This window comes from Eublepharis macularius, chromosome 6 (assembly GCF_028583425.1).
Source record: "Eublepharis macularius isolate TG4126 chromosome 6, MPM_Emac_v1.0, whole genome shotgun sequence".
NCBI classification, from domain to species: domain Eukaryota; kingdom Metazoa; phylum Chordata; class Lepidosauria; order Squamata; family Eublepharidae; genus Eublepharis; species Eublepharis macularius.
The window spans coordinates 112,351,470-112,611,584 of record NC_072795.1 but is presented as its reverse complement, the minus strand read 5'-3'; the positions used below and the strand labels follow the sequence as shown (position 1 = coordinate 112,611,584).

At 43.9% G+C, this 260,115-nt stretch overlaps 1 protein-coding gene across 1 annotated transcript; it reads right to left on the bottom strand.

Annotated features, from left to right (window-relative positions):
• Positions 1-17,637: 17,637 nt before the first annotated feature.
• Positions 17,638-224,194, bottom strand: UNC5B (unc-5 netrin receptor B). The gene is made up of 17 exons (XM_054983049.1): positions 223,876-224,194; positions 78,275-78,496; positions 59,338-59,481; positions 53,280-53,383; positions 48,246-48,426; positions 47,201-47,368; positions 43,940-44,104; positions 37,828-37,860; positions 34,934-35,128; positions 32,743-33,132; positions 30,749-30,836; positions 28,607-28,775; positions 27,030-27,263; positions 23,383-23,532; positions 22,385-22,549; positions 19,812-19,990; positions 17,638-17,871 (listed from the first exon to the last, which is right to left on the bottom strand). Exons 1-17 carry the CDS (start codon positions 223,964-223,966, stop codon positions 17,706-17,708), a joined length of 2,844 nt encoding a protein of 947 aa, XP_054839024.1. The 5' UTR covers positions 223,967-224,194; the 3' UTR covers positions 17,638-17,705.
• Between the last annotated feature and the right edge of the window lie 35,921 nt (positions 224,195-260,115).

Here is a 260,115-nt window from a genome sequence, read left to right as displayed (position 1 = left end):
CATTGATTTCAGTAGACTGAAGAATACTTAATACTGCATAGCATGAGAATGCATATATGTGAAGCATGGAGAAAATTTCTTCTGCATCATTTCCTTGAGACAGTCTGCTGTTAAAGCCACAGGGAGCTAGTAACCCTAGCAATGTCACCGAAGTGTTCTCCATTGAGAGGGAATACATCGGAGAGAAGTGTAGAACGGTGATTTCTAAAACTATCAGCATTTTCATTTGAATAAACCTATTGCCACAAGTACGTTACCACCACCCAGTCATGAGTATATGTATGTCTATATATGCCCAGCAGGTAAAAATGTGTTGTTGTTTAGATTAATTTATACTCTTCATTTCTAGCCCACACTGATGTACAAGATAATTTCTATCATTACCAAATAAAACAAAAACAGTAGGTAAATTAACACATTACAATACATCATATCAAAAAAGCCATAGCATCAGATAGCTAGCCAGCCATCTATCTACAGCAGTAGTGGTGGTGGAGAGTGCCCTCAAGTCATAGCTGATTTATGGTAATCCCTGGTGGGCTTTTCATGGCAAGAGACTAGCAGAGTTAGTTTGCCATTGCCTTCCTCCACAACCCTGTCTTTGTTGGAGGGCTCCCATCCAGTTACTAACCAAGACCAACCCTGCTTAGCTTCTGATCTCTGATGAAATCAGGCTCACCTAGGCTACCCAGGTCAGATGGTAAAATAGTGTAAATAAATATTGTTTGGAAGAAAGTAATTTATCCTTTATAGCAGAGTTACATCTAGTACTTTTTAGCCATTTAGGATAGATCTCAATGTTTCTCCTCCAGAGCTAATAAAATAACCCAATAAACTGTAAATTATTTTGTTTTTCATCAGGCAGGCAAAGAAGAACCTCTGGAAGTCCCTGAAACAAAGTACAAAGTGGAGTTATGCCTAAATCTAGGATACATACGAGCAAAGCAGTTTTCAACAGCATGGCCAAGTTAGGCCACAGAAGCACCCGAGGAAGAGATCATTCAGCCTAGCCTAGATGATGAACCATTGGCTTGGAAAGACGTGCTTGATATTTCTGAGCTGCTGTGGTTGATCATGTCAGAAAAGCCACTGTCGAAAAAGTGCCTCAGATCAGATTAACACAGGAGACTGTGACAGCCAGCCAGGGTAAACAATACAATTAGAGTTGGTGACGGAAAAACCTGCTTTAGCTGAAGACGTTCTGGTCCATCAAGTAAATATTACCCATTAAAAACTGCTTAGAAAGCCAAAAACTGGATGTATTCAATCAGTAACTCAGATTTGCTTGGTGGCCCGTAACAGCTTTTGTAAGCTTTTATACACATGTAATATGATTTTTCACTGCTATTTTTTTTGGTTTTCCCTGTGCCCTTTCCGTTAGCCAGATATGTCTTTCTATGGAGTTCAATTCATTTTGGACTATGTCTTGTCTGACAAAGATGCTTCTGGGTTTATCTCTCAACAGTCTGTAGTTATCATGATGCTATAAGTTTTCTCAGGGACACCATTTAGGAAGAATCAGGGGAGGGGAGCATTCCAGACACACATTCCACAGTAAGTGCTTCAAAATACTGGGGCGGGGAGGGGGGGTGGGGGGATTGGCAATATAATCTTGAATGCATACAAGAGCAGTTACTTCAACCTTGCCCCCTTCCTGAACTCTCTGAAAATGCAGTCCTAGGCATATGTATGGTGAAGGCAGGGGCAGTGGAGTGAGGAAGCAGTGGAGTGGTAGATTTGGGGGTCGGGGGCTGGGACCTCTGTCTTCTCTATATCCACTGCCTTGGCCCTCTCACTGCCACCCTACCACTGTCCCCCTCTACTGCGCAGGCTTCCACCATGCAGGCACAGCAAGTGATGTTCCATTCCTCCTCACTAGAGTTGCCAGGTCCCCATACCCTCCCAGTGGGAGGGGGGAGACCTAGCTCTTACCTCCCTCTTTTGGAAACTTCTGTACTCTTTACTCGTGCGCGCTGTGCACGTACAGTCCCGTAGATACACTGTGTCGTCACTTCCGGTGACGTCACCATGCAGGTGCAAGGGATGCGCCTGCTTCACAGCAGGCCAATTTGGGCCTCAAACAGGCCCAATTCGGCCTGTTTGGGGCCCAAATTGGCCCACCGCAAAGAGCAGGAGTGCTGCTGGGGCGGTGCAATGATGTCAGTGATGTCATTGTGCTGCCCTGGGAGCGTGCTTGGGAGGCCCGTTCCTGCGCGTTCCTCCCTTGCCAGCCAGGTAAGTGGAGGTGGGGGGCAGAGAGTGAAAGCAGGGAATCCGCTGCCCCCACCAGGGGAATGGGCTCCCTACTCACTCCTCTAGACATCTTTAAAGACACTCTGGCAAGCTACATGTGCCCAAGGCAGCTTCCCAAAGTCTTGCAAGAGGGCTTCCTGTGCTCTCCGAAGAATTGCACAAGAGTTTGTGAAAGCTCTGTGGGTTGTGACCATGAGAGGCAGGCAGCAGCCTTTCTTCAGCCACCAATGGATACGCTTATCTATGTGGTACTATCCTTGGAGACCATTCACAAGGTTTACTTGGTGCATAAGGATAGTAACCTCTGGGTATCTGCAACAACATCATCTGCACTGGCTTCCTTTAACCTTGCAGTGTGATTCAAGGTCTCCGTTTTGGTCCATGGAGTGCTAAAAAGCTTGAACCTGACATGTGAGAGACTGCCTCCTTCCTGGTGCCCAAGGACTTCCGTTTACTGCCGAGTCAAAACCCACAGTTACATGAATCCAGTTTACTGTGAGGAGAGGAAGATATGCAAATACCACCTATTATGCAAATAGAATTTGGTTATTTGATCTAATAAATCAATCAGACTTAATTTATTAGAGATCATTCATCAAAAACAGACGTCTCTCTCCTCTTCCTGCTACATTAGACGCTATTCCTACTTGGCAAAGAGATCGTAGTAGAAATGTAAAGGGAAGGTGAGAGATGAGGATTGTGAGATATCTGAGATCACTCAGGTGGGGCTTGAGGCCAAAGGGAAGGGACAGCCTTGGATCTGTGAAAAACTTCCACAACTTTGCAGCTCTCCCCACTCCTCTCTAAACGGCACACGTGTTGTGGGGACTAGTCATATGAAGAGCGGACCTTGGCAACATTCAGCAGAGCAGATACTACTTTTTTCTACAGGGAATGGGTTTCCTTAATCTCCGGCCACATTCCATCTGGAAAGTGGATGTTTTGTTTTTGCTTGGGCTGCATTTCTTCATAAACCCAATTCAAGAAGGGTGAGGGGCTGAGGGGAAACAACAGTTCATCTTCTTCTTACTAAAGCTCTGAGGGGCTTCTACTCTGGTGGTTTAACACTCCTGTGCACCTGAAGGAGTGAGCTTTGATTCATAACAGTTTATGCTGGAATAAATGCTAGTATGCTGTATTCATGTTTAAGTTTGTAGAAATGTTAAAGGAACTTAACACTCACCTTATGCAGGCCTTTGCAAGTGACATATAGTCACCTTTTGGGCATATGAAGTTGCTTTATACCCTCTCACTGTTCCTTTAACACTCTTCAGTGAACATAACGGCTGGTTCTTTAACACATGACCGAGCCTCACTATTGCTCCATCTTGCTCCCTGTGGTCTGTATTCTAACTGGCAGCAGCACTCCAGGTGCTCAGAGAACTTTTCTGCTACCAGTGATTCTTAAGTGAAGATACCAGGATTGAACCTGGGGCCTCTGGTGCATGAAACATATGCTATGCTATTGAGTCATCCCCCCCCCCCCCACGGTACGTGCATGTAGGCAGAAAACATGTCATTTTTGTATCAAAATGGATAACATGCTGTGTGGAATTTGCAGAACTCCTGATGTTTTGTGTGCAAAATAAATATCAGACTTGTTTTTTCACCCCGACCCCCAATCCCCACATCCCTGCTTGTTCTGCTCCCTGTCTTTGTAAGATCTGTAGCATTTTCCTGGATGAAAGCAAGGGTGGAGTACCCTTGCTGCAGCTTATGTCAAAAGCCTCAGCCATTATTAGACATGCCCAGAATCTGCGATTTCCCTTTTGACCTTACAAGCCGAATCCAAAGGAAAAGAAGCCATCAATATATCTTGAGGCAGCTTAATGTCCGGAATGTGTGGACTACTTGCTGTCTGATGGGACCCCACGCTTTAGCTTTTTGCTAAGATTAACTCCCCTTACCCTTAACACTTCCCAATACTAATGCACTGGCATGATATCTAGTGCCCTGCCATAGGCCGATCGTGGGGACCACATAGACACTAATGAATTCCATCACATGCTTTGGCACTGCCATTATTGGTCCACAGCTGCTTATATCTGAGGACTCTGTAATTGTAGCGAACGGCCTCTGGAGGCTATACTAGCATCCTTTGCCTGTGTTCACACATGTGCTATTTGTACAGATGTTACCCCATACTCTGACTTTATATTGTAGCACTATTTTGTTTCCTGAGGAAAAATAGCTGCTGTATTGACAGGTGCAGGATAGAATTCATCAATTGTCAGTGCAATCCTAAGGGAAGTTACTCCAGTCCGGCAAAATTACTTCATTGGACTTACTGGGCTTAGACTGGAGTAACTTTGCTTAGCATTGCACTCTGAAAGCCCCTAAGGATAGCAGTTGCCAAACCAGCATGACAGACCAGAATTATTTTTCCTACCACCAAGCAACAGAAGACATCCTTCAAACCTGTTTCCAGGAAGAAGATTCAGTCTCCCTAACAGAAAACTTTAATATCTTTTCATGTAAGTTAATTGCATTTGACAGTGTTTCTTTTGCTGTGGCTAATTAGCAAAACTTACTGTAAGCTGTGCAAGAGAATCCTTTCTCGTTGCTGTAGGGCAGGCTACTATTGTAAGCTATGTCACATCGTATCTAATATTAGTCAAAGCATTAGATAACTGCTTAATATAATATGGATTTAATAATGTGGCTTTTGATCAAACAACAAATGATGGAATCTGTCCCATTGGCTCTACCTGATCAAATTTTGGATAAGGGTAGAAGTGCAATGCTGCCACCTAATGGAGCATTCCTGGAATGGCAAGCAGGGGATCCAAATTTTTAGCATTCTGTGAATAGTGCTACAAGAAGCACTACAGTATGTGATCTGATGACATGCCATTCACTTTGGCAGCAGTAGCAAGAAAACAGAATACAAATGTTTTAAAATTCCAGAGAAGTACACATGTTAGCCTGTTGCAATCAAAACAATAGAATCTTATGTAGACTAACAAATTTATTGTGGCATAAGCTTTTGTGAGACAGTGCCCACTTCTGTAGATTATCAAGTGTTAACCTTAGTCAGCAAGTGTGCATACGCACACTCACATACAGAAAGAATAAGGAAGAAGCTATTACAAAATGAAGTAATCAAAAGATTACATTAATATGCAGAACACACCTGAAAATGAGATCCATTCAAGAGTCCACTATTTTGGATTGTGTTTTTGTGTGAGATCTGCATAGTAAAGTATTGTATCTGTTTTTTGATTGACTGGCTTTCTGTCCTCATTTCTACTAACTTCTCCTCTTTGCAGTTGTGCACCTGAAGATGAAGGGGTGGGTGGGGTAAAAACATCCATCAGATCCAAGAGAGCTCCAGCTTAAGACACAGTAAATGTGTTACTTTTTAAAGGTTTTGTGACATCCTGCTATGTTTAAAAATATTAACAATAGAATTCTTAACAAGAGAGGGAGAATAATAATTAGAAAGGGGCTTCAAAAGTAGTCCAGGAAAAATTATTGAGTTTTTTGCAAACCATTTAATGTGTTGAAAAAGTCTCTCTTTTAGAGCGATTTTTCAGAATTTGTTGTGAAAATATTCAGATTCATTTACAGTGCCCTCAGTGATGTCACTGTTTACTGCATGATCCTTGATTGGCTAGAAACAGCAATGTGACTAACCTGGGCAGGAAGCAGCAGCAGAAGTGGAAAACGGCACCGAAGCCGTAGCATCCAAAGAAAATAATGCCCAGGAAATTTGAATATTCACAAAATCTAGATGACTCGGGAAAATTTCTACCCTACTAAAATAGCTAGTTTCTACTTGGCCGTTTTTTTAGAACAATTTTTAACATTTAATACAGGTTAGAAGAAACAAATGCATGTGTTTGCTTTTAAGAAGGCCCCCACTATCCCAAGGAAGAACTACAGCAACCCAACAGGCCACTTCAATATGAAACTAATTGTGGCTTCTGCATACTCTTTGTTCAGCTGATTCCTATTTGACCAAATCCTCCACCCCATTTTCCACAGCTGCTGCCATGCTCCTGGACCTCCGGTGTTCGAGTCCTTCCGCTCATCCATCACCGCCAAACTGCAATTAAAGTCCTCAGACCTTGCATCTTCTTTTGTTGCAGGGAGTCTCCTTCCCAAGTGGAGCCAATGAATGAGTCACTCACTTTTTATTTTAAAGTTTTTATTAGACTAGGAAATATAATTTATTGCATAAAAATTAATTTGTTACAATAGGAATGCTAAACCTTATTTACAGTTCTTAGTTTACAGAATAAACAGGTGTGTATTTAGAGGATGCTTCCAGACAAAAATCCTCTGGACGTATAAATATGGAAACAGAACGGAGAGTACAAGAATGAAGAACGCCCTTCACGTGTGAAAGGAACAGTGGCTTTGCTTTCACCAAAATGAAAGCCTACCTGCCTGCCCAGGTCAACAAACTTGGTGTGATCACAGAGTGTCCCCTTGAAAGACAAGGGGTGGAATGAGAAAGGCAGGCACATCCCTTGCTCATGGGAGAAATATGCGTGCAAAGCAATAGGCTCCCTGCTTGGTCAGCACACGTTCTTCTGGAATGAGAGGCAAAGAGAAGGAGTGGCACCCTCCCTGATCAGAGAAGCAAATACCCATTCCCTGCCTGCACTACACTTGTTTACCTAATCTGTTATACTGAGTTTGCTCTCTCACACACTAACTCACACACACTCACATACAAGCCCGTTCTAGTTCTGAAAACTGAGACACACACATGTGAATTTGCACATTCAGTACCAAATGCACACATACACAGTGAGTGGAGATTGAGGCAGACACCCGGCCATCCTCTAACAGGGCACCCCTAGGGTTGCTTCTCACCTTTCATTGTGCTCCCTGAATTTTCATGGCAGGCCTGTACAAATTATCAGCATGAACTGAATTAATTATATATACAACTGTCTTTCCTACTTTCATCTATTTATATTTATTTATTTACTTATACCCCACTTTCTCCCCCAACGGTTACTCAAAGCAGCTTACAACATCATTCTCCCCCTCCTCCATTTTTATCTTCACAACAAACCACCCTGTGAGGAGGGCTAGACTGAAAGTGACTGGCCCAAGATTGGCCCAGCACATTTCATGCCAGAGTGGGGACTTGAACCTGGGTCTCCCAAATCCTAGTCCAACACACGCGTGTCTCTCAACTTCCTCTGTCCCACCCAACTGGATGTTCATGTTGACCCACATGAGATACACAACAAGCAATGGCCAGAACTTAACAGGTCCTATTATATCATTGACTATTCATAAATATAAATAAAAGGGTATGCTCATATGAGTTTGTCTCTGGATTACTGCCATTTGTGCCATTTATTGTGGTATTTGTGGAAGTCAGTTCAGACATTCATAGATCCACATAGCCATGACCCCAAATCCTTTGCACAATATAACATGAGAAGCAACCTTGGAAAAGGGAGAAAGAGAGAGAGAGATTCACACTCTTTAGGACACAGTTCCTGGAATCTAAATGCAAAACATTTAAAATAAATACCAAATATATCACTATACTTCTACAAAAGGGGACAATTTCCATTTACTCAACATTAAAAACCTTAAGCATCTACTTATCCTAACATGATTCTGTAACCAATGCACTAGTGCAAGCAGAGAATAAATCATCCTGAATTGCTTGAAAATATCAAGTGAAGGACTGAAGCCTTCTTTTAAGTACTCATCAGTTCTTAACACCATTTCCTTGCCTCTTTTCAAATCATACATTTTTAATAAATGAAATCTATAAAGAAATTTTAAAAGTTAGAATTCTCTGCTATGGTGAAGTTGAATTTCTCCTATTTTTGAGAAGTTTAATGCTTTTGTATTTTCAACCTTCCCGGAAGTTAGGCATATATATATAAAGAATTCCAAAGAGATCAAATGCTAGAGGAAGGAAGGAAATGCCAGCCATCCTGCCCAAATACCTTGTGGTTAAAACAGCTACAGTATCTATCTTTGCAAGAGACTTTTTCAAAACTGCCACACAGGAGACACATGTTCTAATAACTTCAGTCTAAAAACCAGTTGTGTGATTTTTAAAAAACATTTGGTTGAAAAAATCTGGATATTTATCCAGGTCCATATATTGCATATGAAGATCCCTGACATTTGTCAAGTGAAAAAAGATAAAATATGACCCATTGATAGGTGTACATAATATACAAACTCCAGAGAGATAAAAACCTTGTTTCAAACAGGTCAGTCCTTCAACATTGGCTGCTTCCACACACGTTGGATAATCCACTTTCAATACTCTTTAGTGAACATTTGAAACTGATTTTCCATGTGTAGAACAAAAAATCCACTTCCAAAGGATTGCGGAAGTGCATTGAAAGTGCATTATTCAATGTGTGTGGAAATGGCCTATGTGTCAGAGAGACTCAGAAACCCACTGGCTTTAAAATTCAAATTTCTGAAGAGGAACATCGTTAAAAAAATACTGACTTTCTGTCTCTTCATTGTATTTGACCTCCATAATCTTAAGAAGCAAGAGCTGCTACAGGAAGGTTACTTCAGTATAAACACACAATGTGAATGGTGAGATTCTCCTTTTTCAGAAGTCACTAACTACACATATTTATAACCATTCCAGAACAATACCCATTTGCCTGAGCGATAAAACGAGCAAAGAAAATTTACCATGAGAAAACAGGCCTGATCATTTGCAGCACTGAACAGCAACCACCACAAATTTGCTTTTATCCCTTCCATCTAAGACATCTAAGCTCCAAGGCCTAAAAATGTCATCTTGAATTTAGAGCCCAGACTTAATCTTTGATATGCGTTGCTGCTATAAAGTGACATCTATACAATCTCTCCCTTGCTCTCAAATAACTATCAAACATCACCTACAAACAGTTGTCACTTCCCACGTTTCAGTATAAAATATTTGTTGTTATTCTAGGAAGATGAGGTGGCAACAGCTTCTAAAACCCTCCTGGGTCAAAGGTCAAGTAGGCAAAAGTTTATATCCTGAGGAAATACTGGCTACCAAGCTTTCATGTGAAGCCATGTTCTGTCATATCTGAACTCCCTGAGAGACAGAGAGTGTCCTTTTACTGTTTACCTCAGCACCCCTCTTTGCCCAAGAATATGCTGGAGTTTAGGGGGTGAGGTAATGGTGCAAAGCATGCCAAATTGTGCCCAGCATTCAAAGTACGGTTGCCAGCTCCAAGTTGGGAAATTCCTGGAGATTTGGGGTGGGGGGGGTGGAAGCTGAGGAGCATGGAGTTGAGGGAAGAGAGGGACCTCAGTGGGGTAAAATGCTATGAAGACCACCCTGCAAAGCAGCTGTTTCTTGCAGGGGAAACTGATGTTTGTTGTCTGAACATGAGCTGTAAACCAAGGAGATAGCCAGGTTCCACCTGGAGGTTGGCAACCTTAGCTCAAAGTTATTGCCTACAACAAAGTCATGAGAACAGCAGAACAATGGTACCAGAAATACGAGGCCACTGTTCTTGGTGCCACACTCTGCTTACAAAAGGAAACAATCCTTCAAGAGGTAGTGGTTATAAGAAAATACCCTGCAACTACACAGCACTCACCCTGAAGGGGAATGGGTAACCAAAGGCTAATGCACTCCACATTATTTGGGGGAGAAAACCACTACACACAGTAATTCAGGTGCATTTGCACTAGAATTTAACTGCAGGCAGTTTTCGACTACTGTACAGTTTATATTCCCTAGTGGTACTTCTGTCCTACATCTCATTTAGTTTCATCAGGAATATCCAAAAAACACAATGACTGACAAGGGGTGCAACTACACCCATTGTTTTAAAAAACCGAGGGCCACATTCCCTCCCTAGGTCCTGGAATTAACCCACAAGCACTCTGCAGTTTCAGCTTTTAGCACATGCTCCTCGAAGAACCCAGACTGACAACACCACCATAAACAGAGTTATATCCTTCTAAAACCATCAACTTCAGTGGACTTAGAAAACAAAACGGTGACTACTTAAGATGGTACTGTGAGTTCTCAAGGGCATGCAAATAGTTAGAAAGTGGCATGTATCCTAGCACTCTCTCAAGCAAAATTTGAAGCTCTCCTCTAACCTAAATTCTTCCTCCAATGAAGAATGTAGGACCTATGCCAGCAACTGTGGCTTGCATGGTGGATCTTCCGAGGAGGAAATACCTTCAGCTGCATTTCTACTTCCACCGGAAATGGTGTCAGTACACACTTAATAAAGAAGTGCACCATCAGGCCTAATTGCCATTCATATAAAACATTATTTCAATCTGGGGCTATTGAAACATTTCCCCCCTTTCCAGTAAACAATCACATATGAAAGAGTTATTTGCATGGATGCTTTTTATTCAAAATTATTTCCATTATGTAATTTACTTCTCTAATATAGAAAAGAAAAATTGGAAGGCACTGCAATGCTTTAATAGTCATCTTAATAGAGAGAATCCTGCAACAAGCTAATATAAATAACACACAAACACAAAATATTGGTGGTAGATTTACAAGCATTTTTGAACATGGTAGTATTATACTACATCTAAACTCTCTGTGGTCCCTAGCCTTTCAGTTAATGTTGTTTGGTAGGGTTTGTCTTGGCAATCAAAATTATGCAAAAAAAATGAAGAACTTAGGGCTGAACTAGATGAGAAAAGCCTTAGAGTTACACGTCATTACTTACACGTCATTACAGGCAGTTACAGCTGTGCAGGGCCCTCAAGTCATATTGTTAACCCTTCGATTCCTGCATGTTTTCCCTAATCAGAGCACTCCCCCCCCCCCCACTGTTATATAGCCCAGGCTAGTCAGATTTCCTCAGCTCTTGGAAACTGAGCAGGGTCAGCCATGGCTGTAGCGCAGTGATTCAGCTGCAAATCATCACTCTGCTGGTTCCAATCCCACTATTGCCATGAGCTCAGTAGGTGGCCTTGGGTAAGGCACTCCTCAGCCCCAGATCCCCAGCTGTATTGTGGGAATAGTAATAACACTAACTTGTTCGCTGCTTTAATAATAACAACAACAATTGAATGGGAGACCACCAAGGAGGTCTAGGGTCACTACACAGAGGCAGACAACAGCAAACCACCTCCAAACGTCTCTTCCCTTGAAAATCCTATGGGGTTGCCATAAGTTGCCTGTGACTTAATGGCCCTTTCCACCACTAAAGAGCTGTGTGAGAAGCCTGGTTTCAATTTGAGAAAGCACTTTGGCATGCAAGGTGAACCCCCCTCCCCCTCTATCCTCCCCTGCATTGTTCCAATCCACATTTCCTTAAAAGACTGACAGCGATTCATCATGATCTCTATGCCTAGTTTGAGATACTCCTGACTGGCAGCCAAAACATTTCTGCAAGACTTTTTGCTTGGTTGCTGCTCCTCCATTCTACAATTTCACTAATAACTTTCCCAAGCTTTATTTCTCCCAAACAATTCCACATACTAGGGATATTTATTGTGCAATCCTAAATATTCACTGTTGATCACCTAAAATCAATGGGGCATGCTAATGCTTTTAAAAGTTAAATTGAAAGCCAGTTTTGAAATATTCAAATTGCGTTCAACATTTCAACAAGTCTCAGAGCATTATAGCTCGTTCTGCAGTGGAATTTGCAAAATCTTTCGATTTAGCATCACCTGTGAATTTTATTTACTTTTCAACTGCAAATTGTTAATCAAGCTGTTAAATAAAAACGCATCTAACATGGACCCCCATGGTTCTATGCGAAGTAAATTTCTCAATTTATCTACTGCTGTTAAAGATCCAAGAATAAATATTATCATGTAGGTAATGGTGGAGTGTGTTCCAGAAGAAAATCGAAGCTGTTGATTCAGAAGTTTGGCATACAAAACCAACTGAATCACAGTTCTGTGTTTCTGTCTTACAGATCTGAGTGAAATTTAGACCTTCCGAATGTTATGGGATGAATCCTATGCAACACCAGCAGAAAGTACAAGTGGGGTCAAATCTTTCCCAGCTTTTCCTTCCTCAAGAGCACCGAAAAGGTAATGCTGGGGGATACACATGGACTAAAACCCATGGAAAATGGGTAGCCGCAGTCTGAAACTCCCCTTGTGCCTCTTACTATCAGCAGAAGGTTTCTTGTGCCAGCAGAAGGAAGTTATACGGCACAGCTCTGTCTCGTTTGTGCTCTATATGCTCCAGACACTGATCCAGAGCTCTGCATAAAGCTCTTGCCCGATTCATTTCCACAGAGACTGCAGGTGGCCACGGGCACAAGAATGCACACAAGCTATTCCAGCCTGCACTGAAAAGAAGGGAGTAAATCTTGCGGGTGTAGGGAAGAATGAGATGAATCCAGAACCCCACGAAAATAGGGCTGGCACCATTCCATAATCTCGTGCACAAGTTTTGCACAGTGTTATAAAATGTTAGTCCTATAGCAATTCTCATGCTTCTACTTCCACAGAGCAAGGCTGCATTTAGCTTCACATTTCTTGCCCAAAATTAGAGATATAAAACAGCACTTTTCAAGAGTAGAAGACATCTTCTGCTCCTGGACAGGTACCTTTGCTTCTAAGCCTGGATTTATACTATGGAACTTCCAAACCTGAAAAGTCTCTCTAAATAAGGGGGTCTGTTGTTTGACTTTGAGAAGTAATTATGATTGGGGAGTGGGGGGGGAGAGTCTCAAATCTTAATTTGCTCATTTGTCACAGTAAATGCTCCTGTCCACTTTGTTTCTCTCAGTCTGTGGGACTAACACAAGCAACAAAAGAGACAACAGCAATGAATACCACATTGCTAATGTGCCAATATCTGGGAAGGCTGTGTCTAATGTATATATTATAGATAATAATTGCACTTAATAATAATAACTGCCCTTATATACTACTCTACTAGACAAATTAGTGCTCCACTCAGAGTGGTGAATAAAGTCAGTGTTATTATTACACACAATACACAATACAGCTGGGGAGCTGAGGCTGAGAGGAGTGGCTTACCCAAGTCCACCTACTGAGCTCATGGCAGTAGTGGAATTCGAACCAGCAGAGTGCTGATTCACAACCAACCACATAACCACTATGCAACATAGGCCATGAACCAGCATGCCTTTCTAGAAGCTTAGAGGGCTTGCATATTATAACTTTTTTATACATGGTTTTAGTCATTCAGTTCTCTGAATTACGGTCACAAGAAACAGTCCAGAGTAAACTAAGCACACTTAGATCCCAATGAAATCAGTGAAATTGTATTTAACTTTTTCCTTTCTACAGTCTGAGTCAGGGCTTTTTTTCTGGGAAAAGAGGCGGTGGAACTCAGTGGGTTGCCCTCGGAGAAAATGGTCACATGGCTGGTGGCCCCGCCCCCTGATCTCCAGACAGAGGAGAGTTTAGATCGCCCTCCACGCCACATGGCACGGAGGGCAATCGAATCCCCTCTGTCTGGCGATCAGGGGGCGGGGCCACCAGCCATGTGACCATTTTCAAGAGGTTCCGGAACTCCGTTCCACTGCGTTCCTTCTGAAAAAAAGCCCTGGTCCGAGTACATAATTTGGAAACATTTTCATCAATACAGATAATATCACATTTGGTGGCCATGATACAACATTATATTGTTATTCGACTTTTTGGCTCATAAATGTGAGACAGCCCTTGAAAAAGGTGTGATAGCCAGCATTTTGAAACCTAGAGTATAGAACAAAATCTACCAGTGAATTTGGTCCTTTTAAATTTGCACCCCTATTTTTTGATCATTTAGTATTTTTGCCATACATTAATAAACTTATCTGTGAGTTCATGAAGACTACACATCCATGATATAAAAACCGAGGGTTTCATGTTCTAAGGGTATGCCCAATGTGGTGAGCTGAATTTATTTCTATTTTGAATGTGATCTTTGTTCTAGAACTGTTCTCCATGACAGTATCCTGTAAACATTCAGGCTCATGTTAATTTTCTGAGGGGTGTGTGTGCAGGTAAAGGATTGTTCTCCAACCAACATGCTGTCATGCTACTCAGAGATTTAAAAGAGCAGTGTGCTGCTTGAAATGCAGCTACCTGTGAATAGATTTACCCAGGGCTTTTTTTCTGGGAAAAGAGGTGGTGGAACTCGGTGGGTTGCCCTCGGAGAAAATGGTCACATGGCTGGTGGCCCCGCCCCCTGATCTCCAGACAGAGGGGAGGACCATTTTCAAGAGGTGCCGGAACTCCGTTCCCCCGTGTTCCCACTGAAAAAAAGCCCTGGATTTACCCCTGATTAACAGCAGTACGGCCTCACTTAAAATTGCACGTTTGTTAGTTGTACCTACTTGTTGCTAATATGTATCTTGAACAAACTGTCCTTCAAACATCTACCTAGACACTGCAGGAAATTAAGAGCTTATCCAGCGTCCCATCATTACATTTCTGTTGGGAACTAAATTGGGACCATGCAGCAGTGCTGGGGGGGAGGATTTTTTAATCCTTTCATCCGTCTCATTTGCTTGATGTAAGACACTGGGAAAACAACATAAAGCAGAAGACATACCCATCCAGGACTGCATTTCTAACCCAATCTAGGCCACTCTATAGCAGCTATTAAAAGAAATGTAATGTGATGGGAGATCCAATCATGTGTCTCTAATGTTTCATCTAATGTGGCCTGTAGCATGTCTATAAAGAAGTATGAACTTTCCTGCAAAGAAATATAGAAGTAAAGTGCGTATTAGAGGCAGTTAGGATAAGATGTAAATAGCACCATCTGTTTGTGGTATATTTTGGGACATTTCATGAATAAAACAACCAGGTCAGCTATCACTAAGTAACTGTCTATAAAATATGCAAGCATGTCATGTGATCCACCCCACTGTAGCCTTCTTAATTTGCTCATTACTGCAACGATTATTACGGGTAGTTAGATATTCAATACTTTTGAAAATCTGGCTGTGTAATTAGAGAGGTTTAGAAGCCAATTCCAAAGTTCTGTGCTTCAAGAAGCTGAACTCTGTGCAAGGTATATTGCTTGCTACACACAGGTAGGATCAAGTATTATTGACTGCAGTCTATTAAGACCATGTGACCATCAGCGCCTAATATTTCGCTTAAGGTACAGTTCACACGTTAGTTCAAGGTACATGGGGATGAATCGGCAAGCAGCAACCGCTCAGTCTATATACCAGAGAACAAAAATATGCTTATGATCATCCCTTCCCACGTTGCAAAATATATTTTTATAGGGAGACCAGCTTCCATCTCTGATAAAGTAACATGGAATATGGTGGGGGAGGAGGCTTGTTTATAGTTTATCCATCCTTGGTGAACAATAGAATGCTGGAAGAGGAGAGGCATGGCTTTTACAAAATGGATGGATATGTAGAGAACACAATACAGACAATTCTCTTTTTGTATTATATGGACCAGCCTTTAAAGATGTCCCTCATAAATAATCTGGGTGCTCGAACTTCCTTCCTATATCCAAGCGAGAGAAAAAAATCTGCCAGAAGTGGATTTAAATAGCTTTCATTTAAATTACTCTTCTTGTTCAACAATGTAAACTTACCCCTCTGATACATAATCCCATAACCAATAGGTTGGTCTCAGCTAGTAAGTACCTTATGAGGGATCCCTCTAACTTGTAATACCAACAACTGCAACATCAGCTTTTTAACGGAGCTTATCCCTACATTCCTACATGCATTACAACAGAATGTAACAGAAAAGGCTTCCTGAATAGCTCAGCTTGCCCCTAGCCACTCAGGGAACAGGATTACAGAAACAGATAACATTTTAAAGCTTTGATTGCCTTCTTCCAATATGGATACACTCAGGGCTTTTTTTCAGCTGGAAAGCGGTGGAACGGAGTTCTGGAACCTTTTGAAAATGGACACATGGCTGGTGGCCCTGCCCCCTGATCTCCAGACAGAGGGGAGTTGAGATTTCCCTCTGTGCCGCTCCAGTGGTGCGGAGGGCAATCTAAACTCCCCTCTGCCTGGAGATCAGGGGGCGGGGCCACCAGCCATGTGACCATTTTCGCCCTGGATACACTGAGGGATACACTCAAATGTTTTCAAGGTTAAGACCACAATCCAGAGAACTAAATGCTTAATGTCAAGTGAGAATTTCTGAACTGCACTTCCTCGGGCTTTTTGTAGCAAGCAACTTTGAAAGTCATGGAAATTTCAAAAGCAGTTGCAGCTCAGCACGAGGAGCGCTATTGACTCTCCTCCCACTGAACAACCATGCTCAAACCTCCTGCTGAATGTGTATAAATGTTTGGACGTGACCAAAGGTGCTGACTTGTTTATGGCCAGAACCTTTTATTTCTGTATAAGCTTGATGGTTCTTTTCTAAACTTCTAACACACACACGCGCACAGAGACAAACACGCACCCCAAATGACAGACCTGGTGTATACCAAAACAATAAGGTTGTAAAAAGCAATGGTGGCTCTAACCGGAACTGAAACAAGATCAGGAAAAAATATCAGTGGATATTTGGTCAGATACATGTGGATTCCACAAAGGGTCTGGAAACAGTGCAAAGTATTTGTATTGCTCTTTCAAGAAAACTCCAAGAGGCTCCCCCTTAGCTCATTCCCTGGAACAGGGTAGTTCTTCTATTAATGAATTGTGGGGTATACCTGCCCCCATCCCCCGAATCATTCTACTACCGTCAGAAAGTAATATTTGCAAACAGAATGTGACAGCATTTGCCCTTTTCAACCTGTATGTGGCTCTACTCCCACCACTGTTCCTACCTCAACAGGCTCCACAGGTTAGTTTTGCTTAATTTTCTCTAAATGGTTTTTCCCCTCTTGTTCTCTCATACACACATGCACTCACTCACATCTCTCTCTCTCTCTCTCTCTCTGAGTGCCCTGGTATCCTTTCTCTCACAGACATTAAGGATTCCTAACTTTTTATTTTAAAAAAGGACACATCCAAAGATCTGGATAATAAATTACTTGCGTTTCCTAAGAAACTGTTTTCCTTTTTTTCCCTTTTCTTTTTTTTTTGTCTTAAGCCATTTGAAGCTTTTTGACATGAGTAAGCTAGTCTTTTCTAGATTGTACTTGACTCTTCAAAGCATAAATGCCAGTAAAGAAGAAATAGGAGAACAAGGCAGGAGTGGGGAGAAAGAACAGGAAAATCCCCACAAAGAATCAAAACAAGAGAAAAGAAAATCCCAGCTCAGATTCTAGCAGCCCTCATAGCCACATGATGCAGCAGAAGCTGGTGGGAGGCCACTACTTCCGCCATAGGCTGTGGTCCTAGTGAGCAATGATACATTGCTTTTGTGCCTCATTCCAAAGGCTGTGAGGAGAAGGAGGTTTTTTTTTTTTAACACTTAGACTGTTTGTAAACTGCTCGATGTGGCTCTCTAAGGCTGATTGTGATTTGAGGAAGGAGTGATAGGAGAAGAAAACCCATTTTGATTCTCTCAACGATAAGCACCATCATTTTCTCCATTCAAAAAGGGTTGTTTCCCTCCCTGTGTTGCTCCACCCTCCATTCGGCCATTGCCGGAAGTCTTCTCGAACTGTATCAGCAATCCCCCTCTGTCGCCATGACAACCAGCATCTCACTCTTGCCCATCTCTTCCAAGGCACAGGCCAGAGTATTAAGATCCCCATCATCTTGGTGCTGGGCTTCCCATAAGTCAAGGATCACTCCTGTTGGGCTGGCTTTGGTGGCAAAGAAATTCAGGTAACTGTGCAGGAAACAAAACGAGAGAATTGCTGGTATCTCCTTCAAAATGGTTCTCCCACTGAATTTCTATTATTTCAGGACTGGGGTAGTTGGAAGGAAGGGTACAGTAAAGTACTCACATGACGTTAGAAGGAGAAACAATAATACATAAGAGACTGAGCCACAAACCTGGAAACCCCTGGTCTGAATCTTACCCCTGCCATGAACTCACTAGATAGTCTTTGCCAAGGTGTTGTCCCTTGCCCTACCCCTTTCCCTCCACATGTAATATGGGGATAATAATACTAATCTACTTTACAGGGTTGTTGTAAAAGATTACAAGGAGACTATGTGAATCATTCCGAGCATCTGAAATTCTATACAAATGCTATGTTATTATGATGATAATAACTAAAAATTAGCCTTCTGCCCTTTAGCGATTATTGCACATGGCCAGTGAAGAAAATTATGAATGCCAGAATAGGACCTGAAAAAAACTTAAGGTATTTTATAGTTGCTAGTTCGAAATATTGCTAGTTCGAAATATTATACATAAATTCTTTTTTCCTCCCAGGCACTGGAGCTCAGAAAAAAAATGACCTAGATATTGTTGTATGTCCAGGTAGGTGAGTAAGTGATTGATTCTACCGCTCTTAGATCCAAGGATCTGAGATCTAATAGACTGTAGGTGATTGCCCAAGTAGAAGGCTGGACATAGTCTACTATCACTGCCTTTGAGGATTCCACGGGCTGTCATGTCAGGAAGCCTGTGATCCCTCAGATAAAGAGCAGAATACCTTTCCAGGCCTTCTAGCCTACCCAGTCCAGAAGGAACTGGCCCCATTAGCTGAACTGAGACTTCATCCCTCAATGACCCTGGCAAAATATCTATGTGGAAGCCACTCAACACTTTTATTTGACCCAGTGAAAACTGCTGCTTTAAACAGGATAGGCACATTTAAAGTTGTAGCAGACTTGAATGGACACTCACTGAGACCAGCCTTGACTACTTGGCACAAAATGCCTCTGTTTATTGTTGTTGGAGCAAGGTCTTGGCTTCCCAGCTGGCTTATCCTTAGTGATCCCTGACTGGCTTCTTGTTTTCTTGCTTGGGTTTGACCTATCTTGAGGACCCATGACACCATCCCCTACTCCCACTCTCCATTGAACACTACTGCTGTTTCATCTGTTTTTAGTGGACTCTAGGTATTTAGAAATTGGCAAGGCTTCCCAATGCTTAGTATATAACAAGTTCTACTTTGAGCACCTCTGTTTGAAGAAGCATGTATGAATCAATGTAAGTGCAACTGTGAAATACCTTTTTGAGTCAGTTGTGTTTGGCATCCTTTTACATAATTTTAACAGAGCAGTCTCTTCTCTGGCAGACATTGATTACCAAGTGTGGTTTCGCACACTGTGGAATCCTGGTTTTCACAGCTTATGTTGGATGTTTTATAGCTTTTTTGTGTTGCTTCAGGTTTTTGCATTGATGTTACATTATGTTTTATTTTATAATTAAGCCACCACAAGGATTTTGATCAAAAGGCTGTAGATACTCAAATGCCCTGACCTGGATAGCCCAGACTACCCCACTCTTGTCAGATCTCAGACACTAACCAGGGCTGGCCCTGCACAGTGCTTGGACTGGAGACCATCAAGGAAGTACAAAGTTTCTATGCAGAGCCAGGCAATGGCAAGCTACCTCTGAATGCTCATGCCTTTAAAACCCCTATGGTGTTGCCATAAGTTGGGTGTGACTTGAAGCAAAAAAAACCCCAGATAGATAGATAGATAGATAGATAGATAGATAGATAGATAGATAGATAGATAGACAGACAGACAGACAGACAGACAGACAGACAGACAGACAGACAGACAGATAGATGAGTACACAATTGCCTTTTCAGCTGACATGTTTCCCTTCTACAATGGCTGACTGTAAAACCCTGAAATAAAACCTACCGATCCATGGAAAGTTTCTGAGCAAGAAGTCGCCAGTCGTTTCCTCTGGAGTTGGGGGCATCAAGGCTGTTGCAGATTTTCTGTCGTATAGACAGAGGGATCTTGAAGGCGTATGGCCCCAGCTGAGTTGTCAGGGCACTGCCAGGGTGGGAACACAAGGCATCAAAGGAACTGGAGCTCTAGAAAAACAGAGCGATTTGTGAGTTCATTGACACAATCAGATTTGGGATCTGCTCGAAGTGACATGCCAACGTATCCACTGATCATTGGTCAGTTCATGTAATCAAGTGCTACCTAATGCTTCGTCTATGGAGAGCAGTTCAGCTCAACCAAGTCGTCACAGGGATGCTGCATATGCCACATGAGAAATAAGACCGTATGAGCTGTCCCCATAGAAATTAAAAATGATTTCTAGCCTCCTTCCCTGTGAACCTCCTTCGGGCTCTTTTCGCACCTGAGTCTCAAGTGCCTCTTGCTTCACGGGGTTTGTAATGCAAATATGAATAATACATGAATGTTCATTCATATTACAAATGCCTTCTATTCTGCTTAAGCAATAAACAATAAATACTGTAAAGAGAGACGGATGCACAATTTAAGTTCCATGTGTCAAAAATGGCTTGGTCTCACCTCTCTAATTTCATGTACTTCACTGCAAACCCAGGATCTGCTTGTTTCTGTCCCAAAACATGGGCAGAAATTGCTGAGTTCCTTTGCAAACCAGTCAGTGATAAAAATAAGCACACATGACAGAGATGCTCAGAGAGAAACAGAAAGAACCTGATAGCATTCACTAAAACGCATTAGGCGATGTGGTACGCATGGATGGTTAAAAATAGAAATAGGAAAGAGAAGGGTAAATATCATGCCTTAAAAATAATAACAGTGACTTTCATAACGACATCAAATTCTTTTGCTTCAGTGAAGCCAGGGAGAAACGGCCTTCAAATATTAGCATGCACAGCTGAACAATAGCAGGACTTGAGAGCAGGCATCCTTGGCTGCAAAATTAATCAGTGTGCAAGGCGGAACATTATAGTTTGTTGTGATATTGAGAGGCATTTGGCACAAAAGAATTCTGCAGAATAGAAACTCAAATTCTACACTCAGATTAAATAAGGAAAACAGGCAAACTTGAGTGCAGTTAGTTTCAGGTAGGTGGCCATACTGGTCTGCAACAGAACGGCAGCATTGGAGTTCAGTGGCATTTTGGACACCAACAAGATTTTCAGGATATAAGCTTTCAAGAATCAAAGCTCTCTTCCTCAGATGCTTCTTCTTGGTGCAGTTGTTTACGATGGATTTTGCAAACTTTGTTCTTGCAGGCACTGAGATGGGAGAATGCGAGCAAGGTGGGATAAAAAGCATAAGGGACCATTACAGCCATGGGAAAAGCCAGCATGGTGTAGTGGTTAGAGAGCTGGACTAGAATCTGGGAGACCCATGTCTGAATGCCCACTTTGCCATGGAAACTCATCGGGTGCCTTGGGCCTGTCAAACACACACTCAGCTTACCCTACCTTACAGGGTTGTTGTGGAGATAAAATTCAGGAGAGAAGAATGTTGTGAGCAATTTTCGGTCCCCATTGGGGAGAAAAGAGGGTTGAAATAGCTACAGGGATCAAAAAGAAGCCACTGGCCCTTCTGGCCCAGTGCTCCACTGGGTCTCCCTACTTGGAGCAATCATATCCCACACAGCTGTGAATATACCTCTGTACGCTTCAGAAGTGGAACCTGGCATGATCGTCTGCCCAAATCTGCATGTGTAAAATTTATCCAGCCTGATTATGAGTCACTAAAAAACCCATCTTCATAACCTGCTAAGTGGATTCATTTGCAAAACATAGTAAAAATAATTACTGTCATTGCTATATTGAAAGCAATAAATGTATTGGGAGTGGATAATTTTTAAATAAGCATGCAAGGAATGTTTAACGTAAACAGCAGCATTACTACTAGCCAAGGCTGGTGACGTTACTCTGATAGGCATGAGGAGTGACTTGAGGAGGGGGCTCCATGAAAGAAAGGCACTTTGCACATGCTCCAGGTGCTTTCCAGCTAGACTGCAAGCAACAAATTCCTGAAGAAATTAACGACAATAGGGAGACAGGTTCTAGGACAAAATGCCAACTCCTGATTCTGAGCTCTATATAAAATTATATTGTTTTAAAATATTTTTTTCCGAACAGCCTGCTCACACACAGCTACTAAAAAGAAAGAGGTCTGTGCTGTATGAATCCAGATGGAAAGCAACCTGTGTGATACAGCTGCTTCCACTGGACAGATCCCTGTAGAATACGGCAACAGTGTCAGGAAAATGTTCAAGCAGAGAATAAGAAGAAGAACTGTTGTCAGTAGGAGGGCAGTGAAAATGAATTTGTTGGCCCCGTCTCAAGATTTGGGGTGTGTGAGCCCCAACTCAACATAATCCCCAGAGTCACCCCACTAATATGATGTTTCCAGCCAGTTCAGGCAAACACCTCTGAGAGTAGCCATAACAGAAAATATTCTGCTTTTTCTGCCTTACATCAATGCGCCACTCAAGCTTCCCCAAGCTGCTTCCCTTTGCTCACCTCTCCAAGTGTAACATGTAGCTGAAATATCTGCCCTTCCCCTTCCACTTGCCGGACACAGATCTTGCAGGTCAGTTCTGTGGAAGCTGGGCTGTACCTCTCGAGGGTGAAGGTACAGTGTAGTGCCCGTTGGCTGCCACTCCAGATATGATAGAAAGGGATTTCCTGCGGCAAATTGGGAAAGCTGATGAGTCAGCACAATGGGATCTCAGCAGACTGGTCAAAGGCCTCCAGAAACGAACAGGTGGCTCTTTTGTAATGTGCACCAACAATATAAAACAAGTTCGCTCAAGCATACTTCAGCAGCCATATATTATGGAGCCTACCAACTGGTTGGCAACTCATTTTTGCATGCAGCAAAAGCAGGCGTATTGTGCCTTCATGGCAGATGGATTGTCACAAGATGCGAGGGCATGATCTAACATTTTACTTTTACTCGTTACCATTGCTTAGTTAAATACAAGTGTATGTTTTCATGGTTAGGCCCAGTTTTCATTCTCCCATGAAAAGCACCATCTTAAGATCTCCCCCCTGATAAATCTAAGCAAGACCACACAGTATCTTCCATTCACATGATGACTTGGGTATCAAAATGACATGTACACAGGGTACTAGCACAGATGGGAAAAACCCACGGACACCAAGCTTTTTGATGTAAACCAAGCAACACAAATATGGGTGAGGACAAGGCAACTACATAGCCAGAACTATGATTCATGAGATACATTTCCCTGCAAAGTCAATGACATCTCTCTTGTCTCCCCCAAGATGAACCTGTAACAGGTAAAAACTGGGATTTTTCCTTGTGTGAAGGGCCAAGAAAACTGAATCTCTCTCTCTCTCTCTCTCTCTCTCTCTCTCTCTCTCTCTCTCTCTCTAGTGTATGTAAGTTTTGGAGGTAGAGGGAGTACTTTGAGGCACAACTGGGACGAACAACTGCAATTTTGCTGTGGATCTACTGGGGCCACTCCTCAGCTGCTGGTAACTCTACCACTCACCTGATACTTGGCAAGGAGTTTGCTCCTCCAAAGCGAATGGGGAATATCATGGATGGAGAGGCGCAGATTGTGATAACTGTCTTTAAACAGTAGAGGCTTGGGTTCTTCCAAAAGATAACCACCAAGAGTCCTTTCTAATTCAAGCACTTCCTGTGGGACATGTACAAATAGACAACTGTGAGAACAAAGTGTCTTGAATATGGCTGGAAATATAGGGGAGAAGATGCTAATCTTGTTTAAATGATCACAGAGGCTGCTTCTGCAGGCCTCAGTAATGGCTGACCTGATCTCTCAGCTAAAAACATGAGGATGTGCCAAACAGGGAATCAAGAAATACAAAACAGAACACCCTTGGAGACAGACAAAGAAGTGACAGAAAATTATGTCCTCTAGTAGATTAGAGTCTAACTCATATCAATATAGTTGAGATGCAATCAATATTAGTTGCCAGGTACAAGAAAAACGGCGAGAATGTCCGTTCAAGGACAGAAATGAAGACATAGTTCAAAATATGGGTTGTGTGGGTTGGGGGCCAACAGCACATGGACCTGCATGTGCCTGAAACTATTTCATACTCTGCTTGCAAATTCCCCCAGTATATCTTTCTTCACCATGTATCTAGACAAGATGCTGAGTTAGACAAACCACTAGTGGAACCACTAGTACAACTATTCTGATGACCCTGTGACTCGTTGATGCTATAATACATGTCAACTGACCAAAGAACACTAAAAGTATTACAATGCCCACCCCCAGTTCTACTCAAGTTATATATTTTCCTCCACTGCCCAGGTTTTTCTCTTAACTGTGCTGTGGGATTACAGCATTCAAAGAAACCAGTGAGAATTATTATGCAATTTCTAAAAGAATGTGCAGTGAGCGATTAATCAACCCAGCAACCATTGCAGATTGCACAATGACATCCTGGAAAGTTAATCCCCTCCCTTCTTGAAATTAGCAGTAAAACATAATAAAGAGCCATCAAAGTTTTCTTCCTGATACTTCTGAAATCATATGCTTCAAAAGATAACTTCTACAGTACTCTTGTGGACATTTAGGCTTACAAAGAGTGCCTAGTTATTAACTGCAGACCCAAGGTTAGAAATACTCAAGACAGTCAGATCTGGAAACGTCAGCTTGGCAATGAACACTGGAACTAATCACTCTTTTGGAATAAGGGCAGATGGAGATTTATACTTCATTAAGAATGATGGGTCACTTTCATTAGTCAAGTGTACAACTGATGCTTGGCAATATGTGCACGGCTGTTTAAAGTACTGCATTATTGTTTGATGATTTCTTATAGTTTATGCTGCCATGTTTGCATTTATTGTATTTATTATATTGTTGTGATCCACTTTGAGCCCACTAGCAGGGAAAGCAGAATATAAATAAAATAAAATAAATAATTTGTGGATCGAAAGCAGCCAGGCAGGTACTAGAAACTCTTTACCAACTTGATTAGGAGACAAGGTTGTGTACAGGGGCTTTGGGATAAGCATACATCTGACCAGCACAGGCTGTGACCAACTATCTGGGCCAGCCTGGAGCCACGAGTGGTTCCTCAGTCCCATCATCCAGAGCCACAGCGTGTGTTCGGCAACCCACTGTTTTGCATGGATTCTCAAGAACCGCAAGCACTAATTATTGTTCTGTTGACCTGCTAAGGGCAAAAGGCTGGGCTTCATCAGGCGTGGCTAATCCAAAATCTTTGCCAGGTCTGGGTTGGAAAATTCCTGGGAATTTTTGAGTGTGGAGCCTGGGGAGGGCAGCGTTTTGGGAGGGGAAGGATTTCAGTGAGGTATCATGCCATACAGTCTACCCTCCAAAGCAGCCATTTTTCCCAGGGGAACTAATCTCTGCAGCCTGTATACCAGTTGTAATTCTGGGAGATTTCTAGCCATTACCTGGAGGTTGGCAGCCCTATTTAAACTGCTGGCCAATCACAGGAGCTGATGTTGCATGCCTCTATTTTCCTCTGTGCATGACAAGGCCTCTGAGGGCATGTAGCCTTTGATAGATCATTAGGCTCCATTCCAGCCCGAGGTTAGAGCATTTGTGTTTCAAGCCCCAATGTTCTTGGCACCCGCTAATTGCCTATCTGATGCCCAACCTGGGGCTTTATAACCCCCCAATTTTTATTTTATATGTGGATCATTTACTGTTTTATAGCTTCAATTTCTATAAAGCCACCTCAATAATGTTTTGTTGAGAGGTGGGATATAAATGTTCTAATATGCTGGTTTTCTGCTGGTGGTCATAGCACAGAATTGGGCCACCACCCATCTGAAAAGCTACTGCTCTTTTCAGCTAAGAAAATGTGTAAAGTGAAAGGAGAATCCTATCAGAATATGTTCATTAGTGATAATTAGCAAAGAAGGAAGCAAAAAAGAGTTTAAAAAAGTCCTTTGGCTGTATTTTCAAAACGGCACAGAACACAGCCTTTGCGACACCCTTCTTCTCCCGCCAGGGGAACTCCACCCAGAATGCTAAGTCTGGTCTCTGAGGAACAGCTTAAACATGCTTATTACTGAAACAAAACTCCGGGTCATTTTTCAAGGCATTGCATCAGGCTGTTTTGCTCCTTTCCATGTCGTATCACTTGGGTTGCCACAGCATGGCCTCTTCAGGCAGGAGTAGCTTGAGCTACAGTAGATGTGGCAGCTAGACAAGAAATAATGAATGAAAATGAATACTGTGTGTGTGGGAATTGGTTGCTATCTGCTCTGAGGTATAGCAAGTACTCTGACATCGTCTTGACAGAAACAGAAGTGAGGCAAAAGCTTCTATTAGCTGAAAATCTCTTCCTAGATACATATAGATGCAGATTCCAAAAGTTTAGCTGGTTCGTTCAGGCATATTTGCCATGCATCAATGGGCCGCCATTGAGAATCAATGGTGTCCTGAGGTAAAATCTCCACGCACTGGGTGATCTCAGATCAATTACATTATCTTAGCCTAACCTCACAAGGTTGCTGTGAGGATTAAATGGAGGGATGAATCTCGCATACTGTGCTGTAATAGATGGATAAGAATTTCTACACTATAACAATCACCCTAAACACAATGATCTTCAGAAGAGATGCTTCATCAAGTGTGTGTCAATCAAGTGAGGTTTATATGCACATGTGAACTCACTTTTAGTCTCTTTCAGTATAATAAGAGATTCTTGAAGCACACAGAAGACTAGCAGAGGCATGAACTTTTCTAAGCACAAGTCATCAGATGCATTAATGATTTTACCCACAGTTGACCATCTGAGGACAATGGATGAGAGGATGAAAAATGCCATCTAACATGGAGCCCATTTCAAGAAGGACTTTGTTGTTTTTTTACTGGAAGTATGTCAAATTATCAATTAAAACAGGAGCGGAGCATATTAAGAGCATCTTCCCACACAATCTTTAGATGACTAAGTCAACATTCAGTGTCCATTATGGAAAATTGCTTTTAAGGTTTGAGGATATTTATTTAGACCATGAAGCACATTCTAAAGAGCCATGCTGAGTTATAAACTTACCTTCCAGAGACCAAATGGATGTTTTATAGTGTGATAAAGAGCTTTATCATGCTGAACATAAGATTACAGAAAGAGATGGGCAAGAGAAGCAATATAGAGTCAGAGGTACCAAACAGAGCAACATTACCTTCAAGGCATCTGGTGTCTCATCCAGGCAGTAGACTTTGAGACTGTATTCCAGTGATGTGCAGAGGGTAGGTGCAAAGATGGCAAGTTGGAGTCTCTTGATGGCTGACCTTGAGTAGGATTCCCCCACAAGGACATATGTTCCAAGTTGATCTAACAGTATGTGGCAGCATTTGGGTTCCAACTGGCAATAGCAGGGTGTGTTCAAAGTCTCTTCATCCAAAGTTACGACTTCCTGAAGGAAAAGAAGGGCATGGGGGAAGAGAAAAAATAAAATAAAATAAAAGCTTCCTTCCTGGTACCTATTTCCAACCTGGAGGTTTATCTTCTTCCGATTTCTTAACGCAAGTGCTATTTGTATACTGCAATAAAAACTACAACAATAATTCTACAGCAATCAAATTCTGTGACATGAAAAGCTTAATTCTGCAGCCCTATATAAATTATTCAGATTATCTTCAATTTTTCTAAGCATGAAAATTTCTGATACATTTTTCGGTAACAATATACTAAGAACAGCTGTGTATAGTGTCTAAACTGTGCTCAGCAAACCATTAAGCACATTTTAATGATAAGTTGCACAATTTATTCCACATCTATTAATTCTGGGGAGGGACAACAAACTACATAATAGTTTAAAAATGCCCAACATTTATATAGCTGTTTCAAGTACTCAAAGCACTTTAATCCTGCGGTCCTTACCATCCTGTAAGGTAAATGACCCTGTGTTACTGACGAGGAGCTGAAGCTACTTAAGGAGGCTCATGTCAAGAGGAAATACACTTGATGATTAACATGAGTAGCTCAGTCTCTATACCTGCCCTTAGGATACCCAAAGCCCCCTCCTGATCACTACAGATCTATTAAAGAATTCCCCATAGCTTCTGAGACTTCACAAGATCTTTCCTGCACAGTTTCAAGAATATCTACACAATTATAGAAGCATTTTTAAATGAAAGCTGAGATGCTTAAAAAGTTTAAATCTGTGCCTAACTTCATATATTAGATAACAACTTTTCTGAAACTTTGGAGCATTGTGGCTGATTAAGCAGCATTCCTTTTGGGCAGCACTGAACACCTGCAAAGTTCCATCTATTTTGCATAAATTTGTCCTGGCAGTGTTTCCTGATAGGTAATATTAACAAATGCCAGCACTCCTGCCTCCTTTAACTCCTGTAGGACAAAATTCAGAAGGCATTTTTAAATTGTCTTGTGGGCTCCAGCTAGAATTTTATTATTCCTCGCTTTCATTTCATTAAAAAAAACCCTATTGACCCCATGAATGAATGTACTTGTATGCCCAGGATGCCTTGAAACTAGGAGGCAATTTAAATATTTTTTTTAAAAGTTTTAATCATTATACAGTTTTCACAGGACAGCTCAGAATACTGGGATTTAGAAGATTATTTCATTGCAGGGGATGAACAAGGCAAGAACAGTAAAGCAGCCTTTTTCCTTAAACAATTGACCTGCCCAGTAAAGCGCTAAACAATATACACTGTGTCTTGGCTAATAAAACTGTGTGAGATTTCATTCCTGCATTGTCAGCTTCTCCCCTCTCCATTTATTTCAGTTTACCTCCCAGTTTCCTTGGTGGGATTGCGTTTTTAGCTGCAGCATCCAGTCCGGGGAGCTAATGTCTGCACAGTGTGGGACAGACAGGATGACGGGGTGGCATAAGAGCAGCCCGGTGGGTCCACAGGTCACCATGGGACTCAACATTGTCTGTGTGCCTTCTGAAGGTAAGCTAGAGAGTGCAACAACACACAAGATCAGGTCACTGCAGTGCTGACACCAAGATATCAACTAGAAGAAGAAAACAATTGGAATATGGCATCCATTAGACTGGCCTGGAAAAAAATGGAACCCCTGATCAGTAACTACTTGTCTTGGAAGGCCACATCAAAACAGGTGAGAGTGGGCAATGGCTAGTGCCTCTCCTGATTCTTCCTTGCCAGAGATATACAACTGAGGAATCAAGCAGCATCTATAGAAGGATGGATTTGGCAAAGGGGCCTCTAATTGCCTGCCAGCAACCCTTTCTTCCCAATGTCACTTGGAGAGGCAGTGGGAGAAAATGTTTTAAAAATTATTAGCATCACATCAAATGTGATGGCCCTCATGTCCCGCCCCCATCACATGCCAGCTGGCTAGAAACCCTACTAACTGCTGACCCCTAGATAATTGTTAGCCAAAGACTGGACTCTTGAACAAAATGGTACCTTTGTATTTAACTGGACAACAGTAAGCATTGATAAAGGACTGAATAAATGGTGGCAATCCAAGTCTTGGAAGAAATTCTAATAAACCATTAAGGTTCAAATGTTTCAACCTCCTGTTTGTTAAGAAAGTCCTGGAGTTTGTACAAGTCAGATATGCTGTCATATGCTGCAACCTGCCGTCCAAATGTCTTCCCAGGGATTTGCTTTGATCATCTGCATATTAGCCTGAATATCTGTCTAATCCCTCTATTTATACATCTTTATAATATGGCTCACCCAATTGCATTCCCACTCTAGCGTGCTGCTACACAGAGCTTGGTAAAATTACTTGAATTAGGAGGATATAATAGCCACATTCTTTTTGTATAATGCATTCCTATGACTTTATTGTTCCCATGTTGCACCATTATCTAATACTATTGATTAGAATGTGTAGGCAATTTTTACTAAGGCTGCTCTAGCCAACTTTGGTGATCGACTGCTAACATACCAAGGCTGCAATTGGTGCACTCTTGCTTTGCAGCACATCTTGTGGTCAGTGGGATTTAAGTTTAAGTTCTGTGACTGCCTCTAATAACCTACACTGAGCCTCAGTTTGAATCTCTTCCCTCTTCCTTCCTGTTCACCCCCCTCCCTCTCTCTCTCGTACTCCTTGACCTAGAGGTGTGAGAGTTTAAATTCCTTGCTATAGTTCCTACGAGCTTTGCTGTCTTATCAGACCTCTAGGGCTCACAGGTCTCATTGCCTCAATGATGGGTTGATACTTCTGCCAGACTTGCCCAAGGTTCAGAGGCCTGATGCACCTTTGGTATTGCTCTTTGACTGCCTGGTGCCTCACCCAATGCAGGTATGGTCCTGCCCATCAGCTGTTAGCATTGACCACTTGGAAAACCAGGACGCTGCAATCCTATGCAGAGTTACATCAACATACTTCACTAAGTTAAATGAAACTGGAAGAACTCTGCATAGGACCACACTTTAAGCATCCCAAATAAGTACCTGACTGCAGCCTAAATAAAGTCAGTTAATCAAGTCCAGCTCCCATGATATCCCTCCCTTCTTTTGAAGTCCAGTGAGATTAAAGCAGCCAACCTGTATGCAGGATTGTAGCCCTTGGCTGGAGTAAAAAAGAAATAGCAAAAATGCAGAGCAGGGGCAGAAGCAGAGAAGACACTGAGAGGGATCTAAAGAACCAAACTATGCATTCTGCATGTCCAGACTTGTGTATCTAGAAATAGATGCCCTCTCCCAATGCCAAGACACAAAAGTACTTTAGAAACCAAGGGGATTTCAAAATCAGATTGTGACAACGCATGCATGGGGCTCTAATGTTCAAATGGGGGAAAGGTAAACACCCACCCACACAAGCACACAATGTTCCAAAGCCCCTGACCAGACCTAAAAAACAGTTGTTTTGATCCTGGCTAACTAGGGGAATTACATTTAATTTAACATGGGCTAGAGCAAAAAAGCACAACACATTCCCTGCTTTACTTACAGAGTGTTTTCTGTTTTGTTGATCATGAGGTACATTTCATAGAACTTCCCTTGAGGGATTGCTCCATGAGGCACTAACAAACTCACCCCTGTGCAGAAAAGAAAAGGTTAATGAAATAAAAGGGTGCTTAGAACACCAACATCTCAGGATAAAATATAAGCTTCAATAGTATATCTTCCCCTTATGCTGTTGACAATGTCTCACATTCTCTCTTCCTCTGCCCTCAGTGTTGAGTGGCTGAATATGTTTTACTGCATGAGGCTGTGGGCAACGGGCCAAAAAGAAACTTCAATGGATTTACTCTGCCTGGCTTGCTGCACCCATTAAGCATCAGAGCAAGCTGGTATCTGGCTTTTCATCTATCATCTTTTACGCACATCCAGTTGTTCAAAACTGAAACCATTATACAATTTAATGATAGGCTAACAATTGTTAATGCATTATATGGCGTTTGATGCTTATTTTGTGTCCCCATTCATATTGCAGTTGAGAAAGAAATCCAGACCATCATCTCTCCTGGACTCACTGCCACCACCACTGGGGGACATCCCAGCTGCCATAAGCAGGCGCCTCTTTGGTAGCTGAGACCACCATCTTGCCTGGCAGCAAGGGGGCAGGGCCTTGCAACCCTGCCAGACGACTGGACAGGGTGGGACCCATCAGCCCCTGAAAAGCCACACTAACAACCAAGGATGCAGGCAAAAATCACAAAGGCAGAGAAGGCACAGGGCCACAACAGTGGGGAGAACAAGGCAGAGGATCCCAGGGAATGGATCCAGTGTCCTGCAGGACACTGGAACAAATGACTGTGCCTTGAAAGCCCAGTGGGGTGGGACAAAAAGGGGCAAGCAGCAGGGCCAGGAAGGATGAGGTAGGCACCTCCAGGCTGTGCAGGAAGTCCCTGTGATGAGGAGGAGGGACTAGGTGGAAGCAACCCCCTCCCCTCGCTATTCTGACACCCACCCTGAGGGAGTATCAGGGGAACCTTTGCCAGAAGACTGTGAGGGTCATAGCAGTGCCTCACAGAAGGCACTCCCTAGTGCCCCACCCTACCTATCTATTGGTTTTATTTTCTCCCATCAGTAAAGCCAGGCTGTTGCTACCAGCACCACATCTTTGCTAAGTAAACCCGTGGGACACAGTGCTGAACATCAGCCTACCGGAGATGAGACTAATAATCAGGAACCTTTCTCCAGAGTCTTTCTAACAATTTAAATCATTCCTAGCAACCGCATCCTGGGAGTTCATCTGCGAGAACTTGCTGCGTCATCCTGCCTGAGGTCAGTAGTAGACTGGATAAGAGTGAATAAGTTCAGTCCACATGGGATGGACATGCTTGTGGCAGGTGGCCAGTTGACTAGGGAGACAATGGAGGTGCTTGCCCCTGATGAGGTCATCCCCCACCCCCAGGAGGCAGATTCTTTGGTCGCAGCTCTGTTCTTTCCAAACTGCATCCAATATGGAAAACAGACTTCATAAGTACAATCTTGTCTGCAATAGCTCTATGTGGGGTATGTAGAACACAATTCAGAAATTTCAGTTGATCTAGGAGGCAGTATAAGGTCTAGCCTCATGAAGCACATTACACCTATACCCCAGACTTTTGGAATCCAAAATCTGATTCTAATATGTAATTTTTAATACTGTATATTAACTCTTCTATTTTATTATGCTGTGACCTGTGTTGAGAACCACAGTTGAAAAATGGGCTACACATCTCTAAACTAACAAAAGTCCTACTGGGACCAGCAGAACAAAGACAGGCAAATGGAAAGAAAAATAATATATTGCCATCATGTTTGCAAAAAGCTTGTGCCCTAGCCATGTGACTGTAACAGAGGGGGAAGAGTTTCACCACTCACCACTTTTATATACTTCACTGCGCATGTGCCATTCAAACTCATCTTCTGTGTTTTATATTCAGGGCTCTGAACAAAATTCAGTCGAGAAGCAGCACTCAGAATATGTACAAGCAATCAAAACCTGTTCCTTACCTGTGCCAGGGATGGTAAGCCTTCCTCCCAGGCAGCCAAATGTTCCGGTGGCACTGTTCCCGGGTTCTCGGGGCAAGGTCAGGAGATGTTGAGAGCCCATGGTCTTGTTCCTTAGGTTCATGAAATGGTTATCCCTGAGATTCTCCACTGGGAAGGTGCCCGGGGGCACTGCTCCTAACAGGTCTGCTCCCTCAAGTATCCCTGGTGAGGAGGATGCTGTGGAAGAGTTATACACTTTGATCTTGAGATTAGGGAGTGGATCAAGCAATGGAGAGTTGGTCATTGGGATCTTGTCAGAAGAGTCTTGCAAGGCATACATGGGGCCACGGTACACACCCGCATTGGCTGTTAAGTCAGGCTGCATTGAAGGGTGCAGCAACTGAGGGGTGTCTGGAAGAAAAGATAGGCAATGCTTATTAAATTGTATATCAGTACATGGACATTATGCTGCTAGTAAACAAGTGGGCTCAGGACTTCCCAAAAGGAGAAATGTCGTCTTTAAAAAAAAAAAAAAGCTTACAAGAGGACTAGTGTTTGGATTTCAACTGTAGCAATCTCCGTTTTATAGAGATTTGGAAGAAAATTGTCTGAAGAAAACAGTGATAATAGTCTTACTCCTACTGCGGAACAGTAAGGACAAATAAGGTAAGGCTTTAAAATACATTTGCCATGTTAATCATGTAAACGGGATGCTGTATCTTTTTAAAAACATCATCTGATTTTCTGCACTTACTAGAGTTTACGCCAATACCATACCATATCACAGACATTTTAGCTCAGCAACTAACATGTTAAAATGCCTCTTTTACAACACACTAATGGTCACATAGAGGAAACAGTAGTACATAAGGATAATTCTGTATTTAAACCAATAAAACTACAAATCTGTACTCACTCCAGTAAAATTCTCCACTAAGTAAACAATACTGTCAATGGAACTCTTACTTTTACTTGCATGTGCTTATTCAGTCAAGTGGAAGATCTTGTATCTCAAGAAGAAATTACGGACTTTTGTACCATTAGAAGTATCCTTCTAAAACACTCCCACAAATGGTCAACACAGAGACAAAATAAACATACATGTCGCTTCATTCACTGTAAGCTGATCTACACATTATGCAGAACAAGGCAATAGATGGTGAATTCTGGATTCTGCCATTGCTGGTGAGAATGCTCCTCCCCCCCTTAAAACCCTAATATTCTAAGCCACTATATTAGGAAGAGATCTGCACTGACCTTTTCCTCTGAAATGTTATTATGAATTGCATCCGGGGTGTGTTGGACATATTCAGGGGTCATTTCGTAGAAAAAGAGTTGGAGATATTAGCATATCTCATTAGCATAACTGATTTGCATATGCCACGCCCCTTGACATCACCAGAAGTGTGTCATTAGCAAAACTGATTTGCATGTGTCACACCCCCTGACATCACCTATCCTGACTGTTTTGGACCCAATCCTGGCCATTCAGGGCCGAAATTGGGCCCAAAATGGCAAAAAGGGGCTGGAAATGGCTGAAAAGGGGCCCCAAATGGTCAGGATCGGGCCACTGCTGAGTGGGAGAGTGATCCACCACCCATCACAGGCCCGATCCGTGCCATTTTAGCTCCAATCCAGGCTGAAACAGGCCCAAAATGGCCAAGAGTCAGGTGGGCAGGGCCACCTGACATGTGACCTCTTTGGGGAACTGCCGGAACTGCGTTCCAGCGTGTTCCCCCTCGAAATGAGCCCTGGACATATTCAAAAATGAATTTCCTGCTTGTGATCAGAACTGCTCTAATTCAGAATTCCGCCGTCTCATTCTGTGTAATATGTAGAACAACTTGGTGACATTAGCCAACCCTTTTCAGGCTAAGTGATCTAGCCTGTTCCTCCTAATAATTTCTGTTGTATGACTGCAGTGCAAGTGCTTTCTAATTATTTTCTTATTTGCCTTCACAAGTAATTTGGTTAGTATTCCATTTTATTGATGGAGGACTGAGGCTGAGCACACACAAGGACACCCAATAAGTTCGCAATTAGTAGGGATTTACCGTAGCTCAAGTCCAGCTCTCTTTTCACCGGATTACTGCTGCTTTCAGTTCACACTTTTGGTTCTATTTCTTTATTATAACTTGAGAAGTTGAAAAATACACCGAATGGAAGCACAAAAGCAGCACAACCTTTATAAAAGAGCAGACTAAAACTTTACCATGTCTGGAGGTCTTGAAGTTGACTGGGTGGAAGCCTCCTGTCAGAGCTGCGGAAGAGTCTGTGATGTCAGTATCAAAGTCCCGGCAGCTGCGCCTGTATACAACCACTCCGACAGCCATCAAGATAACGATGAAAACAAAGATGGCAACCACCACACCAGCATATAAGGCCACGTCACTGGTAGCCTCCAGTACTGTGGGAGAGAGGACAAAGGAAAGAGAGGTTAAGAGGGAAAGTTGTTTCTGCTTACAATTTCTCAAGTCAGAAGGATCCAAATTAGGCCAAAATGAATGGCACAAAAAAAGAACCACTTCCTCTTTTTCTGTTAAGATTTGTTGGGGAGGCCATAATGAAACGGCAGATGAAGTTTCAATTAATGTCTTCAAGCTCAGTGGCTTCTCAGATTTCTTTCAAGACCAGCCTGGAAAAAGGTTCCAGAAAGACCTCAAGTTTTTGCTCCATAACATTAATTTCAAAATTAATAATCCTTTCCGTTCCAAGGTTCAAGCAGACAAATCTGCACAAATTGAATCCCGGTTCTGGGGGAGAATCTGGTAATGAAAGCCCTAGGTGTAATCCAGAAAAGGATAATGGTGTTTGGGACCCACTGAAATCAACATTCCAAATATGTGCCTGATTATCACTGGATTGTATTCAGATGTGTGACACCGACAGTATCTCTCTGAGCTAAAGCAGCCATCTCCACCTTCAAGGTATTAAAGTGGCTTCAGTTCAACACTTTCTCCCCTGAAGAATTACTCCCAAATATGGATTTTAAACTCCCTTGCTCCCTGATCTTCTCCCCTACCTTTTTCTCTTTCATTCTTTCTTGCTTTTTTTTCTGTACTATGTCCCAAGTCATAGGTTCATTCTTTCTGAAGGGGAACACAGGTCAGAACTGCGGACATTTTATATTGCAATTCTAGCCTGGATGCAGTCAACATTGTGGGTGGTTCTCTGGAAGTTTTTTCCAAAGAACCACCCACTGCAGGAATGATAAGTGAATTAACAAGCACTAAAGTCATCTCCCCAATCCCCCAAGCATACAGACTGTGCCGCTTTCTATAACAGTGGGAGGATTCCATAGAGATTGTCAAGCCAGATATGGGAACACCCATGTCTGGCTTTCATGATGAACTATTTACTGAAGAAATTTTTTCATCTGATTCCAAGGTGCAGATATGGCAAGAATACTGTTAAGTAGCTCAGGACAGGAGAGTATGTATGTGATTTATAACCCTGTAAGGGGATCCAGATTTTTCTCTGAAGTACATGTCTGTATAAAATTCACTTCAGCACTAATATTATTTATGAACCCATGTCATCAATATGCATGGCACTTTACAGCTTAAGCAAAAGTAGACAGGCTCTTGGCTCCAAGGAGCTTCCAATTTTAAAGTTTGACAGCATGGAGAGAGAGAAAAGGAAGGGGAAAGCTGAGAGAGAAAGGGGTAAGAAGACATTAATGTGGACAGAGAATAGGGCCTAAGGAGCAAAGGGGGGTGGGGGGCATTGAAAGGAGAGAAAAAACTGGCACTACGTGTGTGTGCTGGAGGAAGTTCTATGCATAAGGATTATCACTGGCACCCTGTCACAAGAAACATGTGTGACTGACTAGAACACACACTGATGTGGCAGAAAACCAAACTGCTATTGCTACAAAAAATATTACATGCCAGGGAGCTACAAATGATCAACAAGTTAATAATGGGTGAGAGGAAGAAAATGAAAACGAGAAGGGAAAAACAAGAAGACTTGTTTTGAAGGGAAAATAAAAACATCTCTGTCATTTTGAGATACGAACAAACTCCTGTTTTAGTTCCCACTGGAGTTATTTCATTGGACTCTGTAATGTCAAGAGTGACAGACACAGACAGACTATAGTACGGCAGTACATTAAAAAAACTGAACTGATACAATTTTTTTGCCCTTATTAATCACATCCGTAGTCAGAAATTGTGTATATTTATTAAATAAACAAGCCAAGGCAAAGCAGCAACAAAAATCTAAATGCAAATGTCCTAAAATCTCAACGTTATTTAATTTACTAAAACCATTTTTAAAAGTCAAATTTAAGTTCAAGAAAAAATGTTTGTTAATTAACTCAGTGGTAGAGAAGGCGGCATGGTCTAGCCTGATTTTGTCAGGTCTCATAAGCTAAGCAGGGTCAGCACTTGGATGGGAGACCACCAAGGAAGACGCTGCAGAAGAAGTAATGTGGTAAACCATGTCTGCTTCTCACTTGCCTGGAAAACACCAGTAGGGGTCAGTTGTGACTTCACAGCAATTTACACACATACAATTAACCCAGTGCCAGTTTGTACTTACTGGTCATCATTCAGGAGGGCAGGACCAGGGTTACTTTTCACCAAGCAATTTCATAGAGAACAACATACACATTTTCCTTTCTATCTTTGTAAATAAAAAGGCTACAGACTTTAAAAACAAACAGTAAACATGATGTTGAATTTATCACTGTGGGGGCCAGTTTTCTAGACATCTATCTTACTCTCATGGCTGGCTAAATTCTTTTATTATTAGAACCAGTACCAAACCTGAAACGAAGAATGCATCTTATCAACGGAATCTGAGCCTAGCTGAAATAGAACTTCTTTGAGCCCACCCACCGTTTTTTGCTTTGCCTTTTTTGCTAAGTCAAGAGGTTTAGCGGTGAATTTTACATTGCTTAAGCACTGGCTAAATCCCTTAAGGTTTGCTTCAGTGGCACTCACCGCCTCCAAGACTTCCAGAACTGCAAAGAGATACCCCTAGAGGTAACAGTCCTGCTTCATTTAACCACCAAGAAAGACCAAACACTCAAAACAGGGGAACAAAAACCAAACCTGTAACATAATTACAATGAAAGAAAATGGCTATGAAATGGAAACTTACGGTGACTTTTGGGTTCGCTTACAAATCTTTTATCTGTTAGGAGAAAACAAAGTTAAAAAACAAAGGTTGAAAAATGAGGATGGTGACAATGGTGGTGGTAATTAAAAGAAAACAAATGGCAGATCAACAGCCCTGGCAAACACAGGGAAAAAGAAATGGTGAAAATATAAGCATGATGGAACCATTCACGTAAAAGTCACATGCATGATCAAGCCACGTCCACTAGTAGGTGCCTAATCTTTTCAATCGACAGGAACTCTTTATCTCTACTAACATGTTGAAAAGTTAGAGATGGATAACCTGTGGCGGTTAGGGTTGGCAGTAGATGGTACACCACACTTGTAGGAGGACATGTGGATTGAGAGAGAGCAAATTCTTTGTAATTGTTATGAAAACTCTGCATTTCACTTATACTACTTCTGTGGCCCACTGGCCATATGCGTACCACTGGCTGAGAATCACTGCTTTGCACCTCAAAGACATCTGCACTAATGTATCTGCCCACATTGCCAGCAAAGCTGTATTATCCTAATGGTTTAGGATACTGTGTTGATGTGGCATCCCATTCTACAGACCAATATCAGGTTTGGTCAACTTGTGACCCACCAAGAGAAACCCTGGTAGTTAGCCACAGATGCCAGCTCACTGGGGGCTCTATAAATCTCTTTTTGCAGCTGGACTGGGCTTGCAGAACAATCTCGGTGTTTTCAAGCGGATCCCTGCTGGACTGCATTCAGGTTGCTAGATAATGCTGTGTTGGCTGGTGGCAGAGTGAAGCTGTGGGAGCACACAAGCCAGTGATGTTTCTCTGCTACTTGCCAGTTATAACTGTGCAAGGAAGTGCTCTTTATGCTGTCTCTTGTGATTTGTCATGGTCTCTGCTTTCTACTCCACTTCAGTGTTTTGTTTGCTGAGCATAAATGCAACTTTGGTCAGTGGAGAGGTACGCTTGGCTCTAACTTGACTGGACAGAATGCTGGAACTGCCCCATTTCTCAACCACCCTGCTCCTTCATTACTGGAGCCTTTTAAATATTATTTTCACCATTGTACCTGTGTACCCATTCACCACAGTTGGCTGACCAGCTCCTTCTACAAATTTCCTTTTAGAGAAGAACCTAACCATCTTTCATGATCCTGTCTCAAGGTCCCATCCTTTTTATAGCCAGTTAATGTATTATACAGCTGCAGGGCTGCTGAGGTGCAGTTGAGCACAATCGGCATCATTTTAGGAAAATAAAAAACAAAATGCAAATCTGCAATTCTAGGAAAAAGAAGAATGTATGAATGCAACATATATGAGAGAGAACCATTCCTAAGGTTAATGCTAGTACAGTGCAGGACAAAATGGAACTAAAACATGACGAAGAGTGCTGGACATATTCCAAATATCTGTGGCCATTCAGCTTAAAGAAAAATAAGATTCTCTCACCCTGCTTTCTCATGATGGAAAAATGTCTTAATATTCTTGAGACTTTTCAACCTAACATTGCTTTTAATGGAAGCTTTATTTTATGTCCTCAGTACAAGGCCAAGGGGCTTTTCTGACATTAGGCTGCCAGGAAAGCCAGCGTTCTTAGCTTGTTGCCTGAGGATTTCTCTGAGGGCAGGCTGCACAGAGGTGGCCAAGGGAACACAGAGGTGGCCAAGGGAATATAAGAGGCAACAAGCGTCCAATCTCTTTCATTCTACCTCTTTCCCCTTTCATAGATTTGAACCCACCCCCAGGAGTCACTGGTTTAGAAACAGAAAAGGCAAGGGTAGACCGGTCCTTTTACTTACTGGGCAGTTCCTGGTGTGCTGCTGCCCTGAAGGGCCACTGGGGCCAGAAGCAAACGAAGCCAAGTGGCTCCTGCAGAACAGCCAGTGCCAGCTGCAGGGGCTGCTCGATTCATACCCAGGCCAAGGCAACAAAGGGCTATGGCTAACAGGGTTACTTGGCTATGTGGCTCAGCTTGCCCCAGCATTATTTTAATGTCCCAGTCCGCTTTCGCTAAAAGCACTAGGAAATAATGTTCGGTTCAACCAGAGGCAACTTTAATCTGGCTAACTACTCATCTTCAAGCCACACAACAAGAGCCTCTTTCCAGGCCACCATGCCTTTTGAATTTAATCCTGGAGTGCTGCCTAGATACCTTCCCTTGGGAGAAGGGAACAAGCTGACTGGGTGGCATGTTGTAATTATACAGCCCCTCAAAGGCGCAAACAAAAAAAGATTAATATAGAGAGCTAGAAGCATCTAGTTCATGTTAATTTTCCCCCCAAACCTTCCTCTCAATCCCTGTTGATGGACAGGACTGGCTCCAGCACCGCCTCTCCTGAGAATTAACCAATGAGAGTGGGCAGAATGCTGAGTCAGGGACAGTTAAGTGTCCATTGGAGAGAGTGATTGGAGAGAGAAGGGTCTGAGAAGCTGCTAAGGGAGGCAGCAGAAAGATAACTGACTGTAAATCTGTTCTGATATGTTGTACCCTCCCCTGTTTAACCACAATTTATTGATGAGTTTTAAAGTCATTCACTCCAGTGTTCTATCTTGTAAATAAAATTTCTTTTTTGGTTTTGTTTTAACCCTGGCTGGCTTGAAGTTGTTGGCTGAGGGAAATTATCACACACACAGACCTCAAACACTCCGGTCATATTAAATGAGCCAAGTTTAATCTAAATGGTGGTAGCGTATATAGGGAAAATATCCTCTATGTTCTCTTTCCCCACTAGTTTTGGGCAGCTGCTGTGTGAGGGAAAGTTAATAGAGGGAACGGGCTGCCTGCCTGGTACAGCCTCTGGGAGAGGAAAGGGGACCCTGTGAGGATTTGGGTCAGGGCTCTGTGCCTGCTAAATTGGAGGCTAGAAGGTGGCATGTGGTGTCTGCCCTTCACTGCCTTGGGGAAGCTCTCAAAACTGTGAAGGGAGGTTTAGGGTGGTGGCGGTGTGGAAAAAACGGATCAACACCCCCCCCCCCCTCTAAGTCCCTCACACAAGAGGAGAGGTGATGGCAGGGAGAAGTACACGAAACAACCCTTTCTGTCCTCTCCCAAATATGATAATCTGAGACCCTTTACATCTTGCTGTGCTGTTGCTTGATTTCCTTCTCAGCTTCCCCCCTCCCACACTTTTTTCCTGTTAAGTTTTAACAGCCAGCAGCAGGCTGGCACAGTCTGCTCAATTCTGCCTGCAAACCGTACTTGACCTTGACTGTCATAAAGCCTTAGCTTCCCCCAGCAAAGAGCCTCTCTAGGGCCAGCAGCTATTGATGGGCAAGATGCTTTTTTCTATGCAGGACAGCCTCCTCTTCCTCTGTGTGCCAACATGGATCAACCTGGCGAGTTCCTTTAAATGACATATAAGACAAACACTCAAGACAGGAGCAGGGGCACAAAGTGAGATTACATTACGCTGCATTGGGGCAGGATGGGATTCAGGCAAAAGAAACAGCCAGGAAGATTCCAGGATAGAAAGCAACACCAAAACAGCAGGTGGCAGCACTGATACGATATAGAAAGCTAGGAGAGGAGAGTCAGGTTCCTTCAAAAGCAAGATGCAATAAAGTTTGCCTTTCTGTTTATTTAATCAGTTGCTTGGCATTTGCAAAAGATAGCAGTAATACACCAATTCACCTGTTCTGTTCAGTCTTGCCTATCTGTAGAGAAGAAAAATTAAGTGCCGTGTCAATGTGGAACAGTTATTAGTGTTTAATTGGAATTGGGGAGACCTGGGTGCATTGGACTAGTCGTTCTGCGATGTTATAGAATGCGCAGAGATGTGCAACTGGCATAAACTGAAGATGTCAGTAATGGAATGATGACGAACCACATGCTGAAAAAAATTCATTTGAGCCAAAAGATAGGAAAGACTTTATGCTGTTGGGGGGGGGGAGGATACAGGCAACTGTCTCCAGGCTGTGGAACAATCCACCCGATGTACGTTGTGGGGAGAGTGACTGAATTTCAGAAACTGATTTGAATTAACCCACCAAATACTGGGCTGTGGATGTTTTGTTCCTGAACCCTCAATCTGTTTCACCTGGAAAGCAACAGAGAGACAGACAAAGGCCCTAGTGGCAAAAAGACTGGGGGGGGGGGATGAAGGTTTAAAAGGTCACAAGTGCAGAAGACCATCCAGCAACAGCACTGAGATTTATATTCCCAGGAAGTTCTGCAAGTCCCTGTCACTCTCACCAACATCATAGAAAAGAGGCAGATTCTCAGAAAGCAGGGCTGTGGGTAGGATTCTATTCCCCTGTGGGGACAGGGGATTCCTTGCCTCTAGCCCCTGCCCCCCCCCTGGTCTCCTGGTGGGGGGAAGGAACCTGGGGGGAGGCACTTCTGCATTGCATTGGAGCACATGTGTACTTTGTATGAGGGTAAGGACCTGGTGCCTCCCCTTCCCCAATGCCTGGTTCGGCCCCTGGAGGACCTGGTTGTGGGTGAGCCTTCGGCTGGCGGGCAGGTTCAGAATAGAATCGTTCCGAAGCGCTGCTGCACCCTAGAAAGAACATCTTTCTGCAGCGGGATTGACCATTTGGTTCTGAAGTAAGGGCTCATCACATGGCAGAGTCTGGCTGCAGATTTAACCCCCTACCCATCTCCTGTGTGAGAAGGAGAAAGAATGGAGCATTCCTTAGCGAGTCCTGCGCCTTAAGAGAGATGCAGGGAAGGAGCCATGTAGCGCACAACTTCTAAACCACGATGTGACATGGTTTCTTAATTTGAAAGCCCTACTTCTGAATCTCATGTGTGGGAAGGGGGGGGGCGCACCGTGCTGAAACAAAAGCTCTTCACATGGGTTCAAAGATGCTATCTTGCTTATTAGTGTTTTGCTCTCGGGTTCAGCCTTGGGACTGAAAATAAAAACTTCTGCAGCAACGGAACCTGGATCAAACTACCAAACAGGGGCTCATGCGAAGCATATCATGCTCCATTGGAACAGCACTAAAGGCAGTGGCCATTTCCCCAGAAGCTCCCACACAGTATCAGTATTCACTGGATTTCCCACTTTTCCAGTATTCACTGGAATCCCACACATGAAAGAAAAGCAGTTTAAATTTCAATAGAATATGAGACTTTTCTCATTTCAACACATTTTAACGTACATAGCCCATGTCCTTCATTCTCATACACAGATGACACACTCTTTTAGTGACACCATTCCAATCTCGGTGGGGAGAGAAAGCACCCCACCATCAGACCCTTTGAATGACAGTGTGGAACAGTTCAGGAATAGCTTTGGCTCTTTCTGAACCCTGCAGTTGTGTTCAAATTAAGAACCAGGCCTGGGAAATAAATGCTGATGTTTTATCCACTGTCTCCACATATTTCCAAAATGGTTCTCTTGAATCTTTCCTAATACTAAAGAAGTGCTCAAGAGATCATGCAGAACAGGTGAGTGATTCTTGCCTAGCGAAGAACCTATATATCTTTTAATTAACACAAACCTGGGTATTGTTCTGTCAGCTGTCTTTCAAGTCAACTATTTATCAAGTAGGCATATTGTTGGAACTCATAAAAGACTCACTACAACATCTACAGTTTGATCCTAAGCTTGCTGCTTTAGAAGTAACTCCCGCTGAGTTCAACGGGACGCTCTCAAGCCTGTGTGTGTAAGATGGCAGCCTCAGTTTGTGCTTCTGCCAGACAGGAAAAAAGCACTCCCTCCAAATGCCAATGCTAATGAAAGTCAGAGATATGCACCGTTTCACACATTACAGAGAGGCAAACATTACAGGTCTGCCACTGAGGATAGACTCAGCAAGGAACTGCAGCCAATCACAGCTCTCAAAAAATTGTACCCGTGTGATCTGGATGTCCATAAACATGTGTTTGCCCTTACAGACGGCAGCATCTGAGCTGTACACCCAAAGAACCTGGTATGTTGAAGTAATCACAGCAGGTCTTTAGGCTGATACTTAACTTGGACAGGAGCTAAGAGCTGAAGCTGCACCTCTGTTACAGATAGACTAATAATAGGAGGTTTCTGCCAGATCAATTCCCACCAGAGTTCCTGCAGAAAATGCCTTTTACAGCAAGGTGTCTTGCAGAAAACAACTTTAAGTGTTGACTTTGTGGACACCCCTCCCCTTTCCCTCTTTCCTTTTTTGCCCTGGAACATTAACTCACTTTGCATACAAAGCCCATCGGTGCAGTTTTTGGAATCAAGAAGCATGCCGCTACAGTCTTTGCCTCCGTTTTTGGGAGAGGGGGCTGCACACTCTCGACTCCTCCAGTGGGTGCACTCCGTGCTGCAGGCTGACCACTTGCTCCATTCGGTCCATGCTCCATCTACTGCAAAAGGGCAATCCAACACAAAAAGAGGCAACCAGTTAGAGATCAACCAGCAGAAGGGGCAGACGGAGATGGGAGGGTGGAATGCTGTCAAAATACTAAGTGTTCAAAGGAGCAGAGAGCAGGAGTGCCTTTCTCCCGATGACCTCGTGGCACTTCTGAACCAGACAAACAAATAAAATGATAAAATGATTGTCTGTTAGGGATAGCCCGAAGTATACCTACATATGTATGTGTCGTCAAGTCACAGCTGGCTTTTGGTGACCCAAACAAGTTGCTTTTAAGGCAAGTGAGAAGCTGAGGTGGTTTTGCCAGTGCCTTCCTCTGCAGAGTCTTCCTTGGTGGTCACCCATCCAAGTACCAACCCTGCTTAGCTTCCAGGATCTGACAAGATCGGGCTATACCATGCTGCCTTCCCTTCCACCCAAAGGATAATGGCTGCTTTATTTCAAAATTCCAGAACTTCCACACAAAAGAGAGCATAAAATCTGAATGTAAATTTCCAGGGTCATTTTTCTTCGGACAAAGATTCAGGAAAAAAAATCCAGGAATATTTCTTACATATAAGAGATTGTTTGATGGTTATATTTTATGTACAAAATAAAAGTAGTACGCACTTAAGTATAAACTATACACATTCTAGTGCATAAATTATTTTGTTTACGTTACATCTGTTCTGAAAGAAGAACAGCATACTCAAAACATGTCAAATAGCTTATCATTTTTATTCAAACTCTATTTTCCCACTTTTGTCTTTTTACCTGTTTCTTGGCTCATCGTGTCAGTTGTGTGTGACCCTTCTGGGATCAATTTCATTACACCTCATACACACATGCTGTGCAGCTGTGACTGACTGAAACTTCCCACCCCATGTGCAGACAGCGTACATGTGGGTCTTGTATCATATGTATTACATGTATTTAAATATTTCTATTCTCCTTTCTTTGCCCATAGTAAACTGAAGGTGGTTGTGGTTGTGTAGTACAAGATGTGTAGTGTGTTCTGATGCAGAAATTTTTGTCAGGCCATACATATATATATATATATATATATATATATATATATATATATATATATATATATATATATATATATATATATATATATATATATGTTCTCTCTCTCTCTCTCTCTCTCTCTCTATACATATATATATACATATATATATATATGTATATATACATATATACATATATACATATATATATATATATATATATATATGTTCTCTCCTTAAACCTCAACAACAGCCCTGTAATGCCCTATATATATATATATATATATATATATATATATATATATATATATATATATATATATATATATATATATATATATATATATATATATATATATATATATATATATATATATATGTTCTCTCCTTAAACCTCAACAACAGCCCTGTAATGTAGGTTGCTATGCCTATCCTGATATTGCAAATATGAGGTTGAGGTGAGAAAGTGTGGCTTGCCTAGACCACCTACTGAGTGGCTGAGGTAAGATTTGAACCAGGAACTTCCCAGCTCACACTCTTCGCCTCTATACTATCCCACTTCTCACCATTTAAATGAATTTTTTTCTTGCAACATTATCTCCATTAATTTGAGAATATATGAAATTCAAAACAAATACAAAATGGAAGTGGCTGGAATATTAAACGTATTACAAACCTTGGTTTGTCTCAGTCCCGCCTCCCATCATTATGAGTATGAAATTCTCTTTGAAGTCTTAAAAGAATAACTGGACATACTAAATTTTACTGAAATCTAACCAGCACCCCCACCGCCCATTAACTTTCTTACTATATCTTTTATGGATATTGTGTGTCTAAGTGATGTGATCCACCCTGAGCCTGCTTCTGGGGAGGGCGGAATAGAAGTTTAATAAACTAAAAATAAATAAACAAACAAATAAAATGTATTATTTATCCTATTTTGCTCCTCCAGGCTACAAGTATTAAAAGATTGTTATGTTCCCTAGTTCTTTCTAAGAATACAACTGGGATATTGTTTGTTCTTCCTCTAAATTATGTATATTCCTCTTGGATTGCTATTCAACTGAATTCTCTTTGTAGATTAAATCTTGCATAAACCAGAATGTGGGATGTTTCTTCCCGATAGGTCCATTATATTGTGGCAGTCCTAACACGGAAAAAGGTGCTGTGGTTACAGCAATATTTTGGGAACCTGGAAACTTGGTTTCTAAACCAGGAGTTCCCCCATGGTTTGATGCTGTTTCTTGGCCGTGTCAGATATTCTGATATTCTGGATTAGATACAGTTCTAACCCAACAGATGAAGGCATGACATACTATAGTGCTTCCTGTTTAACTAAATAATGTTAGTCTCTCTCTCTCATTGATAATGTGTTCTCCAGCTTGCTCCAGATAACCTTGGGGGTGGGGGGATAAAACAGAACTGAGTAGTAACAGGATCAGCCTGTATGCTCCAGCTGATTTGCTGTAAGGGTCTGAAATCTAACTTTGCCATATTAGGCCTGGAAAAAGAAGAAGATTGGAGCCTACCTAAGGGTAGCAGATGGCTCAGATGGGTAAGCTCAAGTCTGGGAGAAGGACAGTTAAAAAAAGAGAGTGAGGAGCCTGAGCAGATGTTATCCTTTCAGGTGTCCCAAGAAGGTGCCTAGAGATAGACACAATTCACAACAGCAGGTTTCCATGGGTTAATCAGCACCACAGAAAGGACACAAAAGGGCAGACTGACATGCATGGCCTGAATGAGGGTCAATGAAAAATCTTGGGCCTCATTGAGAAAATGCCTGTGTCTCTTTGGAGAGGTTTTTCTCCAGTGTCAAGGATGCCAAACCCAATGGAATTCCATGATAGCAAACCCCAACCCTTGCATGAAACCACAATGCTCTGTCTACTCGTATTCACAGTTTAAATTCCAGAGCTAGTTCTGCTTCCTCAGAGTAGAAAGGAGGCTTCTTCAAAGTGTGTTTGCCACCTCTCAGCATTCTCCTATCACACTGCATTATGAGCTTCCTCAATAAACTCTTTGGGACTGCTGAACTGGAACATCTCTGTGGTGGTGAAATGCACATAGCATTTGTGTCCATGACCTCAACGGTCACTTACCTGGGCACATAGTGGTGCAGGTAATCTTGTGGAAGGACTGCCCATCACAGACGGAACCACCATTGAGAGGCGCTGGATTGGTGCAGGTTCTGGTGCGCTTCTGCCAGCCACGGCCACAGCGATTGCTACACAGGGACCATTCTGACCATGTAGACCAGCCACCATTCACTGTGGGTAGGGAAGACGATGGAAACATGTATTTCAATTTTAAAATCCAAGGAAAAGTTGGTGAGTGATAAGAGTACACTCAGACCAACCTATTGTCTCTGACTACCTCTAAGAAGTCACCAGTGGCCAGGTTTTTTTTGTTACAGCTCCTCATATGGGACATGCTTAAAACATGTCATGGTGGCGTCACCATGCTCACATGGTAAGGATTTCCACTAGTTGTGCCAGAACTGCGAATTCCTGGTAGATGTTGGGCCCTGGTTTGGAGACTTCAGAACAATCCATGAGGCGAGCAGCTGACGAACACAGCCTAATCCATCCTTGTGGACTTATTTCCATTACTTTTAATAAGGTCGCTGTAACAGAAGAACAGGCTCCCACCTACACAGAAACAAGTTACAGGGAAACCTAGTTTTCATGGAACTGACAGTATATAATCACAAAAAAATTAAGTAAAAACCTGTTCTTGCTGTAGTGGTCCTATGCAGAGGGAGTGAGATTAGGACAAGGATGAAACCAGGAGATGGAGATGCAATTAAGGGAGGTGAGTGGAAAGGCAGGAGCAGCCAATGAGGATGTCCTCCTCACAGATTCTGCAGAAAAAACTCAGGCCTACACTTGAAAGAAAGGGACTTTGGGAGGGATTCTGCAATCTTAGGCATATTTAACAAGGGAATAAATTGCACTAAGTGGGCCTTACTTCTAGGTCAACACACACAGGATCAGGTGGTTGTTTGCATTTTAAAAGGCTGTTTTCAATAGTACGTATCGCATTAATCAACTATTTAATTTAAAATAATAAGTATGTGTTCCATGTCTTCTCTGGGAAAGCGCCACAAAATAAACCCCGAGAACCTGACAATTAAAAATTTAGTACCATAGACAATGACGGTGGCTGTGGTGCTCCGCCGTTTGGCCACAATATTCTTAGCCACACAGGTGTAGTTGGCAGTGTCTGAAAGCCGGGCCTGCTTGATGATGAGGTTGTGGTCGATGGTTATGAGGAAGTTGGTGTCCTGGGAAGTGTCAATCACATCCTCATTTCTCAGCCACTCCACCTGAATAGAGAAAAACAGGGAGAAGAGGAAAGCAGTGGGGAGGGGAGAGCGGGCAGAAGAGTTGGGACACACGGGTAGGAAAACAAGGTAAGAGGTACAGAATACTATCATTGTGAGAAATTATAAAGGGGATATTAGTATTGTTGTCTTGTCTGTTAATAGACATTTTCTCTCTATGTGCATGTACGCACATGTTCATGCGTGTACACACAATCTGCATGTAGTACAAGAAGTTTGATACCTACAAATGGATTAATTTTAAAGTTTTTTAAAAAGCCAAACATTCTTCCAGAAATCACAGGAATTTGTCATTTGGTGCTGAGAACTCTGTTGGCAAAACACAGCACGCGTGAGGATGGCACGTGTGCATTTGCCTACCCCATATAGCAGAAAGCCCCAACGGGTAGTGCTAGCTGTAGACTCGGCATATAGCCAGAGCAGCCAAAACCCAAGAGGTATATGGCTTATGCTAAGTACACACAATTTTCTGGCATGGAAGCAATATCTAAGTAGAAACAAGCCTTATCTCCAAAGTATCCTAAATTTTGAAGCCGTCAATACAGTTGGTAATAAAAATTCATCTAGTTGTCACCCTGGAAGGTCCTAGTAGCATAACACACCTGGACTTTGCTCTTTGTTCAAGAAAAGGCCAGACTTTCTTACCCATAACCTTTCTATTTTTAAATTAGTTCCCATCTGCCATACCAGCTGGATCTAGAATGGCCCATTATTGTTTGCTAGCAAAACAACATGCCCAAGGACCTGACAAGATAATGCATTTATCTGTATCCTGTCCTGGCTTCCTTCAAGGGGCTTAGAACAACTGTGTTTTACCCTGACAATGACCCCGAGGAGTACGGTATGCTCAGAAAGAGCAGCACCTAAGGTCACTCAAGAAGGTCGGCATCAGGCTTGAGCTATACATACAGCAGAGTGAAATGATACAATGGACCACACCTCTTCAGGCTGCAGGTGGAAGAAACAGCATTCTCGAATGCTCCATTTAAAAAACAAACTACCTGCAAGTAGAAAACTAGCACAGCAAGGGATGGCTAGAACATTGCTCTCTGATGTACTAGGGTTTTTTAGTTTTGAGTTTTTTAAATTTTAAAATATTTATTTACTTCATTTATACCTCACCTTTCTCCTCAACGGGGACCCAAAGTGGCTTACATCATTCTCCTGTGCTCCATTTCATCCTCACAACAATCCTGGGAGGTAGGTTAGGCTGGGAATCTGACTGGCCCAAAGTCACCAAGCAAGTTTCTATGGCAGAGCAAGGATTTGAACCTGGGTCTCCCAGATCCTAGTCCAACATTCTAACCACTACACAACACCAGGGAACATTAAAAAATGGTATTATACTGCAGACGCTGTCATACCCAACAAGACCCTGAGTAAGGTTTGTTTGTGCTCTGATGCTCTGTGTATAATTCAAGGCTGAAACTATTTCTTGACTGTAAGGTGAATGTATGCAAGGGAGGGGCTGTCTCTACTGTTCTCTGTATGTTCTCCTACACTCCGCTTGCCTGAGCCTGGGAAGAGGCACTTGCACAACACCCACAACCTTGAGACTTTTCCTACATCGGCTCTGCTTTCTCCCACTTAGATGCTTCCTCTTGAACTTAGCTGACCGTTACCTCAAGGGGGCGGGGTGGGAATTGGGAATTCACCCGCGCTTAGAATCCTATATATGCTTTATGCCTGTAGAGAAACACCATTCCTGTCAAAGATGGAGTAAGAGCTGAAACTGGTAGCTTATCAATAAAGTTCTTTAACTCATGCAGTGAAGTCTTTTGAGAGTTACCTGGCAGATCCTCACAGGAGCCTGAAGTAGTAAAATCTATTCTACAGCTTCCTTCTGCACCACAGATGGACCAGGCCTGCTTGCTCGAGGCAGAAGGCAGCTGCCACTCCCCTGGGCCCAACTGCCCACCTGCCTCGACCTGCCATTAACCTGCAGTCTCCAAGGCTTTTATCCTAAGCCTTGCTTTCATCTGCACTACACCCTTTTCTCTTTCAGGAGAAAATCTTCTGCTGCAGAATGCATTATTGTGGCAGGAGGCACTTCCTCTCACGCAGGACCAATGCCCTTCCGTGAGTCAAAAAGCAGCAAGCACCAGATGAATGCGCTCTGCAGCACGATGGCCATTTTCACACATCTTTAACACTACGCAAAGCTCACAGAATGAGGGCATCTTCATGGCGCAATTTCTGATGTCATCACACCACAAAAACGGAATCGTGACGGGGTGACGTCAGAAATCGCGCCATGAAGACGCCCTCATCCTGTGAGTTTTGTGTGATGTTAAAGACGTGTGAAAACAGCCAATGTACAGAGAGCAGAATAAGCAGAAACAAGGGTTGGGATGCAAGGGCGCTGGATGATGGCGCCACCACTGCAGACACATCCAAGTTGCTTATATGCATCATTCATTGGCCACATAAGCACAGGGACATCAGTAGTTGAGCGTCATAGTCACAGGCACAAAAAGCAGTTGCCGAGGAATATTGTGCCAAGTTGAAGAAATTATGATCTTGGTCCCGCTGTCAGCAGTCACTAGAAAGTGTTCTGCGGTTGCAACATCAGCAGGAAAGAATGGCATGTACCCTACATGCTAGGCAGGAGGAGGTTCAGACTAAGGACTCTTCCTCCAACTTAAGGAAGGCAGGCTTAACACAGCTCCGTGAACTGGTAGGATACCTACCAAAGCCTCCAAGATGGCAGCATACACCTGAACGAGTACCTGAGGATGCAACGCTATAGGCAATAGCATGAAGCCACCATCATGAGCACCACGTCCTCCCCCCTGGAAAAAGCACGCTGCACAGCAAGTCAAGGGACTGCAAAACTTTGGAAATTTGCCGCTTCTGACATTATGTCCCAATCTGCTACCAAAGCAGAAGCCTCACCCTTCCTTGCCATCATTTCTTTGTTTCAAAATGGTTTGCTTCCCTTCTTCTCTTGCCACCCTGTGAGTTACAGCTGGGCACTCAGATCTGAACCTGGGCTTTCTGTGGCCAGACCTAACATTCCAGCTGTCACACTCTTGTCATCCCTCTACACAGAGCTTACTAGGGGGCAGAGAGTGGAGTGGAGGGAGAGAGTGATAGCATCTTGCGCAACAAAGCCCCACCAAACTGGGAAAAGCCCAGGACTGTTCATCTTTCTAAGTTTTAATTGCTCATTTTTCCTCCCTAGAAAACAGTTTATTCTGTGTTTTCCTTTCAGGGGTTAATGGCAGAGAAGCCCATGTGTGAGGGAGGGAAGGCTGGGCTGAACAGGTGTTGAGGTTAAGTACGTTATTAGGTGTCAGAATAACAGATCCGCTGCCTAAAATAAACACTTCTGCTGAATAATGAAAGCAGACGGGCCTCAGTGTGAGCCTATCCATCATGGCCCCGATCCAGCTGTGAGGAGCGACTCGTTTACCGGCTATAAACTGGCAAGCTGTTAAGGTGCCAACTCTTGCAGCTGGAATGTTATAGCAGTTGTTTAGAACAATGGGGCAGATGTGTGTGTGCGAGCGCCAGTGTGCTGGAGAGGTGTGTGTAGTGGAGAAGGCAGGGCTGGGCAGATATTTTGGGAGAAATAATAGCTCCCTGTGATTTATTAATGGACCACAGTGGGAAAAATAGCATCCTCGCCTGCAATTATTCACCTTCATGATATGCCTTCGGGGAAGGCACAGATGCGCCCAGCTGTGGGAGGAAGGCAGGAAGTTTCTAGTTACCAACTGCCAGCAAATTTGGGGAAGAAACAGATCCTAACAACTCAAATCCATAACATAAATCTGCATGTCTGATAAAATAAAATTTTTAAAAAACGCTGGAGAGGTAATATTTCAGGAGGCTTTAAAACATCTATTCCAGCATCTATTCCAGAGAAGAGGCTTACTTAATGAGAGCGTGTCTGAACCACCGTCAGAGGCAAGTTAGAAGCAGCCTGTGATTTATAGTTTCACAAAGTAGGGCAAACCTCCCCTCTGCCAGCCCCCTTCCTCTCGGGAAGGAAAGGAGCTCCATGAAAACCTGAGGGTGGCTTGGAAATAACAACTCCCTGCCCTCCATGCAGCAGGCTATAATCAACCGAAGGTACAGGGATTGGAGAAGGAGAGCCAAGGAGGACCCGGAAGACAAGAATGAGAGCCAATGGGTACAGCTCTTGGATGAGGATCGGGAAGACTGAGGTTACAATCCTCACCCTGCTATGGAGCTTGCATGGGTGACCTTGGGCCAGTCACTCTCACAGGTTGCCAACTCTGGGTTGAGAAATTCCTGGAGTTTTTGGGGGTGGAGCCTGGAAGAGGGCCGGGTTTACGGAAGGAAGGACCTCAGCAGGGTACCATGCCATAGATTCTACCATCCAAAGCAGCCATTTTCTCCAGGGAACTGACCTCTGTGGCCTGGAGATCAGTTGTAATTCCAAGAGATCGTCAACTACCACCTGGAGGTTGGCAACCCCCAAAATGAAGGATGGGAGCAGAATGTATGCCACGCTGGGCAGGATAAAAATATATGAAATAGACAGCTAGACAGATCAATTTGCAGACAAATTTAGAAAAAAGCAGCAGTTTATTTTGTACTAAGATGGACCTACAGTGAATTAAACTGAAGTGAAACAATTTTATGCCCGTACAAAAATGTTCTACCTCACAGAAATCTTGTGAGAATGAGTAAGATTATGGCTGTATAACACTATGCACATGGGGAAATGCTACATATATGATTTTAGAGCAATTATTCCATTATTCTAAACAGCACAGTATTGTCTTGTGGGAACAGTCACTATTTCAGCGACACAGGCACCTTCCAGCTGGTGGCCACAGACGTGGCGGCCCTGCCATGCTTACCTCGGCTGTTGGCACTCCCTCAGGAGGGCGGCACTGCAGAAGCACTTCGTGATCCAGTGGAACCTCTTTCCCTAGGGGTTCCTGGTCAAAGTTCTTCCTCAGGTCTTTTTGGGGGGAGAAAAATGCCGAACGTTAGCTGCGGAGTTGCTTGCAAAGCTCAGATTTAATGGAGCAATCGAAGGGGACCTGGATGTCAGGAATGCTGTCACTGCCAACTTACAAGGTATCCAATGTCCAGATTTTTGTCTTCACAAACCATAAAAGTATTGCCATAATGAATCAGTCTCTGATTCGCATAGCCTGATTCTGTCTAATACAAATGCTCAGGACTAAATTCTGCAGAGGACGACACAGGGAAATTAAGAAAGGCTCCCATGTCACTTTCCTTCCCATTTCTCAGGCACAGGATTCTCTATCATTTTTCTTCTCTAACTCACTAAACACTACATTGTAAACAGAGTTAACTGTGTGCGGCAGCTCTGCAGCAACACAGATAAAAACATCTAATGCAGGATCAGGAGCAGTTTATAGCTTCCTGCACACAGGAGTGATATCAGTGTGTTGACAAGGGAAGCCCGGGATACTCTGGTATTTGAGCAAAACTTTATGGTTAAATTACAGAGTTTTGCCCACATACCAGTGCACTCTTGGCATCCCCTGGTAATGCCCTGGAAACTAGAGGGGTGGCTGAATAATATTTCTAGTGAAGAAGGATGGTGCAATGTCCTGCAAAGGTCTTTACTTCTCAACATTGATTAGCAAATCCAGAATAAATTCTGTGAAAAAGAAAACTTTAACAAATCAATTAAAATTATGCAAAACTACACAAAGAGTTGCTTAATTTGTATAATCTATATTGATTGTGCCTTGAACTGGTAAGGCCAAGCAAATCCAGTCCAGTTAGATATCAGAAGTTAAGCAGGCCCAGCCTTGGTTACTATTATTAGTAGTAGTAGTAGTAGTAGTAGTAGTAGCATTCACCTATGGCCAAAGGCCATTACAATCCAAAAACATAAAAACAGTCCCAAAAACATAAAACAGTCTAACGTAAATAGGTGAATAATATACATAAATATCAACAATGATTCACATATACAAATGTACGGTTATTAATTGGATGGGAAACCTCCAAAGACAGCCAGGGTTGCTGCGCAGAGGCAGGCAATGGCAAACAACCTCAGTTAGGCTATAGATTGGAGGCAACTTGATGGCACAGAACAACAATTTCTTCTCCAGCCCTAAAAATGAAAATAATAACCAAATTCTTGGACCTCTCCTCCTGGCATTAAGGGGGAGGAGAGAGGCCCTCTGAATGTTGTTCTGTTACAGTGTGGAGCACAGCTGCCAGCTCTGGATTGGTAAATTCTTGGGGGCTTAGCAGAGGGGTGGAACACGGGGAAAGCAGGGTTTGGGGATGGGAGGGACCACAGCAGGCATAATGCCATATAGATCACTATTCCAAAGCAGCCATTTTCTCCCGAGGAACTGATCTCTGTTGCCTGGGATATCTTCAGCCACCACCTGGAGGCTGGCAACCCTAGCCTGTGGAGACAGAACAGTGCGGAGATTTCACTGTCTGAGAGGTGTTTGGTCAGTGAAAGGAATCACACACAGTGCCTCACTGCCATTCCCCCTTATTGCTGCAGGTAAACTCCTCCCTACTTTTCTCCATATTTTAACATATTCTATATGAATAATTCCTATAGCACCCTGGAGGAACAGAGCTAGAGGTGGGGCATATGAGGACTGGTGAGAAGGGATAAAATCGAGGCCCACCGGCATGGGACTTGTGGATTAAATTAAGGGACTTCTACCCTGGCCCCAATTATTTGAACAAATGGCCTCCTGCCATAAGGGGGGGGGCATATGTCCCCCCAGATTTTGTATTCATCTGGTAGCTGGCCACCCTGCCCCATGGATTTGTTACTGTTTGACGGTTGAGGCAGACAGGTCATCTAACCGGCCTCCTGCCATTGCTGTCCATTTGCAGTTGGCTACCTGGCCCCACGGGCTCTGTTTCAACGGGTTGTACAATATGTGCGCTGCTGTTTTTAAGTAATCTGAATTATAGATATTTTATCCTTGTTTTATAGTACTATGTTTTATTCTATTATTAGGATATATCTTGTGCTCCACTCTGAGCCCATTGCAGGGAGAGTGGATTATAAATAAAATTTTTAAAAATTAATTAATTAATTAATTAATTTGGTCCCCCTAACCTTGGTAACTCTATTCCCCCAGCCTTCTCTCTCTTCCCCATCTCAGAATCTTTCTCAAAATATTCTGAATTCTGTAGGTCCACATAGAAGATGAATATCTTCACCTATGAGCACGTAAATTAGAGAGGACCTAGAATGAAATACAACTTTTGTGTCACACCAATACAAAACAGAACTAGCTAAATGGCCACATGAGAAAACAAATCCCCACATTCACCAGTAGGTGGCTCTATACACCATAGGAAATGCTGTCAAGCAATTTTGCCAACACTTTCCACAGAAAATAAATGGGGGTCAAAAGAAATTATTTTTGAAAATGATTATGGTGATGACAGTTATGACAATTTGCTATCTTGTTTTATGAGATGGGGTCTACACTGATTAAATCTATCACAGTGTTATCTGTGGGAGCTCAGTATCTTCACTTGCTAATATACCTTGAACAACTAATTATAACATAATGTAAGAATTAAAATGTTTTCTCCACCAGGTACTAGCCCAGTTTACATATGCAGCATTTCTGTTTGGAAGCACGACCTTTAGTCTCAGTGGGAAAGGCAGATTATTAATAACATAAATTTAAAAATTAAACTAGGGGGAGGAATATCAAGCAGAAATCTGTTTCTTAAAATACACACTTTGTAATATGGTATCAAGATAAGGATATCCACAAATGTGCTGGATTATGTAAAGTCTGTTTGCATGATCACAATGGCAGCTCAATTACCTGCTCTATCCTTTGGAGGTAACTTCCTTTTACTTAAGAGTCACAGAAATCTGTTTAACAGAAAATGTACTAACTGATGAAAAAGGTAGTCCCCTCAAGCACTGAGTCATCATTACTGACCCATGGGGGGACGTCACATCACGACATTTTCTTGGCAGACTTTTTGTTACGGGGTGGTTTGCCATTGCCTTCCCCAGTCATCTACACTTTAGCCTCAGGAAACTGGGTACTCATTTTACCAGCCTCGGATGGATGGAAGGCTGAGTCAACCTTGAGCCGGCTGGCTACCGGAACTTGGCTTCTGCCAGGTCGTGAGCAGGTCGTGAGCAGGTCGTGAGCACAGCTCGGGCTGCAGTACTGCAGCTTACCACTGTGCACCACGGGGCTGATGAAACATGAATGTAATATAGTACATCTCATCTGATGAAGAGAGCTGTGCTACAAGTAAGTTGGTTAGTTTTAAACGTGCTACTGGACTCTTTACTATTTTGCAACTACAGACTAACACGGCTAACTCCTCTGGATCTATGAATGTAATATGAAAGCTATAGACACATTCAAGAGTGTAATTTAGGTGACCCACAACCCCTCAGACCATAAACAATGATATATTAAGAACACCTAACAGCGCAGCCTCAGGAAGCTTTCATGGAAATAAGCCCTATCAAGCAGGCTTGAGTTGGATTCCTCTCTGTGTCTCTGGGCAGCTCACTAGTTCAACACACGGGCTCAATTTACATGCCTTCCTTCTCAAGATGTGTTTTCTACCACTGAGACATAGCACTGATCACTAGTTTAAGTGGCCTGCAGATCAGCCAGATTCATAGAAGACACAGCCATCAACCACGGTTAGCCATGTTAGCTAAATGGAATTCATATGCCCAAAGCCAACATACATTTGAGCACCGGATGTTAGGGGGAAACAACAGGGGAAGGCCAGCACATGACAGCCTCTGTGTGAGCTTCCCAGAGGTATCTAGCGGCTTTTACGAGAAACAACACTGAACTAACTGGACCTTGTGTGGCAATTCTTACAGACTTTTCTTAAACATTTCAAGCCTCAGACTGATTTCAGAGCTCAGAATGTCATCCTAAATCAAGTTAACACCCTTCTAATCCACTGAGACCTATGGGCTTAGAAGGGTGCAGACTCTGCTTGGGATGGCGCTGTAGGAATGTTTTGACAAGACATGTAGAAGAACATAGGCTGGAACAAACGGGAGGTGACAAGGATCAGATGTAGGGATGGGGAACTGCTGAACACGAGAGAGAAGTTTTTTAAGGCCAAACTACTGATGACAGGCAGAGTCACTGACTTTCCGCAAATACATATATTTTTTAAAATGAGAAGGAGTCTCAGGAGGTTGCTATCAGGAGTAGAGCAATGGTAGGTTGGAAGAGGATGCTTAACCTTTTCCTTGCCAGCCATGTTTTTACTCAAAATAATTCCAGCATGGGGAGGGCTCTTTTGATTGTGAAAAACTACATGTGGAGGAGAGGGTTAAACTCCCTGCCTCCATGCCACTGCTCCAGTCAAATGCATATTTTCCTTCCAAAGTAATTTTTTATTAAATGTGGACAAGGAGAAAGTTCCATTTCATACCATTCTATATATCTAGTTCCTTAATTTTACTCCCATTCTAGGAATGTGTGATCTATTCGGTCTCCCAGTTTAAAAAACAGCATATGGGAATGCTGAAGAGTGAAAAACATACATGAGACAATAGCTCATTCAGTAGAGTTGGTCTAACCATAGGGAATACTTGCTCTGCACCATCGTTCCATAATTTTGAATATGACAATTTACTGATAATGCTGCCCAAACATTAGTTGTAATTGACTGTTTGTGAACTCCACAGCTAAGGGAAATTGCAGAACTCCAAGCTGAATGTATACTCTGGAATTTTGAGGCATACCTTAGGAGCACTCAAGAATATTAAATTATTTGGCATCAGTGTTGGCAATCAAAGGGAGAGACACTAGAGGCCTGAGAACATCCAACTGTTATTCTAGCTTTCTCCTCCAAAGAGAGAGCTTAATCAATTGATAGGCTGAGGTGGACAGCTGTGTTGGCCCGCAATAGAGCAGCAAGATTCGAGTAGAGTGACACCTTACAGACAAACAAATTCTCCAGGGTATTCGCTTTTGAAAGTCAGAGTTCCTGAAGAAGGGAGCTTTGACTCCTGAAAGCTTATACCCTGGAAATCTTGTTGGTCTTTAAAGATGTCACTGCTCTTCTAACCAATTAATGCATGGTCATAGTTATGTCAAATGGATGTTGAAGTTTTTTATATTACAAAGACAAGTAACTAGAAGTCTCACATCGCTGCCTTAGGAGACAGTAAGAAGCAGCAGTAAGAATGTGGCCAAAACGTTACCTCCCATTTTCTGCTTCAACTCCCCCCCGCCCCCCGCCCCTGAGACAGACGGTACCAGTAAAACAAATTCAAGTTACTGTCACCCTTTCTCAAGAGTGATACACTAAAGCAGGAGGGAAGTAAGATACAGATTTTAGTGTGTAAATATATATAAACATATAACCTTTCCTTATACCGATCATACCACTGATCCACCAGCTCAATAGCATCCTCGTCTTTGATTAACATCAGCTCGCCAGGGCGGAGCAAAATATCTTTACCAACTATTGAAGATCTTTCATCGGAGACGCTGGGGACTGAAACGAGACCTTTCACAGGCAAAGGGTGGCGCTGTGTCACTAAGCCAAGGCCCTCTCTGCCTCCCAGATGGGAGAAGGAGTATTTCATCTGATTATAACCAATCCAAGCAGAGTGACCAATGCCAGTTTTCTTAGATTAGTCACGATTAGACCCCTTTTCATTGACCTTGTTCATGTTCATTTTCAGTAAAAGCTCAATAAGCAATATTTAATATCAAGTTCTTCCTTCCAATAAGGGTATCCCTACCCCGCCCTAATTCCTCACACGCACATGGACAAATACTTCTTATAATGGTGTGCAAATATAAACTGGTTCCAGTGTGGTAATACTTGGTATCCCCCCCCCTCCCCATACGGACCCAAAACCTGGCTGAGTACATGGCATGGATTTTAAAAGGGCCCAAGTGAAAGATGACAAATGTATTAAAGACCTACATGCTATCCGGACATAAGCCCTTCGGCTTTTGGTGGTCCCGGCAGAGCTCCATGCCACACACTGACACCAGTAGTCTTCCAAGCCAAAGAGTTCCTCTACCTGTTGCCGAGAGACTTCGATTTGGACTTCTTTTACAAGGAGCCCTGGAACCACAGAACATAAAACACACAAAAAGAATCGTTATAGGAGTGAGCCAGAGGGCACATAATCCAGCAACTTTCGGGACGTATGAAATGAAGTTTGTTTCAAAGTGAAAAAAACATATCCACAGCAAATGAAAGATTGAAGAAAAATGGTGATGTTGCACAATGGAAACAAAGCCCGACAGTACAGAGCATTCATGGCTTCTCTGTACAGATCCCCCACTGCTATCTAAAGCGAGCGCCTCCCAGTCTAGCTAGTTTGTGTTAACTGAACTTCATTTAATCACAGACTGAGCTCAGCCAAGCAAGTTCCATCCCTCAGGGCATACGGCTCTTGTCTGAACTTGTGCCAGGTCTTTGTGGTGCCACGATGGGGCCACAAAAATAGAGGCACTTATTCTGATGTTCAGCAGAAGAGTCTCCCACAGGCCGGGGGTACAAATACTCTGATCTCCATAGCTGCTTTGGGAAGACATTGTGCAAAGGCATAAAAGCAAGATGAGGACGGGCAACTGGCATGTCTGCCCAAAAGAAGTCACACAGCTTTGTGACATTCCTCAGAAAGAGACACCCTTCCGTTTCATGTTTTCACATCTCTTAAAAAACCATGTCACCTAAGAAGCAGCAGCCCCCAATCTTTGTTTTGACCAAGTAGCATTTGGTTATCAAATTAAAAATTTTAAAAAGAAGAAGAGTGCTATTCCTCGGCCTTTATCAACAGTCCAGCACTCAGAATTCAGCAGATGAAACTTTTATTTGCAGAGACAAATCAATGACAAAAGCTTCATCTAACACATTTCTGCATGTTAGAGGCACAGGTGCAGAATCCAATTCACTGTCCTTCCTACTCTCTGCAAAACAGTTTGACGACCCCTCAGGACACAGAAAATTAACTGGCTTCCACTTCCACAAGTTCCTCAAGATCAGACTGCAGCAAAGAATTAATGGACGGGGTTTAAATGAGAAAATCTTGCTGTATAGAGGATTCCTAGGAAGCACCAACCCACCCTCTACATACAGCCGAGCCGAGTGACAAACAGCACCTCCCCGCTGCTGTCACGTCTCACTCACAGAACACCCATGTTGCTCCCACAACCCCTCGCAAGGAGCAGCGCTAGGCTGAAACCCAAGGAACGAGAGTTTAACCTTGTAATACACTTTCACAGCCACGTCAGCATTCTCTGGTCCTTCCCGCACCCCCCCCCCACACACACTTTCCTGCCTCATATGTGGCCAATGGGTAGTCATGCTTGCTATGAGGTAGGTGGAAGAAGAGTTAGAAAAAAAAAGTCCCAGGGTGGATCAGGTAAAAGCAGCTGCAGCTCCTTTATCTCCCGCTCTAAATTTAGCAGTAGATACTCAGGAATGGAGGCACAGCTCTGGAGTAGGACATATGTTTTGCACAGGGCTTCTTTTCTGGGAAAAGAGGTGGTGGAACTCAGTGGGTTGCCCTCAGAGAAAATGGTCACATGGCTGGTGGCCCCGCCCCCTGATCTCCAGACAGAGGGGAGTTTAGACTGCCCTCCACACCGCTGAGCGGCGCAGAGGGCAATCTAAACTCCCCTCTGTCTGGAGATCAGGGGGCAGGGCCACCAGCCATGTGACCATTTCCAAGAGGTTCCGGAACTCCGTTCCCCCGCGTTCCCCCTGAAAAAAAGCCCTGGTTTTGCATACAGAAGGTCCAAGTTTCAATCCTTGCGATCTTTGGTTTTAAAAGATACCACACAGGGGGCTGGGAATGAATCCTGACCCCTTGGATAACTGCTGCAAATCAAAGAGTGGTGGATTAGCTGGACCAATAGCCCCAAAAGCATCAGGCACATGAAGCTATAGGTCTTTCAAAGTCACTACTATCTACTCTGACCAGCAGCAGTTTTCCAGGCGGAGCTCTTTCACGTCACCTTCCACAGGGCCCTTTTAACTGAAGATGCCAGGGACTGAACCTGGGGCATTTTGCATGCAAACCAGAATGCTCTTCTGCTGAGCCCTGTCTCTCCCCCAACTTCATGTATTCTCCCCTTTCGAACCCAATAGAAAGAGGAATAGGATTCCTGTACCTTTAGCTGGGAATTTCATTAAATACTCAGCCCTCCATGACAAATCAAACCTACAAAAAAATTTCCTCTAAAACATTGAAATTCATGGTGAAATATTACAAAGGCCCTTTCCTCCTTTGCATCTGGTTTTCGCACCCCCCCCCCCACATATGTCAGGTTCAGTGTGTATATGAACTGTACTGACTCCATTTTCTAATGCTTCTAGTGTTTAAGTGCTTTCCCCACAGGTGCACCCGTTCCCAAGCAGACTTCTCACCGGACGAGATTGTTTTGTCTAACACCGTTCCACCCAGGATTGGCCTTGGGAGAGTCCAGCTTCCCAAGACTGAAAGATGTTGTTTTGAGAACTGTGGGGGGAGGCTGGTTCAGCTGGGAACTGTTACTTTGTACCTCATGCTTTGCCCTTCATTGGTAACAATGCTCTTGTACCATCCTGAATCTCCTATTCAGGACAGTGGACTATAATGAACCATTTCTGCAGTAAAGTTTCCTTATTCAAACAATGGACTCTTGTTTGCTTGTAGAGGAGAACCTGTAGGAAGGACATTGTCTAGCCACAGTCTGACATTTTGTTACCAATCATGTCTAAGCCGGGCTCATCGGAATCCAAAGCAGTCCCGAACAGGGATCCTTTGTTTGATCCGTATGCTTCTCCCGGCGATCAACAGTTGCAACCTCAAGGCCCTGCACCAGCAGGGAACGGAGCTTCAACTACCACCCCTCCTCTCATTGATCTCGACAGTGTAGGTGAAAAGCCGACGGCCACCACCCTACCTTTGTTCTCGGTACCCACACCCTCGGAGTGGGGACCCAGACCCCGAGAAACGAGAGAGCGCAGGGCCAGTGGGGTGCTCCATTCGTTACCCATGGATGGGCGCCGAAGCCTAGAAACAGTCCCTGAACTGGACAGTAGCCAACCCTGGCTGTTTTGGAATAGGACGACCGAACAGATAGAATGGGAAACGTCCCGTCGCGGCGTCCTAAGTTGGGATTATTCGGAACTCACTCCGTGGACGGAGCAACCAGAGATTTCCGAGCAAAGTTGGGTACAGATGCAAACCCGTACCCTGGCTGTGGATTCCGGCATTACGGCAGTTACTGGACTGGCCAAAGGAATTCTAGCGGCGAGATCGCAAGACGATCAAGGAGACCCTCCACCTTGGAGGCCGAATACCCCGTTGGCTGCTGCTGCCGGGGATTCCACGACGGACCAACCAGGTCCAAGCAGAATGCAATTGCTAGAAGCTAGGTTAGTCGATATGGAAGAAAGCCTAGCTCATGCTATACATCTACTCTCATTAATGGTGGCGGGAGAGAGACCATCACCCGAAGAGATGGCTATACAAATAGCTACCTTATAAAGCGTTATTTCTAACCCGAGGGAGCCCGCCCCGTTGCAGCCGCAGCCCTTGGACAACCCAGGGACGGGAGGTGAAGGGGATTCCTGCTCCGATAGCCAGTGCCCTGACGATGCCTCAGAATCGGAGGAAGAGGGGGAGCCCTGCCCTGGAGAGACTCTAAAGGAGATCCCTAAGACGGACGAAGACCCGGATCCCGGGGACACTCCAACCGATGTCCCAAGAGGGAACGGAGAAGAGCCAACCCGCCCGACAGAAGCTCCGGTAATACCCCCTCCAACTTCTCCGATAGTCGTCCAACCGGATCAGCTAGAAGAACCTCCAGCTCATCCAAGGGGGGAGACACCACTCCAACCGCCGACAACGACTCCTGTACAACAACCCCCAGGGGGGGATCAACCACTGCAGATCGTACCCCGAGGGCAACTCCCGGGTCCGAGATTACCGACGCCGGGAGGGGCAAGCCCGCGTGGCCCAGCACCGATCAGGCCCTCGCCGCAGCGGCCCCTCCCGCTCCGACCTCAACAAATACCACCACAACAGCCGGTGTTACCACCTCCCGATCAACCGGTAAGGCCTCCCCCTCTTCGACCGCACCGACCCGCGCCCCAGCGGCCAATTCTGGCCCAACCTGTTCGGCCACCCCCAACCCAACCGGTACGGCCGCCGCCAGCTCAACCGGTAATACCTCCGCCAACCCAACCAGTGAGGCCCCCTCCAATACAACCGGCCCCGCATCTGACGCCGCAGCCGGGGGGTCCCGGGCAGCCATTACTGCCGCCGCAACCCTGGCCCCAACTACCCCCACCACCCCAGCAACCTCTTATCACGCCGCAACCCCAATTAAATGCTCCGCTGGACTATTACCCTACACCGCCCCCAAGGCAAGATCTTCCGATGGGCTGGGTGAAACTGGAAGCCACTTTTGACGGAGATCCCTCCAAGTTGGGATTTTTCCTAGTACAAGTGGTACAGTTCTTCAATCGATGGGGACATCTATTCGGAAATGAGGCCAGCCAGATCGAACATCTCGGTTCACGGCTCCAGGGCAAAGCGGCAGACTGGTACGTAGGACTATACAATGTTGGGGCCCCAGAACTCAATACCTTACAAGGGTTGGTGGATGCTATAAGGGCGCAATATGAAGACCCCTTAGAAGAGACCAGAGCCAGAACAGAATTGCAAGCTCTTAAGCAAGGCAGCATGTCGGCAAGAGACTATGTTACAAAATTCCGACAGCTGGCCGCCAAATGCCCTAGGTGTGAGGAATCCACCAAAATAATACTGTTTAAACAAGGGCTAAACCCGAGGCTTCTGGACAGGGCTCTCATGCAAGACAATCCTCCTACGCTGTTAGGATGGATTCAACTAACCTGCGAAGTTGAGAATCGTATATTAGAAGTCCGATTAGTTGAGCAACAACAACAATCAGGACAAAGACGGCCCTTGACTTTGCAGAAGGGAGGACGAGGCGCTGGATATGCTACCCGAGGAGCGAGAGATGCTAGATGGCAACAAGGCTTGTGCTTGCAATGCGGGCAAGCTGGCCACTTTGCAGCACAATGCCCTTACAGGCCTGTGCAAAGACCTCCGCTCCAATTACGGCGTCCAACCCCTGCTCCGTCTCCCACATCGCAACGCCCAACACCAGCTCCCAGATCGGGTAGGGGTCGCGGCACTTCCCAACGAAATGCCCCAGACAGAGGGTTAGAAGCGGAAGAACTCATGGAATATGACCCCACTACCTTAAATGTAGAAGAGAGTCCGGAAAGCCCCCAGTCGGGAAACGAAATGGATCTGTCGTGAAAGGGCCCAAACGGCAGATCCACTCTCGACCCGTCCCAACTAGGGACCGGCCGCACGGGTCCATATTATTCATACCAGTGACTTTGTTAAACCCTGAAAGGAAGATGCACATCCGCGTACAAGCCTTAATTGACTCAGGCTGCTCTAGAGACATCATTGCCCCAGCCCTGGTCAATGGACTAGTATTACCAGTGCGGGAATTACAAAACCCAGTCATTTTCGAACAAATGGATGGCACCAATATGAACCCCGTCACCACGGAAACAATCCCGGTGGTGACGGGCATGGGCCAACACTGGGAAAAAAGATCTTTCGTTATTAGCACCACGGCCAAATACCCGTTAATTCTGGGCAGTAAGTGGCTATGCGATCATAACCCCTATATAAATTGGGCAGAAGGAAGCATCACCTTCAGCCACGCCAACTGCGAAAACCATCAATGGAATCAAAACTGGGGTACCAATCCAATCCACACCGAGAAAGCTCTCCTTACACAGGAAGAAATAAACCAAATACCCGAATATTATTGGTCCTACTTACCGGCTTTCTCTGAAGAAGAAGCCGATACCCTGCCCCCGCACAGATGGACCGATTGTGCAGTGGAAATTTTACCGGGAGCCTCACTACCAAAAGGCCGTCTCTACCCTATGAGTCTTTATGAATGGGAAGAACTTAGAAAATTCATCGACACCAATCTCCAGAGGGGGTTCATCCGTCCAGCCAATAGTCCCCACGCAGCACCAGTACTTTTCGTAAAGAAGAAAGACGGAGGACATCGGCTATGCACGGACTTTAGAGGACTTAATGCTGTGTCAACCAACAATGCCTACCCCATCCCACTCGTCCGAGATCTTCTCAACGTCGTGGCCCAAGGTAAGATCTTTACAAAATTAGATTTGAAAGATGCTTACTTCCATGTTCGTATCAAAGCTGGGGATGAGTGGAAAACCGCGTTTAATACACCCCTCGGACAATATGAATACTTAGTTATGCCTTTTGGATTAACTGGAGCCCCATCTGTATTCATGTCCATGATAAATGAAGTACTGCATGAATTCCTATATAAAGGAGTGGTGGTGTATCTTGATGATGTGTTAATTTATTCAGAATCAGAGGAGGATCATGTACAATTGGTTCAAAAAGTCCTGGCAACCTTAATGAATAACAAACTGCCCATCAAACTGTCTAAATGCGAATTCCATAAGACTGAACTCACTTACCTTGGTTATTGTATATCCCAAGAAGGCTTAAAAATGGATCCAGCCAAAATACGGGCGATCCAAGAATGGCAAACTCCCACTACCTGTAAAGAATTGCAATCTTTCTTGGGATTTGCCAACTTCTATAGGGAATTTATTGCAAATTTCGCACAGATCACGCTTCCCCTAACGGAATTGTTAAAAACCAAGGATAAAGGGGACCAAGCGAAAAAACCCTCCTCCAAATTGCTATGGACACCCGAGTGCCAAACAGCCTTTGAAGGCTTAAAACAGCAATTCGTAACAGAACCCATTCTCTGCCACCCCGATGAAAACTACCCCTTCATAGTGCAGGTCGACGCCAGCGATACTGCAATTGGAGGAGTCTTATTGCAGAAGGGGGAGGACGGGAAGCTTCGGCCTTGTGCATTCCTATCGAGAAAGTTTTCTGATGCGGAAAGAAATTGGAATGTGTGGGAGAAGGAAGCCTTTGCAGTAAAAGCCGCCCTTACGAACTGGCGGCATTGGTTGGAAGGGGCACGCCACCCATTTGAGGTTTGGACAGATCATAAAAATCTAGAGGCCCTCCGAAGCCCTTGCCGATTGAATGCCAAGCAATTGCGGTGGGCAGAATTTTTCTCCAAATTCAATTTCACTTTGAATTACCTCCCGGGCAAAACTAACTTTCTAGCGGACGCCCTATCGCGCATGCCCCAACATAAGAGCAAACGGGAGGAGACTATAGATACAGTCTTCTCACCTACGCAATTGGGAGGCGTGGTAACTACACGCAGCCGCGCAAGCCAACCCCTTCCGCACAGCCAGGAATGGAAATCGAAACTTAAGGCCGAGGTGGAGGAGGAGGGGGATAAGGCGCCCAAATCCAAACTGAAACAATCCCCACAGGGGGATTGGTTATCAGGAAACAGATTTTATGTACCCGACAGTCTGCGAAAAGAGGTCTTACAGCGGTGTCATGATGCCCCCACCGCCGGACACTATGGATACTTGAAAACGTTACACTTAATACAACGGCAGTTCTGGTGGCTGGGCATGCGCAAAGACATTTCCCAATACGTAGCCTCCTGCCCCATTTGCCTCAGCGCCAAAACCCGCAAGGGGAAACCTCCGGGTCTACTACAACCATTGGAAACGCCCAGCAGACCTTGGGAAACGATCTCCATGGACTTTATCACCGATTTACCAGTTTCCAAAGGACATAACTGCATTTTAGTAGTCGTAGATCTGTTTTCCAAACAAGCCCATTTCATTCCATGTACCACTATCCCCACTGCTCGAAAACTGGCAGATCTATTCTTAAAACACATTGTAAAATTACATTCTTTTCCGTCCAAGGTAATTTCGGATCGCGGCGGACAATTCGTTGCCAACTTCTGGCGGGAGCTTTTGCAAATGTTAAATATTGAACAAGGAATCAGTTCAAGCCACCATCCTCAAACCGACGGGCAGTCGGAAAAAACTAATCAAATCTTAGAACAATTCCTTCGTTGCTACATCAACTTCCAACAAGATAACTGGGTGGATCTCCTCCCTCTAGCAGAGTTTTCGTACAACAACAGTGTACATGCTTCTACAGGAGAGGCCCCTTTCAAAATTGTGTATGGGGCCCACTTTAACCCTTTTCCGTTGGACGCTCCCCCTTCCTTCTCCTCAACGTCGCCAGATGTCTCTTCATGGTGGGGGGAGGCTGCCCAACAATGGACTCTCATCAAAAAACACCTCGAGAAAGCCAAACAGGATTACAAAAAGTATGCCGATCGCCACCGTGCGGCCGAATGGGATTTACAACCTGGGGATCATGTTTATATTTCCACCAAGAATTTAAAACTAGCACAAATCAGCCGCAAACTGGCATTAAAGTTCCTTGGACCTTTTCCAGTGCGCAAAGTGATCAACAAAGTGACCGTTGCTGTAAATTTGCCCAAAAATCTGCGCCATGTTCATGATACATTCCACGTCAGTCTGTTGAAGAAGGCTCCATCAGACGATAAATGGCACGTCAAAGCTCCACCCATCCCAACATTGATAGATGACCAAATACACTATGAGGTACAGCAAATTCTGGACTCTAAAATCAAACGCAATCAGCTGTTTTACCTCATCAGATGGAAGGACTTTGACTCTGGGTTCGATGAGTGGGTGAACTCTGTACATGTTCATGCTCCTAGATTAACCAAAGCTTTTCATACTCGCTACCCATCTAAACCTGGGGGGGATTTATTTTAAGGGGGGCAGAATGTCAGGTTCAGTGTGTATATGAACTGTACTGACTCAATTTTCTAATGCTTCTAGTGTTTAAGTGCTTTCCCCACAGGTGCACCCGTTCCCAAGCAGACTTCTCACCGGACGAGATTGTTTTGTCTAACACCGTTCCACCCAGGATTGGCCTTGGGAGAGTCCACCTTCCCAAGACTGAAAGATGTTGTTTTGAGAACTGTGGGGGGAGGCTGGTTCAGCTGGGAACTGTTACTTTGTACCTCATGCTTTGCCCTTCATTGGTAACAATGCTCTTGTACCATCCTGAATCTCCTATTCAGGACAGTGGACTATAATGAACCATTTCTGCAGTAAAGTTTCCTTATTCAAACAATGGACTCTTGTTTGCTTGTAGAGGAGAACCTGTAGGAAGGACATTGTCTAGCCACAGTCTGACATTGGACTATAGGATTCCTGTACCTTTAGCTGGGAATTTCATTAAATACTCAGCCCTCCATGACAAATCAAACCTACAAAAAAATTTCCTCTAAAACATTGAAATTCATGGTGAAATATTACAAAGGCCCTTTCCTCCTTTGCATCTGGTTTTCGCACCCCCCCCCCCCACATACACATACACAGAAGAGGCTTCTTTTTAAAATTCTTTTCCCACTAAGTCTCTTAAACTGCCAGGGAGCTGTGCTTGAACCCAGCTGTGACCCAGAAATCACACAGTCCAGGAGAAACTTGTGTGTGAGAGAAGACTCACTGTCCCTTTAAATAGCGAAGTCTTCAACTGGGCCAGGTTTTCTTCAAACTACAGCACCGCTAAACTACACAGTGCCATTTTAGTAAATTAAAACACACATATACACACACAGGATGGAGTCTTGAAGGTATTTTTATGGCCTGGGGAAAAGATACATTTGTGAGAAAATGTTCAAAGTAAAAATAGGGGTGATAATGGGAAGCATTTTAGTCCCTTAAAATACAAGGATGAAAAGAGGTAGTTTCAGAAAGAAAGCCGCAAATGGAGGGAAGTGAGAATTTTAGACCATATGAAGGGAACAGGGTGGTAGGCTCAGCATTACAGATATTTATGTTAAAAAGGCAACTCCTCAAGTGATAAAAGAGGCTACTTGGGGTCAAATGAACTTCCCCTTGTGGCAGAGCAATCCAGAGCCTCCCAGTGGAGAAAGCTCTGACAGAGCTATTAGCTATGTTCAGCTCTTTCTACCAAAGTGCCGCTATTACTGCGGACGAAGCCTTGGCCCATTATGCCTTCTGTTTTAGCACAACCTTAATCGCTTCTCTGTCACATTAAAAATCACAGTCTTGGTTCAGCAAGGCACATAAGCATGTGTTTTAATCTTATTGCCTTAATATAGTAAAACCTCGCTGCCAATTGTCTACAAATGAAGAGTGGAATGGATAGGGTGGCAGTTAAAGCAACTGTTTCCTTTGCTTTCTCATTATGTCAACTGTGTTTCATTTGAGGAGGAGGAAGCCCGGTGTCTAATGACGGTGCTAAAAGGACTGAGGATGTTTATGCTGTCAATAAAGATGGCGGCAGCTTTAATGAATATGGTGGGTGGAGATGAGTAAGGGATTTGACTCCATTAAATGGCTGCCATTTCAAATTACTTTGTGGGGTCTTGGAAGATGCCATCTGATTAATAAGAACAGGTCCAAAAAATCTGTCTCATTACACTTCAAAGCCACTGTTGAAATTCTAAACTAACAGGAGTGGCCCACCCTACGGAGAAATGGTATGGATAAATGGTATGCCTCTGAACTGTTGATTGATTTTCCAAGTCCTGACCAGTGACTTGCTGTGTGTAGAAACTGTTGGATTACAAACTAATTCTCTTATCTACACTGATCCTGTTAATTCTGTTGCAGTTGCTGCATCTACAGGGTATACATAAACTATGAACTACAAGCCTCAATCAGCTTTATATCGCTGTCCTAACTTTCCCTCAAAGAAGGAACTGTAGCTGCTGAGAATCTTCAGTGATTCCTGCCTCTCCCTTCATTGAACTATAATTTCCCTTAATCACCCAGCTAGAGGAAATGTCTGCTAAATTAGTCACAGTCTGTAGTGTAGTTTAGCCCTGTCCATAATGTGCATTATATTTATCCTGTCCATATAGTGTTCTCATTTTCTTCTCAGACTCAGCTATCAGTTGAGCTCTGATGTGGAGACCAGAAGTTCAATAAGGAATAACCAAGGGGCCAAGGAGAGGGACTGATAGAACAGATTCTCACAGGAGGGAAATAAGGGACGTGCAGGTCAAGACTGAAGTTGGCATGGGAGAGAGGCAAAGAGCAATGCGCTCACCCAGAACATGCAGAGCCAAAGCTCAAACCGAGGACACCACTTGTTTCTTTTGGGACACTGAGTACCTTTTGAACTACAATTGTATTTCAGAAATGATTATTGTGTGTGTGGAGTTCTTTGGGTAGGGTGCCACAGCTTCAGAAAACATCCAGTCAAGAGATAAAAAGTTGTGCGGTTTTTCTGAATACTCCTTGTAGAGGATATTAACCTCCTCTACCCTCCAAGTGTGCGATATCATCACCAAACAACCTCCAAGTCACAAATAGAAAACTAGGACATAAAAACAGCACTTCAGACAGGGCAACTTCACACAGGTATATTAATGATATTTTTTGCACACGCTCAATGAGATCCCTATATCTGATGAGCAGAAGCTGATTCCTTAATATTCGGTTTTATGTTAGCATACATCTTGAACTTCAAGTATCTGCTATCTAAAATCCCAGATTCTCCCATTAGCGCCCCCACCAGCCCATGTTCTGAGTGCCTCCCAATACTTGTAGGTTACCATCTGGTTGTGTGTGTGTGACGCATATAAACAGTGTTGCACTTACCTGTAACTGTTGTTCATCGAGGTCTTCCATGCAGGCGCACACAGGCCTGCGCAAGCACAGGCCTGCTGATTCGGAGGTTTTTAAAGCTGAAAATCCACCAGGGGGCACCCTTGACTTCCACTGCTCATGCACGGCTGCTTCCTACAGAAAACAGCCCCTTGGGAGGCAGGGCGCACCCTGCTACCCTCAGTCCTCTTTTGCCACTGTACTCTCCAGGTAAGTAGAAGAGCATTCATGGGGAAGGAGGGAGGGTATGTGTGCCTGCACGGAAGACCTCGATGAACAACAGTTACAGGTTAAGTGCAACACAGTTTTTCATCCTCGGTCTTCCTGCGCAGTCCCACGTGGGAGTTTAGCAAGCTATTTACCTGGGTGGTGGATCTTGCTTTCCTTTATAGGAAGATTGATTGAAGGGCCGCTGCCCCCACTGCTGCCTCCTTTCTGTCAAGGATGTCCAAGGCATAGTGCTTAATGAAGGTGTCAGCTGGTGACCACGTCGCTGCTCTGCAGATGTCCTGGATCGCAAACCGTCTGAGCAGCGCTGCCGACGACACTTACAACCTGGTAGAGTGAGGATGTACTTCTAGGGGGCAAGGTAAGTTAGCGTTTTCGTGACACAACCTTATCGCCTGTACCACCCATCTTGCTATGGTCTGTGCACTAGCTTTTTTCCCTTGTTAGGTCCAGAAAAGCAGACAAAGAGTTGAAAGTCTACCCTAAAGGTTTTCGTGTGATCCATATAAAACAGAATCACTCTCCTGACATCTAGGGTGTATAAGGCTTATTCTGCCTCATTTGATTGATTGTGAAAGAAGACAGGTAACACAATTTCCTGTGATACATGAAACTTCAATGTGACTTTTGGTAAGAAGTCCAATTTTGTCCTTAATACTATCTTTTCCGGGTAAACTTTCAGAAAGGGCGGTTCAACGCTTAACGATGCTAGTCCACTCCTCCTCGCTGATGTGCTGGCCACTAGCAACCCTGCCTTCATTGACAATAACCTCAAATGACACGTTGCTAATGGTTCAAAGAGTTTTGCTAGGAGTATTGTCAGAACCAACTGAAGTGACCACTGAGGCGCTACTCTTTTGGTGGGTGGAAACATGTTGTTCAAACCCTTCAAAAACATTTTGGACGTGTAATGGGAGAAAACTGTTCCATTATCAACTGGGGCATGAAATGCCGAAATTGCTGCCAGATACACCTTAATTGACAAGTTGGATAAACCTCTGTTTAAGGTCCAGCAAAATCTAGAACAGTGGCTGATGTACAGTCAGTAGGACTTAAGTCTTTGTTCTCTACCCATGTTTTGAATTTTTCCCATTTCAGTCTATACGATTGTCTGGTCGGCAGTCTGGCGTTCAGAATGACCTGCGCTACTCCCTCAGTGAGTTTTTCTCCGGTACTATTAGCTACGCCATCAGTTTGAGTCTTGATATGTCGTGATTAAGGACTCCCCTCCAAAACAGGAGATCCGGCTCCTTGGGTAAGTGATGAAGTTGATTCTTTAATCTCATTAGCCCATGGAACCAGGGTTGTCTGGGCCAGTATGGTGCTATCACAATCACCCTTGTACCATCTGTCTGGATTTTGCTTACTACCCTGGTTAGTAACGAGATCAGTGGGAAAGCGTAGGAAAATGGCCTGACCAGTGAATTTGGAATGCATCTTTTAGAGAGCCACAGCCCTGGCCTCCCCTTGAGCAAAATAAGTTGGCCTTTCGGTTTTCTCTTGATGCAAATAGATCTATGTCCGGGAAACCCCACCTCAGAAATACTGGGTTTATATAAGAATCTTTTATAGACCATTTGTGAGAATCACCGTCCAACCTGCTGGTGCACTCAGGTCGGGTCCGGGAGGCTGGACACCTCAAGCGACATCGATGGTGCTCGACTCCAGGGTGTCTTCAAACCTGATCAGTTCGGATCTGGGACACTGGAAGCCTCGAGGGAGATCGATGGTGCTCAACTCCGAGGTGTCTCTGGGCCCAGTGTACTGGGACGTGGAGTTGAGGAGGGTTTCTGACGCTTCAGCACCAATGGCCTGGACGGATTTTTTTTTGGTCTTTGCCAATGCTCCGCTGCCTCAAGAGCTCTCTGCCACAAAGATGCCTTTAAACAGCCATCTCTTTCTGCTTAGGCTTTGGCAGTAAAGCTCAGGCAGTGTTTGCACAACTGAATATTGTGAGCTTCCCCCAAACACATCAGACAAAGAGAACGCCCATCGGTTTTCGTCTATTTAGCGTTGCATTTTGTGCAGTGCTTAAACATAGCCTTCTCCGACATTTTAATTACTGATCCAAATCCAAGATAAGAAGAAACAACTATATATCTGAAACTGAACAGCTAGAACTTCTTCCAACGGCGGCAAAAGGGGAACTGAGGGTAGCAGGGGGCGCCCCGCTTCCCAAGGGGCTGTTTTCAGCGGAAAGTGGCTGCGCACGTGCAGTAAAAGGCGAAGGCGCCCCCTAGTGGATTTTCAGCTAAAAACCCTCCAAATCGGCAGGTCTGCGCATGTGCAGTCCAATGTGGGACTGCACAGGAAGACTGAAAATGAACAGCATGTTCCAACTAACATGAAACACTTGTTTCCCTCAGTACTAACAGTACACACCTCCACCTCACGCTTTTGCTCCACTGCCTCTCTGAATCACAACCTAACACATCTGTTCCCTTTAGCTGGTGTGACAGTAATAGTTGGGACAGCAAGACTATGTGGCAAGTGGTCTCCTGAGATGGTGAAGCCTCTTGCAAATCCATTTGATATTCATGCTGGCAACTTCTATCCTAATTAAATAATTTAGTCCTTGAAGGCATTTAATATGGACTTTTGCATGAGTTCAGCAGTGCAGCACGGACTTATTTAATGGAAGCTTTAATTATAGTTATATATTCATTTTGGATTTAATTTTTTAAAGAAGAATTGAGCCTATAAATGAAGGAAAGAGAGAGAGAGAAATGGCCTATTGGGAAATAGTTAAGCATCTTGCAGCCATTTCTCACTAATGAAGAATAAAAGAAGCCCAATTCTTTCCACGGTTCATTCTTCAAAAAAATCCAACCGAAAACAGACATCTGCCTTTGATGATCCCTAACTGCAGGATTAACGGGATGGGTATCCTGACAAGAGACCAGATTTGCAATCAATATGTTTTTGAGACAGATTCCAGTTTCTGATCTCCTAACATTCATTGATGTTAGGAGCAAGAAGTTAGGGCAACTGCATGGGTTTGCTTGAAATCTTGTGAACATGGTCAGCTCAAATGGATTTTTAACATGTAATCCAAGTAGAATGTGTGCGTGATTGCTGAATATTCTGTACTTACTCCTCTCCACCCCCCCCCCTCCTCAAACAGTGTATCTAAAGACAAATAACACAATCTATCCTGTCATGGAAACACTCCTCTGAGCGTTCCCCCATCCAAGCGCAACATGTAGACGCGTTAGGCTTGTTGCATGCACCCCTCTCACATTGTGTACTGCCAGACTCCAGGAGTAGTTTCCACAATGCCCAAGTTAGTCAGGCACAGCTCTGTGCTCACAGCTTCAGGCCTGGGAACAAAATCTTTTGTATCTGTTCACAAAGCAGATTCAGAGCCACCCACTGGCCCTGCTACTCACTGTCCTGCTGCTGTCCTTTTATCTCCTTCCTTTATGTCGCTCACTATAGTTGCCATCGCCTCTCTGTTTTTTTCTGATGTCTGCAAGCACGCATAAACACTAACAACCTCATCCACTTCAGTGCACAAAAACAACAGAATTCTTGCAACAGTACTAGTGTATACACAGAAACCAATTTTGTCTTATGTACTCATACTTGCTTGAAATGAAAATTTAAGTGTTGGTCGCAAGAAAGAAGTTAGGGGGTGGAGCAAAAGGAGCAAGTATGACAGGCAGCAGCACCCAACTTGGCACCATTGCCCCTGAATTGAACGTATCTCTGTGTACAGCCCTGCACTGTGTGCACACACTGTGTTTGAACATTCAGTGCCGCTGAGCAGCTGCAATCTCTGCCACAAGACTATTGTTGCTATTCGTTCACAATTTCCAAAAATGATCCAGTGTAGAAAAGATGAATATTTTGATCTATGGCCCATGCAACTTTTCTACACAAGGTTCTTTGCAGACCTGACAAATGCCAGCTGAATGTGGAAGAGGCTGTGTACATGGGCTGAGTGGTAGTGTTGTGTAGTAGTTAGAGCGCTGGACTATGATTTGGGAGACCAGAGTTCGAATCCCCACTCTCCCACAGGAGCTCCCTGTGTGAATGTGTGCCAGTCACACTCTCTCATCCTATCCTACGTCACAGGATTGTTGTTGTGAGAATAAAATGGAGAACAATAATGTAAGCCACTTGAGAGTCCCCATTTGGGAGAAAAGCAAGACATCAATGAAGGAAACTAAGGTAATTCTTTGCAATGTTCAATGCCACTTGACATTTCATGGATCAGTCAAACGAGTGAATCTGTGGCTCGAAAACATAAATTTATGAAACTCTCCCACGCTGGTTCTATCCACAGTAAGTACTTCAACACATGTACATTCACTGCTTATCCATAATGAACTGATCAAGTCTAGATTGTTAATGTGTCATAAGCAGATACATAAAATACTTCAGAAGATTTATCACATGCTATTACATTGCTAAGGAAATCAACGTACGAAGAAGTTTTCTCTACGTTCTCAAGCAATAGGCAAAATGCCCTTAGGTGGAAACCATACGATGAGCAGCCTTCTAATGAGTTCTCCAAGTTAAAATCGACAGCAGTGGTTTTAATGGGCAGATATTTTAAGGTCATTTATAAGTACCTTGCACTGTACTAAATCCCACCCAAGATTATGCCACCCATTTGCCGGCCTTTGCTGTTTGGAAAGTGTCCCTTTCTGTTTTTTATCTATTTCAGTCCAATTCATTTCCAGATGTTGCCTCTCTGTTGTTGATTCTTTTTTGAGAAGGCTTTGCTTATTGAATATGACAAAGAACATAAGAAGATCCCTGCTGAATCACACCAAGGGTCCACCTAGTCCAGCATCTTTTTTTTTACAAAGCTCAGGGCCTGAGACAAACTCCTTCCACCTTCCCCAGTCTTGGGAGACTTCTGGGTATGGTAAGACTTCTCTTGCCAAAGCACCACTGCAGATCTCCTGGGCAGTGGGCCCCACAAAGACTCAGATTTTGTTCAATCCTTCTGAAACTTAGATGCACACTCCTACTAGACACCAAACACTGGAGAGGAATTTAAACGCTTAGATATGACTTATCTAAGAACGGTGAGAAGGATGGTTGCGTCTAGCAGCTGCAGTAGTGGCAGCCTCAGCAGCGGCAGCCTCAGCAACTCCTTCTGCCACTGCTAGCCGCCTAACAGCTTTGGGCTCCCCTCATTGACTCTTTCCCTCCCGTCCTTCTGGCCCTGCTGCTGTTAGCCCGACTACACTTCCCAGGTAAACATGCAGGAACCCGACCCGTGTCAGGTGTCTCATGTAGTTTGGCTCCAAGAATCTCTCTGATAAAAGCCAAAGAAAAATACTCTATGAAGATCTATTCACACAGGCTTCTAACTTCCTTAGTCTGCAGTCTTCTGTAAATTATTTCCTTGGCCCAATATAAGTCAGCCACAGAAGGTTGCTTGAGGATAGCCTTAAAATCCTTGAAAATCCCCTGACAGCCTCTTCAGCATGAATGGAATGTTCAGACTGGGTTCTTTGGGGTCTCCCTATTGCTAACCTTTTGCCCTGGCTAAAATTGACTATGCATTCTTGCTGTTTGTTTTCCTTCTTTGTTTTCTTGCTCTTAGACAGGTTTTTGATTCATGATCCTATAAAGGTTTTTGATCCTATAAACAGTCAGGTCATAACACAATTCCTCCTCAAGTATGTTTGCATTCATCCCACCATCATCAGCTTTATCAGACATGCATGCCGCGATGCACAATATTTGCTATGGCTATTCCTAGAGAAGCAGCAGTGGGAAAAGTACTATTTGCTGCCCAATTATATGCATGCTTATTCAGAAGTAAATAGCACTTATTTCAATTTTCATCCAGACAGTCACATGTGATATACATCTGTTGCTCTGTTGCATTGCTTTTAAACTTTTCTGCCTTCTGAGAACCTTTTCCATATCAGCGTGTGTCTTTTGTTAGAGAAACACAGGCGAAAAGTGTCTTAAATAAAATAAATTGTCTGCCAAGGAACACAGAGGATTCTAGGGAGGGTTCTAGAGTGCACACTCAGTTCAGGCAGGATGCTGCCCAAACCATACCATCAAGCTACTGAGAGCCAAACTACAAGTGACGTCTTACACAGGTTGGACACTAGTCGGCTTCCCTCAAGTTTTGATGGGAAATGTAGGCATCCTGGTCTTGCAGCTGTAATGGAGAGCCAAGCTGTAAAACCAGGGCGCCTACATTTCCCATCAAAACTTGAGGGAAGCCGACTAGTGTCCAACCTGTGTAAGACATCACTTGTAGTTTGGCTCTGAGAGTATATCCTAGAAACACGCAACATTACCCTGTAACTGGAGATTGCAAGAGATGATAATAGCGGACAAACTGCTTGTAGGAGAAGTTTGACCACCATTACTGACCTTCTCAAGGAAGAACTCCACACTGGCTTCTATAGAAATACAGTTCAAAAGCACTGCTTGATAACAACGCTCCTGCTTTGCAAAAACTTCCTTGAGTTCTATATCCAGTCCTCATTGGATACAGGATACTGAGGGATCGATTATGTGGATGTTTGGGAGTGCTGTTCTCTTTAAAAAAACAGACATGTGGGGCCCCAATTCCAAGTAGGGCCACAGCACAAGGGGAGGGGATTTTAAACCTCCCAACCACACTCTTTTCCTGTTATGTAAAGACTCCGAGGAGCAGAGAACAAAGAGCAGATACCTGGGTATATTTCACATCAGGAAAATGACACTGTAGGGAGAAGCTTAAATGCCCTCTTCCTTTGCAGTTCTGGTCAAAATCAGGTATCACCATGCCCGATTTCGTGAGAGGAAAGGTGATTTTCCCAGAGCCTTGAGTGGAAAATGTCCAGCTTGGAGCTTTGTCACTTTTAATTCTTGGCTTAGTGAAACTTGCCTGCCCCCCCACCCCCCTCCCCTGCAGAGAACACGCACTATAGCACATGCTTCAGCGGGAATAAATTGAGGAGTCAGCCCCTAGGTGCAAAATGTCATATTGGAAGCAGATCAAAGAAAGGAAGAGTGGAGATGGGCATAGAAGAAGATGGTCCAATCCACAAATATTTCTCACCTGTAACTTCATCTAAAGTCTCTGTTGTGAGATGATCGTTCTGATTCACCCATTCGCCATTGCATTTGAAGTAGATCTGGGTGGCAGGGTTGGCTCTGCAGGTGAGCTCCACAGGCTTGTTCTTCACTATGTAGGCATCCTGGGGCTCCAGCAAGAAATGGGGGAGAGACTCTGCCGGAGCCGATGGAAAGGACTCTGGCAGCACATCCCCATACTCAACCCCTGGAATGAAAGGACAAGACAAGTGTGAAAAATTTGCTTCGACTGCTTTAAGCAACAGCGCACGAAAGCAAAAACCAGTACCACTGCTTAGCTTAAAAAAAACCCAAGGTTAGCTTGCCAGCAACTAACTTCTGACTCTTTGTTAATTGCAATCTCCTTTGCACAGGCTCCAAACGAACCATCTTTCTCACTTCTGTTTTGCTACTTATAATACATTTCATAGTCACTGGGCAATCTGGGCCTTGGACACAATTTTAAAACAAAATACAATCCAGGAAGCACGCTTCTTGGCATGGCCGTTTCTACAAAACCAGGGAAGGTTCAAGTGCTACTATGCTTGCGTATCCAGAAGTAAATCTCACTTATTTCAGCAGAATGCACTCACAAGCTATAGGTAACAGCAAAGTGCTCAAGAGGCTGAACTGGAAATCTGGAAGTGCCTGGATCAAGTGTTGCCTTTGTTACGAACTCCACCGTCATTCAGTTTCAACCCCTTCATCTGCAACGTGGGGACAGCAATACCTCATGTGGCTGTTATGGTTCTTGAGCTATTGCAGGTGAAATGCTTTGAATGTTCTAATGCACTATGCAAAAGAGAAGCATTATGATTATGCCCAAGTGGGACAGGATTGCAGCATTAGTGTGCTCCAATCACACGGTGGAAATCTTGATTCTCTTCCAATAGGTTAGCAATAGAGCTACAGTTGCATGATAACACTGGAACCAGACGGGCAGGCCTGGGATTCACAGGATATCTAGATCTACGTGCCTCCCTCCTGGCTTTGAGCCCTGGAGAGAAAAGTGAGCTCAGGCTCTTGGGAAAAAGCAACCATATCCTTGAGAGATCTTCACAATCTGGAAGAACATCTGGAGAGGGAAAGGAACACAATTTGTTTTCTTTTGAGGAAGGGTCCAGGGCACATTGTTCTGATGTGGTGGCCCTGAAGGGTGAGGGGGAAAGCCCCCCAAGTAGAATCCAGGACAAAGCAAAGCAAAGCCCCCTCCCCAGTATTTCAGTCAGAGAAAATTCTGCACTAGGCAGCAGCAATTTTGAAGGCGATTACTACACAGATATACCCTTGTCTACCAACTGCACCCAGATTTTCCTTCACTAATCAGAGCAAGGCCATGATAAGCCAGGCATTGTGAGCTATCAAATCACACAGAACTCCATTTGCTGGCAGAGCTAAGGGATGCACTGTGTTCCTATGGTATTTCATCATTCAAGCATGGTGTGCAATCATCCTTCTCGGCACCTGGGTGGGTGTTCCTGAACATGGCAGCGGAAAGAGGGGATGTGGGCACCAAAGTGAAACTTGGGGGCTGAAAATCCTGGTGCACAGATATCAGGCAGAGCACATTTCTCAGCTGTCATCTGAAGGGAGCTCCAAAAATAATGAAACACTTGTGGCTTATGTTGAAGAGGTTGGCTCTTGAGTAATATACAGTATTGGTATTCGCTAGGTGAGCCATGTCCCAATACTGGACCACATCTGAGCCTCAGGTGGGTTGGCAGTGGCAGTGTTGCACCCAGGGCTTTTGTTTTCAGCAGGAACGCGGTGGAACAAAGTTCCAGAACCTCTTGAAAATGGTCACGTGGCTGGTGGCCCCGCCCCCTGATCTCCAGACAGAGGGGAGCTTAGATTACCCTCCACGCCACCGAGCAGCGCGGAGGGCAATCTAAACTCCCCTCTGTCTGGAGATGAGGGGGTGGGGCCACCAGCCACGTGACCATTTTCTCCGAGGGCAACCCACTGAGTTCCACCACCTCTTTTCCCAGAAAAAAAGCCCTGGCTGCACCCATATTATTTGTCGGTATTTGCATTCATTTTTTAAAGTGAGGGGGAAGAGAGAGAAGGAAAAAGCAAGAGAAGAGAATAGCAGAAACAACAAAAAGTGGACACATATCCTAAAAAATTGAAACCACAACTTGACAGGATAAAGGTGGATCCTGAGCCTGAAAAGAGTGAAGACTGCTGAGCTGATATATGGTAGCTGCAAATCACAGACCAGAAGGATCAAACAAAAGCCAAGAGGACACCAGGAAACAGAGGTTGTGCATCAGAAACGTTTCCCTCAGTGGCAACAGGAGAGGACCTGGCAGTACTTTGGCATTCCCAACACTACAGGCAGGAGGAATGCATTGGCTGGATCCAAAGAAAATGCCAAGGGGAAAGCCTGGGATTGAGAATCACAAGGGTCTACCAATTGAGTTCACAGACTCTTTTGGGGCTCTAGGAGAGAGCCAGTTTGGTGTAGTGGTTAAGAGCGACGGGACTCTAATCTGGAGAACTGGGTTTGATTCCCCACTCCTCCATTTGAAGCCAGCTGGGTGACCTTAGGTCAGTTACAGCTCACCCAGAGCTCTCTCAGCCCTACCCACCTCACAGGGTGTTTGTTGTAGGGATAACTATAACACTGAAAACCAATCTGAGTGGGTGTTAAGTTGTCCTGAAGGGTGGTATACAAATCAAATATTATTAGAAAACAGACTCCAAAAAGAGAGAAACAGGAATAGTTCCAAGGAAGCCTTCTGAACAACAATCAGCCTGTGAACAAACACAAACACACACACACACACGGTCAGTCATTTAAAATCCATTTAGGAAAATTGACTTTCCATTTCCACTTTAACACAGCACTAGGGAAAGCAGTAGGACATTTGTCATAATCCATTAACTGCTCTTTTGGAAACAGCAAATTAAACTCCAGGCTAATTTCTCTCTCTCTGTGTTTCGGTCTCTCTGTTTCTCTCATGCTGCCTGGTCTCCTCTCCTCTTTGTGCAGCCGTCCCCTCCCTAATTTCATTTGCAGGTCTGTAATTTTCTCAGCACCCCACCAATTGCACAGAGAAGCGGAGTAATTAAGGCGCTCAATGCCCTCCCGGGGAGCCCTCTTGAGCCACCCCACAGTTTCAGCCCAAAGCAGTTAGCTGAGTACCCAGGAACAGACCAGGAGGGAAACAAGGGGGAAACAGAGTGGGGTGCAGGCAAGATTATGTTTCCATGATGAATGGGCCATTTTGGAGCTAAAATTGGAAATGCTCAAATCCAAAAACTGATTATTAAGAATAAAATGTCCTGTTGTGTAGGTCCCATAGCTCAGCAGAGTTGTGTGTGGTGATTACAAATTGCTCTCTTTGATGGCCTGTTGTCTGGGCTTTGAATAAAAGCTGCTCATACAAAAATAACCTTAGCAGGTGCCCAGGAAAGACAACTTGTGTTCAAGTTTGACAAAAGCCAGAATCATCAGAAATCTCTGAGCCAATTCGCAAGGGCCATTTGGAGATGTGCAAGGCACAGAAAGTTAAAAAAAAATCAAGGAAGCGATAAAATCTATTGTGAATGCTCTGACAGATATGGACATCATGGCTCAACATGCCTAGTTCTGCCATGTTTTGAATATTCTTTCCAGGCTATCGCTAGCACCACGGTAGGGGGAGGGAATTTATAAGGGCTTCAGGGAATGAAAACGATTCTGTGAATCAGTTGTGTTGTTTTAACCTGGAGCATTCAAAGCTAAGTAATAATATACCTTTAGTTTGTTGACTCAGAAAGAACACTAATAAAACTCATTTCGGCATACAGTTCCAGTTTATCTCAGCAGCATCATGCTGTTGGGAAATTCAGATTCGAAGTTTAAAAAGTTGTGGGAATTTGATGCTCAGAGAGACCTATGGAGTCATTTTATCAAGTGTACTAGCCAAGTATGTCTGAATGAGACACACCAAGGTAGGGGAAAATGATGAAATCCCAAAGGCCCATAGCCCAAACTTGGCGCCATTGTCTTCTGCTTTCTCTGATGACCTTTATATCCCCCCCACCAGAGTGACCTCTATATTCTCACTGCATGACACCCCCCCCATATCTAGCAAAGTAGTGTGGCAAATGCTGACTTATACCTCAATCCTGTTTTCCTTTCAAAAATCAGGATGGGATCTGCCTCACTACAGAAGCCTTGTTATAGTAATCTAAATAAACGTTCTGGAAGCTGCTTCCCATAATTATAATTTCCTAATAGCTATATCTGGCAATTTAGGCTTAGTTAAAACAATGAAACAAAATGGCAGCTCAAATGCCCTCTGTTTCAAAGGTCTGGGAAGGGCAAAAAGGGCTGCACCTGGCTTATGCACCCTCAGAGATCCAATGAACACCTGTTTGGGGGAGGGAATCCTAGCGCAACCCCAGAGGTTAGCAACATACCTAAGTCTGTGTACCATCTCCCTGACTGCACTGTAGAAGCACAGATAAAGCACATAAATATTGATTGCTGTAAGCTCCACTTCCCCTTCATCTGCCTGAGAAAAAAGGCATTTATGCTCTATGCCTGAGCTGCAGGCTGTTTTTATGGCTTTGTTTTACAGCTATAATGCCAGGATCATTTATAAAGCAGGTTTGTATATAAAGAATGTAAACATTAGAAATCCATTAGTCTCTTAAAGTGCGTCTGGCAAAGTTTTCCCCCTCCCAGTCACTTCTCCTCCCACCTACCCCCACCCCTTTGATAATCTCCATGTCCTCTTGCCAGGCATGGCTGAGGGGAATTTCAAAAGATTACAAGTACTTAAAGATATATTATCCCTGGCCAGGGTTGTAATGCAGGCCTGAAGCTACCGATTAAGTTTCCTATTACTGTTTGCTTGTCCTGCTATGTGCAGGCTTTTTTTTTAAAAAAAAGTTTTGCTGCTCTTTGTATGTTCACAGTAAGCATTAGATTTAAAACCCAGGACACAGGACTAACTGCACAACACCTGACAAACTGAAATTGCCTCAATCTCTGCCGTGTATGGCACTTCTGGAAGGAGAGCAACATTCATCTTCAGGCTGGTTCATGGCATTATTTTATCATGAGCCTCTAACGCAGAGCACCTGAGCTAGCACAGAAAGGTGTCCCTTAGCTAAAGGAATGTCGCTTATCCCAGCACATGACAGCTCCATAGGACTTAATGGATGCCCCATATTTCAAAATACCTTTGCTCTGTGCGGCATTTCACTGAACAGACTCTGCAGTTTCACAGTTTTAGCAGCTGTATTAGGCCCACAGAACACGGGTGTGAGATGAATCATTAAGTTAGTGGTGCATCAAGGGGTTGCCAACCTCCAGGTGGTGGCTGGAGATAGCTCAGAATTACAACTGATCTCTAGGTCATAGAAATCAGTTCCCCTGGAGAAAATGGCTGTTTGGAGAGTGGACTCTATGGCATTATACTCTGCTGAAGTTCCCCCCTCTCCAAACCCCACCTTTTCCAGGCTCCATCCTCGGATTGCCAACACCAAAGTAGTGGCTGGAGATCTCCTGAAATTATAAAGCTCTCCAGGCAACAGAGATCAGTTCCCCTGGAAAAAATGCCTTCTTTGGGGTTGGACTCTATGGCATAAAACTCTGCTGAGGTCCCTCTTCTTCTAAAACTCGCCTTCCCCAGGCTCCACACTGAAAATCTCCAGGAATTTCGCAGCTTGGAGATGGCACCCCCTAGGTGTTCCTCCCAGGAGCGATGCCATTGCAGGAGTGCTCCTGGGCCCTCCGCGTCAACGTCATTCCTGAAAGTAATGTCATCATGCTGCACCAGGAGCACACACATGCGATGAGAGATGAGAGATGAGTGCTGGGAGAGTAAAGGGAGCTGGCAACCTTATCCACCACATGTACCTATGTCCTCCCACCATGGTCCAAACCGGAGAGTCTCACCTGGGCTGACCCAGAGCTATGAGGCAAAGGCTGACACTGGCAGGGCAAACTAACCTCTGTTGGGATGGAATCTCTCGAGCAGCAATGACAATGTGCTTTTCAAGCCACGCTGCTATTTCTGACACCGGAAGAAGCCACGCCTCATCCACTGGACCCATGGGGATTGTGAATTGTGTTTTTTTTAAATGTCATTTTCATAGTGTTATAGCAACCTAACATTGTAACACAATACATGCCGCAGGTTCTCTGAATTCCTAGCGTTCATTTTAAAAACAGCAAGTCTCTGGCCCCTTCCTTTGCAGAGATAAAGGAAAAGGGCATATCTGTGTAACAGAATGAGCTAGAGATTACATTAAAAAAAAAAAAAATAATAAAGCTGGGAATTCAAAGAATCTGCTGCATGTATTGATATAACACTATGAAAATGATGATTTTAAAAAATGTGGAAAACAAAACCAGGAGGGAGGAAAGGCAGGTGGGAGGAGCGGTTTGATGATGGTGAATGTTCAATCATCGACGAGTGGGTGGGAGTGGGTGGGAGAAACAAAACTGAAAGAAACATTACACATGAGGAAAATATCGACTCACAATTGGCTTCTAGAAAAAGATCAGAAAAATGTGGTCTCAAAAGAACCAGAAAAAATGCGGAAAACCCAAAAAACCCAAAGTGAAAATTATGTGTCAGGGGATAAATAAAAGCAGTTTCAGAACGGACAGAAAAAAACCTGTGGGGAAAAACCTATTGTATGCAATGAAACTTAAAAACAACAACAATAATAATTTTATACTGTATATATAGTAAATTAGGGAAGAAACTAGGGATGCTAGCCTCCCAGTGGGGGCAAGGAATCCCCCGCACCCACCTTTTGTCCCTGGGGCCCACTCACCTGGCCGATGGAGGGGCAGGGGGGAGGCGGGACAGGAGCCACCAGATCATGTGATGAATTGGTACATGGACTCTGGAGTCCCAGATGATGCACTGGAAGCTACAGGGTCTCAGTGGGGCCCAATTTGCCCCAAACACATAACATACAAAAGTATTCTCATGTGTTTCTCTTCTATTCCTTGTAGCTTTAGACCATCTCTCTTATTTTGGAACATGATCTAGCAATACTAGCTTCCTTTTCAGCATCACAGAGATTCAGAGAAGATCCCACTTTGCAAATGTGTGACCCAATTTGTACAAGCATCAGAGGAAAAAAAAACCCTTCAGTCTTCAACTTGGCTTTCAAAGCATGAAGACTTTTTCTGCAGAGCAACTTTGCATCACAGGAGGACAAGCTAGCTCACGCTGCTGCCTCCGTCACTTAATGTGATTGCAAAATGTCATATGAAATAGCCCGCTCAGTTATTTGGCCTTGCAGGAGATGAAGGGGGAAAAGTAGGTGACAGACTGCTCCTCTTTTGCACAAGGCAATAAGCATAGCCTCCCAGGGGTATGTCAAAAGCTCATTATTAATCTAAAAGGAAATCAAGTCATTTTCTTTAGCCAAGTAGACACTCACTGCTTCTCTGATGATTATAATTGAGGCTACATGGTCATCAAAAGTTGTAGGGTGGGGTTTTTTTCTTTTGGAAGGACAAAAATCACAGATGAGTCAGAGCTAATCTGGAGAAAATTGCAAGCTTCTGGGTTTAGCCTAATTATTATTTCTTTACTCCCTTCATCTGCCTGACTTTTTTTAGTGACCACAGGAAAGGAGACCCTGCTCCTGAGGAGGATCTGATATCTAGAATTGCCCCCACTCCTAACCTCCTCCAATAAGGCAGTGGTCGTGTCTATTGACTGTAACACACCATCCATCTTCTAAGATAGTTATGAAGGATCAGCTCACAGGCATCTAGCGTGCGCTTAGCTCTAACTGCAGCTGCTGAACTATCCACCCATTAGAAGTGTGCAGGGGTGCCAACTCTTGACATGAAACATTCTGTGGCCTGCAAAACAGTCTTAATCCCTCAGTCCATCCGAACAACAACCAAGACGTTCGTCAGCATTCTTGTCTTCTGCACCGTCGCTGTCCGTGCCTATGCAAGCGCAAAAACACAGGCAAAGAGGAACAGCCAATTGAGAGGTGCAAGCGGCAGAACTCTAAAGAGGTGCTCTGGTAAATGGAGGCTGGGTATCTCCAGGCTTGCTCAGATGAGACAGATTTTCTAAAGCCATTTCTACTTGGATGCAGATCCTCTGTTTGGAACTGCAATGCTCCTGATCACACCAACAGATGCACTTCGCCATGGATGGGGTATGTAGAGTGATTCTTCTGGATCTCTAACTGGCTTTTGATACCATCATCCATAGTAACCTTCTGGACGGATTGGCAGAGGTGATGACTGATGGCTCTGTTCCTTCCTGTATTATCAGTACCAGAAGGCATTGCCAGGGAGTGTTTATTCCTGCCCATGCAATTCGTATGACAATGTTCCACGAGGCTCTGTTTTATCCTCTATGCTTTCCATACCTGCAGGAACACTGTCCAAAGCTCTGAAGTAAAATATTACCAATATGCAGATAACATCCAATTTCACTTCTCTTTTTTTAACCAAGTCAGACAAGGCAACGGACATTTTGAATTCCTGTCAGGAGATGGCAATAAACAAGGGCCAATAGACTGAAACTCAGTCCTTGGGTGACAGAGCTGCTGTTGGTCAGGGGTTGAGGAGCCTGCTTTTTCTGGGTGGGGTTGTATTCCAGCTGAAAAAGCGTGTTGGCAGTTTGGGGGATGCTATTAGATCCAGAATTTCCAGACTCTGCTATGCAGCCCTCTTTTACTGGAGATGAAGTTGGCTGCTGCAAGAAGCAGGGCCTTTTGGGAGGCAACTCCCCCAACATGTCATGTTTTCCCCTGATGCCCAATCTATTAGTTATTCAATTCAATTCAATTCATTACGGTCATAGGACCAGCAATTACAAATTAACCACCGAAGGTTGAAGTTTAAAATACATTTTAAAACGGAACAGTTACAAGTTATAAAATCAAACTCTACTAGTTTTTAGGAGTCGAGACATTTCTGCTTCCTCGGGCTGGGAATGAGTCAGTGAGTGAAGCCAGTGCAGCTGGCCCTTCAAGTCTTTTCTCAGCTCACAGTACGCCCTTTATTTAAAATATTAGCTGTGAAACTGGCCAGAAGGAATAGCAAGTGGGCTTGCCATTCCTATAGTTCAAAATCTGACCGGTGTTCCCCAGCTCCTAAGCTGACCCATTGCAAGGTGTCTGAAGACGAGAGCTCTGACTCTTGAATGCTTTACACCCTGAAAATCTTGTCGGTCTCTAGGGTGCCATGGACTCAAATTCTGCTGCTCTACTGCTGACCAACATGGCTACCCAGCTAAAACCACTGCAAGGGTGTTGGTGACGGAATGGTTCCTTTGTACGTGGCCCAACTGTTACAGATAAAGCGCAAGAGCTGACAGCTGGAGCAAGAAAAAACGCTTGTGCTTGGCAGGTTATGCAAGCTTAAGTGAACCACAGCAAGAAGGGGGGAAAGATGCTTGTGTGGGGAAGGAGGGAGGGTTGAGGGTTTAAAGGATGACTGAGGGAAAGTATCATGCAGAGCGCATTTATCATAAGTAATCAAAACACCTTTTCAGGCCCCTTCGTTCCCAACCCTTGCTCATTCTAGCCAGCCTGGCCACCCACTGCATGGGAAATCTCTTGTATTCTCTCATTCAGCTGATGCTCTCAGTGGGGGGAGAAATCCATTTATTATTGGAGGAGGGGGCTGAAATGCTCACAAAACCACCTCTTTCACACAAGTTGCACTGCAGGCAAATGGACCAATGGTCTTGGCTTCTCCCAATTTGAGAGAGAGAGAGAGAGACAGAGACGGAAACTCTTGAAGGAGCGTTGCATTTAAAAATAATAAAGCCTAGAGCCAACAAAAGTGAACGCGTTTAGGCAATACAGTTGTTACTCACAAGGAACTACCATTCTGATGTTCTAGCCTCACTACTATCTTGCATCTGTCAGGTATTTTTTTATCTCCCATATTCCCTTTCCTGTCTTTTTAAAGAGATTCACTAGGGAAGCAAGCACCAGAGTTGGGAACAGAAAAGGGCGAGAGGATGGTGAGTGAGCAGAGGGAAAGTACAGGGCTACATCTGCACAGCTACCAAGCCAGAAAGGCTTACCTGCGGCCCTAGAAGACACCTGGTTTGTCTGCATTTTATTTGGTGCGTTTCCCCACCCTTTCTCCAAGGAGCTCAGGGCATCCATAAGACTGCAGCCAAAATCCAGACAGACTGCGGTTTATGGCTGCTGGTGGGCCCTCTTGGGTTTGGCAAGTTTTAAAAAGGGCAGGGCCTTATTCAGAAGCACCTTACCAGGGAGGAAAAAGCCATAAATACTGGAATCTGTAGAAAAGAGATCCTGGGGGAAAGAGGGATGTAAACATAAAATACACTGGTCTCCCCCCCCCCTTTTTCTTACTGGGGCTTCCAGGGTTCCCCCACCCCCAAGCAGGGCTCCTTTATTTTTAATGTCTGTACAACAGACAGAAATTCAGGAGGTGATGCTCTCCACATCTCTGTGCTAGAAGAACTTCCAGGGCAAATCCAAAACAGAGTCACATTTTTGTATGGCCGTTGAAGTCAATGGGCTTTAAGATGGGGGGGGGGGTAACTCTGCTTAGAGTTGCATTGTTCACTTGCTGTTTAAGGTGTGAGTGCTCCACCTGAGAAAGTGAGAATCTCTGGCTTTGTGTCAGTTCTGCTTCGTGCCAGCAAGTTCCTTTATTCTTTTTCTCCTCCCCTCCTTCCTTAAAAAGCAGCACAGAGTAACTCAAAGGATATTGTGAGCAGAAGGCACGAGAGACGAACAGGAACGTCAGTCCAACAACGATATCCACAATGCACATTTCCGAAGTTGTTACATTCAATTAAGTGGAATTTCTCCTGGATAAAATGGATAATAGCAAAAAGGTAATGGAAGTGGAAGAGCCGGTGTGGTGCTGCGATTATTTATTTATTTACCTAGTGCCTTACTCTTGAATATGTTCAAAAGTGATATGCATATTAAATGGAAAATAACGGACATCTGACAAAGCTAGTTATAGCCCCAAAACTTTAAGCGATATTAAATCTGTTTGTCTGAGGTGCCGCAAATCTCCCTTCCCTTTAAGTTGCATGTAATATGGGTTGGCTTTCACTGATCATTTCAGCTGATGTCCTTCCACAATAGACCTCCTACACCCCTTCATACTGTTCCTAGGGATCTCTTAGGCCAGCCAGGTCTGCTGCTTCGGTAGGAGGCCTCCTGCCAGCAGCCTGATGCCCATGCTGCTGCTTGCTAGAGTAGTGGTGGGGGAAATGGGGGCGGGGGGGAGGATTGGGAGTCCTACCAGTGTCTTGATGTCACTTCGGGCAGAACCCCAAAGCGACATCAATGCATTGGGGCAATGCTCTAGCTGAATCTCTATGGTAAAACCATAGGATTTCAGGTGCATGCTAGATCGTCGTCGATGTCACTTTCAGTTTATGACAGAAGTGACATTACAATGACAGGGGAAGCTGGGCAGATAGGTCTCCCCCCTCCCCAACTTTCACTGGCTGCCAGCCTTGCCTCTTTTTCTCATCCTTACCTACCCTTCCACCTTGGGATGACAACCCTATGCCCCTGTACCCTAGAAGCGCTGGGGATTGTAGCTTTGTTGTGCTTTGCTGATGGAAATCCTTCCAGCAGCAGAGATTCTGGGCAGAATCCAAGCCTGTATATTGAAATAATTCTATTGATTTGTCTTGGGAACCTTTAGCGACCCTGCATTTAAATGCATATAAATGCTTTAAATAAAAATAAATCTTTAGGTCCTTACAAAAACCTCAAACAATGTATCTGTTTATGAGGGAGTCCTCTCCTCCATTTTATACTCACAATAGTCTTGTGAGGTGCACTGGACTGAGAAAGAAGGACTAGCATCAGGTGATTCAGAAAGATAACGGCTGAGTTGGGATTTGAATCTAAGTATTTCTAGTGCTACTGGAATGCTCTGTTCACTGTAATATGCTGCCTGTCCCTAAGTTTTATAAAAGAAATTCACACACACACAAACAACTAGAACCCAGTGCTTTTGAGAGACAAACCATAAAACTATCTGAAATGACAAACTAATACATATTTTAGACCACAGAACAAGGGCTACACGCCATTCAGCATGCTTCTGCTTTGACATACAGAGAAAGAAAAATAATGGTCACTTTTTAAAGGTGCACTTTGAGGAGAACCTGCCTCCACATCCTTTACATCTGCCAACACAATTGTATTTTAATGCACTGCAAAAAGCAAAAGAATGTATTTGTAGACTGAACATGCAGCAGGCCCACGCAAGCTGTGACCCACCAACCTGAACCCTCGTTGCCTGCCATTCATCAAATGGAGGTTGTACGGTGTAGAGTGCTGCATTAGGACTGGAGAGATACAGGTTCACATCCCCACTCAACTATGGCTTTGGGCCAATCACTATCTCCTAACCTAACCTCCTTCATAGTGCTGTTGTCAGGATAAAATGGAAGATGAGAGAACCATGTATGTAACCCAGAGTTCTTGGAGTAAGAGTAGGAAAAAACGTTATAGACGTATAGACCACAGCACAACTAGGATCTCCAAATGCCTCACAATTTTACATCCTTCTTGGAATGGGACTTTAGTGGGTCTGGTCACATGGGTGAAGGGCTGGGTCACCACTGGGCAAGCCCTAACTTGAATTTCTTCATTGAATACAGCATCTATTGTTCAGTCATAGGGTGATGACAACAGACAACCCACAAGGGCTTGCAGAAGACAGGAAATTCCATGTGCCCCCCATTCACCACTCATTGTTGGCTCCAACTTCTCCCTCCCCCACATCACGAACACATACACAGCTGGCTCTCCTTTTCTTCACCTCTAGTTCTGGATCCCCTTCTCCCACTTCTTCTCACTTGCTGTTCAGTGGCTTCTGCCTGTGTTTAAAAAACAGTTACTGTTGCTGTATGGCAACCCACAATACTGCACCAAGTCCAACAGTGGCGTATATGTGAGAGAGAGGGAGAAACCTCTATGCATAAGCAAATGTAGTCAGCCTTATTGGAGGGGGGTTAGCACAAAATTGGGGGCGGGTTAAAATTCCCCTGGGATTGCAGAATCTTAAATTGTAGGCTTGCCTGACGTCAATGTGCAGATTAGCCTATTCAGCTGGGGATCAGTGTCAAACTACACATTACAATTTCTAATGAACTGGGTCCTGATTTCCCAGGTCCAGCTCAGTTTTCCTGCCACCACACAATAGTTGCAGGGAAAGGCATTTTAAAATCTGCAGGGGGGCAATTTGGCTCAGGACTGCAGCATGAGGAGCAGGTCTTCTGCTTTGGTGAGAGACCTCCCGCCGCCTGCCAGCCCTTCCCTCTGCTGCTCTGCTGGACAGTAGGGGGGAAACAGTGGGAGGAAATGGGGTGCGAATGATGCCGTAGCATTTGTCCAAAACTCTATTGTTAAAACAGAGTTTGGGATCTATGCTAGAGTGTTACAGGTAATGCAATGGTATCGCTTCCTGGTTGTACCAGAATTGACATCACTGCATTGCCAGCAACTCTGTGACTTCACTGGCAAGCCCCTCCCCTGGTATGGTGGCAACCCTAGTGACATGATGAGAGGCTCGGCCCCCCCCCCACCCCATTTTTCCTGAGCTGAAATGGCCCTGGGGAGGAAGTCAGTTGCCCCATTTTGAAACCACACACAAGCTATCCTGAATATACTGGAGGACTCTGAGCTCTTACAAACATTCAGTATCTCATCAAATTGTCTCAGATGCTCATTAGGATTGCTAACTTTAGCATTGCCTTCTGACACAAACTGTGTATCTTTCAACTGTACAAAAGGTGGAAAAGTTCAGCAGGTGTAGCTTATAATAGTGCTGCAGTCATGATTCATGAGTGAAGTGACACCGACCAATCCTCTTCCTGTCACATCCCTTTAAAGTTATGAAAGAATCAGGCCATGCCAGGCATTGGGTAGCTCAAGCAATATTTTCCTATGCTCCACACAAGTTGTTTCCTTCCTCTAAGATTTAGTGTTCCCTCGTATCCTCTCGCTTCCTTGTTCATTTGAGCAGCTATGAACCACTCAGCTCCCTATAGAGTGCTCCCCCATTGCTGCAGAAACGTAGAACGGCTCCACTCTCGCTCAGCTGAGAATGCTGCTGCACTTGATGTTTTGCGCTTGGCGTTCAGCTTGCGTTTCCTATCACCAGGTCTGTTGTCCAAAATCCTAGCTTTAGTCATCACTTTGCCTCCCCTCTTGCTTAGCATGTGACTTGGATGTCACTTGACTTCCTAACTCCTTTTTTGGGGGGCAGGTTAATGAATCCCATACATGGAGGATGATGTTAAAAAAAAAGTTCTGGAGAATATTTCATAGCCAATGCACAATTAATCCTTATGCGACTACCTCAGACCCTAGATAAACATGTTCCCATTTACCTTTACTTGCATCCAATGAAATTCGAGCAAATGCCTGTGGCTCCTCTTGTAAAAGGTGAGGAAGATCCAGGCTTGCTTGACTTCTCTTTGAGCTGTTTTGCACACAGAGCAAGAGAAGGGTTGCATGTCTTTTCCAACCCAAATTATCCCTTTTCCTTTACGTTTCATAGAATACTTAGGCTACGACTATCACACAAATAATCATGAGGCTTTCTACAGGAGCCTTCTGATGAAGCTTTCAAATTGTAGGTGATAAAAACCCTGATCCAAAATCCATGCAGCCTTGCTGGGTTTTCATGGTTATATATATTCACCATAGAAGTAAAGCAACTTCCTTAGCCAGAAAGCAACTTACTAACAGAAATCAGAAGCCAAAGCATAATATACGGATCATTTCTGACGAGAAGCAAATGTGGAGTCTGGAAGAAGAGGAAAGCTACAGAAGATTTTCTCCCTTGTTTAAACTTGGATTTTCTATTAAATCCTTAATGTAAAACATTCTCCACAATCATAAAAAGGACCCTCTGTAACAAACGGCGGGGAGGGGGAGGCCTTCTTGTCATTGTACTGAAATAAGGCAACACCATGTGTTAGGGTTAATAACTTGAGCTCGCAAGATAATAAACCGTTCCACCAAGTCAAAAGAAATTGTTCCCTCTTCTTGTCTTCCTTCAAGACGAGAACAATGAGTGTCTAACATGAGTAGGGCTTAGTAATGTATGGGACTTAATAATGCACGACTCGGCAGGCACCCTGCGATTGCGCTATTGAGTTCATTTACAGGCATTGCCAGAAACTGGATCCATGTGGCTTCCTATCACCAACTTTGAAAAGCAGTAAAATAATTTAACCTTTCTTTGGTTTTGAAAGAGTGGGCTGGGAAGGAGGGAGGCAACACACACACACACACACACACACACACACACACACACACAAAATAGTAGCAATTTATTCTGTCCCTCTTGTCAAAGACTCCATACGCATATGCACACACAGAGTAGTTATTGAGTGAGGACTAACAGATTACAAAGGTCCTCTGTAGTTGTGAAGTTTTGATTGTTTTGCCCAACACAGTTTTTGATTTGCTAGGACCAGTGGGGTCAGGGCCTCTGTTCTCCTTCGCCTGCCACTGGCCCTATTCAGTGCACTGGACAATTCCCTCAGCAAGGGGTGTTTGGAGGGGGGGAAAAGAGATAAGAGCTTCAGGATTGCTCTAAGAAAAGTGGAGAAAGGCAAAGGAGGGAGGGATGAGAAGCAGGGAGGCAGGGAGTGAGGGAAAGAGAAAATAGCTCAATGGCTTTGCACGTATCAATAGACACTGCCCTGAGCTTTCTGCTACATTTGGCAATTTGGGAGCTTTCTCAGTGGTGACAAAAGGCTGCTGGCTTCTGTAAACAAGCCCCTTCTTGCCTCCCCAACTTGTTCAGTGAACAGCTCTCAAGGACTCCAGTTTGCACACGGAATTCAGCAGGAACGAAGGAGCAGGCTCAGATTCTCTCCTCTACTAGCCATCTTCATACTCCCTCATGCTCTACTGGACAGCAAGCTAAGGTTCCCTTGGAGAGTGGTGCGCTTCAGGAGCACTCACAGTGCCCACACAACCCTTCTAAGTACAAGATGGAGAAACACAGCACTAGACCAGTATTGCACTGCAACAGAACAGGACATGAGATGGAGAAAAATTTCTGTCTCCAGCCTTTTAAGAACCAGTTTATTAAGCCTCAGCTTTGGGAGTGGGTGAAACTAATTAGCACTGAATAAAAGTGAGCACATGTGGGTGAGGCATTCTCAAGTATGGGCTCATCTGCACAGCTCTGTCTGAATTGCCCGGCTAGCAGTCCAGGCTGTAGGCAGAATGCAAAGGATCATGTGGGAGCAGGACATTTATTCATTTCATTACTGTTATTTTATTTATATGTTAAGCCACCTCAAGTCCCCTGCAAGGTAGAAAGGCAGCTAATAAATGTTTTAAATAAAAACAAACAAACGAACCTCCCCCCTCCCACGCCACTACAGAGAGACCTGTTGCAACTTGCCCAGTAAAGGTGAATAGTGGTTAAAAAAAATACTTGGGCCCTCTTCAGCACAAATAATGTACACACTGATTAAGACACATACATGACAGCATGGATCTGCCTTTTACCGAGTCAGGCCATGGGCCTATCAAGGTCACAGGGGTGGTCTTAGCCAGTGGGCAGCTGGGGCAGCTGCCACAGGACACATGCCAGGAGCAGTTCCCAACTACACAAGGTCCTGTCCTCTCACTGGAGAGAGGCAAAGAAGAGACGTCCCTATCCACCACTACTGCTCACATCCACCCCATTTGGGGCTCTTCTGGGGTCCCATCCTGGACTTTTGCCCAAGGCCCTGGATTCACTAATACTGCCCCTGCAAGGTCAATCCTGGTTGCAGCTCAAGCAGAGATCTTTCACATCACCTGCTACAGATGCTGAGGTTTGGAACTGGGATCTTCCACCTGCAAAGCAAATTCTCTACCATGGAGCCACAACCAGTCTCCCAGCTTCCCCAGCAGATTCCAGCTTCCACATCGTAAATTCAAAAACAGTTAATTGAAAATGTTTCAAGGGTAAGGTTGTCTAAGTGTGACAAACTACGAGTCCAGAAGCACCTTAGAGACATATACAGTTATCCAGGTTACAAGGTTTCATGATAAAAGTCCAGATTATAAACTGTTGTGAGTAACAGTTCACTGTGTTAAATGCAAAAATATTTTTTGTTAGTATCTAAGATGCCACTGGACTCATATTATGTTCTGCTACTATAGACTAACATGGCTACCCACCCGAAGTTGTCTCAGTGAGACTACCAGAAGTTAAACGATGGCTCTTCATTCCACAGCATTAGCAACAGAAACCAATCAGGAAAAGAGTGAAAATCAAGTAAAATTCCGAGTTTGCCAAATGAGCATAATTGATACAAACCAGATTTTTTTGGGGTACAGATTATGCTGACATATGACAGCTTTGGGCCTTCCTCTACCACATCGCTAATTTATTTCTATCACATAATCCTAGATTGTTGAAATCTACTCACTTGCTTTTGATTCTTTTAAACTAATATGAGTGACAGAGGTTAGTGTTCCAATGAATTTACTAGGAATAAGTGCTACTACTGATTTTCAGCTCATGACGGAGCACTTAACCATGTTTGACTGAAGAAGCCAACGCTGAACTTTGACATTTCTGGCAATGGCCCATTGGATCATTCCATGACAGTGTATACTGGGCTTCAGCATGCTAAGCACAGTCAGCAAAAAACACATTACACAACCAGCCATGTGTAAGACTCTATTTGGTTTGCCAGAGATGCCTCTATAGTTTTCTCTTTTGATAGCTCCTGGGACTTTCAAAAATCAAACAACACTGTACAAGCACAGATCAGAAACAGAGGAGTGGATCCTGCCACATGTTCTGCTCAACGTCTCCTAATTTCCCTTCTCAATCCCACATAGCTTTTATCCCCATGTACCCTGACATAGCCGTTTTGGTAGTCAAAAGGGGGTTCTTCCTTTCTTTTTTGTTATTAGAAGAGCTGGTAGGATAAAACTTACTGACTTCAGCCTTGTCTCTTGCAAATGACTTTTTTTAGGTCAGATAAATCACCACTTAACAGAATAAGTAGTATTGCAAGGGAGCTGAAAGAAGGAAGGGAAGAGAAGAGTAATTCCCTTTGGCTCAGACTTGAAGCAGGAAAATGGTAAGTGTACAACATATTTGATGGGATGCATATTACACATTTTAATCTGATGCTCTTGATCTGGATTAACCGCAACATCTGTTTCCCAGTGACTCACTCGCAAATTCTGCAGTCAGCTCTCTCTACTTGTAAAAGATTGAAGACTCTGAGCAGTAACAATGGTACACAATCAAAGTGGAAAAATAGTTTTTAAGAAAATCTGACCAAAAATCATATAAAAATAAAGATGTCAACATAACCCCAGGCAAAGAGAACAGGCTTCCCCAGAAAATCTTCCTCTTGCCTGTAGTCCTGTACTTTACGGCAACTGTCTACAAGGAAGCATTAAAATCCTCTCTCCTTCAATTGCTATCCATCAGAATATTAGAGGGATTTATGTGAGCATTAGTGGCCAAAGACCTGCCGTCTACCATCCACTATGCATGCTCTTCCCTTCTCTCATCTGCAGTTTACAAATACTTCACACATATACAGGGAGATGGGTACATTAAGATGAACCTGCACACATAGATGTGTTCTATGAACCCAAACCAGTGTGGCGTAGTGGCTAGACTGACAGACTAGGATCTGGGCAACCTGGGTTCAGTTCTTCACTTTGCCATGGAAGCTTGCCGGGTCTCAGCCTAACCTACCACATAAGGTTGTTGTGAGGAAAAAAACAGAGGCAAGGAACTGCTTTGGGTCCCCATTAGGGAGAAAAGCGGGTTATAAATGAAGTTTTTTTAAAAAAAAGCTAAAGGCAGGGTGGCATGTCACATTGCAAAAAATTAAAAGGACAGCCATGGAAAACAGAAGTTATGTGCCAAGTCCCCACCACCACTTCTGCCTCCCCACCCTCCTACGGCTTCTTGGGGTGGGGGAGGGGCATGTAAACAGACTACCAGCGGAGAAGCAACCCACATTTTATATTCCCCATCTTTTCTGAGCTGACTCATTTCACCACAGGAGAAGGGAAAGTTAGACCCTTCCATTGAGCAAAGACCACTGTGACCAGAACCAGAGAAAGGAAAGGAGACCTGTTGTATTCAGTGGGCAATAGCACTTGGGTTACAGGTTCACATCAACAGCAGCTACACAGGAGCCTTGTTTACATCTTTTTGAGACATGGGTACACACAGTGGCATTAAAGAATCCCAGTAGAAACCAATCCTATCCCGCCCACATATACAGAGAAAAGTTTTCTGTACAACACTCGCTAGGCCTCATCAGCTTGATACTAGTACTGCAAAGATACTGTGTTGAATCCTGCCTAAAAGTTCTGCACATGCAAAGAGGAAGTGGAATTTTTTGCTGCCTCATCCCCAGCAAAGCTCCAACTCTCCCCAAACTATTTCTCAGGAGTCCCCATTCTGCAAGAACAACATTTCAGGGGGCATTTCAGGCTGCAGTGTGGGAAAGGGAAGGAAAGCAACACACTTCCATACATGGAAGTCCTTCTGTAAAAGGAAATTTTAGACAGGATCCAAGCCAGGGAATCCAAAAGGCAGCAGTGATGTCGTGCCAGACCTATGGCCAGATGTGTACTGTCACATCACAAATCATACAAGGGTAACTTTCAAGAAGGTGATTTTAAGAAAATCCAGCTGCAAGTTCTAGACTAATTTTTTATTTACAGAGTGTGAGCAATGCAGGGCCCCAGCAGTGCGACAGTTTATATCTGTTTTGTGCCCATGAGCATTTTTGTGTGTGCTGCCATTTGCTCAATGTCTGTTGAAAGGTAAGCAAGACTTTGCAGTGTCATTTATGCCAAAGGGCCAGTTGAAAGGAGGAAGAAGTCAGACATCAGTAACCAGATGTGCTTTTTATATAAGATTAGACAGATACACAAGGTAGCTATGACTCTTCTTGAAGCAGCCAAAGAACAACGTCACACTGTTCAGTCTCTCTCTCCCCATATCTCTAAAGATGATAGTAAGAACTTACTCTTAAACCCAAATGAAACAACGCACACCAAAGTGTTTAACAGTAGCCTGACAGCCATTTTAGATTAGGAAACTGTGCTTCAAGCAGAAAAGCAGTCAGTGTTGGGAAAAGGAGATGCTTCGCTCTTTTCCTGGTTCTTATTTCCCTGTTCCGATTAATGCCCCACAATGCTGTGACTTCCCCCTCAAACAGGTTTTCAAATGAGACCCACACAGACCAGGGAGGAGAAGGTGATGTCTCCACTACACAATGGACCCATCCCAACTGACACACAACTATTAGTCCGCTCCTGCAACTCCATAACAAAACTTTTCCCAGTGGGGAAAGGACTGATGGGGAAGGTGAATACATAAAAGATCAAGGTAGGTAGCCATGTTGGTCTAGCAGGATTTGAATCCAGTGGCACCTTAGAGACCAGCAAGATGAAGAAGGGATCTCTGACTCTTGAAAGCGGACACCTTGAAAATCTTGTTGGTCTCTAAGGAGCCACTGGACTCAAATCCTGATGGAAAAGATCTGTGATCCTTCCTGGACACTGGATTCAACCCTAGGGTTGCCAACTGGCCAGAAAAAGATAACCTTGGAGGCTGTTATGCAAGATTTAGCAGGTGGCTTGGAGATAAGCATTATCACCTGCTCATTGCTGCAGATCAAACAGCTGCTAAACACCCAGCTACACAAGCAGTTTAAAAGTTGGCAACCGTAGGTCTCACTGTGGGCCTTTGATGCAGCCCATTCCATTGTAAATTTTGCCGTCCAGAATTTAAATTCTCAACCTCCAAGTGGAATGAGGCTGCCATTAGCATAAATTCTAGCTCTAGAACCCTCCCCGCTTAAACGCTGCTGCACCAGATTAGGTTAGAAACTGTGGTTAATTAATGCAGGGCATCCCTCCCTGTTCATCCCTCACCTTCCTCACAGGGGTGTTTTGAAGCTTAATTAATGTTTGTTTAGGGCTTTGAAATCCTCAGATGAAAGGCCTGATAGAATTGCAAAGTGGTGTTGCTATCCCAAGATGTTCCCTGCCCCGTAGGCAACACCCATTATGATGCCATCCTGCTGAGAAGTGGCAGAATGAAGGGGCTCCTGGGAAATTTTCCAAAGCTGAGCCTACAGCTGCTGTTGAGATCTTATTTTTTTCAAGTAGGCAGGGTTTGCCTATATGCATACAACATAATCTATAAAACATTTATGGAATGTTCCCTGTTCATCAGTTCAATTTTTATCATATCCATACTTCAGAACCCCTCAGTGCCAAAAGGATAATGTTAAATTGCCTAAACTGTACCATTAAAGTGTATGTGTGCATATGAGACAGTGCAAGCAGGGCTTTTTTTCAGCAGGAATGCGGTGGAACAGAGTTCCAGCACCTCTTGAAAATGGTCACATGGCTGGTGGCCCCGTCCCCTGTTCTCCAGACAGAGGGGAGTTTAGATTGCCCTCCACGCTAGCAGCGTAGAGGGCAATCTAATCTCCCTTCTGTCTGGAGATCAGGGGGCGGGGCCACCAGCCATGTGACCATTTTCGCCGAGGGTGATTTAAATTTTAAAATTCCCCTTTGTTCCAGCTGACCCAAAGTGACATCATTGTATGGTCCTGGGAGCGTGCACAGACTTTGCGCATGCACATGTGGTACCAGGGGCACTACCTCCCATCAAGAGTTGCCCCCTGTGCTGAAACCAACTGAGTACCACCACCTCTTTTCCCAGAAAAAAAGCCCTGAGCGCAAGTATGCACACTGCTTGTGATTTTTCAAAGACTAATATCTTTGAAGAATGAATGGGCATTTTATATTAGAATGCCTGTCCCTCAGGTCTTTAAGGAGATAGGGTTGTCTGTTTGGGAGGAAATAATGTTGTGAAGCGAGACACATTTTCTTACTAAATTAGGACCCCAAAGGATAGGAAAGGATAGGACAGCTCCATGTTTCTGATGGGTGAGTAAGTACGATTTCCGTGAGCATGCTGGGCAATGCAGCAGCCAGTAGGAAATAATTTTTTTAAAACCACCGTCCGTGACAGAGTGATGTCATTTCCAGGAAAACTCAGAAATGATTTCATGCCTCTTGGAAATTGCCCTAAACTCTATGGTCTAGCAACTCCCCAGAGAGGTGTGATGCCACTTCTGGGTTTTCCTGGAACTGATGTGACACCATCAATGATGCCTGCCTCCCATGCCCACGCCCCACCTGATCTCCCACTGGTTGCCAGGCTGGCCTTGCAATAACAGACCCTTTTGTACGGAGAAAGCTGGTACCTATTTGCTGAGCCTCGCTTGCTGCCCACAGCAATGTTCCCCACATTTCTCATAGCCGAGACTTTTTTTCTGAACTAGAGGAAAGACTTGTTGGTGCTTTTCATTCTTGGACCCAAACAAGTTTAGAGAGTGAAAGAGAAAAAAATATCACCTGTTTATCAGGGCAAGTCACTCTACTCTGAAGGTGCTTCTTCCTTGGAAGGATGTCATACAGAGACAAAACAAAAACAGAGGGGAAATTCTCCTGTATGCACTGTATTGGGGGTGCCATATTTTTCTTTTATGAGTATTGAAAATTTTCCTGAGCTACTTCTCCCCCACCCCCTAAGCATACCAAGTATTGTTATGTCCTGAAAACAGAACATGGACCCAGAGAAGCACCAGAAATGAAGTTAGTAGCTAAGTGCACAGAAAAAAAACCTATGAAACAAAAGCTTTTTTTAAAAAAAGCCTAGAGTAGATCTGTGAGTGGTCTTTTCCTGGGTCTTACTGGAAATGCTCAAACCACACTGCAGCGGCTGGAGAACTACTGGTAGGTCACAAGCTACCTGTTGAAAACCCTTGACCTGTGGGGTTGACTAGTAACGCCCAGTACAGAGAGGCAGCAAATTCACCCTCCTCTGTGCAGGCTGATTGGACAAAGGCAAAAACAGAGGCAACATGGGCTGTCCTCTATGGGTGAATTCTTTGGGCTCACAGGAGTCTTTAATAATTTAATTAGTTTCTCATTACCTATTTGAGGCCCTTGTGAGGCAGGCTAGTGTGCCAAGATGCTCCCCAGATTAGCCAGTCATATTCTCTCCACCTAATCACAGGATTAATGCAAGAATAAAAAGGGGTATCCGACATGCATCTTCCTGAGCTGAGACAGGATGCAAAGCAAATGTGACAAAGATTAAAAAAATAGAACCCAAAGGCTGGCTTCATTTGGATGCTATGAATGGACACAAGAAGAATAAGAGAGGAAGGCTTCAGACCCCTGTGCTTTCTTCCCACTGTCCTCGGGTCTGACCTGGAGAACGTGGTTTCAAAACAAAGTGCGGTTGGCTGTGCCCTCCCTCCCTGTCCACAGCACTGGGATTTGTTCATGAAACTCGACTGCAGTTGCTACTGGAAAACTATGAAAACTCGGAACTTTGCTGAGCCACATCAAAGATTCTGCCAATGCATTCATGATAATGCTTTTTAAAAAGTTAAGTTTATCCCTTGTGATTTGCACAAAAAGATATATTTCATGTAAGGAAGGAACATTTGTGCCACATGCCGCAATATAAGCTTGTTCACACTCGGAACACTCCCAGGATTTCCATTCTCTGCCAAGTGGAGCTAGCTAACATATGAACTGTACTCTCTGTAGCTGTCAGTGGTAGGGTGCAGATTGGCAAGAATCCTTTCAATACACATTGGGGGACCCAATGGAATGCTGCTAGCAGAATAACTCACAGAGCTATTCTTAGTCTCCACATCCAGGGAGTATAAATAATGAGGGGCAGGTTTATTGATCTTCAGAAGAGTGTTGACTGTCAAGAGAAACCTAAAGTGTAACTACATTTCTTGTGCTCTGATTGGAAAAAGGGTGGGTAAGGACGGAAGAAGGAAGCATGAAGATCACATGGCTGCTTTTGAGCTGCTAGTAAGAGAAAAGAACACAGCTGAACTGTGAAGATCCGTCCTTAGAGCAACTAGTAACTACTTTGCTTTAGAACTGAGTCTTCCTTAGCCTTCGGTCCAAATATATATAACGAGAGAGGTATGTGGGTGCTGCCAACCCAAGATCCTCTCAATGTCTCTCCAATAGCACTTGGCTGGAAAAATACATGACGTGATGTCATCACACAAGCATTTCTCTCACTGTGCTGCTTTGGGGGCAACCACTTGCACATGGCGGGAGAGTACTAACACAATGACACCGTGGCACATGTATTACGCAATCATGCACTGTCAGGAATGCAGGTGGGCATTGCCTATGGATCATCCTGCAATATGCAATTGGTCCTCAGCAAGCTTAAAAGGAGAGAATCAAACCTCTTAATGCACAGAGAAGGGAGTCAAAGGTTGAACAAGTAAGCAAGTTTCCAATATATGCAAACAAGAGTGTGTTTGCATTCCTATAGAAGTAACTGGATATTCCTATTTCTTTGATAGCTTGTTTGTAAGAGGATATATAAGACAGAAGGCATGCCCTGTGCAGCATGCACTCTTGGAGAGATCTGTGGTGCATCAGTTTAGTTGGGGTTTTGCTCTAATAAACTTTTCAAATTTTTGCCAACATTTTCTGCCTTGGTTTTCTTGGGTGCTGATCCTACGGGTGAGTTCCCTCTCACATACACTGAAGCACACTGGCACTCCTCTTTTTGTATACCTTAATCTTTGTAAGATAGTTCTGCAAAGTATGATATATTCTGAGAAGGTAAAAACTACAAATGGGATTTGGGTAAGTCCCTGGTTCAGACCTCAAGCGGCCTTAGGTAAGTAAATCACTGCATTCAAATATCCCAAAGAAACCGTGATTTATGACAAGGACAAACCAGTAAGTCCTCAAGCTTGTATGACATTTCCCCCCTTCTATAACTGACACAGAGAAATCAATGGCTCTTTAGTTTAGAACTAACCATAATTAGTTGTAAAGTCCAGATCTGGTGCTTTAACAAACGGCAGTTTGGTTGTTGTGGGTTTTCCGGGCTGTATTGCCATGGTCTTGGCATTGTAGTTCCTGACGTTTCGCCAGCAGCTGTGGCTGGCATCTTCAGAGGTGTAGCACCAAAAGACTTTTGGTGCTACACCTCTGAAGACTTTTGGTGCTACACCTCTGAAGATGCCAGCCACAGCTGCTGGCGAAACGTCAGGAACTACAATGCCAAGACCACGGCAATACAGCCCGGAAAACCCACAACAACCATCGTTCTCCGGCCGTGAAAGCCTTCGACAATACAAATGGCAGTTTGTTTCCTACCTTCAAACCAGGATGCTAAATCAGGATTTATCTGTGGGTTAGAATCCTGGCTTGTAAGAAACAATCAAACTGACGTGATGAAACCACCTGGGACTGTGGTTAGTTCTGAACCCCAAAGCCTTAAATTTTGGCATAATGCTCCAAGCAGAAATGGAGGGGAGAGCAGTGGTGTGAGCACAGCTTGGCTTGTTCACAACATGAACAAACTATGCTTGCTTGTCATGTCAGGACATAGCCAACATCTCTCACTTTCCAACTATAATATGGGGATAATACTACTGACCTACCTTAAGAGCATCTGTAAAAGTTAGTGTGGCACTATGCATGAAGTGCTTTGTACACCTTAAAAAGGACTATATACACAACGTTGCTGATACACATTAAAGCATTTACTGGAAAAGCATATTCAAACATTTATTTTCTGAGTTTTGCCAGCTCCATTTTTGCAAGGGCAGAGGAGAACAGGATGCCATATTCAGTTGCCAGTTTTATCCAAATTAATTTGGACAACCTGGGAGATAATTATTTAAATTATAGCGCACACTAAAATTTTTAAAGAAACTTACTCTGAAAAATGGTTAAAATATGAGTTGCCAGCATCTCCAGTGAAAATATACAAAATGTTCCTACGTCAATGAATTCCCTTCACATTTCCTATTCATTTGGTTTTAAGCAATGCAATAATAACTTCTCTATACAGAATTAATTACTTTGGCTATCATACATTTCAGTGATTTTCTATAGATTTGTCTGTTTGCCTGTGCAAGCTGGAGAAAACTGGCATTCTGGGGTAAAAGTCAAATTCCAGATAGATTTTCATATGAAATGGGTATACAGTATACATTTTAGTGCTAGTCTTTTTCCTCTTAAAAGTGGTGGTGTGACTCCCTTTTTTGGAACTCTTCCTAATGAATGTATCCAGACTAAAATTCGACACAAATTCACAAAGAGCAAATACATGATTTTTTTCTGTGCAAGAAAAGAAGAAGGTGTGAGATTGCAAGAAGACAAGCAAGATTAGAGTTCAGCAGTACATCCCAGACCAACAAGATCTCCAGGGTATAAGCTTTTGAGGCTCAAAGCTTCCTTTGTCCAAAGAGCTTTGACTCTTGAAAGCTTACATCCTGGAAGTCTCCTTGGTCTGCAAGGTGCTACTGGACTCTAATCTTGCTCTTCTACTGAAGACCAACATGGCTACTCATGTGAAATTACCCGAAGATGTTCACTGTATCCCCCCCAAAAAATGACATCACCATTTTTCTGCACGTGAAAAACAGGAAATTAAGATGGAGACCACAAGAACTTGTGAGAGAGGTGAGATTCTTCCCTCTGCCGCTTGCCCTTGCTTCCTCTTCTCTTGGTCTGCTTCCATCAGTTGCTGAGTACAGTGAGACTTACTGCTAGGTAAGCAAGTACAGGGAAATTATGCAAATCAAAGCACGCTCCTCCTCTCGTAGCAGCCAACCCCGCCCTGTCCCTGCTGTGTCCCCCTTGTGCTCCCTACATTTCCTTCTGTTCCCTATCTCTGGTTCCCTTACTGGCCGGCGAGGATCATGCAATGTCACATTTCACCAATCTCAAATGACACTCAAACTTTTGGGGGGCAATGCTTAGGCACATTGCTTTTTTACTTGGGGGAGTGATTTTTAAATTGCTCCTCTAATCCCCCCCCCGCTCAAGTTTACAGATTTTTCTGCAACCCTGGAGGTTCTCCCAGGTTTACAAAAATGTTCCCCATATTCCTGGGTGTATCCACTGTGCAGACTTTTTTATTCATACTGTGGGGCCACTTGGGAATTAGATATATGATGCATGTGTGTTCAAGGAAGGAATGTGGCAGACCCACTGGTTAAGCTCAACTTGTTTGAATCCGATTTTAATGTTCAGGTGGATCCCACAATGTTCTTTCATAGGCTGTTTAAATTCTATCGACCACAGTGGGATTTAAACAGTCAGCTTATATGATCTCTTCCGCAAAACTATTTACTGTATGCAGGTTACAATCACATCCAGTTATTTCTCAAAAATAATCAGCAGTGTAACGCTCTCCAGCAGATGCAAGTAATATTTCTCCACCCAGTGTGACTATGATGCCCTGTGTCTGAGTACGCCACTCATCAGTGTGCATATTGTAATACACAACACAGAATCTACTCCAGCTCACAATGACTTGCCACAACTGTAGTCCTCCAAATTCTAGTTATGCCTGTGGAGACCCAGGTTTAAATCCCCATTCTGACATGGGAGCTCACTGGGTGACTTTAGGCCAGTCATTCTCTCTCAGCCTCATCTACCTCACATGGTTGTTGTTATGAAGATAAAACTGAGAAGGGAGTAATGACATTGTAAGATACTTTGCATTCCCAACTTGGGATAAGAGTGATGTAGAAATGTTTAAAAACAAACCCTCTCTAAGGATTCATAAAGTCACCTTAGAAAAGTAGAGCTCAGAGTTATAGCAGAAGGAGCACGCCTGTCCCTTCTCTGTCCTGTGGTCCCAGCACTGTAGTAATTCATGGACAATGTTGGTTACTTTTTCTGACAGACTTGTGTTTGGAAAGCCTGTGTGGGAGTGGGCACCCTAAACAAGAAAGTCTGCTTTACACAGGTTGGTTGGTGTGCCTGATCTTTCTGATAGCATTCAGCCTGTGAATGGGCAAGACAGCCGAGACAGAGGCTGTTTATGTGTGAGGCGCTTGACCCTGTTCATTGATGACAAGGAGCTGCAAAGGGCTGATGCAAGTTGGAAACAGTCGATGAAACAGAGACACAGAGGATATAATGGGGCCCTGTCAGTTGCCTCCTGGGATGGCTGCTGTTACTTTCTAGCCACTGTTTGCAGTTTGCTGATGTAATCCCTGGTCCTCATTAACTCAGTGCGGGAGTACATTAACCTCTTTTTCTCAAGTGAGGAGTGGGAGGACATGGGGGGGGGGGTTAAACCATGTCTGCTAAAGTAAACAGAGGGGCCTGCATGACAGGAAACAGGAGCATGGTTGGAGTTTTTGTCTGCCAGACAGAACTGCATGTGGGAAACAAATGATAGGCTCCCAGAGGAGGAGAATTAACAAGAGAGAAAGATGCGCAGAAAGGAGATTATGATGAAGGTAATGCTGTTTTCCAAGTCCCACTGAAAGTGCATGAGGCAGAGTTGAAGGAACAGGGCTTATATCTGTCCACCTAAGATATTTATATCACACATGTCACCACAGCACCTGAAATACCTTGATGTATACAAACACACACCCATGCTAATTCTCAATGTGCTCCCAGGGCCTCCATATTTAACAGCTAGACTACAGGGAGGAGTTATGGAGGAAACAGGACTGAGGGCATTTCTAAGGTCAATCTTTAGCTGAAAAGGCTGAAAAAATGTAACAAAAGGGCTGAAAATGTAAAGAAAGTGAAATACTGCTCTGGATCTATGCAAGAAAACATTAGTAAAGCTGTTGGGAAAGAGCTCTGTAAATTTTCTAGTGGCTTTCTATAGAATTAATTAGTTTAGTTACCCTGAGATGAATCTTGATGGTGCTACGTACGTTTCTGCCTGGCCACTGAGAGGGCAAAGGCTGACTGGTTCTACAGATGCCCTACTGGGCCTAGTGGGTAAGTACTGCATGTCTTCATGTTCTGAATATATCAGCCAATAAGCCCTATGAAAGTCTTAAAAGGCAGCAGTTTTTCCAAAGATTGTTTTCTCGATGCCCCCAACTTTCCCTTCTCAAATCTCAAAATGAATTTCCCTGGCCACATAGCAACATTTGTCAGCAGAGAAACAAGTTCTGTGACAAGAAACTGTTTGAAACATAATTTTGGGATGTAGTGTCATTGTTATTTTTTGTTTATGTATAGAGATAGGGTTGTCAGGCCCACATCTAGGAAATTTTCAGAGCGGGGCTGCATTCAACCCAAAAAGTGACATTACTTTCAATTAACACTCTAGGAATCCCCACCCCAAATCTCTATTGTAAAACCACAGAGATTGGAGGGGAGATTCCTAGAGTTTCACCCAAACACAAAGTCACTTCCTAGGTCAAATGCCATTCCCTGCCTCCTTTTCTTCCGGAACACCCATTAGTGACAATGGTAGGTTAGTGCAGTGCTAGGCAAATGCCTGCCAGGCAACTGGCAAATATATACAGAGGTTTTGCGAGGAGGAAACAGGAGGGTTTCAAAGTATTACAAGGTATTTTCAGTTGGTAAACCAGGTAACTGTTACTAAGGGGAGGTTAAAAGGTCATTAAGAAAGGGCTTTCGGGTTCAGAGTAAGTTTTCAGTTAGAGGAAGAGTCTAAAAGTCTGGAATTTAGATAAGTTTAGCTGATTGAACAGAACTATAAGAGGCAGTTGAAAGAGACAAGATGGTTGGAAGGCAAGAGATCTTCAGGAAGAAGTGAAAAGAGCTATGAGCCACAGTCTTCCTAAGAGCTGGACGAGTGACAAGCTGAAGGCGAGGAGCATTCTCCATCAAAGACAAGGCAGGAGAAAGAACACAGATAATGCAGGGAGAGGCTAGAAAATCTGTGGCTGAGCTAATCTGGGGATATGGGAAGAATGCCTCAGCAAAATCAGAGGGAAGAAGACTGCAAGATAGTTTGAGTAAACCAGCAACCAGCATCACTAGTAGGGCTTCTAGCCAGCAGCTGGCACCCAGTGAGAGACTGGGTGGGCAGAGACATGGGGGTGTCTTTGCATCAATGGTGTGATATTGTTTCCGGGCCAAACTTGGAAGTGATGTCATACTGCTCTACAAGTCAGCAGAAACTATCGAGTTTCCCCTGAGTCATAGAACAGCGTGATGTTACTTCAAGGTTTATCCCAGAAATGACATCACACCATTGATGCAATGCCAGTTTGTCTTCATTTTTCCCCATCTGAGAAGTAGCGAGGGTCAGGGGGTTGCTGGTGGGAGATCTCTCACTACAGCAGGGGTGTGGCATACCATCTGACTCTGGAAGCAACAGCAGGAGATCGGCAACCCAAACCATAAGAAAGCTGCCCAGTCAATCAGGACATCACTCTTCATTCATTAGTAAGTATGTGAAGAACTGGCTTGCGCACAGGAGTAGGGAAACCTGGATATGTATTTCCGCAAGAAAAGTGACTATTAGAGCCTTTTCTTAATAAACGGAGAGACACAGTTTTCTTAATAAATGGAGAGAGACAGTTGCACATAAGATATAATTTGCAATTTCTTTAAAAATAAATATCATTTGTTTCCCAATTTAAGATTTAAGCTTTCATTTCCAGATGACATGATCTAAATCCTGGTGAAGGCTATCATCTTTTGGGTCTCGTCAGGTCATCGCCCATTACAGGATTTGATGAATACGCAACTGCATTTTATCAATAGAGGAATTTTTATTTTTATTAATACAGCAATGCACGCTGTGACAAGCATCAAAATATCAATCATGTTGACTCACAAGGGGTCTGTAGCATGATGTGTGAATCCACCACTCAGGGCTGCAATTATCAACAAGGCTTACAATGTAATCCTAAATAGAATTACATCCTTCTAAGGTCACTAAAATCAACGAATTTAGCAGAATGTAACTGTATTTAGGAGGGAGGAACTTTTACTGGACTCCTCTTCCTTCTTAACAACAACATATCTGGCCTGAGAATTCAGAGAATCCCCACTGTACTACTTAGTTGTGATTCCTTTGCAGTCAAAGCTTAGAAAAGAAGACCATAAGCCATTCTTCCCAGAAGGCAGGGTAAGAACGCTTAGACCAGTGGTTTGCAAATTTGGGTTGGCAAGTCTGTGCATGGCAGGTAGGTTGTGCTGGAAGGAAGGAGGTGACCTGGGGTGAACCGGCAGAGGAGACTCAAAGTTTTGCATCTCAAAATGCAAATGAAATATAGCCTCCTGTTCAGTAATGCTATATATTTTCCAATACAAAAAAAGAAAAAGAAAATCTATACTTGTTCAGTGTTCACTGGTGGGAGATTCTTGCATTTTATGCTGGAGAAAGAATAAATAGCATGGAATACATTTGCAAGTGGGTACCGAAAAAAAAGTAAATTTGAAGCTGCTCCCATTTCAAAAAAAGTTTGAGACTGTCTGGTTTTGAGACTTCAGCAATCCTAATCACTTTATTATTATTTATGTAGAATCACTGGTATACATAGCTTTTTATTTATTTAAATATTATATCCTGCCTTTGTCTAAGGACTCGAGGTTGCACAGAAAGCATTAAAACATCAGAATCTAACTTTTATGTAGATTCCAATATCCCCATAACTACCATAGCATCTGCCAATAAAATTATCACTTCTCAACCACTCCAGAAAGCTCTCCAAAATAAGGCACCTTTCTCATGCCAACAAAACTTAAGTAGTAAAGGCATCTTTGGCATCATTCCATAGGAATGGCCCTATCACCAATAATCCACAGCGGCAACATAAGCTAACAAGCAGCTCTTGGCAAAGAGGAGCTTCCAGTGTAAATTTCTACAAATGGAAAAATAAGACGGGGACTTTTAAATAGCTATCCATGGGACAAATTAGAGGATGCATGTAACATGTCTCCAACGTAACTTGCAGTGATATGTGACTTCAGGGAAACTTGTGATATGGGGCTCCATATGTAGTGACCCCCCCCATCACTCGGTGGCTGTTTTGGCTTAGGAAAATGGTGCAGGAGGGAAGGTTGAAACCCCTCCTCCCCCCATGCCATGCTCCTGAGCAAATCCGTGTCCTGGAATGCCTAGGAACGTAAGTCCCCTAAGTCATATGTTACTCCAAGTCGGGCTGGGGATGCCCAACCTGACATGTGTCATATCATCTAGTTTGGTCCTAAGACAGCACCAAAGTTGTGGGGGAGAATACCAGCACATCCAGCATCAACTTCTATGATTTTTAACTATTTCATAAGACAACTTTCCAGACCACCTTATAAAATTCTCCCATTTCCTCATTGCTTATTCAGAAAAATTCTGAAAAGCCCCTGAAAAGCAATAAAATAGCCCATTATCTGAAGTCCATTTGGAAAAGCAAATTTGAAATCACAACAAGCCACGAAACGAGCCATCAGTTAAAAGAATGCATATCTGCAGTTGCTGGAGACGGGTATGTTATTCCAAAGTCTGATAAAACATAATTTATACAACCAGTTGCAAGTTTTACAGCATAATTCCAAGCAGAGTTATACCTGTCTAAGAGCACTGACTTCAGTGGACTCAAAAGTGTGTAACACTGTTTAGGATTGCACTGTTGGAGTGTTAACAAACTACAGACAGGTTTGGTGCAATGTAAAATAATCACCTGCCCACTTCTGCCAATTCAGGTCAAGCGAAGCCTGCAGCACCAGTTGCTCATGCAATCCAATGCACTTTCTGGGAGGATTAATTAAACTTTGCAGAGCACCTTAAGGACTTTTGATAAGAGCCGCTCTACAGCTGCAGGAAATTATTATTATTCTCTTTTCATCTTTTTTTGCATGACCCCCTAAATAGTAAACATGGGAAGAAATCAGTAAGAAGTGATCATAAGGAGTAAGGGGACTGACCGCCAAGTCAGAATATGGAACCGACTGCCAGGCTCCAAACAAGCACAGCAACCTCAGTAAGCTATTTCAGATCCACCGAGATACAACATTCTGTAATTTCACTCCCATCAAATACAAGTATTTTACATTTGGTAAGGAGCAGAGGGAGCCACACAGGAGACTTTGTTCAGAAATGTGGACTTACAGATAAATATATGATAGTGTAAGCCTCAGATACTATTACACGCTCTCTAAAAATATCACTTGTCCTTATCATCAAAGCTAACTCCATTCAATACACTAAAGAATGTTTTCTATTGTAAACACTGCCATAGTTAATTAAAGGATTAAACATGTAGCTCTTTGCCCAAAACGACCTCATTCTTTAGTTAACCATTTAGTTTGTTTCCATCAATTGTTCTCTTATTGAAGTTTTTGGGTGCATTTATGTATGAAAACAAACAAAAAAAGCCTCCCTAACCATAGAAAATGATTCCTTGTCATGGTCCAGCTTTATATCTGCACTAATGCTCTTCTGTGGCTCTTCTAACCAGGATCCTCATCTAAATCAAGGCTTGATAATGTGTTCCCCCAAAAGTTGATAGATTGAGAGGGCACGTGCAAGCTTTTTTTAATTGGTGCCAAATAACAACAAAAAGAAAGAAAAAAGAAAACCAATGCTGGCAAACAAAACCAATGTTGGCAAATCTATATATAAGCTTCTATAAAAGGTTTCCAAATATCGAAAAATAAGTCCATACACAATTGCTGTCTACATGTGATACATTCAAAGGCTGATAATGGTTGTTGTGGATTTTCCAGGCTGATAAATTTATAAGGTTCTCAATCTAACAAATTATGGGAAGTGGGCATTTGTCTTTCCAGAGTTGTAGTATAAGTCTTTTAGTGACTGTAAGGGCTGGAAATGTATTGAGAAGAACAAGCAGGGGACCCACAAGGACTTGCGGAAGGCATCTCATGCCCCACTCCCCCACCATGTCCTCTTTCCCTTTTCTGCCCCCCATAGCCTCTCCCCTTTTCCTGCTTCCTTTTCTCCTTCCCACCTACTTTCGTCTGCTTCCCTGTTTTCACCATTTCCCCTTCCACTCCCTACAGGCAGCCTCTCCCTTATGGCCCAGTTGCGTGGTGCCAACTGAGCCATACCCAGTTGCATGGTGGGGAACCTTTCTAGACCAATGATCTGAGTCAGTATAAGGCAGCTTCATGTGTTCAAGTGCATCCACTTCCCAATCTCTTGAGTGTATATATGCCATCAAGCAACAATCGACTTATAGCAACCCAAGCAAGGGGCTGTCAAGGCAAGTAAGAAGGAGAAGTGGTTTGCCAGTACCTTCCTTTGCAGACTCTTCCCTGATGGTTGCCCATCCAAGTACTGACCCTGCTTAGCTTCCAAGACCTGATCCTGATGTTCAAAGAGCAACTGAGATCAATAAGCTCTGTACATGTTCACACAGAGTTAGTTTCAGTCCAGATAAAACTGGAAGGGCAGTCCCTTCTCGAACATCTGCTGTATTGGCCAGCGCCATTTTTGTCTTGTCTGATTTCAGTGCAATCTTGTTTTCTCCTGTCCACTTGATCCCAGCATCTTGACACTGATTTGGAACACAGCAGCTTGCATCTAAGGCTAATGGAATATAGAGCTAATTGTTGTCAGGATGATGACGCCCAACCCCAAAGCTGCCAGTGGCAACTGGTCATTGCCGTAGAAACCTCAAGCTTGGAGTTCCATTAAAACCTCGGCTTCCCCATAATTCCTTCCCTCTCCTATGTGACTATAAACTAGTCCTGGTTTTTATTGGCAACTCTCTCATGGACAAGGGAAAAAAATCACATAAACCTTCAATGCAGAGATCATCTCCATGTTGGAAAGTATCCATTCCCAACAGTATATAAAAGGCACTGTGGTTGCCATTTCCTGTGGCACATGGAAGTATCTGTGGCTTTTCCAAAGTACTAAATATATGCTGCATTAAATTCCCATGTTACTGAAGGCTCAGGAATAAGAATGCTTTGATAAGTGACTTTGAGATTATGGCCACCCTGCTGTAAAGGAGGTATCATCGTTTCACAGTTCCAAAGAAGTTCTAATGGAATATGGACCCAGCAGAAAACTTCCCTGGAGTTAAGTCTGTATCATATACTTGCACTGAAACATCTAGGATCCATTTGGGTGAGGATCAAGAGAAAGTACACTGTCTTTTAAAAAAACAAACCGTTCCCAGCTTTCGAGGTCTCAAAGAAGCATATCCCTTCCCCTTGCCCTCTCCTCCGTCCTCCTCCTTCCTCCCCACAGCAGACAAATGTTGTAATTACACAGCATTCCTTCCAGGCTCCGGTAATGAGGGGGTGCTTTGAGCCAGTGGTAATTATACAGTTTTAAAATAAGCAGATTCTTCTCCAAGCAAAATTAAAAGTCTGCAGACTGACTCCCTTGCTGTGTACCTTTATTAAACAGGGACTGAGATGCAGAGAAGAAAAGAAAAGGGAAGTCTACAGAAAAAAGGGGGGGGGGACTTTGTCAGCCAAGCAGGGTGGGACCTGGGGCTTAGCAATGCCAGCTTGCAGGGCCGCCTCTGCTATTTTATTGGGCTGAGCTCCCCCCTACCACAGATCTTGCTTAAAGAATGTAACGCTGAGCTAAGCAAAATCTAGATGGATAATAAAAATTGCAGCAGACCTTGGGAGGCTTATCTTACCCACTCCTCTCTTGCAAGAGGCTTTTGTACAAGTAAAAAATTGTCCTAACCCCACAGGGTTTCCTAAAGGAATGCAGCAGGGGGTTGCCAGAAAAGAAGAGAAAATGGTAGGGTCACATAGCCAGAGTCACTAGAAGTACTTCAAGGGGCGTTGCAAACGGGCTTTTCCCAACTCAAATATGTTACGACACAGCTGCTGAATTTTCTTACTTTTCAAACCCAGCAGATTTTTTTTACTACATTTGGGGTCCTTTTACCCCTGATGGACAGTACTCAGTCACAGGTCAAGACTACTAGATACAACGAGCTCCTTCATTTCCCCACAGCACACTTAATGGTTCACACATTGCTTAACATTTTCTAACACTGACTAAGTCCTATCCCATCTTATTCTTAACCTACAAATCAGTTTTAAGATACCAATTGGGCTTTCCACCAGTTCAAGATACAGCTGTACTGACCACTTAGATCAAGGGAGTCCAGCATATGGCCTACAGGCCCCTCCAGGGCTCTTACCCAGCCCAAGAGCCCTGCGAGGCAAAAAAAACCACTCCTGGCCCAGCACCCAGCGGGCACACTCCCACTGGGCACAATGACATCACTTCCTTAAGTGACATCATCACGCCCAGCGACAGGCATGCGGGGCCCCAGTACCTGAATTGATTTGTATCTTTTAAGTCCAACACCACAGTGATTTCACAGCCATTGATCTTCTAATAATTCAAACCACCTTTCCATGTCCATCTGACGCTCTTTGAACAACCAGCGCATCAAGTTGTGTAGGGGTGACTCTTTGTACAACTCTTTGTCAGACAGAGAATACTGTCCCGAGTCTTACTCTCCTGCTTCCGGTGTTACCCCCTGCCTTCATTTAGCCCCCATGCTCTTCTTGGGGAAAGCACTGCTTTCTAAACATCTCATCATGAGCTTGCAGATATTTTAAGTCAAATGCAAGATACCGGGAGGGTACTGAGGTTTCCTGCTACTTTTCCCATGATGCCACTTTTCTGGAACTGACACAGTAGAGTAATTACAGGCAGATGATGGGAACCTGTCTTTTACAAAAGGAGACTGCATACACATTTATATATCTACACGCTCCAAAACTATGTACGAGCTCATTCAGTGGTCTAATGTTAATATTCCAAAGCCACAGGCAGGGGTGGTAGAGCCTCTGCTTTGTATGCAGGGGGTCTCAGGTTCAACCCCTGGCATTTCAAACGGATCACATAGTAGGTGATGTGAAGGACCTCTGCCTGAGACCCTGGGGAGCTGCAGCCAGTTTGAGCAGACTTGATGGGCCGATGGTCCAACCTGGAGGCGGCTTCCTGTGTGCTCATGAATACTTACAGATGTGAAAGCTGAACTCCTTCAGCTGCAGAGTTGGCCCACTGAAATCACTCTCCAATACAAATGGTTTAATGGCTGCGGCCAGAGATTCTGACACTGCAGCAGCAGCAACATTGAACAGCAACAGATAGCCTCATTATTAGCTGCAACTAAAGCTACCATAGCTACTATGTGGAAGAATCCCAAACCTCCTTCAATTACAATTTGGCACAACAAAATTTGGGACTATTTTTTTAATAGAGAAAATAACTTATCAACTTAAGCAGATTCAATTAACCTTCAGTCCAGTTTTTGGGAAGACTGGCTACCAGTTTTGGATTATTTGATCAACCACAATATAAAACCACGCAAACCATATCCAACCGACCCCTTCAGTACCTGAGAAATCGCTTTAATATAAGGAATTCAATTCAAATCATAAGCCGGCAGACACCTTGAGAATGTAATTTCTGTAGAGGGTCTCACCTGTGTAGATATTCAATTGTTGGTTGTATTTAATCAGCTTTTGTTTCTTTTGGTATATTGTATTGTTGAGTTTAAACGTTGTATTTAAAACAAAAAAAAATAAAATAAAAAAGCAACATAGATTAAATTTGGATTCAAATGCATTCTGGGCAATTCTCTGGCTACTTCAGTAGGTGAAAAAAATAACAGTAGCATGTGGAAAATGTCACTGTTGTTATTTATAAACACAGAATGGTCATGCACTCTTGATGTATGTCCTTGTAACGCTTGGTGTACAGTGTCCTCTGCAGCACCTCTGCTGGGATCTGTCCATTTGCCAATGGAAAGGGGAATGCATCCCAGTTGGATTCTCCTGGATTGTCATCAGTTCATAACATCTTGCTAGGTTAGCTGGCATTTATAGCAGGTTTTAAGAGGACAGCCCTCCAATGGCTTTTTTCTTTCCTTATAGATAGGAGTCAAAGGGGGCTGTGGCTCAATGGAAGAGCCTCTGCTTTGCATGCAGAAGGTCCCAGGTTCAATCTCTGACATCTCTAGTTAAGAGGATCAGTTAGGAGGTGATACGAAAAGACCTCTGCCTGAGACACTGGAGAATTGCTATATAGTAAAGAGTCCAGTAGCACCTTTAAGACTAACCAACTTTACAGTAGCATAAGCTTTCGAGAACCACAGTCCTCTTCATCAGATGCATGGAAACTGGCCAGACATATATAGGTGGATTGGCCAGTTTCTCCATACCCTCCCATGCATCTGACGAAGAGAACTGTGGTTCTCGAAAGCTTATGCTACAGTAAAGTTGGTTAGTCTTAAAGATGCTACTGGACTCTTTACTATATTGCTACTACAGACTAACACGGCTAATTCCTCTGGAGAATTGCTGCCACTCTGAGGTGATGATGAGACAGACCTTGATGGACTGATGGTGTGATTCAGTATGAGGCAGCTTCCTGTGTGTTCTCATGTGTTTGACTGGAGAGGCAGAATCAACAGTTCCACAAAGATGCCCTGCCTGTTTCCACACGTCTTAAGACAATGCAATAAAATGGCATGAGACATCCAACAAACAACACAACAAGACAGGGATTATAAAAATTAGAAAGAATGCAAAAAGCTCTCCCAAATATGTAATATATGATATGTCATAAACTATGCAAAAAAGGGAATTACAAAAGTAGAAAACAGAGCAGTAAAAGCAAGGAAATTCATCCAAGCTGAATCGGAGGAAAAGCATTCGTGTTTTTGCTTCACCCTGACTACATGGGTTTTGGCTCTTCACTGTGACTATATCTCCAAAAATAGGCTAAGGGACAGCACAATAAATGGAGGAGAAGCTATAATCTGAGAGACACCGTGAAGCAAAGAAGGCCCTTTACCATGGAGGCAGGGACACCTGGAGTCTATGAACACCGAGACTGTGGATCTATGCATTGCAGCCCCTCAGAGCTGTGATGTCCCTCCAGGTTCCAAGGTGTCCCCATCCATTCAAACAGCTTTCTTCTCCTAGCCAGGAAGGGATACAAAAAATTCTGGGTCAGGGCTCTACGCTGAAGGAAAGACTTTTGGGGTGCTCCTGGAGCTCCCTTTTTATGGAGAAAACAAGCTGGCATTATTGCTAGGAGTGCATTTTCCAGTTTTGATTTTCAAATTTTCTTTTATAAAAGCAGACACTATATGGTCCATATGACTCCTGTAATTAATTTTAAAATCAAGTTCATGCTTAGATGTACTGCAAGGCATTTTGTCTTGTGCTCTTTAAACTATTTTATACTGCTACTTTATTAGGGATGTTTGCTAACATAATAATAAACTCCTACAGTATGTTTTGGTTTGCTTTTCAAGTTTTGCTCACTTGGTCAAAAGAAGTTAAATATCAGTTTATCTCATTTTGTCCATGCAAGCAAGAGATGTAATGAGATTGGTCTGGAAGATGGCAGGCAGAAGGGATAAAAACTGAAAGTTCTCTTATTTTATTCTTTCCCACTGGAGGCCAAGCCTAGAGTCTCCTAATGAAACTGACCTTGTTTTACTTTCCTCCTAGCAGGAAGAATAAACTCTAGCTGTCTGAGAGCCTCTATGTTAATGAACAAGGGTATATTGATTAGGTATCATCCACTGTGCCCTTTCCTCTCACCTTCCTCTACTTCTGCATCAAGCCATTAGCTATCCATCACTCTGGTACCAAAGAACTCCAACTATTCATCTGGCCATTATGGGTGTCAGTCCCACACCTTGATCGCCCAACAGCTTTGATTCTAGACAATTTTCCCATGAAGCTGTTTCCCACTGTGTGTTCATAAAAAGCCATATATGCCTTTAAAGATGGCAACACACACACACAACAGAGAGGCATATCTTATACACTTCTCACTCAGGTCTTCTTCAGTTGTTGGTACTGAGGTATTCAGAGACTACCAACCACACAGAACAAGAGCGCACTCAACCCACAATCCTCAAATATTGCGTGAATGGGGCAAAGCACATATTTACCATGTGTGTGTAGCCTCAGTATGTGTGAATATAAACCTTGAAAAATCCAGAAAGCAACTGGATTAGGAACTACAGTGCCAAGACCACGGCTATACAGCCTGGAAAATCCACAACAACCATCCAGAGAGCAGTTCACATGTACTGAAGCTTAACAAACGTAGTAAATCCATGCCTTGCCCCTGCTCACAAAACATGGTGACCATGTGAACTGAGAGTGTCCTCCTGGGTAGAGAGCACTCCCATTACATACTGTTGGTAGGCACCTGGTACACATGACGGGAATGCTGAAAAAAGCCGACAAAACGAAGAACATGAGCTCATCCTCTTTTAAAGAGAATCACCTGCCTCACCTTATCCTCACATACTAAGTAAAGAAAAGTGGGCTACGAAAGGCTGTCTCATTGGCAGACTTTGAGCCAATAGTTTGCAGTGTTATAAAGTGGTGTATGTCTCCTTTTGAATCTGTTTTTGAATCCTTAAAACTACTGTGTACCTCAGTCAAGATGAAGTCTGAAGAAAGTAGGAGATGAATATTAGTGGGCGCTCAAGGCAGGAGCCCAAGGCCAGAGTGTTTACTAGCAGAGTTGTACAATGCTGGTGTGGTCAAGGCAATGTCTATTCCAGGCTAAAGCACCCGACAAAGAAAGTCTGCACACAGGCAATCCAAACTGCACCAAGAGAAATGGAACGGTTCGCATATTTGCTCGTTTGCATGACTTATTCTTCATTTTCTATTACTTCACATTACTTGACTCTGAGCACTGAAGCCCCACACTGGCCCACTGAACAAGCACTTTAGTTTTCAATTTAGTGGGCCTTGTCCACACACTTTGGAATAAAGCTTCACAACCATATGGCTAGAAACTTTGTTTTTAAATAAAGAAATGAGGTGTTTTTTTTTTTCAGGAAGCTGGTTTTGGTGCCAAAAAACAGATTCAGAGTCCTTTTTTCTGCTCTTGCAGTTTTGCTCAGGTTATGGGGTCTCCCCCATGCCCTGTGATGCTCCTGAAATCTGAGGTACAGTAAACTCACAAGTTCGTATTCCTCCTAAGCTGGCACAACAATGGAGAAGTGCGGGTGCTTTTGATTCCTTTTTCTTCCTCTTACCCACCCAGACACCTTCATTCAAAAAGATATGCTTACGATTGAACGGTGAGTGGCTGAGCATATTCCGACAGCAGTATGGAGTGACCCTGCCAGTCTAGAAGAGATGCTAATTTTCAGGCACATAATGCACATATGCAACTAATGAACATCACACGGGTCTTTTGGCAAGCAGAAAACGTAGGAAGGAGGAAGAAACAGAAGTCTCCATTTCCAAGCTCTTCCAACTCCCGTTTGTATATATCTTGGATGTGCTGGTGGCTCAGATTCTCTCTCTTGGGATTTTGCCCAATGAGGAACTCACTAGATAGATTCAGCTGTTGCAGAAATCTTTGCAGCCAGTGCACACACATTACAACAGCTGCGAGACTCGCTAATGAGCTTGTCCCAGAAACTCCCCAACATGGATGGCACTTGCTGGCACTGAAGTGCCTCCAAGCGTATTCCCAGCACCCATTCCTTAACATCCTAAAATGACACACTAGGTTCTAAGAGGCAGGAGGCTTGGCAGGCAGCCTCTTTACCAAGGCCCTTGAGAGGGAGGTTGGCAGGAATCTGAAGATGACTGCATAGCTCAGAAACCATACAATGGCCTCGCTGCTACCCTTAAAAAATAGCCTTCTTCAGGCTCGAATTGACTTCTCCTTGTCACTTTGTCCTTCTAGGCCTCCAGGTGCCAAGTCAAATTATTATCTATCTAGAGAAAAAAAAAACACATCCACCTCCATCAGCAACTTTAACCTTCACCATGCTCAGGGCTTCCAAACAACATGGAAGAACAATTTTGCTGTCATAAAAGACTCAAGTTTATATCCCCCCCCCCAAAGGTAAGGTAAAGGTGTATATCCCCCCCCAACTGAAAACAAATGATGAAAATATTCCAGATGCGTTCCTTTTTGGCATATGATTCGTAATAGGTAAACATGATTCTTGACAAGAACCAGCATGCTTGATCTACACTGTAAGGGTCTTTCCATGGCCAACCCCAGCTCTGGGGCTCTCCTACCTGTACAACTTTGCAAATGCTGCATTCTGATCATCACATGTGATAACTGCTCAAGTATATATTTTGGTCCTGTGTACCGTAATCTTTATACAGTGGTGTCCAGTGTAGAGAGCTGCAGTGCAGAGAGCCAGTCTGGTGTAGTGGTTAAGAGTGCTGGACTCTAATCTGGAGAACCGGGTTTCATTCCCCACTCCTCCACTTGAAGCCAGCTGGGTGACCTTAGGTCAGTCATAACTTCTAGCTCTCTCAGCCCCACCCACCTCACAGGGTGTTTCGTTGTGGGGATAATAACAACATACTTTGCAAGCCGCTCTGAGTGGGTGTTAAGTCTTCCTGACGGATGGTACATAAATCGAATGTTCTTGTTGTTATGTGCAGGTGGCCACTTATAATGGCTAGAAACCCATACCTTTTAAATAGAGCAACTAGAAGCAGAGTTTACCTTGGGGAAGGGGTAGCACTTTTAGATCTAATACAATTGTCAGTCAATTTGCTTCCCCCATATTAGACCCCTGACTCAAGAAGTGATTCCTTCTCCTCAGCTTCTGATTACATTGCCTGTTTATCCATCAAGGAGATGTTTGTCTCATCCTCCCTCCAAGGCACTCAGTGCAGTGTATAAGGTTCTCCCTCTTCTGTATTATCTTCACAACAAACCTTTTGTGAGGGAGGCTAGAATGAGTGTATGAGTGGCCCAAGATCATCCAGCAAGCTTCTCGGTTTGTGGTGGAGGTGGACCCAGGACTTCAAGGTTCAAGTCTAACACTCTAACCCCTACACCATACTGCCTCTTAGCACCTATTGCCAACAGGCATTTATGAGGTTCCGAAGCCACTGACAAGCCTGCAATGTACTATTTAGAAACCAACGCCATGCGTTATTACTATTCTTTCTTCCTCAGGCTTTATACACAGTCAGGCATGTTGGCTTCACTGCTGTATTTGATTTCTGAAAGAGGCCTTACTGTGTTTGCATTTTTACTGTATTTTAGTGTGGCTGTTTTTACCTTTTGTCATGTACTGACAAGCACTTCAAAGACTTTGGTAGAAAAGACACCCATGTTTATACAGAAGAATCCACCACAAAATGTATGCAACACAGTGCCTATTCATCCAATACTCCCATCAGCCAAGGGCTGAACCTTGGAACCAGGGTGTGCCATGCTCATGCAGGGTTATCATTTTTATGCCAGTATTATTTTTATCTGAAATGATTGTCACACTTTGCTTACGATCAGCTCCATTCAGAATGACATGACTCCACCTGTAAATCAGCACTGGGGAAGCAGTATGGGAAACTTACCTGTCTTTCGCTGAACTAACTGTGATTTGATTTTTCATGGTTTTTTTCCTGCAAGAGCTGCTTTTGAGTTCCAATTTTTAAAAAATGTTTTTACAAGATTCTAGTGTTTTAATGAAATTTTGTAATTTGCCTTAAATGAATTTCACAAATGAAGTGCGGGATATAAATATTTAAATCCATGTGGACTATACTAACTGGGTATGCCTGTCGACGTAGGCATGTTCCTGCTGGGTAGTCTCTATGTCTCTTAATATGTCTGGTCAAATTGCTGATGTTTTATTTCAGCTCTGTACTGATGCTTGTTTTGGCATTTCTGCCATTCCATTCTCTGGCATCTTGCTTTGTTAAATGTCCCTCCTAACTGTTGATCATGTTGCCTCACACTATCACACTGTTGGACGGCGTGAATCGGCCTTGAGTCTCAGTGAGAAGGGCAGAATATAAATAAATAAATAATAAAAAAGTGTTACAATGGTCGCAATCAAGCTCTCTTAGAACCCTGCCATGTAAGAAGCAACCTCTTCCTGATGTAACAGCAGCTCTTTATTTGCCCGGCCTCACCATTCAACACCCCCTCTGGCAAAAGCAGAAGCAGGTTGTACCCTTCCTGCTTTAAACGCTCAACATGTCCATTGGAGTTTCACGCAATAATCCTGCTAACAAGGGAACAGTTGTATTTTAGTGCCTCTCTCTCTCTCTCTCTCTCTCTCACACACACACACACACATTTTCCCTTGTTTTCTGCTATCATCTCACACACCTTAATGGGAATTATCTGCTGGTGGCTCAGTACAACTTGTCCATCGTCACATAAATACACATCAAGAGGGTACCCAGCAGGGAATAAAAGTAATCAATAAATCACAGCAATTCTTACATGTCCACTACGGACACTATTGATAATGGGAGCCACTGCACAGATAGCAAAGAAGGTTTATCCCAGTGGGTGCTCTTCAGACTGCCTCTTGGGCGTGGTATAAATAGAGCATGTGATAAAGGACAGCGGGACAGGCTGCCAGCATGTGCAATGGATTTTAATTGCTGCCTTTAATGAAGGGTAGGCCAAACCTCTGACTGCCAAAGCATACTTTTTGCTAGGTTAAGATTCCAGGCGTGCTGCACCCTTACAGCTGGAAAGGACACTTTTAAGTTAGCAGTAAGTTAAGAATTATACTTCCTCTTCAGAGATGACTACCCCTATTTTTCAGCATGCATCACTGTTCCGGGTACACATTCAGATTGGAAGGAGGTAAGGCCCAACTCACCCAGAGTTACAACAGGACACTTGCTAAAGGGTGGGTAATTCTGCTGCATCAGGAGAGACTGACTGATCTAATCACACTTGTGTTTTTGCACCGAGGGTATGACCTAATAGAGGACTGGAAAGAGACAAGGCCAGAGACGTAAACAGACCCCTTTGCAGATGAACAGCTTCAGTGCTTGGAAGCTTTTAATCATTTAATTTATTTCTTACAGCACATGAATGAGACCTGAAATGCAGTGTGGAAATTACTGATTAAGTTGCAGGCACAAACAAACTAACCCTCTAGGTACTGACTTCCTGTACATCCCCAACTATACTTGCTTCCTATCAGAATGACTGACAACAGCGAGTAACAGGGCCCCAAATGTCACACTTATTCCCCCATAAACTCTCTCAAGTTGCACGGCCTTTCCCAGCACTTATCCTGCGGCTATCATGTGCCTAATGGATGGTTATGAATAGGCCTTGAGATGTGCATTAAAATGACTGGGATACTGCAGCACGCTTTCTGCGTATTACTGGACACAGCAGATACGTCTGCAAATGTTCACACCGTGCCTTCACTTGCTTGTGAACCCTTCATAACTGGACTTTGCCATGGGAACAATTAATTCTGGGGTTTTACATCCTCGCCCCTCAAAGCACCTCAAAAGATTTAGCACCCATTCAGATATTATGTACACAATTGTTCAGCAGGTGCTACATCTTCCTAGATGCTGTTCACAGAGGAAATTTTTTCAGGAATTAAGCCTACCACTAAATATTGAGGAATACTCTTTCGGGATGGCCTAAGATGAAAGGCCTGGATGGCCTTAACCACAGGAGAAAGCACAGCTGGCAATGAAATGGTTGGTCCAGAGGACAGAGTTCAAGGTGACTCCAGGAATCTAAACACTGAAGATATATAGGCAGCATTCAGATATTACTACAAGCTCAGATTAAACTGAGATTTGATCATGAACATGTCTTGTTGCAGTGCTTGCTCATGCGCTTCTCTCCTTTCTTGTACGGAAGTTAAGGATACCTGGTTTGAAACAAACTCTGGTTCCCTGTGACAAAAGAATTCATGGTGGTCTGAGTGAATCGGAGTTTATTTCCCACCTGCCTTGGTTTTATACACTATAGATGCTCATTGGGAGTAAACAAACTCCAACTCACCTGCATCTGAACATCATGGGAAGTTGGGAGTTGTTTCAATTCAGGAATTCTTAACTGTGCTCCACAGTGTGTGTGTGTGGGGGGGGGGGGGAGAAAAACATTTGCACAAAGACATCAATAGGTCATGGTCAAGGGTGATTTTGGGTTAACTGAAGCTTGATGTGCAGTCTCAAATTGCAGCCATAAAGTTAAGTAAAATAAAAGGAAAACAGATTTCTCTATAGAAATTATTAATTCATCGGTCCTCTACAGATTAATGAGACTGTAGAACTCCCACGGTTCTTAAGGAAGAGAGGGGCCTTCTGGAAACCAGGAAGTGTTTTGGTTTTTTTTAATCTCATGTCAAGGTGACATCTCTCTTGTCTAATGCAGGTAACTCCCAATCTCTAACCACAATTTAAAAAGAACCCATAACCATGGCTATGCTGTGAATTCTGATTAAACAGGGTTGCGTCCAGTGGAGAAGTAATCTTTAACCATAATTAAGCTTTGTGTGATCCTGCAATTTGCTCCCAACCTCTTAACCTCATTTAAAGATTAGGGAGTATTGTGACTGTACAGGACTTCTACATGTGAAACACATGGACCAAACGACAGTGCTTATATAAAACATATGTCAGGGTCTCCTGGGATTATGGCACATGGCTGCAAATGACAAATTCTCTGGGTCTGCATATTATAAACAGCAAAGCCTCCATCTTGCTCTTCAACTGCCCCCTCCCCATGCCAGCTATGCAGACAGCATGTGAGCCGCATGCTCTTCCCTTGCTCCTGGACTCACAACTTCCCCTTCTCCTGCTCAATTACGTAAAGGCTGATTGGAGAGTGAGAGCACACCACCTCAAAAGCAGCAACTTCTTTGCCTGCACCTGCGCCTGAGAACCTTCTCATGCCTTGCTAATACTGATGTTTTTGTTTGTTTGCAAGAGGGGGTGGGGAGAAGAGGCGGCGGATGAGAAAACTCAGAAGTTTCAAAAGAAAGGAAATCCACATTGAAAACCAAGCCCTTTGCCGGCTCCTCTGTGCCCATTCAGTGCAAGCCAGTCACATCCTCTGATTCTCCCTATTTGGTGGGAAACCTTCCCCTTTTGCAGTTCCTCGCCCCCTCCGCACTCTGTTGCCTGGATCCAGCCATGCTTCCTCTGGGAGCTTCCTTAAATTGTTCAGGTTTGTGCTCATGGTCTGCAGCTCCCTCCCTCCCTCCCTGCTTCTCACCCTCACTGGGAGCAGCTGGGCGATGTGTGGCGTCTACGCTTTCACCATGTATTATTAACACTTACAAACAGAATCTGGCTCCAGGCACTGCTTGTGCCACCGGATTACTTCCTAATCCAAGCTGTAAAGAGATATCCTTCCCAGCCTGGCCTGTTTATTGTTCTGGACATAGAAATGGGTGAGGTTTAATTAGCGATTTTCCAAATGATTACTTTTGCTCCCAGCTTGCAAAGGGGATGTGTCTCTTTAAACTGCATTAGTAATGCTACAAACCTTGTAGAAGCCGGTACCAGCTTCCTAACTTACTTTCTCAAGTTGTCCTTCAGGACATTTTTACCTTGTGACACTTTTTTTTTGAGAAGAAGGAAGGAAACGGAAATTATTATTTTTAAAAAAGTAGTTTCTTTTTCAGCCTTCTCTGTGTTCCTGGTTACTGTGAAGCTATTTCTCCTCATGGAGCAGAGCCTGGCCAAGCACTTCGCAAACACATTTTCAAGCTGACTTTTCAAAAAGAGCTGCAATTGAGACTGCCACAAAGTGAAACATTCAAAATCTCCCACGTGTAGATGGGGAAGGCAAGTCAGATATTCCTGGGAGAAATTACGGCCACGATAACCAGGACCCTGCAGACTGCACCCCAGCTGTAACAGAGAACCACTCGTGCCAACAAGTTTGGCTTGTGCAGAAACACAGCCTGTTGGCACCTGGCACCAGGGAAGCAGCACCTCCATGTGGAAGCTGCAGCAGAGCTTTCCTAGAAGTGGGGGAAAGAGCTGCCTTCCAGTACAGGGGCAGCACAGGAGCCCGGCGACTGCAAAGGCTATTCATTTATGAAACGCTGTCAGACAGTAGAAATTATTGGCAGCTTGAAACTATGGCTTGGTATTCACTGTGTTAATTTATTACATTTATACCCTACTTTTCTGCCCAATGGGAACTCAAAGTGGGCTTACAACATTTGCCCCTTCTTCATTTTATCCTTGGGACCACCTGAAGTTTTCCACCTTTGATTTCAACATGCTTGGGCTGTGGTCTACCCATCCACATAGGTCAAAGCATTGGAGGACTTGACTGTTGTAACACTTGAGTGGGAGCTGAATGCGTGAATCAACTCTGTAAAAGAAAAAGAAATCCTTGCATTCAAGATAATGGTAGGAGACCTTCAGTACAAACCGCTACACCTTTCTAGGTCCATTGAAATAAATGGGTTTAGAAGGGTGTAACTGACAGAAGCTGAATCTGTGAAGTCTCTGGGATGGTCCACCCACACAAACATACCGTCACTTGATGTTGTAGCGACCAAGCAGTGTACCTGGAAGTGCTGTCACCAACCAGCGGGGGGTTCCGCACATTTTTTTCCTGTTAGTTCTGTCCTCATACTGCTTGGATTTATTCCCTAACTTTTGCATGCTTTTTTTTACCTTTAGCTTTCTTCTCAGCCCCCCCCCCCCCCATTTTTTCTGGTTCTTTTAAGAACACTTTTACCCAAACCTTTTCTGGAAGCTGGTTTTGAGTCGATTTTTTCCTAGTGCATAAGGTTTTATTTCATCTGCCCGCACTCACCCACCTCCAACCCACATTTTGATGAGTGGACTTCCTCAGCATTGAACCGCTCTGCTCCTCTGCCTTCCTTCCCCTCTCCTGGTTTTGTTTTCTATCTTTTTAAATCATCATTTTCATATCAATATATTGACCTACTGCCGTAATAATAGATGCAGCAGATTCTTTGAATGCTCAGCTTTCTTTTTTTAAAAAAAGTCTCTCTGGCCCCTTTCATTGCAGAGATATGCCTTTCTCATTACATATCCATAAGGGAAGGGGCTAAGGACCTACTTTTTTTAAAAAAAAATGAAAGCTTGAGAATTCAGAGAATCTGCTGCACTTTTTATTACAAGAGTCGGTTGATATATCAATATGAAAATGACTTTTTAAAAACTGGAAAAGGCTGCTGGCCTGGAGACAGGAGTGGTCACTTCTGGTGCCAGAAAAGCAGTGCCGTTTGAAAAGCACTTAGCCCCTGCTGCTCCAGGCCCCATCCCAAGAGAGATCAGTTTGCCCCACTGGTGACAGCCTCCGCCTCCTGGCTCTGAGTCAGCCTGGACGGGGGTCTCTGGTTTGCACCATGGGGGGGCGGGGAGGCAAGGGGATTAGGTATGCATGGCAACGTTGCTCCCCTTTTAGGCTTCCTTATGCAAAGTCTTCCCCATGTCTTCATTTTCAGTCTTTTAAAAAATTCAGCCCTTATATCGATATAGCGATATAAGCATGTACAAAAAAATTAAGAAGGGGGGTGATGTAATGTCACCGACGATGCACCCTCACTTGAAAATCCTTATTATTTAAGGCATGAGCAGAACAAAACTGACTCTACGTCTGCGCAGAGAGGGCAGATGTACAGAAGAACCATAATCAAACCGATTCCAATGCTTGAGGATTAACTGCTAAGTAAAACAGAAATAAATCAAGAGTGTGGAAAAGCCCAATGAACCTGGCTGCTGAATGTCAGGACTGTATCTGTTTTTGATGGCCTTTTGTGAGGATACCAGAGTGACATGGCAGCTTCTGTGCTGCGACCCCTTCCTGTACCATTCAGTGATGCAAGAAGCCATGAGCTTTAGTTCAGTGGCAAAGCATCTGGTTTGCGTGCAGAAGGTCCCAAGTCCAGTCCCCGGCCCCTTCAGTTAAAAGAATCAGATCTGACTCTGTGTTATCTGAAAAACATGTGCCTGAGACCCTGGAGACAATGGATGATACACGCTGACCTTGAAAGGCCAGTGGTCTCAATATCAGGCAGGTACTTACAGGACTACATTGGAGGGATCCACAACTCAACACTTTCCCAAGCCAGCATGGTGTGTCGGGTGGACAACAGGATCTAAATTAATATGAAAGTTCTATTCTTGGCTCATTCGTCCCTGCAAGACATCCCTTCATGTTCCAGTGAGGAACATGCATGAACCATCTTGCTCAAAGGGAGCATGTAATACCAAGACAGAATCAGACATATTCAAAATTAAACAGCTGGAGTTCATTTGCAGAACTCTCCCACTGAAATCAGAGAGACTTCAAGGGTCCAATCTGCAAACTAACAGTGCAATCCTAAGCAGAGTTACTCTGCTTAGGAGTAACTTTGCTTAGGATTGCTCTGTTAGTACTTTTAACCCTCACCTCAAAACATACAGTTCTGGAAACTGGTACTTCCATGGGGCTGGATAGCAAAGATTTAACCAACACAGGATCAAACAACCTATTCTTTGCCCCAAAGTCCTCAAAAGAAAAGGAGAAGCAATTAAACAGGTACTGCAATATTGTTCAGAAAGGAAGAGCTGGATTAAAGCACAGGGGGGCATTTATTGCGAATTAAAGTCAGGCACCACTCTCAACTGAGCCCAGAGGCGCACCTTCTCAGCATTTCCATACAAAGGTGGAAATTAACTCACCTGCCGGGTTCCCTGTCCTGTTCTGCTCTTTAAGTTTTCTACCATACAGATAATGCTCTCTGCATCTCACATTGGGCAAGCAATCCATATTTTACAGTTTCCGCCACCTGGGAATATACTCTCTGTTTCCCTGTCTTGCAGTGCAAAGGCAACCAATATTATGGGATAAGAACTGCAGAGAAAGTGAAAGTGCCAGAAACAAGGCAGACTCATTTCCATTCTGCAGCAGAGAGGGAGAAAAGGAAAAGAGACTCACGGGTCTATTTTGAACATTAGCCAGCCAAACAAAAGCATCACCTCACTTGCTCTGTATTTTTCTATGGGTTGTATCCAGTATAATTGGAGCAGTGGAAATTCTACATATCAGTACGGTATCGTGGATGTGGTTAGAGTGTTGGACTAGGTTCTGGAAAACCCAGGTTCAAATCCCCGCCCTGCCATGGAAACTTTGAGCCAGTCATTACACTCATCCTAACTTACCTAATAGGACTGTTGCAGTGAGGTTAAAATGGAAGAAAGGAGAAGAATGTAAGCTGCTTTGGGTCCCCACTGGAGAGGAAAGTGGGGTATAAATACCTGTGATTTGAAGTCTCTGTTCTGTGCTTACTTATGCAACACACACACACACACACTCACAGGAATGGTGGAAAGTGATGACTTACATGCTGGATGCATGCAATTTCATAAATGGAAGTCTGTTCCATGAAGGAAGCTTCTTAAGTGAAGGGCAACACGGGTAGAAAGTTATATCTGGAAACTCAGATGAAGGATACACAGCTTCACAGAGGTTCCACGCTTTAAGCCTGCCTATATGTTTTCAAGCTCACCATAAGATAACTATTCTTCCTCCATGGAACTAACTGCAGCTTTAGGGATTTAGAAAAGAGCAAGAGTCCAGTAGCACGTAAAAGACTAAACAAAGCCGTGACTCACAAAAGCTCACACCCTACCACAAATTTTGTTAGTCTTATAGGTGCTACTGGACTCTTGCTCTTTTCTACTAACACAGCTATCTATCTTGATCTAGCTTGAGGGATTTAGTTCAGGAAAACATCAGAGTAAGCGTTAAACACCCCTTTTCAGCATCACAACTGTGACCAAACCCAGAGCCCACAGTGGTTGCATGAAGGTGGAGAAAAGCAAACACACACACACACACAGGGATCCATTCATGGATTTCCCATCTGATTGCCAAAAACCTTTGGATTCCATTTAGCATTTTTCCTAAAAAGACATTAACTGAAAGCCCCAAGTCCACATGTCATACTACTAACTTTATCTCCTTTAAAAAAAAAAATCTCATTGAGCAAAGAGCCCAAATTAAGGTTTGCAAGAAAAGAGAAACGGAAAGGCAAGGGAAAGGAAAAGGAAATGGAACAGAACCGTGAAGCTGTACTGCCATTTCCATTGTTCAAGTCCATAGGCATCATGCCAGGTCTTGGAACTAGAGCACCCAGCAGCCTCCATGCACACTACACACAAGCACCAGTTCAAGCTGGCATCAGAGTCATGTGAGGACACCGCCCCTTCTTTTATTCAGGCAGTAATAGAGTTCATTCACACAGCACTCTAGACATAAAATGGCAGGAGCTGCTTTGACTTCCTAAAGGTGCGCTGGAGGTAATGATGCTTTTCAGAGCACCGTGCCTGCTGGCTTCAAACAACTTTGCAGGCTGTGACACTTATCTGGAATGGCACTCCAGAGAATGTCTGGGAACAGGAAATGCAGGCCTCGGCTTTTACCATATCATTGCAGAGGGTGAAGAAGACGGCATGCCCACATGGCTCTGATGCCCTCAACTCATCAGCCTCCTCCCCCATCACCCCAAAGGTTCCTGCACTTTCTATTGCTTAAATGAAGTAGCAGCTTCACTGTCTCTAACATAATATTACTGTAATTATCACTGCTTGAGGGAGGTGGATGCCCAGGCCCAGAAGCCCGAGAAGAGCCCATCAGGCAGGCTGCATTGCTGCTTTGAATTTTCATGGGGCTCCCCAGAAGACTGGATGTGGCATACATCTCATGCTACCCTGACTCCCTGCCCGGCACAATGTGAGCACAGCCTTCCTCCAACAATTCTTTGCAAAGCTGGGAGCTGAGAAGGGAGTTCTTGCATCCCAAATGGGATCAGGAAAATATGAAGTGGGAAAGGATCGAGTTCATTCTGGAAGGATGCAATAAGACAGTCTGTTGGTTTGCACTCTCCTGCCTCCCCCGCCCCCCTCCCACTGCCATCTCTCAATGGATAAAGGAGACCAGTCTTGTACAAAGCCCCCTTGCCCCAAAAATAAAATCCTGGAGCCAGTCTTTCAAAATGGGACACTTGCGCCGTTTCAAAGGCAGAGCAGCATCCTTCCAGGGCAAGTCCTAATAAACAAGCAGCCTTATATTTTCCCCAGATGCTATGAACATCAACAAGCATTCTAGCCCACAGGAACAACCACCACATTTGGAAACCCATAAGATTAGGAGAGGATGCAAAAACACATTGAAATCTTACCTCCCATAGAGGAAGCAACACAAACATAAAACACAGCAATGCCGCCTGATGCAAATGGCCCCATTGGCTGACACCTGCGCCTGCAACTTTTACGCTGCAGCACAGATTCCTTGCAAAAAGGGAAGGAGTTTTGCCCTACATTACTTCACATTGCATCAGTAGCACCATCTCCCAGAAGGGACCATTCTGTGCTACCAGAACCCTGCAAGGCTGGTCCAAGGGATTTTATAAAAGGTGCTATTTTCCATTTCAGATATTCACTGTTAAAAATCACAAAGAGGCTGAAGATGAAGGAGATAAAGCTGGAAAGAAGCATTTGTTCGAAAGTGAGAAAGCAAGGGGGAAATACATAGAGGCAGATTAGTACAGTAGGAGCGTCCACCCACATTCTTCTTCATGCGTTACTGGAATCTGTAGTACCTGTGCATGTGGCCATTCCTTGGAGCAGGTATAAAGGGTGGATCATGTCTGATATGATTTTATTGTTAGACTGCATGTGCTGCTTCACATGGCTGGAAAACAAACCTCCGCAAGGTACTTAACATTTATCATGTGAAAGCCATTCTCAGATTTTAAAACAAACAGCAGCCAGAAAGCTTGAGTACGCACAATGATCAAAAAAGAGGACGAGAATTATAGGGGACACATAAATGTATTGAGCCAAAGCAGCGGCTACAGTGCTCGACTAGACTCTGGGAGGGGCAGGTTCAAACGTCTGCTCGGCCACTATGAAGCTCACTGGATGACCTTGGGCCTGTCGCGCTCTCAGCCTAAACTACCTCACAGGGCTATAGTTGTGAGAATAAAGTAAATAAAAACTGGTGTCCATCTCTTGTTCTGTTAATGAGGGAGTCAGCCCTTTGAACTAAGCAATAAGGGCCAATGTAAGTACTACAGCTCCAGAAAATCACTTCCTTGTGGAATCGAAATAGTTCATGTAGCAAAAACTGAGAGGGGAGGTAGCTTGCTGGTCAATTTTAAATGGTTCACCATTTCCAATATATTAGCCAGCCAAGAGAGTAGCAATTACTTCCTTTTCTCAATATATGTTCTCTGTTGTAGCAACTGCAACATCACTATGTCAGGGGACATAGAAACAGATGTAGGTGTAAATTCCTTTCCAGTAGACCAACAATGTATCATCCAAGGACCTATGGCTGTAGGGCGATAGTGTAAAATGAAGTTGCATCAGAAAAATTCCTGCAGCAATGTGGCTCAAAAGCAAACAATAAAAATAGTTCGTTAGCAGGAGGTGCTGGTGTCCACACCTACTGACCTGCCCCACCACCAATGTGAGATCGGTCTGAGGTCAAGGGCAGGGTTTGGGTACTGAGCATGAGAATCAGCTTAAAGACAGAAATGCTAACAGTGGCCTCTAGGTTTCTAATTTGAGTTTGGAAATCCATGATCTTCAGCTGATTTGCTTACTGGGCAGAATCAAACCTATCAGAGGAAAAAATGTGGCACAATATGGTATGTGGAGTTGGCTGTGATTTGTGGTGCATTCTGCAAACATGGTACTGCCAGGGCACTGCCATATAGTATTACGCAAGAACCAAAATCTGGAGGGGGCACCACTGAACGTGGCAAGTTGTGTTCCCTCAGGTCTCTCCCCCCTGCCCCATGGTTGATGATGGTAGAAAATCCACCCTTCCTCCCAGGAGCTCAGAGTGGTGCACTTCGTTCTCTTGTTTCCCATTTTACTTTTGAGGTAGGTTAGGCTGAAAGTAAGTGACTGACTGGCCCAACTTCAGCCAGAAAAATTCAGATCCAGCAAGAATCTGAAACAGGGTCTCTCTCTCATCCCCAGCTTGCCACTGAAGCCACCACCCCATTTTGGATCTCATAAATGGATTCTATTTCAACGTCATTCCCACTGGGTTATTGAAAGAGTCAGAACAGCTACTTCTCTTCATCTTCAGCCGGTGATAAGAGTAACACATTCATTGACTGTTGAGGATACACATGATAAATTACAAGGTCTGGAAAGGATATGGGTAAACTCAACTTCCTGTTGGCATCCCCAAGCACTGCTGAACCATCTGCTTGCATCTGTCCATGGGACTGACTCAATGCTGTCGACTCGGATGCTTCCCGTTAGCTGTCTGCCTACCCAGCTTGTTTGCATGAGTTAAAAAATTAAATATGATCCGCATCCCAGAATGAGGAGGAGGAAAGAAGAGTCTGATGACAGACACATTTTGACACATAAGCCCCACTTAGAGTTCTTGCCCCCCTCCTGGCACACAGAGCGTCCTTCCCATCAGTACTTAATAATAATTCAGAGACTGAGGAAGGAGAGGCAGGATGTGAAGCACGTACTGTAGAGGCACCAGCTCTCCCACAATGCATTTGGGCAGATACATGGCAAAAGGCATTATGAAAAACTTTATCCAAAACAAACAAGTCACCCAGGGGGGAAAAATGGTGCAACTGAAGACGTGAAGAGCCACTGAAAGCCATGCCAGCCGGTGCCTCTCGTTTCAAAATGTTGGGATGGATTCCTTTTCTGCAAATGGAAAGGGGATGATTTTTTGATTCTCACTTCTTGCTGCTCCCTGGGAGCCCCAGTCTCCCAAGAATAGCCCATGTGTGTGTGGCAATTTAGGGCTGCACCTACATGGATGAAGGAGCCCTGCTCCACTGAAAGAAATCTCCTTCCATGGTGATTTACCATGAGATCTGAGCCAGTGGTGATTCCCACTCACGGCAAATGTGTCAACTTGCAAGAGAATGCAGTTTTCATTTACTGACTAATAGGGAAGGAGCATTATAGAGTTTTATAAACAGACAATAAAGGAAGAGTGGATAGAGAGACATTTTTCTCCCTCTCTCCTGACAGAACTTGGGTTCAAAGAAACTGATGGCAGTAAGCTTAGGACAGATCCCTCCCCCAAGTTAATGTTCTACTGATTTCCAAGACAATAATTATTACTGCCGTTTAGCACAGAAGTACCAAGACGTGGCTAGGGAAAATTATTAAATGAATTCAGAGGATAAACAAGAACATTATTGCCTCAAAAACAACGCCAAGTTTCAAGACCCCCCATTCTAAGTCCTAGTACACAGAACCTGCAGACGAGGAAGCCGGCCTCTATCTACCACTTCAGATGGAGACTCAAAGGGTCTAGCTCTCCTCTGTACAACCCTCCATAGAAAACTCGCTTTTCAAGAAGGAAGGTCCTCCCTTCTCCATGATACAAGGAATCTTGTTTGTTTGTAATATTCATAGCAACTTTCACCTGTAACAACTTGAAATAATACAGTACAGTATTCTATCTGTCCGCTACTACCTCCCCTTTTTGTATGCTGATAGGCAGGAGAGCAAGACTGCCCCGTCTTGGAATGGTTTTATTGATTGCTGTTTTTATGCTGTGATTATTGTTTTTATGTTGTATTTTAATCCAAGACAAGACAAGACAGAACCTTTATTGGCATAACCGTAACAGAGTCAAAAACAAGTGGAGCATTTTAATCAATGTTGTACCTTGCCCTGAGCCTGCTTGCAGGGATAGTGGGTCAAATAAATAAATAAATAAATAAATAAATAAATAAATAAATAAATAAATAAATAAATAAATAAATAAATAAATAAATAAAGCCTAGAAACAGATTTACCTCCCCCATCTGCTCTTTAGGAAAACGAGGTCTATGATTTACTCTTTAAATATAGAATTTGAAGTCATTCAACCATTTGTCAATCAATACTAAGGACTTTAAAATGTGTCAAAAACTCAGGTCTCTGATTTTCTCTCACTCCTCTACAGTCAAGTTCACTGTTAGAAGTTTTTCCAAGTCCAAAAGTGGAAATAAACCCAGTGGTAGTGAGAGGTCTCCCATGATCAATTTTACAGTTAAGGATCTGGAGAGACATAACCTAGATATTGTTAGACGCTTGGAATGGGTCTGACCACCACCGGCTAAGAGACTTAGGGCATAATCCAATGGAAGTTAGATGTGTCAAGGTGACACTGTAATCCACAATGGTTGTGTGTTGAAGTTCTATAAGATATTAGTGACAGACAAGGTCATTCATACATCATACGGAAGAAAATCTCGGCTCACAACCAAGTATACACTCAACAGGGAGCTACTGTGAAACCTGGCTCCCTGATGAGTGTACCTGTACAATACGCATTTGCAAACATTTGTGTTAATTGCATCCACACTTCTAATAAGTACTCCTAAAATACATGCTGTGTGAAGCAGTCTTTAAGCATACCTAACTTTCTCAGCCTTGCCCTGAATTAAATTTCTGTGCCCATGGGAATATGTGTCTCTCTGTGTAACCCCTCTCTAAAGAAAACCTAATTTGGACCTTTCTGCTCACTCAGTTGGCAGTCTGTGCCTGTGAGCATGACAGTAATGAAAAGCCAGCAATACTTATCATTTTCCAGTGGCCATTAGCCATTAAGATCTAATAAAAGGAGATTTGCAGAGCTAAACGTGGCTCCACAGAGACATGAGTCTTTGTAGCAGTGAAATATTGGGTGACTGACAGTTCATGAAATAGGGTCCGTGAGAAAGAGTATAGAATGTCAAGCTGGGACTTCATCTTGCAATCATAAAGCAGAAGCAGGAGACATAGCTGAAGTGGTGTCACGGAATCATCTAACTCTCGCCCATAGCAGAGAGAGTAGAAACATTTTCCCTGGTACTGTTAGATACGGGAAACACACAATTCAGATTTGGTTCACAAAGGCTGCAGTTTATGCTTATGCAAGTCTTTATATAGAATCATCCACGAGAATGTTTTTTACAGAGGACAAGATGACACAGTCCCTGCCCCAAGGAGTATACAGTCTGAAATACGAGACAAGGGAGAAATCAAAAAGAAAGGTAAAGGCCAACCTCAACTTGGAACAAATATTTATTTACTTCATTTAAACTTCCCCAGTGGGAACCCTAAGTGGCTTACAACATGGTCCCCTCCTCCATGTTATCCACACAACAACCCCAAGAGTGTGTGACTGGCCCACTGTCAGCCAGCGAGGATCCCAGGCAGAGTGGGACTGTGAACCGGGGTCTCCCTGGCATGACACTGTAACCACTCCATGTGGGCTCATGCTCAGTCACACATTCTTAAGCTTTGTTTCAGTAGGGGATTGGGGGGGGGGCTTGCCAAAATCTTAATGGAAAGAGTGGGTTTTAGGCTCAGAGTGGAAGGAGGCGAGAGAGGTGGCATCAGGCAAATGTCCTGAGAGGCAGTTCCAGGCATAAGGGGCAGCAAGGGAGGAGAGCAGTTGAAGATGGCAGATCTGGAAGAGCAAAGGGGCAGGCAGGAGTGAATTGGGAGGGGCAGGAGAGGAGAGCAACAGTAAGGCACAAGGCCATGGAGAGTTTTGAAGATAAGGACAAGGAGCTGATGCTGGATGCTGCAGGGTGGAGCAGGGGAGGGAGATGCCAGTGTAGAAATTTAAAGGGGACATTATGTGGTTAGAGTGACAAGAGAAGTGAGTTAAATTTCCAGCCAGGTGACATGTTTTCCCAGAAGTCAACAGGACAAAGTGGCTACTTTCTGGGTGCCTGATTCTGTGCTAGATCCGTGGAACAGATTGCATGTGTGGCCCAGTTCAAATGCTGTAAAGAAATCTATTCCGAGCATCCCAGTGGATGTGGCTGCACGGAGGAAGAGGTAAGGTCTTGCTCATTTTCCCATGGTGTTAGAGTTAGAACCTGGAAATCCTCAGCATGGTGGATTTTATAGCGGCTGAACCAGGCCTCAGAAGCATCCAGTTCAAGCCCTGGACACAAGGCAGGATACCCTGTCTCTACAGCAGCCATTTAACAGTTGTGGTCAGCTTCTGCTAAATCCACAACGGCTGATTTCTGCCTCCCTTGTCGCTCCATACTTTACAGCCAGCAATTCTGCTGATCTCTTCTGAGACCAAACATAAAGGGCACCACAGAAACCTCATCCGATTTTAGCAGCATCTCAAGAAGTACACAAGGCCCCATTTCCTCTGCTAATGCTCTAATCTGACTGCGGCTGCATGACATCGTATTGATAGCTCCTGATCCAGAATGCTGGGTTTTATTGGGAGCATAAATGCCGATTGGCTGCAGCTGAGGTTTATAGAGGGGGGAACTATTACTGCAGAGGCTGAAAACAGGGCCAACAGCGTGACGGAGTGATCCAAGCCACGGGTTACGGATATATATCAGACACACAAAGCTTCTATCAAAGGCCACTCAATGGGCGTTCTGTCTGCATCATCTAAACTGTTTACAGCAGCAAAAACACATTCATAAATCACACACCCAGAGGTTGTGCTCTTTGTCTCTCTTGTTCTATCATGTACATAGTGTTGTACAGGATACCCAATAAAGGGAAGTCATGCGGTAGATGAGGTGGTTGGGTGGACCAATTTTGGATGCTCCCAACGGTTGTCATCCAAGCACTGGCAACTGGTGGGAGTTTTAAAGGGTGGGGCGAACCTGGAAGCAGAGACAGTGCATTGCTCTTCAGTTCCATCTAAACTCCATTGTAAAACCACCGACGTCACCCCAATATCAATTTCTCACCATCTCCTTCTGCATGGGAAGGCTGGGAACAGATGAACAGGAGACCTGGTCTCCCTCATGCTCCCCCAAATAAAAAAACAATCCCTGCAAATATAAAACTAGCACGCATGAAAGCAAGCTCCCAGCCCATCTTTTGCTTGCAGTCCTACTATTCTATCTGAAATTATATTTAATGCACATTTTTAAAAAGTCATTCCCGTTATGTGGTGGGGTAGTTCTCTGTATCACCCCAGTATTTCACCTATATAGACTAGGCCCCTGTCTGAGAAAATAGTATTATGTGCGCAAAAGAAAATATGCAAAAAAAACGCATAATAATTGGTTGCCTTGTTGTTAGTGTAGAAACAAGTTGCCTGGGACTGCCAAGAGTCCTATCACATGCCTAAGGAGACACCACAGTTTTGAGGTTGCATCTGTGTGAGACTCATGTGTACATTTTCTCTTTCAGACATTGAAAGGGCACTACTGCTGGAGATGTACAAAGTGGAGACAGAGATCAAGCTCGCAGCCAAGATTAGATAACATTCGACAAGGGCTATTCATTTGACTCACTGTTTGCTGTGAAGTTTGCTTCAGAGCGGGTGATCATACTCGTACGGCAAAGAGTGAGGGTGAGGCTGACAATAATGGATAATGTCAGGACACGCTTGGGAGTAAATGGGTCCATCAGAGAAAAGGCCAAGAGAGTGATGACAAATCTAAGATTCTGTAGGTACATTTTCTTGGTAAGACACGGTGGTGGTTTCAAGAAGGGAGAGGTCTCTATGAGCTGCTTCACTCTTACCTTTTCACCACTTAATGGTGATGGTGACATGCACCTTGTTCATTTTATGCTGCTGTTGTTATTCTGCTGGTTTTAAAGATTGTTTATTATCTAATGGCGTTTTTAGCTTCAGTTTGTCACTGCCTCACAAACTTATTAGTCAACAATAGAAAAGTTTTAAATAAATAAAACATTCAGCTGATGAGTAATCAAGCAATGAGAAATCAAGCAATAGGTATGCCTATGCCATCCAGCCTGGGAGCGGAGCATATTAGAAGAGAACACCACAGCCATTTCTCATTCCTGACTGGAACAGTTTAGCATACAGGTGTGAAAGGCAGGGACCTCTTTGCTTCCACTAACAGCCAGTAGAAGTTTACCTTCATAACAGCCTTGGATACAGTATAGGGGAATCAGTCTTATTTAGCTGAGTTGGAAACTGGGTTGGTTTTAGATTCAGGCCTTTATTCTAAGTAGCGATATTTAGAAACTACCTTGAAAGGCTGACCTCTTTCCATATGACTAGCCTCATTCTCTCTCTCTCTCTCTTCTTCCGTTCTTCCTCTGCCATTATGTGGAATCCCAAAAGGCCCTCTGGAAAGAGCCGAACTGTCAGTGACAGAGCAGTTCTCTCTGCAACAGGCAATTAGAAGGATTTCAAGAAAGGTAGTGTCAAAAGCAGGCAGGCGGCCACTAAATTACAGCTGCTGCGTTACAATGGCAGGAACAGAAGATGTCACCCAGGCTAAGAGGACAATGCCCAGGATGAATTTTCCTAACTGCTCAGAAAAGTACAGGTGCCCTAGAAAGCAGGCAGTGGCTTTGAACCGAGTAGGGGCACCACTTGCCTAGATTCCCCCCTGCTATAAAATACTCTGAATGGGCTGAGCATGAGCCTTTCACAGACCTCTCCTATTCCTATCAGTTCAACAAGAGCATGTGCTTGATGACTGAGGGCCTGGCGGCCGGGGGCAATGAATAATTCCCTAATTTGTATAAGGATTTTCTGGGTGTGCTTCCTTTGGTCACGTCTTGATTATCACTTTACAGAAGAAGGCATAAAACCACTGAGAATTTAGATTTGTGTTACCAAACTGCAAAAAGGGCATCATTCTCGAGTAAGCCTCCAGAAACCAATAAAGGGACACCTCATTTTAAACAAAGGTCCAATCTGGGAGATTCGTGATTAGGATCGCCCACAGGTTAAAAGCAACCATGCTAGGGTAAGGTCTCAGACTGAGACTTTGACGCTATGAAAGAAAACATTAATTCTTTCTCCTGCACTGTTTTTTAGAAACCAATTCTCTCCCTTGGCAAGGAAGTGGCCTTCTGCTGACCCAGAAGTGATGATTTGCTGACCTGGATGTGATGTTTTCACGAACCAGTTCACAAACCGAAGCAGGTTTGTGAAAGTTTGTGGTTCATAGTTCGTGAAATGTGACAAACCACGAACTGCATGGTTCTTTTTTTCCTGGTTTGTGCCCATCTCTAATCCTAATCTCTCAGATTTCCTGAGTCATGCCACACTAATTCAGTGGCATGAATCTAACCACGTGCAAACTTTGCTGAATGGGACTTGCCTACTTGCCTCTCTTCTTGCTGCCCATTAAGAACCCTGAAACTTTGTCCTTGGGGGAGTCAGTGGTCCCTCAGGAACATCATAGGGGGCAGACTGGGGGTCTGCAGCAGGAGAAGGAAATTGCCACCTCCCCTTCCACAAATAGAAATGCCATTCTCCCAGAGGGACTGTGTGGTTGGATACATGCCAGAAAGCTTTGATATTTGTGCAACATGCCAGAAAGCTTTGATATTTGTGCAACACTCCTAGGCCTCTTCTCACATGGACCTTAAAGCCAGACAGTGTCACCTATGATCCTGCTGTCCCTCTCACTTTCCTCTGGTTCATTGCAAATCAAATCTTGCAGCCAGACAGGGCCTCTTTGCCTTTAATTGCTGTGCAGAAGGAGGAACCTCAGAAGCTCCACAGGGTGAAACTCCCTTTCTCCCTACAACTATTAAAGACTCAGATGACACCTCCTATTTGAAACAAGCCATCCTGAATGAAATCTGTATCCCCCCCCCCCAACCTCCACTCATTTCAAAGATGGAGCACAGAAAAAGAGACTGCAATGAAGCATTTCAGCCGTGAAAAGAGGAAAGTTTCTCCACAGAGCTGGGGAAAAGCTTACAGGCTATGAACTGCCCCCAGGGTCTCAAAACCAGTGAAATAGCTGGTGGGCACAGGGCTCATATTTCAGGCAACAGCAGGCAATGAGAAAAGGAGAAAGAAGAGGGCAAAGTTATCAGTGAAACACAGCAGACCACTTGAAGAAGTACCGCAAAACCTCCCCAAAGCCTCCGCCCTCACTATGATTTAAACTCCTTTTTTAATATTGAAGAGGCAATAAATATTTGCCTCTTTGCTGCTCTGCTGCCAAGGGAACGATCTCAAGGCCTGCAGCGTGCCGTTTCACAGGACAGAATCTGCACAAATTATACCAGTCAAGAAAGAACAAGCTGTTGGGAGGGGGAGAGATAGGCAAAACTGCCTGAAGAAGTGGGCTTGCCATGCAGTATAACAAGAAAAGTATACAAGCACACCTATATTTATACCTCTGTATGCATTTAGGGAAGAAGACGTAGAGCCAATGACCGAGGCATGTGACAGAGCACACATTTATGCGCTTTTCAATGGACATGTTGGTGGTACACATGGGAGTGTGGCTGAGTAGCCTTCTGTCCATATGAGTGTGTATTTAAAAAAATAAAAAAAGACTTCTAGGTGTAAAGAAATGGATCATATTCCAGGAAAATGCACTGCTGTGTGGCTTCTGCCAGTCCACTGGGGCCCATTATACTAACAGTGTGTCCATTCAGTCTGATATATAAATTACTAATGTAAATTAATGGATAATTGAAGCCCTTTAGTCCTAAATATTTAAATAATTTAACAGGCAATTAAGAGAAGGGAGGGCAGGAATAGGGGGAGAAAGGAGAATCTTTAACTCCATAAAGCAAGAGAGGCTGTCTTGTGGGGAAAGGAAAACAGCTGACACATTTCTTAAACTTATACTGTCACGGTTGGCATGCTTAATGCCCATTTTGGACAGAACATCTTGTATCAGAATTGGGGGGGGGGAGATTTTAAGCACCTAGAAGATGACCTGGCACAGAGCTGAAAATGAAACAGCATAAAGTTCCTGGTACTAGCATCAGGAATGTAGAAATCTGTGCAACCAGGTGATTGAGAATTTTTTAGTGATAGCTTTTCCAAAAAACAGGCGTAACCTGTTCATTGTATTGTGGACATAACTAGTACATTGTAGAGGAGCCAATGTAGAAGCAGTCCTCAACTGTGATTCATCCAAACATGTATTTTCCCTACGAGACTGACTTCTGAAAACGTCTGCTGTGTGAAACAACCTCTGAGTAGTGCTGATTGGCTAGTACCTGTGTAACCACAACGCTGCCTTCCTCCCATTCCCAGAGCACTTTTGCAACTACTTCAAAGTTTTGTACATTTATCCTTAAATAACACATGAAATGAACATTCCCTTCAAAAATGGATATCCCTTTGAAAACATGCACACGGCGCTTTAAACAAATAAGCAAGGCAGGCAGCTGATGTAAGGCCAAACCGGTTGCGGTTGGACCAGTGTTTAATTTGTTGGTGGGCCTGTCTGTCATTTCAGTTGCACAACCAAGAAGAAGTCAAGCTTGCACTATGGTGGAGGAGTCCACACTGAGCCCTCTTTATGTTTGCTTTTACCCTTGCTTACATTCTAAAGGTAAGTTCACATATATACATTTATCACTTGATGTCTTCCAAGTGGAAAATAGCCATCACTAATCATATTTAAACCTGCTATGTAAAATCAGTGTTGGTCATTTGATGTAGACATTCCATCACAATAGGTCACCCCATGCCCTTTGTTCAGCAAATTGGCTCCATCCAGAAATCCAGCCATTGCATGCAGAATAAGCAAGTTGGCACAGCTGAAAGTAGGGTTGCCAGCCTCCAGATAGTGTCTGGAGATCTCCCGGAATTACAACTGGTCTCCAGGCCACAGAGATCAATTCACCTGGAGAAAATGGCTACTTTGGGGGTTGGACTATATGGAATTATGCCATGCCAAGTTCCTTTCCCCTCCTCAAACCCCACTTTCTCCAGGTTTCTCCAGGTTTCACCCTCCAGTAATTTCCCAACTTGGAGATGGCAACCCTAGCTGAGAGCCATAAAATGATGAGGCATTAATCAACATAAGATGTGAGTGAATGTGCCCCAACCTCAGAAAAAAGATAGAGTAAGAGTGTGCATTGCTCATTTAGGCTGAATTACAGGCATTTTCAATAGAGTCTGTCCTCACTGCTGTCTTCCAGGCTGCTACTTCTCCACATGACATCAGAAAACAGCAAGGCAGAGAGATTCCAACCAGCCCCTATGGTTGCCAGGTGTCCAGTTTTCACCTGGCCCATCCGGTATTTTGGGGAACTGTCCAAGGAAAATGTTCCTCAAATACCAGACACCTGCCCCCCCCTTCTCTGTTGGCCAGCCCAGCTGCCCAGTCTCCTGCTGCTATATGGTGCTGCAGCTGGGCCGGGGAAGTGGCCTGCCACCCTGGGTGCCGAGCTGACCTCCTGCGGTAGTGCGCCACCACCGAAGAGTGGCTGCCCTGCCAGCCAGGGTGCCCAGCTAGCCTCCTGCAGCTATGCGCTGCTGCCAGGCTGGGAAATGGCCTGCCCACCTGGATGCTCAACTGGCCTCCTGCAGCTGTGTGGCACTGCCCAGGAGTGGCTGGCGAGCCTGGGGAGCCCAGAATTGGGGATGGTCACTGGATGACACCACTTCCGGTAGTGACATCATCATACTAGATGGGTACATGCATGCAAATTTTTAAAAAAGGTTTTGCGGCTACCCCTCCTCTCCCTGGGCTCCGGCATAACTCTAGACCCCATCTGGCAACCCTACCAGCCCCACAGTCTGGATGCAGCTGCACATTCCTGTTAGAGACTCATCCATTTGCCAACATGCTTCAAGCCTGCTGCTGGAATCACAACAAGCAACTTAAATTGGGCAATGAATGTGCAGAAGGAGAACAGGAGCCAATTTGGGCAGAGTGTGCATTGGAAACAATTCCCAGCAACTTTGCCCTACTTAACTTTCCCTTCGCAACTGAATTTCTTTTCTTTCCTTCAGCCAGGGCAAAATGGGGGAGGGGGCATTTGGCTTGAGCCTCAAGCAACAGAGACAGCCTCATATTTAGACACTTGATAAATTTTTGGAATTTGGTAAGTTCTACAACTTTTTAAAAAACCTACACCCCTTTCAGATAAAATTATCAACCTCAAGACAGGGCCTGGCGTTATGGCCTAAAAACTTATCTTCACCCTACAAAGACCTGGTCCTTCACAGGAAATGGCAGCTTTGGACTCTCTGAAATCACTTCCCTGCTGAGCATCCTCCCATACCCAACCTCTGCCCTCCTCAGGAACAGTCCCAAATTTCCAAGTTGCCAAGTGGCTGGAGATCTCCTAGAATTACAACTGATCTCCAGGCCATGGAGAACAGTTCCTTTGGAGAAAATGGAGGGTGGACTGTATGGCATTACACCCTGCTGAAGTCCCTCCCCTCCCCAAACCCTGCCATCTCCAGGAATTTCCCAACCTGGAGCTGGCAACCCTACTATCAGGACCAAAATTTGGCACATTCTCTCATCTTAAAGATAAATTCTCTCTCTCTCTCTCTCTCTCTCTCTCTCTCTCTCTCTCTGCCTCATTTTTATCTTGTATCATCATTTGTAGTTTTTATTACAACTGGGTCCTCAAAAGCTGAAAGTGGCCTGGATCTTTGAGAGAGCCTGGTCACACCTAAGTTTGCAAAATTCCATGCTGTATTCTTTCCCTTTAATAGCTGAGTAGCAGTGGCAGATAAAAGCATTTTTTTTCCTTATCAAGGTAGCAGTGTGGCATGAGATTTAGTGGTAACTGGAGTTCTCCTGGAATTATGACTGATCTCCAGGCCACAGAGATCAGTTCCCCTGTAGAAAATGACTGATTTGGAGTAGATTCTATGACATTATATGCAGCTGAGGTCTCTCCCCTCTCCAAACCCCTCCCTCTCTAGGCTCCATCCTCAAAATCTCCAGGAATTTCCCAAAATGGAGCTGGCAACCCCATATGAGAAACCACACACTTGTGATTTTTCCCTTGCTCTTAAAGGGAATGGGAGCACTTCCCAGTGTGGATTACTGTAACAAGAAACTTTAACATTCACTTACTATGGCAGGGACACTGTGCGTTCCCCTCAAGAATTTAATTTCTTGTTCTATGTGTTTTTTCATTACATATTTTCCCCTCATTGCTGTACCTGCACAGGGGTGCCATTCTCCCATCCGCGGTGGGGGATCCCCTGCTCCGGCCCACTTACTTGGCCAGTGGGGGGGCACGCTCCCCAGGGCACCCTTGGTGACACAGTGCGCCCCTGGGCGGCACAGCACACTCCTGCAGCCACAGCGGCCCAAATCGCGCCCCGCAGCACCCCACAATGCACCCATTTCGGGCCGAATTGAGCTGCCCCTTGCCCCGAGCGGACACCTTTAACCTGCGTGATGACGTCACTTTGCAGAAGTGACGTCATCATGCAAGCTAGAAGTGCATGTGCGCTGTGCGCGCACGTGAAGAAAAGACTGAGGACAAGGCAGGGTAAGTGCCAGGTTCCCAGTCTTCTGCTGAGGGAGTCAACGGACCTGGCAACCCTATACCTGCATCTTAATCAAAATAAATGGACTGTCAATCATATTCAAGAGGTTAAAAAATGCAACCCTTAGTCACCAAACTTTTCGTATTATTTTTCCTTCTCTTGTTCAAAGTGCATAAGAAAGCTATTTAGTACCAGTGCAAACAGAAACACTGGGGCTACTGTTATGCACCATTAACTAAGTCATTTATCAAAATGTTTTGATGTCCTGAAAACATCAGGTGATACATAGTACTGTGTTAAATATTGTACATGTCCACAACTGCATTGGCACACAGCAATAAATCATGGCAAATAGATGGTTTCTCTATAGTTTTGAATCTATAAACTTCGAAGTGTGCTGTGGAAAAGGAAAGTTGTAGTGTGCCGTGCACATGTGCACGCATGTGAAAAAAAAGAAAGCCACATTCATATGCAGAAATGCAATGTCTTCTTAAAAATTCTGCTTAGTGAAGAAATGTTAACATCTTAAAAGGCAAGACAGTACACAACTTTAATTTGTGCTTTGCACAATAGTCCTTTTTTTTTAAAAAAATAGACTTTTAATGTAAGATCAGTTTTAATGAAAATCCCTTTAACAACAACAAATACTCCCCTTTTCACAGGAGTTTAGAAAGACACAAAATAAAATGTGAAAATTTTGACACTGTGTTCTCAGCTTTTCTGATACCAAACTGAGAAAAACAGAACAGCAAAAAAGAAAGAAACACAAAAGAGTAACTTGAACACAACATCAGAACTAAAACCCAGAAACTGTTGGGGAGGCAGGCTCTGAGCATCAAGAAAGACCATTTTAGCCTACCTGTTTTGTGTTCTTTTGTGAGGTCTAATAAGATGAAAACAGATTCGGAACAATTAGCATGAACGGAGAACACACTCTTGAAACATGTGTTTAATTGTATAAGCAATTTTAGACCAGATAACAATTTCAAAATAAAATTCTGCAACTATTGAATAATCCTAGAAATAAGCACCATGGATGCATTTTGTTAGAAAGAAGCATCCACATACCATGCTCAAAAATTCTGCACATATTCCCCATTCCAAAAAAACATTTGCACGTGTATTCACCAACAGAATTTTAAAAAAAATGTTTTTATTGCACATGCATTCATAGCGATCCAGTTAATGGCAACCAGGAAATGGTGGAATTAGCCTAGACTGACACAAATCAGTGTAATGTCTATTTGTGAATGGTGCTAGGAAAACTGCAGAAATTTTCCTCCTCCTTCTGAGCTCCTGCTCCTCATAAGCACACATACTCTAAACCTAAACATTAGTTCTGGAGTATCTCTCTGACAAATACTAGAGTTCTTTTCCAACATCAGCATTTCATCAGGGTTTTTAATACTATAGTGATTCACAGGTTAGGTATGCTTGTTCATGCATCCTGAACTTAGTTGAACATTGTGATTCCTAAAAGCAGGGCTTTTTTCCAGCAGGAATGCGGTGAAACGGAGTTCCAGCACCTCTTAAAAATGGTCACATGGCTGGTGGCCCCGCCCCCTGATCTCCAGACAGAGGGGAGTTTAGATTGCCCTCCACGCCAAGGGCAATCTAAACTCCCCTCTATCTGGAGATCAGGGGACAGGGCCACTGGCCATGTGACCATTTTCGACAAGGGTAATTTAAATTTTTAAAAACTCCCCCCTTGTTCCAGCTGACTCAAAGTGACATCATTGTGCGGTCTTGAGTTCCACCACTGAGTTCCACCACCTCGTTTCCCATAAAAAAAGCCCTGCTTAAAAGCAATTTCTGTGCAATCTAACAGAATGAAGCAACTACTGATAATAACATATTTGAAAAGAACTGGTCTATATTTCCAGAAGTGTTCAGTATCATCATCCTAACTTCTGCTTCCTCAAGGGAGAAGCTAATCTGTGAGCCTCAAGATATGAGAGTTACATGAAATCAAGCACAAGGTAAATAATTAGGGGTAATGAATAAATGCCTGATCGGGAAGGCCCGATCTCATCAGATCTTGGAGGCTAAGTATGGGTGGCCCTAATTAGTATTTGGATGGGAGACCACCAAGGAAGCCCATGGTTGCTACATGGAGACAGGCAATGGCAAACCACCTCTGAATGTCTCTTGCCCTGAAAACCCCAGGGGATAGCCATAAGCTGCCTGCAACTTGCTGGCACTTTCCACCATCAATGTATAAATATTAAAGGTTTTTAATTGACTGATCACTTGCCTTTTAATCAATTAAAGATTTAAATAAAATTTGCTTGTTTCTGAAACTTCACTGGAGGTGCCCTTTTCAGACAGCTTTATTTGTAAATAGTAAGGGGCAAATACCCTCTTTAATCATTTCTTTCTTGTTCTGTACAACAAAGACACGGCAGCTTCAAAGACACAAAATAAATCTTTGGGAAAAAAACTTTGAAGATCAGCCTTGGTTATTAGAATTTGCCTTAATCAACTAGAAGTGCCCCCCTTGATTAATCAACTGTGCTGAAGCTTATGGTAACCATATTTGCTCATGTTCATTCTTTCCTGCCTATAATTCTAATTTTCCTCTCTTCCTTCAGTCTCCTTATCTTCCTGTCAAAGTGTAAACTTTATGCTCCTTTGGGCAAGGGTCTTAAAGTGCTACTGTAAAATGCCACATAGATGTCTGGTATATATATGTGAATTATAGAGCATGGAATTTTTTCAGATAAATTGTGATATACTGTGTACATACATTATTTTATTTATTTACATCATTTATACCCCCCCACACACACACCTTTCTCTACAATGGGGACCCAAAGCAGCTTACATCATTCTTCTTTCCTCTATTTTATCCTCACAACAACCCTGTGAGGTAGGTAAGGCTGAGAATGTGTAACACACACAAGGTCACCCAGCAAGCTTTCATGATAGAGTGAGGATTCAAACCTGGGTCTCCAAGATCCTAGTCTGATGCTCTAACCACTACACCGCACTGGGGCCGTCGTCACACGGGCTTTTATTTAGCGCTAAAATGGTGCTATTTCCCGGCAAACACCCACCTTATTCCAACACTGTAGCGATTTTCTCTCTTCTGCTTTGTGCTTGATAGTTGCGCTATTTTGTGCCTCAGTGTGAATGCCTCACATCGATGTATTTCGCCTCGCAACATCCTATGCCCTCCCTTCAATCCCAGAATCCATTTCTTCCTGCGACTCCTTTTTTTTATTTTATTATGTCCTTATAACGCCATAACGACATAACACAATGCAAACTTTCTGCTGAAGTAAAAATGACTCAATCGCCATGGCAGAGTCGTCAGCGATGGGGATCACGTCAGACAGGGAGTTTTCTGCGGGCAAAAGGCTATTTATATAATTTCAAAGTTGGAAAAACAAAAGGGTCGTAATGTTTTGCTCTAACGGAATGTTTATATGCTGTTATTCCGTTATAGCGGAATTAAACGCCAGAATAATAAAAAAAGGGGGGGAGGAGCTGCTTCTGCGCGGTTAGAGAGAACAGAACAGAGTGCTTCGGTGTGGACAGCTGGTGGCGCGAAGAGCCGTTAGGTGACCCAAAGAAACGTTACTGTGCCGATAACAGGTAGGACGCTATATGCTGTAAATTTAACGGAAGAGATGCCCGTGTGACGATGGCCTGGATCTCATTAGCTAATTCCCTGTCTTCCATCCAGTCCCTCAATATTCCATCACTATGTAATGCAACGAGCAGAAGCAGGATGGGGCAATGTCGATAGGAGTAGGCTTGATTCTGAAAGCATTAGGCTACCAGAAAACAGGCTTAGCCCCCCCCTATCCCCACCCCCACCCCAAGAGTGTCCACTAGTGTTGCCAGCTCCTGGCTTGGAAAATTCCTGGAGATTTGGGAGCAATGCCTGGGGAGAGTACAGTTTGAGGCAGGAGCACAATTGGAACGTGATGCCATAGAGCCCACTCTCTGAATCCGGCATTTCCTCCAGAAGAACTGATCTCTGGTATCTGAACTTCAGGTCCCACCAGGAGGATGGCAACCCCTGTGTTCACATGTGCACATTTTGTTTTCTCCTATCAATGTTACTGTACATTCCTATGGGGACAGAAATACACAGCTACACTTGAAGGCAATGTTGCAGTCAGGGCAGAACCTGCCCATTATCCTACATAACAACTCAGCTTCCACCGTCAAGGACCCCATCAGGAATGTAATGCCTGTCTATGTAAACTGCATACATGCAAATCAGAAAGACTATAGGTAGCCAGTCCTCTTGATCTGCATAGGTGGTAAGCTCCCCCTCACCTGGGATTGCATGTCTGAAAGGGGCAAAAGAGATTCCTACAATAACCTGGTCTTGCCCCCACACTTTCCTGTCATTAAGACAAGCATTTTGCTTGCAAACAACAACTAAAGCATCAGCTGACTAGCTACCAAATAAAGCTGGCTATTCACACACTGCCAGCATTTCACCAATGGCTGGGAGATCACAGCAAATGTCTGGTGACACAATAAGAAAACATGGCGTGTGTGTGTGAGAGAGAGAAAACACTTAACAAAAGAAAAAAGGGGAAACATGCCAGTACAATACTGAATAGAGTTCAGATTACATCCTGAACCACCTCTCATGGGAAGGGGGTTATAAGAGACACCCCCTTTCATATTGTTTTTGTTTGTTTGTAGTCCAAAACAAACATGTCTATTTTATTTTCTTTAAAAAAAAACACACACACACTAAACACAGCGGAGCCAGACAGGAAGGAAAAGCCATCTGGGAAACATCTGGCACAGCTTTGCTGCAACCCATACAAAAGCACGGAGTTCTCGGGGTACCTGCTACTGTCTCTGCAAGCTAGTGGGAAAAAACAGCAGAGTCAACCGTTTGGTGTGCCTCCCTCCTTCGCCTCCTTTTTTTCTTACTCTCCTCCTTTAACTTTACAGACTCTGGGAAATGCTGCTTTCATTGGATTCCTTTTCCTCCAACAGGGTCTATTGCTTCAATCCATGTTATCAGCAATACCAGTTGAACTCAGATTCTAGCTACATGTTAGAAGAGAATGGAATGATCAACTATCAAAAGTGGTTCCGAGGGCAAACATGGAAAAAAATCCAGTACTTACACAAACATACCACAGAAGTGGGATTAACTGAATGGGAGCACTGCCTCTGTCAGATCTGCAGTGAGTCGCATGGCACTTGGGAAAATGTGGCATCTTTGAGACTAACATTTTATTCTGGTTATATAGTGAGGGGATCCTTTCATAGCATAAAAAGAAGGGTACTACTGTAGGGCATGGAACTTTATGCTGGAATAAAATGGTGGTCTTGCTGCAAAAATAGAAAAATGCAGGGAGCGCGTGAATCCTTCTGGAATAGTCCTGGAGATGGACTAAGCACAAGGTGTTGAAGACAAAGTGAAATTGCCAGTGAAAGGAGGGGCAAGCACCTGAAGATATGCCCTGAGCACCCCCCCCCCCCTATATTTTAAAGAACAAGAAGGGTAGGGAAGAGGAAGCTGAACACCCAAGACTCTTGCCAGGTTGACTTATCTTCTGCAAGCAAAAACCTAAACAGGCCCCTTAATCTCTAAATTGTCACAGGAGCATTGTTGCCCTCTCTTCCTACTCACTACACAGTTATTCTTCAGAATTTCACTCTGCATAATGCCCCTTACATGACCTTAATTTTTAAAGCTGTCCCTCAGCATTATCCTCACAGGATCCTGTATTGTCCCCCAATGAGCTGCTTGTTTGCCTGGTGCTGTGACTAATGGCTAATTAAGATGACTGCACAGCCTGGTCTCTGGCCAGCTGCTCTCCCCTCTCAGTTCCAGCAGGGGAGCAGTCTGAAGAATGCAAAATCAGGATAAGAAAAGGACACCTGTAGCAACCTGACATGGAAGACTGGGAAGGCATCTGTACTGAAGGCTAGCTTCCAAATGGAGCAAGTAGCCACTCTGGTCATCAGCTCCAAGCAATACTGCAAAAATTTTGCTTTGAGCTCCCTCGTCCTGACATTTCAAGTTCTCAGCCTGCAATACAGTTAGGCACCATTTCTTAACTTTAGAACTCCAAGCCACAGTAACCCTGGTGCCTGGTTTCGCAGACTTCTAGAAATAACTCCTCACAAGCAACAGATCACCCAACACCCTTCACCTTTCCATAGACTATTGGTATTTCATGGTGGTAGACAGTGCCCTCAAGTCATAGTTGACTTGTGGCAACTTCTGGTGGGGTTTTCATGGCAAGAGACTAACAGAGGTGGTTTGCCATTGCCTGCCTCTGCAATCCTGGTCTTCCTTGGAGGTCTCCCATCCAATTACTAACCAAGCTCGACCCCGCTTAGCTTCTGAGATCTGATGAGATGAGGCTCACCTGGGCTAGACAGGTGAGCCTCATCTGGTAAGGCTACCTCATCTGGTAATGCTATATACAGCTATAAGGCTACCTCAGTGATGGAAGAAGCACGCTTCAGTATTTGCCTTGAGCTTCCAGAGAGGACGAGTCCCTGGATTCTTCCCTGCAACTGCTGTCCCCAATACCTTCTGTGTGCAACAATATATAGACAAATTGCAATTCTGAGGTACCAAGAGATCAGTAAGTGGAGCTCCTTTCCAAGAAAGTGCAGATAGGAACAATTAAAAGTTTCTGAGTCAAAACAGCCAGGGAAGAGAAGACACGTGCAGGCCTCATGTTCACTTGACTCTGGTTGCCCCCCATTTCCATCTTTGAAGAATTCACAGAGAAGATTCTGCCCAGAAGGCATGAGGTCAGAGGTTTAAGCTTGAGTTATGTTTTGCTTGCTTGTTTTGTTAATCTCTATTAGCTCTTAACATAACTTTTAGGAACATAATCAGAAATCTCTGGCTGCTGTGGAGATTATGGGCCTGATTCTTGGGTCTGTTCCCAAAGAACAAATGTTCAGAAAGCTGGTTTATCCGGCTTGGAGAGGATTCCCTTTCAGTAAGGGGAATTCCCAGGTGGCAGACAGCCAGTTTACTATCAGCCTACACACAGTTCAAAATCCACATGCTGTTCTAGCACAAGAAACAGATGGACATATTACCCTCCTAAGTAGGACTGATATAAATTTTATTCAAGTTTCAAATCCTGAGGAAAATCCAGTTGTTACCTCAGAACTCAAAGATGTAAAACCAAGTGAAGTCCCCCATCCTATATCCAAGAATGCTTTCCCCAATCTATATTTTAAAAAATCTACAAGTGGAGCTACCCAAGGCTCAGATAAGATATTTCTGGAAGACCTAGATTTGCAGGAAAACCTTAAAGTAAAAAGAAGAGGATTAAATTAAAAAGAAAAGCACCAACACCTTGTGATACTACCTCATGAGATCTTGGCCATCATTTTGGTAATCTAAAACATCACCACCAAGGCACCTACGTCAGACACTTCACATTCAGAGCAAGAGGGAAAGAATCAGGGGGTGGTGTGGGGGGATGGTTTTTGTTGCCCCTGTGTATCTTTTATGGTTACCAGCATCCCGGTGTGGTAGGGAATACGCCACTTCTAGCCTCCACCCCCTTCCCCTCTCACCTAGTGCGGGAACGGGCCTAGGAACCCCACAGTGCGCTCCCACGTGCTCTGGAACACTTCTGTGTCACACCAGAAATGACATCATTCCCAGCACGACGCGAAAGCAACGAGTTGTGCACAGGGCTGATTAGGTAAAATGGTAAGTCCTCCTATTGCGTCTCCACCCCACGACCTTTGCATCCCCCACTTTCAAGCCCAGAGACCTGGCAACCCTAGTGTATTTGTGGGTCCCACTCTTGTACACTTACTATTTCCTCTAGGAAAATGCAGCCAAAGATAAAAACATGCAACTAGAGGTTTACTAGGAAAATCTATTACCAACAGAAAACAGAAATGGAGTCAGCATCCAGGAACAGCATCTCATACCCTGGATAACTTTGGAACGTGTTTCTTGAAGACAAATCGTTTTTGAAGCTGGTATGGGGCTGTTTCCAAAGCAACAGGGAATGTGGATAGAGCCTGGCTGTTGAACAACAACAAGAACCTGCTGGTTGCACATACATAGATAGTTATTTGGATGCTGGCCTGCACAAATGCCTAAGAATACCATTGCCCAAGGTTATCGTTATCACACATTGTTACTGTGGCCAAAGATAAAAACAGCCTAGGGAAGTAATCAAGAATTGGGATTAGAGTCTTGGCAGCTATGGGTAGACTATGATTCCAGTAGTATTCCAATAGCCTTAAAGAAAGTGTTGCCACAGATGGATCCCATTTCACGTAGAAGTTCGTGCTTTAATAACGGGAGAGAGGAAAGGAAACAGGAGGGCCATTCACTGACCTTTTTGAGATCTCAATTCATACTCAGTACCCTGTTTCATCAGTTCAAAGACAATAATCATTATAGATACACCATTCTCTCTTTTTGATATTAGCTTCAGAAGTAACTAATTTGCCAGTGAACACATTACAGTGTCAGTCACCGTTTCCGTTGCGTCTGCTCCAAGTGCATCCAATGAACAGGCATTGAGTTGAAAATAAATATAGCCCCTGAGAAAGCTAAGAATGTGAAACAAAATCGGCTAGCAATTTCGTCGGGCTGACCGAGAGAGGTGGCGTCCTTCTATTGATTGGGAGTGATTTCAGCGGTTCAACATTTGCTCCAGTCCCACACCAAGAAAAGTATCCCTCTCAAGATAAGACACTTCTATTTGCATGAAATTGTTTTCAAGTGATAACTGGACTATATGAATTTATGTACAGTACCTTGGAATGACCTGGATGATATGAAATCTACTACATAGGAACATTTATACCAATATGTGGAAGTTTGAATAACTATAATACTGTTGTTATTGTTCTTGATTATATATATATGTTTGAATGTTGCACTTTTCTAGTGTATGAAATTAGAAGTTGGTAGACTATACAGTGTTGTATATGAATTTGTTGCATTGAGGAGGGCCGGTTTTTGTAGAGCTTTGTAGTCTTTCCTTTTGCCTCTACTGCTTACTGAACACATTACTGTCAAAATCCATATGATAGTTTACACCTTCCCCATGACAGCATTAACAAAATCCTGTGAGTCTACTACCACTGACAGGATCACCAGCAATGCAGTGTGTAAACAAACAAGACCGAGGATAACAAGGGCAAAGAAGGGCACACAAACAACACACGAGTTTGCAATGCATGCCGTGAGTGTCATTTTTGAGATACGTAACTATAAGATATGTAACTGTGGCTGAGCTCTAGCAGCCACGCACATGACATGTGGTTTCTTAACATGTGTACTATGCATGTTCCACAAATGCAGGTGGGATGCTTTAATGTACACTCTGAAGTAAAGGAGAAAAAAGAAGCCCCCTTTTCATGATTTTTGCCTCACTTACTGCGCTCACAACAGCACAGTAAACAGACCCAGGGTGGGGGATTATTTCAAATCAGTCTTGTTGGACAAAACCCTTGAAGGCTTTTTTTAAATATCCCCAACATTTTCCATTTACATCACGATTTGCCCCTTTCTGAGGAGGGAGGTTTCCACCCACTCTTCAGTCTTGGGATTAGCACTCTACATTCTCTAAAAGTGAGGATTTAAAAAAACAAAAAAGACAGCCAGCCTCCTGAACCAAAGCTCTACTGTACCAAACAGGTGTCAAACTGACAGAAGCATTCCCAGACAGCAGAATATCTAGTATCCTGCTGTTCATTTGTTAATGCCTTACATACATGTGTCGGCAAAGGCTACTTTCAGCTTCAGTTTACAGTACTCGGGGTTATTAGTATTGCAGGCCAGTGTGCAAGTCACAAGACAAAAGAAGTTTCATGACTCTTGATACAGTGGTTCTGTGTAGAGCACAGAACAGCAGTGGGCAAACCTGGAAAGATTCACATAGTAAGTCCTCAATCTGTGCAGCTCCCCTTTCACTGGCTCTCCTCTCAAAGGATTCCTCCTGACCAGGGCTTTTTTTCTGGGAAAAGAGGTGGTGGAACTCAGTGGGTTGCCCTAGGAGAAAATGGTCACATGGCTGGTGGCCCCGCCCCCTGATCTCCAGACAGAGGGGAGTTTAGATTGCCCTCCGCGGTTCCAGAACTCTGTTCCACTGTGTTCCAGCTGAAAAAAAGCCCTGCACCTGACTAAGCATCATAAGGGCAAATAACTTGGTATGATCTCATGGGCCATTTCCCAGATATTCATGGACTTGGCAGGATTTCTCCTAGTAGATTTTGGATGGTGACTCTTGAGAACATAAAGACATGTTTACACAGCACATTGGCTACTTCAACACTGACAAGTCTCTGAGTGAACACCAAAAAGCACAGATCAGGGCAGTTTCCACAAAAAAAAGGAGACATGCCTCTCCCCTTCACACCTGGCAATGGCCAAGAACAATAATAATAAAAAAACCCTGCTGCACAACAGTGGTATCAGCCTGTTGGATTAACAGAAATGGTCATTATTGCATGGCTGAAACTGGATCTGGCCCTAAGTATATGTATAAGAAATGGGTCCCATGCAAGGCTGAAGAAATATGATAGTTTTTAGAGAAGCAACCCCCAAATCTGTACCCAGTAACAACCATCCCATACTCCACGTGTGTAAGGTGCTGTCAAGTCCCAGTGGACTAATAGCAAACCCCTCCCCACTAGGCTTTTCAAGGCAAGAAAGACGGTTTGCCATTATATAGGGACCTTGGACTTCCTTGTTGGTCTCCCATCTAAGTATTAACTAGGGCCCACCCTGCTTAGCACCTGAGATGACCAGGCTAGCCTGGACCAACCAGATCAGGGTCCATATTTCCTACAACAATCACATTTGCCATGGATACTTTTTGTAGCTGTTAACATTTCCAATGTTAACAGCAGACAGACTATACTCTTAAAAATTTGTGCACGCATATATACACACACAGAGAAGACACGCTGGGATTACGGCTTTCACTCTCATGCACAAGGCTGTAATGGAATCTTGGTCTGATGTTCACACTTTGTTGTGGGAAACATTGGCGTTGCTGTGGCCAACACAATTGCCACACCATGCCTCTCTGAAGAGAGTGTGGATGGCAAAAGAGCAATGGAAGGAGAAGATTAGGACACGAGAAGGCATTCGAAAAATGAAGAAACGAGGTGCGCCCAGCCACAAACGGAAGGAGGAGGAGGTTTGGCAAGGCTAAATAAAAATGAAACCGTGACCACGAACACATTACCCAAAGAACAGCTGGATTATTGATGTTGCTTTTAAAGATTTAAAGATCAAAATTGTTCAGGGGAAGCCTAAGGGAACACTTTCAAACAATCTGAAGGGGATTTCAGTGCCTAAAGTCTGCAAGCAAATCCCAGCCTAAATATACACATGCAAAGGGAAAAAAATGAAAAGCCAAGCTGATTATAAAGAACAATACAAGCCAGGAGAGGGAGGCTGTTTCTCTTTAGCTCCATTGTGGAGAACTTTTCAATTTATTGGGTCACACATGTCTGTCAATACACAATGAAACTGTCTCCACAGGAAGTGGCCCAAGCTCTTGGGACACGTAAAGCTAGATGGGACAAAGCACCAGAACAAATGTATAATCCCACCAGAGGTAATGGAGACTCTAACAGGTCCTTTCTGAGCCATTTCCACCCTTTTAAAAATGCAGTCTAGCAGCGAGCAGTCCTTACAAAGTCACCAAAGAAAATTTTATTAGACTGATGAGAGCTGTTAGCTAAAAGGCTGGTGTTGGCACAACAGCTCCTCAGTAGGAGTGCTTTCGGGGTGGATCACATGGAAGAATACTTATGGCAAATATTATGTTGCACCTGGAACCCGTGGTGGATTTTGGAGGAGTGAGAAGAATCCGGGCGGGAAGTTACAGTTTCCTACTTATAGGATCCCTCCTTAAAAATCCATATGGCTTTTTGGTCCCAACTCAATATTCTTCACCTCTATTCCTCCATAGGGAAATATTCTAAAAGAATCACACGACAGAGCAGCTTTTTAAAGAAAAGCCGCCCCACGGTTTAATTCCCACTTGCCCACTGCAGCAGCAGGGGAAGCAGCAAGGCAGTAGCTTGAACATGCGAAAACTACAGTTATGTTCTGACTTGGCAAGCAGTTTGTGAGAATTCACTCCTTGGGAAGAGAGTCTGGCCATCGTCACAGTCCTGAGTAGAGATGGGCACGAACCGAAATATGAACCAAAATTTGTGACGAACCAGGCTGGTTCGTGGTTCATGAACCAGTGGTTCATCAGATCCTATTTCTGACGAACCGCCATGAACTTTAGGCTAGTTCGTTTGGTCCATTTTTCAGTTCATCACTGCAGACAGCCTGGCGCCGATCAATCAGTTTCCTAGGCAACAGGGGATGGACTTCCTGCAGACCTTCTGCTGACCAGGAAGTGACCTTCTGCTGACCTGGAAGTGGTGATTTGCTGGCCCGGAAGTGACATTTTCACAAACCAAAATGAACCAATTCGTGAACTGGGGGCAGATTTGTGAAAGTTCACGGTTCGTGAAACATGATGAACTACGAACTGCATGGTTTGTTTTTTTTCTGGTTCATGCCCATCTCTAGTCCTGAGGAAACAAACCCCTCTTTCCCCACACTTTTCACTGTTGTGGGAACCCTACCAAAAGCATGTCGGAAGCTGCTTCACCCAATGAGTTGTTTTAGGTGGCTGCATTTTCAACTAGCTACTATGCCCAAAAATGAAGGGGTGAACTAGGCTTAAACATAGGTACATAGATTAAAATCCAGGGCAAGGGTTGAGATGGGGAATTTGCTAGGGCTAAGTAGACTCAGGTTCAGATTTCATGTCAGATGTGAAGATCCCTGGGTGACACTGAGCCACTGACATGCACTCTCAACATAACCTACCTCACAGGGTTGTTGCAAAGACACAGTGGAATAGGGGAGAAGCATCTAAGCTGTCATGAACTCTATTGAGAAAGAGAAACTTAAAAACGTGACAGACCAAAAGGAGTGATCTCTCACTGCATCTTTCCAGTTCCACAAAGCCAGCTTTTTTTTCGGGAGGTTGATATGTTCAGTTTTCACAAACCCATAACCACTTCCTCCAAGTTGCTCCCAGCAACTGCTTACAGCAGAAAGTAGCTTTATTTTTCCCTACGGGATGCATATTAGAGATACAACAGTGGTTCTCATATGGTGAGTGGGCACCAAAAGAGGGTCTTGACTCTCTCACAGGTGCATCACAAGGCCAGGGGGGAGCTGGGGGGGGGGTCTCAGTGGCAAATTGGGGTTTGCCTCTGCTTAATGTTCAAAGTGGACATGTAATACAGTCTGTTGCTCAGTAATACTAAAACAAAAAACAAAAACAAACTTGTTCAGTGTTAACTGATGGGAAATTCTTGCATATTATGGCGGGGAAAGGAGCAAAGTAGCATGGGGGTCGCAAGAAGTAAAATAAGTTTAGAAATGGGTCCCAATTCAAAATGTTTCAGAACCAACCACTTAACATACACAGTAAAAAGAGCCCCGTGGTGCAGAGTGATAAGCTGCAGTCCAAGCTCTGCTCATGACCTGAGTTCGATCCTGGCGGAAGCCAGGTTCAGGTAGCTCGCTCAAGGTTGACTCAGCCTTCCATCCGTCCGAGGTCGGTAAAATGAGTACCCAGTTTCCTGGGGGTAAAGTGTAGATGACTGCGGAAGGCAATGGCAAACCACCCCGTAACAAAAAGTCTGCCAAGAAAATGTCGTGATGCGATGTCCCCCCTTGGATCTGCAATGACTCGGTGCTTGCACAGGGAACTACCTTTACCATACATTCTATACAATTTAGGGACACAGATTCTATCCCAGACAAGGCTGTACGGCAAGAAAGGTTAGTCATGTGTCATTTTTTTTAGTCCTGTGCAAAGAAGAATTTCTTCAGGTACTGCTTTCCTTGCCCCCCCCCCAAATTTGGAGCTCTTAAAACAAAGCAAAGCTCTGTCTAGGACTGGCCTATCTTCGCTTCCACATGTCCCTTGCCTGTTTGATCCTCTCTCTTTGCCCTCCATCAGCTTGGCGTATGTGCTGGGATTCTAGGGGAATTGTCTAGCCATCTCAAATGAGGTTATTTTGAAAGGCCAAAAAATGCATATCAGCATTCACTTGCCTGTTCTGCCTTTGAAAATTCTGCCTCTTTCTGGGTACTGGCTGAGCTGATAGCTGCCGAGGGGCGGGTAAAGTGAATCATATCACAGCAATAAACGGTGTAGCTTCAGTAAGGGAAGTGAAAGATGAATTTGGCCAGGGGAGAAAAATCTCACAAAAGGGCCCAGGGAAGGGTGAGTTTGATGCTGCAGGAGACATGCAACCACGAGGGCACAGAGATCCAAAATAAAAAACAGGATGCAGAAGAGGACAGACAGCTTAGGAAGACAAGGGTACTGGGACTGCATGCAGCTGATGGAAAAGGAAGCAGAGGGGGAGGTAAAGAAGAGTAAATTTGACATCCTGGTTTAAAAGAACCTGCTGCATGTTTCAGTATCATGGCCAACAGCTATTGTTAGATCTTTCCTGCAACAGAAAAATTTTGTGATTGATACAGTTTTGCAAATGAGTAAGAACAGTGCAGCATTTTTAAAAAGTTAGAAATAGTATGAGTACCAATCCAACAAGCAATATCTTGATTGACTGTCGTGCAAACTCTATGGCATTGTACCCTACTGAGGTTCTTCCCCACCTCAAAGCCTGCTCTCCCTTGGCTTCACCCACAAATCTCTAGGAATTTCCCAACCCAGAACCACTGAAAACCAGTACCTCCCAGTCCCAACCTTGAAAGATGGTCCAGAAGGATATCTTGATTGATGGTACTGAAAGCCACTGAGCAATCCAGGAGAATCAATAGAGTAGCACTCCCTCTGACCACTGAAGATGTGGATGAGAGCTCCAGGGGAAGAACTTTCAACCTCTTGTTTTTGCATGGCTGTAACAATATTAAGCAGCAAAACCTAACTCCCCGCCGCCGCCCCCCCACACACACACGCAAGCTGATCTGGTCCTGGCATACAGAGAATGAAGCCTATCCTCTGCTGTGCGTACAGTTAGGAGTTAACCCCTCATACAGCCACTTGCCAATTAGTGCCTTCTGCTTCTAGCCCAATCTTCCTCCTGTGGCCACTCAGAAGTTACTTTCTTTTTCTGGTTACTACTTCTGCAGGTAATGGCAGAGAAGGGACAGGCAGTTACAGAACAGCTGTGCAAAGCAATCATTGGTGACCTTCCTGCAGGAAAGTGTGTGTGTGCGCACGCACGATTGTGCGTGCATGTGCGTACACATGTACACAAACACATAGACGTGTGCACACGTGCACACAGTAGATGAGGTGCAGAGACCGCACAGCCAAGAAACATCGTCTCCAAGCCCATCTTCCTTAATTAAGTAATTTTACCCTTTCATTCGTGTTCATAAAACCTGTCTCTCCCCCTGCCAGGTTCATAAAAACGAAACGCTTCAATTTCTTTAGTTAGTTATTTTAATGTGATGCACATGATGGCCATTATTTGCTTAAGTGCTGCAGGGGAGTTAATTGTGGGTACCTGAGCTTCCTGCCACAGCACTTCTGTCTTGACACCTCAGGAATCCCATTACTTCCGAGGAGCTGCCCTGGCTTCCATTACACGTCATTCTGTCAGCATTTCTTTGCATCCTAAATTGGCCTCTAATTTGACTAAAACAGAACAGTTCCAGTTCTCTCACCTTGCACAGGACGTATTTACTAGCCACAAGCCAAATGTATTTCTTAATGGGTACAGGCCTGTGCTTTGCAGACTTCATATCTTCCTGCAAGCCCTTTCCAGATTGCCTGAGCTGCTGCGGAACTCTTGCACATCTGCCGTGGAACCTGTGGTACACATGTGGTAGATAACCCTGGGTCATGGTCAAATAACAGTCCGGACCTTCAGATGTGTTGTGGAACTCTACTAGCAGGGCACAAACCTCTGTTGAGTAGCCATTCTTTGTGCTGCCTTTGGGGCGGGGCGGGGCGGGGGGACTGCTGCAAGTCTGAGTAGGTAGAGATCAAGACCACCACATCTCTGGCCTTTCTGCTTGGCTGCAGAGAGAACATCAGAACAGCAAGGCAAGGTGCACTCAGTGGTGGAGAGAAATCCTCCATGACCTAACATATGGGTCGCCCCTCACTCCGATAAGAGGTCCTTTTGGCAGCTTGTCTCCAGCATCCTTAGTCTGCTCACAGTCCTGGCCTTGACTCTGATGTGGTCATAACATTGGCTCCACCCTTCCTATTATGTGACTTCCTTCCATGTGATTGCAAGTCAGTGGACCCATGGCTCAGCAGGTCTGGAGTCTGGGAAGGTTGAAGAAAAAAAAAACCCCTGTCCATTCATGTAGGTGGCACTGACCCAGGCCAGTTAGGGCTTCACCACTGCCCCACTTGAAATGTCTGAGAGGCCTACAACCCCCCTCAGCTGCCCATTGCTTAACAAGAATAGTCTCAATGAGCAAGCTGGCTTTCAAAGGATGCGGTCTACCATTGTTAGTGTTCTCGCTGGAATCCTAGATTTCCCAAGAACACAGATGGAAAACCACAGGCGTAGACAACTGCGCAGTAAAAAAATGGAGAAATTGCTTACAACTGACCTCTCATATGTACATTTACCATGTAATAAGCATACCACATTTAGTGTATAACCATTGGAAAAAAGGTATCTCTGTAGCATCCTTTCAAAAAACAGGATGGATTACACCACTGTCTGGCTGTTCAAGATTTCTTATCAGGAAAAAAAAAGATTTCTTATCAAGTATGGTGGTAAAAATTCTCCTCAGTACATGGCAGGACAATGTAGAGGACTAGGTTACTGAAGGGGGCTATATGGGTACACTCCTTGGCAAATGGTTGTGTGTATTAATCCACTGTAGTTCACATCTGGATCACAATGAGAGATGGTTTCTAAAGTTCCTTGAATGCTTGTCCACACTTCACCAAAATCAGCCAAACTGCTGAGGGGCTGAGTCATACTTTGGTTTGAAATCATCCCAATACAGGAGAAAAAGTTGATAACATGAAAAAAAGCATTGATTGCAAGGCCACCATCAGTGTACTACCAAAGGATTCCCATAAATTACCCAGTATTTGGGGGACAGAGCCCATACTACTTGAACAAAATCCAGTATGAACAAAGGTGGAATCCCATGGGAAACTGTTCATCCGCAGACACACTCCCCACCATCACCATTTATTTGAACAGTTCCCTAAATTCCACATGTCAGGAAGTTACGACCAGCAGAGTCAAGTTATTAGTAGTAAACTTAATGAAGTGTCGTGATGCCAGGATTTTGTGCCCTTGCAGTTGGTTCTCCCCTCTCCTTGTGCAAGAGAAGTAAATGAAGGCTGCCTGTTGTAATTACCTACAAGACCATAAAAACCCAAACAGGTTCAGAAATCAGGTTCCTATTAAACGCTCCATCTTCACAACCTCTCTGTCCCCCCAGCCTCTTCCTCTCACTCTGCATACTATAACCCAGAGCTCTGAACTCCCTATAATTAGGAAGAACTAATCTAATTTCAGTTTTTACTGTCCTTTATCACACTAACACAGGCATTAAAATCTTTATTAAGAAAGCCATCATTATACTGTTTGGGGAAGGCAACAAAGACATTGAGAGCTCTCAGCCATTCCTTAGAAAAAGCAGCCCAGACGCTTTCAAATGCACGTTCTTTCCATTTACCACATACACACAGATACACACCAGGGCTGCAATCCTGTCTGCTGTTATGTGGTCAGGCAACCCTACTGAACTCAGTGAGACTTACTATCCTGGAAACATGCATAGGGATGGGTTGCACGAAACCCATTAGGATGTTGAATCGTGACCCAGAACTGGACTACAAACCCACATTAAAACGGGCTGCCACAATGATGCCATAGCTGTTTTGTTTAAGAGAGGAGAAAAGAAAAACAGAAAGCAAGTGCTGGATTAAGGCTCCCACCATTTTCAAACAGGGTCTCTTACGTGTGGATGTGCTCAATGGGAAAAACAGGACAAGAGGTGGGACTGGAAGAGGTTTCCTACATACTGAAGGATCCCAGGGGCTTGCAGGAATGTTGTCATCTCCAACACCACTACTCTCCCCTCCAAGTCTACAAGGACCAAGAACTCTATGTTGACAATAGACAGAGGAATACAGGGGAAGGCCACAGCTAGCAGGCTGTAAGGAAACAAGAGGCTTGCCACTTTTCCCCTTCAATCTGAGCCCAGAGGGTGAAAGGTTGTGGAATATGCCCTCCAAGCTCACCTGCTAGTCCCACATTCTCTGCTGCTGATTGCTACACCCCTCCGATAAACTGCATAGACTTGTGACCTTAACATGCAAATACTAGAAACCTGGCAAAACCATCAATCATACGGGATCAAAAGAGTGCTTTATATTTTCTTCGGTAGCAAATCAATGGAGAACATTAACCATGATGTGATTGTAGGCAGGCTCAAACCATTCTCCCACGAAGCTCCAAGTCTTATCATCATATGGCAATTAATAGTGATGGCTTCTCCTTGATTCTTTCATTCTTGATTCCTGGGTTACTCTACCAGATCTGGTGTTTTCTGGCCTCAGGTTTCTCAGCCAAACTATTTGGGAGATCACTGAAATCCTGTCTGTCTAGTGACTATATTTTCTGGACCATTCTGTAGCCCTGCTGATGAACAGGCTCTGCTTCATAAAAGAAAAATCATACAGAGAAAAGCACCTTCAGAATCCAGTGATGCCCAGGCACTTAGCCTCAGAAGGAACCTGCCACTTAACCCTTCAGGCCAGTGAAACCACAGTGCCATTCAAAGCTTGTTCTTACAGACTGAGTAGTGACAGGCCTTAGTGGCGTCTGGCAGCAATGCTAGAAGCCACCCTGGAATCCACTCCTACTCAGTAAACCTCAAGTCATTACAATGAAATTTCAGTGCCAGAAGTAGCATCACTAACCCAAGTTGGACGGAATGTAGTCAAAGCAGTTGCAGTCATTCACAAAATGGGTGCAGTAACACAACCCAGAGAATCTTTAGAACGATTTCACAGACACGGGACATTCTGTTTGGCATTCTGTTTTCCCACCACTTTGGGGAACGGCTTGTTTAAAATATATACAGACTGCCTACTAACCCATAGGGTCCATGAGCCGGGATTTTTAGGGAGGGGGTCTACTCAGAAGTGAGCCCCATTTTGTTCAATAGGGTTTTGCTCCCAGAAAAATGTTCTTAGGATTGCAGCCTAACAGTAAAACCCTAAGCAGAATTACTCCAGTCTAAGCCCATTGATTTTGATGGTCTTAGACTGGAGTAACTCTGCTTAGGATTTCACTGTGAGTGACCTTCTGCTGTAATTATAATTTAGTTACTAACGTTCCTTTGCAAAATCAGCTACCAGTATCTTGCTCATGCTCCCAACGCTTTTGGGAGACATGTCAGTATTGTCCTTCATTTTGCAGATGGGGAGATGAAAGCAGAAGGAGAGAGCGTGAGCCTTTGGGCAATTCACAGCAGGTCATGGCAGTGGCTTAGACCTGTGATCTGCAAGGCCCATTCTCCATGCCCTAGACCTCAAGGGAAGCCCTTGTGTCTTTTTCAGGGCACAAAGGTACCTAAAGCCCAGGGCCAAGACAGGAAGAGAACTGCTGCTAAAGAGAAACCTTTACGATCTTCTAAGCAGGAGCCTGCTGACAGCTTAATGACCTTTCTGTTTTTCAAGTAGTGGTTTGATATTTACGACCTAAAAGGGGAAAGAGATGCAGAGGCTGACGATCAGAGGGGCACTTCTGCTCCTGACCCACTACGGTCCAGCTGCATCCAATAGCAACTCCAGGAAGCCGTAAAAAACGATTTTACTTCCATTTTTTCTAAACTTTTTGTGGGGGTGGGAGATGGGAAGGATGAAGTGGCAGTATATCTTTGATATCAACCCCAGGGAATAGAATAAAATATTAATGCTAGGAAGCATTATAGAAAGCACACCGGAAACCAGAGGCCATGGATGTTTGCATTCCATCTCTGAAGAGGAAGAGACTCCTTCTTCTCATAATGTGTATCAAAAGTTACTTTTGAGAGTGAAAAAAGGAGAGACCTTTTGACAAGGGATAGAAGTTAGGCTTGGGGCAATATGCTGGAGCTGAGAGTGTGTTTGAAGTCTTCAATGCTGCCTTTGGTATTACAAAGAAAAATAGCCTCTTTTTGAACAGCAAGCAACAACAGGGCAAAATAATAAACAGAACTTATTTTGGTTTCCAGTGCATTTGAACCCCACATGCTGTGAAAGCCACACGGGCATGTTTCTCAATAGCCACTTTTCTCTTGATATTGCTTAGCACAAGGCATTAGACACTGTACTTTGTTCTTCACTCCACTATATATAAATATATTTTAAAAGTTGGCCCTAAAATAAGAGGACTCAACCCATATTATCATACAGAGCCTTGAACTACTTTGGTTTAAATCCTCTTGAGAAGATGTGTTACCTTAGTAGTGGATGCGAAGTTATTAAAATAAACCTATTGAGCACAATAGGTTAAAAAACCAAAGGATCTCACAACATAAATGTAATTGCCAGTCATTACAAATTCATCTTTTAGGAAGCAAGCTAGATAGCATTAGGAACACACATGGTAACATAAGAAGAAAAGAAATTCTGGCCCAAAGAGCATACTATTTTAATTATGAAGCTATCGACCAAGGGCAAGGTGGAAAGGAAGCATCTAAGATACGAAGCTGAGGGCTTAAGTGAAGCTAAAGATGAGGTTGAAGGAGTTAAAAGGGTTCTGGAAACGTAAAAGGAGGTTGTGAGTGCAGCCAGAAGGGAGGTAACAGAAAAGGGTGGCCCAGGAGGGGAAATGGGATGAGCTGAGAGTGGAGGGGACGAGGGCCTTGGGAGCAGATATGGGTTTGGGTAATGTGCAAAATGGCTCAATAAAGCTCTGCATTTGTAAATATTAAGAATGAAAGATAAAATACAGCCTTGTTTCACGTTAACTGAGGTAAACCAAGAAGAGGGTGGGCCCGACTTCAAAAAAATTTGAGGACTGCAGGATTAAGGCTTATTTGTTAAGCCAAAGGCCAAAGACTTTGAGCAGAGGAGAAAGAAGAGAGTGAAAGTAAAGTGACATCAACAGAGGAATTCTTAAGAGGGCATTCCAAACATCAGGAATAGTAAGAAAGACAGCAAGAGATCTAAGTAGGTGGGGGTGGCAAATCCGGAGGATTGACAGGAAATAAGGGAAGAAAGGAAGTCTGCATCCATGCCGTGAAAAGCTTTAAAGGGAAGGGCAAGGAAGGTGCGACAGGTGAGAGAAGAACGAAGAAGTCAGTACAGGATTTGTAAAGGGGCGTCTCATGACCTGAGCAATGGGATGTGTAAGCAAATGATGTTGGCAAAGAGCAAACGGCAGAGTCTGTTCATTTCCACTCTGCTTGTTACCTTAAAACAGGCTGATGGGAACAACCAGGAGCCCTAGACAAAGTTTTTTCAGAACCCCCCCCCCCCCACCTACATCATATGAAAGCAAATCTCAGCTCTTTCCCAAATGAGCCCCGGGTTCCAGCAGTGTTGTCCTCTGGCCCCCTGCCCCCCCCCTTTGCTCCGTGGCCTTGTGATGTTTGAGGGCTGTTTTCTCACCAAAGGTGGAATCTATACTGACAGAATTACAGTAACTTATGCAAAAACATACATCTACACCACACACAGGTATTTTGTAGACTGCCTGAAGACTTACTAAATGGAGCTGTGTTGTAAGGTTTTATTTAAGAAGCTCATCAAGGTTTTCTTTTATTGAAGGTTATATAAATATTCAATTAGAGCAAAGAACTCTGACTAAGAATCAAAATTAACATTTTAAAAAAAGACATGCCTAGCATTTCCTTATAGCACATGGTGGCTGCAAGATAATTTCTTGGATGTTGCAGGCTTGTTGGCTGGGAAATGATTGTAACTGCTACAAAATATCATGAAAATCCTCCTTTAATTTGGGCTGTAGGTAGTCAGAGGGCAACATATGGAGACAGATGGTCTGCTACACCCACGCCTTCTAAGATCTAGGGTGCCTACAAAGAGTTTCCCTTGCCGCCCCCTTTATCTGCAACATACACCCACGCGAATTTGGAAATCTGAGCTGGATTTTGTCCATATGCCAGCTCAGGAGTGAGCCAGTCAGGAAAAGGATTACTTTCCTTTGACCCCTCTCCCCTCTCGCTCCTACTCCACCAGCTTTTACAGAGAGAAATATTCTAGAAAGCGCATCTCCTAGCCTTTCCTACAAGGTGGTCACTGACACTGAAGAAAGTGTTGCAGTCAAGGAGAAACGGCAGGGAGTGCAAAAATGTGGCTTAGAGCACAGAGCAGCAACAAGCAGATTCCTCATGACTTTTAAAAAAGTTTGTAGCCCCCTGCAGTGTTAGATTTGAATATACAATGGAGGAAAAAAACATTTCCACTCCAGCTTTCAGTCCTGATTAAGCAGCAAGCTACTCCCTCCCTTTAATCAAGAGATTGCCACTCATTGAGAGATGTAATATTTTTTAAAAGTCTAAAACAATTTCTTCAATATGTTTGATACAATGGTAGGGAGAAATGGGGCCATCGTGAGATCAGCTTGGATTGTTCCTGCAAGCTTCGAGTTTAGTACTGCAAGAAATCACTCTGGCCTGGAAAAGCATCCTAATTATTAATATGTAAATGAACAGGGAAGCTTCCCCCTTTGCTGAACAGACCAGGACCACCAGAGCTTTAAACAGAACACCACGGCTAATGGAGCAGGACTCTGAACACAACCCAGGCAAGGCCAGTGAAGACCTTGCCAACCTGGTTCAGCCGTTTGCTTCACAGATGATGATGCAGTGGGAATGCACAGACCAGCCTAGACTTTAAGTCTGTCTCTAACATTTATTTACCCTGTATGACTATTCTATTTTATTTTATAATTCCTGGAAGCTGAGCTTCAGCAACCTCAAATCTACACTTCCAATGCTTGCACCATATCAGTCTCTTCTTTAACAAGGGCTGCGAAGGACTCATTAAGACTGTCCTAACCTCAGCTACGGACACATAACTCTGTACATACTAAGAGGCACGCTTCTTCAGTCACATGTTCTAAGGCAGCGTTCCAACTGGTGGAGGACGTAGCTCAGACAAACTCTCGCACAAAAGCCGTCTTGTTGCTGTTCCTGATTATATCTCCCTTGAGTCCAAAGAGCACTGCAGTTAGAAGCATGAGCTCTGAGCAAGCCTCAGCTATGAACTCAACAGGTGGCTGACACTGAGCCACTACTGCACTTTCAGCTTCAGATCTACGATATGGAGATAACGCGGGCCTATCTCACAGAGCATTTACAAGCAATAGCAAGGTAATATACACGAAGCACTCTGAAAATTCAAATCCCCCTTTTTCCATCCAAAGCATTGCTCACACATGCAAAGTGCTGCTTGATGCTGTAGTCATCACACTCGGTAGCCGGTCTTTGGCTCTCCCTCTCACTTTGGGCACCGTGCCTTAAGTCATGCCGCTACCCTTGTCTGGAAAAAGCCTCTCTCTATTCTTCAAGCCATCCTCCTTTTTTCACTCCTTAGCTTTCCTCCTCACAACCCACTCCTTCTGAAAAGCTCTCAAAGGATCAGCAAAGACACATCATTGTTGCACTTCCTGCCGCCCAGTCATGTCCATTTTACTTGAATTATCTGTTGTTTGGGGAGGGCTCTGTCTCCAAGGTTACCAACACCCAAGGGAAGCTTGGAGCTATCCTGGAACTGCAACTTATCTCCAAACCCCATAAGATCAATTCCCCTGGAGGAAGAGGCAGCTTCAGACGGAGGACTCTATGGTATCTCCTTGTTGAGCTCCCTTCCCAAACTCTACTCTCTCCAGGGACCATCTCCAAATCTCTAGGAATTTCTCAAGCAGGAATTGGCAACCCTACTCAATAAGAAAACCTATGCTTGGTTTACAGACCATCCTAGATTCCGAGTCTGGCACCCTGCTGAATAAAACAGGAGTTTCACAGCAACCCACCCTTCGGCACATGTTATTTTGTGATAAGATTTATAAAGATATAAATCCAACACAGTAGTATGTTTATCGTACTTTAATAAAAGTATGCCGTCACTAATCCCTTCTGAAGATAACTGATGAGTCTTGTTATTACAAGCAAAATCCAACCAGCTTTCAGTAACAATTATTTGCTCAACGTCAAAATTGCATGCAGAAAATCTCATTGAAAAACAAAACAGGAAAGAGCTTGAGCGAAAACACTGAAAATGTATCATATCCCTTCATTCTGAAATAAAGTTCAGTGACAGACTGTGTATATCTGGTCAGGGTAATATCACATGGCCAGGTAAAAATATTGCCTACAAATGGTAATACACACATATGTGGCAGTGCCAGAATTTCATGATAGAGCATGTATAAAGGACCCACGTTCAGCATCCTGGACCAGCAATGTTGAACTAAATAAATCAATGGTTTGATTCAGCAAAAGACAGCTTCGTATGTTCCTATTAGAGGAGGAAGCAAAAGAAAACCAAGGAAGGCTCAAATATTACATTTCTGGGTTTGTTTATTTTGGTTTGACTTCAGGGGAACAAACTGAAGCTTGTAAGGTGCCAACTGGTTGAGTGAGTTTCACCACCTGGTCCACATTCACTCTTTGGAAGGCACGTGGGTAAGGAGGAGTAGCTTCAGAACCTGTCCCTTCCCCACTGCAGCTCCTGGAATATATTTGCCAGAATTTCTCTCCTCTTCCTGGAGTGACATACCAAAGGCCGCTTATCACATGACAAGGGTGAAGTCCCTGAACCAAAGGCAAGAAGGACCAGCAGCGGCCTCTCATTAGCACTTCAGTTTCCTCATTTCCATCACAGACTGGCGGCGGTGGGGAGGGGGATCTGACAGTGTTACGGCTTTCCTTTGCTTTCATTCCATTTAATTATTTGACTCAGTGGAGAATACTTCCAACTCTTCAATGCCCCTTAAATGCCTTCATTCCACTTGGCATCTCACCAGCTTGCCTCCCCACTACCCCTTCTACCCCTCTTCTGTTCATTTGTGAACATTTGCCCTCTCTCGTCACCTGCGGTGAAGCCAGGCGGCACCAGTTCTTCTCCACTGAGGTGAGCGCCCCACCCTTCGGCACAGTGGCAGCATTAATATCTCAGTAGGGTTTTGTCTTGCCCAGGCCAGCCGAGCAGACAGGTCATGGGGGGGAGTGACTGGCTGTGGCTGCAGGCTGAAGAATACCTTCCTTCTCTCTTTATCTGTTGCCTCAGGCTCCCCTACCAGGGCGTCTGCAGATAATCAAGCAGCAGATTTGAAACCCAGGCGCCAGACAGGATCCTTATCTGCTCAGTAAAGAGGAATGTGGATCAAGGCAACAAGTACAACATTTTCAGAGGGAGAAACACACCCGGCCAAAACGGGGGGGGGGGGGGTGAAAGCTGCTTTCACAATGTGGGAAAAACAGACAAACTGAGAGAGTTTCAGGATGGGACAGCCGGGGAACAAGCTCAGCAAAGTTACTTAAAGCCTCCAGGCACCGAGGCTGTTTCCTCATGGAAAGGAAGGCAGGGCACACAGCCCTGCATGCTCTTTCCATGCATTTAATAACAGAGCAGAGGGTTGTGTCTCTGTGGAGCCCTTTCCTAGTTTCTACCAAATTAATTAGGCTCAACTCCAGAACCTGTTCACTGCCCAAGCAACCCAATCCAAGCAGCCACTTGGGGCCCCACATGGCACCCAGAAGGAGTCAAAGGTGGGCTTGTGCTCGCCATCCCCCCTCAGACCGGGTCCAAGGGCAGATGCAGTTTATCTGAAGCCCCGCTTGGAGTTGCATGGGGGAACTGCTCTTCCCTCCCCACTGCAGCCAGGCTCCAGAGGCCGGCAGAAAGTCTCTGCAGCCTGTTGGAGCCAGGGCAGCATGAACGGGGAAAGCAGCACATGCTCACTCCCCACTGATGCTGCAGCTGCCCTGGCCCTTCTGCAGCCCCACCCCCTGGAGTTGGTGGGGGCACATGGGAGGAGGCAAATCCCTCTCCTTGTACCACTGTCACCAGGCAGCATGAGTGAGGCTGAATGCCTCCTCCCATTTCATGCTCCTACCACTTAGGGTGGCAAAAAAGAATTGTGCAGGCCTTCTATATCCCAGTCCGGCCAGCATACGGGACCGAGTTGGCTCACTTTGTTGAGCCGGCCTATAGTGCCCATCCCTGTGCCTGCCCCCTTTTGCTTTGCCTCCTATCTCTCAGCCTTCCCAGGCCTTGCAGGGGAAAGCTACTTCTGGAGACTAGGTGCACGACATCCAGGATTGCCCAGGAAGCAACCAGGCAACACGAGCGGCCACAGTGCCCAGCTGCCGTCTGCAATTCTTTAATCCTCGCGGCAATTAAATGCGCATACATGTAAATTTTTTCTTGCTTTCGTTGCCTGCAGACTGTTGCAAAACTAATTTTAAAGCAACATTTTTTATTAAATCTGCAGTGTCAGACCATGTGTTGTTGTAACATTACATCTGTACTGGAGTGTGACTATTAAGCAGGTCTCTTCATTTGCATAATTAATTCAGGTCCTGTAATCCAGATTTTGTTCAAAAATGTTTTCTTCCCTGGTCACAGATGCTACCATAACAGAAAACGGAGAAAGATCTTGCCAACCCCACAGCTGTAGGGATTGAACTCTTGTAGTACTGGGGAGAGCGCTCCTAGCAACCTACAACTGGGCAGAGACCACAGAGGGAGAAGAGGGACAGAGGAGGCAAGAGGAACAAGGAAGGAATAGGAGCAGAAGCAGTTGCTCATACAGAAACTTCCATTGAGGAGTTAATCCAACCCAGCAGAAAGAGACAGCCATGTGTCTAGTCGGCATGTTTCTCAGCCAAATCATTTTCTCTGGAGCCATCTTGATGACACCAGGGAGCCCATATAGACACGGTTACAACACCTCCCTGGTCTGGGGTGGGGCACCAAATGGTAGCTATGAAGAAATCTCTGCAATCTGAATATTGATTGGAGTTAAGCTATTCCACTGTCTCATCAGTTCCTTACATTCCCTCATTGGTCTTTCTGTTGTGTCATCACACCTGCTTCCACAACCAGTTCTGGGCAATTGTGACATTGTGCTGGCCTAGCAGTTTAGTCTGCACAAACAGTTCCACGGTGAAGTACCAAATCAAGTGACCAAACGGAGATTTCGAGGACCTTTTGGTAACGTGTTAGCCTGGTGCTTAGCACAGAAAGGGAGTTGGGGGAGCTCAGTCTGAATCTGTGGCACTTCATCATTGCTGTAATAACATTTCTAAAAATAGATCTTGGAGTTTTAACAGCCAGAGTTAGAACATACACTTGACAAAGGCTACACACATTATCAATCAGTAAACAGAAGTCATTTAGAGGCAAAATTAAGCTGCTGCATTAGTCATAACTTGGCCCTTGAATAATGACAGAACTCTGTTCTGAGGCTCTGACTTCTTATTTGCATGCCTGCATTTGTTCTACTCAGCTAGGGCAATGGAAGTCATTCTTCACAGCTTTGAAGGAGCGATTCAGCTCTCCCAATTCTGAGCCCGAGCATCTTCCAAGAGCAGCACAAGACTTTTTGTCTTTGTTAGGTTAGCCTAGCACTTAGTGGTGTATAATTTCACTCCAGAGGAGCTCTGCATAGCCATGAGAACGAGGCATCCAGTTAGGACTCATTCAATCGTTTTTGCTGTACCAGATTTCTTAGAATCATTCATACACCCCCGTCTTGACCAACAGTCCCAAAGCAACCAAAGAACCAAACCATGGTTCCATTTAAACAGTGGGTTGACTTGGTTACAGGCTTTGAGCTAGTCTCAACATATTCAGAACCCAAAAATAAGTAATTCAATACTTAAATTCAATGCTTAAATCCTTTATCAACAACCCTCCTGTGAAACTAAGCTTGTACCAATAACAAGGACTGCTATTTTTGTATTGCACAGACACACCCAGGGGGCATTGCAAACACTATGCATTTTCGATATATGTCCACTGCATGTGGACATATTCATGCTCCCTGTGCTGCCCTTCACCAGTGCATGCTATATCTCCTCTTGGGTCCACACGAGAACCAGCTACACATAGGAAGTTTCCTGATACGAAGGCAAGGTCCAGCCAGCTCAGTCACGTCCATTCTAACTGACAGCAGCTCAGGAATGAATGCTAGCTTGTGGACTTTGGCAGAAGTCACACACAGGATTTCCAGTGCTTCGAAGATTGCCCAGGAACCTGTCCCTCTTCAGTTAAAATACATGATCGCTGTTCACAAGGTATGCTTTTCTGTTCTGAAATGTCAGCACATCCGATCCAGTTGTGGGGAAAGGCAGACTACCCTGCAATTAAACCCTGATCCTGCTATGATGCAAGTTATTTAACTGACAGTGTGGAGCCCTCCCCACTCTCTGCATTACCTGCTGGCCCTCCTGTGCTCCTCCCATTGCCTTCTTTGTCCATCTCCATTGCTTTTTCAGTTTTTATGAAGCAGCACCAAGGGGCATGCCGGGCCTTCCAAAGAAAAAAACCAAACAGCTACTGAAATTAACAAGGTTCCCTCTAGCCTTGAAAACAGCCAGTCCAAGGAAGGATGGGAGGGACAATGAGGGAATGGCCTGGTCTCAGATGATCATAGACAAGGTGATGAGAGAACTGGATAAAGGAGCAGGACCTGTGATATGTTATCAGAAGGTCATTTTGATACAGGAAGGAGAAGTTCAAATGTGAGCAAAGCAGTTCCCAAACTCTGTAGCTAAAACAACGGGCAGAGAACTAAAAAAACAATGGTTGTTGTGGATTTTCCGGGCTGTATAGCCGTGGTCTTGGCATTGTAGTTCACTGGGACTTATTCCCATAGATTACAGACTTTAGTGGAAAGGTTTAAAGAGACCAGCCTTCCCCTCTCCCCCTCCCCTCCCCTCCCCTGGGAGGGTACTGAGGAGAGGGCAAAAAAACAGGCCCCAAAATTGGTGTGCAGGACAGCAGGTCTAAGGATTAAAAGCCAGGATATTCTGGCAGACAACAGAATATGACTAAGAGGTCAGAGCTAGAGAACTTCACGGACTAGTTCAAAGATTCACATGCTAGTACAAGCTCAATGGGCGGGATTCAGGAAACTGGGAGTTCTGGGTGTGACTTGAAGCAAGAGCAAAGAATCATCAAATTTCAACCTCATGCTACACGCAAATACTTGGCAGAGAGTATGTAATTCTAAACAATTTCAGCAGTTTATCCTTTTTGTAACCTCAAATTAAGCCCTCCCCCCAACACACATCATACAAGTAATCACAGGTGCATTCTTAGCAAACAAGAAAATATGCTATGATCATTTCTTTTAATTATTATTCCAGACTTTTAAGACATCTTTGTAGGAACCCATCCCTCCAGCACACACAGGGCGTATTCACATACCCCATGAATTTACTGCCAGCACAGTGCATAACCATTTAGATGCTCTGCTTTCAATAGCAAGGGTCTGCAACCCATTTTACACATGACTTCTTGAGCTAGGGTTTTTAAAAAGTCTTAATAGGAAAACAGAAGATTTCATGCAGATCAGTCTTTTAAAAATTTAAAGAAATGGAAGAAAACTTCCCTACTGGCACTTCTGAATCCAATTTTGCATCCAATTAAAGGGGGATTTACTGAAAAAATAGGTGAAATTTGAAAACTCTAAGAGCAAGATTTGGGTCCAGTAGCACCTTGAAGCACTGGCATAGTGTGTGTGTGTGGGGGGGGTGTCGAGAGGGGTGGTCACCCCAGTCGCATAATTTTTAGGGGGTGCTGCAGGGCGCTGCGCTGAGGAAAGCCTGTGCTTCATCCACGGGAGGCCACCTGTGGCGCCCTAGCTGCCTGCCGCACCAACAGGGCGCCTGGTTTGCTGAGCTGGCCATCCTGCAGCCAAGGAACGTGCCGAGCTGGTGGCAGCAGCGTGGGCGACTGCCACAGAAGGCTACCTGATGAAGGGCAGAGAGTTGAGTGGCCCGAATCACAGATGTGCTCCTGCGCCCTGACGTCACAGTGATGTCATCACGCAGTCCCAGGAGCGTGTGCGCTGAGCCCAGGAATTGCCCCGGGCACTCCAAACCCACACTACGCCACTGCCTCGAAGACCAAGACCTGAATCTTGCTCTTCTACTACAGACCAACATGGCCCTCTGCCTGAAACTTATCTTCTTGAAAACTCTAAATATCAGTCAAAAGCCTGAAATGCACTCAGTATACCTGGTGTTACAGTAAAGCTGGGGATATGTAGCAAGGATGTCACAAGAGTAAAAAAGAAAGAGTCACATTCAATGTACAGTACCAAACATTTTCTGAAAACTGAAAACCAGACCCCAGTACTCATCAAGACCACAGTTCTCTAGGCAAACCCTAGCACAAATTGGTTCAAATCAAACATATCAACTCCATATACAAATAGCAAAATAACATTTTCTTGTTATCCTTTTACAACTCCACAGGCCCATCCCTCAACCATGGGAGTCTAATATTCTGACCACCTTTGACTTTTACTGAAAGCCTAGAGGTGGAGGACAGAAAGTGCCTTTCACTTAATACACTCCATCTCCTCCCTCTGTGTCATTTTTAAATCTCATTAAAGGTCAGAACTCTTTCCCCACCTCTCTTCCCCACCCTCTTGTAGCCAAGATAAAGGTTTGTACTCCAGAAGGACCTCAGATTCACACTCTTTGAATGGATTCTAACAAAACGAGCTTTTGACAAAAGGCTAGGCTTTTGTTGTAAAGTGTGAATTACTAAAAATCATTGCTTCCCCAGTTTGTATCTATGAAGGGGAGCCATTTAACACTGGAGTATGGAAGGACAGACCTTATTCATGACTGTCTCTTGATCCTTGGCTTTCATTTGAGAATACTACCCATGTTGGGTAGCAGCTAGCACACTGATGCTCCTGCCTTGAGATGAAACCACTCAAAGGAACGAAAACAGACCAGATCAAAATTGTCCTACTTCGCTCCTCAATGAGCGTATTCTCAGGTATATCCTTTCTCGACTAACTATTGAAGTAAATTAGCTTAGAAGAGAATATCTCTGCTTAGGATTGCTCTGTAAATATATTCCAACTTTTAAGTAGAAATCTGGAAAGGGAAGTTAACATCACATAAATTCATTATGCATACAGTCATCCACAAGTAGGCCCAAGTAATGTGACCTGGCTAGCTTTTAGCAACCCAATCTCACAACAATTTAGCTATGCAAGAGCACACTAGTGCATCACAAGAGAAGTTGAAATCTGCTTTGAAAAATTAACAGTGCAATCCTAAAACTGCTTTCCTGAGAGTTAGCCCTATTGAGTAGAATTCTATAGCTTGGGAATGCACTACAAGTCATCATCTTGGATGTTCAACAATACTACCCCATGCCACACTGATTCTCCCCTCTGTGGCCAATGACCACATCCCCTCTGAATGGTAGGGCAATGACCACATCCCAATGGAACAAAAACTCACACTTCGGCTGTCATGCTTTGCCCAAAAGGCTTATTAGGGGTGTGCACCCGAAAAAAAAATCAGATTCATAACAACCCGAAACCCCAAGTGGCAAGCCGCTTCAGATTCAAGTGTTTAAATCACTTTGGTATGCTCCGTAAAGATTTGGAGCATACTGAAGTGAGGGGCAAAAGCTTTGTCCCAGCCCCCCCTCCTACTCCACCCCACTTACCTGGCCAGGGAAGGAAGTCAGGAAGACTAGCTGGGCGGTGAGCCAGACCCGACACCTCCACCACTGCCACAGCAGCCAGTTGGGCAGCGGGGAAGGCTGGAGCCGCTGCCGCCATGCCACCACTGCAACAGCCAGCTGGGTGGCAGGGTAGGCTGGAGCCATCGCCTCTGCTGCCGCAGCGGCCAGTAAGAAGGCCCAAGTAAGTGGGGTGGTGAGAACTTGGTAGGGTGGTGAGAACTTGATGGGGTGGTTGGATAAGTGGGGTGGTAGGAACTTCAGCTGGTCCATGGCGGGGGAGGGAATCCCCCTGTGGGCCAGCTGAAGCCGGGGAAGAGCCCCGAAGCTTCCCGAAGCGACCCAAATCGCTTTGGGAACCTTTGAATCGAGATTTCCGAATCTTTACAGATCAGGTCCGATTCGGGCATTTTTTCCAAATCAGAAACTTGAAGCGCACACCCCTACATATGACTTGGAAAGAGGAGGGACAAATGCTGGAGGCTCCTCAACTACAAGGATACTTTCCCATTCTTTCAGGAACTGTTTGAGAGAAACGCATATTCTTTCTCTTTCTTTCTTACTCTACTCTTCTGACCTATAAGTCTTAAGTAGTATTCTTCAAACATAAATTTAAAAATGAGGAAGAAAAGAAGAATTTGGAAGAAAAGAAGAGAGGGATAGTACATAAACTGCAAAAAGGCTGATTTCTTGTAAGTTGCCTGAATTCTCATGGCTTGAACTAAAAATTTGGCTAAAATGAGCGAATTTTCCACTCTTGAGTCTGTCAGCAATTTAGGAACTAAAATATCTAGTGTAGACTCTGTCCAGTGTAATGTCAAGGGTTTGATCCATTTCTGTCTCTCCTTGTTGTATCAGAGACATTCAAATAAAACGGCCCCTTGGATACTCACCGTGAAGGGTCCTTCTCCTCTGAGGACAGGAGGACATCTTGGGGTGATTCCCACCGTCCAATCGGGGAGGCAGGAAATGAAACATCTTTCTTCCTCTTCCCTTGTGGGTGGGATCACCCTTGGTTTCCCAGTTCGGGTGACTCCCCCCAGCAGTACCACACAGACTGTGGAAAGATCAAAAAACTAGACCCCAACAGGAGTGAGATAGAAAACATCAATATAATCAAATAAGTAAATACGAACAGCATGCAAGAATTAACAGGTAACTTGTTGTTAGAGTGAGCGTGAGAGCCAGCAAGAGTATCCCTTCGGCTCCTACGCGATCAGACAGAAGCAGAGTACTACAATGCGGAGAGGAGTGCCAATATGACGAAGATCGTGGGCGGGCAAGATGTCCTCCTGTCCTCAGAGGAGAAGGACCCTTCACGGTGAGTATCCAAGGGGCCGTTCTCCCTCTGAGGCGGAGGACATCTTGGGTGCTCCTAAAGCAGTGCCTTACGATCTGGGTGGGAGTGTATCTTCGTCTTCCACCACGTGTTGAAGCACTCTTCTCCCGAAGGCCGCATCCGCCGAGGCACGGGTGTGGAGGTGGTAGTGCCTGATGAACGTAGTTAAGGATGCCCACGTAGCCGCCTTGCAGATATCCTCCGCAGAGGCGCTCCTTCTCAGAGCTGCGTTGGTGGCTGCGCTTCTGGTTGAGTGGGCAGTTATTCCGGCTGGTATTTCGATCCGCTGTGCTTTGTAGGCTTCCGTAATACAAGATCTAATACTGTACGCGATCGCTGAGGCGGACATGCGTTGACCCTTCTTTGGTTGTGAGATATTGATGAACAAGGCGTCCGTCTGACGAATATCTTCCGTTCTGATCAGGTACACCTTGAGCGACCTCCTCACGTCCAGAGTGTGCCATTCTCGCTCCCTACGGTGTTTGGGATTCGGGCAGAATGATGGTAAGTTGATCTCTTGAGAACGATGGAAAGTGGAATACGCCTTGGGTAGAAAGATAGGGTCTGTCCTCAAAACCACCTTATCCCTGTGGAAGACACACAGGTCTGGACAGGCCGAGAGGGCACTCAACTCCGATACCCTGCGGGCCGAAGTAATGGCGACCAGAAAGATCGTCTTGATCCGCAGCCATCTGAGGGATACGCTTCTCACCGGCTCGAATGGTGGTTTGGTCAGTGCGGAGAGTACTACGTTGAGTCTCCAAGTAGGAAAATGATGAACCGGTGGGGGTCTCAACAGCGTGGCCCCCCTGAGGAATCTCCTAATGAGCGGGTGAGACGCTAGCGAGGTTCCTCCGTCTTTGGTCCAGACCGATCCTATGGCTGCAACCTGTCTCCTGAGGGTGGCTGGTCTAAGTCCCTTGTCGAGGCCCTCCTGCAGGAACCCCAGAATGGAGTGGACAGTCGGATCCAGAGGTGACACTTTCTTACGTCTGCACCATCTATGGAAGGCTTTCCATGCACAGTTATATATGCGGATGGTGGAGCTCTTTCGGGACGCTAACAATGTGTCGATGACTCCCGGGGGAAGGCCTTCTCGTTGGAGCAAGTTCCTCTCAATTTCCATCCGGTCAGCGCCCACCACTCTGGATGAGGGTGCCGGATCGGGCCCTGCTGTAGGAGGTCCGGATGCACCAGTAGTTGCAGCGGTGGCGAGACTGACAGCAGCTGGAGAGTGGAGAACCACGGTCGCCTGGGCCACCATGGAGCAATCACGATGACTGTTGCTCCGAGTTGTCTGATCTTCCTTAACAGTTTCGGAATCACTGGTAAGGGAGGGAAGGCATACAGCAGAGAGTCGGGCCAGGACGCAGTGAGTGCGTCCGTGTCCTCCGCTTGTGGATGGAAATATCTGGTGTAAAAACGTGGGACCTGGTTGTTCCTGTGTGAGGCAAAGAGATCCACTGCCGGGGTTCCGAAGTGCTCTGTCAGCAAGGCAAATACTTCCTTCTTCAGTGACCACTCCCCTGGCTGGAGCGACTCCCTGCTCAGCCAGTCCGCGTGGATATTCTGGATCCCCCGGATGTGCTCCGCTCTGATGGAGGAAAGATTGTGTTCCGCCCAGGTCATAATTTTGTGGGCCTCCCTTTGGAGTCGGGACGATTTGGTCCCTCCCTGCTTGTTTATATATGTTTTGGTGGCGACGTTGTCCGTCCGCACCAGGACGTGCTCGCGGTCGAGCGCACTCCGGAAGTGTTTCAGTGCCAGGAAGACTGCTCGCATCTCCAAGATGTTGATGGGTAGGTTCCGTTCCGTTTCTGACCACTCCCCTTGGGCAGGAACGTCGTGTAGTGTTGCTCCCCAGCCTTTCAGGCTGGCGTCCGTGAAGAGTTGGGTGAGTTTTGGTGACAGAAAACTCTTGCCTAGGCGAAGGTTGCTGTCGATTGTCCACCATCCCAGACTTTCCTTCACGGAGCTCGGTACCTGGAGTTTGATGTTCGATCTCTGGGCGATCTGCCATTGGTAGGGGCGCAGGAAGGCCTGAAGTGGCTTTGCGTGGAACTTGCCCCAGTAGATGGCCTCTGAACTGGCCACGAGCAGACCCATTAGCTTCGAGAGTTCCATGAGTGGAGACGCCTGTTGCCTGATTATCTGTGACGCAAGCTTCCTGGTCTTGGCTCTCTTGTCCTCCGGGAGGAAGAAGCTGCCCTTCTTTGTGTCTATCATCAGGCCCAGATGCTCGAGTCTTTGTGAAGGACGCAGTGAGCACTTGTGTTCATTTATCAAGAAGCCGTGGCTCTGCAGGAATTGAATGGTGAACATTGTCTCCCTGATTGAATCGGACTCGGAGGCGGATCTTATCAGAATGTCGTCCAGATACGGGTGCACGTGAATGCCCTTCTCCCGTAATTTGACAATGGGAACCACTAGGAGCTTGGTGAATACCCGTGGGGCCGTGGACAGACCGAAGGGAAGTGCTCTGAACTGAAAGTGATCCTTCTTGACGCAGAATCTGAGGAACCGCCGGTGTGGTGCGGCGATGGGAACGTGCAGATACGCCTCTGTCAGGTCTATCGAGGTCAGGAACTCCCCTTCCTGCAATGCCTCGGCAATGGATCGAAGAGTCTCCATTCGGAAGTGCCTGAGTTTGATATGTCGATTGACGTATTTGAGGTCGAGGATGGCACGCCAGTCCCCGTTCCTCTTGGGAACCGTGAAGAAAATTGAATATACTCCCCGCCCTTGCTCTGCAGGGGGCACCGGTTCGATGGCCTGTATGTCTAAAAGGTGTTGGATCGCTTTCAGAGTTATGTGGTTTCTGGACTGATTCTTCTTGAGGGGGGAAGGAATAAAACGTTCCTGTGGAAGGGAGGCAAACTCGATCAAGTAACCATTGGACACAATCTCTAAGGACCATGCGTCCGCCTCGGATTCCTCCCAGGTCTTGCGGAACAGGAGAAGTCTTCCCCCCACCGGGGCGTCGTGATAGTCAGGGCTTCTGACCCTTGTCGTCGGATTCTTGTCGGTTGCCGCGGAATCCCTGAGACCTGTTGAACTTGGAGTGAAAACCAGTCCGCTTGGGATGGCCCCTGGGAGGGTTCCAGGCTCTCTTGTGGTCCTGTCTGTTTCTGGCCAACGTGTGATGAGAGCGAAATGGTTGGTAATTGCTTGGTCTCCTGGAGGTGTACTTTAGGGACCTTGGGAGGGCCTTCTTCTTATCCTTGGTTTCTATCAATATTTTTTCCAGCTGATCTCCAAATAGCTTCCCTCCTTGGAAAGGGTAAGATGCTAGGATAATCTTGGCTTGCATGTCGGCCTGCCAGGTTCTAAGCCAGAGTAGTCGTCTGGAGACCGCAGTAGATGCCATGGCCCTTGATGTCAGGGACAGGGTGTCCAAGGTGGCATCCGCCACGAAGGTGGATGCTTTGAGGATCCTATTAGCTCCTTCTGCTAGCCTCCTGTTGTTCTCGGGAAGCAGCTGGATCATCCTCCTGATCCACACCACCGAGGCTCTGGATACCATAGAGGCTATGGCCGAGGCTTTGATGGAAATAGCCATTGCTTCGTGTGCCCTCTTCAGCACGGCTTCCCCTTTTTTATCCAGGCCGTCTCGAATGTTGCCTTGGCCGTCCTCGGAGAGAAGACCTTGAGACTGTAGCGCTGCCACCGGGGCATCAATCACAGGCACCTGCAAGAGCTCGTCCACAAAGTTAGGTAAGACATATAACTTTCTCATATAGTTGGGTACCTGTTTTGTGGCTGCCGGAGTGGGCCACTCGGCCTTGAGTTGGCGCTCGAAATATTCAGGGAAGGGGAACAGTTTGGGACCCTCGTCTGACCTGGGGAAGAATTCCCTGTTCCCTTTGGGTCTAGCCTTGAGGCCCGAGGGCTTCGGCTCCTCTCTCTCCTCCTCTCCCTCGGATGGATCCTTGAGGTCCAGGGCTGAAAGGGTCTTGGAGAGTAGGTATTGGTAATCTTCCAGCTGGAACAACCTATTGGATGGTTGGGCAGTGGTGGGGTCTAACTCCTGCTCCTCCTCCGACAGAAATTCTCCCTCCTCTGAGATGTCACTGAGGGAGAGATCTTCATCATAGCAGGCCGAGACCTTGTTAGTGGTCGGGCCTAGAGATTGTTTGCGGGCCGCCTTAGTGGGCCAGGTGCTTCTCTGGTGAGAAGGACCCGGAATAGGCTGGTCTGGTATGGGCTGAGAACGATCAGGATCTGAAGTCTGCCCCCTGCTAATGGCCCAGATCTCCTCTCTAAGGGACCTCCTGATGGCAGCCAAGATCTGGGGCGACAGCTCCTCAGAAGGATCACTTACTTGAGCTCCTGGAGGCATCGCACTGAGATCCTGCGACGAGGGCCCCGATCCGTGCTCAAGTTCTCCCGCCGGGAGGTTGGGAAGCACGTTGCCGCGTTTTGGCGGGAAGTCGCGGCTGGCCGCCGTTCCCGCCGAAATCGAGTCGCGCGCCATCTCGCCGGTCTGCTTTCGTTTTCCATGGCGCGCTGCCCTCTCTGGCTTGGGTGAAGACAGACGAGGGCGCTTTGTTGCAGGGTGTTCTCTCCTCGAAGCGTCTTCCCCGGGGGACCGATCAGGCCTCCGCGGCGCGTCGGTTCCCGCCGGATCGTCCCCTGCCGCTGGAAGGACTGGTCCTAGGGAGCCGTCTCCAGCTTTGTCCATGAAAGAGTCTTCAGAGTCGGAAGACTCCCTTGAAGCCATCCTGGTCTCCCTGCGAGTAGGGGACTCCTCTCCGCAGGGAAGGAAGAATAAGGGTATGGACCAAGAAGGAAGATAGCACAGAGTAGTGAAAGGGACTGAACAAGGAAAGGTAAGACTCTAAGGCTGAAGTGGGAAGGGAAAAGGCAAAGACAAAAGGTGAATAAAGAGTAAAGAGTAAATAGTAGGACAGGGTAGCAGAGCTAGCCTATACCCTACTGCTCTCCCCTGAGGCAGGAAAAGAACTGGGAAACCAAGGGTGATCCCACCCACAAGGGAAGAGGAAGAAAGATGTTTCATTTCCTGCCTCCCCGATTGGACGGTGGGAATCACCCCAAGATGTCCTCCGCCTCAGAGGGAGAACATGGGTTACAGATTTTGATAGGATCCAGATCATAGCCACAATATCTATTCGAGAAAGGGATATCCAAAATGTGGCTAAAATGTGTAGGTTCTAAATGCAGAAATGGAGTGTGCCTTCAATTTTAATCCATAAATAACACCTTCTGTTTCTGATTTATCAAAAACTTAGGGATCTGATCTAATGTAGTTTTACACCAGCTGCCCCTGCAGCTTCTGGCTACCCCATTTCTTTAGGAGCATCTAATGTATCCAAAAATTAAAACAGGTTTTTATAACTGCCATTTGTCGCAATTCTTTGCAGTAAAGTGGATCTAAAGTAAATTTTTAAAAAAGCAACCAGGAGTCAGCAGGAGACAATAGGCCTGCAGTGATTTTGTTCCTGACTTATTTATTGAAATGCTATTTACAGATTAACTTTCTTTGCTTGGCATTTATTATAATTCCACAAGCCTTGAAAATGGGAGCTGCGGGCACTTCGATTAATGAAATCAAGGTCTGCTTTGTTTCTGTGGAAACATTATTTTTGTACCAATGCCTTACAAACCACACCAACTATCTGTCAGCCTCCCACAGAGACACAGCAATAGTACACAGATACGCTCAGGTATGCACTAAACCTCTCTGACACACCATCTTCACACATTATGACTTCTTAAGTTCCCCAACAGGTACTTTCCCTGAGACTTTGCAATCTTCTCCCTTCTGTCTGATCTTTTTGGATCTTTACTTCAAAACTCACTGAAGGCAGCGGTTATACTTCAATAGTCTTTAGATACTCACAAGAACAAGATGGAAAATAAAGCCTCACTGCCTATATAAGTCTTACCTGTGGCTATCTGTATCTTGGGAGTCAAAAAGGAGCAAGTACAGTCATTACAGCCACACATCAAGATCTGTGGAATTCAGTGGGCCTCACTGAATTAGCTGTTGCCAGAAATGGCATATAAGCCAGACACCTCTCCACAGCTGCCTTAAATTATATCAACTATTGCAGGAATGAATACTTTTGCATTCTAGTTTGGAGATGATGTGATAAGGAAAGTGCTGCCTGACTACTTTCTGTGTGTCACATCACACAACTATTGGAAGTACAAGGGCTCCACTGTGAAAAAAAGAGGTGGTGGCTCTGCACCGGGGGGGGGGGGGGGTACAATTAAGAGTTGCCATGAAGAGGAGAGTTGGGGAGACAAATTTCAGGGATACTGGACCCTGAAAATGAATTTGGTGGGACCTAACACAGGCATTTTGTTCTTGACTGGACCAATTTGGCTGTTTAGAAACATGAATATACAGCCTATTTTAAAAATGTTGATAAACTGCAAAAGCATCTTCTCAGATATGCTATGTTGTATTGGCCAGTCAATATGCAGTCCAAATCTACCTTTCTGTATTTTAAAACTATTCCCACAAATGAATGCAGATTATGATGCAATGGTTATATTGTTATAGTTTTAATCTTTATTTAATTATGGTTTAAATAACACTCTAACCATACCTTGAATCCCTTTTGCAGAAAGACAAAAATTTCATTTGTTGCCCCCTCCTCATTGTACACTGCTGCATTTGTTTTAAGAAATGTGTTTTTTCAAATATTCCCAGAGTGAAAGAACAATTCATATACTGTTGAAAGACACAGTGTCACTGGGTGCATCCAGATATTATGATAAATTGTGGTATAAGTCATGGTTTAACCAGACCCCAGTTAACTGTGAAGCAGACAGTTGAACAAGACCAGGTTTGTGGTTGGCGCCATGCCAGGATTCCAAGCTGAGGTTTGTAACAGATTTGTTTTATCAGTTGTCATTTTCTGCGACTTCTGAATTCACAACCTACAGTTTGTTAAATAGCAGTGCCCATTTCAGCTGCCTGGCCACAGCAATGTGTGGAGGATGTCCTCCCTTCTGGGAGGCAAAGAGGAAGCTGAAAGATAATAAACTAGAGTTTATACACATACCACAATTTGTTCCTGACACCACTGTTTATTATATCCAAATGTGTCACTCACACATGAAACCTGTGTTTCAAGCTGCACTCCAAAACTGTGATACTAAAATGTATGGGTCTTGTTCACATACGAAAGCTTTCACCTTTGTAGGAACTTTTCCATTTAAACACAACTTTTGTAACAGATCTGAATCTACCCTGACACTCTCAACAAAATCTCTACTGCAGATTATGCTTGGAGGGAAAGTTTTGTGTTTTTAAACTCTACGCTGTATGTCATTTAAAAGTTTTGAGAAGACACAGTCAACACAGTGCCACTGTCCTTTCTTCAATTTTTTTAAAATTACATCTGTCGACTTTGGGGCATACAACAATCCCATTTCCATTCAGAGGACACATCTTGGAAGGGCAGCTGCTGTCCATTCATTTACTGTACTACTCTCCTATTAACAGTTTCAGAGTGGAACACCGGTGTTGCTATAATCAAGTCAGGGGAAATGGGAGACCACTTTTCTCAGTAATTCCACAATAAGCATCAATTCCTACTCTTTCTTTCCATTTCCTGATCTTAAGTAACAATCTAGTCTTGTCATTACTTCTCCATTTACCACAACTAGCAAGCCTCTTGGTCTCAGTACCCCTTACAGCTAACCCCCTCCTTTTTTGCAATTTTAGCCCCCAACACACACCAATTGCTCTGGAAAATGAAACAAAACCCAGAGAGGTTTGTATTGTGCTTTTCTTGTTCTGCTTAGTTTCTATAGTTCTTTCTAGTGGAAACAAAAAGACTCCAAGCTGAGGTTTAAAAAAGTAGTAGTAGTAGTAGTAGTAGTAGTAGTAGTAGTAGGGCTTTCTCTGAGCTGATCTGCTCAAGAAAGCAAAGGAACTAAGGAAGGAAAGTGCAAAGCTGGACAAATTCTTTAGGATCCTCTCAACTGGCAGCAGGCCACGTGAAGTTGGTGGCAAATCATTAGCCTAAGGAGATATTGCAAACATTCTGAAATCGAAAAGCTGGCTTGCAATGTATGTCCACCCCAGGTATTTTGGGGGGTAAACCTTTTCCAGCTGTACTGGCCCACAAAATGCAGTGTTAGTCATATGTGGTCCCAAAGAGAAAAATAACCAACTGGACTTCCCTGCTTGGAAGGAAATCTTGCTCATTACAGACAATCAAGTGAACATGCATGTAAGCCACTACACAGAAATATAAGCCCTGGGAACACAGCAGACCTTACTAGCACAGGGCAGCGTGTAATGCATGGCCTGCCCTTTTGCAGGGTGCAGCTGGCAGGTGGCCATTTTGAATGGCTGGTAATGTATTATAAGATAATTGTGAGTTTTCAAGAAACACGCACCTACTTTGCTTTTAAATTAGTGCAGGGGCAACTATTACAAAAAACTGAATATAACCCACGGTGTGCTGAAAGAACTACATGGGCTGCCTTGCTTGTTTCCAGGGGACTTTCTAGCTATGCAAAAAAATACTATGTTGTAGATCAAAGAAGCAGAAGAAAGCCATCCAAGCAGCATGTTCTTTGCTCTCAAGGTGGCACAGAATGTTAAAAGCCACTATTAGTTACCCTCGAGGTCATGAGACCCTAGGGTTGCCAGCTCCAAGTTGGGAAATTTCTGGAGATGTTAGGGGTGAAAACTAGAGCAAGTGGGGTTTGGGGAGGGAAAGGACCTTAGCATGGCATAATTCCATAGAGTCCATCCCCAAAAGGAGCCATTTTCTCCAGATGAACTGATCTCTGTGGCCTGGAGACCGGTTGTAATTCCGGGAGATCTCCAGCCACTACCTGGAGGCTGGCAACCCTATGAGACCCACATCTCCAACAAACTCTCTTATATAGCATAGGGAAGCATAAACACCTTCTTTTACATACTACCACCAAAATTTAGCACAAGAGAACAAATCCCTAAATTTAGCACAAGAGAACAATTCTCAAAATTTAGGCACAAGAGAACAATTGTACTGAGACCTCCACTGGAAAGTTCAGCAGTCAAGACAACAGGACAATTGCATGGTAGAGCTCTATGGGAGCAGGAAGTTATTTGTCTATCCCTGGGGCTCAGCAGTTTCACACCATTGGAAGGAATTCCCAATTGTTTATTCTGCCCCTTCCCCCAATTCCTTGTGACATTTAGCTGCAAACGATTAACTGAAGAACAATCTCTTAATAACCATTGTTTACCTTTTAGCAGCAATAGGAAGATTCTGTAAAGGAAATAGGAGGATGCAATGAGTTTCCATTTCCTGCTAGGTTTCCACTTTTGCCAGTTACCACTATAGCTCTGATGTATTTCAGGTTTACAGTATGCCCCATCTTGAACCCAAGGGGGAGTTAAGTTTTTTAAAAAAAAACCTAAGTTGATCAGCAGTATAATTTAAATACAAAGAAAAACTCACCTCTTAAGAGAAATATGTATTGAATACAGTGTCTTTAGCTGATGACTGGTGTGACGGACTGCACTTAAAACAAAAAAAACCCTAGAAGTGCTGCACAGACAGCTGCAGAACTGTTAAGGGTTAATCCCTCACAGAATCAGAGTTTTGAGTGGCAGGCTACTCCAAGGGATTTGATTGGGTAGCTTGAGCTGGAAAGAGGCGGGTCTTTTTTCAGTCCTAGCAGAGAGGAATGGAAAATGAGGAGTTGGGGAGACGGAGTCCTGAGAGCAGTTTTAATGCTGGCAGGAGAACTGGGGAAAGTTGGCAAGGAGGTTTGGAAGTAGGTGCAGAATCCCAAACGGGCCAAAGAAAGGGGATTGATCTTCTAAGGAGATTTTCCCTACCCAGTCAAACAGGAGGGTAGCTCTGGAGAGTAAAGAGATCCCTGGTTGAGCATAGTTGTAAACTGCCTGTGAAGCCCTTCAGATTCAGTTAACAACTGAAGGAAAGCACTGGTGTGTGGACAGAAGGGGATTGGGGTACTAGAAAGTGGTTGCCAGCGTTCCTAACTCCAAGAGAAAAGGAATACTAAAAGAAAGTATCCTAGAGTACTTGGGGGGGAAACCAGGGAACAAAAGCCTCAATATGTATTCTGTGACAAGCTTAAGAACTAAAGTCCGAGCATGTTATGATTTTAGATATGTTGACAGCTCAGAAATTTTCAACCCCTGGTTTCACCTGACCTTTCCCTTCTAACGTAAATAGAGTAGTTAGTTATTTTTGAATTTTAAAAATGCCTCTGTTGCTATTTTTGTCGTTTAAGGACAAGGGAACATCAAAACTGAATATTGTGCTATTGTGGCAGTATAGCTATCATTCGCAACTGGATTTTCCTGGTGCAGACGGGGCAATCCATTTATGAATTACGTATACCCATGCTGTGTGGATCCAGCCCAGATTGCACTACTATAGGTACCCATGAAGTGTAACTGCCCTCCAACAAATTATATCAAATGCTTCTTACAATGCAAACATGGCTACTTCTAATGTTGCCTCATGCAATGCAGAGTTTGTCATGCCTATTTTCTGGGGTGGGCGCAGGATGACCTACAATTTCTGCCAGATAAAAATATTTAAAAGCCTCCCTGTAAGAGAAAATAAAGCTTTCCTTTAAAAGCTTTAATTTCCCTTGGAGCCACATTTATTTTGTTTTTCCCACTAAATAAAAGTTTGTTAATTCTCTCCTGCTTGCAAAAAAAAATCACAACAAGCCTTTTACAAAAATTTTAACAAAGCTCAGAATCTCAGCTTAAAAATCCCTTGAGGAGCTGATGCTCTCTGAAGATTTACTGGCTCTTCCCCACCCCCACCTCCTGCCATGGCTGTATGCCAGGCAATAAATAGCATTTTAGTATTCTTTCCTTTAACCCTCATATTTTAGCAAACCTTTTTTTCGGAAATTCTTCAAAGTTTTTCAAGAGTTGCAGCATATAGCTATTAACATGTCATCTGAACCATATGATAAGGTTAACATTTAAAAGAATCTGATATACTGATAATCTGATATTCTGTGGCAAGGACATTAAGTACACCACACAGGCTTTGCTGTCTCAGCACACAAACACTGAACTTTAAGAACTTTTTAGTTCATTTTGTTTTAATCCTGGATTTTAGAAGCCCATGTGTATTGGAGAGAGGTTAGCAGTGCAACCCTTAACAGAGAAACCCCCTTCTAAGCCCACTGACTTTAAGGGAGTTAGAAAGGTATAGCTTTGTTTATGATTCCAGTGTCTATTAAGCAGGAATGTTGTAGCAGCTGAAAGATTATTGGTGGTAAGTGTTGTCAAGTCATAACCCAATTATGGTGACCCCTGCTGGGGTTTTCGAGGCAAGAGACTAACAGAGGTGGTTTGCTATTACCTGCCTATGGCAAACCGACAAAACTGGGGCACCTCCACCTGCTAACAAGCTACACCAACTGTTGTGGAAGGCAAAATAAAGTCTAGTCTTTAGACTAGTCTTTAGACTAGACTTTATTTTGCTTTCCACAACAGTTGGTGTAGCTTATTACCTGCCTATGAGCTGAAGGACTACCTATATTTTATTTCATCATAAGATTTTTGGTTTGTAATCTTAAACTAAGGGCATCTGGTGACCCATTCAAAACAAACAACAAAAACTACTGCTCAAAGCACCCCGTGAATTCACAACACAACTCACCTTTGCCCACTCCAGCTCCATCCCTGGTTCCTCTTATTTACTCCCTCTTTTGGTCCATTCACAGAAGCAGAACAATTCTTTCTATATATAGAAGGATTCCATCCAGCTTTTCCAATAAAATGAGGACAATCAGTTGTACAATCCAACTCCAAAAATATGAATAAGGGATGAAAGATGAAGGTGCCTTATTTAGAATTGGCCCATGGTGATAATATCTGTTCAAGATCTCGGGGTTTTCCCCATCCTGCTACCCAAGATATTTTTAATAGGACTGAACCTCAGTTCTTTTGCATAAACGTGTGCTACCACTGAGCTACAGCTCTTCCAATTCATTTCACTATTATCTTCAGTGGAAACACTGCATTTGAAACACTATGGAAGTGGAAGACAACATTATAGTAGATGAAGGTTCTGAACTAATCCAGAATCTGCTACAGACTAGATGGATGTGACCAAATTGAAACTTAATCCAGACAAAATGGAAGTATTCCTAGTTTGAAACATTTTGTACTATTTGCCTGAAGGGGTGGCAATGCTCTTGAAATTCCAAGTTCATAGTCTGGAGATGGCTCCTGAATCTATATGTGCTCCTGGTTGGCCAGTTCTTTTCAACTTTTGTCCTTTTAGATAATTTTGAATGTTTCATCACCCTGTGGGTCTTTTTTTAGGAGGGCGAACTGGACTACATAAGTATTTTAGGAAACAAAGCCAATTATTTTCTATACAGTTAACTGTAATCCTTTAAATAACAAACAAGGAACTTGTGAACAGAGAAAATAAATAGGATAAAGGAAGGTGGAATACACTATTAATAAATTACTGGGACTGTAGAACTAGACAATATATCTAGAAAAGTGTTTTGATTTTGTAAGGAGTACATGAGGGAGTGGAGGGGAAGGTGCTGAAGTCTTTTATTGACACATGAATTGTACCTTGTTGAAATTGCCTGAAGAATAGATTACAACCGAGGCAACTTTTCAATTCAAACCTTGTTATTTTTGATCAAATAAATGGCCCTGAGCCATTTTGAATATATTATACAAACCAGTCTTGTGTTTATCCAGCAGCCCTTCTGGCACAGGACAGACCTGATGATCCATCACCCACTCATATAGTTATTACATGATATTTCCCCAGAGGAACTTAATAAAAGGAGATCATTTAAATCTGTTACTTCTCTCTGTCAGCCAGAATCCATTATATATCATTTAGGGTATCCATGTTAAAGATGATTATTTAAAAAGGTCAAAATATATATTCAGATCCAGGAGGAAGGGCAATTGTTTGTAGAACAGCCTGAGGAAAAAGGAGATAAAGATCAGGCTGATAAGATTCTCTCAGGATCTTGAGGTCTTGTTAGAGTTATAAATAAATAAATAAATAAATAGACTGGTTTGTTAAAAACAAAGAGAATTAATTCTGCTGGAAAATATAGTTGTGATTCTCTGCGGGCATGTCTTGTAATACTATTTTCCTCCCCTTGGGGTTGTGCAATTTTCCTTGTTTTGAATAATGTTCTCCAGCCTATATAGATTATGTTCTTTTTCTATATTCAAAATATTAACTTGTGTGTCAAAATGCTTCTGACCGTGCTCCTCTGTACAACTGTTCAGCAAGAAAGCATAAACTATTATACTTGAATGAATGCACAGTGAGGAGCTATCATTTCAATCCCTAGAGTACTTGCCAGAAGTTATCTACTACACCCATAGCAAATATGAGAGTGACTATCACAAGACATGAACAGGAATCAGGCTCTAGAGATTAGGAAATAGGAGATGGGAGTCACCAATACCCCACTCTGGACGGGGTTTTTTAAATAGTTGCATACCGATACTATCAACAATGTCTGGAACGAAAACTGGGAGCTTCCTAACAATGAGATAATGCCTGCAGGGCAAGGCAGAGGGTGGTTGTCAAGGCACTTGCTGTCCACCTCCCTAACTGGGGCAACAGCAGCTTGGTAGCATTTTTTATTGCCACTCTGCAGCAACTCTGCCACTGGGAGTGCTGTGGGTCCAGTCATGGCTGCCTCAGAGAGCAGAAATGAAATTGGACTGGCAGCTCTTCGTAATATCAGCTAACAGTCCATTCAGTCCCAGGTCAGACTAGCCAAACAGTTGCAAGAGGGATACAGCTGCCTACCAAAAAGGTAAGCATTGTTGATTTAGTTAAGCATTGTGTTAACCGTACTATGGAACTACTTAGCATCAAAATATCAACAAAATTTTTATTGAAACCTTGTGGGAGCAGGAGAGGGAGTGAAGGAAAAATTAGGCATGCAATTAAATAGGGGAATAACTTTGAAACAATATACTGGCTTTGCTTACATAAAACAGGTGGGTTGGTGGGGAACTGCAAGGTTAGGGCAATAATATGCATTTCCCAGGGTCCAAAAAATCTAGTTTGGCCACCTCCTCCTTTGCCTTCCACTACTGCTTGCAGAAAGAAAGATGGAATAACTGTATTATCCCTCCCAGATGCTGTCCATCCAGACAGGCCCTTGGCTATCAATGCCTTTAGGTCATGAGTGGATCTTTTCCAGGAAAACAGCCAGATTCCAGCCTTGCCTGTATGGCTCCTCAAGGGCTTCCCAAGCGGCTACACTTCCTGGCTTTCCTCACTCCCCAGTCTCTGTTTCCTTGCCATCCCAGTCCTAGCTATGTTGCAGCGCTTCCCTCCAAACTCTAATCCAGCAATGGGCAAGAAGACATGGGATTCCAAACCAAATGAGGATTCCCTGTGCAGGCTGGGATCCTGGCCTTGGTGCATTTGTGGATGCCTTCTCAAGCAGGATTTTTATATATGGTTTGCAGATTTCAATCTAATTCAAATTACAGAAGCAGCAACAGTTATTTGGTATTAAAAATTAACGTTATAACTGTCTCAGCATTATCTGTCTAGTCTCCCTTCACTTAATATTGACAGCATTTGATACTTAGTATTGGCAAGAATTCGACTGCATATCTCTTCAGAAATGACAGGGACAGCAGCACATCCATTGATATTTATGTTCACTTTTACAATCACTCAAACATGAAGCAATAGCAGCTCATTGATTGTGTACTTGTAAGTGGGGCTAAAGTGCGTGTTCCCCAGGATGGATGATGACTTTTTCCCACCAGTTTTGTGAAAGCAGTAATATTTACTTAAATACACACAGACCTTTGTTAGCGGAATTCTTCTTTCTGCACTTGCCTCTCCAAAGTCATCTCTGTAACCTATTGCTTGCATGAAGTCTGAGCTTCAAAGTGCCTAGCAACTACTCATGATGGAACGACTCATCTGTAGACACATACAGGCCCCAATCACATATAAAATCAGGGATAGGCATTTTTACATGAAAAAGGAGCCATGTGCAGGTGAGAGTTCAATTCGCGCCACTCCCCTGCCTTACCTTGAGGCACCCAGTTGTTTGAAGTGGCTTTCGTTCCAGCCTGGCTTATTCACTTCTGGGATCATGGCCAAACCGAGAGGGAAAATACTTCACCAAAGTAAAATGGTGGAGGGGAAAGCTAGTTATGTATTCCATTTCATGTAAAGTTTATTTATTTATTTATACATTTATGCCCTATTTTTTTCTGCACAGGGGGACTCACGGCACCTTATAATATCCCTCTTCCATTCTATCCAGTCACAACCACTTCCCTGTAGGTAGGCTAGGCAGAGAGAAAGTGACTGGCACGAAGTCACCCATGGCTGAGAGGAGATTCAAACCTGGGTTTCCCAGATCCTAGCCCAACATGCTAACCACTACACCACGCTGGCTAGATACATACCTGCTCTTGATCCCTGAATGGGATAGCAATGTAGAAAAAAGTAGCTGCCTCGATCACATCACGCTCACAGGCACGTGTACTCCCTCACTACTTTGCATATTACAAGTTAAGATGTCTAATTTTATTTTGGAGCTGACCACCTCCCCCTAAGGTTGTCAAGCCCCCAGCACCCCAAGACTCAGGAAATGGGATCTGGTGATCCCACCCCTCCCTTTCAATAGCAGAATTAATGAAAGCTCTTCCACGCACTACAAATAACTACATCACATGCTTTCTGTCATGTAGTGTTCATGTGGCTTTGAAAACGTGCTACTGACCTCACAAAAACAAACAAAAAAATATTTATTAACTTTATTTATACTCCACCTTTGGTTTCCCCTTAGTTATAGGCCTTTTATCCCAGTTTTCCTTCAAGGAGCTCAACGCAGCTTCCATGTCATCCTTCCTCTGTTTTAACCTCACAACAACCACCCTGTGGTGTAGGTTAGGCTAAGAGAGCATGTCACCCAGCAAGCTTTGATGTTTGTGTGTGTTTAGTATCTGTCAGGGTCCAAGCCCTGGGAGAAAAACAAACAAGAGCCTACTATGAAGAAACTTCTACATGCACATTAAATTGGTGCACAGCAAAACTCCGCTGGAATAACAGAAGAGGGGCTCACCTGGGACAATGCCTGGCTCCATCATTCTATCATCCGGACAAACTTCTCCGTTGCCTTAGAAAGGAGCCTGAGGAAAGGCTCAGGTAAAGATATGTTTTCCACAATTTTTTAAATCCCTGGAGGACAACTGATCACAGTTTGACGGCACTTAATTATTAACAACAAAGCAACTGGTGAATAACACAACAACTAATATGCTTGATTTGCATAGTTTGCAGGTTAGCTTACCTAGATTTGGTGAAACCTTTGCTGTCCTGCCCAAGTGGCCCCCACTGGCGGAAGCAATTCATGCTGCTCCAAAGGACACAAGTAGCTACAGAAAAAGTAATGAATACTTGTACCCTGATTGTGATATTTAATTACTTAGCATTTATTATGGTATTCTTACCCTGTCACAGGGTAAACATGGCACTAGCCAAGCTAGTGAAAAGTGTCTCTCATTTCTTGGCTTTTTGTCTTTAACTGTGTGGACAGAGCCTTGTAGGAACCCATTCAGCGCTGCATCTCTCTCTATATACAAACAAGTATATTTCTTCATGGAGAAAATCATATACTGATCTCTTTATATCATTCTCTAAAGGCAAAAGACAGACTGAGGCAGAATTATACAAAGAGGCTGGCAGTAAAACTCCTCATCTGAGACTCCTAAGTGGTCTCAGCTATTGCATGGAAGGGGTCATTAACAGTCAGGCTGGAAGTGCCGCACTCCCTTACAGCTAGTACATAAATACTAATGAAAACATATTCAATATGTCATTTGTGTAGACACACACACACACACACACACACACACACACACACACACACACACACAATGACAGTGGATACTAGAGAAAATACCTGCCGGACAGAAATGTGCCCAGTACTCTGAACTCTAGGCCCTTATGTACAAGTTCACTGAAAATACTTTTTAAATATATGCAGTTGTACAGCTTGTATCCTATCACTGCGCTCAGCCAGCGAAACCTTCCTGGGGCCTAAGGGGCTTTCCTCACAGAGAAGTCATGGAAGAACGGCTTCTGTGGGTGGAAGTCTGCTTGGGAGAAGCCCTAAACCTTGGCTGAACTGAATGGTAAAATTCAAGTGATTATCAGCTCTTGGAGAAGTCAAGGCCCTGCCTGACAGTGTCCTAACACCTCCTAAGAAATGAGATCCTGAAAACGTATAGCAGGTTCAAGAATATTCTCTGTCACTATTTCAAGAGATGTAGGTCAAGTCTGCATCCACACATTGTTGAATATTGTACTCTCGTTGCACTATTTATGGCTGCCAAGTTCCCAGCTCTGACAGGAGACCTCCATCCTGGCAGCCCTGCTCATGTGCTGCCATTCAGTAGGGTAGCAGGAGGAAAATGGGGTAAGGAAATCAACATCACTCCGAGGGTGCAATGTCATTTCTAGCATCAATCCGGAAGTCATTTTATCATGTTGGTGTGATACTATAGGATTCCACTGAATTGTTTCAGTGGAATTCCAGAGAGTCACCCTGACACAACGACATCACCAGTCACTACTATCCAGATCTCTATTCCAGAATGAACACCAGAAGTGGTCAACAGCCTGTACTGCTTTTTCCCAGACTAGACCAGGAGCCTGAAAATTGCAGCCCAAACGACAGCAGGCATGTTCTTAACTAGGCAACCACATCATCACAAACTGAGAGACAAAATCATGCTGAGAAAGATTAGGAAACTGCCTCCACATAACCTCAGGCTCATCTCCACTAAGGCCGTAAGGTCTGGCACACTGGCCATCAAATAGTCCTGGTGCCTGCTGAGGAGCTTTTTCCTCGTTATCTAGCATGACAACTTGCAGGACTGCTTGTGGGGAAATGTTTTACAGCAGGTGCCAGAATGATACAAAGGTCAGCACTCCAAGCCCTGAGTGGGTGGAAGCCACCATGTGGAGTCTAACTCCAGCTCTCTTAGTGTGATGGTTATAATGTGTTCTCTGTATGTAACTCATGGCATTATTAATGCTGTTCCTATAATGGCTAAAGAAAACTGGGGAGGGTAAGTGGCAAGCTATGAGAGTTTGTTTCAGGTTTTCTTGTTAAAGAGATATACATACATGTGAAACATGAAAGGAAGCCTAGCAGCATTTTAGAGATTAACGGGATTATTATAGCATATGCTTTCCTGAGACCACTGACAAAGTGGGTTTTAGCTAGCATGGCTGGTAAATGGTGAGAGGCTGGGGGTCAGAGATATGAGGGCACGCCATCAGCTTGAAAGCATTACATCACTTCTGGAGATAACTGGGAAGTGACATCACACCACTCTAGGAATTGCTGGAAACCCTATGGTAATGTAATGCCATCTTGCTGATAGTGTTTTTTTTAAAAAATTTCTCCTACTGTCTGATGGCATGGTGGTAAACACTGGGGGTTGCTGGCAGGAGGTCTCCCTAGTTCTAGCACATGCTTATGCTTCATGGAGGTGTTTTCCACATGGGCACAGGCATGAGTAGTTTCCCATTGCTCCTACTCGCAACAGAGCTTCCACACAGCAGGTTTCCTCACAGTTTCCATGCCCTACTCCCCTAGAAGTGTCCATTCTCCCCTCCCCCATGATTTCTATTTTTTAAATCAGCAATTGAATACAGATATAACAATATGTGGAACAGATACTCTGAATTCCAACTTAATATTTTTAAAAATGTAATTCTCTAGCCCTGATCAATGTGGAGATATGCCTTCCCCCTTTCATGCCCTCCCTCACACACAAACCCAGTGGCAGGGGGAGAAAATGGCTGCCACAAGGGCAGGGGCAGGGGAAATGGCTGACACGTAGTAAGCCTCAGGAAAATCCAAACTTTCCCACCTACATTGCAGCCATCCAGGCTTTGCTGCAGTCTCTTCCGAAACTTCACAGCAAAGCAGGTTAACCGAATTATTGGAGATAAGCCAGGGAGACCCCCGGAGGTGCATGAATGCACCATGATGATGTGGGGAAGAGGAAAAAAATATTTCCCAACAGCACCAACACAGGCAAATAATTTGTACACAAATGGCTTAAGCCAGTCGTTAATGTGCTACAAGACTCCTTTTGATTTTTACCACAACAGACCAACATGGCTACACCTCACTGGAGTCTGAAAATATAGAAATGTGAAAATAAAATACTGATGGCTGATTTAATTATAATCTGTGCAGTTATTTGGGGGTTGGGGTTGGAGAGAGAACTACTATCATAACCCATTTCTTTCCTTTCAGCAAATCTTATTGATCTCCAGAATGGGAAATATAACAAATCAACTACAACAATCCTCCAAATACACAGACCCTATCTCTACCCTATTACTCTCATTAGTTATCTGCCCAAACCTAGTACATTTTAACTGATAACTGATTTTAAAAATGGGAGGTGGGAACAGGGTCATATTAACCCATGGCTGGGCCCCTAGGCTTTCAGGTACTTCAGGCCCCCTCTGGCACTTCAATCTTTCACCCCACTACAGCTGACAGCCTGCCCCTGGTACGGTAGGTACTAGACCGCAGTACATAGCCCTATATCCATTTTGAGGGTCTCCTGAAGAATTCCCTTAACAATTTTTTTAAAAATATTTTTATTGCGCGAGTAGAACTCTTCAGGAAATCACATTTTGGGTGGTATAACTGTTCAATATTGTAACATTTCGAAGTGAATAAAATTTGTATTACTTGTTAAAAATATATAATGTAACATTCAATTGTTTTAATATAAGAGACAATTTGTTCACTTCAATAAGGAAGCAGTTAATTATCTTATTAATAGAGGTTATATAAGAGAATCAATTAATTGTAATTTATGCAGGGGTGTGCCTCAGCAAAAAAAAAAAATGATGGGCCCTAGTCCCTGTCGGGCCCCAAGGATTCAGCCTAGTCAACCTTATGAATAATACAGCTCTGGGTGGGAATAGAAAAAGAAGCAGAGAAGATTAGGGGTCTATGTTGTTCAAACAGCATCAAGGGTGCATTATTGTTGCTTTGTTTTCTTATTCAAATCACTTAACATGTTTTCTAGATGTGATCATAATTATCTAGAGCTCCATGTGTATGATATGCAATTCTTTTCTCTCGCATTCCTTGATCCTATATGTTTTGTCCAACATCTTATGGTTTAAAACTTAGCCACCAAAGCAGTTACAGAGAATCCATTCTTCAACATATTTTGGGAGGCTGTAAAATCCAGGAATGTAGCCCAAAATGAGATGGTTGGAAGAGAAACGTATGAAGGTTGACAGATCCAGGTTAATCTGACTTTCTGTTCCGTGCCAGAATGTTGCAATTTGAGAGCAAAGCCAAAACAGATGTACTCGGTTGCCTTGTGGTGTATTACCTTCTTTTGCACTGATTGTTCTCAGAGATTCTACCTTTAAAGAATTTGAGTGGATGCCAATGCATTACATGTATTATTTCTTGCTGAATTAATCTTAGTCTAAAATCTATTGTGGTGCTTTTTAATATATAGATTTTGGAGAAGATTACCATTTTTAAAAATCATTTCTCAACATTAAATGTATTGAGGCCAGTTGATTAATGGTCTGAGAGATGGAATAGCTAAAGAGAGCTCGACTCCTTTTACTACCTGTACTAAAAGTTATGGCTGCAGTTCTGACGATCAAGAAGAGGAAATGCTTTACTTGCTCTTCGGCACTATGGTCCTTCTTTTGCTACCCTGTGCCATCTCTCAAAAGGAGAAACTGCAGAGATGTTTGTGCACATCCTAGCTGTGCTTTAGACTTGTCTCACGAGACTTCAGCAAAACCACAACATATACCTAAGCCAAGGGCTTTCTCTTGTTCTTGCAAATAAGCAACTTGAAAAGTTCTACACACACACACACACACACACACACACACACACACAGAGAGAGAGAGAGAGAGAGAGAGAGAGAGAGAGATGACTAAGCAGCACTTTGAAACGCTCAAAGGCAACAGTCTTTTTTATTTTTTTGAGCTATTCAGCCTACATGAGCACAACACAATGTTTTTGTTTACTTTGTAGTATTAATATCTTTCCCCCAAGACAAGCTAAAAACTTGATGAAACGCTGCAACAGTTAGAGAACCCATTACAACAACATCAAGACCAATTTCCATGATTCTTTAACACTCAGAAAGAGATGGTGGAGATCATTCCTTGATTTCTGTTTTTGAATGTCAAAAGGAGCAGAAGCCAAGGCAAGACCCAAGGAGGACTCTAAAGATGGATGCATGAAATGTAACAGGTCACATAGATGATGTTAAAAATCACTGCAGAATTGAACCTCATCAGCTACATTCTCATTTTAAATAACCCTCCACTCTGATTATGCTCGCTTGGCAATCATCATGGGTAGAGAATTCAAATGTCTGTGGACAGTGATATAGGGAGGATAAAGCAGGGTTAACCTCAGGCAGGCTTTCCAAAGGTGCTCCTCCCAAAGAGGGTGCCCCTCTACCACTGAGCCCTGGGCCTCTCCTTGGTGGCTTAGCATGCAAGATATCCACTTTGCCCTGCAGTAGAGAAGAGGGTAATCAGAAGGACTCATTCTCCAGGTTGCACATGGCAACCTTAGCTGTGAGAAACAGGGCTATGCTGACCTGCCCAAGGCCACCCAATGAGTTTTATAGTCAAACAGAAATTTGAACCCGAGCTTCCCACCTCTACACACTTTTGCCAATACTCCAAACTTGACTTTTCTGAGCTCAGCTCCAGTGCTCGCTAATGAGCAGTTCACAGTGATTAAGTAGCTGGGCTGCGAATCAGCACTATGCTAGTTCGAATCCCACTACTGCCATGATCTCAGTAGGTGGCCTTGGCTAAGCCACTCTTCTCAGCCCCAGCTCCCCAGCTGTATTGCGGGGATAATAACACTGACTTTGTTCATGGCTCTGAGTGAGCACTAATCTATCCACTATATAAGCACAGTTATTGTTGTTTTTATTAAATTTCCTCACACACAAGTAAATTAAACACACAGGGATGCTCAATAGAATGACTGACACCCCCCCCCCCGCCCCACACACACACCTTATTGGCGTGGTAGCAAGTGAACAGTGGAATCCTAAACAGAGTTCCACCCTTCTAAACATATTTGTGAGCTGCTGCATTGCCCAACCTGCCTGTCACTGGAGTGTGGCGGGGCCCTGGGTGCGACTGGTGGCAAGCAGGGGTCACCTCACATCCAGTTGGGACCAGCTCCAGACACATTGTCTTCAATGGACTTAGGAAGTTACAACTCTGTTTAAAATTGCCTTGTAAATCTGCAGTCATATGCACATTGACTTAGGAGGTAGGCCCCATGGAACATAATGGGGCTTACTTCTGAGCACACATACTCCAAATTGTGCTGTAAGTCAGGTGAGAATGCAAACACTCCAGTGTAGCATTACATTCCATCTACATTAACAGAGCCTTCCATAATGATGCTTCACTTCAGTTGTAGAAGTCTCCAGATGTCATTAAAGACCTGGGACGGTAGAATGTCATAGGATCTCCATCGCCTGCTTTAAAAGAGAGGAAAAAAGTGCTAATCTGCTGTTTTTGTTTTCACCAATACCCTCAAGCTTACTATAGTACTCCACACAAATGATCTATGAGGAAAGGGGGAGGAGCAGACAGTATTTTACTATCTCTAACTCAGCCTTTTGTTTTCTTGATTACCTGGAGACAATAAAAATCAGTCAACAGGCAAGGGTTTGATTATTCATCAAGGAAACTGAAAGCACACATGAAGTTCTCCCTGTAGCTCTTTCCCTCACTTTAGTTCCCCAAGAGGAGTCTAATGAAGGGCTATGAGAAGAGATGAAAATGAATAGGCCCAAAGGAACAAGAGAGATGGGGAAGGGGTAGAAGGTGGAATTGTTGTTCCAAATCTCAGCAATCTAAAGGGCCTAGCGAGCAGACGGCAAAAGCTTGATATTAAAAGAAAAACGATTAATGCTGTGACCTTACCCTCACTTACCTGAAAACAAATGTCCCATTTGTTGCATGGACTCAAACATATACAGTACTGAAGTACTTTGCTAAGGAGCCGCTGCTTGAACATAACATTTTAAAGACAAGACGTACCTACAGACCTGTATGTCATGGTTCAGTCCCAGTTTCAGCATTCATCATAGGCCTGAATATTGTCCCCAGACAGAAAGTGGTGATGCTATTTTTTTTGTCCATCCCACACCCAAACACGATTCTTTGCAATGGCTTCAGCAGTCATTCTATGCCTATAAACCAAGGCCACCAAACAATCCTGGGAAATCTTACTTCAGAGTAAGCCCCATTGAACAAAGTAGTAAACATGCAGAAAATTTTTTAAAAAAGTTTAATATAGTTTTATCTTCATATTTTCACAAACCAAATTGAAATAAAAACACTTTACAGGTACTTTGGAAACCTTCCAGACTAATGACTATGTCCTAATCCGTTAAAGGCAAAGAATTCATTTGTCAAAATCTGTTCTTTGCTAGACAGTTCTGTCATAGCTCTTGCATTAATGAGATATGATCAGAAAATGTTTGTGCTTTGATCTCACTTTTCAACATACTTCTAATTAGTAATGGGGTAATAAAGTATGTCAGTTCTTGAGTAAGAGCAAGACCTAGGTACAGGTGAGTAAAAGAAATTACCCTTTCAAACTTTAAGGCATCCATCAATTAATTGGTAATTAAATAATGTTACCTTCTTTACAAATTGCCAAGCTTAACATTTACAATGGTTTGAGCAAAATAAACAAACAGTGCACTATAATAAATTAATTCCAATACAGAATATTCCCTGAACATAATCAATCATTCAACAAGAATAATTGATATTTCTCTTTAAAAATAAATACTGGGAAAAATTAGGTCTTAAATAACTTCATAACATTACCACCTATAACATTATCAACTATATCTAATAACTAACAAAGTCAATAAAAACGGTCAACATGATAATAGATTATCACCATTAAAGACAAGAAAAGCAAACGATCAAACTTGCAAATAAATTCATGTAGTGGAATCTTAATCATGTATTGTAATATAAATAAATGAGTCCTAGCCAAATCCTATCTCCAAGCCATCATATACCAATTCATTAAACAGACACTTAGTTCATGAAATATTACATAGGCCATTAAAAAAAGAAAAACAAATAATCAACAATCACTTTCCATTCATTGCTTGATAGGGTGATCTGGCATTGAAGGAGTCAAGCCATGCATTATCCCAACAGCGAATCAAGAAATGTTTTAGATCTCAAGGCTCATTTCTAAGATTTCCTCTACTACTTACTGACAATTTAACATGTGTATTTTAAGGAAAGTGTTTAAAAGTTTTGAACATATCAATTAATGCTGTGCCTTTTCCGTCACTGCATAAAGTACATCTGCTTAGAAATATCTGCAGTGGGATCATTTACCATACAATTGAAAAAAACAAATGAACTTTCAAGAAGAAGCCTTTCCTTCGAACAATTATGTTGTTCCTTCTCATTGCATGCATAAGCATGCACCATTTTTTGTATCCACTTTTAATATCTATTGCCTACATTACTTGTGTGTGTGTGTATGGGGTGGGGGGGACGTCATCTGCCTCAATCCTGTGCATCTGTCTGTTTCTCGTAATGGCTTTTGAGGTCTCTGCTTCTTCTCTTTTGGTGGCCTTGGTGCTGAAGCAAAGGAACTCACCCTGGAGGCAGATGGGTCTAATAAGCATTAAACTTCTGCGAATGAGAGATTTGTCATGCTCTTTCACAAGGAAACAATCCCCTCAGCTTTGGCATTCTTTGCATACATGTGAAGGAAGAGGGGAAAGGGAAGAAAAGGGTCTTTGACAGAAAATAAAACCATCATGTTGCATGGCAAATCTGGCCTTTTTGTTCCCAAATTGATGATTCTGTAAAGATTGAGGGCACTCTGTTCTCTTCTGTGAGTTGCTTTTTCTTCCCAAGCCACTTGAGAGGGTTTGACAACATGGCAAACAATCTCTGCTTTAAGATTCATGCAAGTAACAAGGAGGCTGGCCCAAGGAACCTCTCCATGTGTGCCTGGGCTTGAGCCTTTGGAGGAGCATAAGTACCATCTGCAGAAGTAAACATCCATAGATTCCCAACTGCCTTTCAGAAAAACAGACTAGACACCACCAGTTCTCAAATAATTGCCCTCCCTCCCGCTGCCAACTGATAGGCTTTAATTACACATGGTGATGGCAGACCTATTTGTTTAAATCAGGATTTGTCTCAATTACATGTAAAACACTGGTAAGCACTATACCATTAGAGCAGGGGGGGTCCCAATTTTGTTAAGTCTTTGGGCACTTTTGGACTTTGAAAAGTCTTTGGGCACTTTTGGACTTTGAAAATAGTCAGTGGGTACCATGATAAAATAGCTGCAATCTGTGGGGCATAGCTGACCACAAAATGGCTGCCACAGAGCCAATCGCAATACGTTTGGAGGTTCTAAGCTCAGCGTCCTCTTATATTGAAGTAGCTATTCCTAAACAACTGCTTCCTGAACAGACATAAAGATGATCCTTCCTGGGGTCTTCTGAAGACCCTCCTGTTCCAATGAGATAGAAGAAAGCCAGGCTTGGTCTTTGGTTTGGAGAACAGATGTTTTGGGCAAGACGGAAGGAAATACACTGGAAATACACTGATTGGCACCGCATCAGCTGGGGATCACAGGTCTAGAAAAGTCCTAACTTTTAGAAGGTTTATAAATCTTCTGCACACCTCATGCCGTCTCTCAATATAGTCTGTTACTAATTACTTCTCTGCCCAGCACACAGACTTCTAGTTTTGGAACCTGTGGTAGTGGAGGGGAGAGGATCAGAGATGAAAAGATAGTCATGTAGCGTTTAGAGTTTTGGATCAAGATTGGGTAGGCCCAAGCTGAAATCCCTGCTCAGCCCTGTAGCTCACCAGGTGAATTTGGACAACTCTTGGCCTAACTTGCGGCACAGGGTTATTGTTAGGATCAAAAGAAGAGAAAAAGTTCACTGTACTGACCTCCTTGGGGGAAAGGAAGGATTTTTTAAAAAAGTGAGACAGATTTAGCTCTCTTCATCCACATGGTTCTTTTCCTACTAAGACCAGATCTTTGCACCTTGTCTGTGTATGTGCCTGGAGCAGACCTCAGGTTAAATAAGTGTGCCACAATCGTATGACTTTAGAGCCTAACTCTGCACCTTTGAAAGGAACATAGAAACTCTTTGAGGTAGTTAAGGCTCATTAATTATATTTGGTCCACATCAGATCAGGAGAAGATAGGGTTGCTAACCTCCAGTTTGGGCCTGGACATCTCCTGGAATTACAACTGACCTTCAGATGACAGAGATCAGTTCCCCTGGAGAAAATGGCAGCTTCAGAGGACAGAGTCTATGGCACCACATCCCTGCCAAGTCCCCTCCTACACTCTACTGCTAAATCTCCAGGAATTTCTCAACCTGGAGTTGGCAACCCTAAGCTCAGAGCCTCAGAAATGGGCAGGATGACCTTTTGACATCTCTGTAGTTTTATCTGCTGTCAAACAAATTGGAACTTGTCCAAAAGATAGGTGCAGAACATGCTGTCAAACTTGTTTCACAGCTTACAGAATCAAAACATGCCAGGGGCCTTGGAGAGGTAGACAGCCAATGCACAATAAGGACCCCAGGCAGCTTCCATAATTCTCCTCTCCTCCATTTTATCCTCACATCAACCCTCCATAGCAGTTTGGCTGGAGACTCTGAGACTGCCCTTTGAGGTGCCAGTTGTCAGTGGTGTTCATTTCTAAATATGTAAGTGTATATAAATGTAAGCGCAAATGTTAAAAGAGTTACACTAAAGGTAAAGGTATTGTGCAAGCACCAAGTTATTACTCATCCATGGGGGGGGGGATGTCGCATCACAACGTTTTCTTGGCAGATTTTTTGTTACGGGGTGGTTTGCCATTCCCTTCCCCATGTCCGGAAAATGTAATATGAAAAGCATTTGAAACCAGAGTTGAATTCTATCCAGAAGTGCTATACAGGGCATGACCTAGACGGCTTTACACACAAACACACCCACCCACCATGTCAGAGCTGCTTCCTTTGGAGCGATCCCAAGCAGTGCCGGTATGTGTGTGAATAACCATAACCATGTGCCAGAGCTGACTGAATGGCTCTTCCCCGCCCACTGCTTGGCTTCTTTTCTGGCAATGTGCTGAGTGACCGATAAAAGTCACACCATTGCAGTATTCACATACCACACCTATGTGGGTTCACACCACATGGAAACAGCTCACATAGAGCAGCAAAAGTGTGTCTTTGTTTTGTCACTCACTCAAAAACGTTTGTGAGACTATTCATATTTGGGAACCCTACTTTTAATGAAGTAGAAAACTTTTAAAGGATCAAGTTATTTCTCAAAAGAAACAAAACTCCCACAAATACATCCTCTATCAATAAAGTGCAAACAACAACACCAACTTCATGTCATGTTGATGCAGCACTGCCAGAAGGGGAAGTTTCCCTCTGTATTTAACAAAGCATTCAAAAATAGTGCAACTGGATACCCATTAATACATTGTGGTTTCAGTTAGTGTTTAGGGTCCTATTGCACTTGCTTTACCAGTAAGATGAATGCTATAGCTGCTGTTTCAACTGCAGTGCCTCTGGAAGTTGCCTGTAAGTTTTTGACATCCTCACATTGAAGACATCATACAGAAGTTTAGACAAATAATACAAATCCTCCTATGTGCCCAGATTTGCCTGCAATGTGCTGAGTGACCGATAAAAGCCACGCCATCCACGTGTTTGTGAAGTTTTCCAAGTTGTGCAATGTCTTTATGAAACAATAATGCTTCTCTTGTTTCTTGTTTTTCACAAATCCTCTGTAAGACTCTAGAAATACTAACAAGGTAGCAAAAGAAGGAAACTGTTTGTTTGGATTATTTTCCTGGCCTTTTAAAATAAAGAGAGCCAGTTTGGTGTAGTGGTTAAGAGTGCGGGACTCTAATCAGGAGAACCGGGTTTGATCCTCCATTTGATCATTCTGTTGGGTGACCGTGGATCAGTCACAGCTTCTAGGAGTTCTCTCAGCCTCACTCACCTCACAGGATGATTACTGCTGTGAGGATAATAATGACATACTTTGTAAACTGCTCTGAGTGGGCATTAAGTTGTCTTGAAGGGTGGTATATAAATCTATTATTATTATTATTATTATTAAATAAAATGAAACTGTAAATCTATTGTGACATATCTGGAAAGAGAAGATTGGCCACAATTTAGGAAAAGGTAAGTTTTTTTAAAAAACCCAACTGCTCGTGATAAAGTCAGCAGATATCCCACAAAGAAGAACTCCCAGGAAGTTGAGTGACCCAACAGGAGGGCTGGGTGTGAGTTCTGCAGAACCAACCGTAATGTCATGATCACCAAAGGTTTGTCACTTAATGAGAGGGTGTGGATCCCAGACAGTCAGAAGAAATGGGGACCGGAAGCATTACGTGGGATAGTGGGAGGGATGGAGATCATGCAAGAACAGCTGAAAAGTTCGTCACCATACACATTTCCCTCATTTTGTCTAGTATTTTACTCAAAACAGGGTCTCTACTAGTATTTCCCCTTCTCTCCCCCACAAGTTACCTTTGCTTCTTTTCGTTATTTAAGAGTTCTGCCTTCTGGATATCAAAGTACCCTCCTTAGCATGATTAAAACTTTCATTCCACCTGGCTTTCTTATATTAACAGATACAACTTTCCCCTGAACAGCTACTCAGTGTTTTCATTAGGGTTGCCAGGGACCTGGAGTCCCTTGACAGGGGATCCCCAGATCCCTGTAGTCTCCCGGCAGGGGATGGGGAGCCGGTACTTACCTCAGCTTCTTTTCTCCTGGCCCACATGATGACGTCACTTCCGCGAGTGATGTCATCATGCGGGGGTCAAAGGGCGCCCCCAGGTCAAAGGGGGCCCTTGTTGCTGCCGCGGCCTGCTCTCATTGCGACCAAAGCTGCTTGCTCTCGCCGCCCCCGCTCACTCTCGCTGCGATCCACTCTCATTTGGCGCAGAGGGGCTAGAGGCAGCAGCAGGCAAGAGGCGGCAGCAAGAGCTGGCGGCAGCAGTGGCAGTGAGAGCGGCTTGCTCTTGCTGCTGCCACCACCTGTTCTCGTGGCGCAGGAGCATGCCTCCTGCTTGGGGGTGCCCCACACCACCCAGGGAGGGGGCGCCCCAGGGAACACCCCCCTGGCCAGCCAGGTAAGTGGACACGGATGGGGGAAAGGGTGGAATCTGGGGATCCCCCACCCCGAGTGAAGTAATGGCAACCCTAGTTCTCATCATAGCATGATTATGCCCTAAGCTCTCAGTAGGTCTTAAAATTGCCTGTAGACATTTTTATAATTAATGATACTAATAATGAGCTAAAGGTAGGGCACTGCTACCTCAGCTACCTGTTGGGGCAGGAAGCCAATCTGTCACACAGGAGACTCACCTGAGCTCACTGCAAGAGGTGTGGTAGACATGAGAAAAGAATAGAGAACACAGGATAGGGAGGGGCCTTTAAAAGACTGGATATATTAGACAAGGAAAGGGATGAGAGGAAAAAGTACAGAGGAGTACGTGGCCCAGAGAATGGGGTGATATGGAGGCCTGTAACAGACCTGGATTTAAAAGCTATTTATCCTACTCCAGTTTAATCTTTTAGCGTCATGCTAAATTTTCTGACCACACCGTTAACCACTAGCCCTCTTCAGCTACACATTTCTGCCCAGTGCCCACCCATGTCCCAAAAACCCTGCCTGAGAATAAGCCATATGGCCCTGGGGAACAAGATGCCCATGTGCAGACTGCCACCACCTAGCAATCTTCCCCCACTCCTCAATGATGGGCACAGGAAAGTGTCCAGGGATCTCTCACATAGTAGAAGCACAAGAGGAGCAGCTGTCTGGGGCCAAGAACACAGTGCTTTGGTGACACTGTGGCCAACATGACACAAGAGGAGTAAGAGAAAAAGACCTCCTAAAATGCTGCAGTCCCATGGACCTTTCCACATTAATTGGAGGGTAAACTACCAGCATCCCTTCCAATATGAGTGGCTGCAAAATGTGAACAGGGGAAAGGCAATATTTACTGTGTGGAAATGTGAACTCTGAGTGCACTGGGGAATGCGGATCATGGGTACTGTGTGCCCCCCTTATGGACAACTAGTCAGCTCCCAGTATGCTGGAGTGTAATCAATTCTATCTCAGCAAAACCATACAAGACATACAGAAAACTAACAATACAAGTTGTGGAGGAATTTCTCTTATGACAACCCAATGGCTGCATTTGTAATGCAAGACAAACATATTACACTTTAGCATTTTATGCATGGCTGGGGAACAAGTATTCCCTCCTTGGGAAGTGCATAAAATGCAAAAGCTCTTATTAGAGTATAAAAATCTTGTGGCCTTCTTCCCACCAGCACCAAGGTTCTAATGGCTGGGACTATCATTTTGAAGGCCTAAGGCAACAAGCAAGAATCCCAAATGCAGAAGGAAAGTATAAAGATGTTCAATTTAATCTTATTTTGTCCTAAACTGCTTCAAATGTAAGCCCCGTTTGGGGGTGTTTTTTTTGGAAGGCTGACTAAATATTTTCACACGTTGGTATAACAGTGACAGACTGTCAGCCAGCTATAGCTTGGTTCCCAACATGTTCATGCAAATTCTATTAGTCACACACAAATAATGATGCAAATTAAAACTAGGTTTGTCACCTTTGGCTGGCTGGATACCTGTGCCTAAATTAGTAATGTGCTAGGCAGGAATCTAGCTGGTATAGCTTTCCCCATTCCTATTATTTCCATTTCAAGGGGAAGTTATACCTGCAAGATTTCTGTTATTTGGTTCTGCTCGGAGGAGAAAGAAGTAACAGTCCTAAACAAATAATAGTTCTGGGCATGAACAATTTTCCTTTCATATTAATGATTGCAGATCCCATCTTAAATTAAACCTTAAATTTACTTACAGTTGAACGAGACTGCAAAAACTCACTGCAGGTGAGATTACAAAAGCTGAGTCACCAGTGGAAGCAGGATACTAAACAGATTCATAAAGGTAATGAATTTGACAGAGCCAGAGTGCAAAAGGGGATCTTTTGTCCTACTCAGTTTCCTTTCACTTCATACTTTAGGAGCCCTGTGGTGCAGAGTGGTAAGCTGCAGTACTGCAGCCCAAGTTCTGCTCATGACCTGTTTGATCCTGGTGGAAGCTGGGTTCAGGTAGCCGGCTCAAGGTTGACTCAGCCTTCCATCCTTCCGAGGTCAGTAAAATGAGTACCCAGTTTCCTGGGGGCAAAGTGTAGATGACTGGGGAAGGCAATGGCAAACCACCCCGTAACAAAAGTCTGCCAAGAAAACGTCATGATGCAACGTCCCCCCCATGGGTCAGTAACGACTCGGTGCTTGCACAGGGGACTACCTTTACCTACTTCAGCTCTACCGTTCCTTATGCATTTTTATTTTAAAGAGGAGGGGGCCCCTAAGATTTACACAAGCAAAGAAATTACATTTGTTGTATCTTTATTTAGCATAAACGTATGTGCATTCCTCCCTCTGTCTCTGTGCTTTCCTTCCCTAGGCAGCTAGCAGAGGGGTGTCAGTTTAATGACAATGGAACTGAGAGAAGCCTTTAGGGGAAAACAACCTTTTTGGGGACACAAAATGCAGGTTTTCATTAACAATCATATCAGTGCCGCAGCTCAGACTAAAGTGAACTGAAAATCAAGGTCAAGCAACGAGGCCACAGAGGGAGCTGCTGGCACATTTCCTCAATATCAACATTCATTTTCTCCTAACACCAGCTTCAGAGAAGAAGAACTCACCAATTAGAGGTGGCTGGGAGGGAGGGGGAAATATAATATGAACTCATTAATTTGTTTGCTTCTGTTGTTTGTATGTAATACAGTACCTATTGCTATGATGATCCCAGTGAACAAGATAAGGTGACATCTTCAAATGGACCAGCTTCTTAATATAGCACCATCTCTGCTCCTGAGTTATTCAGAGATCCTCCGCTTAATTCATAGTTCTGTTTAACTAGAAAGCCTACCTATTACTACACTGACAAATTATCCCACTAAAAGGTTTTTGTCTTATCTATTTTGTACTGCTTGCTGTTGATGTATCTGACATTTTAGATTATACAGTAGAATCTGATACCACACAAACTAATAATTAAAGATCAAAGCCTAACGCTGTTAACACTAAACAATTAGTGAGTAATAGAGTTAGAAGAGGTGTGGTCATATGGGGGGGGTGTTTTCACACTCACATTTTACAACTTGTTTATGAGTGGCCTACCACTGTTGGATTCACACCTCTCCACTGCTGTATTCACAGCTCCATTTTCGTTACTGTCGAAAGATACAATGGAAGGGTTTTGTTTTGTTGTTGTTTTGCAGAAGGGGGGGGGAGATGAAAGTAAAATTGCTTCTGGTATTTGGAGTAGCATGCTTGGTACAGCTACCCAAGCATCTGTATCCAACACAACATCCTTTCATACCAGAATCTCAAGGGTACCTTGATATTCAGAAATAGGGTTGCCATATGGGGTCCAGTATTCTGGAAGAGTGTGTGTGTGTGTTGGGGGGTGGCACTAAGCTGCTCCCGGGCAGCACAAGGATGTCACTACAGGAAGTGACATCACTGCACTGGCTCACTTCTGGATGCTCCAGCTGGCAGGCTGGCCACTCTTGGGCACCGCCACCCAGTTGCAGGAGGTCACTTGGGCACCTGAGCTGGCTGGCCACTTCCCAGGGCCACTGGTGGTGCCACGCAGCCGCAAGAAGCTGGGCTGGATGAGGGAGCAGGGAGGGAAGGGAGGGGCCAGGTGTCTCGTATTTGGTGAACATTTTCCCCAGACAGTCCACCAAAATACCAGACTGAGTGGGTGGAAACCGGACACCTGGCAACCCTACTCAGAAAGCCAGTGTGGTGTAGTGGTTACACTGTCAGACCAGGATCTGGGACATCCAGGTTCGAATCCCTGTTCAGCCACGAAGCTTGCTGGGTCCAGTCACTCTCACAGGGCTGCTATAAAATATAGGAGGAGATAATGACGTACATTGCCCTGAATTCCTTGGATGAAGGATAAAATTAAAATGTTCTAAATAAATAATAAATAAAATAATTGCAGGGGGCAATTGTTGTTTTGTGGCCTTGAAGCAGGTATTGGAGCCAGCACAGCCTGCCTGAATGGTCAGACATCACAGGAAAGATAAGAGATTGCCAGATAAGAGCATATTCAAAAGCCTAGCAGGAAACCTCCTAGAGTAATAATATGTGAAAAGTCACTGAATATATATCAATTATGTTTTAATCATGCCTTGATGCAACACTGCATGTTTCATTCAAACCTCTGATACGAATGTGCCAAGTTATGCTCTGCTATGATAACAAGATTTGCCTTTCATTCAATTATGAGATACTTCATGGAATCAATGTGCTTTGAAGTGATAAGCTGCAAGCATTCTTACCGCATAGGTGCAAGACAGTATATAATGGATAACCAAATAGAAGCTAAGAAGCAAACTTTACTTCTTACTGTTTTTACAATCTAAGTCATAAACAGCAATAAGAATCAAACAAGTTGTATAACTTGAAGCTGACATACTCTATAACCCATATCACCCAAAGTGATGAATCAGAAGATGACACCATTGTAGGGATCCTACAAAGAATGCATTAAAAAAAACTATGAATTTAGATGAAGGTAGAAGATAGGACCCAGGGCAAAGTCTTGTCAGATTCCACAAGGAGCTAAACTACAACAACTAAGCAGTCAAGAGGGTTCTATCTTGCTCTGGAAAGACAAGTTATAGATTTTTTTACGATCTGGTGGTAAGATTAGTTGTTGCGTAAGAATTGACTTGTAGGTTAAAGATTAGATAGAATTCAGTCTGTGTGCGGAAATATTGTTAAGTGCAACATGTATGTTGCGAGTAATAAAAGAGTACATTGCATTGCACCCAAGAGTCATAATCTGTCTCAGAGTGCTGTCTCTCACGGGTAAAAGGTCCCAGAAGATAGTGAAGATTCTGCTTGGTTGCATTAACGCACTAATAAGTGGAATTCAGTATCCCTATAGTGGAGAAGATTTGAGGAGGGAGAAATTCATTTTCAGCAGTTGGTAGGTAAAGGGGAGACAGAGGTGGAGTGTGGAAATACATGAGACCACTGAGTGCAAGAAAACCAATAAGAAGCCTTGGAGCACCTCAAAGTCAGACTAGTTTATGGTGGCACATAGGCTTCCGTGGCCTAATCTGCCTTCAATCTAAGTGAGAAAGGAGATCATAAATATAATAACAACAACAACTGTGTTTATATACTGCTCTTCTAGGCAGGTTAGTGACTCACCCATAGCAGTGAACAAAGTCAGTGTTGTTATTATCCCCACTATACAGTTGGGAAGCTGGGGCTGAGAGGGGTGGCTTACCCAAGGCTCCTGCTAAGACAGTGGCAGTAGTGGAATTCAAACCAGCAGAACACTGATTCACAGCCCAACTACTTAACCACTGTGCTACCACAGATATTCCCTAAAAGCCTTTGCTACAATAAATCTGTTCCTCTTTAAAATGCCACATGGTCTCTTATTTTGTTTTGTTTTTTTCTACTAATAACTGAATTGCTGCCCCTCTGCCATTCTGCGCAGGGTGATCAGGTCTGTTCAGGAAGACAGCAAAGCCGCACAGACAGTAACAAACTATGGTTTGCTGATCATCAGTGAATTAAATCCACATTGCTAAAGAGATGCTAATAAGGGCTCTTTTGTTGCAGGGAGGAGAAAAAGAAAACAAAATGTGCTGAGTTGTCAGTGACTTCCCAACACTGTTTTCTACAAGCGAAGAAAGCAGACAAACAAAAGTGAAAGGCAGATAAGAGAAGACAGGCAAGGCATGAGGGGGAAGACAAGAGGAGAGAAAAGGGGCTGTGATTTACGCCTCCACTTCAGCAAATGTTTTCACTAGCATTAGCATTGCTAAAGCCGAAAGGATCTAAGTGAATAAGAAACAGCAGGAACCTGTGGCTTTATGACACTAACATCTGCTGTAATGAACTCCTTGCAGACGGTGTGCAGCCCTCTCCATCTCACAGCTTCCTGCCTTCAGGCACAGGCTTCCCAGCAAATCCGGGGAAACCAAAATGTTAGCAGAGTGGACATCCCAATTGCTAAAGGCATCAGCCCACCCAGAACGCTGGAGGTACTCATGGCTATAACGCTTCTAAAGATAATGGGCAAAGTGGTGGAGCTCTTTGAAATCTCTGCCCTGCCCCTCCCATCCTTGAAATCCAATCTCTCTAGCCCCCCTGGCTGCAGTTGGGTGAACAAGACCTACACCAAGCTTCCAAAGGCAGAGTGGAAGGTCTGTGCCATGCTCGCTTCTGTCTTGCTATGTCCACTCATTGGGTTGAGTGGGTTTTCTCCATTCTTAATAGTATACAGTTTAAACTTTATCAGTTTTCTTTAATTGCATTTCTTAATTTGATTTAATTTTTTTCAAAAGCCACTTTGTGACTCATGAGTCCTGTACAATGAAGGCAGGATAAAAGTTTTTGATTAACAGATTGTAAGTATTAATAACTATGAATATGAAATTAAGGAGCAAATAAATAAATCCATAGAAAATCTGGACACCTCCCCCCCCAAAATCCTCAAACAGCTGCTCTTCACTGGAAAATCAGCAAAGGATCCCAGGGCACATATTTCAAATTCTGCACCACTTCATTAGCACCTCAAAAACTGTCATTCCAAGCAACCACTTGGGCTGACGGAGCAGTTAAAGCTTCCAAAGGCTTAGAACCAGCCTTAAGTTTCACCTTCAAAATATCTCTATGTGGAAGCATACAAAAGAAGAAGAAGAACCAGTTTCTCTCCATTGCTTTAAGAAGCAGTGCATATTCCCAGAAGCGAAGAAGATTCACCCAAGAGTGACAGGGAACACTTGGAAAGCTCCAGCAGTTCCTTTTGCGAGAACAGTTCCGGGCCATGGTGATGAAGCTGTCATTCTGCTTTCTTTGCTTTCACTGTGCTGTAGCTTTGACTTACCAGGAAAGGGGGGGGGGGGCTGCTGCCCTAGATGGCCACTGGGGACCAGGAGAAAGGTCTGGCCAGTTCAGCCCTGGGCTGTGGCAATGACAACAGCCGTAGGCTCCTTCAGTTGCTGTCACTGATGCCACAGCCTGAATCCGAGTTAAGGGGACCTCGTGACATTGCCAGCACCTCGGAGGCCAACTTGCTCCCGTGCTGTTTCAGTGTCCCAGTCCCTTCCCGCTATAGGTATGTTTTTATCATGATACGACAAGAGAAGCATCCCTCAGGCCTTCACATAAATGAATCCAGAATGCAATAAGGAACTTACCCTCCCAATGAGTTGGGAATAAAACCTATAATAGATTATTTTGCTACCATGTGACAAATTCCCTTCACAGCCATTTAGCCAGAAACTGCTTGTTGCCCGGCTTCACAGCATAAACTGTACCAACATTCAAAGCAAGCCCCTGGCAAGGTGGATTTGAACACCAGGAGAAAGCTGCTCGTAATTTCTTTGTGCAGTTTTGAGGTCACACATACAACACACAACTGCTATTTCAGCACTAGACACACACACCCCGCTTGAGATTCCTTCCGTATCAAGCAGGATAAACATGGGTATGCCTTTTTACATTATATTTTTCACACTTCGTGCAAGCCCATATGTTCATCTAATACCAACAAGAGCACAGCCCTATGCTCAACAATCACAGGTTCACACCCCTGCTGGCAACAGCATGCCAGTCACATTCACAGCTCCCATTCCAGCTTTTCACAGCTGCTTATGCAGCCCACATAGTGTTGCTATGGTGGGGAGGGGGCAATGGGAGGGGGAAACCAGAGAAGACAAACATCCCCAAGAGACACAGTGATCCTTCTATGAGTTGCACATGCCACTCCTAATCAGAAATAAACATATAATCAAGCAGTGTGTCACCATGGCAAAGGATTCAACTGAAGTGCACGCATTATTCCGAAACCAAACCAAACCAGGTTAATTTTGTTTCCTGCCTCCAGTTGCAAATACTGACCTCCTCAACACAGACAACAAAATCCACCAAGCCTACAAATCCATACATAAAGCCTGGCATTTAGTTCCTGATAGACAGGTTACTATTACCATGAGACACAGTATCCAAGGGATCAAAGTACTTGACTACATCCCTGGAGTGTGTCCCTTTAAATCTCATGGGGTATCACATAGCATGAGGTCCCAGCTGTTTATTAATGGGGCTGAGACCCACTGTGTTGAGATATGAACGAGACCTTTGATGACGACAACGCTTTCTCGCTTTGTCTGCTTTGTCTTAACTGATGTTTTAACCTTTGGAAAATGTGAAACCGCATGAGTATTTTTAAATAAAAGAGCAACACTTTTTTAATTAAGAGAGTGTTGTTGGATCACATGTCCGAGTCACATCCAAGGCAAGGAATGGGGCTGCTGTATTGGCTGCCTCCACTGGTCCTTCTACTCAGCTCCTTCCCCACCCCTCTTAGTACCATGGTTTCTACTTCTCTCTAGAGCAAGTCAGGGCAGAAGGATGGCAGAGGGGCTACTGGGGTAAAATGCTTGCAATCTTCTCCCACAACTTTGGAACTTAGGATCCATCCCACTGGTATTACTAAATATAGTCTCAGTAGCCAAGAGCCCCTTCCCCTCAGAAGTCCCCTCCCAACTTAACCAACATTGGTGCCATAGTCCAGAAAATAAAGAAAAACATACAGATAGTGATAGAAAGAATGAAGTGAGAGAGATGGAACATAGTTAAGTCAAGATAAATGGGATAGTAAAATGAACTATAAAGGAGTATACATGGGAAATGAAATATGGGAAATAGGCACTCTAAGAGCCATGGTAAGATCTTGGTACTGGTACAAGCTGGTAAAACCATCACCACCATGTCAAAAGTGTCCAGAGAACCACATATGATGCAGACCATCTCCCCCTCAGCCCTAGGCTTCAACAGATCTCCTTCATATTGCTCAGTCTGTGAGAATTTCCAATATTACAAGATGATTATTAAAGAAATGGACACTCTTCTTTGGACCTCTGCCCATATAGTTGGACTATCACCTAGCACTAGAAGGCCAAGAGAAAATGTTACAGATGTGGACAGCATCAGATTAATGCAATTTTCAGCCTCGTGCCAAGAAGCAAGCAACCTTGAAACATTCAAAACACACAGGATGTATTTTGCATGCTGCTTTGTGGCATCTTCAACATTCATCACCACCAAGTACATCACAACTAAGACACAATGCAAAACTGAATTATTCAAAAAGGGCTTTTTCTCAGCTAAGAGGGCAGTATTGTAGGAAAGGGGTTCCAGATGTTTCGCGAATGATTTAGGAACCATAGATTTCACCATTATGTTGCCTTACATATTATCTGTTGCTTTAAATATGTACTCCTATACACTACCTGTGTTTCATGTTGTTTAATGTAAGTCTTAGAATTGATTATGTTCTGTTTCAGCAATTCCTCAACCCCATATTGGATCCTTGCTAATACTATGTCTTTGTAAACTTGTATTCATTTACCCTATGACATTGTTTATGGAAATGTTCTTGACACTGTATGGAAATGCCTACCCTTGTCCTTGCCACTGATTGTACTAATCCCACACTATATAATCCGCCTTGAGTCTCAGTGAGAAAGGTGGAATATAAATGACAATCATACATACATACATACATACATACATACATACATACATACATACATACATACATACATACATACATACATACATACATACATACATACATACATACATACATACATACATACATGGTATTTTGTGCTGAAAAGAACTTCAGTGTACAGCATGCCCCATGAAAGGGCTGTCTCACTGTCCATTACAATGTTTTCAGCCAGGCCCATATTCTTGCCACCAAGCTGAATGCAAACCACCAGCCATGGATGGACTCTCCACTGCTGTGTGATGTGCTATAACTCCTGGTTTTGCACTGCCACTTTGGAAAAAAAGAAAAGAAGCTTGTTGAACCCCAGTAAGTTCCAAGGCTCCGTGGCTCGTAAAAGTTAGATTTGGGCAGGTCCCAAGTTATTCAAGCTTAGCTTTGAGCAACGTGCCCCATTCTGAGTTCCATGTGAAGTACGAGGTGCTTCAGAGCTTTAGAGAAACTGGCAAGGCCTCTGGATTGTGGTCCAGCAACCTTTGTTCACTCATCTTTCAAATTTCTTTCCCAATGATTCAGCTTGAAAGAGCCTTTGAGGCTAGTTGAGGTAGTCAAAAGGGGATGGGCTGGAGGGTTGTTGGGAGATTTTCCCTAACTGCAGGTCCTGTGCCTTTCAAGGTGTGGCATGCAGAAACCGAGCAGGTGCAGCAAGGAAGAGCCCTCCAGCTGATGAGTCATTGCTTGTTCACAGTGCAAGAGCTCTCCTAGAACAAAAGCTGGCGCTTGCAGTTGGATGTTGTGATTTAATTGTTAAATACACTCATTAAGAGAAACTGAGGTGGTCCACTGGGCCAAACTGCTGAGAATGCTCTTTGAGCTGTAGAAAAAATTAAACTTCTTATGTGTTATAAATGCAGCAAAGATCCTTTATTTTAAAAAAAACAGTTGCAAGGTTAGTCCTGACAAAAAGCAAACTTCTAATTTTGAATACACATCATGAACATAGGGATACTAGAATGTTTTCAACTCCTTAATGGTGAACTTATTAAACACAGAGCAAACATGAGGGGTGGCGGGCACTGGAAAGCACCAGTTTCCCTTCTTTTCATTCCTGCAGCCCATACAAAGAGCAATAGGAAACCTCCATCCAGTTTCAAAGTCCAAGGAAAGGCCTTATGTTAAGCTAGCAATCTTTGTCTAGCAGCCTAGAGAAGCGTCCTCTGTCCTTCCCTACTATTAACATTCCAACACTATTCTTTATACCTTTCAAAAACACCTCTGATGCCCCAGCACGGGATAACTTGTATCCTTTTCTGCTCACTGATATAAATGGTCAACACCTTGAAGAGCTCAGAGACAAGCAAAAATTCTCCAGAGACAACTTTCTCCAGAATGTCACCTCCTTAGTAAGAGAACACACCTGTTGGATTTCTGCTTGTGACATAGCTGTTCAAGGCACAGAACTTCTGTTGGGGGCGGGGAGTACTCCTGCATGAGAAAACCCTGCATGGAAGAAGGAAATATAAATATTTGGGAATAAACAACCCTAGAACTGGATTTATGTACAAGCTAAGTAAACTACAATTTACAAACCTCTGATTATGAGGGGCCCCTTAATAAAGAAAATTAAAAATTGCTACATTACCATTTTTTGTAGCCTGATGGGGACTTTTGATCTTGACATAGCCTCAGCATGACTTAATCCAGCCCTGAATACTTCAACTTTTGCATATTTAAAACTAGCCAATGAAGTTGCTAATCCTTAGAACTCTCCATAAACTGCACTGCTCCTCAACACTGTTTTACACTTGGAGAAAGACCTGGATACTTTGACACGACATGGCTTACCACGAAATACTCTTTTTGGATATCACACTCAGCAAGGGCAGCATGCTAGAGAAACAATTTGAAAGCACTCCATCATGGCCTCTCCCACTCACTGACAATTTACCTTTTGGGGCAACACAGGGAGGAAGGCATTCAGAACCTCACCTTGCTATTTCATTCATACCTGTAGAGTTCTGTACACTTATGACACAGCACCTGACATGCAATCCCTTGGCTAATCCATTCCTATGCCTCTCTCCATCTTTGCTGACATACTGAAATTCTGTTCCACAGCCCAGGCACAAACACACAGAACATACCCCATTTCTCTCAATCCACCAGGTACCTAGAAAGCTTACAGCATCAAAATATATGCTCAGGAGCTTCATCACACTGAAACACGGAAAACATTCTGTATCACAGCCTCCCTCCACCTCCATCTAAAGTGAACTATATCAACTGAGTCACACATTTAAGAAGTCAGGTGGGACGGAGGAATTTCAGAATTCTGGTGAGGTCCAGTCACAGCATTTAATACTTTACCACCTGCTCCCAGACCAAAAAAAAAAAATTATCCTTCTTGCACATATAAAATTTGGATTTTGCAGGGAAGGCCTCACTAGAACCCTTCTGAAGGGGTGGAGTATTTCTATATTGGAGGCATTCAATCTGGAAATAATTCCTTTTCAATCTGGAGTTTTACATTCCCACAAGGCTGTAACCATCCTCAGTTGCCTGCACGTATAAGTTAGTCTTAAGCTCTGTCCAGGACCTATATAACTTCTAGGTTCTGTACACGTACTAGCAAAACTCTGAGTAAAACATATATTAAAACTATTGCACCAGAAGAAGGAATTCAGTCACTGCCTGTCCAGCCACTCCCATCCTAAGTGCTAAAACACAAGGAAATCAGTGTGGACAATACAGTAGTATGGCTCAATTAGTTCAGTGGCCCTGAAAAGGAATCAAGGGCCAACCTGGAACATCTTTATGGTGTCCTATCATCTTCTGCTCCCATCCAGTGCAGATGGGGGTGGCGAAAGCATTCCCAGACTAATGATTTTTTTTTCTCACAAGGAATTTCAGAAGACACAGTGTAAGAAAGAGAAGGTTCGACATTGTGGCCCTGCTCCAAGAAAGGAGCCCACTGAGAGCACACACCCCAAACCCAGAAGCTTCCTGTACTTCAAATACTTCCTAACTGTTGCATCCCATTGATGAAGGTATGCTTCCATCCTCATAAGGACATAACTTATTACATTGCTTCATTTCCCCAAAGCTGGGAAATTGGAGGTGGGAGAAATCTGCTGATCAAGAAGTTTTTCTGCAAAAGTCTTGCTGGAACTTTAATTAACCCTTTCAAGCAACTGGCCCCTTTCCATATGCTTGCTCCAAGATGCTTCTGGCAAGGAACAAATGCCACAGGCATGCCTGGTGACACATCCCCACCCCGGTGCATTACACAGGCCCCCTCCTGCTTTATGATGTGGGAGGGAAATGACCAGTTAGGTTAAAGAGGCTTCAAAGTTATCCGGTTCCTCTTTCCCCTCCCTTCCAAAGCTTACAAGCTGTCTTGCCTGTCACCGCCTGTCAGGGCACTCCAAGCCTTTAACATTTATAGCCATGATTTTTTTTTCCAAACTCCACAGCCATCAAACTTTATGGTTTCCTGCCTTGTGGAGATGTGCGGCTGAAGATATCTTTTTATATATCTGCACTTAAAAGGAAACCATTGCACCAGCATCTTCATGTCTCCTTTGCTGGAGGGTTACAGTGGATAAAATGGTACCATTCCCTGAGTCAGAGACAGAGAATCTGCATGAAGAGAAAGGTAGTTAAATTCTTTTTTCCAAAAAACAAGCACCAAAATTCATTCCTGACTGAAAGCAGCTCCCATCTATTATGAAGTCCTGCCTGTGAATCCCAGACATGCATAGATGCAGCCTGCTCTTGCTTAGAAGCAAAGGAAATACACTCTGTATATGCTCAAAGGAAATGTAGTTACTTCACATTAGAGAGATCATCCCTGGCAACAGAAATAAGTTCTGTACCTTGCTCAAATTCATCCTTTGCAGCAAGGACAAAATTCAAGATATTGGATAGGACCCCATTGTTTGTTCTTTGGTGTAAGCACAAGAAAATGGACTGCAATAGTACATAAGCAATTTAAAGGGCTTGTTTTTCCACATCACATGACCATTATGATTTCCCTTGGATTTCACAAGGAAAACTTTGGTAACTGCTGGAAAAAGCTAAGAAAACTCAACAACCTACTCCTGCATTAGCCACAGTTGGGACACTGCACAGGGAGAGTATAATTCAAGCCCATGTTTTATGCAATAGCAAGGAACCAAAGATCTACAATTAAAAGGTAATTCTTACAGTTGCAATGATTGTTACCTAGACACATCCTATCATTCCCACAGTACGGAGCCCGAGTGCCTGGATTTCAAGCAGTACTTCCAGCCATCATGGTTATTAAATAAAAGAACAGAACTCTCAACAGTTATCATTTTCTCAGCCAGCAAAAGAGAACATCAATAAGATTCAAATGCAGCTCAAAGCTGGAAGTAACAGCAGGGACAGCTAACAACTTGTTCACAGTGCCAACCGGCTGCTCTCCTATCCAGTCTTCGTTTCCTAGCCTTGCCTGTTAAATCATCAGATCGGAGGGAGCACAAATTTGCTGTCAATATTAACTGTAAAGGGGCCAGCCCATACTTCAAGCTGAGGTCTTAGTATATTTGCATCACATGCTGAAAACTCCCTCTACTCCAACAGACGTTCAGAACACAAGAGAAAGACCCCTGTGCTTTGCTCCTCTGGTTCCAGATTCTCTCATTTGGATGCAAAGCATAGCTGCAAATGTATGCAGAAAAGTTTTGCAAGCCACCTCCCTGATTCACACTCCACAATCCATTACAACAATGTTCACTGTTGACTACAGGCCCCAGCTCCCCTGTCATTAACTGCAACTTCAGAATATATCTTTAAAGTACCAGATTCTAAAGTAAATTATAATTTGATCCTAGCTAATTATAAGTGAGCCCGCTGGAAGCAAACAGCACCCTAAAAACAATGTACTGGGTGTACTTAAAAGTAGCTGAACAGACATATTAAGGATCATCAGTTACAAAAATTTAGGCCTATCATCAGCTTTCATCCAAGTGTTGACTAGACACCTTGTCCTAAGGGCTTGGCTTTACAATGAAAGACCACCCACAAGAGATAAATAATGGAATGTAAAGAGAGATAAACAATGTCCAGAGAGATAAACAATGGAATGTAAAGGTGAACAAGTCAGCTTATACCAGCAATTAAACCTGGGAAGCAGAGAACTGGTAAACCTTTCTTTTTGACCAACTTTGCAATGCTTTCCTGAAGCAAAAAAATTAAAATAAAAAAAAATGCTTACATTAAAATAAACACTTAGTACACTTAGGCTGCAACACTCAAACCATTCAACTGAGCAGTGCAGTAGATATATTTTTCTACCATGAAATTTCTGTCTCATAAATATACATGAACTGCATAGTTCCATATCTTAACCCATATCTTAAGAGCAAGACCTGGGAAAAGTCAAAGGTCTAATTAAAAAAAAAAAAGCTGTTCACATCAGAAACTTGAGGGCTTTCCCCAGACAAATGAACCTAATCCCGTGTTCTGTTGGAGCTCATTGGGACAGCCAGTTAAGAACCTTCAACATCAAGGAGAACTACCAAAAGGAGAGAAAACTAACGCTTGATTCCTGAACACTGAGTCTTAATTTTTTGCCACTGCAATTTTCCTTTGTGGAGGCACTACATGGGAGCCTGCTGTTGAACTCAGTCGAATTACTTCCACGTCAGTCATTTAGGAGGTGGGTACCATCCCAATTCCTCCTGCAGAGATGGATTGCATCCTCCTCAAAAGCCATTATGGGGATATAGAGTCATACAGGATTTACGTCCAAACATTTTGGATTACATTCTAACAGCCTGATCCTATGTCCCACTGAGTTCAAAAGGGCACACTTCCATCCAGGCCAGTGCTCAAGACTGCAGATGTCTCCAGTGAAAATAGATTTTGAGGAGGTTATTAACTTTTAATATCAGATCTGCAACTATTCGGAGGAAGACTACATCTCAGTCCAAATCCCTGGGAAGGAGAGAACCAAAATTTAAAAATGTCCTTAGAAATGAAAGAATCCCACCCACCCCTTCCCAGGGATTTGAAGATCCACCTTGAAAAGCTCCTAGTTAACACAACAGACTTTCAGAGCGAGCCAGATTCAGAAACAAGTTACTCTCCACAGTTTGAACAACAGAGGAAAGCGGCCCCTCCCCTCCCCTCCCGGCAGCGCCCCCTTCGCTTTAAATCAGAAGGGGTGGGAAGGGTCAAGGGCAAGTCTCGCTACAGACGATGCAGGGACCGGACAGTAAACCTTGGCTGCGGTGTGTGGTTCATCCCTTCGTTTCTAGTCCGCCTTTCTCCTCAACCGCCTGATTCGGGGCACGACGACCCCCAAGCAACGCCCGCCCAGCCCCCTCGGCCCTACTACTCTAGGCGAGCGCGCCCAGCATCACAGCCGAACGCCGGAACTCGACGCACATATTCTGGCCCCTCAGCCTCGCTGCGTCGGTGGGGCTTCCCGACCCCCCAGTCCAAAGGCCAACGGGCTCGAGCGAGTCCCTCTCCCTCCCTTTCCCCCTCGCTCAGCAACCCTTCGGAGCCGGGCTGGAAAACATTCATCTTTGGTGGGCGGGGGGAGAAACTTTCCGGAGAAGGCACCGACGGCTCCCCTCTCGCGCTCCTGGCGAGAGAAGCGCAACTGCGGCGAAGCCCAGGCAACCTCAGCGGCAGCGGAGGCGCTTACTTCCAAGCAAGCGGGCCTCAGCCCAGGCTGCGTTTCCCTCAGCGCTCGGACTCGAGTCGAGAACCGGCGCCCTCTCCTCGCTTCTCCCCGTCCCCGGCCGTTCCCCGAATCACCGGCTTTAGGAGCAGGAGAAAGTGCTCCGTCGCGTCAGGCGGCCGGCCTTCAGCTCTCCTCTGGCTTAACAGCAACGCTGCTTTAGGCTTTCGCTTACGGGGGGCGGGAGGGGGGTACTCGGCCTGGGAAAGCCGCCACAGGGCGAGAGAAAGCCCGCTTTTTTTCCTTTTCCCTTCTCGCCTGGCTGCAAGCCTGTTATTAAAGTACACCCGGCATGCCCGGCGCCGCGGAAAGAAGCACGGGAAGAAGGGAACGGAGCCCGGAGGGAGGGCAGAGGCTCAGAAAGTGCGGAGGAAACTTTCCCGGTTGTGGAAAGGTTCAGGACCGAAGCGAGGGGAGCCCCGGCCGCCGCGTCCGAGCCAAGCACAAACCGCCCCGCGCGCCCCCGCTGCCCCTCGCCGCGCCGAGTCGGGCGCGCTGCCTACCTGCGTGGCAAAGCCTCAGGTTGCCGATGCCCACCAGAAGCAGGACGATCGCGCCGCGGGCAGAAGCTCCCCGCCTGCAGGCAGAAGGCATCGCTCTCTGCGGAAGGATGCCGCGCCTCCCCTTCTCCTCTCCTCCGCCGCTCGCTTTTCTTTGGCTTCTGCTCTCCTGGGCCCCCCTCCCAAAGCTCCAGCTTCGCCACCCGAAGCCCCGAGACTTCCTCAGCTCCGCTTCCAGCCACGCTTGGGGGCAGCGTGGCTTTCTGTCCCCTCGACGCCACAGGGAGAAGACGGGCTGCCCCTCGCCGCTGGAGTCGTCTGGTGCCGGGCAGCAAGTTGGGGACCAAGGCGCAGGCGGGTCAAAGCGGCTGCTGCGGGGCTCTCATGGCGAGCGATGCCTGCCTGGCCGCCTCCCGCTCCGGGCGCCGCTGCCGTTGCTAGCGAGCCGCTCGCATCCCAGCCCTGGCCAGCCTCCCTCCACAATGCCAAGGTGTCCCGCACGCAGAGCAGCCCAGGAGCCAGGGGGACGGCAGGAGGGGCCCCGCCAGGGAGGCAGGCGACAGCCGCGGGGAGGCGAGGGGGGCAACAGGGAGGTAGCGACGGCCGGCAGACTTCGGGCACAAACACGGAGAAGCAGGGCTGAGTGGAAAATGTGGAGGGCGGGGCGGCTCCCACAGCCCGGAGCTGGATTGCCTTCGTTCGGCGCTGAGGGAACTCGAAGTGCCCGTCCGTACCGCCCAGTTCCGGGCGTGCCCGACGCGCATCGGCCAGGGAGCCTGACTTCCAAGCTCGAGAAGGAGGTTTTGCCCCGCCCGAAATCCCGAACCGTCTCTCGTTTGCTCTTGGGGCGGGTGGGGGAGTCTCCTTTCGCGACAGATCTTTGGCGTCCCGATTCACAAGTGACGAGCTGCCCGATCCGAGGGGGACGCCGCTTGTCCACGAACTCGCTTTCTGCTCTGGGATTCGAGCGGCAGCGGCGCTCTGCTTAGCAACGCCGTGCCCTGGACTTCAGGACTCCCCGTTCTCCGGAAAGGCATTTTCGCGGCGTGTGCCTCGCTTTCCCCATTTGAGACTGAGGAGATACGATCCCAAAGCACGTGCGCCCCTAGCCCATGCTTGCTTGCCTGTAGTAAGTATGCCTGTGTAAACGGGGTCTGCTCGCCGGTAAGCGTACAAAGAAGTGGAAGTTAAGTTTCCCTGCAAGTCAACAGCCGTTTAAATTTCAAGTAAAGGGAGATAAGGCGCTAAGAGTTGGATCGCTATCTTTTCCCGCACTAAAGAGATTAATCTTAAGCAGGCCTACTCAGGTGTATTCATTGGCAAAGCGGCTGAAGCACGCATTACAGTGTGTATTTTGCTTGACTGGATGGGGAGCAAATTCTGCAGCTGGAACCTGCTGGTAACCTGGTGGTAACCTGGTAGTGTGTTTTTGTGGTAAGAAAGGGTCTTCCAGTGTTCTGATTTTTTTTTAAATAAGTGGGCCGCAAAGAATCACCCGAATGATGGGCTTTGGTACAGAAACGGACTGGGTGCCCTGATTTTAGAAACCTTCATGGACTAATGCTTCGACTTGCTCTAAAAGGCTTCCGCCAGTATCCTCATTTTTAGAACCCCTTTTGTGCTTCTACTCTTGGCTTGTGTGAGCCTTTAGTCTTTCTCTTCTGATCAACTAGATGAATAGCCCACTTAAGTAGAAATATATCCGTTTGTAGCCCTGAGCATTACTAAAAGATAAGCACTGCCAGTGTGGAGCAGTGGCTAGAAGGTCAGATCTGGGAGACTCAAGTTTAAATGCCCCTGGTGCTGTGGACGCTTGCTGGGTGAACTTGGGCCAGTCGAATGCTTCCAGCCTAACCTACCTCGCAGGGAGATGGCAGGACCTCAGGAACTTCTTTGCCTTCAGCAGCCACATCACACATCACAAACATCCTATATGGAAGTCACTTGTCTGTATTCATACTGTGAAACAGAGATGCACATACCTGTTTTATATGTGGTGAGCTACACCTTGGGATTTATAGCATTTTCTACATAGAACTGATTCCCTCAGCCCTTAGAGAAGGGCAAAAAGATGAATATCTTCAACCTGTTAATGTTAAATATCATGAACAAACAGCTACTCCTTTTCCAAGGATGAATTTTGAAGATGGGGGAAAATATAGCCTCCAGTCTCTTTCTCACTTCCCACCCACCCCCGTCCCCTTTTCAGGGTGTTTGCTTTCCCTCCCCTCTCCCTAAGCAAGTATGATTGTTATATTATAAGGGGGAAATTGAGGTTACTGGATTCTCAAAGTACCAGGAAGCACTCTGGGCTTTGTTGATTTTGTTTTGTCTGGGAGTGATGAAAGCAGGAGAGATTAACAGCACCCAGGCGGGGGGGGGAACATCCATATCAGAAAAACCCTTTCCCCCTCCACAGCGCTGTTTAAAAAATAATCTGAAAGAGATAAGAAAAAAGATGGACTGTGTGCACTCTGCTGATCACATTTAACTCATCTTTTCTCCTGACTAGAAAGAGGCACTCTTGCCTTCCATGATGGGATTTGGAAAGTGGATGTGACAAGATGGGATTGATCTGAGGGAAGAAATCACAACCACAATTGCAGATCATCTTCTGGGACAATTTTCAGTTCCACACAAATTTTTCTTACATGAATGTATCACCTCCTTGTGAGAAACCTACAAGTGGAAAACATTTATAGCACCAGAGGTGACACAGAAACACACATTCTGTACAACACACATACAACACAAAGTGTGCCAAATACATGCATATCCGTTTTATGACATGGTACCTATTATCACTTGTAACTTCCAGCCACAAATCACATCTTGTAGTATAACCTAGGTGTGTGCCCTTATCTGGTCTGCTGGGGAGGGAGGGGGGTTATCTTGGTTGCTTATTTCCAGGTAGGATACCCAAAGAGGTGAAAGATTTATACGATCTGAAGAGAAGCCAGGTAGGATATTACCGGTTCAGGAGTCAAATCCATGTGGTTTTTCTTTGGGACTGTTATTTTTGACGGGGAATCTATTCAAGGGTCTGGGGCAGCTGTTTGTTTATAAAGATATTGGTACCAAATTCGCACAGAACATGGTCCTGCCTCTAATCTAAAGACCCCCTAAATTTCAAGCAGATTGGACAAAGGAGGATGATTTTACAGATCCCCCAAAACATGTCCCTCTCTGCACAGCCACACCGCTCTTTCTATTGATTCCTAAAATGGCAGCAGCCTAACAGGAGAGCTCCTGACGGGCGCTGGCATTTTAAAAAATCCCATCTACATTCATTTTATTTTCCTACGCTTACAGTGGCTGACAGTCAATAATTTTTTTAACCTTTCCAGTGAAAACTCTCTGCCATGTTTTTTTCTTGCTGTCTATTTAACAAAGTGAGGAAGGAGATTGGCAGATTTTCCATTATTCCCTGGAGGGGAGTTTGTGGGGCTAGGGAAGCTCTTTTTCAACTACACCAAAATTGCCGGAGAATGACTATAGCTGGTCCACTAAAGACCACCCAAGTTTCAAGCAAGTTGGACCCAGAGTTCCAATTTTATGGCCACTGGTTCCCCCAAGCTTAGTTTCTACTTTCAAAGCGAAACAGCCTTCACCCCCACAAGGAAGAGGGAGGAACAAGCTGGAATTCTGCTATTTCTTCTGGGGAAATTTGGGGATGGGGGTGGGAAGGTGTTTTACAACCAAATAACACCAGAATTGCAGGGGAGCAACTACTGCCTGTCCACTAAAGTCCATCCAAGTTTCAAGCAAATTGGAGCAAGTGTTTCCAATTCAACAGGTACTGATTCCTCCAGGCCTTCTACTTTCAGAGGGAAATACCCATATACGAGGTGGGGAACGAGAAGGCAGCTCTCTGCAACTTGGGATTGGCTGGAGTGCTCCTTTGCAAGTACCTGATTGGAATGGGAAAATGCCATTGTCTAGGATATCAGTAGAATCAAAGAAAACCATGTACTTTTCCTTCATGGCTGGTAAGCAGTGGAACTTGAAAAAACACAGATTTTCAGGGGGAGGGGATTTCGTTATTCCCAACCATTTTGGTTTTTGGGTTACCATTCCTGAAAATCAAGGTAATAATTGGAAACACCAATAGCTGTGTATATCTTCAGCTTGGAAATTTTATTATTTATACCCCTAGTGTAAACTGAATTGTGTTTATTTTTTTACTTGTTATTCCAATTTGACTATAAAAAACCCTTGAGACCACTTTGGTTTCTATCCTGATCAGTAATATCAGTTTGTATCCCAAGGTAAGGACCAAGCTGTAGGTTATGTGGCAAATCTGTTACATGCAAACACGTGTCCTGTCTCCTGAACTGCTTCTAGGCCAGACTCAGAAAAGAAGCAGACGGCAGAGTTCAGTGACAAGGGTAAAACATACTGGTTTATTCGAATAGACGGAAGAGAGTGGGTAGAGAGTGTAAGGCCCCTCAAAACCCAAGTGCTCTTCGGGGTTTCAAAGCCATTACACAAATTTTTATCACCTTTGGTTCCTTAGCAGAAATTATGCATTCAATAAGTTACTGGTCAAGTTAGTTACATGTACATATGACCTAACGTCATTCCATTGGTTTGGCATAGTTAGGGGTTGTCCCCTTACTCAATTAACACTTGCAAAAGTTGTTTATCATTTCAAAGAACAAACAGTTCTTTTCTGGCACCTGTAGTATCAATAAAGTAACTATCCAGTAGCTGTGTGTCATCCCCAAGGTCTTCAGTTTGCCTGTTCCCATCCCTTAGCACTACAAGAATCCATGGTTAGTCTTCGATCTGTTACCATCAACATAAACAAGTATCCCAATATGTAGCATATGCTTGGCTATTCATCTTTCCCAAGAAGACAGTGAAGACAGTTTAGCTAGAGCTAGTAGTCTGTAATCAAGGTTTGAACGTATCTCTTGTGACTTGGCAGAGACCAGGTAGGATGGGCAAGTTGTTTTGTATCTCTAGAATGCACTTTCGGCTTTACAGCCAACCCAGGCCAAAATGCAAGGCTAGAGAGATGAAGCCAAAGGGCCTCTTTCTTGTGTCTGTTACAGAGAGTTAGGCCATTACACAGGTATATTAAAGCTAAATTCTTCTACAGTTATGTTCCTTCAATTCTATGGCTATGCTATATCTAGTGTTTCATAGATGTCACTCAGGTGTTCTGAGAGCTTCTGCTTACTGCTCTTTGGGGCAGATTCTAATGCATCCTACAAATCTATGATTGGATTCTCCTGCTAATGTTTTTTTTTAAATGTAGCTGCGACGGACTGCTAAGGGAGGGGAGGGGTGTCATTAGTCCACCAACTATTTCCTGAGTTTAAAAAAAAATCAAACTCCCAGGTTCTTCTCCCCAAAGCTGCATTTCTGTAAAAACACACAAACAAACAAATTAAATAGATTTCCTGCATAATAGTATAGTCTCCTGCCCAAGCAGTAACTGGACTTAGACCTGCTTAGTTTCAATAGTGTAAGAACATTGTATGCGCTTGGATCACATTTGAACTTGTGCTGTACTACATAAAAGTGATACATGGATTAAGATGCACATCATTATTTACAAAGACCATGACATGCTCCTCATTCACCACGGAGACATCAGCAATGTCACACATGAAATTTCTGCTAATCTCCTGCCGTTGATAGTACTGAGTTGTGCACACAGGAGCCTATATATAGATACACACACACAGGACTAATTTTAATAGAAGAATAAATTGATTTAGTTCATTACATTCCATCATGATTCCCAAACAAGCAAGTTTCAAATCCTGGTTAAGGAGGAAGCCTGGTTAGCCTTAACTGTGATGACCATTGCTAATGATGAAACGCAGTGCAATCCTAGAATACACTTTAAAACCCATTGATTTAAATGGGTTTCGAAGGATTAAGAGTGTGCAGGATTGCCTAGGTAAACCTAGTTACGGGACTGGGTGGAAATTCACTTCTACAAGGTGAGGGGATGGATAATTCAGAGATTCCCCACATTTGGTTAAACTGCCAAGATTTCCTTTATCTTCCTGGCTTAAGAACCAGCATGTGGCAGGACATGCTACAAACTCATTGAGTGGTCTCTCCGTCTTCATTCTATGCAACCACACTGGTTTTCAGGTGCTTCAACAGATGCCCAATGGAAAAACGCTCCATGAGAGAGTCCTCTCCTGGCACAATGAGTTGCTACAGTACAGGGTTCAGCCAAGCTGGGCTACCTAATCTGCCCTGCGTGGTACAACAGGCAGCAGCTCCACGGGGTGTCTGGTCAAAGGTCTTAGCCTCTGTTCTGAAAAGGAGAAGATAATATCTGCCTCGTAGGGTTGCTGCTGAGGGCAAACAATAAGGCTGTGACAGCGTCGTACTCCCGAGAAGATCCGTACAAGGGGGTGATTAATAACAATTGTGGTGCAGCTGGAGAAGCCACTCCTGCCAGACGTCTTTCCTTTAATAGCCACCCAGCTATTCACGATGCACAGGAATGCTTCAAGCCAGGAGAGAGATCAGATCTAGACCTCCTCCAGGCACCGAAGATTAGGCAGAGGCCCCCTTTCCCTGGGCCAGAGGGGTATAGTTTAAGTGGCTGGCAAGGGGATCAGAACTGGCCGGCTCCTTTGTTATCTGCAATCTGATGCCTTCCCTTGATAGCCCTTCAACGTCGAATACAGCTGCTGTTGAGCTGGCGCCAACGGGGGCAGGCGAGGGCTGACAGTCGCTCCAGCAAGGTTTTTGACAGTCCCGTTCACGTGACGATTCCGTGGCCGGCTCCTCCACACCATCCCTGCCAGATGCTGGAATAAGCTGCTTTTGCTGCATTGTTGAGGCAGGGAACATTCTGCCTCAGACATTTGCACCCGCCTTGTTCAGGGCCATCCCATTGGGCCAGCTTACACAGTGCAGTGTGATGCAATATCAGCAGCTCTTCGGGGTCTCAGGCCAGAGGTTTGTGCCAGCCCTGCGACTGATCTGTTCAGCAGCTACAAATGCCAGAGAGTTAACTCGGGATCTCATATAAGCCCTCTGAAGCCCCTTCCTAGCAGGCTCTGTCTTTCTCCCCTGACAATCCATCTCTGGTGGTTCTCTTGATTGAGTGAGGTAGTGTTGTGTAGTGGTTAGAGTGTCAGACTAGGATCTAGGAGACCCTAGTTTGAATCCACTCTGCCGTGGAAGTTTTCTGGACCTTTGGTCCATCTGATTCTCAGCCTAACCTACCTCACAGGTAGGTGAGGATTAAATGGAAGAAAGGAGGAGGATGCAAGCCATTGTGGATCCCCATTAGGGAGGACGGTTGGGTATGATGGTGGTGGAAAGTGCAATCAAGTCATAGCTGACTTACGGCAACCCCTGCTGGGGTTTTCAAAACAAGAGACTAACAGAGGGGGTTTGCCATTGCCTGCCTCTGCAACCCTCGTCTGCTTTGGAGGTCTCCCATCCAATTACTAACCAAGGCCCACCTTGCTTACCTTCTGAGATTTGACAAGATTGGGCTTGTCTCTGCTCTCCAGGTCAGGACATAGCTGAATATAAACGAAGTAAATATCTAATGTTAATCCAGAACACTTGTTTCCTTAAAGCAACTATGACTGCAACCCTAAAAACACTTTCCTGGAAGTTAGTCACATTAAATAACATTAGACTTTGTTCTGAGTAGACCTACACCTACATCTTAGGCTTGCTCCCACTATACTCAGATGTGGACTTTTAAGATATGGGGATCTCAGGCCATGAATAAGCAAAGCAGCAGATCCACAAAGATGAAAGCAGCTGGGAACAAACCAGTGTAGCAAACTGGCAGCCCTGCTTAAACATTTCACCCCCTGTACCCTCAGCTATTGCAACAGCCCCGTGATGCGTGTTCCAGAAGAACATGTAACCCATCTTCGTTATCATTTATGCATGGCCAATGTAATGTCTGAATGTAAGCCTCTCATTGCCCTTTCCCAACTGCAGTTTCCCCCAGTTTTGAGTTTTACGTTGGACACTGTACCATGAGCATGAGAGGCTCCTATGCAAATAAAAATAATGTTCATGTGAGCTGTCTGAATCTTGAAGGAGGATAATCTAGTTTCAACTCTATTTATGTCATTTGTAGTCCTCCTTTCTCACAGAGACTGGAGCGGATTACAGGGTGAGAGTCAGTACAACTTTGAAGTTGAACAAAGCTAGGCCTGAACAGATCCTTGAAGGAGAGACAGAATACAGTGAATAAAGAGGCTGCACAGCCAGTGTGGTGTAGAGGTTAGAGTGCTGGAGTAGGATCTAGAAGTCCCAGGTTCAAATCCCTGTTCTGTCATGGAAGCTCCCAGGTTTAGCTTGAGCCAGTCACAAGCTCGAAGCCTAATCTACCTCACAGGGTTGTTTGATGATAAAATAGAGACAGGGAGAACACTGTAAGCTGCCTTGGGTCCCACTGGAGACAAAAGCAGGGTATGAAAAGTAAGTAAGTAAACAAATAAGGTTACACTTGGCTTTAAAATCCTGCTTAGGTACGAAGTTCACAAGATTGCCTTCTCCAAGCTCAATTTAGCCCACTTTAGAGTGGCTTTTAAGAAAAATAACACCATGCCTGTTGCCTCAGTCTCCTTGGAGAAAGAGTGGGATACAGATGTAAAAATGCCGATCCACTTTGGAATGCTGCAAAACCTCCCCCACCCCCCACCCTCGCCATAAATCTTCAGAATCTCCTTTAGGAGAAAATACCTCATGTTATAGTAAGTTACAGTAAATTGTGGCAGTGAAGAATTAATAAATCGTTGCATCTTTTCCTCAGGCCAGATGTATTATTTTTTTTTCAATATCTGAGATTAGTTCACTTAGTTTAGGAACAAAAGCAAAACACTAAAACAATTTGCTGGCACCTCTTGGAAAAGTTTAATGTAGAGACATGTACTGATACAGGCAAACTTTGAGGATGTACCGCATCTCATTTTAAAAAAGAAACAATAGTTATGAAGCTGCATGATCAGCGGGGCCAGTAGATTTGCTCTGTTTTCGACTTTTTTACTTTCGGGCGGGTCTTTCAGGAAAGCTTTCGCTAAAGTCCCAGTGGACCCGTTTCGCCGCGCCCCAACAGACGTGCAATAAAACAGACTCGCACAAGGGGGCGCTATGAAACTTTCGCCTCCGAATAGAGACGCATCTGCAGGCGCCGCCATCTATAGGAGCGCTCAATCAAGAGCCGTCGTTACAAACGCGCGCGTCAAATCCGGGAGACGAGGGAAAAGGTGCTGGAGCTGTAACCCCCCGACGCCCAGCAACAAGGAGCGAATGAGGCGACGCTTCAGCAGCTGCGATGTCAAGTTCCCTGGCCGTGCGAGGAGCAGCAGCTCAAAGGGCAGGGTGTGAATGCGAGCCCTTGGCTCGAACCCCGGAGCCTGGTTAATAGAGACGCGGGAAGCGCTCCCCGCCCCGCCTCAAGTTCTTCTTTTAATAGCCTCAGTTCGGCCAGGGGCTACCCTGGGGAGGTGGGAAGGCTTCTCCCCCTCCCCACGTTTATTTATTGCCGTGGCCCCTGGCGTGCCTACCAAAGTGCTTGTCCAGGGGGGAAACATTTGGAAACAGAAATGTGACACATTAGATCGCCTCCCCTTCTTCCATCATTAGTGACAGTGGATTAGTTAATGGGTCATTAATTCTCTCTCCAAAATGCAAGTTTGAACATTATGTTGTCAATGAAGCTGAGGGGCAAGATCTTTCTTTCAAACACATGCATGCATGCAAACCTGACAGAAAACACATCATAAGCTTTGGCCCTATGCATAATTCCCTAGAGGTAAGTAATGGAACTTGCTCTTAAATCGATATATTCAAGATGGCAGTCTTGATAGTTCCTTTGAGTTAGGCCTACTGAAATTCATGGGATTTACTTTTGAGTGAATGGGATTATATTGTTGATTAAATCCATCAATCGACAGCAAACGACCAGTTCAGAGAGCAATTCAAGTTACAACATTCACATTTTTAAAAAGAGAGTTTCCAACTCCACAGAAATTGAAAAAGCATTCTGGACCCCCTTTGACTGAAACACAGAAAATGAAGGTACAAGATAAGAAAAATTACAATAAAACCACTGAAGATTTGAATGTTGTGCACGTGGCACAAGAAGTAGACACACACATACACAGAAGTGCATACCCTTAAAAATGCATCTGGAAAATATATACCCATGAAAACACCACTAAAATGTTAAAGCCTACAAAAACCCTCCCAAAAATTCTATGCAGAAGGAAGCTCTTCTCAGCCCAATGGGATTTACTTCTAAGAGCCAAGCTACAAGTGACGCCTGACACGAGTTGGACACTTGTCAGCTTCCCTCAAGTTTTGATGGGAAATGTAGGCGTCCTGGTCTTGCAGCTTGGCTCTCCATTTAATTGAAGTTTACAAAAAAAAAACCCACACACCCAGCAGAGGGGAAGGGGGGGTGCCCGGCGAGAGCCTGATGCCTGCACTCCCGACCGCACGTTCTCTCTCCCACAGACTGCCTCTCTGTAAACTTCAATTAAATGGAGAGCCAAGCTGCAAGACCAGGACGCCTACATTTCCCATCAAAACTTGAGGGAAGCTGACAAGTGTCCAACCTGTGTCAGGTGTCACTTGTAGCTTGGCTCTAAGCGAGTGTCTATAGAAGTGTCATCTTAAAACACAGATCAAAATAGAAACTCTGTGGAAGCACACCAAAAAAGCCATATCGTGTATATTCAGGCATTACTGGGTTTGAATAATAATCCAGCCCACTGGAAGCGGACAGCCATTTTCTGCTCCCATAAAACTTTTAAAAGAAAAGTTGGAGCAAAACAGGACAGAGCCTGCATCCAGAATTTCTATAGCAATGTACAGGAATCTCACCTCTTACCCCTACTCGTTGGTTTAGCCTAAGGGCTCCCTGATTATGGAAAAGGAGAGCATGATGACATGAAGGATTGTAGAAAAGGACACACACGAAGCTGCCTCATACCGGATCAGACTCTTGGTCCATCAAGGCCAAAATCGTTTACTCAGACTAGCAGCAGGTCTCTGGGATCTCGGACAGAGGTCTTTCACCTTGCCTACTACCTGGGTCCTTTTAACAGGAGATGCTGAGGGCTGAGCCGTAAACCTCCTGCATGCCAAGCGGATGCTCTTCTGCTGAGCCTCCGCCCCTCCCCAAAGGGGCATAGAGTCCTTGCTTGCCTTCTAGATTTTTGCTAATGCTGTGTCTTGTTAACTTGTATTTATTTACCGTATGGCATTGTTTATGGAAATGTCCTTGACATCGACTGTACTAATCTCACACCGCGTAATCCATCTCGAGTCTCAATGAGAAAGGTGGACTATAAATAAATAAGCAAACAAATAAATAAAACTGTGACTGTACCTTAGGGTCTGTGGTGGTGGAGAGCGCCCTCAAGTCATACTGATTTGTGGCAACCCCTGTTGGGGTTTTCATGGCAAGAGACTAACAGAGGTGGTTTGCTGTTAGCTGCCACTGCAACCCGGGTCTTGGTTGAAGGTCTCCCATCTAATTACTAACCAGAGCTGACCCTGCTTAGCTTCACAAGATCTGACAAGGTCCAGCTGGCCTGGGCTATCTTGGTCAGGGCTTTAGGGTCTGTGCAGACTGTAAATAGAAAATGAGGCAAAACAATGCACAGTGGCTACTGTTTTGGAGCCATCTGAGGCCTCTTCCAAGCAATGAACTGGGCAGCACAGAATAAAAAACAAGGCAATGGTATTGTGCGTTGGGTACAAATTGTCTTCTAGCCTGGCTGGCTCATTTACAAAGCTCCAAGAATCCTTGTTGTGAGTAGTGAGCCTTTGCTCACAATCACTGAAGTATCATAAACACAGTCTGCAATCTGTTCTCAAGATCACTCACCAGAGATGAGTAGCCCTCAACACACTTTCACTCTGCACTTGTTTATGCAGCTGTTAAAGCAAAAAATGTGGCCAAAGGGATTGGAACTTCCCTGACGCACATCAGTGTGAGCAGCTTCACAATCCGGTTGTGCTATCCGTGTCTTTTATTCTTGGGTATATTAATTGTTAACATTCATAAACTCCCAGCTGAGAATTCGAATTGCTACCCTCCATCTTTTTAATGGCTCTTTGGAAGACTGAAAAAAAGTCAGTTCTTTAATTGCTCTCTCGCCACCATGAATGGGAGACTGGAAAAGCAATAGGATGTTAAAAGGAAAATTCACCATGTGAAGAAATCCAAATGCTTTTAAAAAGGATATTCCTGCATATAGGCAAACCCATGTTAATTAGTGATGGCAAGTGTAATATGGGAATGACTGTGCTAATATATTTTTTCACATTGAGGCATGTGTCAGGAAGATACACTCCCCTATTTGTCTATTGGAATGTAAAATTAATAAGCGCTGTCATATCCTTGTTATAAAATTCACTGATCCCTGTACCAAATTGTAAGCTTATATGGGAAGGTGGCATTTGGGGGGGGGGGAGGTGGCATTTGACCATCAGTGATCCAATTAAAGAATTGCAAGATATTTGGGCAAGATTCATCAAGGAAACATAATAAAAGTGCAGTTGCTCAAACCAAGGCAAATATCACAGGAAATGAGATGGAAAATGGGCTTGGCTGTATCCGAGAGCATTTTTGTGTTAAACCGAGTAGACCCTAAAGGTAAGAGAAGGCAAAAGAAGTAACATTGTCCTACTGAAGACAGTCATGACTGTTCGATTACATTTAATGGGACTTATTGGTCATAAGTAACCTGATCTATTGGTCTCAATGGAACTTAGTCACAAGCTGACCTGGGGCTCAAACACAGAACGCATGTGTCTGTGCATGGGTGTGCATGTGTGATCACTTGCATTTATCTCAGATGGTTGTCTCTACATAGTTGCCCATTTTCAGAATCTTATGACCCAATTTGGGAGGGGGAGGAGGGCATAGTCTATTTCCATGCAGTATCTGCCTAAAATACTATGTGTAGACAGCCAAAGAAATCAAGGCACATGTGTAAAAGACTACCAGCTGCTGTAGCACAATGGTTAAGTGGTTCAGCTGTGAAGCAGCACTCTACTGGTTCAAATCCCACTACTGCCATGAACTCAGTAGGTAGCCTTGGGTAAGCCACTCCTCTCAGCCCCAGCTGTATTGTGGGGATAATAATAACACTAACTTGTTCACCACTCTGGATGAGGCACTAATCTGTCTAGAAGAGCAGTATATAAGCACAGTTATTATTATTATTATTATTTTAACAACCACAAGGTTGGATCCAGCCAGCTTTTCTGCTGATAAAGAAGGGAGGAGTGGGTCCCCTTGGAAGCACAGAAAAGGCAATGCAGGGGATCATGGGTACTGGCTTGGACAAAGCCACGTAGTTTGGACACTGTAATAGCAGATTTCAACCAAACATGTCCCTAGTACGTGTCCTTCATGACGCAAGCAGATCTCAGTAAACAGGTAGATATGGTGACCTGCTGATTGGTTTCTCAACAAAATCCCCCAATTCTGAGGAGGGTTTTTGTACTTGTACTACTTTTACCAGAGCTGAAGTGGTCTGTTCCATCACTTCCTATAATTTATCATTAGGCTTAAATGAGGGTGGAGGGCAGGGCACAAGAGATTTATATTGACAACAGACTTCAGTTTCCTGGCAGAAAAGTAACAGAGTGTTGGAACGACCTTCCCAAGAATGAAGAAACGAAAGTTTTGTTTATTTGCTTTGTTTATAACCTGCCTTTCTCTCCAGTGGAGACCCAAAGTGACTTACATAATTCTCTTTTCCTTTTCTTCCACCCAACAGCCCTGTGAAGTAGGTTAGGCTGAGAGAGTGTGACAAGCCCGAGGTCACCCAGTGAGCTTCCAGGGCAGAGGGGGGATTTGAACCTGGGTCGACACTCTAATCACTATCCCACATGGGCTTTCATTAGCATAGCAATTTTAACAGCAGAAACATTTTGTATAGGTGGCATCTTCGACCTGCAAGACTGAGGAAGATGTGGAAAGATGCCTCTGCTTTGTGCTGGGAATGCGGAAAGTCGGTGATTTATAATTTAGTCAGAAGCTGTTTGAGAAACATGTCTATGCCATTGCTTGTATGTCTATTAGGGTTTGATGAAGTTGCTTTACAAAAAAGTATGTGGTGTCTAATGTGGCAATTGTGGGTTACAGCAAGAACGACACTAGTAAAAGTCTGGAAACAACTGCATTTGCCAAAGGTGGCATGTTGGCTTTGCAAGGTATGGGCTATTATACTGATGGACAAAATTACCATGCTGCAGCAGGACGGAAAGAATAGGTTTACATCACAAATCCCATTTAGGCAACGGTGGATTCCTTTTATTCAGTTTAGGAACAGGAAATATACTATAGAAACAGCAAGGACTGAATTCTTAAACTGGATTTGAACAGAGGGATAAAACAGTGAATTTTATGTTGGAAGAGATACTGGATTACGGAATTCTAGATGTGGTAGATTCATGGGGAGTGGGAATATGAGTTTGGAAGTCTGTTAAAGTTCATTGCTATCTTCTTTTATATGTATGTATGTGTATATATGTGTGTGTGTGTGTGTGTGTGTGTACACACACACACATATATATACACATACACACACACACACACACACACACATTTATATATACATATATATATTGTATATATATTGTAAGATTGCCCTTTAGGGAACCTGCATGCAACTGGAGAGGAAAGCTGGGGCACAATTCCTTATATATATATATATATATATATATATATATATATATATAAGGAATTGTGCCACAGCTTTCCTCTCCAGTTGCATGCAGGTTCCCTAAAGGGCAATCATCAGGTCCCTTCAGACTGTAGAGAAAACAAGCCTCTCTCTATTTTCGGCCCGACGTAAAGCCTGGGAGCATATCCTGGAAGTGATGTCATAGCACCACACCAGGAGCACGCCCACAAGGATGTCCAGTAGGTAAGTGCCAGGCCCCCCTATATGGGACCCAGCAGCTCTCCTTCCAATTCTAGGTGCTGTTCACAGCCACTCCAGCAATCAGGCAGGTAGGGCACATTCCCTTTTGTTTTGTGAGACTGAAAGCTCTTCCTTTGCCAAAGGCCAGGCTTTCCAATCTCAGGGTCCGTTTCTGGTGTGTATACCCATGCACAAGTCATGGATTCCAGACTCAGCTTAAATAAAAGGTAACTTTATTAGTTAAGGAGTGTTTGCAAAAAGCATGAAGCACTCTTACCCAGGCAACAAGCATTAAAATAAGAAAATGCTACTGTTGCTGGATTATAAAACTGCATATCTAAAACTTGAGAGCTATTTACCTAAGCACCTCTGTATGGCATCCACTGTTGCATATCTCGCTTGTCCTTTAGGATGTAAGCCCTCCCATTCGGCATAAGGACATGCTGAGGTGACAAAGAGCATGCAACTTTCATCTTCTCTCTGGTATACTTGCATCATGGTCAAAGCTTGATTGAAGAAATCTAACTTGGGAACTGTGTGAGGTGATGTCATCTTTTTCAGAACTCAGTGAATCACCTGGCAACTCAAGAACCGATCAGGGCTAAGTTGTTAATTAGAATTTAAGCTGTGTAAAAAACTAGGGAGTTAACACAGAGGTCTCTGAGAACAGTCTCGCCAAGGTTGAATCTCTGGGGAGCTCAGAGATTGCTCCACAGGTGTTTCTAATCAGCTCTGTAACCACATATTTGAACTAGGCCACAACCTGCCAATACTTACAGTTCTGAATTGAAGTTCAGCCATTTTCTTCTAAAGTCCTAATCTCAGGTTACCTGGAGGGTAAGGGGACCTGGCAACCCTAGCTGCCACCTGTGTGGTAAAAACAGCAACATCCTGACTCTTTGAGATTTAATGGGATGTTATCTACTAGTGAATAACTTCATGTCATGAAAAGATTCAGCTGCCCATTTCCATACATTAAGCCTCTGGTAAAGGGATGGAACATTTTTATCCAGGCTTGTTGGTAACCCAGATTCTCAGGTTCTCCTGCATTGTACCCTGCCTGAGAAAGGGCGGTATTGTGATTTCTCTTCATGTAATGCTGGGCTTTTATATGAACTCTTTTTACATCTTTTGCCACCAATTGATTAAATTCCACAAAGTGTGCAAACCTATTTTAACTGCATTGGCCATAAAGTAATCCATCCCCATTGGACACACATTCTTTCTGGCCAACTGTAGCACTTCCTGGTGCCTCAGAAGAAAACAGCATTTCTAGAAATATGCATGCTTGGTAGCACAACTGTACCTTTTATTCTGCCTTAAAGGCAAGGCCAAATTTATACTCTAGTCAGCCATAGTGCCATGATGTCACCTCTTTGGTACTTCCTGCTGGTAAAGATAGTGTGAACAATGATTGACAATCTGGATGAGTACCATTCATGCAATCCTTATTTTATGTAGTGACCCATTTCTCAACTCACGTTGGCATATTCAACCCCTATTGGGTAACATAACAAACTGGGATATGCGGTAGTATAACAAGTTCCTCCAAGAAATGATGATCTCTTTGTCCAAGTATTTGACATCATACCCTGAATACCAGTGTAGAAAGCTGGTCTTGTCAGATTGGTATGACTGGAGTGCATGGTGTGCTTATTTTTATCCTATTCTATCTTCAATGTGCAGTGGCATGGTAATTTCTCAGAGGCCTCAGTCACACATTCATTTATTTATTTACAAAATTTATATCTGACATTTCTGCCCAATCAGAACAAACAAACAATTAAAACAGAGCATTAGAAAAACAGATGATAAAACCGTAACTAAAATACATATGTAAAAATGCAGAGAAAGCACTTAAAACATAGGCCATGAAGGAGGAATCACTGAGGGAATGCCAGAAGAAACAAAGAGGTCTTCCCTGCTGGCAGAAGACTGTGGCCATTTCCCCACATCTGGGATGGTAAGGAGACCTGGCAACCCTACCTGGTCAGCTAGATCTTGACTGAGTATAGGATCATGCCATTAGCTTTAGTCCATTAAGTGTATCAAGTGGATAATCGTGACCTACCTCACAGGATTGTTTTAAAGGGAAGCACAATAAAGACTGAAATGAACATTGCAAATTATAAGGTTGTAAGTGATAAGAAGCAATTGCTTAAACCAAAGCAAGTGCTCTGTGGAAACTAGTTTAAGCACTGAACTATACAAAACAAACCCAGACCTATTATGTAATATAGGACAGTTAAGATTATGTGAGATTTTAAAAAGCCTGATAATTTTTTTAACTTATTCTTTCTGGCAGCTTTTTTTTTTTTTTTGCTTTAATCCAATTTATCACTTCAAGATGCAGTTGATGGTTCTCAAGGAGATTAGCACACACCCATGCTTGTTAGTTTGGTCAATGTGGAAAGAACTTTTAGGGAGTACATGCTGGTTTAGCTAGAGGCCCTTGTCCATTCTATTTCAGAGCTTCTTTGGTCTTCAAGACAATTTGCATAAATTACACATAATGACACTATCATGTCTGACAGTCCCTCCAAACTAATTAGGAATTCGTGAGGTGAAGGAAGTGAAGGAACATGAATTGAGATAGCAAAAAGGGGAAGTTAAGCGCAGATATTGATACATTCTGGGTTCACATAATGAACAATTCAGAAAGGCTCTTCTTGCAGCAGATATATACCGTATTGTGAACGGTTTGGTATACAGTGCAATCTTAAGTAGAATTAGACCCTTCTAAGTCCAGTGGACCTAGAAGTATGTCGCTCTGCTTAGAACTAGAGTGTAAATAGGGTTGCCAACTCTGGCTTGGGACATTCCAGGAGATTTGGGTGCAGTACCTGGGGAAGGAATTCAGTTTCTCCTAGACTCTGTGGGATACTATAGAATCTGCCTCCCCCAGCTGCCATTTTCTCTAGGAGAACTGATCTCTGCAGTCTGGAAATCAGTTATAATTCCAGCAGAACTCCAGCTCCCACTTGGAAGTTGGCAACCCTAAAAGGAAGCAACTCAGAGACAGAAAGAGAAATGCCAACGTGAAGCTCACTGGGCGGAGAGGGGCTGGACATACTCCCTCAAGTCTGAGATGAGGTGATATGGCTTTAAGCACCTTGGGAAAAGGGCAGGATACATATTTAATAATAAATACCACAGCAGCCATTTACTCTGGAGACTGCGGTTTCAAGAAAACAACTTGATTATCCTGTCCCACCCTCACTGTTGATGTGTGCTACTGAGTTATAGAACAGCCTAGAAACTTTAAAGTTCCTTCAATTACATGTAGCATTTGGAGAGCAATATGTGACTTCCCTTCAGGGTTTATTCTGCCAGTATGATTTAGGATAGACCAGTCCCAGAGATGAGAGTTCTTCAGCCAACCAAATTACTGTTCATGGCCTTATTTGAGCAATTGGTCAGTCATGGCTTTGCTATTGTGGTGGCTTCGAAACATGAGTTGAATCAAGGAGCTGAGAGAATTTAGGGTACAAGATAACAATCCAAATCCTGAAAAATGAGGTTTCACCTGAAACAATGTGGATTACCACCTTGATCCAACTTGTCCCAGGCAGTTAAAGAACCTCTATACAGACAACCTACATTTTCAGGAAGGTTGTACAGTAGAGACTGTATGTAAGAAACTGGTAGAAATCATGGGCTGATTATGAGGGCATGAAAGCAACTAGTATGACAAGTTAAGGAAGGACATCTTTCAAATATACAAACATTTCAGACTTCTAAGTAGCCTTCCATTCCTTAGGCAATATAAGGTACTTTACTCTTACCAAAGGGTGCCACCTGCTGGGGTAAAAAGGAGGGCATACTTATCTCTATTATATACTTTTCAGCATAGTGATTTTTAACAGTATAGCCCACTCAGCATTGTCTACAAATTGGGGAGGAAGCAGTCAGAATTTTGGGTGGTGGTGGTGGAGGAATGTGGGACATTTGGGATTTCAAGTACCTCTCATTCCCTACTTTCAGTGGCTTATAACAGCTGACATGAAAGTTGTTTTTTACTGCTCACCTTGCCCTGAGGATAAAATCCCAGATTCTAGATTTTTTACCCACATCCTTAAAAAAGTACACCTAACATTAGTGAGTTGGCTGATGGCTACCAGGGACAAGGGTCTTATTGAATACCTGATATCTGTATATCAAATGTATATATTACTCATATAAATAAAGCTCCCCTTGTCTGCAGTGCAGTTTTTACACCCCCCCTTTTTTTACATGTAGCTTGTAGCATTCAGTGATAATATTTTATACTTGATGGGTGATCATGGATTAAAGATTAACAACCACTGTTCTTGCAAATCTGTATTTCATGTCTGTGCTTGTTGTGATTGATAAATTTTGTGATACAGACACATGCCCGCTTAATAGAAAGGTCATTTATTCATTTTTATTTATTGAAGTATTTGCCGACCACCTTTTGGGATTCAAAATAACACTGCAGTTCCATGCACAGCCATGGAGAAGTAAGCCACAATAAACCAATTTGAACTTACTTCCAAGTAAACAGGCACAGCATCAGCCAGCAAGCCAAGCCGTCCTACTGCATTGGCAGTTTTGCAAAAGAAAACATTTAACCTCTGATTCTTACTAGACTCAGACTGGTTCACTTAAAGAAGAATAAAGTTCTATCAGCTTCTAACTCAAAAGCTTTCAAGTCGCCAAAGGAATATGACATCAAGGAAATAACTTTGACTGTGTTTTAGATAACACAAAAACCAGCAGTGGTTCAGCAAGCTGAGTGCAGTAGAAGTTGCATTTAACACACTTCTCCTTGCACAAAGGGCACAGCAGTAATATTTGCGGTTCATAGACCCAGAGGAAAATTGAATCAAATTCTTCCTAGGCTGAACCATCAAGAAGCACCAAAAACACTTTGGGAACCTTCGTATGCTTTGTGCCTTAAGGCATATTTTAACTGGTATAATATCTGATGAGAATCTAAAATCTAAACGTTTTGCTGTTGTTGAAACTCTCTGGCAAGATTCAACCCTCGGTCCTTTTGTACACATTCAAAAATGCCCTAATGGAATCACCCAGTGAACTAACATGATATTTGACTTTATTACTTCTTCCCTCTCTCTTTTTTGATGTGATCTGAGGCAGTTATGTAGTTTTTCACTTGACAGATAGATGTGGTGTTTTGGAGATAAGATGTCTTTTCTCCTACTTGAACAGCCATTCTTTTCTTTTATCACTTCCATCTACCACCTTGTGGCTTCTTCTTGCCACCATTTGTTTCCATCCTTTAAAGCCCTGAAAGAAACAGGAGCCGCTGAGCCTGAATCTTCTAGGATTCTCATTTTAAGGATGAAGACTAGGGGTGTGCAGTTCGGGTTTCAGAAACCCGAAAACCCCCCGAAACAAACTTGTTTCGGGTTGCTTGGGGTTATCCGAAATGTTTCGGGTAACCCGAAACAACAAAAGCCGAAACGTTTTGGGTTGTTTCGGGTTTTGTTTCGGGTTCTGAGAATCGCCATTTTGTTTTTGCTAGGCATTTGCGTTTGCAAGCGTCTAGCAAAATCCTGCTGGAAGCTAAAGCTTCCTGCAGGCTCTTAGAAGAGGGGAGGGGGGGAGAAGGAGTGAGTGACTCACTCCTTCTTTCACCCCTCACCCCTCTTGCATAGGAGGGAATCCTTTGCTTTGCAAATGCAAGGTGCATTAGCATTGCACTTTGCATTTGCAAAGCAATATGCCAGCAATCTGAGATTCCAGCCAAAATTAACAGGCGAGGGAGGGGGGACTTTAGGAGTCACCAATCCCACTGTTGCATCCTTCTGCCAGCCAATAGATTCAAATCTTTGGCTGAGGCTGCAGCAGGGGATTTAAATTTGGGGCAAGACTGGTCTGGAACAGTTCTGTTGCTGAGTGCCAAATCACTCAGATTACCACTCCATCAATCTGAAAGAACTTCACCTGGGGTCCAATCATCTTTACCCTTCATCATGGCTTTTTTTACACATTACCAAGGGAACTCTATAAAGTTGTGGCATACTATGACTGGTCACTGCTCAGTGGTCTGAATCTGAGGTCTAGATTACCTCATTTTAAAATTATGTATCTTGGTTTGCTTCTTAATTTTGACTTGTTCATGAGTTTAACTTCTTATCAGGCCCACACATATTTTCATAAAACATACATTTGGGTTGCATGAGTGGCACAACTTGGCACACTTTTAACATATTTGTCATAAGAATAAACCACTTAGGTAAGACTTTTTACATCCAGGCTTACCAGTTGCCTGCTAGTGGCGGGCAATCTCCCAGAGGTTTGCCTAGTTGCCCAGCAATTGCTGGTGATTGGTGGGAGGTGGCAAACCCTCTGGCGATTGCCCACCACTGGCAGGCAACCTGGGAAAGCACACACCAGGAGAACTCCCAGTGGGGCACAACAACATAACTTCCTGAAGTGGTGTCATTGTGCCGGCCGTGGGCACTTTGTTGGGGCCAATTTTGGCCGCAAATGGGTCAGAATTAGCCTCACACAAAGCGTGAGAGCATGCCCATGACAAGTGTGATGACATCACTTCCCGGAAGTGATGGCATCATGCAATGAAATACCAAAAGGTAAGTCTCAGGTCCCTCACTTTCCATGTATCCAGATTTGGGGGGGGTATTTTAGTTTCATTCGTTCTTCAGTTTATTCCTATCCCACAATCTTCCAGTCTTCCCCATTAAGCCTGACAACTTACTTAGTTTGTCCTTCCTGCCTGTGCTGAATGGAATCCCTCCTTCTTATAGTATGGCATCATTTGATCTTCATTCTCTTCCCATTGCACCATAGGACAAATATAACTGATCCCATTTTTCTCCTTTTACTTCAGTACTGAAGTTCCCGGAAATGTATCAGAAAGCTTGTGTAAATTTAACCAGGCATCCCACATTCCTGCTACCTCATGAGAATGGTGTATACATTTATTTGCTGTGTTTATAGCCCACCTTTCTCACTGAGACTTGAGGTGGATTACTTGATATAAAACAATGCAGTCCAATAACATGAGACATCTAATAACTAATGCAATAGGACTAGGATTACAAATTGGAAACAGTGTGAAAAAAATCACTATTTGTCAAAGATTGCAGAAAATGGATTTATACAAGTAGAGAATAGTGTAGAATGAACAGAATAATACATAAAATAAACATATAATGTCATACCCAGCAGCATAGACTAATGTCTGGTTCCTTTTATAAAACTGCCTTCCTGAACCCAATTCTATTATATTAAAGCCCTATTATTTTTATAAGAATTCCCTCCTGAACAATTCTGTTTTGCTTAGTTTGCAGCCTAACAGTAGTTTGGGAGCTTCCCTTGTAACAGTTTGGAAATATACTCTTTTGTAACTTACAAAACGTTTTCTTCTTAATTGGCATAGAAGGGATTCCTGAGAGAAAAATAAATGTTTCTCTCATATAAGAGCCACGCTGGGTGGGTGTACCCAAACCCATACCTGGAGTGTGTGTTTTCCAGCCCAGAGTTCCCAGTTGCTGAAGCTGGGGTACACTGGGCAGAAGATACCATTTTGCAAGCAGGTGGGGATGAAGGAAGAGCAGCTTCCAGATGGCAGACCAGATCTGGCTCATTCACAGGCTTTGTGGTTTATGATCCTTGACATGCTAAAACTCACGCAGGAAAACAAAACATCCAATATTCCTCTTACACTCTCTTTCTCCTCGTTCCTCCTCCATGGACACAGCTATTCTGTCCTGTACATAAAAAACCAAAGTGGATCTGTGGATCTGTTCAAAAGGTATTGGGAGATTTGGGTCCCTTTAATTTTGCTTTGTACGGTCAATGTGAATCTTTAGATGTTTGTTCAACTTGAGATTTGGGCAATGAATAGTGGGAGATGAGCAACCACAATCAAGGGAAACGCAAGGCACAAACTGAGCAGCAGTGCCTCCGAGTTGTTATTTTTCCTTTCCTCAAAGGTTATTCATGATGGGAAACAAAATTGGAAAACACAGTTGTTGGGGGTTTTTTTTTACAAAGGAAGAAAGTAAAGGGTAGGAAGGAGGAGTTTGCAGTTCAGTAGCTCCGGAGTGCTTTCTGCTTTACAGAGCTTTGCAAGTGACACTAGCGTGTGATTTGATTAGGGAAAACACTTCACTTTCTAATGATTCCAGAATCTATTTGGCTTTCATTTGAGATTATGATGTAAATCCGCTTCAATAGTCAGCAAGAAGCAGAGACTCTTCCTCCATAGATAAATCCCATAAACCCAAGGTCTTTCTTCTCCTTAAGATAGCTGCCCTTATGAAAGGGGACGAGGACGAGAGAGCATAAACCAGAGAGCACAGGGGTCATATTCAGCATCATGAGAAGGGACAGGAACTGTAATACACCTTCTGGGGGTGCAAAGGATGTATCTGTAGGCTCACGGATGATGACATATGTGCTAGAGCTGATACAAAGGAAGTATAAGATAAATAAATGACAGAGAGGACCTTACATAGGCAAGTTTCTTCTGTAGGACAGAGCACAGAGCAAATTGAAATGTGACTGTGTAAGCATGGAAAGTTGGAAGGGGAACATGTGAAATAAGGTTCACTTGAGCATCTCTAGGTGCTTAGTTAGTAATATGTATTTCCACCCTGAGACTCAAGGTTGATTATGTAAGAAGTGAAGGACTTGTACTCTGCCCCTTGTTCCTTGTCTCAGGTTATGGAGGGGGCTCGCAATACCGTTAGAGAGCTAGAGAGGAAGATGCACTCTCTTGCCACCATGGAGGACACAGGACTTGCTCCCTGTATCCACCAGCATCTTACCTTAGATAGATTAGGTTAGTTCTGTCTCTCCTCTTTCCTATCCTGAGTGGAGTTCCTAAATAAAAGGACTCCTATTTTCTTTACTGAAGTAAGGGGACTCTGGGTGAGTTTATTGCCTCCTCAGCACACATGCACAAACGCTTAGCTGTGCTCTCTGAATTGCTCTGCTTTACTTATTTACTTATTTATCCTACATTGCCAACAGATTACACAGTGTAAGTCAATATGATCAAATATTAAAAGAAAACACTGCAATAAGGTATGACATTGCAGAAATTTAAATACAAGCAGAAGCTGATACAGAGCTGAAGACAATGCTGAAATAAAGCATGAGCAATTGAACACGACATATTAAACAACACAGAATCTACTCGGTAGGTACACAGTAGTATAGTTCATTGTTCCTGTCCATTTACCAGCATGGCCATAAGCAAGCTGAACTTTCTCAGCATTCTCTCTTCCCTAGGGCTGCCAACTCTTGGTTGGGAAATTCATGGAGATTTGGGGGAGGATCCTGCGGACAGTGGGGATTGGGGAGGGGACCACAGCGGGGCATAGTGGCATAGAGTCCACCCTCTAAAGCAGCCATTTTCTGCAGGGGAACTGACCTTTGTCATCTGGAGATCAGTTGTAATTTTGGTCCACCTGGAGGTTGGCAACCCTATTCCCGTCATTCCTGTCAACCAGTCAGCCTCATGGGAACAACACGCACTTACCTTGCAGGGTTGTTAGCATTACTGAGATAATGTGCCTGAAGTACTTTAAACTCTCAGAAAGAGCTACTGAAAAAAGGCAGCATTATTTTGGGATCCAGCCACACAGAAGCAGTTCCCAGTAATTGATGGCATATTTCTCTCTCTCTGCCAAACAAAAAAGGTGGTATAATTTACTGGATTCCCTTTGGTTGGTATAGGCATGTGTATGTTTTTGAGTTCAACAGAATTCTTCTTTAGGTAATTATAGAAAAGTTAGCTTCTCCTTGGCTACACAGAGTGCATCTTCCATCTAGAGCATTAAACAGAAATATCTTGGAAATTCAACAGAGCTATATAGAAGAAGCAGGTCAAGAAGCATGACAGCCTCCTCTGTCATGGCTTTTCCCTCCTCTGAAGTTTCCAGCCTGATCACTGCTCCTTCCATTCTTCCCTCAGCCGAGTCCTGCATCTCCATGCATCTCTTCTACATGTTGGCACTGCCATTATTATTATTGCCATTGTTCCTAATTAATATTGCTCCAGGCACTGTAAAAGAAAAGAAAATGGCAAGCTCTCACCTTTGGATTACCATCCAAGAAACAATACATACAACATATAGGGAGTGGGAGGGAAAAGGAAAAATGAAAAAAAAAAGAAAGTGCAATATAATAGATGACAATTGTGCCTACTGCCGGATTCAGAGACTGTTGTCAGGAAGGGAAGACTGAAGAAAAGAGGTAGTTTTTAAGCAATGAATGTAGCAACATGACTTATATCTTGTGAAAGAAAAGAGTTCCGACAACATAAAAAGGTGTGTGTGTGAAGTTAAAGTTCCAGGGTGTAACAGGTAAAATAGAACCAGAAGAGTGGAGGGATGGTGTCAGAGATTAACAAGATAACAGGGAAGTAAGACAGAGGGGAGCTTTCCCCATACAAAACTTTATATCTCATTAAGTTCTTGCTCAAAGTCTCAGGGTGCCAAAATCCTGGCTGTCGTTCCTCCATTCAACCTTCATTAAGATGCACTTGAGGTAGTCACCACCAGCTCTTTGAACCAGAATTCTTTTGGATATTGCTTACGATGCCTAACAAAGAGTGTCTCTGTTATTGAACTGAACAGGGCACTAGGATCAGAGATCTTCCTTGAGGCAATCTATGGCTAGATTTGACCATAGATTAGATTTCCATGTGTCTAAGGGGGAAAAAGAAAGCGAAGCCAACAGCCCAGTTCTGCAAGCTGTAAACAGAGATCATGTCTGAATCTACAGTCAGTGTGTCACCTCAATAATTTAGTGTCCAGAGGGTACAATAACTATCAATAATTCATTGACAATAATGTTCTACAATCTCAAACCAACCATTTTGTTATTCTGAAGGCACACAGTCTTCCTAGGGTGTTAGGCTTTTAAAAATTTGTTTCATGCAACAGACAAAGCAAAGTCCCGCAGGCTGGGAATTGAGAATTCCCTGACTCAAAAGTAATCTATTGAATCAGTAGATCACTCAACTAAAGCTTTTTAATGGAATCAACTGATCCTTGGGTTCCTGCAGAGTAGAAAGGTGCCTAATAAATGTTTTAAATAAAAATAAATACACAAACTGGTAGAAGACAATTTAATTGACCACAGCAAATTTTTATTTGTGGATTGTAACTGAGTACAAAATTTCTATTGCCATTTCATAGGGCATATCACAATTCTGAATTAAAAATAATAATAATAAAATAACTAAAATGAAATTGAAATAACCATTTAATGAAACAATTACATGCAATTTGAACATTACACAGGGGAGCTAAATTGAGACAGTAGATTTTATTTAAAGGAATTCCACATAAGAGGATACACCATATGTACCTTGGTTGTGCATTGGATGTTCTTCTCACGTTCCAGTTAAAGGAACATTACCTTGGGCCTTTTCTCATCTCACACGCACATGTAATATCCCCCCTGCAGTCATTTACATTTCCTCCAGAGCCATTACGATGTCATTAACACATTTCCTGACACATCCCTCTGAGCATTTAGCGGGATGTCTGGAGGTGGGGAAGTTTCTCAGACATGCTATGTTACGGACACAAGGGAGGAGGAAAAATGGGATTAGATTGTGGCAGGGGGGCGGGGGGGGAGGTTGTGAGGAAAGAGAAATCAAGTGATTGTGGAATATGAGATACATGTGGACTACAAAAAGCAGAGTGGACACAGAAGGCAGCCCTGAAAGGTGGAACCACAGACCAGCTCTACAACTGGTCCACCGTTTTCTACTACATGGAATTTATTTTTTTAAATTTACACCCTGTTTTCTCCCCAACGGAGACCCAAAGCACCCTACAATATTGTTCTTACCTCCTCGTTTTTATCCTCACAACAACCCTGTGAGGTAGGTTATGCTGAGAAAGAGTGATCCAAGGTCACTCAGCAAGCATCCATGGCACAGAATGGGTTCAAACCTGGCCCTCCCAGATCCTAAAATGACACCTCGACCACCACACTACCCTGGTGTACTCGACACACTTTTTTTTTACAGCTGGCATTTAAATTTTCCATGTGTGTAAACTGCATCCCTTATTTGGAGTGAAAACCTATAATCAGTTCATTCAGTGTATTGGTCCATGGAAACATTAATTGAATCAATCAATGGGACCAATTTTAACTGATGAGGAGAAAATTTAATTTATGGACTTATGAATCAAGTTTTTTAAAAGGCTTTTATTATAAAAGTAGGAATAAAAATACTAAGAGTTGGCCTTTTAACAAAGTGCAGCAGCTTTTGTTTATCAAATGGTAAATTATGTTATCCATTCATTAGAATAAAAATACACATATTGAGGTTTTGGTAATATAAAATTTAATTAAATGTATCAGTTAATTAACAGGTTAACAACGATGTCATGTGAAATTCTTTAATTGTTTGATAGCCTTGCTTTATTTTCAAACAACATTCTAACTCGGAGGGATTGCAAACATATCTTTAAAGAAAGATAGTCTACCTTGGTTTAAAAAGCTTCAAATGATTGAAAATCCATGGTTTCTCTGTAGACCCAAAAGAGTGATTAATCACACCACTTTGTTTTCTAGCCAACTCCTCCCAGCATGTTGTAGTTTATTCCACTGCTGAACCAGGAGTGCTTTATACTAGAGAAAAGAATTGTCCCATTTTAGTTGTTAAGTTCATTAATGTAATCTTTTTGCTCTACAGAATTATCACAATCGTGTATTCACCCTAACAGGTGTAGGTCACCCTTATTCTGACTGGATCTCAAATTCTTTTCTGCTCAGCAGGGAATTGTAACATGCCTATTGCTAGGAGTTTACTTTTCACTGTTTACATTTCTCTGTGAGAGCAACAGAGAAATTCCAGGTAGCAACAAATATTCATTATAACGTCAGATCTGAAATTCAGTAGGGGAGTTTTTACCATGATTCTTTATTTCCAGATAGAACATTACTAGTTCAGATTCAAATGTCTGAGTTTTATTTCAGGTTCTGGAGTTCTGGGATCATTATTCTCAATGGGGAGTTTATACAAGGACCTAGGGCAGCTGTTTATAAAGATAATGGAATCAAATTTGCACAGAACACGGTTCTCTCTGGACTGTTAATCCCTCCTAAATGTTAAGATTGAACAATTTTTTAATCTTTTCACTGAAAACTTTGCATTTGCCATCCTTTCTTGATGTAGTTTGTTTCCTTTCAGAAAGTGAGGAAGTCTTCTGTTGCAGATCCCACACCATCCTGTTGGTTTGCCATTATTCCCTATGGGAACATTTTCAGGGAGCTGGAGTCACTGTTTTTCAACCAAATGACACGAAAATTGCAGCTGAGCTTCTCCTGCCTGCCAATCAAAAAACCTCAAATTGGACAAAGGGGTTTGATTTTACAGACCCTCAATTTGGTTCCTCTCTGCACACAAAGTTTTCTCTATTGGTTCATAAAAGGGCCGTTAAGCAGCAGCCAGCAGGAAAGCTCCAGCGAGCCTCTAGCATGAAAAAACCCTATTGAATTCATTTCATTTTCCTACTTTTACAGTGACTGAGTGACAGTATTTTTTCCTCTTTCTGCTGAAAACTCTACATTTGCCATCCTTCTTTGTTGTGGTTTTTCATTTGTTTTCTTTCTCACAATGAGGGAGGCTTCCTTTGAAGCCCCCACTTCAATCTGCCATTATTTCCTACGGGGGACTTCTGTCTGTCTGTCAAGCAAAGAACCACCAAGTTCCAAGCAAATTGGACAAATAATTTGAATTCTATGAGACCTGAACAAGCCCAAGCTTTCTACTTTTAGAGGGAAAATAACTCTCTCTCTACCCCCAAAGGACAGGGGAAGGCAGGTCTGTAGCTTGATATTGTCTGAGAGGTCTCTGTTCTCCACCCTTGCAAGGGTCTGATTGGGAGAATCTCCATTGCCCTGGAAATCAGTAGAATCAAAGAAAAACATGTTCATGGTGCATGATTGGTAAGCATTGGAACTTGGGGGAATGGATATTTTGGGGGAGAGTGTTTTGTTATTTCCAAGCATCTTGGACTTGTGTTACCACTCCAGGAAAACAAAGTAATGATTTAAAACATCAATTTTTATGTATATTTTTTACTCAGGAATTCCATTATGCACACCCCTAATACCCAACCACAATGACTCAAAACTGTGTGGAAGCTTTCAAGTTCTCCAGAGCTCTTCATCAGAAAAGATAAAGGAAGGGGGAGTTTTTTCAGGCCAGGATCTTGAGGCCATTTGTCTGCTCCTGTTTGAGGTGTGGTTCAGACATAACTGGTGCTAAAGCACATTGTGGAGTTTTATTAGGCCCCTTGCTCTTTGGTGGAAGAGGCAATTAGAATAATTGACTATGCCCACTGTGGAAATAAGAAACAGTGGTTTATCAAATATCCCTTTAATGCCAGATGGAACACATAGGTCTCTAAGAAGACTAACAACAAAGGAAAAAACATGACAGTTCTTGTTGGAAATTGATTTGATGGAGCAGGTAAAGAATCAATGGAAGACAAACTGTGTCACATTCTCTAGAAAGCAGTCTTTTCCCAAGTCATTTTCCTCCAGCTGAAGAATTGCTGTCGGCTGCGAACCAGCACTCTACTGGTTCGAATCCCACTACTGTCATGAACTCAGTAGGTGGCCCAGCTCCCCAGCTATATTGTGGGGATAATAATAACACTAACTTGTTCACCACTCTGGGTGAGGCTCTAATCTGTCTAGAAGAGCGGTATATAAGCACAATTATTATTATTATTGATTCATTCAAGTAGAGAAAAGTAGAGAGAATTCAGAAAGGCCCCAAACCAAAATCCACATAATACCCTTCAGTTAGGTCAAACCAAAATGACACGAAATAATGTGCAAGCTTTTGAGTTCTCTAGAACTCTTCATCAGCCTGGATAGAACTGTGGCTCACAATGGAACTAGGCTTGCCTGGTAACTATTTATGGCAGGCAATCTCACGGCAACTAATGCCTCTGCCCACTGATCCCCAGCTGATTGGTGGGAGGAGGCAGACCAGTGAAGAGGGGGGATGCATGATCATAATCTCCATACAATCTCACTTCAGGTGCAACTTGGAAATGTCATTGTCACACCAGGGCCACTTCTCTAACTTTCAGCGCTATGTTTTTAGCTGAGTGCTAAAGAACTGACCCCGGAGCTTGCAACATAAGTGACAATTTTGCAGAGACACCAGTTGTGAACCCATTCCTGCTCCCTCCTCCTCCCACTGGTTGCTGGGGGGAACTGGTAACCCAAATGGGAAGAGATCCCAACTTCCTGCTTCCTGCAACAACCCACCTGCCTTTTGTCAGTTTTATAGACTACTCTAGACTTTGGATTTCACATCCCTATCTATTGCCACTCTTGCGTTTCTTGGTCTTTTGCTTTAAGTATATAAAAAGCAGTGACTGTCTTCTCCATCCCACCTATATCAGTTACTAAAATTGCCTGTGGATGTTGTTACCGTACACATTCTCCTTGCCCTATGAAAGTTCCCACATCAATACAATTGTTAATCTTTAAGGTGCTCCAGGACTCTGTTGTTTGTGTTTTGATCCTACTATGGACCAGTCAACTTCTATCCCTTGGACCACGTTCTGTCTTTATTCTATGAATGAAGCAGTCTGGATTCAGATTTTAATACAGCTTGGCAACAAGGCATTATTTTGTATTTCGGAATGTGGCCTATTGTTTGGGCAGCTCAAAGAAAAATGTCTGAACTACAGTTTAGGGCATCATTGTTCAGTCACAGCTTTTGATCATTTCCAAAATAGACAGACTAGGGAGCATATTTGACCACAGGTGTGACATCAGTGATAAACAGTCAGACAGCTCTGTGTGGGTTCAAAGCCTATATTGCCTACAGTGAGGGTTACTATGACATCAGAGGATGTCTGCAGGTATGAAATAAATCATTCAACCGGGTGTAAACCATGACTGGTTGCATGCTGAGATAAGCCTTATGCATGGCATTCTTCTCCCAAAAGAGATATTAGTTAACCCACCTAGCAGACTTTACAAGAGCACAGGATACACAATAAATGGTTCCAGTGGGAAACAGCAAGATCTCTGAAATATATGAAGAAGCAGGGATGGTTTTAGCAGTTAGGGTAAGGGACATCCGGGTGGTGGCTTCCCACATGGCTGGCGGCTTGCTTCTGTGCAAAACCACAGAAATGGAAAGCAATAACCAACCCCCCTCCCCCAAGTGTGTGTGTATGTGCCAACAAGTAGCAACCTACTTACGGAACGCCAGCAAGGGGCTTTCAAGGCAAGTGAGAAGTAGAGGTGGTTTTTGTGTCTCTGCTTAGTCCCTCCTCCCACCCACCAAAGTACCTGGTATCATATCTGGATTCTGGCATCTGCACTAACTCCACTAACACTTGCCCAAGTCAAGATCAGCACAGAGATCAACATAGTCCCTACATGGCTCGTGTGTACTTAATCAGGCCCATAAACCCTCCAACCTACAAGTGGACCGCAGGTCTATGTTTCCAGGAATAGTTTTAACAACAACAACATTCCATTTATATAATGCCCTTCAGGACAACTTAACACCCACTCAGGCCATTTTCACATGTCTTATTGGCTCCAGTATGTTGCGTAAAGCTCCTGCAAGGACAGCGTCTTCCTGGTGTGATTTCCTGGTTCTCGTGCAAAATTGCGCCAGGAAGACACTGTCCTTGTGGGAGCTTTATGTGATGTACCGGAGCCAGTAAGATGTGTGAAAACGGCCAAAGAGCGGTTTACAAGGTATGTCATTATTATCCCCACAACAGACACCCTGTGAGGTGGGTGGGACTGAGAGAGCTCCTAGAAGCTATTACTCACCCAAGTTCACCCAGCTGGCTTCAAGTGGAGGAGTGGGGAATCAAACCCGGTTCTCCAGATTAGAGTCCCGCGCTCTTAACCACTACACCAAACCGACTCTCAGTTAATCTAACTTAGCTGCTGCTGCTCTGCCGTGGCTGGATCCGTAGCACACTGACAAAGCTCAGTGCCGGCAGAGAAGAATGAAGACACACTCCTAGGCCACAGTTGCTCCATTCACAAAGAAGTTACAGTTAGAGAGCTAATACAACTGCAGCAGATGGCAAAAACGATGACAGCTGCCACGCAGGGCAGGATACCAGGTGGCCTGCCCCTAGGCTTCAAGGTGACATTTAACCTTGTTCTGCAAGTGCTACATGGTTGGCCAGTTTGGGCCAGTTCCCAACTTGCAGATGATGAGCTGCGGCTGAGAAAACAGTGGCTTGCCTACAGCAACCTAAAAAGCTGATGGAACAGCGACACAGAGGAGATCTGAAACAGGAACAGCTCACACCCTGTGTTATACCAGTTCAGAATCAGAAGCCCAGAGCAAAAGGCCGGATTCCATCCAGGACAATGAGAACTAGCCAGGCTGATTGTGAATTGACTTCAGTAGATTTTTTTAAAAGCCAGAATGAAGGTTACTGAAGAAATGTGAGGACGACTGCAACCTCAGTTCTCCACCACCTTCCAAAATTGTCTTTTCTAAAGGGAGCTGGGCTAGTGACAGGATGATAATTGGCAACAATTCCAAACCGAAGAGATATTTCCCTTTGTGTGCACAGGAGATGGCATGCGCTGAGTTCATACGATGTTCTTTCCCCTGGCCTTTTCTCTCCTGTCTCTTTAGAGCTCATCCTGTTTTGCTATTGACACAAGCCTATTAATTAGATTTGAGAGACTAAAAAGAAAGCATTTAAGTTACTGGGCTATAATGCCACACTGGCACACTGCTGTCATCATAAATCATGACTACAAAGATGTCACCAGGCATTCTTGATGGAGGAGCATGAAATTCCCAGGGCAGATAAAGCCATTTTTCATGAAAATTATTAAACCCAAATCACTCCCTTTGTTCCAGAAAGAGTCCATTGGAGGGAAGGGTGTTTAATTATTTTTTTTTATTAAAGTTGCATTCCCGAGAAAGTTCAATGCAGATTTTCAAATAAACAAGTAAACATGTGGAGCAGATGATCCAGAAGGCATATCTAAATGTCACTGAAGAGCATTAAGGCCTAATGCTTCCATGGATACATCACCCGGCCTCTCTGCCACTCACTCTCTGGCTCTTTTCAACTTGTGGATTCTGTTTCTAAAATTAACCATACAGGTTGAACAGACTGAAAAGGCGAGCCAGGCCAGCCCTATGCTGCAAGGCAGAACTGTTCATCTGTTAGTTTCCAACAGACCCACCTCTTTATCTAGGTCAAAACTGTGTGGCAAGCAGAAAATAGGCTCACATCACAGAGCAGAGAACCAGCTATGACTCCAGTGAGTGAGCCAAGGCACACACCACAAGGCAAGGCAGAAAGCCTCTAAGATTACTACCATTCTAACTGGGGCAGGAAGGTATTTCTGAATGTCAATGGGAGCAGTCAGGAAACACCAGTCAAAGCACTTTGCTTCTTAAATGACAGTCTTCTCATGGGGTTCTTCCAAACTAAATGTGTGGAGAAAATGATCGCTTGAAAGCACCAGTCCTTTTTAGGGTCTTCAGCTGGGAGTGTGCCACTACTCACAATGCTTCCAACCAATACCTTGGATGCCAGTTCATCTGAAAAGTGTACTGCATTATCAGTGCACGAGTGTTTGTTGTATCATATACTGAAGTAGAAAATAAGCACAGCACCCATTTCAGATGAAATAATGATACTCAAGTATTGCAGGTAGTTCACACTCTAGATAAGAATGTGTGACTCCCTTTACACGCTGCCACCCACCATAAACCTCTCTATACAGGTTTGGGGACTTCCAAGATAGTTAAGGACAGTCACAACATACCACCTAACTCTATTTATCAGGCAGAGAGCCTTGATCCAAATCTGCACAACGTCCCCTGTCTCCTGTTTCCAGAGGCTTCCCATTCCCTATATTTACAGCCCATTCCCTATATTTACATCTCCTCACCCAGCCAGTGCCCAGCACTATTGGGGAAAGGGAACTCAGGTTTATTTTCCCTATTATATGCTACCACCATTTAGATTAAATATATTGACCTGTTGTTCATGACCATAGTGTTTGTGCTTTGTGTGTATGTTTTAATTCCCTCCAGCCAACAACATCATACCAGCCAGGGTTGAAACAGAATGAAGAATAAGTTTTATTTATAAAACAGAGCATAGGAAAGAATGTTTTCAAAACTAATAGATATATTGTTGTTAAACAAGGAATTATTACTATTAGAGGCGAGCATGAACCGAAATACAAACCGAAGTTTGTTACGAACAGGGCCACTTCGTGGTTTGTGAACTGGTGGTTCGTGGGAGCTCCATTCTCACAAACCATGACGAATTTTATTTGGTTTGTATTTCGGTTCATTTGGTTTGTATTTCAGTCCATCACTGCAGACAGCCTGGTGCCAATCAATCAGTTTCCTAGGCAATGGGTGGGGGGAATTGGCTCTCTGCAGACCTTCTGATGACCCAAAAGTGATGTTTTCATGAACTGAACAAACCGGTTCGCAAACCGGGGCAAGTTCATGAAAGTTTGTGGTTCGTAATTCGTGAAACACAATGAACCACAAACTGCACAGTTCAGAATTTTCCTGGTTTGTGCCCATTTCTAATTACTATATAACAGAACAGGCTTCAACAGCCAGCAATATCCTTGCTAACTCCCTTAGCAGCTTCCAAAAACCTTCTCAACCTGTAACAGCCTCCAATGGACTTTCAACTGTCACTGGTCCAGCATTCCACCAGCTCACATTGGCTGTTTCCCAGGAGAGGTGGAGCTGGATCCAGTCCTGTCAGTCACAGTGTAGTTGCTAGGCTCTCAATACTAAAATTATAACATTTGCAATATAGATATAATGGAGGGCTTTTTTTTTAATACAACAAGACAGAACTGGAAATATTAGGAAGATCACAAGATTTCTTTGACTCTAATGCTATTTGATCTCTCAGATGTTCCAAGGAGAAAAGAAAGTAATAGATATATATGTTTAAACATGTGCTGGTTCTCTATCAGGTGACATAAAGTTTGCAAAATTATACATATTTTTTATTGTTGCTGTCACAATTAATTTTTTAAAAGTCTAGCAAACTCCAGGGTGATAGTTAGAGGAGACAGGTAGAAAAGCCCTACTTTGGGAGAGAAACACCATTCACAATTCTTAGAGAGCAAGCTATAATTTTCCATTCAAACATCATTTTTAAGAAAATGTTTTGGAATGTGGGTGAAAACAGATGCCATGTTTTAAATGTTGCGGAAGTAGCTTAGTACACATTCAGTCCTTTCTGAAAGAGTGTATGCATGTTACACCGAAGGCAGCTTTGGGGAGATGGGATCACAGCCACTGTCTCTGCTGTGTCAAAAGAGGCTCTTTCAGAAATTCATATAAGGCAGAGGCATGACCAGTAGGTGCGATTCCCCCTCTTCTGTGAGTGGGAATACCTAGTGCAAGTGGAAAAGGAGGTTAGAACTCAAGACTGAAATTATAATTTAATTCCAACGTCATAAATGAGATTTTTGTGATGCAAAATATAATGCAGGGATTAAACTGTTCATATATACCGCTTCACACAACACTTACCACCTGCCTTGACAACAAATACATAATAATGTGTAAACACATCTTTCAAGGTTATCCAATACCACTTAAAGAATTAACGAGGATGCTCCAAAACATGTATGACCTCTCCTGAAATATTAATATATCATCATCAATGTTTTATCAACTTTCTATCATATATCACCCTTGACAGACTTCAATCATTTTAGACCAGTTCATGAAAAATAGATATGTTTACCCACACACCGTTTCTACTGCTCCTTTTTCTCCAGACTTAATTAATATCAGTTATCCTGCCCAAATGGAACATTCCCTGTGATTCCTAATCCCCTGTAGGATTAGAACAAATGTGGTTAAAAAGTGAATGAGAAATTGAATAAGTTAAATGATAATATGAATAGGCTCAGCATAGTGACTAAAAGATATGTTTGCGATATGAAGTTTGGACTCTTCTATAACCAGCAAGTATCACTTCCAGATGTATTGTTGGAGAGGGAAAAAACTTGTTTTTTCTACTCAGCTCTGCTTATAAAAACAAAAGGAAAAGAAGTGCTCTTTGGCTAAAAGTCTTTTTAAAAGGTAAAGTTACTGCAAGTCTTATCTTTAATTAGGGCTTGGGAGACTTCCCCTCCTTTTTAAAGGATCCATAGTATTTTAGACTCTATCATATTGTAGCCTTGACACAATTTGATAATATGTGCCACAGGAAGAGAGAGGGAAGGTAAAACAAGTGCCTTTTTATTCTTAACTGAGTCCTATAAACGTCAATCTACTTTCCCAAACTCTCTGAAATTCCCTCTTTCTTCTCGGAGCTCCCTCTTGTTCTAGATG

Excerpts from the sequence above, each read along its gene's own strand:
- UNC5B (XM_054983049.1), bottom strand. The coding sequence starts at position 223,966 with ATGCCTTCTGCCTGCAGGCGGGGAGCTTCTGCCCGCGGCGCGATCGTC. Across the intron at positions 35,129-37,827 it reads AAGCGAACCCAAAAGTCACC|TACTGGAGGCTACCAGTGAC; the intron begins GTAAGTTTCCAT and ends TCTCTCCCACAG. Across the intron at positions 23,533-27,029 it reads AGACACCAGATGCCTTGAAG|GAAGTGCTTGAATTAGAAAG; the intron begins GTAATGTTGCTC and ends CATGTCCCACAG.